We start from the raw sequence: 220,972 nt of genomic DNA, 5'->3' as shown, positions 1-220,972 counted from the left end.
AAGTCCTATTCGGTATGGAAGTCATGATTTGGCATTTCTTTTACGTCAAATGCCCTTCCTGACATAACCCTCTGCATTTATCCAGACTTGGGACTGGCACGAGAGCCCCCTGTGGTTGCATTACGATGTTCTGAGTTTCAGGTAGTAATATGGTTAGTAGTAGATTATCAGACCTAGGGATAACTTTCTTTTTTAAATTCAAAATGTACTTGGTCAACATGAGAAACATCCATTAATCAACAAGGCAATTATCAATTTGGAGGGCAGTCATATGCCCAGATGCGTCTAAACTTGAGAGAATATAGAAGAGGAAAAAGAAGCTGATGAAGAAAAGAAGATGAAAGAGGAAACTTAAACTTAATAGAAGAATTGGAAATAATGAAATAAGTTTTTGGGGTTCTGGTTGAGTGAAAAAAAATACTTCGGCATTAAATAATCAGAAAATCCTGGCTAAGAAAGGGTCTTCTTCTTTTCCTTTCGGCTGCTCCCTTTCAGGGGTCGCCACAGCGAATCATGTGCCTCCATCTAACTCTATCCTCTTCATCCTCTTCACTCACACCAACTAACTTCTTGTCCTCTCTCACTACATCCATAAATCTCCTCTTTGCTCTTCCTCTAGACCTCCTGCCTGGCAGCTCCAACCTCAGCATCCTTCTACTGATATATTCACAGTTTCTCCTCTGAACATGTCCAAACCACCTCAATCTGGCCTCTCTGACTTTATCTCCAAAACATCTAACATGAGCTGTCCCTCTGATGTCCTCATTCCTGATCCTGTCCATCCTCGTCCCTCCTAAAGAGAACCTCAACATCTTAAGCTCTGCTACCTCCAGCTCTGCCTCCTGTCTTTTCTTCAGTGCCACTGTCTCTAAGCCGAACAACATTGCTGGTCTCACCACCGTCTTGAACACCTTTCCTTTCATTCTCGCTGATACTCTTTTATCACACAACACACCTGACACTTTTCTCCACCCGTTCCAACCTGCCTGCACTCGCCTCTTCACCTCTTTTCCACACTCTCCTTTGCTCTGAACCGTTGACCCTAAATACTTAAAGTCCTGCACCTTCTTCACCTCTGCTCCCTGTAACCTCACTGTTCTTACTGGGGTCCCTCTCATACACACACATGTATTCTGTCTTGATGCTGCTAAACTTTATTCCTCTGTTTTCCAGAGCAGACCTCCACCTCTCTAGATTTTCCTCCACCTGCTCCCTGCTCCATAGTCCATGGAGATTCCTGTCTAACCTCATCTGTCAGTCTGTCCATCACCAGAGCAAACAAGAAGGGGCTCAGAGCTGATCCTTGATGCAGACCCACCTCCACCTTGAACTCCTCTGTCACACCTACAGCACACCTCACCACTGTCTTACAGCTCCGCTCCAGACGTCCTCATACAATACCACAGCTCCTCTCTCGGCACCCTGTCATACGCTTTTTCTAAATCTACGAAGACACAATGCAACTCCCTATGACCCTTTCTGTACTTCACCATCAGCGTCCTCAAAGCAAATACTTCATCTGTTGTTCTCTTTCTAGGCATGAAACCATATTGCTGCTCACAAATACTCACCTCTGCCCTTAGCCGAGCTTCCACTACTCTTTCCCACAACTTCATTGTGTGACTCGTCAGCTTTATTCCTCTGTAGTTGCCACAGCTCTGCACATCTCCCTTGTTTATAAAAATTGGTACCAGTACACTTTTCCTCCAGTCCTCAGCATCCTCTCACTCTCCAAGATCTTGTTAAACAAACTAGTCAGAAACTCTACTGCCACCTCTCCTAGACACTTCCATACCTCCACAGGTTTGTCATCAGGACCAACTGCCTTTCCGCTCTTCATCCTCTTCAACATCCTCCTCACTTCACTCTTACTAATCTTTGCTACTTCCTGCTCCACACCAGTCACCTCTTCTACTCTTCGTTCCCTTTCATTTTCCTCGTTCATCAACTCTTCAAAGTTCTCCTTCCATCTTCCCATCACACTCCTGGCACCTGTCAATACATTTCCATCCTTATCTTTAATCACACTAACCTGCTGCACATCCTTTCCATCTCTATCTCTTTGTCTGGCCAACCTGTACAAATCCACCTCTCCCTCTTTAGTGTCCAACCTAGCATACAAGTCCTCATATGCTCTTTGTTTGGCCTTTGCCACCTCTGTCTTCACCATACGCTGTATCTCCCTGTACTCCTGTCTACTCTCTTCAGTCCTCTCAGTGTCCCACTTCTTCTTAGCTAACCTCTTTCTCTGTATACACTCCTGAACTTCTTCGTTCCACCCCCAAGTCTCCTTGTCCGCTTTCCTCTTTCCAGATGACACACCGAGTACCCTCCTACCTGTCTCCCTGATCAAATTAGCTGTAGTAGTCCAGTCATCTGGAAGCACCTCCAAACCACCCAGAGTCTGTCTCAGCTCCTCCCTGAAAACTACTCGACATTCTTCCTTTTTCAACTTCCACCACTTCGTCCTCTGCTCTGCCTTAGTCCTAGTCCTCCTTATCTTCCTCACCACCAGCATCATTTTACACACCACCATCCTGTGTTGTCTGGCTACACTCTCCCCTACCAATGCTTTACAGTCACTGATCTCTTTCAGATTACAACGTCTACATAAGATGTAGTCTACCTGAGTGCTTCTCCCTCCGCACGTCACCCTATGTTCCTGCCTCTTCTGAAAGAAAGTGTTTACTACAGCCATTTCCATCCTCCTTGCAAAGTCAACCACCATCTGACCTTCTGCGTTCCTGTCCTGAACACCAAACCTGCCCATAACAGTCTCATCACACCTGTTCCCTTCACATACATGTCGATTGAAATCTGCCCCAATCACCACTCTCTCACCTCTGAGGATGCTCTGCATCACTTCATCTAACTCACTCCAGAATTTCTCCTTCTCTTCTAACTCACATCCTACCTGTGGGGCATAACCGCTCACAACATTGAACATCACCCCTTCAACTTCCATCTTCAGACTCATCAACCTGTCTGATACTCTTTTCACCTCTAGAACATTCCTCACAAAATCCTCTTTCAGTATAACTCCTACTCCATTTCTCTTCCTATCTGATCCATGGTAGAACAACTTGAACCCTGCTCCTAAGCTTCTAGCCTTGCTACCTTTCCACCTGGTCTCCTGGACACAAAGTATGTCCACCTTCCTTCTCTGCATCATGTCGATCAACTCCCTAGCCTTCCCTGTCATAGTACCAACATTCAAAGTCCCTACTGTCAGTCCTACATTCTTAGCTTTCCTCTTCTCTCTCTGCCTACGAACACACCTTCCTCCTCTTCTTCTTCGTCTTCGACCAACAGTAGTCCAATTTCCACCGGTGCCCTGTAGGTCAACAGCACCGGTGGCGGTGGTTGTTAACCCGGGCCCCGACCGATCCGGTATGGAAGTCTTTGTCACGATTCGCATGTTTGATTTGGCATGTGTTTTACGTCGGATGCCCTTCCTGCCACAACCCTCTGCATTTATCCAGACTTGGGACTGGCACAAGAAGACACTGGCTTGTGCCCCCTTGCGGTTGCATTCCTGGCTAAGAAAGGGTAAATGGGTAGAATGAGGTGTTAGTGTTAGTGGGGCACGATTAGGAGGCAGACAGAATTCCTTTGAAGAATATTAATGTGGGACTGATAAGGTCAGTATTAGACTATGGACAGTATTAAAATATGGATCAGCAGAAAATACATTTCTTAGTAGATTATACTATATTCAATATAAAAGATTAAGATAACACACACAAGCTTTTAAAACAACTCCAACAGCAGCTTTACAGGTAACAATTATCCAGTAAACCTTCAAAAGTCCAAACTAAAACTTTCAATAACCCAAATCCAAAAGTAATAGTCAAAAAGGCTTTATTGAACCAAACTAACTGCAAAGCTAATCCTTCCTTCACACTGCTCAGTCAGAGCCTTGTCTACATCAGTCTTCCCTAATACAACACTTAGAGGTGCACTTCATCCTTAATACTTATAATGAAGGAAGAATATATTTGACTAACAATAAATTGTCATTTAAAGAGTAATAACTAATCACAATTGACTAACAATATTCACAGCAAATATGGTACATTAGTATATTATAATAGCATTTGGTTCTAACAGTTATAATTAGATCTACACAGATGTATCAAAGAATTCAACTAGTCAGATATAACTGTAACTAGTTACAGTTCAGTTGAACACTCAGGTGTTTGTAAGAGTCCACTCTCTTAATGTCCTTTCCCTAGATGTTCACCGGTCATTGTAAAGAGTGTGTGTTTGCGGAAGTCCACCACTAGCTCATCAGCTCCTACATTGATCTGAAGCTGGCCCTGCTAGCAACCGACCACAAAGTCCTGGATCAGTTCTTGGTATTTTCTGTCATCATTATCTTTGATCAGACTGACGATGGCGACAAGAACTTCTGCAGGTTACAGGTTGCTGGGCTGAACATGGGGTCTGCAGTGTAGATGGTGAAGAGGAACAGAGCCAGAACCATTCCCTGTGGGGCATGCAGACAACCATGTCCGACTTGCAGTCACGAGCCCTCGCATCCTGTGGTCGGTTTATGGGGTAATCCAGTGTCGTTGGAGTATCCTGCCCTCATAAAACCACGTGAAGGGAAGGAAAGAAATCAATGAGGATTTATTAGTTTACACAGCAGAATATATTGCAATACTCATTTAAAGAGGAAAAGAAGACCACTGACAGCATTCTGTTCAGATTCAAGTTCATCTCTAGTCCGTTTACATAGCAGTTATTCAAACAGTAAATGTTCTGCACTTATATAGCGCTTTTCTACTTATTGGCACTCAAAGCGCTTTACACTGCTTCTTATTTACCCATTCACACTCACAATCACACATACACCGATGCAGGAGCTGCTATGCAGCAGGCCAACACTCACCGGGAGCAACTAAGTTGGAGTTCAGTGTCTTGCTCAAGGACACTTTGACATGTGACCGGAGGAGCCGGGGATTGAACCAACAATTGTGAGATTGGTGGACAACCGCTCTACCTTCCTGCGCCACAGTCGCCCCGTAGAACAGACCTTTTAATAATACTGCAACAAGCAACAAACTACATAGGATCAACTATAGTATTATAATGAGTAGCAGCACATATTGGGGTTAAAGGAAATGAAACAATAGACAAGATTTCAAACGAAGCAACAAAAAATTAGTGTGCAGATATAGTGGTTAACTTTAGTAGAACTGAAACCAAGAGTATTATTTAGCAGACATTGCAGGAAAGATGGCAGAAGTAATGGGAGGAAGAAATTACTCGTTTCAAAGGATTCAAAGGAAAGTATCAGAAATAAGAAGTGCAGGTGAGATGAGACATAATATCAAGACAGATTTTTACATATTGGGCTTAAAATTGCACTGTTTAAAATAAGGAAACACAATACAGAACATGAACATGTCACGAAGATTCCTGATTGAAAAATTCATCATAATAAAAGTAAACCAAGCTTTACCAGATACTATGGAAAAAGCATGAGTGTTATACACATCTATTTCAACTTCTTAGATCAGCTAATTTGATTAAAAGGATATGAGGTAATACACCATTTCATTGTTTGCCAACCGCCATAAGAAGGAGGCGGAGGGGCAACATGAAGTACAGCAGAAACAGCAACACCAACAAGAGGAGGAGTAGGAGGAGTCACAAAGCGAGCAGCTGATGTCACAGGTAAAGCAGAATCGTGTTTTTCACTCTACAGTCAGCTGATAGACCACAGACGCTGAGTCAGGTCAGAAGACGTAGGAGGAAGTCAATCTGTAACAGTAAGGAAGTCTGTTACATTTAACTGCTGCGCTATATCCTGTTAGATTTGTCTGCATCCGAGAACGGTGATCACGAGTCGCTCATGACAAAGTCATTTCCTACAAATGCTGGGAGAGACGTCTGGAGACCATTAGTTCGCGGCTCCCTGTCCTACACACAAAATGCTTTCTTTTGATCAAGTGAAACAGAGCTTAGAGAGTTCAGGGCAGTCTCACGTCCTGCAGTTTTGGCCGGAGCTATGTGAGGAGGACAGGGACAGTTTTCTCCAAGAGCTTTCTCAGCTGGATCTACATGGCCTGAAGGATCACTGTGAACGGGCTGCAAAGGCTGCAACCTCACCCCCCACCAGCCTGGACCAGCACATAGAGCCAATCCCTCCTCAGATCATCGGCAGCACGAAAAAAAGTGACAAGACGTCTTTGGCAAATTGGCAAAATGAAGGTGAGGGTCAGCAACACTGGTGTAGTGTTTATAGGGGATACGGTAAAGTAAGGAAAGGGGGAAAGGTCCAACGGTTTCCCACCAATCTGCTCTGTGCCTGATCTGTTAAAGGGTGACTATTTTACTCTGTCCACCAGGTGTAGTTATTAGTTACGTTATTAAGATATTGAAATTTTAAGTTTTAACTTTTGTGGACCAGCCCACAAACGCATCGTCTGCTTGTGGCTGTTGACATCTGTCTATAGAAGTAGTGGAGGAAAGCCGGTCGTAGTATGAGACGCCAATTGTCTGTGTTAACCTCCTTGCAGCTGTGCTTAACACCCAAAGTAAAAGTGCTGGTTTCCAGCTGCAGCAATATTGGACGTTTGGAGCTTTGCCTGATGAAGAGGCGTCTGTTAAAATCTTTTCTTTCTCTCAGGGGTGATAGCAGAAGGAAACCATGTGAACTTTCCATTTTACATGTTGCATGTAACATGTTTCCTACTAGATGTGTTCAAGACTTACCAAAAATTACCTTTAAGCAATATAAATCCACTTGTACAAGTGGCAAGCTCAGGTGCAAAAAGCAAAAGGGAAAATAAATTCAAGATGTATCTTATATCAACAACTATGAAGGTAAGTGATACAACATTAGCCAGGTGGTAAATAACAATAATGACTTTGAATTCCCACAGTTTGAAAAAAAAAAAGATTTATTGGGAGTCAGCATCAGGGCCATCTGTTACAGGTTCAACTTCAGAGTAGGTAGAAAAATGTAGTGTGTTTTGATTGGATTAGATAGTCTGTTATTTAGAACTGCAAAATATAATCATATAGTAAATTGTGATGTGTCACAGTATGAATACTTGTGAATACACACACACACACACACACACACACACACACACACACACACACACACACATATATATATATATATATATATATATATATATATATATATATATATATATATATATATATATATATATATATATAAGAATGCCACCTTACCAGTTATGCTTTTTTTTTCTATAGCAAGAAAGATCTCTGATCCTGTTATAAGATTTTTAAAATAATAAAAGTAATTTATAGTATTGAATAAGGGTGCTTTTATCCCCTCTGGGATAATCCTTGTCCAAATATCTTAATGGTTTTGTGGTCAGTGGTAGTTAAGTGATGATTTTGTGGTAAAAATAAACTGTGTATTATTAATTTTATAGTGCGTGGTGGAGTCATACTGCTGTGCATTATATTAAGAGATTGTTTGAATGTTTCGGCCACCCTATTTAAAATGAATGAGGAAAGTAAAACTTTAGAACCACCTCCTAATATCTGTATTACTGTACTCTGCCAGCCATAATAGTGTGCATTATGAGTGCAAGTCAACACAATATCTAACAACCACTACAGTTTCAAAATTATTCATTCCCCTTGTGACAAGCATCTTCAGTACTTAGTAGAGCACCTTTTGCAGTTATGACCTTATGGCAACATACTGTGGATTATTGTAGCTTGACAATTACACTTTCACATGTGTTATAATAGCTAAAGGATGCAAATCTCTGCACCTTAACAAAGTTTGACTGCCAAATTATGCATGTAGAGAAGGTTTTCATCTGATACTATAATCAACTGCAGTTATTAGTACATATTCAATTAAAAATGTGAATTTTTGGTAGATAGAGAAAAACACCTGTTGATAAAAGTACCTGCCCCCAGATGGTTGTCTGAATTTCATTCATTTTAATAACCATCGTAACCAGATATTAATATGCTTATGCTTATAAATAGTGATGCATTTCTTGGCAGCTAAAGGCAATTGTGCACACCCACTTAGTAATTAAACTTCAAATTAAATTGAAATGGGAATCACATGCTATTATGATCATATATTTTGTGTACAGTGTCTTTAGCATGACAGAGGGAATTTTCTATAATAATTTTTTCTATAATGCACCTATCAGGAGGCTTGCCTCTCAGAGTGCTGGCTTTCAACACATCACAGTTGGCAGGATCACTTCCACTTGAACATACTTCATATAAAACCTGCTTGAATACAAATATCTGTGGATTCTGTGTGATGACATAGCTTCCAAAGTTTTTTTTTTTCCCAAACTCAATCCATTGCATGTCTGAGGGTACATGTGAAGCAGTGGAGGCTGAAGAGAACAAACCCTTTGACATACTGCTTTCTGTGTGTGGAAGTATTGACATGCTATTCAGTGTGGCTTGCTACCCGGTCAACTACCAGAATGGACCACTGGTCGTAGGCAACTCAATGCTGAATAACCCTAGACTCATAATTAAAACATTTCTCCTAAAGGTTCTGTTCAACGGCATCATTTTGAAGATGTTTCACCTTTCACCTCAGGTGATACTTCAACAACCACAAGCAAGTCAAATTAGCCTCTTGCCGTCAAGTAACAATATGTTAATTTACCTGTTCTTTATGTAAAATACACTTTACATAATGCATTATGCTAAAATCATGTCCCGTGGTGTTTGTTTCTTAGTATTAGTAACAACTTGCACTGTCAATTTGAACATGGCTACAGTATTTGAAAATATTTTAATTTGTTGTATAGTAATTATTTCATGTTAATTGTCTATAAACTTGAGTATTTCACTGAGTTTAATGCTGTCAAAGAGAGCGGATGCTGTACAGTATATTACAGTATATAGTACTAAAGTACAAGTACATTTTAGCTCAGTCTTTAATAAACAGAGAAGATAATTTAATGATTTCTCTAAAATGTTTAAACTTTTGCCCATCCACTGTCAGTGGTAAAGGGCTCCTAGTCTTTCCCCCTCTACTGTAGGTTTGGGACAGCCTGATTCTGTAAGAACACAAACAAAAAGGGAATCCATGAAGTTTGAGCGTCCCTAAAAAAAACATTTAGACATCAGAATTTTTATTTTTCATCTTTCGCTGTTTCTATTGTAATGACAAATTTTCTACTGTCTCATGAAAACACAACAACAAAACTGTGCTGAGGTCACAAACTGATTTGGATGACCTTTCATCATTAAACAGACTGCTGTAATACACTGACTGACCCTATAAAAATATTATTATGCATAACTGCTCTTTAATTAAAATGGCAGACAGGTACCAGACCATTTTAATACACATATGAACACTAGGTACACACAGCAGTTTGTTATTTTCCCTAGCAGCCCGCTGGCTGATTATTTTCACATTTAACAGACATGTCTGAAAATAATTTCCCCCCATTACTATGTTTTTTGTGTAAAAACATGATAAAAATTCTCTGATTGTAATAAGTCATAGTATCAGGCAAATGCAACCTCAGATGAACAACACAGAACAATTTTTCCCTTCTTTTTTTTTTAATTTTATAAAAATGAAGACAAAAATCAAAATACATGTGGGCAAAACTATGTACCCCCCCATGATTCAAAAGCTTGTAGTTCCACCTTTAGCAGCAAAAACTTGAGGAGGTCTCTCTCTCTCCCCCTGGAAAACAACACAGCAGCTCCTATGTCACTGGCTGATGATGTCCCTGCTCAGGTTGAAGTTAGGCTGGTCTGCACTTAGAGTGACATGTGGTCACCGTACTCCTGTGCAGTAATATGAATGATAAAGGGCTAATGTGGTGTTTAGGAATTTCTGAATCTGATAAGTCTCCCTAATATCTGGTGGACATTCTAGTCTGTTCAGCTGCATATTGATTACATATACATATCTACATTCGACATAATACACTTTTTGTATAATCTGTTATGTCTTATGTAACATGCTGTGGCACTTGTTATGAAGTGTAAAGGCACTAATTGCAAATAAGCAAAATTTCCAACAAATTTACCTCTTTTGCTTTGACAGGGCTGTTACAGATCTCAAAGAATCGAGTTGGAGTCCTGCTCTTGGCCGGTGGTCAGGGGACCCGTCTTGGTGTTCAGTATCCTAAAGGGATGTATAATGTGGGTCTGCCAAGTGGCAAGACTTTGTACCAGATCCAGGCAGAGCGCATTCACAAAATACAGGAGCTGGCAGATGTGAAGTATGGCTCCAAATGCACCGTCCCCTGGTAAGATTATACCTGCATTACATTATATTATTATTTCCAACATGAATTTTGTCCACAGTGACAAACAACAATAACAATATAATAATGATTATGATGATGATGATATTATTATTATTATTATTGTTATTGTTATTGTTATTATTATTGTTGTTGTTATTGTTATTATTATTATTATTATTATTATTATTATTATTATTATTATCATCATGATTATTATTTAATAATAAATAATAATAATAATAATAAGACACAGAACAACACCAGTTATTCATATCACATCATCTGATGTTTTTGTTTATCGGGCAAATCAAAGTCTAGTGCTCACTTTCCTCTCTGTTCTGGTTTAGGTCCCTAACAATTGCAAAATTTACTAAAACCTACAACTGTTGCTTTGGTTCTTCAGGTACATAATGACTAGTGAGTTCACTCTGGCTCCTACTGAGAAGTTCTTCAAAGAGAACAACTTCTTTGGCCTGAAACCATCCAACATTATAATGTTTGAGCAAAGGATGATCCCAGCAGTGACCTTTGATGGTAAGGTCATCTTGCAGGGTAAAGGAAGAATAGCCATGGCCCCAGGTTAGTACATGAGTGCTCATACAGGAGACACAGATCATGTCACAGATGTGTGTTTGAGAGAGTGGTAATAATAAAAACATCCCTGTATTCTCTTCCTGTCAGATGGTAATGGTGGTCTGTACCAAGCCTTACTGGACAATAAGGTGCTGGAGGACATGAAAATGAGGGGGGTGGAGTATCTGCATGTGTACTGTGTGGACAACATCCTGGTTAAGATGGCTGACCCCGTATTCATTGGTTTCTGTGTGAGCAAAGGTGCTGATTGCGGGGCAAAGGTAGAGTAAGAAAATCCAAACACTATTTTTAGAAAAGAAATTGTGTAAAATCTAAAGAAGACGAGAAGGAAATGGAAAAAAATTATACATTGAAATTTATTTTTGATTTGAAAAGAAAAAATCATGTTTAAAAAACAACATGATTCTTTAGTGGAAAATCACTGCTGGGGCTCAAGAAAACCTATGAAAGCCATAATGCTGGAATGAGCGTTCAAGTTTTACATAATAAGCAGCCTCAATCCCAATGTTTAAAAAACTGTCATAGATTAGGAATCTTTCCCAACTTCCTATGCACTTCAAAAAACTGAACCCATAACACTCACTATGGTGGAGACATTTAAACAAATGAAGAGAGGAGAATCTAAAACATTTTCTCTCATGGCACTTTGCTTCAAAGCCTTCTCCATGACTTAACTTGTATAAACTACTTTGGATAGATATACCATTTAGATCATAAAGACTAAAAATGACTCTGAAATATACCAGATGATGCTAATAGCCTAATGTGCTTTAAATCAAATGTGTGTCCATCATAATCATACTCATTATATGATGCCTAGATTTCTTAACCAAGCATATTGGAGACATCCACGATGAACAGTTTAATGTCTGAACATTAGTTATCACTGGTTAAAGTTCAATGCTGGCTGACAAGTAAAAAATTATGTGCATTTGACAGTGCCAGTATGCTGTGCATTTTTAGGTGACACAATGAGATGCGGTAACAGTGATGCACCCTGTTGAGGGGTAGTATTATCACGTTGTGACTCCAGTTTCCTGTGTCACACGACAGGTAGTGGAGAAGGTGTGCCCTGCTGAGCCAGTTGGCTTGGTCTGCAGGGTGCGTGGCATCTCGCAGGTGGTGGAATACAGCGAGATTCAGCCTGAGACCGCTGAACTACGAGGACCTGATGGGGAGTTAATCTACACTGCGGGAAATATCTGTAATCACTTCTTTAGTAGAGCTTTTCTGCAGGATGTAGCAGAGTAAGTTAATGTCCCATAGTGAACGTGTAGGATTTCTCTGACAATAGGAGAGCAGGTGGAATATAGTGCTTCCAGAAAGTATTAATTATTACCTTTTTCAACATTTTGTTATGTTACAACCTTGTTCCAAAATGTATCAAATTAATTATTTTCCTCAAAATACTACAAACAATCCCACATAATGACAACATGAAAGAGGTTTGTTTAAAATATTAGCAAAAGTAAAAAAACAAATCACATGTACATAAGTATTTATTGCCTTTGCCATAACACTCAAAATTGAGCTCTGGTGCATCCTGTTTTCACTTATCATCCTTGAGATGTTTCTACAACTCGATTGGAGTCTACCTGTGTGAAATTCAGTTGATTGGACATGATTTGGAAAGGCATACACCTGTCTATATAAGGTCCCAAAGTTAATACTGCATGTCAGAGCACAAACCAAGCCATGAAGTTAGAGGAATTGTCTGTAGACCTCAGAGACAGGATTGGATCGAGGCAAAGAATTAGGGAAGGATACAGAAAAACTTCTGTAGCATTGAAGATCCCAGTGAGTCTTCCTAAAGTCTGAGTGATCAAGAGAGAAGAGCCTTAGTCAGGGAGGAGATCAAGAACCTGATGTGGAGAGTGGAGAACTTTCCATAAAAGCAACCGATTAGACATCTCTGGAGAGACCTGAAAATGGCTATGCACCGACGCTTCCCATATAACCTGATGGAGCTTGAGACGTACTGCAAAGAAGAATGGGAGAAACTGCCCAAAAATATGTGTGCCAAGCATGTAGCATCATACTCAACATGACTTGAGGCTGTAATCGGTGCTAAAGATGCTTCAACAAAATATCCAGGAAAGGCGGTGAATACTTAATACGTACATGTGATTTTTTTTTTTCATTTTTTATTTGTAATAATTTTGCAAAGATTTCAAACAATCCTCATTCATGCTGTCATTATGGGGTATTGTTTGTAGAATTTTGAGGAAAATTAATTTGATCCATTTTGGATAAGGCTGTAACATAACATAAAGTTGTGTGCCAGTGTGTGTGTGAGCGTAAATACTGGACGCACTGTAGACTGATTTGAGTGAAGCTGACTGCAGGTTATGTCGGTCAGTGGCAATTAAGAAAGGATATAAAAGGTGCATTTACTAGTGAACATAGCTAGGACATGGCCAGATCTGGGTGTTAGGGTCATATATTTAGTTGATAAGTAAACCTGCATTAACTGATCTTCGCTGATAAACTGTAAAGTTGATGAGTAGTGAGAGGAAAGTAAAACTGTAATCTAGTGAGGCTTGAAAATGACAAAATTGAGTTAAAAGAATGCAAAATTCTTTGAAGCTGCAGGGAACTGCAGACATGTTGTGTCTGAACACAAGTCAGATGCATCTCAGGTTTATTAAAAATTATTTTAGTGATGCTGACATTTAAGCTTCATTCAGCCGACTCACTGAAGAGAGAGAAAGAAAGATAAACAGAACATACACATTTAGCTAAAGAATAAGTAATAAGCAGATTATCTATTTTTTCTTAAGTACAGTATTAGTATAAGTGCTCTGATTATAAACTGATTAGTAATTATGGCAAAACATGTACAGTAAAAAGAATGTCTGTTGGTAAAGATGGAGCTGATTTTAGCCACTTTATGTGTTGTTATTCATTAGTTAATCATATTTTTATAAATGGCCATACGGCCAAGGTTTGGCCTTGATTCAGTTTGGTGTCGCTCATGTTATCTCAGAAACTAATGTTTTCATTGCACAGCTGCGGATACTTTGGGGTTTTATGAAGTAACAACATGTCAAAAATGTTTTTTTTGCATAGTTTATGTTTTGTAATACCAATGCTTTTTATTTCCCACTGTTTGATTAATCATGCAGGAAATATATAGACCAGCTGAAACAGCATGTTGCTATCAAAAAGGTGCCCTATGTGGACATGTGCGGCAATCAAGTCAAACCCACTAAGCCCAATGGCATAAAGATGGAGAAATTTGTGTTTGATGTATTTCCATTCTCAAGGTACTGTCTTTTATTGACGCTGTTTTACCATACAGAAAATACAACAGGCTGTTACATAATATTGTATTATTGTAATATTGAAGTTAATAGTTAAAACATTTATTTCTCCATCTTTTGAAGGAACTTTGTTGTGTTTGAGGTTGCAAGAGAAGATGAGTTTTCCCCCCTGAAAAATGCAGATGGCGCAACTACAGACAGCCCCACCACTGCAAGGAGCGCTTTGCTGGCTCAACATCGCCGCTGGGCCACGGCTGCTGGAGCCACGCTGCTTGTTGATCAGGGGAACACACTCCCTCCTACACCCAGGTCAGAGGAGCTGCACCTGTATACACCTTGCAGTAAAGTTGGCAGAACCTAAACTTTGCTTGTAATCTTCATGCTAAGTTTCACTTAAGGCCTGCTGGCTTTAGCTGTGTATTTAATAAACAGACATGGCAGTGGTATTAGACTCAAGCAAGTAAGAACAAGTCCTTTTTAAAATGTTGAAATTAAATGTTCTTTTCAGGACACTACATTTGTGTTACACTTGTACTTATCCCTCAAGTATCCACAAGAATGCACGCCATAAGAAGTGTGTTGTATTAAGATTGGAAAGATCTGAGTCCAACTTTAATGCATGTGTGTGTCTTTACCCCATAGTGTATCAGCTGGAGATGCTGCTCTTGCACAGTGTGAGATTTCACCACTGGTGTCCTACTTTGGAGAGGTGAGAGGAGAGAAGTGCCCATATATACAAATACAAAAATGACTGCATAGAAAAAGAGCAAACTAGTTGTAGGATCACTTTGAAACCTGTTGAATATATTTGTATGTTTTTTAGAGCTTTTGTATTTCACTAAATAAGGTGCTTTACTTTAGCTGCCTTCTCTTCCATCAGGGCCTGGAGCATCTGCTGAAAGGGAGAACATTGCAAAGTCCCTTCAGTCTGGATGAAAAGATTGCCAAAGATCTGCAGGCTTAGTAATACTGCTCAGACATTCCAGTACATTCCAGCATGAAGAAAATGATCTGCAATACAGGTGTTTGGGTTGTTTAAACCCAAAAATGAGCCATTTTTTATACATTAAATCTGTGATTATAATCTTATCAAATAATTTCAAACTGCTTCAAGTGTCTCATGTACAATAATTGGCATTTTGCTAAAGACGATTTTGAAAATAAATAAAAGAAGGGATTAGCAATAAGTAATGGAAATTTATGTTGTTTTTGTTGTTGTCCTTTTGGCTTATCCCATGAGTTCAGGGTCGCCACAGCGGATCATTGTCCACATGTTGATTTGGCCCAGTTTTTTTTGCCGGATGCCCTTCCTGACGAAACCCTCCCTAGTTTCTACCGGGATTGGACCGGCACTGCACAGCTGGGGATGGGAATGGGCTGTTGGGGGTTCAGTGTCTTGCCAGGAACCTCTGACCCTGTGGTCCATGGACTATGGAATTTATGTAAACAGTTTTATTTTACATTTAAAAATATAATTATGCCGCTTAGTACGAACTGAGCATTATTTTTTGCCACAGCTCTGCACATCTCCTTTGGTCTTGGCAACCTCTCCTAGACACTTCCATACCTCTGCAGTTATGTCATCAGGACCTACTCCCTTTCCACTCTTCATCCTCTTTAATGCCCTCTCCACTTCAATCTTACTAATCTTTGCCAGTCTCCACACGTTCTCCTCTTAATTCTCTTTCCTTTTCCTCATTCATCAACTCTTCAAAGTTCTCCTTCCATCTTCCCATCACACTCCTGGCACCTGTCAATACATTTCCATCCTTATCTTGAATCACCCTAACCTGCTGCACATCCTTCCCATCTCTATCGCTCTGCCACGCCAAACTCTAATTGACCTCTCCCTCCTTACTATCCAGCCTAGCTAACAACTCCTCATATGGTCTTTGTTTGGCCTTTGCCTCCTCTATCTTCACCTTGTGCTGTATTTTCCTGTACTCCTGTCTACTCTCTTCAGTCCTCTCAGTGCCCCTTTTTCTCTTAGCTAACCTCTTTCTCTGTATAAATTTCTTAACTTCCTCATTCCACCACCAATTCTCCTTGTCCACTTTCCTCCTTCCCAATACAAACCAGGTACCCTCCTACCTGTCTCCCTGATCACATTAGCTGTAGTTGTCCAATTATCTGGTAGCTCCTCCTGACCAACCAGAGCCTGTCTCAGCTGCAAAGCAACACAGCATTCTTCCTTTTTCGAATTCTACCACTTCATCTTCTGCTCTGCCTTAGTCCTCTTCATCTACCTCACAACCAGAGTCATATTACACACCACCATCTTGTGTTATCTAGCTATGCTCTCACCTTACAATACTTCACTCACTGATCGCTTTCAGATTACATCGACACCAGATGTAGTCCACCTGACTGCTTCTAACTCAATTCTTATTTGTCACCTTATGTTCCTCTCTCTTCTGGAAGTGTTCACTACAGCCATTTCCTCTTTGCACAGTCTACAACCATATGTTCATCCGTGTTCCTGTCCTGAACACCTAACCTGCCCATCACATTTTCATCACCTATGTTTCCTTCACCAATATGTCCATTGAAATCTGCACTAATCATCCCTCTCTCACCTCTGAGAATGCTCTACTTCACTTCGCATTCTCCCACCACACTTGTAAGATTCTGCCGTAACCTCAGCTTTCTCAACCCGGACCAATTGTCTTCGCTGGTCTCTGCAACTCTGCTGCCAACACAAGACCTCTCCATCCTCTGCAATACACTTTCATCGTGTCTGGATTGTCTCTGCCCCAGGTCTTGTAGACCTGCTTGTCCCTCAGCTTCTAATCCGTGGCTCACCGACAGGATCCGTAAGCAAGGCACCACGCTCATGATTACTGTAACGCCTTGTTAATGGGGTTATCGGTATCCACAATCAAACCCTTGCAGATGATCCAAAATGCAGCAGCTCACCTCATTTTTAATCAGCCAAAAAGGACCACTCTACACTGGCTTCCTGTAGCTGCTTTCATCAGGTTCAAAGCTCTGTCTCTTGCCTATAGGGTAATCACTTCAACAGCTCCCGCCCGCTGTGGTCTGCCAACGAACGACGTCTGGTGTTTTTTTTCTCCCCTGTGGCAGAAACAGCCTTCCATACCTTTTACTTTACTTTCTCACTGTCTGACTAAATATTTCTGGTCAATTGGACTTGGATTGTCTGTGTTTTTCTGTATAATTGGCACTGGAATCTGAGTGTTTGGGTCAAGATATTTGTAATTTTGAACTACTTTAGCCTTTAACTTTGTCACAAAGCTAAACTGGACTTTGGATATAAACTGGATATTTTATTTGTTTCTTGATTAACTCTGTGAAACTACTAAGGGAGGCATTTGCTGCCATTCGAGATGGTTCCTGTAACCTGTTCCCATTATCTGATATTACTGACTGCCCTGCTGTCTGTCCCAGTCATTCTCCCATATCAGCTGCCATATGGAGAATACAAAGACAGGTAGCAGGCATCTTGCTCTGACTCCATCTTTTTTAACTTCATCCATTCATCTTCAGAGGTAAGGGGCGAGTAGGACTGTGTAATTTTATTGTGAGGAGAGACTGATGTCACAGAAGCAATAACAGTAAAGACAGGTCGTCAAAATTCCTTTTTAGTATGCCATTAGTTGGTAATGTTAACAAACTAATGAATTTTATTTTCTTTTGACATGACTTTTCACAATGAATGTGCTTCAATATGAACCGTTTGACTAAAGAAATGTTTGTCTACAGCCTCTGCAGCCAGGAACTCCATTTATTGCAGGAAAACTACCAGTGAGCAGGTTGGGTTCTCCCAACCTTCTTTGAAAGATTTAACCCCAAGTTTAGGGAAACTCTGGGTTTTCAGAGTTTTCACTAAAACTGGTTCTTGCCAACCTGGATTTTCTTTGTGTTGTTGTTTTGTTTTTTTAAAGCCAGGTTTTTCAGTGTTTTGTTTCTGACTCCTTGTTTTTTTTAAATGAACATGTATATAAAAAGCATTCAAATTTCTGTTTCAACATTTGATATGTCTTTGTATTGTTTACAATCGAACAGTTTTGATAAGAATTATAATCCTAATATTCTCATTGCTTAATACCCCAGCCCACCGCTCACCGAATGACAGCTGGGATAGGCTCCAGGTCCCCACAATGCTGAGCAAGAGAAGCATTTACAATAAAACCTGAGACCCAGCCTAGTCATTTATGTCCTCTGTAGTGGACATTTGTTTTTCATCTATGTCTTTTGACTCATTTGAGCAACCCTAAGTCCCTATGTACTCAAGAGCTAACCTTTCCAATGATATTTCATGTGTTTGAGTGGGATGAAGGGAACTTTGTTTTCATGCTGAGACAAAAGAAGACTGCAGCAAAATGCACTTTTTTCCCTCCTCACTTCTCAGGAGGATAATGATGGATGGATGATGTAGTAAAATGAAATCATTATTGTATTCAAGAAACCAGTTTAAGATTATTTTAGCTTTGAAGAGGTGTTATTATTACACCACCACCAACAGGCTGAACCATTAATACAAACAAGGCAGGATGGATTTTTGCCATATTCTGACCCTGCCATCCAAATGTAAACAGCAAAAATCGAGAATCCTCAGACCAGGGAAAGTTTGTCAAATCAATAAATAAATTGAATAATTTTGACGGGCTCTTGTGAATTGACAAAGTCATATGTACTTTTAAGCACATTTTTAGGTCAACAGAAGTTTTCCAAAGTGATGTACAAGAATAAGTTAAAAAACAGCACTCAAGGACACAAAACATAGAGGAAACTCAGTTGGATTTAAAAGCCAACAATTTACAAAAAAAAGGGTTTAAAGTTGAGACTTAAAGGTTAAATTCAATTCAACTTTATTTATATAGCCCCTATTCACAACAAAATAATTTCAAGGCACTTTACATAATATTTACATTAGATATATAGAGAAAACCCAACACATTCGTCAAAGACAGTGGAGCTCTAATGTGAGAGGTGACCTATTTTATAATTTACAAAACAATTACAGCAAAGGCACGATGCCTTTGTGTTGTATAGTCTGGACCGCAGGCCAACGTAGACCACCTGAAAGAAGCTGGACTCTACAACTGAGTTAATATGTTAAATGAATCACTATCCAGTCACTACCACTAACCAGTTTTCTTCAACAAAACAGGGAAAAGATATATTTATTAAAGATGGATTATACACAGTAAAGAGGACTGGACAAAGAATGGATTGTAGATATCTGAAATTGCATTTTTACTAGTCACATTACAAAGTGTGGGTGTCCATAAAATTCTACTAGTACAAAGTAGTTGAAATATTTAAAATTATGGACATCTGGAATATATATATTTTTTGGAATATCCAAAATTAACATTATGATTAGCCTTGTCGTTCACGGAACACAGGGTCAGTGGTTTGATCCCAGGTTCTGGCTATATGTCGATGTTTCTCTGGGCAAGACACTGAACCCCCAACAGCCCACTCCCCTCCCCAGCAGTGCCGGTCTAAGCCCGGTAGAAATTGGGGATGGTGGCGTCAGGAAAGGCATCCGGCGTAAATACTGTGCCAAATCAACATGCGCCAATAAGCGCCGATAAAAGCATAAAAAAATCCTACGTGCACATCTCTACATGTTTGTAACCCCTCACTTTAACCCCTGGTTTTTAACCCTGGCGCAGCTCCTCTATCTCTATGTAGTAGTCAGAACAGTCCTCGTGCTCAATGTTCCTCCCAAACAGCTTATCCTGGACTGTCTCGTGACCGACACTGGCCTATCGTAGCTGACATTGTATAGGGAGGACAACAAAAAGTAAACGCACTAAAATCAAGCGGACGCCTCGTATTAGGTTATGAGCATTAGTCATTGCAGGTAACACATCTTATTAGAGTATAATAGGCCTAGATTCAAATATGATGCCTTTGACTGATATTTAATTCCGTGTGGCTTAGTAGCGCGAAACAAATACTGTAAACGCGGCGGGCTTGTACAGACAGTCGCAACATAATCGTCAATTCTCTGGCGTCATTTAACGTTAGCTGTTGTTAGCTCAGTGACAGGACGCTTTATTTGGACATTTCAGTGAAATTTGGACCAGCCGATCAGTGATTTCTACTATAATACTATGTTAGTTTGATGCAATGAACCATTAATGAGCCGCCACTCTGAGAGTATGAGCATCCAGGTCCATCAGAAGATTGCGATGGATGCTTTTACATACTAAGACCATGTTCAAAAATGTCTTTGGCTCAGGCTTTCTTGTAAGAACAGCGCATGTGATTCTGACATGGGTCATAACGTTAATACTCTTCCTACATGATACAGGTAAGTTTGCACACCATCGCACATAACAGGTTTATAATAAACGATATGTGGGAAGCTAATCCTTAGTGGAACTAACGTACACTGGCAGGTTCATATAAATACAGCATACTGATATTGGCTAAGGTAAAAGGCTGTTGTCCTATGTCTGATTTGCCTTTTAATAAGCAGGTAGGACCTACAGGATCTGTTGTGCTAATCCTGGGACTCTCAGCAACTGTAATTGTTTGTTAATGAGTGAACACACCTTTCTCTCACAGAACTAAGGAAGCAGGAGGAGACAGGCCACTTTGTTCAGCCTGTACTATTTGTCCTGCTGGTGCTGGTGTCGGTGTTGCTTTACTTTGCTGTTTCTCTTATGGACCCAGGCTTCATCTTGTCTGATGACGGTGATCTGCAGGTGATTAATGATGAAGTAGTTCCGATTTATGTTACTTTAACTCCAACAATTTAGTGGTGAACGTTGTCCTTGTTACACCTCTACATTCGACAGCTTTAGTTACTATGCAAATTCTGGCTCACATCACAATATTTACAAAACGTATAAATGCTGATGTTACATTAGGGATGAAGCAGCTGCCAGTACAAAAGTGAGTTAAAATAGCCACACAAACTTTCTATAGTAACACATTTTTAATCTTTAGTATTTATGATTTTCATTGATTTGCCATTTTGTAAAGTCAGAGTAAATACAATAATTCATTTTTTAATTTTTAATTTGTTTCATTAATGAGTAGCCCCCAACATTTGCTTTTCTTTATTGCCACTTACTTAAATTGGTCAGAAATCCGATTTTTAGGTGGTTTTTTTTCCTTCAGTTTCAGTACTTAAAGGACATTTTAGAGTTTGAACTTATTTGAATAAAGAACTTGTGTTCATATAGTAACTGTTAACATCTGTGACAATTAATCATGTATGTTTACATCGGACATGTTGGAAACACTGACCACTATAAATGTAATCTAAATAAATTATGGGGTTTTAGTTTAAAATGGTTGTGGAAACAAAGCTGATAATAAAAGTAGGTAGTGACTTTCCTGAGCCTTGTGTCCTGTGTTGTACCAGTTTACACTGGGAGTGACTGAGGAGCAGCAGGACATGATCCCACCCACTAAATCCCTAAGGCAGCGCCGCTGTGGTCACTGTCTGTTGCAGGTACGTTGCCCACTGTGTCAGCATGCTGCCATGTGAGTGTAATTTTAGAATAGGAACACGTTAACTTAGATAAAGGATTTCTGAAGAAAAAGAGTGCTGGAATGAGATCTGTGGGGTGACTGTGGCTCAGGAGGTAAAGCAGTCATCCATAAATTCCAGGGCTGATGGTTTGAGTTCCTGCTCCTCCTCTCACATGTTGAAGTGTCCTTGGGACCCTGAACCCCAAATTTGTTGCTCGTGTTGAGTGCACACCACCTGAATGACAGCTCTGCCATGAGACTAAATAATGTCACACATCCATGGCTACAAGCTATTTAGATAATAGATACCAATATGTAAAAATTGATAACACTCAATCGCAGATTGAATAAGTAATGTGGCCTTCTGCAAATGTTTGATTCTGGCACCAAAATTATTTACAGATTATTTGAATGACATCTTCTTGGTAGCAACTACATTGAACTTGATGTTTGCAGATGATACTAATGTATTTTCCTCTGGAAAAAATATGAATGAATTATTGCAATCTGTAGAAAATAATTTAGTATTGTGGTTTGATTATAATTTATAAATGAAAATAAAAGTAAATTTATGATATTTGCAGGTAATAAGACATTTTGATATGCAAAGTTACATTTAATGTTTATGAAACTAAAATTTTAGGTGTAATCGCAGATGGTAAACTTAGAAATCAGATCGAATATGTTAAACATAAAATGGCAAAATCTATTGCTATCTTGTTTAAAGCAAGAGATTAATAAATAAAAAGGGTTTGTGTATGATATATTCCTCCTTGGTTATTCCCTATTTAATCATACTGTTCTATTATATAGGTAAATGTAGGTAAAACCAGGATAGACATATTAATTAAATTACAAAAACTAGCTATTAGAATAATTAAGCTGGATATTTTGATCTAGCTAATACATTATTTTTTTCTAACAAATACTTTAAAATGTAGGGATGTTGTATTTATAAAAATATTGGAAATAATGTACAAAGTATTTAATAAATCTTCTGGTTTATATTCAGGAATTATTTAAGGTAAGAGAATGTCATAATTTAAGAGCTCTGTTTATTTATTTTTGAATGTGTTAAAGCAAGAAGTAATAATAATAATAACTAATAACTTATTTCTGCGTTCGAAACTGTGGAATTACGTAAACAATGAACATAAACAGTGTAAACAGAGACTATGGTGTAAATTGTGTATAAAAATGTAGGGCTGAAATTATTTTGTAATAGCGCAAGGACAATTTACAAACTTGATCATATGTTAAGTGATTAGGTAGTTGACAGCTGTGAAAGATGCTAAAGTATCTTTTTTTATCTGTTTTTTAGTATCTGTTTTTTTGTTATATTTTGCTGCATTAATGCCTGTTAGCGAAAGTGGCATCCTTATAATTTCCGTGTGATGCCAGTGTGGCTCTCGTGCTGAAACATGAGACTTGAAGTTTCACAATGATATAGTGGTTTAGAATAACAGATGGGTTGCCAAGCAGCAATCATACTGCTATGTCTTCATTTTGTCTTTTAACTTCAGTCAAGCACAGTCTATGATTCAATTCACAATGTGATACTAAGGTTTCATGCAGAGAAGGAAAGATTTTTTTCAGCAGCAAAATGTTTTTTTTTTAAGTGCATGTCTGTTTTAATGATGAATTAAGATGATCTATGTGTTTTCTGAAAAGCTCCATATCACACCTCTCACCATCAGATGTTAATAGACTGTTAAAGTGGCTGAACCCTCGAAAAGTTGCAGGCCCTGACTCTTGTCACAGTGCTTTAGGGTGGAGGGGGAGACAATCAGTTGTCCAAACACCGCGCTGGAGATCTGCCACGTGCCAGTCTGCTTTAAGACATCGTACCAGCCCTTAAAAAGGCAAGGATCATGGGACTTAATGATTACAGACCCATTGCCCTGACTTCTGTGGTTATGAAGTCCTTCGAGTGCCTCGTCTTGTCCTACTTCAAGGACATAACAGACTATATAACAGACTGGACCCCCTGCAGTTCGCCTACAGAGCCAACAGATCTGTAGACAATGCTGTAAACATGGCCCTTCACTTAATCTTCCAGCATCTGGACTCTCCAGGATTCTACACTTGGTGGACTTCAACTCTGCTTTCAATACAATTGTTCCAGCTCTGCTCCAAGACAAGCTCTCCCGGCTAATGTTGTCTGACACCATGTGAGGGTGCAATATTCCTGAAAGACAGACGGCAGTTTGTGAGGCTTGAGAAGTACTCTCTGACTCAGTAACCATTAACACTGTATCCCCAAAGGCTGTGTCCTTTCTCCTGTGTTATTCTCTCATTATACCAACAGCTTCACATCTGGACACCAGTCTGTTAAACCCCTGAAGTTTGCAGATGATATCGCCCTCATCGGCCTCATCTCTGATGGAGACGAGTCAGCCTACAGGAGGGAGATGGATTGTCTGATTTCAGGAAAGACCCAGGCCCCCTCCTCCCTGTCACCCTCTACAAAATTTCAGTAACCTCTGTCAAGTACTTTCGCTTCTTGGGGACCACAATCACCCAAGAGCTTAGGAGGAAGGAGAATATCAGTTCCCTCACCGAGAAGGCTGTTAGGGTTTGTTAATTGTTTCCAACATTAAATGAAATGTTTGCCTGTGTAATGTAATGTATGTTTGCGATGTGTCTATGTACTGATGATGTCATTAGTGACACCATATAGCTTTGATAGTTGCCTTTGTAGTTTACCTTTAAAGTCTGTTGACAAGTGGTCAAGGAAACAATGCAACGCTATATTATCATTATGTGAAGAATTGCGTTTCACATTGGCCTATACTTAGGAGGAGTTGTTTTTCTCCATTGAACTCTCTATCTGCTTTGATCTCTGTTTTCCAATAAGTAGTGTGAACAAGGAAGAGCCCGGTGGAGTTGGCTGAGTTCGGGTGAAGTCTTAAGTCACTAAGACCCCGCCGGGCTCCCCTTGTGCAAGTAAAAGACAAAAGTTGACACGTTTTGTTATTTCACCGTTGTTGAACTGTATTTCCACGTGTAATCAGCGCTGTTGTGGTTGTTAGAACCCAACAAAGGCTCAGCAGAGGCTGTACTTTTTGCGGCAGCTGAAGAAGTTTTACCTCCCTATGAATATGTTGGTGAACTTCTACACTGCCATCAACAAATGCATTCTCACATCCTACATCACAGTTTGGTTTGCCGCAGCCATAGCCAGGGACAAGGCCAAGCTGCAGCACATCATCCACTCAGCTGAGAAGGTTATTGGGTGTAGCCTCCCATCTCTCCAGGAGCTGACCCGAAGAAGGGCAGCCAGTTTTGGCCAACCCCTCCCCTCGAGCAAGAGGCTCCGGTCCATCGAGACCAGGACCTCATGTCACAAGAACAGTTTCTTCCCCACTGCAGTCGGTCTGCACAGCGCCCAAATCCCCCCAGATAACCCCCCCTAACTCACGGACAGTCACTCTCACACTTTCAAGTTGTATTACCTCCCATTGCACACTTACTTTCTGTACATGACTTATTTCATTTTTATTGTATATGATTCCATCTTTTTGTACATACATTATAATTGTTTGTTACTGTGCCTGGTAATAAAGTTTTCTGATTCTGATTATTGTTAGCCAGCTCAGTGGAGGTCTACAACATTTTTCAGTGTGACTTGTTTATTGTTCTTGAAAAACTGTGAATATCTTTAATACAACAACCTTTGTTTCAAGCAGCAGCCAATGAGATCCAAGCACTGCCAGACGTGTCAGCACTGTGTCCGGCGTTACGACCACCACTGCCCCTGGATTGAGAACTGTGTTGGTGAGAGGAATCACCGCTGGTTTGTGCTTTACCTAGCTGTACAGCTGCTGGTGCTACTGTGGGGGCTGCACATAGCCTGGTGAGTATAACACTGTCATCTCTGCCGTAAGGTTTGTGTTTAAGCTACTAATTTTCTATAGCCTGCTTCTTACTGGGTTGTTTTCCCAGGACTGGTTTCAGTTATGCACCCACTTGGCAGCTGTGGATACGGGCCAACGGGATTTTGCTAGCTTCGGCCATGTTGGTGGCCCTGCTTTCATTGATTGTACTCCTCCTGCTTGGCTCCCACCTCTACCTGGTTTCTCTCAATACCACCACCTGGGAGTTTATGTCACGCCACCGAATCTCTTACCTCAAACACTGCGGTGCTGATGAAAACCCATTTGACCGTGGCACCTTCCACAACCTTTGGGGTTTTTTCTGCGTGTGGGGAACAGTTGTGTGGGAGCAGGTGTACTTCAGAGAGGGCAGTGACCAAGTCTAGAAACATGAACACACTGAAGAGATTGGACTTCATTCATGAACAAGCTTTCTTCATTTAAGGATCAAGGCACATTGTTAGAGAATAAACTCTGTGCACTTAAATTTTATATAGGTGCCTGTGTTGTGCTACAACTTGAACAACTCTGCAACATTTATGTTCTTTAGCTCCTTCCTCTCATTTTTTTTTAGTACTGCAGTATCTTGCTTGTGTTTTCTTGCCATGTTGCTGCATTCTAGTTTTTTCCAAATTTCATGTTTTTGTCTCCTCAAGTCATGGCTGTCTCAACGAAGGACATGTTACCAGCATTGCAGCCACGTCTCCTCATTCTAGCAATTGTTTACAGCCATTCCAGTTTTCAAATTTAAAACCGGCACTTTACTTCCCTTTTAGTGAAGATTGTACTGAAGCCCTGATACTGATGCATCCACATCCCACTTGACCTTTACTCCTGCTCCTTACTGAATTATTTATGATGGACTGTTACTGAATTCTTGTTTACTCTTGAAATGTGTAAAATATTTCATTAGCACTTAGGTTAGTTAAAGTGTTTGTTTTAGATGCATGTCCAGACAATCAAAATCTATGGTTGTAATCAGATACTGATTATTTACAGTTTTAAATATTAGTATAGTTATAATTGTATATTGTAGAACATGCAGTTGGGTTTAGGTTTATGTTTGCATCCACCTACATACCATTTCAATGTAAGGGGAACTTAATTCTAACTCTAACATAATATTACACATTTATATGTGGCTAGTATTAATGTCATTTTATCATTAGAAGTAACAAATGGAAAAAACATAAAATTGGGGGGGGGGGGGGCATTTGTACTACCTGGCTTTGCATTTTGCCATTTCAAAATAAGCTTTCCACCCAGCTGTACACTGTTGTTATTATTGAAGAATTACTTATTACTGTGAGACCTGGTCAGGGAATCTTTCTCTAATCTAATTTTTGCAAACCTCAGAAATAGCTGTATTTAAATCCAAACATGATGTACAGGATGCTTTGACTTTCAATGGACAGCATTTAAAGCTATTTTATATTCTGAATAGTTTTAAAAACTATTTTAACCCAAAATGTCTTTAGAGTTTTGTATGTGTTTTAATATAGTAACTGGAACAGTGCTGAGAACACATTTGTGGTACTTCCATTTGAACTTCTCCTTGTGCAGTTGTGGCACTGTTAAACAGCAATAATTGTAGTATTGACTTTAATGTACAGCAGTAGTGTTGGACAGAATGCAGATGGTCTCCACTTAGAGCTCTGATTTAAATGAATTAACATTTAATTCATGTCATGTACTTAGGTACAAAATTATATGCAATATCTTAATGCAGTTTCTTAATGTCTTTGAAAATACTGTATACATGAATGAAGAAATAAATGTTTGTAAGGAGTTTCCTGGTTCGTCAGTGGCCAGTGCCCAAATTTATTCAAGTCTACACTTTACAAAGGCTGATTTGGTTTATCTAAAGATATTAATCATCATAAGATTGTTTAAAAACATAAGTAGCAAACGGTACATTTAATGCTGAGTCCATTTTCCTAAGATCCCCTATTTACAGTTTATATTGACAAGGCAGTGTTGACATTCTGAACATCACTGAAACACACACACACAAAAAGAAAACCTATATTGCACTTGTGGCACAGTTAACAGTTTAATAATCTTTTGATCTTACTGCTTAATGACAGCATGAAACAGTTGGCTCAAAACTCAAATAAAATTTAATAAGAGGCAGTATCAAACTGCTTGTATGGTAGGCTGATAAGTGTAGCGAGGTTTGCTGGAGAGCAGAGTGTATGACAGACTTAACAGTGTGAAGTAAACTGGCCATACAGATGTGAACCCAGAAACATGAAAAACGCAGGACAGTAGTTTCTAAAAGTATGCTGAATCAAAAGAACTTTATGACAAATAAAAATGAACAAACACAAGCTGCCACACACAGTGGGAATCCTTTAGGTTAACTGACAAAAGAGAAGTCAAAGTCAGCAAAGATTTCTTGCTTCTCTGCAGTAAGGGTGTAGGGAGTTCGTGGGAGGGTGAGGACTGGCCTAAGTTGAGTGAACTCTTTGTCAAAGTTACTGACATCCTTAGGTGCCCCGATGACTGGCAGAAATGGTGGCTTCACCTTCTTGGCCAGGAGAGCATCCCAGTCCATTCCCTGTGAACAGACGATGGGTCATAAAACTTACTTTTAGTTTGTTATTGTGTGTACTTTACTCTCCTTAAAAGTTAGTACTAACCAGAAACTAATTTCTTGTATGTGCTATCATGCTTGGCCAATAAAGCTGGTTGTGAGCAAAAACCTATGAAATAAAATGCATTTAACCTACTTTTAGGTTACTTACAGTTCCGCAACTTGCATTTGTTATTCCGCTTTTTTGTTTGAATATTCTCTAACAGCTTGTTACAGAAGTTTGAATAAGTTTGACTGCTAGGATTTACATGAAGCCAGGACTTGACATTAACAACTGCCAACCCGCCAAATGTGGGTGGATTTTAGCAGCTCACTTTACCCTCATGATTGAATATTATAAATTTTGTCCTAATCATAGTCTTAAAACCCCTCTGAAATAATTGCAGTGTGAAACTAGAACTCGCACCAGCACTACCTGTACAAAGTGTTTGCTCACTGGTCCATTGTGAAGCTTTGTACTTTAGCGTTAGTGACTGTCAGCACATGACGCCCCTGTGGACAACATGATGGAGATACATGGTGCCACATAAAAAGGGATTGGCCTGTCACAATAATTACATTATCAACTTATGTTTGATAGTTTTTGCTGATATTGATATTGTTTCTGTGGCATGTTTTAGGTTGAATGCTGTATGACAGATGCTAATCAGCAAGGTAGTTAAACAAATATGGAAACTGAATAGTTTCCCTTTGTGCATGTGGTTTACAAGAAACAAACAAGAAGGTTACAAGAAGATAGCTGTGTTCCCGCCCAAAGTTGGTACTAACTGTAGGATGTACAGTGGTAAAGGGAGTCCCAATAATTTCGCACAGATTTTAAAGTATCTGAATACTGTGGCCAGTGAAATTGCCAAATGGCTAGTAACCTTGGAATAGCCATTAGCCACAGGTGCTGGTGAGCAAAAAGGATAATGTCAAGCCCTGCAGTGAGTGGTTATTTAGTGCAGACAATGACCTGGAAGAATTTGTGTCTTTTGATCTCTGAAGCATCTTCCTTTCCTGCCCCAAGTCTCATCTCAGGGTTTTTCTGCAATAGCTGAAACACAGAAAGTGTAATAGAGAGAGTCACTATTACAAGTTACGCACTCCTCATTTAGAGCCCTTGAATCAAATGGTCACTGAAAGCACTTATATAGATTTATGACTACATGTTTAAACCCCACAAGTGATTCCTATCAACTTAAAAAGATCATGAGAAGCTCCTGTGGAGAGTCCAGATCCATTCAATAGGACACCAACCTTCTGAATGAGAGAGACAGACTCGGGAGAAAGGGAGCGAGGGTAATGCACGTCATCGTTGACAATGCTGTCAAAGACCTCCTCCTCATCATCACCAGGGAAGGGAGACTGAAAGAGAACATGTGCTTAGGGAGATTAAAAATTAGAACATGAGCATTTTATAGTTGTAAAATTATACAAGGCTCAATTTATTGTGATGAAAATACTAAAGTGTTTTAGAATGCAGTTATATATTTTTAGACATAAAACAGAGCTAGTTGAAAAACAAATACCCACCCAAGCTAGTGGTGACAGATTACTATGCAACTAAATACAAATGTTTTGCAGGGACCCTCTACAAAATAAGAGTTTCAGATCACATAAATATGTTGAAGCTGCATTGGGAACTTTAATAATTATGTTTAATTTTTGCTTCAGTGGAGCATAATTGCAAACTAAACGTGCCAGTGAGTTAGTGAACCCACACTTTACCTTTAAGGTCCTTGAAGGTTTGTGGGGTACTTGTTTTACAGTTTCTCAGATTTTGCTAAGTATGGCTATTGAAATCCATCAGTGGATTAACATGTACTTACTAGTAAGTAACCAGGTTACCAGATTTCTTAACTGCAAATGGGAAAGCTGGTTTGTGAAATCTGCTTAGGGGATCAATTAAACCTTATTTCGCCAGACAGAAGAGAGAATGCAGCTTTCCCACTGGGCTTTACATTTGTTAAACACAGCTCCAATGTCCTGGCCTGATTTCTCCTGACATTGTCTGGAGTTCATATGTGAAACAGGCTTAATTTGATACTGACCTCCCCCACCAGCATCTCGTAGATGAGGACCCCCAGCCCCCACCAGTCCACACTGCGAGTATAGTTGTTGTCTGTTAGGACCTCTGGTGCCAGAAACTCTGGTGTGCCACAAAATGTTGAAGTGCGATCTCCATGACCCATACCTACACACAGCACAACCTTACTTATAGTGATTAAATACACGCATGCACGCACACATACACCCCTGCTGTTTAACACACATTAACTTCAATAGGTAATTATAGTGGAAAACTGATGGAAATCACTAGACTGCCAGTGGCAAGTTCACATACAGTATAGAGTTAAAAAAAATACTTAATTTGCTGTGTAATGTTTGTTTTTTGTTGGATACCGGATGCCCTTCTTTCCCCAATTTTTACCAGGTTTAGACCCGGCACTGCACATCTGGGGACAGGAATGGGCAGTTAGGGGTTCAGTGTCTTGCCCAGAGACACTTCGACATATAGCCGGGACCAGGGATCGAACCACTGACCCTGTGTTCCGTGGACGACTGCCTTACCAACTGAGCTACAGTCGCCCCCCATTTGCTATGTAATGTAAAGGCAGCATTACATGAAAAACTAAATTAAAGTCTTGAAACATGCCTTACCTTCTTTGCACAAGCCAAAGTCTGCTATCTTGACAAAGCCATCTGCATCCATTAAAAGATTATCCAGCTTCAGGTCTCTGAAAAACACACCCATATGGGCAAACCCCTGACCACATTATCCTACTGTTTATGTTTCAAACATGTAGCTAAGAATGAAATAACAGTGGTCTGAAATCAGAACGACAAGGTCTCACCTGTAAACGATATGGTTTTGGTGGAGAAACTCCAGACCCAGCAGCACACATGATGAATAAAACCTTTATTCAAAGTAGTAAAGTTGATACAGAAATATTAGGAACATACTACATTGCTGTCAGCAAACAGTGGTTTACAGAGAGTGACAAAAGCTCACCGGGCCTGTTTCTCAGAGAAGATGTTGGTGTGAATGTGTGTCATGAGATCTCCTCCTGGGGAGTAAGCCATCACAAAGCACACATGGTCAGCAGTCTGGAAGCAGCCGTACAGGTTGACCAGGAAAGGATGTTGTGATGCGTTGATTACTTCAAAGATCCGCTTTTCACAAATAAGGCTGAACACAAACACAGTTGCTTGCTAATACAATACTTATTAGGAATCTAAAAATATTTGTAACCTCTCTTATTTGTCATTTTGCACACCGAGTTGCACACTTTGCTGTCAACTGCACCTCACCTCCCCAAATACATAAAACATATATTATTAGCTTATTATTATTCTATTCTGTATCTTTGTAATATATTGTAGATTTATTCTGTTCCCAGAGTTTTGATAAAACTTTACTCTGCTGCTGTGGTATTTCAGTTACCTCTCAGAGTATCAACAAAGTGGTTCATTAAGCTAGGTAACCCAATGCCACACCTGGTCCAGAATATGTTAACTTGAGAGGATAAGACCAAAACCAAAAGAGCCAATCTGCCAAAATACCCCTGTGTTGTCTTTAATGAGACACACTAGAAAGTTGTGCTCATGATTATAAATGCAGCATTTGAGTCAAGCATCCCCCCATTGGCATCAGCTTTAATTCTCTATCTACTTTAGCAGCAATCAGTCTGACAATTTTGTTTTGTCCTTTCGGCTTATCCCGTGAGTTCAGTGTTGCCACAGCGGATCATTGTCCGCATGTTGATTTGGCACAGTTTTTACGCCGGGTGCCCTTCCTGACCCAACCCTCCCCAATTTCTACCGCGCTTGGACAGGCACTGCACAGCTGGGGAGGGGAATGGGCTGTTAGGGGTTCAGTGTCTTGCCCAGAGACACTTCGACAATCAGTCTGACAATAATTATTTTAATTCATAATTTTTTATATTAAGTTACTGAATTATTTAAAAACCCAAATTTATTCATAAATACAATAATTCACACATTTCTGATTTTGATTTATTAGAAGTAAAACGGTATTGATGATCATAGCACATTACCCAGGAGGTAAAACCCAGAGTTAAAAATGTCATTCAGATAAGGGCCTCTAGTAAAGTCCCATATTTAGGTGCCATCAGCAATGAAGTAAAAATAAGTATTAACACTACATTATATTCCAAATAAACAAGCTGAGGGGGTTCCCTACCTTTCAACTTCATCACGGGTCACAATGTCTCCTTTTTTCAGGGCTTTGATGGCATACAGTTTACCCGACTTCTTATACTCGGCTAGAAGCACCTTGGAACAATTACACAGCAGAGGAGAAACAACAGGAAATGAGAGGAGAGAGAGATGGATGGATGATGTGGGGAAAAAAGATTCCTAGTAAGACTCAAACTGAAGACACTTATGATATGCCGTAAACCCCCAAGACAATCTTTGCTTTAGATATTTTTTCCTGCTTCTGGCATTTTCACAGATATAGCACACAGTAGAACAAGTTACATGTGTACCTTTCCAAAGTGACCTCTTCCCAGGACTGAAATACAGTTGAAGTCTTCCATCTTCAATCTTTCATCCTTGCTGCACGACAAGACAGGTCAAATTGTTAGCAAGTTCGTCCTTTTTTTTTTACTCACACAATGACTTACACAAGCACAGAGGAGTCTGACATACCTTGGAGGTGGCTGGATCAAGAGCTGTCGCCTGGGTATTGAGCTCTTGTTTTTAGGAGACTGGTTTTCACCAAGATGACAGACATTTAAATTTACACATAAACAAATGGATGGGAAAACAAAACAAAAAAACACGGGCCCAGATTGTAATGTAGGTTTAGACACTTGTCATAGATAACTACACTGTGTCATTTGCCCTGTTTTACTGGCATGTTTATTCATGTAACTACTCTCAATGACAATGTATTATGACAATCTGATTTGCCTACCTGTGAAGATTCTTTAATGATCTTTCTTGTGCGATGTGGAGATGTCCCAGGTCGTTCTTCAGCAAAATCTAAATTCACTACAGCAGGTTCACTAAAAAACATATGTATTATGTATGTTTACAATGCCACCATTCTTCAGTGAAGGTTTAACTGATTAGTATTAATGCTGTGTTATGTCTGTGTGGACTAACTTCAATGATATAATCAAAAATTTAAATCTCTCAATTTAAAAAGACAAAATATTCTAAGGAACTGTTCCAAGGAACTCTTTGTTGACCTTCACAATAACATTTTGTAGTGAGGCATGGATCAGGAGAAGGGTATAAAACCATCTCTAAAGCTTTAAAAGGTTCCCAGAAGAAAAGTGACCTCAATCATTGTGAAATGGAAGAACTCTAAAACCAGCAGGACTCTTTCATGGGTAACTGGGTAAAAACGGCCTTGGACAGTCATGCTGAGTATCTTCAAGAAAAGTCTCTGACTGTCCTTGAGTGATCAAACCACAGCCCAAACTGTATCTTTAGGTCTCCCTACAGAACCTCTGTGGAGATACCTGAAGATGACCGTGTATAGACACTTCTCATCCAATCTGATGCAACTTGAGAGCCCCTGCCTGGAAGAATGGGATAAGCTGCCCAAATTCAGATGAGAGGAGCCTATAGAGAGTTACCCAAGAGTCTGAATACTTTTAACTTTAAATAGTAAATGTTCTGCACTTATATAGCGCTATTCTACCTATTGGCACTCAAAGCGCTTTACGCTGCTTCTCATTCACCCATTTGCACTCACAATCACAATGGGCGACTGTGGCACAGGAAGGTAGAACAGTTATCCACCAATCTCCCCACCTCCCCACCTTAGTTGCTCCCAGTGAGTGTTGGCCAGCTGTCCCATCTTTGAGCTCCCCTGTTGGCCACATTGGGGAGTATAGCAGCTCCCCCGTCTGAGTGTGTTTGTGGTTGTGAATGGGAATGGGTGAATAAGAAGCAGTGTAAAGTGCTTTGAGTGCCTATAGGTAGAAAAGCGCTATATAAGTGCAGATCATTTACAATCATTTGCCCCCCACCCCCCACCCCACACCCACAGCTATGCAGCTGGCCAACACTCACCAGGAGCAACTAAGTTGGGATTCAGTGTCTTGCGCAAGGATCGAACCACAACTGCAGGATTGGTGGACGACCGCTTTACACCCAGTTTTAGTTTTAGTTTTAAAAGTTTTAATAAATGAGCAATGTTTTCATTTAAATTGTAGTGAGCTATTGACACTGGATTGTTTGGGAATCAACAACTGTATCAAGTGAAAATTAAATCTAAAAACACAAAAAGTGCAAAAAAAAAAATGGATCTATAAACTTTGTAAATGAACTGATCCAGATACTGTTAAAAGATACATCCATTGCTGGTTTGGGTATGGACAACAACGATAACATTCTTATTATCGTCATATAAACCTTGTGTCTGACTTGCCTAAACGTTTAAACCACTCTCTACATTCTCATAACATAAGCAGGTAGAAATATAGCTTCGAGTCACGATGGAAAGCTAAGCAAAGACTTTAATAGCTCACTTTTGAAAATAGCTCATTCAAAGATGTCTTACTGCTCTGGAGAAGTGATAGTGGATGTGGGGCCAGTGTTAGACCCTGCTAATGGAGGGCTCATGGGCTCTAGGGAACTGCAGGGAGGCAGGATGCTCATCATCAAACGGCCCCAAGTAGCAAAGTTCATGTTCATCTGGGCAGCTCGCAGGAAGTGTTTCCCTGTGAGGAGAAATGGAGACAAACAAATACTTAAACGAATCATAAATCTATTATTATTATTATTATTATTATTATTATTATTATTATTATTATTATTATTATTATTATTATATACTTAACTATACACTGAAAGATATTAAGTAGAGAAAAATGCCTCTCTAAATAAACTACTATTTACTCATTGGGAAATAAAATAATTCCCAATGAGTTTCCTTTTATAATTTTTATATAGTAACTAATGTATTAAACACACCATTTACTCATTTATTATGCATATCAAAATGATCTAAATGGAATGGTTTTTAACTCATTCAATTGATAAACTGTAAAATTTGATCCTGTTAAATGAATATCCGGTTCAAGCTGTCATTTCTGTTGTCTGACAAACTACAAATCTCAGAAAACTTTTGTCAGCGTTGTGTTAAGTTTAAAACCAAAAACACCAGCAGCTTGGGTGGTTACTCCTGAAGCACAGAGCACTACTGGCTCTTGCAAGAAGTTTAACACAAACACAACTTGAATTAAACAATATCACCAAACATCTGAAGAAAGTATTAATGCCATGTATACATTGATACCTTTTTCTTTAGGAAATATTCTCCTCTGCCTCTGAAGTTTGGAGTGCCGCTCAATGACCGGATTAATAAAGGTCACCTGCAAACAGAAGAGTTGCTTAAGATTCTGATGCAGGATTGTTGTATAGTTGATGGCTGTGTCATCAGACCAAAACTGCCTCAAATATTTTAGTCACAATACAGTATTTTGTGATTTGTCTTTTCCTTTTTTAATCCAGTAACAGAGGCAAACAATAAAAACCATCAGGACACTATGCTATGCAGAATGTCCAGTGTACAGGAAGACAGCTTGGTTTAGCGGGTGTCACAGAAACCAACGGTATGTAGGCTAGAAATGAAAAGTGTGAAAGTGAGAACCTCAATGAAGAGGATGCCCTGAGGTTCCAGCTGGAGACACATGCCATGTCGACGATTATCCAAAAAGTCCTCCAGCCGGAGGAATTTTACACCACTCAACGCCCGCCAGTCTTTCCAGTACACAGCAACTTCAAGTTCCCTGGACTACAGCACATATATTTCAAAAGGGTGGATTATTATTTTTGGTTTAGCAGAAATGCTTATTTTTATGAATTACTGACCTGATACTCATAAAAGCATGCAAAATAATTTTCTGAGTGTCCAACGTAAACACATTTTACAGGTTACTCCACTTTCATACAGTTAGGGGACCCACTAGACACAGTTAAAAAAAAAGGTGTCTAGAGGTGAAGAAGGTGCAGGACTTTAAGTACAACGGTTCAGAGCCACAGAAACTGTGGAAAAGAGGTGAAGAGGTGAGTGCAAGCAGGTTGAAATGGGTGGAGAAAAGTGTCAGGTGTGTTGTGTGATAAAAGTATTTGAGTATCAGCAAGAATGAAAAAAAGTGTTCAAGACGGTGGTGAGACCAGCGATGTTGTTAGGCTTAGAGACAGTGGTACTGAAGAAAAGACAGGAGGCAGAGCTGGAGGTAGCAGAGCTTAAGATGTTGAGGTTCTCTTTGGGAGTAACGAGGATGGACAGGATCAGGAATGAGGACATCAGAGGGACAGCTCATGTTAGATGTTTTGGAGATAAAGTCAGAGAGGACAGATTGAGGTGGTTTGGACATGTTCAGAGGAGAAACTGTGAATATATCAGTAGAAGGATGCTGAGGTTGGAGCTGCCAGGCAGGAGGTCTAGATGAAGACCAAAGAGGAGATTTATGGATGTAGTGAGAGAGGACAAGAAGTTAGTTGGTGTGAGAGAAGAGGATGCAGAGGACAGGGTTAGACTCATACATAAATTTCCATTGCTATGCTGATGATACCAAGCTATATCCAGCTATAGAACCAGATTAAATAAATCAGATAATCAAGCTTCAAGCATGTCTACAAGACATAAAGGCCTAGATGTCACACAATTTCTTACTTTTAAACTTAGACAAAACTGAAGCCTCCTTCTACCTACGGAACATTGCCAAATTTAGGAGCATCCTGTCTCAAAGTGATGCCGAAAAGCTAGTCCATGCATTTGTTAGTCCCAGGTTGTAATTCCCTACTTTCAGGATTCCCCAGTAACTCCCTAAAAAGCCTGCAATTAATCCAAAATGCTGCAGCAAGAGTGCGGACTGGAACTAGCAAGAGAGATCGTATTTCACCTTCACTAGCTTCTCTCTTTTGCTTCTATTCTTTCTCCTTCTGTTTCTCCCTCTCTCTGTCCCTTTCTCCAGGTGTCCTCTGCTTTGGTCCTACCAGCCTTTTTCTTTCTCCAGTTTTCAGTCACCCCAACCCGGTCAAGGCAGATGGCTGCCCACTCTGAACCTGGTTCTGCTGAAGGTTTCTTCCGTTAAAGGGAGTTTTTTCTCTCTACTGTTGCTGCAAGGGGGGGAATTGTTGGGTTTTCTCTATCCTTCTTTATAGTCTTGACTTTATTCTGTAAAGTGCCTTGAGATGACTTTGTTGTGAAAGTTGAATTGAACATATTGCTACAATAGCCATACTGTTACAGTCAGATTAATCACAACTGAGAATCTGAACAACTGTGTTCTTTAATAAAAACTACAAGCTAGTGGATTGACTGGCACAACTGCAACTTACATTTCTACGTAAATGTCTTCTTCATAGCAGCAGTGGCTAAGGCTCATTTGTAGTCCAGTGTTTAAATCCATCTATTATGCTGAAGTAATTCATAAAACATGACAGGCTGTGTTCCCTATGATTAATAAACAGGCCGACATATATTAAATTAGCAACTTGCCACTTAAGATGTGTCATTGGTGTCTTGTCAGAGTTGGGACACTACAATTTTGGAACCCAAGTAAAACAGGGATCCTGTGTGTGTGAAGGTGAAGATTACAGAAAATGTCAGGGGATTTGCAGTAGGATTACATGAGTGGAGCAGGAGGTTGAGAGAGTATCAAAAGTGGACTTTCCATTCAGACATTCTGAGAGGAGATCAGAGCTCTCTGTTAGAGCTCTTAAGATGTTAACAGATGTTCACCAGAACAGCTTATAGTTGAAATACTGCAGAGGATGGCAGCGAGAAAAAAAAAAATCATGCACTGTGTTGTGTGTTGTTTGGCTTCACACATTAGAACACCAATCAGCTGACTACCTTAAGTTAAAACTGAAAAATTATATGACTTTAGATCAAAATTGTATTTTAAATCCAAAGTGCCAAAAAGTAATTTCTGATGGCTTTATATCTGTCTTAATATTAAAATAAAAATAAAGAGCAGGAAAAAAATAAGTCAAACAGAAATTAACTATTTTAGTAACTGTGGCCATTTTGTCCAGATTGAGTCTAATAATAATAATAAAGCATCCTAAAAGCAAGAAAGTGGAGTAACCATTACAAGCTTGCAGATCACGCTCAGCTGTTGCAAAGTTTAATAAAGTGAAAAATCACTGACCCGTTCCAGTTCAATGCTGAAGCTCTGACCCCAGGCTTCTTTGCCCAGCTGTCTCCAGTGTGTGCGACCCACTATCCTGTTGTCCAGTTTGAGTACAGCGCTTATCTCAGCTGAGGAACATCAAGATGCAAAATGATACATTACAAGTAGTAATGAGCTATGGGAAAAGAGGATAAAGACATAATATAAAAGTATAGTGTTGTCTAGAAGGAGAAAGTGAAAGTAAAACCTAAAGTAAAAATAACAGTCTTTCCTGGATGTCCCACAATGTTTTACTTTTAAACTCAGACAAAACTGAAGTCATAGTATTTGGGCCCAAAAATCTCAGAGATATGATGTCAAACCATATTGTTACACTAGATGGCATAAGTCTGGCCTCCAGTACTACTGCAAGGAACCTTGGAGTTATTTTTGATCAGGATCTGTCCTTTACCTCACATATAAAACAAATCTCTAGAACAGCCTACTTCCACCTACGGAACATTGCCAAAATTAGGAGCATCCTGTCTCAAAGTGATGCCGAAAAACTGGTCCATGCATTTGTTACCTCTAGGTTGGACTACTGTAATTCCCTACTTTCAGGATGCCCCAGTAACTCCCTAAAGAGCCTGCAATTAATCCAAAATGCTGCAGCAAGAGTGCTGACTGGAACTAGCAAGAGAGATCATATTTCACCTTCACTAGCTTCTCTCCATTGGCTTCCCATTAAATGTAGAATAGAATTTAAAACCCTGCTTCTTACATATAAAGCTCTGAATGGTCAGGCTCCATCATATATAGAAGACCTCATAGCACCATATCATCCCAGTAGACCACTTCGATCTCAGAATGCAGGCCTACTTGTGGTTCCCAGAATTTCCAAAAGTAGAGTGGGAGGTAGAGCCTTTAGCTATCAAGCTCCTCTCTTGTGGAACAAGCTCCCAGTTCAGATTCGGGAAGCAGACACCCTCTCTACTTTTAAGTCTAGGCTTAAAACCTTCCTCTTTAATAAAGCATATAGTTAGTTATAGTTATGCTGCTATAGACTTAGACTGCTGGGGGACCTACCCCCCAATGCACTGAGCTCCTTTCCTCCTCTTGACCATCTCTCCTCTCCTCTCACCCCGCAATTGTCACCACTGTATGTCATTAACTCTTGTGCTCTCTCCCGTAGTTGTCTTTGTCCTCCTCTGTCCCCCTCTCTCTGTCCCTTTCTGCAGGTGTCCCCCGGCTTTGAAGCTGTGTGTCTTCCAGCGTGCAGCTACTGGTCCTACCAATCTGCCCGATGTTTTGTTGTTGCTTTTTGTTGCTCTGTTCTTTTCTCTCTCCCCTTTCCACTCACCCCAACCGGTCAAGGCAGATGGCCGTCCACCCTGAGCCTGGTTCTGCTGGAGGTTTCTTCCGTTAAAGGGAGTTTTTCCTCTCCACTGTTGCCTATGGCTTGCTCCAGGGGGAATTGTTGGGTTCTCTTTATATATCTTTATAATCTTGACTTTATTCTGTAAAGTGCCCTGAGATGACTTTGTTGTGAATTGGTGCTATATAAATAAAGTTGAATTGAATTGAATTGAATTGAATTCCTCTCTGAACTGTGAGCACTGACTGTCCAGAAGGAGTTAATACAATTCTATAACTTATCTGGGTTGGCTTTAGGTATGGCTATGAGGTGCATGAGCCGAAAAGAAAAGAAAAGAAAAAAAAATGGAGGCCTCTACTAGTAATTTAAGTTTCCAACTATATGAACTCAAACATTACATAAAAGGAAAAGTACAATAATAAAAATTAATAAAATTTGCCCAGGTGGAGTAACGACTTACAGGACAGCTCATCAGCTTTGGTTGTCTTGCCATTGGTACTGCGTCCCGACAGGCCGGCTCTCACCTTCAGAGACTTTCCCTCCGAGAAGCTTCCAGGGCTAGCCGAGGCACTGGTCACACAACTACGGCCCGGAACTGATTCCAAAAGATCTTGGCAGCCCATCAAACATACCTCTAACCGACCTGAGGGAAAGATATTTCAGTTATCAGTTCAATCTTGATTAAACACTTTAAATTTGATTTACAATAATTGATTTGCTTAATTGAACAACCTGTTAGACAAGCTGGTTTAAAGAAGGAGGAAGAGGACGAAGAGGACAGAGTGTCGGACTGCTTCTTTGGTGGGCCATTGTAAGGCATCATTAGCTCCTCTTTAATAAGCGCATGCTTGGGATGGTCCTGAGGCAGCTCATCTAGACGTCTCTCCAGGGATAAACGTAACAAATCTGCCTTCTGAGAGGACTCTTGCATTCGTGCCTGAGCCTGCAGGACAAGCAACATTCTTGAGAAATACAGTAATAAACATCACCTTGGTATCAGATTCTATGTGCAGAACACTTTTTGTATTGTCTGTAATGTATGAGGCTTCATAATGTATACATATGTAGTTTACCAACTGATAGAGAACCTTGATAATAACCTTTGAGAATAATTGATACTTTAACACTGTTTAATGTCATGTTACATCTTAATAATTATAATAAAGGAAAATCTAAGTTCTACATACCATTTTCTGTTCCTTATTTCAGTGGCTTTTGTTTTAATATTCACTTGCCATATTATGTTTAATTTAGTGTCTTCAGAAATTGTCAGGCCACATTTCTTTTTGGAGTGTTTATTTTTTTTGGACATTTAATTGTAAAATCAACAAAATTGCCATTTTTGCCCATCAATCTACATGATGCCCAATTACAAAATTGAAAACTACAATGTTTTTAGAAATATTTGCAAATGCTTTACCAAATTTTAAAATTGAAAAAAATTACAGCTTAAATTCTTATTAGGTGAATTACAATTAACAATCCACCCAAATGAAGTTACATGTAAATAATCTGATGTTCAGGAGGCAGGTTTACTTACAGTCAACAAAAACCAAAAACCCTGGTGTAGAGGAAGACCAGTTGGTACCCACCTCTGCAAGTATGCGGCGGTCCTGGATCTTACGGCTACTAAGCTGCCTCACCACATTTTTAGCACCTTCTCCTACAGCCAACTCAATTTTCATGTGGTGCATGAGTTCAGCCACCCGCAGCTCCAGAGGACTGATCATCTCTATGGGGTGACCTGAAGGCAAAGGGCAGACTCACGCATCAGTAGCAAAGAACATATAGTATGCACCAGCCTTTAAGACCACTGTTTTCAAAACACTGTTTAAACACAATATCATTATCACAATTATGTGGATTTGTAACATATTTTTCCTAAAAGAACCTATTCATAAATATGTGGTAATATGCCTAGTAACTAATAGTCTGTTATATTTTCATACGATGAACAATTTGTAACACTGAGTATTAAATTAAATTAATGATTCCAATTGTTTTTGATTACTGTTTACATTGTATACATTGTTACCCAGGTTCAACCCAAGGTTGATAAAAGAACTGAAAGTATGTGTAGCAAGATTTACCATGTGTGTTGTCTCGTTCCTCATTTCTGGGTTGACTGACTTTGATAATCTGCATGCGCAGCAGCTCAATCTTTGTGCGGCTGTCCTGCAACATCTGCTGGGCTGTTGACAGCATCTTCCTGTCCTGGAGAATAGAATGGACAAATAAAGATGACTACAGTGCTCCTACAAATTTTGTATTTAATTTCATAAAAATATAATTAAATTCATATAAAATTACACTTAATTATTTATTTGTTAAGAATAATTGTCCAATCATACATATTTGTGTATTTGGCAAAGTATTATCAGTCATGAGAAGGGGAAATATGAATTATTGGGATGACAGGTGTGAATCTAAATTACCTTGCATTATTTAAAATTCAAGAATCTAGTTCTCCAGTATCAAGCTCTGATAAAAAACAACACAGGATTGTAGTGTCATGGCTCAAACAAAAGATTTCTGAAGACCATAGAAGAAGAAAGGTTGATGCTCATTAGGTAAGAAATTAAAAATAATAACTTTTGACCAATTAGTTTTTTTGTGTTTCCTTTAGTTTTATGATTCGTGTGGAAAGTTGATCATTTTATAGATCATATCAGAAGATTTATCAGATTTAAAACTGACAAAATTTTAAATTGAACCGAAAAACTGAAAGAACTTTGGGGTATAAGGTGAATAACAAGCTTCATGTTCTGGGGGCAGGGGTAGAGCATGGAGCCCTATCCTCTCGTAATATATGCATTGCCATTTATTTCCCTCATATGCTTAATTTTCTGTCTTGCTGCCAGTCTTGCTGTAAGTGTCACTGCTAAAATGAGTCAATGCAGGAAATCCATCAGAATTAGCAAAACAACAAAGTGTGTGACTAGAGGACAAGACTGAAAAAAGCTGTGATATGTGTAATTTGGGCCCTATAAAACAGTACCTTTACTGAAGAGTTTGTGTAAGTCTGGATCATGTTCTCAGCACCCTGTTTGACTTTGATCTCCATGGTAAGCTGTTTCTTTAGCGTTCGGACTCGACTGGCCAGTGGTGATGTGACATCATCCCAGAGACATGACTCTGCTGATTGGTTGTCTTCTTCCAAGTTTCCTGCATAAAAATAGTCACATTAGGAGCTACGAATAGCTTACGTTGAAAAACAGTTCCTCTACTTTTCAGATGTGAATCAATGAAGAGTTAAATGATTGACTAAATCTCCTCTTTTAAAATACGCTGTATAATTGTTGTGATCATAGCAGTTTATAGTTATTCAGAAGACACATTTCTGACCCAGATGTAATTCTGCAATTCTGTACACTTACGGAGCAGCAGTGTATATTTCCATACATAATCTGATTATATTTTCCAAATATAATCTATCAAAAGGAAAAAAGGAATGTATCTGAACACATACAATATCACTCAAAATGATTCAACCACTGCTGCAAATGAGGTTTTTTGACAACATTTACAAATGGTTAACTATTTGCAATGCTCATATCAAACAAGAACCATTTAGATACATAATTGCAGTTATAGGTGGTTTCTCTAAAGTGAACAAAAAAATGCAACTTTTAATGATTACTGCAGTCTCAAAATTGCAGGTAAATTGAAAATTTAACTGCTGAAAATAATTCCTGATAAAACCATACATTTGCAAACCACATATTTTCTCTAGCACACCTAATGCAACTAATCAAGGGCTTCATTATTGCACCAGGCTTGCTTGAGATAGAACACATCAAAACCCTGAACTGGCTACGGGGTTGTTGGGTGTCTTTATTGACTGCATGTTAAAATAAATAAATAAATATATATATATATATATATATATATATATATATATATATATATATATATATATATATATATATATATATATATATATATATATATATATATATATATATATATATATATATATATATATATATATATATATATATATATATATATATATATATATATATATATATATATATATATATATATATATATATATAAATATATATATATATATATATATATAAATATAAATATAAATATATATATATATATATATATATAAATATAAATATAAATATATATATATATATATATATATATATATAAATATATATATATATATATATATATATATATATATATATATATATATATATATATATATATATATATATATATATATATATATATATATATATATATATATATATATATATATATATATATATATATATATATATATATATATATATATATATATATATATATATATATATATATATATATATATATATATATATAAATAAATATAAATATATATGAGCATTTCAGAAAAATAAAAAAGCCATCAATGGCTGCAAACAGATTTCAGAGGTGGCAGGTAGAGAAAAACCCTTAGAGGTATTTTATGAATACCTAAGCACATATTTGTTTTTTATTTTATCAAGTTATTTTATATAACTTTACGCAAGTTTTGCTTCATGTTATATATGTAAGAAAACAAATGTAGGACAAGAAACTGCTTGAACCTGGAATATTGGTCAGAACATCAAGACTATATTTACCTAACTTGAAGAAATATTAGTCATCTAGCCTGAGTTATAAGCTCAACAACAACAAAAGCAGGAATTAGTTAATAAATAAAGATTAAATTCTTGACTTATGTGTGACATTAACCATGCAGGATTACAAATACTTTTCATACAGAAACCCTCTTTATTGGTGGCTCATACAGTGCATTCAGAAAGCTTTCAGAACACCCCTCACTTTTTAAAATTTTGTTACATTGCAGCCTGATATTACAGTTAATGCAGCTACAAGGGGGCACAATCCAGTGTCTTCTTGTGCCAGTCCTAAGTCTGGATAAATCCAGAGGGTTGTGTCAGGAGGGCCATCCGACGTTAAACACATGCCAAATCAAACATGGGAATCATGACTTCTATATCGGATCAGTCGCGGCCTGGATTAACAATGACCGACACCAGTATTGATGACCTAAAGGGTGCTGGTTGAAATTGGGTTACTGCTGGTCAAATAAAAGAGAGGAGGAAGGTGTGTTCGTAGGCAGAGAGAGAATAGGTAAACCAAGAGTGTAGGACTGAGATGCTGGGACTATGACAGGGAAGGCTAAAGGGTTTGCTGACATGATGCAGAGAAGGAAGGTGGCCATATTGTGTGTACAGAGGTCCAGGTGAACAGGTAGCAAGGCTAGAAGTTTAGAAGAAGGGTTCAAGTTGTTTTACCCTTTTATCCTAAAAGGATTTGTAAGGAATATTGTGGAGTTGAAAATAGTATCAGATACGGTGATGAGTTTGAAGCTGGAAATTGGAGGCGTGATTTTCCATGTTGATAGTGGTTATGCCCCACAGGGTGGATGTGAGTTAGAAGAGAAGGAGGAATTTGCAAGTGAGTCAGATGAAGTGATGCAGAGCATCCTCAGAGGTGTGATTAGTGCAGATTTTAATGGACATGTTGGTGAGGGGAACACCGTTGAAACGAATGTGATGGGTAGGTTTGGTCTTCAGGACAGGAACCAGGGACAGATGATGGTAGACTCTGCAAAAAGGATGGTGAATACTTTCTTCCAGAAGTGGCAGGAACATAGGGTGACACATAAGAGCAGAGGTAAAAGCTCTCAGGTGGACTACATCTTGTTACGTTTTAATCTAAAACGGATCAGTGAGGGCAAAGTATTCGTAGGTGAGAGTGTAGCCAGACAAGACAGGACATTTGTGTGTAAAATGACTCTGGTGGTGAGGAAGATGAAGAGGATTAAGTCAGAGAAGAGGACGAAGTTGTGGAAGTTGAAAAAAGAAGAATGATGTGTAGTCTTCAGGAAGGAGCTGAGACCGGCTCTGGGTGGTCAGGAGGTGCTTCCAGATCATTGGACAACTATGGCTAATGTGATCAGAGAGACGGCTAGGCTTGTACTCTGTGTCTCATCAGGAAAGAGGAAAGTGGAGAAGGAGACTATGTGATGGAACAAGGAAGCTCAGAAGTGTATACGGAGAAAGAGGTTAGCTAAGAAATGGGACACTGAGATGACTGAACAGAGTAGACAAGAATACAGGGAGATGCACTAAGAGGTGAGGGTAGAGGCCAATCAAAGAGCATGTGAGGACTTGTATGCTACGTTGAACAGTAAGGAGGGAGAGGTAGATTGGTACAGGTTGGTGAGGCAGAGAGCGATGGAAAGGATGTACAACAGGTTACGGTGATTAAAGATAGCGATGGAAATGTATTGAAAGGTGCCAGGAGTGTGATGGGCAGACGGAAGGAGAACTTTGAAGAGTTGATGAATGAGGAAAATGAAAGAATGAAGAGTAGAAGAGGTGACTGGTGTGGAGCAGAATCTAGAAAAGAGTGTAGGGTGTAAGTGTAAAGTGAGGAGGGTTTTGAAGAGTGGAATGGCAGTTAGTCCTGATGACATATCTGTGGAGGTATAGACGTGTCTAGGAGAGGTGGCAGTAGAGTTTCTGTATAGTTTGTTTAGCAAGATGTTGTACAGTGAGAGGATGCTCAAGGAATGGAGGAGGAGTGTACTGTGCCGATTTTTAAGAACAAGGGAGATGTGCAGAGTTGTGACATCTACAGAGGAATAAAGCTGATAACTCATAAATTGACATGGGAAAGAGTAGTGGAAGCTAGGCTAAGGACAGAGGTGAGCATTTAAGAGCAGCAATATGGTTTCAAGGAGAACAACAGACTCAATATTTGCTTTGAGGAGAAGTACAGAGAAGGTCATAGGGAGTTGGATTTTGTCTTCATAGATTTAGAGAAAACAAATGACAGGGTGCCGAGAGAGGAGCTGTGGTATTGTATGAGGACGTCTGGAGGGGCAAAGTATATTAGAGTGGTGCAGGACATGTATCACAGCTGTAAGACCGTGGTGAGGTGTGCTATAGGTGTGACAGAGGAGTTCAAGGTAAAGGTGGGTCTGCATTAAGGATCCCATTCCCCAAAGAGCCCCTTCTTGTTGGCTCTGGTGATGGACAAGCTGACACATGAATTGCATGAACATGATAGGAATGATAGGATACATGATAGGAATCTCCTAGACTAGGGTGTTTATAAATGACATTGTGATCTATAGCAGGAGCAGGAGGCAGGTGGAGGAAAAACCAGAGAGGTGGAGGGTTGTCTTGGAAAGCAGAGGATTGAAGGTTAGCTGCAGCAAGACAGAGTTCATTTGTGTGAATGAGAGGGACCCAAGGGAATGGTAAGGAAACAGAGGTAAAGACGATGCAGGACATTAAGTACTTCGGGTCAATGGTTCAGAGCAACGGCGAGTGTGGAAAAGAGGTGAAGAGTTGTCTGCAAGCAGGTTAGAAATGGTGGAGAAAAGTCAGGTGTGTTGTGTGACAAAAGAATATCAGCAAGAATTAAAGGAAAGGTGTTCCAGAGACCAGTGACGTACGGCTTAGAGACAGTGGCACTGAAGAAAAGACAGGAGGCAGAGCTGGGGGTAAGATGTAGAGGATTCTCTTTGGGAGTTAAAGGTGTGGGATCATTGTTGTTGCTTTGCTGATAATCTGAATTTAGCAGGATGAATTAAAAAGTGTATAGTGCTATACTCTCCTCTGAGATTCACCCAAATGCCACAAAACTGATAAGGGACTCTATCATATTGATGAAAACATACAGGAAAACCTTGTAGGTATATGTAAATTACTTATGAACTGCATGGCTGTAATTCTTGAATGGTTGACGCCACACTTTTGAAAAATGCCTTAAATTAGTCTTAACTTAGCTCACATTTTGAATGTTTCATGTCAGATTCAATGTATTTCCATCCAGGGGCCAAATACCAAAAAAAAGAAAGAAAAAAAAAGAAAACTTATCCACATTCCAGCATTTATAAACTCAAATATATTGAAATTATTGTTCAAGCAGGAGGCCACTGAACAGAACAGACAATTAAAGCTGCTACTTTGTCTTGTACTGAATAGAAAGCTGTTGTAAAGTTACTTTATAATGCATTTTGCTAGGGATAGTGCTCTCACTGGAGTATTTACATTGTGAGAACAAAACATACCCGTTCCAATAATCTGCTCACGTTAAAAATGGGTGCTTTCAAATAAAAGATGCCATCTTCTAAGTTGTGTATCAGATCTAGATGTAACTACTGTACCTGACATATAAGCTTGATCTCATGTCATATTCATCTTTTGATGTCAAACTAAATGTTTTCAGTCTACAGCAAAAAAAAAAAAAGAACTTGGCCTCAGTGTTCCAATACTTTTAGAGGGGACTGATTCTACTGACAGTAGAAGAGTATTGTGTGGTTGAACTATGGGACTTGCACAAATACTGTAAATAAGCTGTACGCTTATGGTCATGCACATAGCCTACATACAGTGTTATGCAGCAGGGTGGCAGAGGGTGCTGCTGCCACTTCACAGCTAAAGGTTCAATAGTTTGAATCAGCAGGGGCTTTTCTGTCTGGCGCCTGCATGCTCTCCCCATGATTGTACTAGGTTTACTCTGGTTTCCTTGCACAATCAAAAGATATGCAAGTTATGTTAACCATCGACTCCAAATTGTCTGTAGCTTGTAGTTTTCTGCATGTGTTTGGCAACCTGTCCAGAATGTACCCCACAATTCTCAAAGTGACAGCTGGGATCAGCGTTGGCACCCTGCAATCCCTGATAGGAAAAGCGGTTAAAATAATCGATGGCTAGATATATGGTGTTGAATGATACCTCTATTTTCTTTAATATGACCTGCCACTGCCCCTTTAGATAGTGTTTCTCATCTTAAAAGTGACATGTTGAAATAAGCGGCATATGTTTGTTTTAACAAGGTTTAACTTGATGTGTTTAAATTTAAGACACATCATGGTAAAAGGTCTGCACTTATAAAACACTTTACACGGCTTCTAATTCACACACACACGCACACACACCTGGCCAACACTCACCGGGAGCAACTAAGTTGGGGTTCAGTGTTTTGTACATTAGCCATTAAAAGATTAAAAGATTGTTAAATATAGCAAATTAAAAAAATTTGATTTCAATCTTAACGCTTTTTCAAATGCAAATCAAGTCCTTATTAGTAGGCCTACAAGTTAAAATTAAAGGTCTCTAAATAAGCTTTTGTGGCTATATTCCAATACCAAATTTTATACATCATTGTAACAATATGATTCCAACATTTCATCAACCATTTAAATTGCAGTGTGCAACATATTTCTATTTTTAACAGAAATATTTTCCACTTACCTTAACGTGGAGAGATGCATTTGAATGAGACTCGCCCTTCTGACCAATCAGAGAAAATCAATGATTTATGCTTGATTAACTTTAAGTAAATTTGGGTTATGTATAGTTATACAGTAGAAGTTACAGATTATCAAATAGTGAAGGTTCATCCTCAAGAATATGAATATCCTCAGAAAACTGCTCAGATTTCAAGATACCTATAATATAAAAAGATTTAAAACTGGTAGGAGTCTAACATGTAAAGATCACCACAACCATTAAAAATAACCAGGGCGTGATGACTACATGCCTGATAAAACATTTCTAGATAACATAGTCGGAAACATACACTCTGGACAAACTGAATAGGTCTTTTCATGATTTTTGTTGGAGCGTTTCTATGGAATTGAGGCCCCTTTAATTTTAAGAATTTGCCATTTTATCAGAAAAAGCTTTCCACAACATTTTCACTTTTAATAACCTGTGTTGCTGTCCTTCTCTGTGGCCATAGACCTGGCATTGAGTTCCTGCAGTTCCCAGTGTAACTTGTCTAGCTTGCGGCTTGAGGCCTTGAGCTGGCCCTCAACATCAGCTGCATTCCTGCGACTGGTGACAGCACGCCGCAGCCTCTCAGCTGCTTCCTTGATCTTCAGCTCCCGCTGGATTTCCTGTCTGAGATGGGTACGAGCATCTACCAAACGCTGCTGAAACTCTGGGTCCAGAATATCCCCCTCATCCAGATCCTTCAGGTCACCGCTCTGAAAGATACACTACAGCTTCAAACTCTGACCTCTGTTGAATAGTATTTTCTTTAGGGTTTGGCTGTTTCCAGGAGCGGCCCATGCCACCAGGCAAGGCAGGCAACTGCTTGGTGCTCCAGGCCACTGGTGGCCCCCAAAGACTGACAAAAGTTAAAATTATGTACAGCACTCACTGCTGCAGGTAGGGCATGATTTAGTGGAAACAAACAGGTCTAATAAAACAACAAAAACCCGATGGCGAAAATGAAGAGGACTTATCATTCTGGTAGCAAAAAATGAAGAACATGAGAAAAAAGTAGGATAGTGGTAAATGGAGATAACATTTAAATATAATAAACTAAATTAGAGCTGCTAAATGCTGCTAGTGTAACTGTAATGAGTGGGGGAACAGTTGAATAATATAACTTTCACTGGTATCACATTGTTTCTTTTGTTTACTTTGACATTTAACATGAGCTAACTAAGTTAGCAGAGCAGCCCAATGCATCCAGCTTTGCTAGGGTCACAAGAAGTCAACTTGTTAGCTTAGCTAGCAGGTTGCATATAATCAGCTAACTCGGACAATACTTTTTCTGTATGTAACTGGTGAAGGCTGCATCCAACTAAGCTAACTATCAAGCTGTAAAGGCTAATTTATGAAAATTAACTAAACTAAATTCAGCTAAATTCTAGAACTGAGAGTAGTTCATGTAAAAAAGGGAAAGTAAACACCAGAGGACACACTCAATAATACAAAGGATTACCATTACCCACATTTCCACTAAACTATCTGAAATTCGGCTGACAGCCACAATCTTCTCCATCTGTGATCAGTAGTTGATGAAGGCAAATAAAAAAAAATGAAATTAAAATTTGTTGCAGTCATATAAACAGTTTAACAAGAACAAATGCCTCCCCCTTGTGGATTAGGGTTTGTTTACTAGTACAGCAGATTTTCGCATAGCTTCTAAGCATTAGAAAACCAGGTTGTCTGTCAAGCTTATTGCTAATTATTTACAATATTGATTAATCTATTTTTACTATTAATTTTGTGTTTAAAAGTGCAAATGGAGAAGACTTCCCACTTATCACCCTGAAGCAATTTTATATAAAGAAATACACAAATGAAAAGAGAAAAGTTTTAAAAATTAAATTTTTTTTCAAAATACCCCGAGATTATTCATGTAAATTATTGGGGCTTGGGAACTTTGGGCAGACATCTAATAATGGATTCTAAAGAGATGTGAATGCGACCTTTCATATTAATTTTATGATGATTTTTATTAGAAATATAAAAAAAAATACTTTTTAGTTCAGGCCTAACCCAAATGTTAACCTACAACAAACTACTTTGTCATTACTCCTTTTGCTAGCATTAAATTGCTTTGCTGTAGTGCCAAGCTACAAGCTGGTCTCTTTCATGTTAGGTGCAGTATAGAATATAATACCGGGAAATGGCTAACAGACACACCTCCTGCCATCAAAACAAGTGGACCTAGGAAGTACAGTCTTGTAATAGAATTATACATTTAAAACTGATATAATTACAGTAACAAATAGATACCACTCATCTTTTAGTTTCCCCATTTTAATTAAGCTAGTCCTATAAATAATTAAACGTTATTAAGGTTTGTTATATTAAAAATAACAAACAAAACAGTTTTCTTTTAATAATATATTTTTAATTATAGGCTGAAACCATCTCTAAGACAATTCCTTTTCTTTCACCCAGACAAAGGGTTTGGGTTGTCCTGAAAAAAAAAACGCTGGATAACTAAAACGCTTCTAGGCTAGCTAAACATTTATGACTCTTAATATATATACATATATATATATATATAAAATGAGACTCGGTCATTTAAATGATCAACGCTACAGTTGCTTTATAGCTTGGAAATTTGTTTTTCTGGCTGCCACAAAGACAGTGGAACTAAGATAAGACGCAAACGAGACAAACAGGAAAATCCATTGCGTTTCTCTGACAAAGAATAAACTTACAAGCTTTGTTTAAGTAACCTGAACGTCAAATATCAGTTGAGTTATGGTTGGCACACACATTTCAAATGATAACTACACTTCATGCAAAGAATTAATGACATTACATTTACCTGAAGTGTTAAACCTGACATGGTAGCTGTCAGTTATCCCATGGACATTTAAAAGTCGTCAACGTCCGCCTCGACGCCGAAGGAGTTTCTCAGTCGGGCTGAATAAGCTCCGGTAGAAATGGTCCACCTAGCTGAGGTAAACTCAATGTATTGGGGTATAAAACTCAACGTCCGCTAAAGCTGTAACAGGCTCTTTTTAGCGGAGTTCGCGTTTTTGTTGTCGAAATAAATAACGTGCAAGTTTGAATTGAGGTAATGCGAAGCTGGTCTCGAAGCCGACGTCAGTATACGTCAGATAATGACATAGAGGCGTTGGAACCAATCACATTCGACAATTCAATGCACCTGCTCAGGTGAGGCATCGGCGTACCTTATGTCTGCTCTCATTATGTGTGCATTTCATAAATCTATTATATTTTTATTGGCTTAATACCCTATAATAATAATTAATATTACGGCTGGTCCGTGTCTCTGTATGTTCTGCATCAATGCACTAGAGCATACTAGAACTAAACACAGGTTTGTCGTTAAATTTACCTGAAAGTTGACAAAATCAGTGTAGTTATTTGTTTAATTAAGCATAATAAAACCAAACCCACTTTTTTTCGTTAGATTCACCTAAAAGTTGCCAAAATCAGTGCAGATATTTTCTTTAAATGTTTAAATGTATGGATCTAATGCTAGTTGTGGAGAAGCTTACATTATGCTAATACTGACATGTGGTAACAAGGCCAAAAAAGGCTTAACTTTGTAACACTTGTATTTATAAATGAAATACTGTAATGTCTCTTCGGCTGTAGACAGAATAAGGAATAACATTGGTGTTTTATTAATTGGAGATGAACTTGGTATTACACTGCAACAAATTAGTTAGTACACACATACAGTATTTTAAGTTGTAATGTAGTCCACATAGCAAGTTTATTTTTTTCAATTGAAACAAGTGTATGGTTCAGTACCCTATTATTAAGGATAACAATTGTAAATTTGATTACAAATGTAGGCGTATTTAAAATTCTTAATTGTGCCAAGTACAGATGTGTTGTTTCTAAATACAATGTTAATATTATTTTAGAATTAAATGTGTATTGTTTTTTTTTTGTTGTTTTGCTGTAGTGATGCAATTTAATATATCAGATGGTCATTATATTTGTTGTCCCAGTATTTCAAACAGCCGCTAGCCAATTTTTGTAGGTATTTGTATCTGTCTAGACCTCCGGCTGTCATGCGAGAATGGAAAACCAAACAATGCAGGGTCGCACTCCAGACAGTAGGGGGCAGTAGAGCACCGTAAATGTGTTTCACCGACCGTGCGCCACAGAAAGAAACAAGCGTGCAAAGCTGCGCTCGTCCCTCCTTAACGTGGGCTTCGATACACGCACTCAGTGTTAGGTGGAAGTAACTTTTATTCTGCAAAGAACAGTTCAAAATCATTTGGGATATACATCTGACTGAAAGAGTCTCGTTAAACTATAACCATGTCGGGCTCATCGGCAAAAGTCAGTAGGAAGGAGAATTCAAATCACGACGGAGCAGACGAGACCTCTGGTAACGTTAAGGAATGGCGGTTATCCTGTACAACGCCATTTTCATTTGTTTTTCGTCATTTTGTTATTTTCGGTGTTGTTTTAGTGTTTGTTTTATTGAAATAATGTGTTATGCTTGACAGCATAATTTATACATCCCTATACGTACACATAGGGGTAAATGATGTTGTGGTTAGCTTGCTAGCATTGGCTAACCATTTAGCTAGCTATTAGCTTAACGTTGCATTGGCCACTAACAGCTAATTGACATGAAGGAGGCCTGTATTTGCATTACATAAGCTGCATTTACCGTGATGAGCAGTTATTCTCCATTCAGCCAACCTTGGAAGGTTTGTTCTAGGGATGTGCAGGCGAAATCGCGTGAAGTTGTGCGTTTCCTCATGCTAGTGTGTAACTGAAGCTATATACTCGATTGTTTGCTTATATTACTTTTAAGTGCAACATTCACTGTATCCTGTTTTCATCCAGATAAGAAAGGCTGAGCTCACATAAGGTTTATATTAACTGCTGAACTTAAAGGAACCATTCTTGCGAGCTTGGCGTTTGTTAGTTTGTAGCGGTGCAAAATGTAAACAAGCGCTTCGTATTCGTTTAGAAAGCTGCATTGTTAATGTTACTAGAACGTGAAATAGAAAATGTTAATAATATAATGGCAATAGACACAAAGAGCCCTTCGTGGAGTGCACGTTGTTTTGTTATCTAGACAGATAGCATTTTGCAGCGAGACATCGTTAAGCCCCTCATTCAAACCAGGCCGCCTTTAGCTCAACAGGAAGCTCCAGACTCCAGGAGGCAGAGGGTCTGTCTGCCGTGGATCCAGCGCGCGCGCACAATCACACCAGCACCAGCTTTACACACGACTGACGCCCGCTTTATTTACCACTGTGCTTATTTAAAGAAAAAAAATATTGCAGCTGCAGAATCCGTTTCTCTCTCTTTTTTATTTTAAACCAACCAATGTTGTGTAATGGTCCAATCGTAATCATAATACTCCTCAACGAAGTCTCACAAGTTGGACAAACAAGTTGAGTAGTGTACATTCACATTGAGAATTAAACGTTTTAATTTTATATAAAGATATTTAAAAAGATGTGGATAGAAATTAACAAGCATGTTACAAAATGTATTTTTATCTCATATAAAATGTATCCCTATTACTTATTACCTATTACAACAGGAATGTAAACTTTTGCACTGACTTAATTTTATATTTTACTTTATTTTACTTTTTATATGCCCCTCATGATCTTTTTTTTTAGCTAAATGTACAATATTATTTTAGATTTAGTGATAAGTTTACAACCCCTTACATGCCATTTTGTGCATTCATCTTGTCAGAATAATTACAAATTCACTGAATTTCTGATGAGCATTTTGTTGAATGGGCATAAAAAACTTTGTTGATGGCGAAAAACTTTGTTTAGCTCTTTTTGCAGTTTGAAAAAAGGGGATCCAAACTTCTGTACTCTACTATATTATTTTTTACCATAATCCAAGTTTTTAACAGTTTTCTTTTCCTTTTAGAAAAAGAGCAACAGGAAGCAATTGAACACATTGATGAAGTACAGAATGAAATTGACAGGTGAGCTTTGAAAGAATTTTCTTTGTCATCATTGAATTGTGTGTGGAGAAGTTTTCTTTCTGATGTCTGTTTCTTTACCCTTTAGACTGAATGAACAGGCTAGTGAAGAAATTTTAAAAGTTGAGCAGAAGTACAACAAATTACGCCAGCCCTTCTTTCAGAAGCGATCAGAACTTATAGCCAAAATCCCCAATTTCTGGGTCACAACATTCGTCAACCATCCACAAGGTAAACTGTTTATTTGGTGTGTGTGTGTGTGTGTGTGTTTGTGTGTGCGTGCTCAGCAGCTAATGGTGTCTGACCTGTAGTTTCAGCTCTTCTGGGGGAAGAGGATGAGGAAGCACTTCATTACTTGTCAAGAGTTGAGGTCACTGAGTTTGAGGATATCAAGTCTGGATACAGAATAGACTTTGTGAGTTCTCAGGTTTACTTTTACTTAGAGAGTTTACATTCTAAATGTCAGGCGATTTAGAGAATGTGAAGTTGCACAACTTTAATTTTGGGAGCGCTGTCCACTGTGTTTGAGACCCCTGTGGTCTGTTTACCTGTCCCTGCTACAGAATTAGTTACCTGCATATTTCCCGTTTGGCTAGATAGTTGTTTAAAATGTTTAAATTTGATGGCAATGGAAAGATAAAGAAAATTAAACATACGTGGACATGGAAAGCTGCTATGCCTAAATAACAGGCAGTGTAAAACATCTTGTCCAACACAACATTTGTCCAATATACTCTCATTTGGGAATAATGGGGAGTCTCAGTCAGGTGACTCTAGCACCGTCTCCTCCCTGCTTCGACTTGATTAGCTTTTGACAGCTATGATAAGAAAACGAAGAAACCCACAAATGTATGAAAACATGATGACCTAAGAAAACCACTTTTAATAGATTTCATACAAGGTTATCAATAGATATATCTTCCCTGTGTTGTTTTTTTATAACTATCTTTCTTCACCCATGCTTCTCCAAGTTACTGCAATTTTCTTAAGTATTTTCTCATGAAAGGCCGGTGTCACTGTATTTGATTTCTTTCAAGTTCAACCTTTTTATTACACACGAAAATGTTCGTAATCAATGTCATTAAAGTGGTTAACATAAAATAATTGATGACTAAGTAATAATCACAGAGCCAGTCTGTGTTTTAATGAAATTTGATTAAACACAAGATTTCTTTTTTCAATACCAAGTGCAGCAATGAGTCATGCGCAGTGTTCATGAGAAAATTAGCAGTTTCAAATTGCTGAGGCATGCAAATTGCAGTTCCAGTCCACCTTAAGTTTATTATAGTTTTATTACATGTATTAATTATAAGGATTGTATGTTTTTATATAGTCGATTTTTCTTGAATTATTTTTTCTAACTTTTTTTGTAGCACTAGAATAAAATATAACCAACTATTTTACCATGAGTGCATAAAAGGTCTATCCTCATGCCAGCATACCTGAAAGTTTTCTAGAGAAGCACTGAATCTAATACACGAAACAGCCAAAGGTAAATGGGCTGTATTGATCAAAATGGCACCCAAAACTCCCAACACAGCATAAAGTCAACTTCACATTCTTTATTCCAATACAGATGTAACATGGATGTGTTTATATTCTCTAGTATTTTGATGAGAATCCATACTTTGAGAACAAAGCCCTCTCCAAAGAGTTTAACGTAAACGAAAGTGGAGATCCTGTTTCCAAATCAACTGAAATCAAATGGAAAGCTGGAAAGGTTAGTTTGCATTTTCCTCAGTTGTGTTTATAATTTTTTTTACATTTTTATTGTATTAATTTACATATACATGTGTGTTTTGTTTTTATGTAGTTCTACATGATGAGTAGGAAAACACATTTCACCTACAAAAAGTGTTGTTGGTTAACTTTCGTGCTGCAGGTTCTCTTGCACTGTTCTTTTTTCCCAGAAGCTCTGCTTTTGTTCTGGGTTTTTGCATGCACAAGAAAAAGCAGCTATTATTTTGTTTTTCAAAATACACTTTACACTTTACCAGGATCTGACAAAGCGTACAGGTCAGACGCCAAACAAAGCTGGAAAGAAAAGGCAGCACGAGGAGCCAGAGAGCTTCTTCACCTGGTTTACTGACCATTCCGATGCAGGTGCTGATGAGCTGGGAGAAGTGATTAAGGATGACATCTGGCCTAACCCCCTGCAGTACTACCTGGTAGGACTCTCACTCTTCTTTTTGTTTCTTCTAGGCAGTCATTAAATAAATACTACAAATATTCAATGTCTTGTCTTTATAGTTAGATTTACAAGCACTAAATAATTGTATAGTAGTGTTTTTGTTAATGAATATAAAATAGAAGTGGGACATGGCGCAAAAACAAAGCTGGGAAAGTGACAGTGTTTTGCTTTGTAATCTGGTCATATACCAAACAGTCTTGTGCTGTTCCTTGCATTTGTTTGACGATTTCCAGGTCTGCCCTTGCCGACAGAAGTTCACGAATTTCGTTGCCCTTCCAGTTCGACATTGTTGTTTTGTTCCTATGAATGAATAAGTTCTTCACCTTCCATTGTTTGCTTGTATTGGCCCAGTTTCGTGGCAGTCGCAGGAAATGGATGTCCTCAACTTGCCCGCTCACTCATGGCGAATTACCTCCTCTATTCACAATCAGCTCGGGTGGAGATAATCCGGACTATGCACTAGGGAGCTGGATGGGTAAAGTCCGGGTAATGTCATGGCCAACAGACTTGGATTTTTGCGTTCACATCTATACCCACCCCAGACAAAGTCTGGAAAATGTCTGAACTCCAGTGCATGTCTGAAAGGGGCTCTGGTTGGCTTGCTGCTCGGAACTCCTGGAGGACATCTGCACTCCTTATGATTTGAAGAAAAAAAAAAAACAACCCAAAAACTGTTCTGTATGATGTCTTAATGAGTTTCCCACTAAGATGCGGAGGGAGATTTTATATAGTAAAGGCAGGAAAAGTTTGTCTGCCCCCCATTAAGACAAGGGCCAGGTGATATAAAGATATAATTTTCCTAGGTCCCTGACATGGAGGATGAGGAAGGTGATGGCGATGATGATGACGACGAAGAAGAGGGTCTGGAAGACATTGACGAAGGGGAGGAAGAGGAAGGTGAAGATGATGAAGAAGATAATGATGGTGAAGATGGGGAGGTAAGAACTCTACATATAACAGTCTTTCTGTGCTCTAGAGGTAGTAACTCACAGGGCTTCTCAAGTATTCTTGAAACAACTGAAAACTGCTTTTTTTTTTTTCTTTTTTCTTTCTTTTCAGGATGATGGTGAGGATGATTAAATAATTCAACAAACACACCTTTTCCCAGTCCTCCTGTGATCATCGTAAAACCCATGGGAACAAAAAATATTTTGTTTGTTTTTGTGGGGGGTTGGGTTTGTAAAAAAAAACACACAAAAAACAATTCCTCTGTGTCAGCCTGTCCGCCCTCTTCCTCTGCAGCCAAGGCCTGTCCACAATGCTATGTCTAAAGACCAGCTCCATGCGCAGGTCTATGTGGGGTAGGGTGGGATGTGTCAGTGGCTCTCTGGAAGTCTCACCTGTCTTTGTTTCTGTACATTTCCCAAAGACATGCAAAAGAACAAAAAAAATTTGTAGCATTCTGCACGCCATCCTACATAGAGTTAAAAAAAACGTACAATAGCAATTTCTATGTAAAATATGAGACAGCGTTTTCAGTTGAAGTTGTGCGTTCAATTTAAAAATAAGCCATGGTGCAGTGATGACTTTATCATAGCATCCTTAGCCACTTTTATATATAAATGTGTATTATAATATATCAAGTGGTGCAGGGTACTAAGGCTTATTAGAAGTTGCATTTTTCTTTGTGACTTATTGTACTAATGGAACTGATTGAAAGCACCAGCTTGTTCCTTTCAACCGTTGTAAATGTTTTTGGGCTATACATGTATCTTGGTAAGACAGTTGTCACTTGTACACAGTTTAATCGGGAGGTCTGGTGGGGCAGTGGGGCTTTGACACCAGCGCTGGACTTCTGTTAAATAAATTATCTTGTTTTTCTGGCACCCACAACAAAGTTTGAAATGTACAATTTTTTTATAAAAACAACCTAAAAAATCTAATTTTGAGCATAACTTTACATCTTAAGATGGAAGAGGAAAATATTTCTGTAGAGTCCTCTGTGGAGTCTGCGGCATTTCTCCTGTTCCACTGGAAACTTGTTCACATTAGATTACGTGTACCAGTTGCTTTGTTACAATAAATAAATGTACATGATACATACATTATGTTTGAAGTAGTTTGGTCACATTTGGAGAGTTCATCTGCAGTTGTTTGATAAAACCTGTGTCATGCTTTGTTTAGACCTGTAATTAAGTTATGCAGTGAACTATACATCTAGTGTCTTGATTTATTTGATCAGTCTGCTGTTGCAGTCGTGTCAGTTTGACCTTTGTATTGATATAGAGACACTAGTTTGGCTAAACCGTAACAAACGCCAATTAACAGTGTATTATTTCCACATCCATATATGTTATGTGCTACTAAAAATGTACTTTTCTCTTTCTGCACTTGCGAAGTGCTTGTCTACTGACCTCATGCATGATGCTGAATGAGAGGTCTGGTGTTAATAACACTAGAATTTAAGATCCTGGTTTGATCCATTAGAAACAACTGCACATTCATGTCCCCACATGTCCCCACAAGAACACATGGGAATAAAACCACCTGACTCCTCTATAAAATGAGAAGTTTTAATGATGAAAAGATGTTAGATCTATCATGAGAGCCTTGCTCTAACAAGACAGGTTTGAGATTATCTTATCTTATCCTATATTAAAAAAAAACCTTTGAATTTAGCAACATTGTTCCCAATGCATTTCTACCTTATGAGCTTAATGAAAAATAAAACGTTAAATTTTGGAGAACATGAACATTAGCTAGGCATGAGAAACTTTTGACGTGCGTTTGGTATAACGTTGAAGGATAACGGCAGCATGGTGGTGCAATGGTTTGTGCTGCCGCGTCGCACAACCACATTCCCAGTGTGCTATTAGGTGGTGACTTTAAAAGTGGCAGCAGGTGTGAGTGACTGACTCTGTGTATGTGTGTCTGTGTTGGCGCTGGCGACCTGTCCAGCGTATTCCCTGATTTATGATAGCTGGGATAAGCCACATTCCGGTTCCATACCGGACAAGCGCCGACTGTGGTGCAGGACGGTAGAGTTGCCATCCCCCAATCCCGGTTGGGTCCTGCGGTCACATATCGAAGTGTCCTTGAGGAAGATACTGAATCCGAAGTTGCTCCTAAGTTACTATCGGTGTGTGAATGTGAGTGGGATGGACGAATGAGAACCAGTATAAAGCGCTATGTAAGTGAAGACCATTTACCTTTACAATTCCAGCCATCTGAACCAAAAAAGGGTTTATGTATCAAAGCTTATTCTGAGCATGAAACCACCTAGTGGCCAAAAGGAGTTAATACTGGCAATTTAGCGTTTTATGATTGCAGATTTGGGGGGCACGGCTGTAGCTCAGTTGGTAAGGTAGTCATCCACTGACCACCGGGTTAGCTGAGCGATCCATAGTCCTGGCTATATGTGAAAGTGTCTCTGGGCAAGACACTGAATCCCTAACAGCCCTTTCCCATCCCCAGTGCCGGTGAAGTGCCGGTCCAAGCCCTGTAGAAATTGGGGAGTGTTGCGTCAGGAAGGACATCCAGTGTAAAAACTGCCATATCAACATACGGACAATGATCCAAGGTAGCAACCTTGAACTCATGGGATAAGCTGAAAGGGCAAAAGAGAAAAAAAGTGCATACATGGGGAAACAAATGCCAATGCTCTGTATTACTAGAAACCCTACAAACTTTAAAGTCCTACTTATACCCCTTATATTTTCGAAACTCTGGTGTTCAGACCGCCACCACGACCAAAAACCTTTATAACTGCCAACATAACTGCTTATGGTTGGAGTGTACACATTTTAATCACATAAGCAGGAATTCTAAATAAACAACAGAGGAGACCATCTTAGGGGTTATGGTAGTAATTGATACATATGATGACTCCACTCTGTTAAAATGGTGTGTGTGTGTGTGGGGAGTGAGTGGGGGGGTAAATTGAACTAAATGTGACTGAAGATGTTTCAGCAGTTCTGCATCGACCTGTTAATGTCATACATATGTTGTGTGAATTGATTTATTAAATGATTTTTTTCCTATTCTTTCAATATGATGCTTTTAGCAGACGATCTCTGTTATTAAATAAACTGCATTTTGCATTGCCCACAGGACAGGGTGCTTGGCGTTTGGGCTTTTAATTGAATTTAATTGCTGTTTAGTTCTTTGCAGAAGCAGAAGCCTATCTGCTTCTCTTCAGATTTTTCTCAATGCTTGTGCGAGTCATAAACCTATGTACGACAAACCCTAAACATCTTATATTTTCTAAATGCTGAACTTGTGTTTGAATTGACTTAATGTCTTAAAGAATTTTAAGTTGAGAGAAGTGATCACAAAGGTCACAGTTATGTCTATCATTATAGGGTCACACTGAGGTAAGGGATCTATTAGGTCGATGGGAAACGTGAAAACAGACTTATAGCAAAAAATCTACTCCAACAGATCTAACAGGCCTGCACATAAAGGGCAGGAAGTAGTTAGTGACGATTTACTAATATGGTGGAAACGTATATAACATCATTTGTTTGACTTTGTATCTTTATAAATGAATACAACACATCATTGGGTCACACATTCAAAAACTACTAAAGAAAAGGTTGGATTTTTATTGTGGTGAGAAAACGGAAATGAATGCGGGACTCTTCCCCGGACATCCTGTCGGTAACTAAGGTAACGTTGTCAAGAAAATGGCTCCGGAGTTGTCCGGTGTCGGTGCTAGAACGTCTAGGAACAGCTCGTCTTTGTTTTGGTGCAGTTAGATTAGTTAGTTATTGTTACTCGTTCGGCTTTGTTCAAGCCACATTTATCATCATGTTTACCGACGAAGCCCTGGATTCAGTGAGTGTTCCGTCACTTTGGAGGAAGAGTCAGCAGGTGGAGCGGGACTCGGTATGTTGGAGCAACATGCTGTTACATCGCATGAAACAACAGGGATGAGATCAGGATCTGAGGAGGGAGAGAGGGGGGCATTCGTGCTGTTATGGCTTCTTAGATCGAATGGTCACTGCAAATCAAAACAGCACTGATAAAATGATATATATTATGATAAAACCAAACCAAAGAATGATAACCCCCAAATTCGAAAGGACACAAAACAGAAATCCTGAGACGCTGTGTTGTGTATATATAACTATTATAGTTATTTGTTACATGTAAAGTACCTTCCACCCCAGGCACTTACAAACAATATACTATAGTACTTTAGACAACACTGAGAGTACAGTTATACAAATACAAATTACAGAACACCAAATTAAGTACAGTCTTACATGCTGTAGTTTAAAATGTATGATCTCATCCCACCCTTGCCACATGCAGACACACACATCCAAAAAGTTTTAAAGAAGATCAAGAACAGCATATGTATAAAAATGTGTAATTATTATGTATAATTCTGTTTGCCAGCGATGCTGTTGGTGATTTTTGTTCTCACTGCTGCCTTTTGACAGAGTAGAATCCTCTTGTCTATTTGGAGCAGTGTGTGGGAAATCATAGTACTGTTTTTAATTGGTTCAGATCTGTATCCTACTAACAGTTCTGTTCTTAGTATTTTGTTTTCATCATATGTGCTGACCATGAGGTCTATACATCACCTTTTTGCTATTTTTATATGTAAAGAGTCAGACACTGACACAAGTCTGTGATGGCACAGACTCATATGTCAGGCTCTGTCATCATTAATATAGATGATGATAGATCTTTCCATCCATTATATATTTTTCCTGTTTAGGGTTGCAGAGGAGCTGGGGGCAATCTCAGCTGTCTCAGAGGTGGAGTTTCATGCTTTAAATATTAAGTATTAAAGCAGCTTAAGGTTATTGTACTGTAAAACTCCAATAAATGTGTACACCTCTTAGCCAAAGTCCTTTTCATGTTTTGTTATTTTAGAGAGGATGTCAGACCAGACCAGTGCAAAGTGCTGAGACAGAGGTTCAGAGTGTGTCCATGACTGTCAGCTGTACCCAAACAGAGCCTCCGGACCAGGCAACAGAGCAACTCCTTCAAGCAAACCACAATGAGCCAGAGCTACCCGGCCTGAAGAACTTTCTGCAGTGTGTAGAGGAGGTGGTAATCAAAGAGTTAGTCAAAAATTCCAAGACTCATGCCTTTGATGGCTTCCAGGTAAACTGGGATGATCACAGTCACCTGGTAAGTAGGACCAATACACCAGAAGTCACAGGTCACTTTTTTAAACATAGAGAGTTTTGGATGTAAGTGTGGTGTTTTGTGTTAAGGTTTCATGCCTCCATTGTCTTCAACATCCCCCCGCCCAAGAGAGAGGTCTTCACGTAACAAGTGTGTCCTGGAGTTGTACTGGTTCAGTTGTTGCCTGTGCATATGGCCGGTATATTAGTATTTTACAACATTTTATATCAACCATGCTAAAGATGCCTGTATCAATGAAACTGTTAGAGAAGCTTTTCTGTTCATGTTGTTCAGTGTTGTTCACATGTGTGAGTGTGTTGTTGGGCAGAATTGATGATGGATGCTGGAGCACTGAACGGTCCTATGTTTGTATGTGGAATCTGACCCGGCGTGGCCTGAACCCCAAACAAGCCGATCTGGTCATAGATGCTCCTGCGGCAGTCACAGCTCTGTGCTGTCACCCCAACCAGCCAGCCCTCCTCACAGGTGCACAGTCAATGTGAACTAACAACACACAAGTCCAGAGCACATCAGCTCTAATACAAATACACAGTATTATCTAAACACGAACGCACATTTAGACATGTTTGTAACTGTTTACCTGAGGAGATGCGATGTAATTTGTCAGTTAATATTTAGAACCCAAAGCAGTTCTTCAAATGTTTTCTTAAAAATTATATATATTAATATTTTACTTCTTATTATTAACTATTTTTGTACACTGTTTAACTACACAAATCCTCGTAATTCTCATCTAGGTTTGAAAACTAAAGGGAAGTTGAGTTTGTTGTTACACAACAAGTTAATAAAAGTTAACATGTTTTTATTTTCTATGTGACATTAATGCTGCATTAACATGAGCAAAATGGTAGAATTAGGAAAGCTTAACGTCTTTCTTGCATTACTCTGTGGTGTTTGTCTGTGGGATCACAGTTTTTGAGCACTCTCAGTGGAAAACATGTGTGACATGTGTGTCGTTGTGGGTGCAGGGGGTCTGTACAGCGGAGATGTGGTGGTCTGGGACACCAGTCGTACCCAGGACCCTGTAGTAGCTCTAACTCGGATGTCAGCAGACAGCCACAAGGAGCCTGTTTATCAGGTAGGTAGAGACAGTTTATGCTGATAAGGCAAAAAAAGTTAAATATTTAATTTTATCATTATAATATTTAACGCAAATTCAGCTAGTACAAAAATGTATAATGTAGAATTATGACAGAATTTTTTTTTTAATTATTAAGGGTGTGCAGCTATTTGCATTCATATAAATTATATATATCTTTTAATATTTTACTTCTTATTTCATTATTAACTATTTTATACACTGCTTGACCATTTTTGTTACTTCTAATGACAAAGGAACATTTAAACTAGATAAAAGTGTCATTGTTATTATTATTATTATTATTATTATTATTATTATTATTATTGTGTGAGGGTTGGGTTAACCTTGCATATGCCATTTCAGTATATGGGGAGCAAGTTCTAGTAAAACAATTTGAAACCCCCTTGACAAAATAAAAATGAACTTTAATTTATGAAGGAACATTCATACTAGCTGAATGTGTATTAAAACGTTCTTTGTTTTACTCTTTCTGACATTTCAAATTAAAGAGAATGAAAACTTTTGCATCAAGCTGTACATTGTGTTTGCGCTTCATTGAAACTCTGCAACTATCCAACCAGCGTGGTCCCACTACTGACAGAATTGTTTAGTGCTGCAATAATAAAGAACTTTGCTTTAACAGTTAGATTTTTCCACAAAATCAAAATGGCAAATGTTCTCTAATCTATGAGTCTAAAGAGACTGTGTCTTAAAAGACATGTCCTGTGTGTGTTTGCGTGTGTAGGTTGCCTGGGTGCCCCTGCAGAAGAAAGGAGAGTTTGGAGTGCTGAGTGCCTGTTCAGGAGGAAGGGTGCTGCTATGGACAGTGGACTCAGACCAGGGCAGGTTTGTCCTGAACACTGCCTATGCCTTATTATGGCAGCAAGTTCCCCACAGCAGCAGCGTCAGCTTCAAGGTGAGCCTCAGCCTGATAAAGACACTGGAAGTGTTCATGACTGTGTTCAAAAGCAGTGAGATGGGATGATGAGAGGTGGCTGTATTATATCAGACTGTGTGAGTCCAGATTGAATCTTATAATCTTAGACTTAAAAACTGGGAAATGACATCATTGTAAAAGTAGAATTCATTGCAGAGCTGCTGTACTGAATTGCATTAGATTGGAAAAGGTACCTAATAAAGTGGCCAGTGAGCGTACATGTCTTCCACAGCTCAGAGGCAGAAGAGCCGTGGGTGTGACGTCTCTTGCCTTGTCTCCCTGGGACTCTGATGCCTTCCTGGTGGGTTCTGAAGGCGGCCTGCTGCTCAGATGCTCCTTTTCTTCTAAGACGCCAGCTGCTACACCATCTGAGGGTCAAAGCATGACCCTGAGAGCCCCAGCAGTTTTCTCGTTCAGGCCCTGCAATGGTCCTGTCCACTCAATACATTGCTCCCCTTTTCACAGGTGACAGTGTGTAGCAGAGATCACACATGTGAACAGATAGTGACCTGGTGGTGACTTTATACTGACTTGTGTATCATGTTGTCTGCAGGAACTTGTTTGTGATTGCAGGGACTGATGGTCAGGCCCACGTCTACTCTCTGCTCCAGGCCAACCCAGTGCTTTCTCTCAAGGTTTCAGACTCCTATGTGTTTCAGGTCCAGTGGTCTCCCACTAGACCACTGGTTTTTGCTGCAGCCACGGGACAAGGTGCAACATCACATCTTTAGGAGTGTAAATATTTGTTAAAATGATGTGCTTCATTTTCTCTTAGGGCATCACAATCTGTAGTTTCAAGCTCATATTTGTGTAAAGCTTGAAACAACAGATTCTGATGCGCTAAGAGAAAATGAAGCACATCATTTTCAGCAATTCAGTTAGTGACCAGAACCAGGGCCTTATTTAGAGCCAGTGCAAACTCAGAAAAACACAACTGGCCAATTTATTCACATCTTTCAATACTACACCCTCCATGTGTTAAAAACTACTGTTTTTAACACATGGAGGGTGGAGTATCTTTAACTATATACAGTGGGTAAAATTATCTAATCCCCTTGCCCACTTACATAGGAATGAAGGGTCTACAATATTTATCATAGATAAAGGATAGACAGAATATCAAACTAAAATCTCAAAAAAGCACATGATACATACGTTGTGTAAATTGAGTTGAATTTCAGTGAGTATTTGATTTCCATGCAAACCATGACTTAGTACTTGGTGGAGTAACCCTTGTTGGTAAGCACGTTGTAGTTTTAGTTGGTTAACAGGCTTGCACACATCTCAGGAGAGATTTTGGTCCCCTTTTCTTTACAGATCTTCTAAACTCTTATGGTTTCTTGGCTGTCGATTGGCAAATGAAAGCTTCAGCTCCCTTTTATAGATTTTCTATAGGAGTAAGATCTGGAAATGTCTAGGCCACTCCATGACCTTTATGCGCTTCTACTTGACCCTACTTGCCTTTGCTGCTTTGGCAGGATGTTAGGGTCATTGTCATCCCAGAAAAGCCATCCACTACCCAACTTTAGTCTCCTGGCTGAGGGAAGGAGGTTCTCATCCAACATTTTAAATTGGCCCCTCAATGAAGCAAAGTTGGGTTGTACCTCTAGCAGAGAAACCGCCCCAAAGCATAATGTTCTCATCTCCATGCCTGACTGTGGGATGTGGTTCTTAGACATCATTATTTCTTCCTCTAACCACAGCAAGTCGAGTTGGTGCCAGAGAGCTAAATTTTGGTCTAATCTGACCCCAACACTTTCCCCCAATGCTTATCTGAATCATTTAGATTCAGACTTGACTTGCCTGTAGATGTGCCTTCTTGAGGAGGACCCTTTATGGGCACTGCAGGTTTTCAATCCATGACCACGTATCAATAGTTTGTTTCTTGACTCTGGTCCTAACTGCCACATAGGTCTGGGCTGATCCCTCACTTTCAAAGACTTATTTTACTCACTGAAATGCATCTCTTATGCAACTTGGAACATTTGTATCATCTACTTTTTCTGGATTTTTTATTCTAAAGGATAGAGACAGAATATTATAAAATTAGACCCTTAATTTCTTTGTAAGTGGGCAAACTTACAAAATCAGCAGGGGATCAAATAATTTTCCCCAGATGTTACAGTAAATACCATGAGGTGAACTTTGTTGTGTGTACATTTGTGTTTACATTTACATATTATTATCTTATTGTTAATAAATGAGGTCTCTGTGGCAAAGGTTTAAGCAGGACTGTGTATCAATAGACAAGATGAAGCTAGTCTTAAAGACAAGCTGAATTGACGCACAGTCAATCAGCCATTAAATCAAAAACTGTTCTTAACTGGATGCAGCAGCCTGATATACTGTTTAAATGAAGTTGCGGTATTTGTGGCTCTAAGATATGTATCCTTATACACCATGCTTCTGTTTCACAGGAGAGGTGCAGATATTCGACCTGGGCTTTAGCTCCCTGAAGCCAGTAGCCATCATCAAGCAAAGCAGTGCAGGCCATGCTGCAACTTGTTTGGCCTTTAATTGTCAGAACACTACCCTCTTGGCAGTTGGGAATACAAATGGGACAGTTGATGTTTGGCATCTTACTACCCATCTGACAGAGCAGAGCCCCGCAGAAAGCAACCAGCTGGAGCAGATAGCCAATCAGGTGGCAGAATGAGACATGACCTGGGACAGATGAAGTCCACTGTTTTACTTTGTATTTATGTGAACAGTTTATGAAAAAAGGAAGTCAAATAAAAAGAACAAGAGTGAAGGTTTCCAGTTCTAACCAGTAGCGTTTATTAAATCACACTTCAACTGTTAAGGTGTTATTACAAGATTGTTGTGTTGTTGGTTAAGTTCATTAAAAGCACCAGCTAAAACAATCACATTCAAATGCAGACAGAGCCACTATGCTATCATGAGAAGCACAAAGAGCTAAGAGTAGAGCAAGATAAATAGTGCAGAGAGTTGCTATTAGTGAGTATTTCTAGTGGAACAATCATGCAGTTTTAGCTTTGTGTTTGTTAAGTGTGGGACAGTGTGTGGGGAAAACGCATCTCAGTTGGTCACTGGAGGGCGTGGGATTAGTTGACAAAAAGCGAGCGGGTGAATTCAACAAAGTCAAAAGCTGATGGCAGCTCGCGGCCCTTGCTGTCGAGGTAGGGCTTCATGTGTGAGAGGCAGTAGTCTGCCTGCTCCTTGGTCAGGTTCTGGGGGTAAAAAAAAAAAAAAATGAAGGGACAGTTAGACCTGTGCCAAGATGAAATATTGAAACCAAACAGAGAACACATCTGACCTGGTAGAGCTCTTCTTTAGTGACGTAGGGTTTGTTCTCTGTGCTCAGAGCTCGGAAAGCGCTTTCTATCTCCTCACTGGACTTGACGTTTTCAGTCTCACGACTGATCATGAATGCCATATACTCTTGCAATGAAACATTGCCATCCCTGTAGACAGAGTTGTCCACAGTTAGACAAACGCTGTGAAAAAATACCACCATACAGGTTGCAATTTATTTCAATGTAATGCTCCATAACACATGACAGACCTGTTGGGATCCACTGTGTCAAGGATGGCTTCGAACTCTGGATCAGGTTCTCCTTCTTCCACCATGGGGAGGTCATAGCCCAGGGAGCGCAGACATGACTTGAACTCCTGGTGGTTTAGACGGCCTGACTTCTCCTTGTCAAAGTGCCTGCAATAAAACAGCGAGGATGTGAATTGGTGGCATCACACTCAGAAATGGTCATGACAAAACCAGGTCAAGGCTAATTACTTGAACATCATGCTGAACTCCTTCAGAGCCTCTTCTGTCACCCCAGTGGTATTCCGTGCCTGGATCTGCTGCTCCAGGTTGTGCTGCATTCTCATTCCCAATTGGTCCAGTTGGTCCCACTGTTGGGCAAGGCCCACTGTGCTGTGCTCTGTGTACTTGTTGTCCAGGATCAGTGCTTCCTCCATAGCAGCACCCAAGTCTTCAATCTTTTTGAGCTGACTGCGCATGGCTCGGATCTCCTGGTGCTTACGCTAAACACACACACAAACCTGTTAAAATCAGCTCAGAATTCAGCTATTAAAGACTTTTTGAAACACAAACTTTTGTAAATCCTTCCATGTTATCTTACCTTGGTGGCCTCCAGCTGGGACTCCAGGGTACCAGACTCTTCAACCATACATGACCTGACACCAACAGAATCTGATATTAGTCTGGAGAATATCTGCTATTAGGAAGACATCCACTGTTTATCCACTGTTCCCACAGAAATATATATACACCTTAAGTAATTATAGAGGTGCAAAATAAAGATTTAGTTTATAGTTAAATAAAATTTTGATAGTGGACCTTGTGCTCTATTATACTGCCACACAGTGGAGCTGAATTCATGCTCAAAATCTACAGTAACCCAAACCATGCAAGGTTAGGGCTACTATTCACAGGCATGGAAACTGCAGCAGATCATTAATAGATCATATTTACAGTTCAGTGCCAATGTTCTAGTATTTTCAATTTTTTGAAAGGTCAGAAAGAATATATTGAGTGAATTTGCTGTTTCAGCTTAGTGACTCAGTCACACGAACAGACCACAATATTAACAACAACAAACCTAATGTAATGATGCCTTTTCTGATAGTGTTTTTTCCTCAAATGAAGTAACAAAAATGGTCATGGTTGATTTTTTTAAAAGAATAGAAAAAAAAAAAAAACACTGGTGTAAAAGTGTGCATTTCCTTTGATTATTTAACAAATAACTCAATATGATAAAATAAAAGTTGTACTAGCTGAATGTGCATAACATGCATAAAAAAAACTGTTAAAAAATAAATAATAAAAAAAATAAAAAATTGTTTTTCTATGACATTTCAAAATAAGGAAATGAAAACTTTTAAACCCAACTGCATGAAAGTCAGCATTGTGATCAATGATTCTTCCTCAAGTCAGTGCGCTCAAGAGTACAGAAGATTGCAACAACCCAGTGGAACCAAATTCCACTAATGTACTCCATTACGTCTTTACTGTTTTTAATTTGTGTGTGTGTATTTAGCCAGATATTTGCAGTTTCCATCCCAGAAGTCTACACAGTAAAAAGAATAGCCACAGCCTGGGGCTGAGTTTTAATGACCGGGTGAATGTTAGTACAGCTGGGAGGTACCAAACACACCAGAGTCCAACAGGTTTTTAGACTTAAGTGCATTAAGTCACACAGGCCTCACACTCTGTGTGGGTCAGAAAAAGCAAAAGAAACAGGAGGTTGACCTTCCAGAAAGATCATCAGCAACTTGGTACTGATACACACAGATAACCCGTCGATAGGCTATGCTATTCAGAAAAAGGATAGGGAAGAGGGAGGACCAGAGATTAAAAATCAGAGAGGAGGGGATGGAATATTCCACACCAATCAGTAATTACATTAAATAGGAATAGGTTTTAAATGCTTGATCATTTAACAACAACATTCATCTCACAGGTCAAACATTCAAACTCAGACCAAAAAAGAAAAAATTGATATTAACCCATCCAGAAGATATGTCCTGATTAGCAGTTATTCCAGGTTCCAACGAGGAAGCAGTGAAGAGGAGGGTACGATGGAGGGGGGAGGGAGAGAGAGAAAACAAATACACATTAACAAAATGAAGCAACACCACAATGCTCAGTGCACATGACCACAAAAACACAACAAGCAAACATTAAAGAAGTGTGCAGAGTGGTGCATCTGTGTGATGCCTTAGCTCTGACAACAGAATACTGTTCCAAGATGTTTGTGCACGAGTTACGCTACACAAGTAAGCAGGCTGTGTGCTGAGATTATTCAGTGGCTTTACAGAGAACACTGCAATACTGTATCTGAAAGTTTAACAGCACTGCGGTAAACTGTGTGTAACAGAAAAGTTCATCTTCAAAACAAGACTCATCCTGAGCACCTGGCCTGAAATGTGTTGTCATCATGTTTAAGGACTGATGTGTGTCAGACTGTAAAACCTTCAGCCTTTGTTCAAAAGGCTCAGCTGAAGGAGCACCATCCTCTACCTGGTCTCCTGCAGCCACTGGTGGAAAGCATTGGCATGCTGTGCAAACTCCTGACGCAACTTGTCATTTTCCTCCTGCCTCCTCTGCTCCTTCTGCAGCTCCAACTCTCGCTCCTAAACTCACAGACAGAAAAGGAACAGCATTAAGGTCAACTGCACTGAAAAAGACTTAAGTCAAATACACCCCCCCCCTCAATCTGGAGCAGCCCCTCTAGTTACTTTGACTGATTACTGAACTAGGTCAGTAACAAGGAAGTGTTTAGATCTTAAATTCAGCAAAACTAGATCATATCAGAGTTGTATCTAAACTCAATATTTGGTCACCTGTACGAGTTAAAACACAGGTGTAATCAAGGCATTAACAGGTGAATTGTTTTAGAAAATAAACGAATAAAAGTATCAGCAGGCTGTATGTGTTAATCAGATGATCAGGACAGGGACTGCAAAGTAGCTTTTGGTACACATGAATAAAATAATACAAATCTACACCTTGATGATTTTCTGCAAGTTTCTCCAGGTCTCCTCGAGGGCCTCCATGGTGAACCAGGTGTAGGGGTTAGACAACACCTGGTAGCTCTTGATCTGCTGGTCTAGTTCAGCCAGCTGGTTGAAGTCAGCTTGAGCTGAGCTCAGTGAGGAGCGGAACGCCTCATGGGCTTCACGAAGAGCCCGGATCTCCTCCAGAGAGTTGCACCTCACCGGGTCTGTAAGATCCTCCTCTGCATTTTCAAACCAGCTGTTGAAGGCCGACGCCTTTTTGGCAAAAGTGAGGAACAAGTCTTCAACCTAGGGTGGAAAGATATGATCCTTAAAACAAGTCCAAGTTAACACTACCTTGAAATTGTTAACAGATTCTGAACAGTACTGGTTTAGGATTATTTATTGAGACACGGACAAAAAGTCAAAGGCCACCCCTTCAGCAAGACTGTCCTCAGGCCTCTACCTTTCTGAAGTGCTCCTGAGCCTCCAGAAGCTTCTTCTTGCGAGCAGCTGAGTTGGACAGCAGCTGGTTCCAGCGCTTCATCAAAGCAGCGTGACGAGCTTCAATGGCTTTTGATTGAACATGCTTGGCAGCCAGCAGCTGGTCCTTTAGAGCTGTAATGTTTGTGATGCCCTCCTGCTGGAAGGCCTGGAGACCAGCATCAAATGTCTCCTGCAGACCGGAGGGGAAAAAAAAAAAAAAAAAAAGTCAAATGACACTGAAACATCGTACAGAAACATTGTATAGAATACTGTTTCAGGTGAAAGGAGTACCTGCTTGGTGAGCAGGGTTTGCACAGAGGACAGGTCTCTGCCATAGTCATCAGTCTTCAGGCTGTTTTCTTTCTCACCTGAAAACAAAGCACATCTGCAAGTTTAAAATTCATCTCTGAATAAAGTTACACTTTTAATGCAACCGCAAGGTCACAAGCCAGTGTCTTCTTGTGCCAGTCCCAAGTCTTGATAAATGCAGAGGGTTGTGTCAGGAAGGGCATCCGACGTAAAACACATGCCAAATTAAAAATGCGAATCATGAATTTCACACCGAAAATGACTCCAACACCGGATCGGTCGGGGCCCGGGTTAACAACGACCGCCACCGGTGCTGTTGACCTACAGGGTACCTGTGGAAATTTGACTACTGTTAGTAGAAAAAGGAGAGAAGGAAGGCGTGTTCGTAGGATGGACAGGGTCAGGAATAAGGTCATAAGAGGGACAGCTCATGTTTAGATGTTTTGGAGATAAAGTCAGAGAGGCCAGATTGAGGTGGTTTGGACATGTTCAGAGGAGAATCTGTGAATATATCGGTAGAAGGATGCTGAGGTTGGAGCTGCCAGGCAGGAGGTCTAGAGGAAGAGCAAAGAGGAGATTTATGGATGTAGTGAGAGAGGACATGAAGTTAGTTGGTGTGAGAGAAGAGGATGCAGAGGACAGAGTTAGATGGAGGCACATGATTGTGTGGCGACCCCTGAAAGGGAACAGCCCAAAGGAAACAGCCGAAAGGAAAAGAAGAATAAAGTTACACTTCTAGCTTCCCCCCCCCCCAAAAAAAAAAGCTTAAAACAATTGTTACATATTTGTAGAAAGAAGCTTATGGAGTCAGGATGTCTAGTTGCCTAGTTTACCATAAATCCTGGAAACAAAAACAAACAAACAAAAAAAACAGCTAGCCTGGCTTTGTCAACACTGAAATAAATATGGCTACCGTGTAATTAACACATTGTATTTGCCGTCTTGAATTATTTAAAAAAAAAAAAAACTTTATTAACAGTATTATGTAACAGAAATGCAGATTCTAAATAACTAGTAATAAATAGCGTAGAAAACTGGACAACTGAAGCTTTCCAGACAATTTTCAGAGATTTTTAAGTCTTGAGTTTTCGTACCGATCCAGGACTCTACCACATCTGCTTTCCAGTTGAACTGCAGGAAGGCAGAATTTTCATCCAGCTTGGCCTTCCTCTGAGCAGCAGCCCTCTCCAGCTCAGTCACTTTGCCTCGCAGAGCTGACATCTTGGCACTGATGTTATCCACATGATGGTTGTTCTGATGAAAACACACCAAATTACTTTATTATCAAGTCCCTCTATTTCAAAAATCCATTTGGATGATATCATCAACCCATAACACATGTTCTAAATCGGTCATCTTCTCCACTATGACCATTTAGATGGTAAAGCCAAATTCCAAAACTTTCAATCTTATTTTTAATTTTTGCACCATATGTTGGGATTTGGCCCTTCTTTTTTTTTTGTTTGTGAACTGTAACATTTACGGTGGAGTTAATTAATTAAACGATTAATTTAGAAAATGAAAGAAATTTTCCTTTAAAAAAAATGGTTTTTAATGCAAAGGACAAAGTACCTTCCTGATCAGCTCCTCCCCGTTAGCACACACATCATTGACTCTGTCTCTGTGCACAGTGAAGTCAGTCTCAAATGCTTCATGCTTTTTCAGCAAGCCCTGTTAAAAAGAAAGGCTTCCATGACACTTGGTAAAAGTCCTGTTAGAAACCCCCTGAATTTATGTAATGTAACTTGAAATGCTGTCATCTGCATATGAAAGGCACCTGTACTGCAGCCAATGTATCTCCATAGTCTTCACTTCCCACTAGATTCAACTTCTCATTAATCCAAGCTTCTTCTTCTTCCACATTAGCCACAAATTGCTGGTACTCCAGTGACTCCTCCAACCTCTGTCCCCTAGGAGCAAACATACAAATTCCACAATCAGTATAGAGAGTGTTTGTGTCCTAGGCCAGTGGTCCCCAACCTTTTTATTACCGCTGAGCTGTCAACGCTTGACAATTTTACTGCGGCAGATAAGGCTTCTGCATGTTGGTGTCCTCGCTAATAACTAAGCTCTACTCCTCTCCCCTTGACCACTGCCCTAACGCTTTCTGACTCTGGTCGCTATGATAACGTTTAAACATCCCTTCAAAATAAGATACGCCACAAAAACGAAGATAAAGGACATTTTACATTCATGAAAATTTTAACTCACGATAACGACAAATTAATGGGAGCCTTGAGTTTGTTTCTCTGCAACGAGACGGCCCCATCTGGGAGTGATGGGAGACAATGACACCCAAAGTGTTTTGCTTACGCCCAGTCTACTCCAGTCTACTCCATGTTTTGTTTTGGTTGCTGTCACTGCAGAAAACCCCGCTTCACACAGATAGGATGTGGGAAATGGCAACAGGGTTTTCAGTGCTGTGGTGGTGATCTCAGGGTTTTCTGCCATGACTTTAATCCAGAACATCGGCAGAGTTTCTGTCTCAAACATACTTTTAAGGCCGCCGTCATTTGCGATCTCCAGCAGCTGATCTTCTTCTTGCACAGACTTGCTAGATTCACCTGGTTTGTTGACAAATGGGTCGCGGATCCATTCCTTACCAGTTCGTGGGTCTTTTGTGGTTGGGAAGTAGCGCTCAAACTCCTTTAAAAGCAAAGACAGGTGATCGTGCACCAGCTGGGAGAATGAAGGCTCAGGCTCAGACTCACCCAAAATCCCCACTAATGTTTGAAACATGTCCAATATGCCTCTGTTCAAGCGCCGTCCTCACAAATCCAATTTGGCTTTAAATGCCGCTACTTTAAATTCCAACTTAAAGACAGTTGTCATTTTTCCTTGAGAGAGAGAATCCGGTCGAATCCGAGAGAATCGGGTCATTACTCAAATAAAAAGTTTTTCAAAATAAAATATCGTTCAGACTCAGATAATACATAAAACGGAAATATTTGGTTATTTATTGTGCGGCCAGGTACCAATTGATTCGCGAACCGGCCCGGGGGTTGGAGTCCACTGTCCTAGGCTACCCCTTTCTGACAAAGCGTGTAGATGAGCAGGCCTACCTTGCTCCAGACAAGTCTTTAAGTTCCTTCCAGTGGTCAACAAATTGGGCAAGCCTTTGCTGGATCTCCTCCTGGCCGATTGTGTTGTCATCAGACAATTTCTTCCCAGTGTCCAGCACCGACTAAGAGCAAACACAATGAGATCCCATCACTGGATAAAAACCATCTCTTCCTGAGTATTTAACAGTGTGTTGGTAAAGTTCGGATATGAACCAAAACAAACTCGGTGGTATAAATGTATTATTCAATAGTCACTTTTACTTTGCTTATGCTATTGTGGCATCATCTAATATTCAGAAACACCATTATGAATGCTTTATTATGCCCAAGGTATTGAAATATAAAAATGTGTAAAATCCATTTGGAGCTTGGATTTCCTTATTGTTGAAATAGGAAGTTTGATACTGGCTCAAATAATAGGCCGTCATTATAAAAAGTACACAAATCTTGCTTAATAAATTAGATTGAAAAATGCCTACCTGAATAGCTGGTTCATGGGCTCCCAGCTCTGCCTCCAGTCTCTTATGCTTTTTCCTGAGATTCTGCACACCTGTCAAATCACGTCCATAGTCCTCCGAACTCACAAGCAACTTCTTTTCTCTGTTTGTGGTCAGGGCAAACATAGGTGTGTGTAAGTTGTCATGAGCAAATACTTTCCATCATGCAATTATTACAGATAAATAGAACTGAGGAGGGAAATCTTACTTGATCCAAGACTCTTCATCATCCAGGTCCCTGAAGAACTGATGTAGGCGATGGGATTCGTTAAGTTTAGCCCGGCGGCCAGCAGCCATGCTCTTGATCTTTGCAAAGCGACTGTTGACAGCATCACGCTTGTCCTTCACCTGAGAAGTGTCGAAGGCATTGCTGGCCATCAGGCTGTCAGCCTGGCCATTCAAATCTTTAAGACGATCCTGCAGTAACAAGAGAGATCGCTCTTTACATCTGTAAATGATTTGAAGTGACTTAAGTGTACATATGCTCCCCTTATGGTAGATTTATAAGCATTGATATCACTGTAGGAGATCAATTTCTTAAGCATTGTCCTTGTTACCTGGACTATTCCACAACTTGCACTTCTAATCTTGTTGTTATTGGTCAACCACTCTTGGGGAGTGTAGCAGTGGTAGCAATGTTCTCCAATTATAATTATGGTTGACTATAAGGCAGATGCCTTCGTCAACTGCTGGAGTCCAAACTCCCAAATTCACACAAGATAATGCATTCACCTGGCAAAAATGTTCTTGCATCATCAGAAGTAACAAAAATGCAATATTTGACCTTTTTTTGTTTTTTTGTTTGCTTGCATTGGAACAACACACACAAAAAAGACAAACAGAAGTCAAATCGGATACAATTCCACCAGAACCCCCAAAATGCCCTGGACAAAATTATTGGTCCCTTAACTTAATATTTGGCAGCACCCCCTTTGGAAAAAATAACTGAAATCAATTCTCTTCTGTAACCATGAATAAGATTCTTACACCTCTCTACTGGAATTTTGGACCACTTTCCTTTTGCAAATTGCTCCAGGTCATTCAGATGTGAAGGATGGCTTCTCCCAACTGCTGCTCTCCACAGGTGTTCTATGAAATTTGGATCTGGACTTGTTGCTGGCCATTTCATTACTCTCCAGTGCTTTGTTTGTAACCATTTCTGAGTGCCTTTGAAGTGTGTTTCGGGCCTTTGTCCTGTTGAAAGACCCATAACCTCTGGTGTAGATGCAGCGTTCTGACACTGGCCACTACCTTGCACCCAAAGTCTTTGGTAATCATCAGATTTCATGAAGCCGCAAAGCAACCAAAGCAGTGCCAGAAGCAGCAAAGCAACCCCGAACATCTTTGAACCTCCACCATGTTTGACTGTAGGGACTTCTTTCCTATGAAGGCCTCATTTCTTTTTATTTTTGGCCATAACTTTATAAGTTAAAATAATGAAAATTACATCGGTGCAAAAGTTTGCATCTTCCTTGATGAAGTAATTAAAAATTAACTTTAATTTCAGATGAAGAAAAAACATTAGCCAGTAATGAATGCAATGCATGTGAAGCTATTGGTCTTACCAACCTGCCCAATGTTTTGTTGTTGCTTTGGTGCTCTTTTTTTTCCCTCCTCTCTCCACTTTCCACTCACCCCAACCAGTCAAGGCAGATGGCTGCCCACCCTGAGCCTGGTTTTGCTGGAGGTTTTTTCCATTAAAAGGGAGTTTTTCCCTCTCCACTGTTTCTGGCTTGTTCAAGGGGGATTTGTTGAGTTCTCTCTATACATCTTTATAGTCTTGACTTTATTCTGTAAAGTGTCTTGAGGTTACTTTGTTATTAATTGGCGCTATATAAAGAAAGTTGAATTGAATTAATAAGGTAGGCAGGTGGCATTGAGGGCCCTAGGGGCCCACACTGGCTATTGGAATCGTTTGAGCCAGTTTTTGCTTGTTTCCATTAAGCTACAACCAACCCAAATGTAGAGCCATTTGTAGTGATGAGCTTCATACCTCATGGGCAGAAATATCTGCCTCCAGCAGCTGGTGTTTTTTCAGCAGATTGTTGACTGATGCCAGATCTTTACCATAATCTTCAGAGGCAAGAAGGGCTTCCACCTGAGAAACAACAACATGCATCAGACTTTGTATGCAGATTGATACATGGACATTATCTTTGTTACTGTTGTGTGTCAGACTCTCACCTCAGAAAGCCAAAAGTCAAAGTCCTTGATGCCCGTGTTGAAATTCTGCTGCTTGTTGGCCTCTTTGAGCTTCTGGCTCTTCTCAGCAGATTTGTTGACAAGGAACTGCCACTGTTCATCCAGAGCATTGAGTCGTGCCTGAGAAACAGAACATTCACATTACATTTCCTATACATACTGCATTGAAGGTTCTTAGTCTGACTAAAAGTTGACTGAAGTTTTCAATTTCTATTTATTTCCAATAATTTTAAATAAAATGTTTTTATTTGCACATCAAGTGAGATGATTAACACACCTTGACAGCATCTTCACTGCCGGCACAGGCTCCTCTATGGATCAGGGCATTGCCAGTATCAATGACACCACGGATTCTGTCTGCATTGGCATGCAGCTCAGCCTCAAATGCCTGATGTTTCTGATGCTTACTCTGACAGCATAAACGGGTAGGAAGGAACACATAAAGAAAGAAACAGGAGGTGGACAATCTCGTGATTAATGGTGTTAATTTTCAGAACACTTAACATCGAAGAACGCTTACACATACATTACACAACATTTAGCGTTAAGAGCTAAAAGTTTTTAGCCTCAGCCTCAAAAACCCTTTGAAGCATTATGAGGCTGACACCAAATATGAATTATTATTTAAACGCTTTAACTGAAAAACTAGAAGGTGACATAAGCAAGACATCAACTATGACAAAGTGTCAGACATCCATAAACACACAAGACAAACAACAACAACAAAAAATGACATCTGCAATAAAGCGGACTTTGAAAAAAAACTTGCTCGAGGAGGAGTCACTTCAAAGTTGCTTCATTTTTTTAGCCTTCTATATTTCCACTGCCAGTAATTATTGTTTTTTAATGGTTAATCTATTGACTATTTTGTTTCGTCAATCTAAATTATTATTATTTTTGAAAAACAACAAACACATTGACAAAACACAAACAAAAAACCCAACAACATTTAAAAAGGTGCTGCAGGCCCAGATTGCTGCAATAACACATGCTGATGGATGAAATACCTCAACACTACGCAGGTGTTTGACCTGCCGCGCACAAATATCTTAATACCCTGATTTTACTGTACAACCAAGCCAATGTAGTAAAACCATAAATGTAGTGCTGTGAAAAACACCATAGATGATTTTTATACCGGCTATAGCACATTTTTAGCAAGTTGACCAAAAATACCCAGAGATCCTGAAAGAATAAAAACTACTGATAATTTTGGTCAAGACACATTCAATACAGTCATAATGTAATCTTTTCTTCACAGTATAGCTGGATATCCTAGACATTTGGTTCATGCAAATATTTAACAAATGAAGAAAATGAATGGTCAGATTGGTTTTAAGATATCTGTCAACTATTTTATAACATTTTTAAGTTTCAGTTCTTTTTTTGGTTCTTTAAAAAAAAAAAAAAAAAAATGCCTCTTAAGATGATGACTTTACAAAAAATTTAAACTAACCGTAACCTGTACAGTTCTCCTTGCATTGAATTCACAGTGCATTTTTCAAAGGTGTAAAATGCTAATTCAAGAGTTTAACATGTTAGTAAAAACAAGTTTTGAGATGCAAAGTTCCTTTCAACTTAAACAAACAGTGCAACAAACTGAATTGTTGAAGATGAAGAGCTAAGAACAAAGTTACTTGCTTACTGTGTACTCTCATTTGATGTAGCCATCTTTCCTCTATCTCACTATCATAGTGCTATTGCAGTGTTAGGTTCGATGGATGAATTTGTTTTAAGTACCATGTAGCACAAGTAAGAGGTGGACAATCAAAGCAGGGGAAATTCCTGAAGACTAGCAAAAACTGTATAGTTCACACATAAAGACCAGTTTCCATTAACTAGCACACTCTAATCAGGTGTGTGCTGCACCCCAACTAAACTTTGGAGCTGGTAGTCCTGGAAATTGACAAAAACTCCCAAAATCCTGTGAAAGCCAAAAATTCTTGTGTGCTCCTGTATCAAAGCAAATGGCAGTAACAGACTAGAGCCTACAGGGGGAAATGAATGTAAAATATCTCTACAAAATAACACTAGCAGATAGAGTTGTAGCTACTATAGGTCTCCCTGAGTTGTGATGTTATCAGTCACATATTCCAGTCATAAATATTAAATCTAAAAAGAATTATTTGTGAGAATGACACTCTCAACACTAATGACTAGCATCTTTACATTGTAGATACTTCTCAAAGTAATAAAAAAAAATGTGTTGATAGAAAATACATCTATACAATATTTTTAAACACCTTGTCAGCAGTGTTGTACTCTCAAGCTGCTGTGCGATCACCAATCAGTCAAATCAACCATTGTCTTTTTCTAGTCCAGTTTGTTTTGTCTACTGACAGTCTGTTTGAAGCAAGTTTAAAGAAGGCACCCCCTCAAGAAAAAAAACCAAAAAACAAACAAAAAGGAAGCCACACCCAACAACTAGAAGCCTGTTGACAGAGCAAACCTAGAATAAAATATAAATATTAACATAGAATTAAGCAAAAAACATTTTGAGTTAACAAAAAAAAAAACTCAAGAGGGAAAGAAGCTGGATCTCAACAGTGCTGATGAGGGACAAACTCAAGATGGATGGGGTGCTTCTATGTTGTGTCTACGCACATAGCAAAAACATGGACACATAAGAAAACAACCTGCTTGGTTGTTAGTCAGCTGACTACTTAAACTTACCAGCAGCTTGGACAGCTATAATAAAAAAAACAAAACAAAAACACAAAAATTAAACATAACACAGTGGAAAACAATTTGTCTCACTTCAGACAGGACAAAGTGAGGGATCTGACACCGTTAATAAAGAAAATAATTAATCAAACAAGAGAGATATAATGCATAATCATTTTAATCTTATTTACTGAAAGTCTTATAGTTTAGCTTAAGTCTTTTTCAGCTCAACCACCAGATCTAGGTAAAGTGTTCATTTCATGAAATGAACTGTTCCTTCTTTGCTGTGGTGTATTTTTTCACCAAATTAAATTTTAAAATAACATTTAAATGGAGTTACCTCTACATGCAGACTAATTCTATTGTTTTGAACTGTTGTAGAAGAAGCCAGTGGTGTACCTGGATGTTGGTAGGATCCTTGTAAGACTCATCAGTTGCGGTCTGTAGCTTTTCGCTGATCCAAGCCTCTATTTCGTCCACATCACGGCTGAACTGCTGCAAGGTCTGCGATTCACCCAACTTAGAACGCTTTTCAATCATCTGAGACTTCAGCCTGAGCCACCTATCAAACATAAAATATCATATTTAAAAACTGAGCTAAAACACTACTACTGTTTTTATTTCGCTGTCTTCTGGGACACGATCCGCCTATTATTGGCCATTGGACTATAGAGTCAAACGGAGGAATATGGAGATAAAATATAGTAAGGGTCAACAAGGGCTATTGGATCTGATCCTGTCATTGGTATCGGGACATCCCTATTTGGAACCATGTTGGAAATTAGTGTTTAAGTTATGGTTTGGATTGGTGCATTTTTTGTTTCTACCTGTCAAGGACTTCACCACGGCGGTTAAAGATCTCAGGTTTGGCATAATGGTCAGCACCAATCAGCTGATCAGCAAAGGACTTCAGAGCAGCAATCTTTTCCTCCTGTATAGCAGGGCAACATTTACATGATTTCGAGAACCAAATATGGGTATAACAAGCATTTACTCAGTGGTGAAACACGTACTTACCTGAACATTAATGGCTTTGTCAAAGTCTTCATGTTTCTTGATGAGGGCCTCAACACTGTCCAAAGAGTCCCCTTTGTCGTCACTGGCTAGGAAAGCTTCACGAGCCGCCATCCAGTTCTCAGCCTGTTCGCAGTCCCTGTTGAAGAGCTAGTGAGGAACAAAGTAAAGAGCCAGTCAGTTGAGAGTCAAAGACAAAGCCAGACAAAGTCAGTGATGACAAATGGCTCATGTCATGGCTCAATACTTCATTACCTGGAGTTCAAGGCACTGGTCCAACATCATGCGACGTTGCACCCAGGCCTTTTCCAGGTCAGCACGCTCACGGTCTAGAGCCTCTAGTTTCTGCTGAATCTCAGGACTGGCATAGTGGCCTCGTGCCAGCAGCTGGTGACCAAACTGTTCAAAGGCCTGGAAAGTACCAGCACGAGCATCAATCTCTGTGCGGTGTTCCTGGAAAGATGCAAAAAGGAAAATGCAGAATTAGTAAACCTGTGCTGAAATTTGCATTTTGTACAGAAACACTAGAGAAGAATTTAGCACCTGGTGTCTTTCTAGAAGAGCCTCAGCTCCAGTCACATCTTTAGCCAGCTCCTCTGAGGATACCAACCCGCGGATGCCATTAATCCAGGACATTAGATCTCTGTGTGCATATTAAGAGTTACAGCCAAACAAAATTGTGTGGAACTTCAGAGGTCTCTTAAACTTACTATCAATTCTACACAGACAAAAAATTTGACCCCTGGCTGTATTCTCCTTACCTAAAATCAGAAAGGAAGCGCTGCAGGTCATGGGAGTTGCCAAGCTTGTTTTTGCGCTGGTCGGCACGCCCCACTAGACTGCTCCATGCAGTGTTCAGCTCAGTGCATTTCTCCTGTATGTCATCCACTGCCTCTGGGTGAGACTGAATCAAACGCTCTGCTGTTTCACCAAGAGAGTTCACCTGAACAGGGGGGGGCAGAAAATGAGTATCTCAGAAGAAAGTCTTAAATGTTTACAATAAGCTGAACTATAGGACTGACCTTATCACCCAGGGCTGCTAGGTCTCTTTCAAAGCCTTCGTGTTTGCGCTGCAGAGCCTGAACACTGGCTAGGTCATGACCATAGTTGTCAGTGTTGAGTGCCTGGTTCTTCTCCTCAATCCATTCTTTGGTTTCATCAGCATCTCTGTGGAAGAAAAACAGTAAATTTGGTCAAATATTGTAAGGAGAAGCTGTGCATAATCAAACATATGAAAGTAAAAAGATTGCATTCTTTTCTGCAACATACTGTGATATCAGTTAGCATGGTGCAATGTTGTCCAATTATGTGCATCCAATCAACATTCTTCTTTTCCTTTCAGCTGTTCCCTTTCAGGAGTCGCCACAGCGAATCATGTGCCTCCATCTAACTCCTCTGTATCCTCTTCTCTCACACCAACTAACTTCATGTCCTCCCTCACTACATCCATAAATCTCCTCTTTGCTCTTCCTCTAGACCTCCTGCCTGGCAGCTCCAACCTCAGCATCCTTCTACCGATATATTCAGAGTTTCTCCTCTGAACATGTACAAACCACCTCAATCTGGCCTCTCTGACTTTATCTCCAAAACATCTGAAATGAGCTGTCCCTCTGTCCTCATTCCTGATCCTGTCCATCCTCGTCACCCCCAAAGAGAACCTCAACATCTTAAGCTCTGCCTCCTGTCTTTTCTTCAGTGCCACTGTCTCTAAGCCAAACAACATCGCTGGTCTCACCACCGTCTTGTACACCTTTCCTTTCATTCTTGCTGATACTCTTCTATCACACAACACACCTGACACTTTTCTCCACCCGTTCCAACCTGCCTGCACTCGCCTCTTCACCTCTTTTCCACACTCTCCGTTGCTCTGAACCGTTGACCCTAAGTACTTAAAGTCCTGCACCTTCTTCACCTCTGCTCCCTGTAATCTCACCGTTCCCCCTGTGTCCCTCTCATTCACACACATGTATTCTGTCTTACTGCGGCTAAGCTTCATTCCTCTGTTTTCCAGAGCAGACCTCCACCTCTCTAGATTTTCCTCCACCTGCTTCCTGCTATCAGTACAAATCACAATGTCATCTGCAAACATCATAATACATGGAGATTCCTGTCAACTGTCAGCCTGTCCATCACCAGAGCAAACAAGAAGGGGCTCAGAGCTGATCCTTGATGCAGACCAACCTCCACCTTGAACTCCTCTGTCACACCTACAGCTCACCTCACCACAGTCTTACATCTCTCATACATGTCCTGCACCAGTCTAACATACTTCTCTGCCACTCCAGACGTCCTCATACAATACCACAGCTCCTGTCTCAGCACTCTGTCATACGCTTTCTCTAAATCTACAAAGACACAATGCAACACCCTATGAACTTCTCTGTACTTCTCCATCAGCATCCTCAAAGCAAATACTGCATCTCTTGTAGTCTTTTCTAGACATGAACACCTGAGACATAGACACCTGAGTGCTTCTACCTCCGCTCTTATATGTCACCCTATGTTCCTGCCTCTTCTAGAAGAAAGTGTTCACTACAGCCATTTCCATCCCCTTTGCAAAGTCTACCACCATCTGTCCTTTTGCGTTCATGTCCTGAAGACCTAACCTGTCCATCACATTCTCATCACCTCTGTTCCCGTCACCTACATGTCCATTGACTCTCTCACCTCTGGGGATGCTCTTCATCACTTCATCCAACTCCCTCCAGAATTTCTCCTTCTCTTCTAACTCACATCCCACCATTGGGGCATAACCACTCACAACATTGAACATCACCCCTTCAATTTCCATCTTCAGACTCATCAACCTGTCTGATACTCAATTCCCCTCTAGAACATTCCTCACAAACTCCTCTTTCAGGATAACTCCTACACCATTTCTCTTCCTATCTGACCCATGGTAGAACAACTTGAACCCTGCTCCTAAGCTTCTAGTCTTGCTACCTTTCCACCTGGTCTCCTGGACACACAGTATATCCAGCTTCCTTCTCTTCATCATATTAATCAACTCTCTAGCCTTCCCTGTCATAGTCCCAACATTCAAAGTCCCTACTGTTAGTCCTACATAGCTTTCCTCTTCTCTCTCTGCCTACGAACACACCTTCCTGCTCTCCTTCGTCTTCGACCAAGAGCAGTCCAATTTCCACCAGTACCCTGTAGGTCAACAGCCTATCCAATCCACATTCCTAGGGGTTTAATACCACTATATTTCAGCAGTTGTCAAGATAGTCATGATCGAAATAAGACATTTGCCACCGGAATAACTTGGCTGAGTTGTACAGTGCTGTCTGAATATTAGTAAATACTATAGTGTGCTTTGCCATCTAATGTACCATTTAAACAAACATACCCACCAACAATTTCAGATCATATTTCACTGTCTCACTGGTGTAAGAAACATTACCATCAGATTCTGCCCTAGCCCCGTGTGTTGTTTTCAGAACAAAGGAAAAGTATATTCCATACCCATGTTTTAGTGTTCCTGCCCTAATTTGAACTGTTTGGCTATAGTGCGATAAGTGTCAGAGATGATAGTGAGGTTTAAACAGACTCTGCAGCTCTTAAAAGTCAATAGATAAGATCACAGGCACTGCATGTGTTTTCCTGCTGTCTTTGGTTCACACCTGTGGAATCGCTGCACCTCATGGGCGCTGCCCAGCATGTTGCTCCTGTCTTCAGCCAGTTGTTGCAGTGACCGCCAGCGATTATTTAGTTCCTACCAAAAAAAAAAAAAAAGCTGTTTAACACTAAGCAGTTCTCAATTTAGTATACTGTGTCTTACTGGAGCTTGATTCTTTTGGTTTTGCTGCTAAAATAGGTTTTGCAATACACTTTATATGCACCTGGAAAGAGATTAAGTAAGTTGTGCAAAGCTAGTGTATTTGCTATGAGATCAAGTTTTTGGCTAAGTGAGAAATAGTATACAACAGAAACAAGTACACTCCTGTTACATACATACATACACAAAATTAAAACATACACTTTTCAATTTTATGTTAAACAAATCTCACACACCCTACATTTTAATACAATATTCTTTCTTTAAAATTGTTTTATTTATTTTAGTTAATGTATTGTCAATGTGTTTAATACTGTATTAAGTTAAAGATAATGATGCAAATACATGCCCAGATGTGATGGACAAACGAGGGTAGGTGAATGATGAGAGCAAGATGCACAGGAGTGAACAGTAACAACAATACACAGTTTGATTTTAAAAATAAATAAATAAATAAAACAAAGAAAATAATAGCTAAAAGTCAGCATGGTACGAAAAATACTAGAGACAAAACACATGCAGTATGTGAGTTATTCATACTACTCTAAACAGTGAGATGGACTGTTACAAGACAGGCATAGGTCATTGGGAAAAGAACAGAACTGAACTATATGGAACACTGCTAACGCAGGCAGAAAAACATAATTTGACACTAAAAAAGAAACTATAATGATGGGGTTAGTTTTGGGATCACAATGCAACAGACATGCATGCAACAGAGGGGAATGATTTAATATGTCACGGCGAACTAGTTATTCTTACCTTGATTGTATTAAAGTTAGCCGTTGTTTGAACAGCCAACCGTATATTCTACAGTGAAGAAAAACGTAGCACAAAGAAAGGGGAGAGGGGAGGAGGAAAAAAAAAAAAAAAAAAAAAAAAAAAAAAAAAAAGATAAAGACCCAACCAGTCAAGAGCTTTTGAAAACTCCCAATGTTTTTTGTTCTCCTCCCATGACCAACAAAGTCTTGACATACCATCAGCACAGCAAGGTTGGCAACAGTGGCTGCAATCAACCAACCAGCCGCAAATACTAAATCATGATGAATTAAAACAAGATGTTGTAAATCCCGGAGACTTCATAATTCAAAATTCAAATGTTGTAACGAAAAAAAAAAAAAAAAAAAAAAAAAAGCTACGATGATATACCAGTATCAAACATCAACCTAGCAATGAACAGTCACGCATAGTCACGGAAGTAGATGAAGAATAACTGTCAATTCTTGCTTAAGGGCATATTTTATATTATTATTGCACCTAAAATGGGAAAAAAATTAATGTGATTTATTTTCTAAAGAAAGATAAATCAATATCAAAGAAGCCTACCTTCCATGGAGACGCAGTCTTGGAATCAGCTTCATCCTGGGAAAAATAGAAATAAAATAAGTTTTATACCATTGAAGACATTTCTCTGTCGTGAAATTTAAAATTTTTGTAATGCAAATATCAATAAGAAAAATGGACATAAATTACAGAAATAATTACAACCTTGCCAATAGCAGCGCCAAGCAGTTCTTGTTGCTACAAATACAAAGCAGAATCTCATTAATTTACAGTGGCAGAAGGTTCACACAACTGCTTTAGAGAAGGAGAAATTACCTGAGCTTGAACCATGGGGGCCTCCTCAGCCATGAGGCCTTCAGATTCCAGCTCAGATGCCACTTTGTTGATGTCCCTCAGACGAGACTCATTGGCCTTCAGGTCCTGCATCAAACATAAGATTGTACACTGTCTGTGAGGCATAGCTACTTGAAAACTTAACATGAGGTAACACTAGACCCTACATGATTTTATTATTAGAAATTAGAATAAAGTTATATATTAGGATTAAAGGCATCAAAAATAAGGTCAAAGGAAAAAAAGGACAACGGTGGCTCTCAATATCCATCCCGTAGAACCACCATGAAATCTAAAGTTCTCCTAAATATATCACTGAAATGCACACCTACTATTTGTAGTGAATGAACATGAACAAATGAATGAATTAGTGGTCATTTAGACTGTAACTGCAACTCTAAGATGCTGTTGTTGGTAAGAAAATCAGTTACCAGATCTGTAGAATCAGAAAAGATATGATGCATTTCAGAGCTTCGTTACATGTGATGGGGCCACATGGCCAAATGCAATGGCAGCTGACTATACTGCAATTTATACCCTGGATCAAGTTGGATTAGAGTTGCTAGGTTTAAACTAAATTTAAGGAGCTAAACTAATATATTTGACCCCTCAGACTTAGAATACTGACAGTAAACCTCACATTATTAAAAAAAAAAAAAAAAAAGAGACCAGAGCAGATATGATGTCAAGACTTTGGCAATATATAGGAGAGACAGAATGTTACCTTCTGAAAGTCATCAAACTTCTTCTGCAGGACTTCAACCTGCTCCAGGTCAGAGCCAACCTCTTCATTAGTGAGGGCGCTTTCCTTCTCATTGATCCATTGCTGGAGCTCATTGGCCTCACGGAACAACATGAACTTCTTACAGCTCTTCTCTAGCATGTCCTTGCGTTTCTCTCCCAGCTCCAACAGAGTGCCATACCTTGAAAAGGAGACAGAAAAAAAGCATTACATTACGGAACCACTGCAAAGTCTGGTTAGAAAACAAAGACATGCTGTATGTTGGAAGCTTGTATATGAGAAGTGAGACAAAGAGGTTGGCTCTGGATCATTTGTCTGCTAAAAGCTGACTATTCTCAAAATTACAGTTGCAAAATGAGTCCTAAGACCCTACAGCAATAAGTCGATTGATTAGTCAATATGTGCTGGATCCAGGTTCCCTGATACAAGATTTTGCTATAGGTCTGTTTTATATCAGTGAAGGTGGAAAAATAAATACAGCATAAACAAGATAATCACAAGAGGATTTGTGGGTGTAAGCATCTGTAATAGCTGTATTAGTAGTAGTACTAGTAAAAGAGGAAGAAGAACAGGAGCAGGAAGGGAAGAAGTCATGCAGCCCTAGTCCTTTTTGTTGGAGACACCTAGAGGTTTCCTGATTATCATCTTAGATACATTTTTTTCAACATACATCTTCCATAATGTTTGGGACAAAGAATGTTGACTTTTTTAATGTAATTCGGTGGTATATGGACAGGGGATGTATGTCAATATAAATTGTAAAGCCCTTTAAGGGGAAAATTATAATTGTAATATTGTGCTAAATGAACAAGAAGAAGATAATTTCCCCACTTGAGGTGAAACACCTGGTTACCTAAATCACCAGCTGGACAAGTTTAATGTATCTATTTAAATTATATTTAAATGTTGTACAAAACTGAGAAGCTCTCTGTTTATCTAAATCTTTGTGAATTGGGTCTCTCACCTTTGTTTGTCCTACTTTTTATTTAGTAAATATTTTTCTACACAGTGTTTTGTAATCAATATTATTTCACGGTTGCAATAATAGAGTAAATGGGAAAAGTTTACCATTAAAAGCCAAATGTTTAAGGACCAGACTGACTTGAGATACAGTAAAATATGTATATTTTAATTTCCATATTGTCTATAGAAATTAAAAAGAGGTGAGAGAAAGATGTGAATGATGTGCATCAAATGAACTTCTATCCATCTGCTGAATAGAAGACATTGGTGATTTAGACAAATCTTTACACAACATGAGGGTTTTTTGGGAAAGGGAGGGATGTAAAACCGCTGATGATATTTAGTGGTATCATGATCACAAGAACACGCAGAGGGACACTGGGTCCTACTCACAGCTCTTCCACCTGCTTCATGCGCACAGAAACACTGCAGGCCTCCTTGGTGACAAGCCTGCACAGTGGCAAGGCAGGGGTGTGCACAGCAAGACAAGATTAATTTGTTATATAGAGCAAGAGGGCAGCACAGGGAGAGACAGAGAGAGAGAGAGAGAGAGACAGACCACAGGCAAGGTAAATCATGTTAAAAGCTGAGCAGAAAATATGATTTGATGGAAGAACTGAAAAGGGAAAGAAAAGGCTGAAGAAAAGTTGTTAAAACCAATCAGGAAAGAAAAGAGAAATAAGAAGAGAAATGAGTAGACTACATTGTGTTGCAAATTTAAGGGGATTTCTTACTGATTTTCAATCTGGTCTTGGCGCAGAGCAATGCTTCCATGTTCATCCAGCAGGTTTTCCCTGGAGGAAGACTGGGTGGGGTCCAACTTCTTCACGTAAGCAGCAGGAACAAAACCCTGGCGATCATTCACCTCCACCTTCCACCAGTCCTGCAGGGATAAGAAGGAAATATAAAGTGATGCGGATGAGACACTTGGCAAAAATTTGTTTGCCGGTTACTTCGAAAGGACTGCTGTTAAAGTCATTCTTTGATTATTGTGGAAAATATTGCAATTTGCCATTGTCATAATACACGTCTATGTGGTATTTATCAAGGAAAATGCAGATTACTGATAATAGAGAAATGCATTTCTCAACTCAAATTAGCATAAAACTTGTGTAAATAGCCAATCAAAATTTATTTAACTTTAACCAAAATACAAAACAGAAGTAACTTACCAGGACAAAGAATCCAAACGTTTCACCAGATTAATAAACAGCTATTTTCAAAAATGTTTTGAATGATTGGGGTGATTTTGTGCATTAAGTGCATCTGCACAGAAATGCAGATACTCCTTTTCTGTCCTTCCTCCTCTTTACTCACTCTCACAAATTTCAACAAGCAGCACTCAAACATACAGTGCGCTGCAGTTATTCCACAGCTCCCCAAAAATAAAGCAACAGCATCACAAACTGAGCAGGTAGACACTGCTACAAGGGCTAAAAATTTACTACTTATGTGACCTCGGAACTTGCTCTCTGCTTATATAGTAGTCAGGCTCATTAATATGGAAACATTGAACTACATTGAATTTAATATAAAAAATAAAAATATAAACTCAGTCAAGACTTTAAGCTTTAATTCAAGGAATTAGACAAAAATTTAGCGTTACGCATTCAGGAATTACAGCCATTCTCATATGCACACCCAACTTTTTGGTGGCTTATAAATAATTAACAAAAGACCATAACTACTAACATAGCAGTGTCTTTAATACTTGGATGAAAATCTTTCATAGTAAATCACTGCCTAAGGTCTGGAACTTGTGAACATTCATCTGGATGCTTTGGCAGGGTTTTACTGCAGCTGCTGCAGTAAGAAAATGGGTTTGTGGGTCTTTCTGCCTTTAGTCTCAACTTCAGTAAGTAAAAAGCTTGTTCTACTGGGTTCTACTGACTTTCCCAGTTTAGATTATCCCATTTCTGTGCTTAGAGAAACTTTCAGGTAAGTTACATTACATCTTTTGGGTCATTGTCTTTTTGCAATGTGTTTCAAAGCATTTGGCTGAATCAGAGGAGAAAATACAACACTATACAATTGAATTCACCCTTCTACTTTTAAGAGCTGTCAGGTGAACAATAAAAACACCAATGACCTGGTTCTAGTGGCAGCTTAACATGTTCATGCCATAACACTGCTTCCACCATGTTCGACAGATAATGTGGTATGTTAAGGTCATGAGCTGTTCCCTTCCTTCTGTATAATTTTCTTCCTATCTGTCCGGTACAAATTAATCTTGGATTCATCATTCCAAAGAAAAGTCTAATCAGGCCTTTCTGTTTAACATTTTCAGTTGTTTCCATCCTATAAAGCCTCTCTATTTACATTCATAAAGCCGTCTCTTGACTTGGCTAGATGTTGTGAAAGGGTTGTTATTCACCACAGACAGAATTCTGTGGTCATCCACTTTTGTTGCCTTCCAGGCACTTTGCGGTTGCTGAGGTGGTCAGTTTTTTCCTTTCTTTTAAGGACTCAGTCCAAACCATTGTAGTGGACACTCCCAATGTTTGTGCTCTCTCTCTGGTAGGTTTATTTTGCTTATGTTTATAACCGAATTATGGCATCCTTTACTTGCATAGACACCACTCTTTCGGATTCGGTAAACAGCTAACCAATGTCAATATACCAGAACCACTTTCAGGCCCTTTATCTGCTTAATTAGTCATGAGGTAATATGGAAACAGGCCATGTAACTGCTTGAAAGCCATTTGTTACATTATTTATGAGACGCCAATAAGGGTATTCTGTGTATGAAAATAACTAATTCCTGAATGATTAATGCCATGCTTTTGTCAAACCCTAGAATGCAAGCTGAAAGTCGTGACTTTGCTCACATATTGTTTTATTCCAAATTTATTGTAATGGCGTACAGAGGCCAAATGCCGAAAAACTGTCTCTCTGTTCCAATCATTTATAAACTTGTACATGATATGACAAACAATAACCTTTATGTTAAAATACTTTACTTAACCCTATAGGGTCTAACAAGTATCATATTAGTGCCCCAAACTAATAAGATATATCTTATTCTGCTGTGCCACAGAGATCAACTGTTGTCCAAAATCCCTTTAAACCATTATACTGACTGAGCATGCTCTTCATTATCATGAACAATTTGTTTACTTTGATTCACTCAGTGGTTGAGCTGAGTAACTGTGCACGTTCAGCAACATCACTCCTAATATTGGACAAATAAAATCAATCTCTTTTCTTTCCTATGTTGCACTTGTGTCTGACAAAACTGAAACATCTCTTCATAAAATTCACAATGTCTTCTGCCTGACTTGCTTGCTTTGAACTTCACTTGTAAGCCACTCTGAAGAACAGCATAAGTCAAATTGATTGAGTAAATATGCATTGATTAAAATCAAGTTAGTTTTAACTTAAATTCATGTTATGATTTATCTGTACCTTGTTGGTGCTGTTGAGCAGGGTAAGAATGTCCCCTTTCTTCATGGTTACTTCACGAGGGCTCTTTTCCTGGTAGTCATACAAAGCCAGAACCAGCTCTTTTCCAGTCTCATCATCAGTGGGTGCCACTTGTTGCTGTTCAATTAAAGCATTTTTATCAATTATTTGTCTTCTCTCAGAACATTTGATTATAAGGAAAATCCCAAAGGGTCTGGTATCTATAGATATATTGTGCAGTTGAAACCCTCCCAAATAGCAGAACACATGCCAAGAGTTTAGGTGTAGAGGAGCATCACTTCTTACCCTGCAGGACTGGGCCTGTTCTTTCAGGGCCTGGATGCTGCTGCCATAGGCACTTAGGTCAGACATCAGAGCTTCATGCTTCTTCAGCAGAGCCTGTGGAAGAAAAACTATTAAGTACAACTCTATTTGTCACAAAAAAGATAAAGTAATATTAAGGATAGAGTGAGAGAATGTGTCAACAACTTAATATGTAAATGACAAACTGATCTTGACAATGAATTAGGAAAACATCTCTTTTTCCATTGATTTCATTCGTTTTCTGTTGGTTCTATCACAGACTTTTAGGTAAGGGATGTCCAGAAATGTATGGGTGGCTACAAATCAACTAGTTAATTGATAAAGTCTGAATTGATAAAGAAACACCTTTATAATATTTATTAATATGTGGAGCACAACTACCATTTAAACCACCCATTGCAATAATAGCCATTATTTTAGGCTATTATTTAGTAGTAAACATGTAATTTTGAAAAGGAAGTCAAAGCAAAGATCTTGACTTTATACTAATGGCTACTAATACAGTTATTTAACAAAGCATTTGTTTAATTAAAATTTACATCAGACATTGACAAGTGGTTTTTTTTTTCTTTGTTAATTGGCTGTATGTCTCTCCCTATTTATAACCATTATGTTTTTAACTAGTATCAAGAAAATGACAGTTGAAAAATAGCTAGAAACATACCAGCATAAGATTTTATGAACTCATATTCATATTTGCAGTGGACATTTAGCCTACATCATGTCTGTTCATGTACCTCAGCAGAGTCCTCATCTTTGCCGTAGTCAGTGCTACCCACAATGGGTTCCTTCTCCCTCATCCAAGACTCTGCCTCATTGGCATCAGCAAAGTACTGCTGGGCTTGCAAAGAGTCCTCCAGATCCTGTCTCCTTTGGGAGGCTTTAGCCTTCAGTGTATCCCAACGTCCATGTAATTCAGCCAACTTAGCTTTCACATCCTCGCCAGCAAAATGCCCTGGGAACCGCAAACATGAATGAGTCAAGTGTTTTTGTTTTTTTGAATCATCACACTTATCTTACACAAGATACAAAAGATATTTAAATAAATACCTTCCTCAATCATGGCCTCTCCTTTCTGTGTGACCGCCTTAATGCGAGGCTCATGACCCGTTATCTCAGCCTGCAAGGCCTGGTGCTTCTTTAGCAAGTTCTGGACACCAATTAGGTCTTTGCCTGATGAAAACACAAGAGAAACTTCACTATTCACTGCTTACACCTGACCATTCAAAGGGAACTAAATATCATCCACTATGCCCTTATATTTTATATTACTATATATTAAAGAAGCCTGAATGCTGATTACTTGTTTTACCTCTGTTAGTAGAGGAGGCAATTGGCTCTTTTTCACGAATCCAAGTCTCTTCATCCTCCACATCTCTGAACAGCTGCTGAAGCCTAAGAGAGTCTGACAGTTTCTGTTTGCGTGCAGCCATGGGCTCCCGGAGACCTTCATAACGAACGACCAGAGCTTCCTGTTTCTTGCGAATGTTGTCAGCATCAAAGTGCCCGGCCTCTTGGAACTGGCGAGCCTGAATTGTTATGCCATCAATACGATCCTACAAGTCATAAGAAGATAAGAATGTATGAATATGCTATTCTACTCTTGTGCATTAAAAAGTAGGTCTTCATGATAAATATCAAGTGCTACCTGGTGAGCAGCCACATCTGCCTCCAGCAGTGCATGTTTCTTCTGCAGGTTCTGGACGCTGGTAAGGTCTTTTCCATAGTCGTCTGAAGCCAGGTGGCCCTCAACCTCATATAGCCAAAGCTCAATATCCTCTACGTTTCTGTTGAACTGCTGTTGCTGGTTCGCCTCTCGGAGTTTGATGCCTACATAAAAACAGCAAAAAAACTAATTACCAAACAAAACAGCTCAGACTAAAATGACAGTGCTGAATCAAATTCTTGTCATCAGTAAGGGGTGCTGTAGGGCCACACTGCAATCACTCCTTGGACTATTACTACATATATCATATTACAACTCTTCCTAATGAGCACTTTATTATGCTTTCCTTTTAATATCCCACTAGTTGACTGACTGTTCAGTACAGACCATTTTAGAATAGACTTTCAATATAAATCTTGAAGGTCTTTTCAACAATTTCCCAAATACAGACAGAATAGAACATCTATCATTTCATATTATGCTTTATTGTTTACTATGCTGCATTCCAAATTGCACTCTTTTCGATAGTACAAGCTTTCACACAAGGCAGCAGCAGCAGCAAAACGAACAGAAACAGGGTAGAGTGAAGATGACAAAGACAGGTGTGCGTGACTGTAAGCTAAATTAAAGTTGGCATTTATTTATTTGTGCCAAGCAAATAAACCTTATTTAGAAACATCTAACTTAGGGAAAGTTACAGAGATTATACTAATCTATAAAAATGTAGCATAACCTTTCATTAATTTTTTACTCTGCTTTAGCTGCAGAGAGGCTTCCAGGAATCTTTAAAAAGGTGGAATGCATGAGTTTCCATTGTCTATCAACACACCTTAACTTTAAATGCAACTGTGATGTGTCTGTATTGTTTCTGTTGCACACTATACGCTCAACTGATGTGTAGATCATCAAGTGCTTTTCAAAAATTTAAGTGAATTATGACGAGATTATTCCTTTTTCCCCACTTGGCGAAACAAAGTGGTAAAGCCAACAGCCTCTGTGCTATGGCAGCACCCCACTTGTGCCCATCAGACTAACAGCACTACAACCTATGCAAGAAATCATGTCATACAGTAGAGATAATCTATGGAAGAAAGCCACAAAACTATGCTGTATAAATGTGACATTCCATCAATCCATCAATTATGTGTAACCGCTTATTCCATTAAGGGTTGTGGGTTAAATGTGAAATTGTTAATTGAAAATATGCAATTTGATTATTTTTCTGCTTGGAATACAAGTAAGAATAGAACAGAGCAACTTCAATTGATCAATTGCTATTTTCATTGATTTACAGAAAATATGCTCCATCGTGATATATATTATAATTGGGACATGAAATTAACTTTATTGGGATATGAATGCTCGGTCATATCACACATCCCTACTATTATATTTGTTTAAATCTTGACATAAAAGGATTAAATGATCCAATAACATTTTTCTTAAGCTACACAAAACTAAATATACTTACTAATAACATTTACATAAATCCTATAGTATTGCTGTAATTATTATTGAAATAAAGGCCATTCAAACACAGTAGCAGTTTCAGTTGGAAAAAGTGGGCAACCAATTCGGTCAGTACCTTTGAGCTCAGTGGCTTCCAGCAGTTTCTTCCACTGGGAGCTGACCTCCTCCATGCGGCCAGCCACTTCAGTGGATGCATAATGCTTTCCATCCAGCAGCTCCTGTCCAGACTTCTGCAGAGCATCAATGCGGCTTTGATTAGCAGAAAGCTCAGCTTCAAAAGCCTGGTGTTTCTGCACCTTACCCTGCAGGTTGGAAGGGTCCTGTTATGTGAGACAAAGCAGAGAGATTAGAAGATGGACCAAAAAAATCACGGGTTGTAGAAATACATTTTAAACTAAGGTAATTCCTCTGTAAACACTGTCTCAAATTCTTATAACATACAACCTTATAAGCTTCGTCAGTGGCAGTCTTCATTTTCTCATTGATCCAGCTTTTGAGCTCATCAGAATCCCTGAAGAATTGCTGCAGATGAAAAGAGTCTTCCAAGGCAGCACGACGAGACTGAGCACGCTCATGCAGGGCATTGCGGCGGCTAAGCAGCTAAACAAAGAACAACAATTGCATATTTTAATTTCACTTTGAGAGAACGTATTGCTGTGTAATTTTTTATTTATTTATTTTTTTAGGTTTTTGAGATTGTTTCTGCTTGTCATTAAGTGAAGGAGACAGTGGTACTTACAGCATCTCTGCGGGTAGCCACATCTTCTTTGGCGTAGTGGTTGTTCTGGATCAGTTTGGTGGCAAACTCATCTAGGGCCTGAATATATATGTGAATATATGTATATTATATGCAGCAGGAACAACAGTGCTCAAAGTCTTAAAGAAGAGATGTTAATCATAAGTGAAAAAAGTGCAGTAACATACAGTGATCTTCTCTTCCTGAGCACTAAGTGACTTCTCAAAGTCTTCGTGTTTCTTCAGCAGGGCTTCTACACTATCCAGGGAGTCACCAAGATCCTCATTCAAAAGGAAAGCCTATAAAATGAACACAACATTACAAATGGACACATCAGATACTTTGTTTTTACACCCAAACACAAAAAAAGAACAACAATGACACTGGCTCAGAACACCTGTTGGTAAGGTTAATATAAGGATTTAATTTTATTATGGGACAAATTAAACTAGTTGTCAGTGTATCACTTTGCAACAACTCAACAACAAGAGGACTGTGTCTCTGTAGTAGTGGATTGACTAGTGTCTGTGTACATCTGCAGCCTACCCTGTCAGCATGTTACTCAGTTGTATGAGTGCAAATTAGAGAAGGTTTCCTAAAAATTGTTTTGGAGCATCAACGTCAGTAATTTAACCTGATGAGATGTATTGGCACCTGAATGGAGGAATGAGTCAGATTAGGTAACCTAAACATATAGTTCAGGTCACCTAATCACCATGGAGTTCATGCTACAGTCTTCTATTTTTGTCTATTCTGTTTATCTAAATCAAAAATGCTAAATATGTGTAATCAAATTCTGACATCACTATATATATATATATATATATATATATATATATTAAATATATATATTAAATATATATATATATATATATATATATATATATATATATATATATATATATATATATATATATATATATATATATATATATATATATATATATATATATATATATATATATATATTAAAAATATATATATATATTAAAAATATATAAAATGCTTCTCTATGTGTCACTTTACCTCTTGTTTACTCATCCAGTTGTCAACTTGCTCAGTATCTCTGTAGAAGAGCTGCAGGTCCATGCACTGTTCATACTGCTGCCGACGAACCTCCCACAACTCCAGCAGAGACTCCTTCTCCTCAGCAAGGATTCCAAGCTACAGATCACATAATTTTCAACCATCGTAGATGGTAGCATGATGGATTAGAGAGGTATAATAACACTACACAAAAAATAAAAAATACATTGTGGATGCTGTCACACTCCTACCTTCTCTTTGACCTCCTCTGAGGCATAGTGTCCTGTGTTCAGCAAGGCCTGGCCAGCTTCATCAGTGGCTCTAAAACTATCTTCATGGGCATCAATCTCTCCCTGACGAAAAACAAACATTTTTTTTTTTAAAAATAAACCTTTGAACTGAATTTATTTCAAGGATTTACTCCAGTGTTCACAGACTTTTGGAGAACCTGCTGTTGAGCCATGAACAGTAATCTAGTTTTTAAATTATGCTTGGTATTCAAAGAATCTTAAAAGAATTACAGTCAAACTTTAGGGCAATTAAGCATTTAGTGCAATCTTATAATGTAACAACAAGAAAAGAAATGTAATACAGAAATATCTTAACCATGCTTTCAAATATTAGAAAGCCGGTCCATTCCCAATTCTACGCCCTAGTAAAAATAAAAAGACAGCCCCAGCCACTTCCAATTGCTGCTTCAGCAGTTTCCAGCTAACTGCAGATGGTGTCTAGTCAACGCGATGACAATATGCAATCAATCCATCCATCCATCAATAAAGAAATGATCAATAAATGCCACATTAAAACATTTAGGAGCATACCTGTGCTAATTTCTTTTGCTGATTGTGCCGTTTTGCCCCAGGCCTTACTTGATGTACCTTACAAGATTATGTCTTGAAGGCTTATTTTACAAAAGATCTTACCTTATGCTCCTGGTGGCGGTCTAGAAGAGCCTCAGCTCCAGCCACATCATTTGCAAGTTCATCAGCACTAATCAGGGCCTTCATCTCTGTCACCCAGCTAGTCAGATCCCTGAAGTCAGCAGTAAAACGCTGTAGCCTAAAGGACATTGTCACAAAAAGGCAGAAGTGATCAAGCATCTGTGGTCAAATGACACTGAAGCAGCCTCACACACCCTGTATCTGCGGAAATACAGTTTTTGTATTTTTTAAATGAAGGAAAGATTTTTTTAAAAAATGGTTCTTATGACATAATGTATGTATAAATCAGATCTAACTAAGTACACTTTAGACAGTGTATTTAGAAGAAGTCTGAAGTGATATCTTCATGACTTGGAAAGCAGCAAACTGGACAAAGCTTGGAATTTTTACTGACTTGAAGAATTATTATCATCAATGGAATATTATAACAGCTACCAATAACTTATCAGATTAATTATTATCAGAGTACTTGTGGTGCACAGTGGTCTGTGATCAATTCTAGTTTAATTTTTCACTACTGTTAAATTATGTCATACACATGGTAGAAAGCTGGTTACATTGTATTGTACAGCAGTGATGTGACTCAGTAGATGGTGTATTGTCTGCTAATCACTGGCCCGTTTCTGCTACTTTACCGGTATGAGTCATTCAGGCGGGCATGGCGCTCAGCAGCTAATGTGCGAATCTGTTCCCAGTTAGTGATGAGTTCGTCCTTCTTCAGGTGAATCTGAGAGGCATTCTGGGGATGTATCTGCTGCAAGCGTTCTGCATCACCACCCAGTGTGTTCACCTAATGGAAACAGCAACAAGGAACACAAAAGGAAACTAACACATCTGGCTTGTAAATTCCTGGGTGTTCAGTATTTGTTGAAATTCAGTAGAGCAGCATATGTCCTGCCTTATCTTCCAGAGCAGCAAGGTCTCTTTCCAAACCCTCGTGTTTGCGCAGCAGAGCCTGCACACTGGCAAGGTCTCGACCGAAGTCATCAGAGGCCATTAGCTGCTCCTTCTCCTTGATCCAACTTATGGTTTCATCCACATCCCTGTTGTCAAAAACCCCAGTATGTCAAGTTGATCAATGAGTCAAAGTAATAACATCTTGTATATTTACAAAGGCATAATTGTGACCAACAGACACAGAAAAAAATCTGTTGTTTGTCACTGACACCGTTTACCTGTTGAAGCGCTGCACCTCAGCAGCCCCAAACAGCTTGCCCTGCCTCTGCTGGGCCAAGCCCTTCAAGCGCTGCCAAGCAGAATTGACCTCATCCTGCTTGCGAACAATTAGCTCAGCCTCGGGATGGGTCTCCTGTATTAGCTTAGCAGCCAACTGGTTCACCTCATTCACACGTTCCTCATGGGCTGCCAGGTCTGTCTGGAACTCCTCAAACTTCTTCTGTAGGAGCTCAACATGCTCCAGGTCTTGGCCCAGCTCCTCAGAGGTGGCCATGGCTTCCTACAGGTGGTTGTGGAAGATCAAAATATATGGTAAATACCCAAAGCACTTTACACAGCTTCTTATTCACCCATCTGAACTCACAATTACACATTACACTTCGATTAGTGACCTGCTATGCATCTGACCTACGCTACGTTGGGGTTCAGTGTCTTGCTCAAGGGTATGTGGAAATGTAACGGGAGGAGCCGGAAATCGAATAAACAACCCTCGGATTAGTGGATGACTGCTCTACCTCTTGAGCCACAGTCACCTAAATACATTAATGTCCATTTTCACTGTTTTTGTGTGCTTACGATCACTGTTATCTTATTTACAAAACTTGAATAAAGTAATTTCCTAAAATAAGGTCACTTGAGTACTAACATTTTGCAATGGGCATCATTATATTGTATCTGCAAACTGCAGGGATAATATCGTAGTAACAATCTGGTAAACTTCTCATTCTACTTGGAATCTTTTAATTTAATTTACAGCCATTGCTCATCATAGTAATTTTCGTTAGTTGTCTCTACCAGTTACTGATAAAGCACAGGTATCTTCTGGTATCTCTCCTGAAAAATCGAGCATTTTTTGTTCTTCATCCAAAGGAACTGGTACCATTAACCTCAGACAGGGTTTTAAGCACTGCTAATGTGAATCTAACCTTATCACTGATCCAGTCCAAGGCATCTTCACACTCACGCAGGTACTGGACCAGTTTCTGGGCCTGCAAGAGGCGCATGCCTTTCTCCTTGGTCCTTTGCAGCAGGAGATCCCAAAGCCGATGCAGCTCCTCCAGACGAGTCTACATTTTTTTTTTGAAGTTGTCCAAAAATAAACAAACAAATAAATTAATTAAATGATTAGATGAAGGTCAAAGAAATTAATAACATATTTACAAGTAATGGTCTAAACATTTTTTCTTTTTCTGTCTGTCAAACTGTTGTCCAATCTTTTATTTAATCAAAACTGTCCAATCCATTGTAGTAACCAATCTGTTCAATACCATTACCTGGGAAAAAAACATTTTCAAAAGAGGCATTCATCTGAGAGTGGTCTTTCTTGAAACACAATAGATTTAATAAAAAGTCAATTTTCAAACAGAATGACAAGAAGGGAAAGCTGGTCAAGAAGAGATGACTCTGAAAGTATTTTTGCAGCACTCAGGAGTCACACTGCAATGTCACACCTACTTGTATATACTCAGCCATATTAACAGTTTTAACTATGGGTCTCTGTTGTGTCCGGTAAGGCGTGTAGGACTGATTCAGATAGAAAGAGTTAACAGCTGATATGTCACTCAGAAATCTAAACAATGAAAAGCTTATTATGTGTGTTTCTATGTGCCCTCAACATTCTTTGTTTTTTAGTGATAGAATTTAACTGTTTGGTCTAGTATGGACACAGTATGTTAACATACACAAATACAGAATATTAAGGTGAACCTATCCATATTACTGCATAATGGTCTTACTCGAATGGTCTCAGAGGCAAAGTGGCCCTCACTGATCATAAGGTTTCCAGTATCATCCAGTTTGATAATGGCCCCAGCATTGGCCTGAACTTCTGCTTCAAAGGCCTGATGTTTTTGCAGTTTCCCCTGTGTAAAAAAATGTGGGAAAATTAAAATATTGTCAAACCAAATTACAGCATGTGATAGATAAATGATGGTAGCAAAATGCAAAGAAATAACTTAACAAAAGCTCATCTATATGCCTAGGTATGAATTCTGGAAAACTAACAATGGCTAGGCTAACAATAAATAGGTTTCAAATTAGAGGTGTTCACTTGTCCAGACGTTTGGAACCTATCTGAAACGGCCCTTTTGAAAAACCGTCTGAATGGGACATGAATAAATAAGAAAAAGCCACATATTACTTATACACATCCAAAAATTGAACAACATAATTTTGGGAAAATTTACAACATTTAAGAAAGCTATGATGAACTGTTACGTTTATAGTTCTCATTCTCAGTTGCCTCAAAAACACACTGAATATCACGGTAGTGACTGTGGCACCACATGGTCACGGCTGATACCACGTACTGTATATCAGGATCCATTCAGATTCACAATGTTTTTAGACATAATGGTACGCTCTGTGGTCCATGCCAGCATAAAGACCTAACTTGACCTAATTGGACTGTGCAGACTTTGGACTCAGTCTGACACTAATAACCGGTCCAGCTTCACTTCTTCAGTAACCAGAGGACCTATGCATACATCAATTCAAAAAGAAACATTAAAACCAGGCTAACAGACCTGTAGGTTGGATGGATCCTTGTAGTTCTCATCAGAGGCAATCTGCAATTTCTCCTGAATCCACTTTTCTAACTCATCAGCATCACGTCGGAAAAACTGAAAGCGGTAAGAGTCCTCCAGCTTCTGCCGCCGCATAATAGACAACTCCTTGAAACGCCGGTAGCGGTCCAGCACCTGCTGCCGGCGCTCCTGGATGTCTTCAGCTGTCTCCAGTACTTTGACCCCTGCGGTATCCATTTTCTGAAAACAAAAATAGGTTGGACTCATTAGTAATCTCTGAACAAAACCATAGAACTGTTTTCTACATGGTTTTGTTGCAAACATTGACTTCATTCTGAAGTCAATCTAAAAATTCTCTTTTTTTTTTTTTTAAAGAAATACATACAAAATCTCAGCTCAGGGAGAAAAAAAAAATTGAAAGCAATTATTTTGTGTTTCCAGTGGCACTGACAAAAACTATGGAACTACTTCCTGTATCTAGTATATAAAGAACAAGGCTGTTTGCCAAAACAAGAAACATCCATCTTGTGCCGAGCTCACCAACCAAGTGTACAGCAGATGTATTAGTAAAATGGCAAAGAGGAGGTGGGATGTGGGTGCAGGGGCGGAAATTCTACATGCATGCCAACAGTAACCAGGCTTCATCACACAATGGGATTGCTGCAGTCAGCTTCTCTGTATACACTGCCTTTGGCACCATGGATATGGAATCAGTAGATCAACATAGGCAGGAAGTCTGCAGAGTTTAGACAAGCCAATTCAGAGAAAAAAAACAAACAAAAAAAACATTGTCAATAATTGATTCATGATGATTCTCAAATCCGAACAACAGTTAAAAAAAAGTTGCCTAATCCGAAATTAAAGATAATTAATGTAACAAGGGAGATGCCAACTTTTGCACTGATTTAATTTTCATTATTTTAGTATAGCTACTTGTTTCACATAGGCTACTGTATGTCCTGTTTCAAAACTACAACTATTATATATTAACATTTAATATGGAAGACTGTGAAAGAAGAAGGTTTTATTCAGTTTGATTTTAATAGAGCAGAGAGGCCAATACGTTTTTATATCAGCCCGTCTTTTGCGAGACAAATATGCTCAAAGTAACATTCGATCAATACTGTAAAGATCTGAAATACATCAAGTAATTAAAAATAAACAATTATTATTAAGCAAACTACATTAATTTGGAACCAGGTCAGATTTTATTTCAACTTAAAACTATTATTTATAGTGCAACAAGAATATCTGATAAAATATATTCAAATAGGCGCACATAGCTAAACTAATAAATCAAAAAATAAATAATAAATAAATAAAAAAACTGTAATAAATCCTCCCTTCATGAAGGTTACAATATTCAGTTCTTTATCCGTTTCATATGTGCTGATTCACCTATAATGATCATTTTGGGGGGCCTTTTGTTGCTGATTATTTTTGGATTTACTTGACTTACTTTTAGCTGTAAGTTTCCCTAATAAAATGACATCTTAGTAAGAATGTGTTTAAAGTCAACTGTCAGTTGTAGAGTGTTGGTGGTAAAAGCTTCATTGTAATTAACACAACAATGGATTGCAGGCAGAACTGATAATACTGTTAGTATAATACCAGGAGTTTTATCCGCTTGACATGTGTGTTAATAAACAATTTATTGGCTTTTCTAGTGCTGTTGATTGAAGTGTAGACATGGAGAAGATACTGTTGCATGAGCACCACAACTATATTTTCTGGTCCACTAATCTCAATTATGCCCTATTCAAGTGCCAATAAAATGCTTCTGGTTAAGCCACTGTTGCTGATGTGAGAAAAATGCTGGCAATGTAGGCTGCAGATGTTTTTTTGCACTTTTGTTAAATGTGTATTGTGAGCACTTGCTGTCCAAATGCCTGCCTCTAGAAGGCCTTTTCAAATTTCAAACTTTAGACACAGTAAATGTGTTCTGCAAACAAGCGAGAGTACTTGTTAAGACATAGGAACACTCTGATGGTACTAAAAAATTGCAGTTAGACAGCAACCTGTTTTAACCACATGACCTTAAATATTACAATTTTTTAAGAAGAGGTTCTGTCTGCCTTCAATACAGTATCTAAAATACAAGACAAAATTAGCATCAGAGCAGGGTTACTAGCAGCTCTGATGCCCCTTAATACAGAATGGCGACTGCTGATAGTGCTTGCTTCCATCTTGTATTTGTAGATAAGAGCTTTCCCTCCCTTCACCTCTCTCCCCTCAAACCAATATCGGCCAACAGTGTAGCCAGCTTCTATTCCATGGATGACTGTAGTCATATCCCTTACTCCCTCCCCCCCCCCATTTTGTATTTAAATTATAATACTGGGTGGGAACTTTGAACAATGGCAGCTGCATCTGACTCCCAGTTAATGGCTGTCCAAAGTCCAATGAATCACTTTTACAGACACAGAAACAGCATCTATTACATCCTCTCTGTCCAGGAATAATTTAATTTTACAAGTTACAAGTGGTTGTAACTTGGAAAATTAAGTTAAATCATTATGCTTTATATAGAACAATTGATATGGCAGATAACCAGACAACCAGGCTCAGTGGTTTAAAAAAAATAAAAAAATTCAGAAAGCTGAAATAATAAAAATCCTTGATTCAAAGTATCTCCTTTAATGTCTGCATGTAGCTATTGGAAGCCATGTTATCTATACTGTATAATGCACCTAAGGAACCTGGTTACTAGAAATCCATATATACATGTAGGAGAAGGTCATTTGATTTCTCTTCTACCTTTGACTTATTTTGGTAGCCTAACAGGGATAGAGGAAAAAAAAAAAAAAAACAACTTAGGTTATCTCTGGATGCCCTTCCTGATGCAATTTCTACTGGGCTTAGGACCAGCACTGCACGGCTGGGGATAAGGAGGGGCTGTTTGGTCTTGAGTGTCTTGCCCAGCGACACTTCGATATGGTGTCAGGGAGAGCGGGGGACGAACCTCTGACCCTATGGTCAGTAGCCGGCCACTCTACCAACTGAGCCACAGACTATCTGAGTCAAAAAGTAAATAAAAATAATAATTAAAAAAATCCAACAGGTGGAAAGCAATTTATTATGACTTCTGTTAGTCACTTTGTATCAGTTGTGCTCAAAGTTAACCATCGCTCCAGTCTCAGATCATTTGCACTCTGTAGGAAGCTTTCCAATCACATCTGTGAACACTAGCTATTATAAAACTTGTTTCTCCAACATGCAGCATTTCCAGAAAGAAAATGCACTGTGAATGCAAATTGTGTATTTTGTACGTACTGCATTTAACGTAAGCTAAAACGTATTGGATTTTAGCTGTGTTTTTTGAAAATTGTAGATCTGTATGGAGAAATGGATCACGATTGGACAAGGCCAGGATGATAATTCAAATCAAAGGATAAATTTCACGTCAGCTAAATAATGGGCACTCAATTGTTTGATAAAGTCAAACATTTTATTAGTAACCTTAAATTCATGCTGAATACAGAGGTCTAATACATGAATCAAGATTCATTGGGTAAAAGAGCAAATAAATTATTGTTTGGTGTTATTGTTGCCATTAAGCTAGTAGTCTACTACTGGTGATGGCAAGTTGAACACAAGTGCTTTGAACTTAGTGATTGTTTCCCCATGTCTTCATAGACAGAACCACAGTCAATGTCTTGTTCCCATGCGTTTTGACAGCATCACAGAGTACACGCATTTTGTTCATAGTAGCAAAACTGACAACAAAGTCCTCATATTTCTGTATGTGAAACCTTAAAAACTGACGTAGTTACACAATTATGATGTTTTGAAGTCATTCAGCTGTGTATTACAGAAGAATATATTCATTTAAAAGTAAACATGGGAATCAAACCCACATTTGTCACATTGTTTGTTTTTATTCCATAAAACTTCACACATAGGAAGACTTAGTGTGTTCACATAGATTTAAGTAACCAGGTTACAGTTGGCTCGCTCTGGAAAGCTGATTTGTAAACGGGAAACCTGGTTTCCAGAATTAGGGGATGGAAACCTGGCTCAGATTTCTGGCTTAGATTTCTGTCGTAGAATGGTGATTTCTTATGTACGCAGGTTTTTAATTGACTTTCTCCTCATGCGCATATGCGAAACAATAGGACACAGACAGGAACACAGAGCTGAGTGAAAGACTGAATGAATGGAGAGGGTCATACAGAAAATAACCTACTCAAAGTGCCTTTCAGACGTTTAAATAACTCAGTTTCCTCTGCAGATTTTTAAAATTTACAGTACCCATTGGGGATTAGTGGCACGTCTCCACTTTTTCCCCAATGCTGTGACTCTGCTGCCACAAGAAACACACACAAAGAAAAGTAAGAAGCAGTGTTTTCTCTCACATTACAGGTAAAAGCTATGAGCTGCGGTTCTAAAATAAGTCCAAGGTGGAGCAGAAATCAGGTTACTCTTCTGCATGTAGCTCGGATTTTCACTAACCAGGTTTCTTTAGTGCATGTAAACACTATTCTCTGATTACCCGAGTTCTCTGAGAAACTCGGTTACTTAAGTGCACGTAAACGCAGTCGCCATTTCTGGACGTAAAGTCAGCTTACAATTTTCTCTATTAACTTTTGCCCACAATGTGGTTTCATGGATGCATGAAGCTTTGACAGAAACCATTTTTTAGTTTAGATTGTTGGAATCCTATAATGCTTCAACACAGCTTTGTCTCTCCATCACCACCACCTTCTTTAGCAGCAGTCTGTAGGTTTTCACAACCATAATATTACATATAAAACCAATAGGAAACTTAAAACTATAGTAGGATTTTCTACAAAAACAGCCTATTCATTTTTGCTGAGTCTTGGCCAGGCTGAACGGCGCTCCTGTCCTGTTTTTTTACTTCTTCAATTAGGCTAATAAGAAGTAAACAACAGTGAAAATGCATTCTAATAAATTTCAGTGTTTTCTGACAAACTAAACATACATTTTGAAGTTTGTACACTGTTACACTTTCCAGTTTATTTTAAGATAAGACCACACCCCATTTTCATGCACAGAATATCACATAACCGGAAGACATGCAGGAACTATTGTATTCTACACTGACCGTATCCTCCTTACACATTCTGCTAATAGCTCTTGGCTTGGAATAGAACAAGTGGGAAAGAAGCATGCACATTAAGATCAACAGCCACTTACCAAAATCCTTTTGACATTCAAATTAAATCAAACTTCACTGTACTGCAAATCTGACTTGATTGTGACAAAAAAAAAAAAAATCAAAAATAAAAATTAGAAGTCCAAACCATACAAAAGAGATACGCAGCTTTTTTCTATATTGGCTGATCGGCGGGCGACAACTGTGGTCATATCCTCTTCTAGAGCAGTGTGGTGTGTACATCTGTACTACATTTCTTAAAAATCTGAAATGTCATCTACAGCCGCAAAGACAGACGCATTGCACCTGCAGTGACTATGCTGTATAAGTGAACAAGCCAAGATGTAGCCCAACCCATGCGTCTCTCCCTGCTCCATACCTCCCCCCCCTCCAGCTCTACCCAATCCCTTTATTCAGAAAGCATCATCAGCACCACCAGCCTTAATTTCTAAATGTCTTTTCACAAACAAGCTAAAGACACAACAGTACACACAAACACAGATGCACACAGTGAGTCAAATAGGGTTGTTACCTTGAGTTTGGGTTTAGTAAAGGTCGACATGTTTTGGCTGGCTTTAGGACATAAACATTGATTGTACAATAAGTAAGAAGAAATCAGCAGTCAGTAGTGAGAATAACAGGATGCTTTACAGGAAGTTCATCATGATATTGTTTTAGCACTCAATTAAATGGTCGCTGTATATTTGAGATAGAAAGACCTCAACTCTTGCACACGCCCTTAAAATGTCTGGAAAAGTAGTTCATACCAGCAGCAAAATGACAATGAGTTTGCAGGTTGTGGTACATCTGCAGGACTAGCACCAAACCTAGAGACAGCGAGGCCTATTTTCTATATGGGTCATCCTCACACTACCAATGCAAACAGACAATCGGTATCTTTCACATGTTGAGAGGCAATCTAGAGAATAGTTTTTAACCGAACTGACAAGGCATGAACAAATGACCTCTAAGAAAAGACTAAGAAATGATAACCATGTAAAAGTAGAAATTATGGCAGAGACCCTGTATTGGATTATATTAAATTGCATATGGTCATAATGTTATGCCCAATTAATTTATGGCCAGTATTTTCGGTAAGCAGTGGCAAACTTGTTTCCCCAACTATCCCTGCACAAGTTGGTTGTGCAGTATTTACTAGTTGCAAAACTATGATGATTTACAAAAACTGATGTATAAATAAATTAAAATATTCTGAACAACTTTTGAAATTTAAATAATTTTCCTCAAATAAATATTGTAACTACCATATGAGTAAAGAAGGAATGCAGAGTGGAAGGACAGCTGGTATGTAAAGAATGTGGCACCACCCAGTCGAATCAATGTCCAGGGGCAGTCAGTAGTGGATGAAGTGCAGTTGTCTGCTTTTACTGTCCACAATCTTCTTTATGCAAACTGCACACTATCTTTATGTAAACTTTATAGCCATGCTCTACTGGAAATACCAGGGTCTTGAGCGTGGACCACTCCTTAAATGATTACATTTGAAAAATGATCCTTCTAAATGCTGGGGTATTTAAGAATACGCGTCTGCTGTGGAACAGTGGTGAAATAATAATGGTGACACTGGGTTCGGGAAAGAAAGGAAAAATAGGACGATGGACAGCTGGGGCAATATGTCCAAAGGTATTCAACTGAACTGGGCGGCTCCCCTTCGGCCTCCACTGTAATGTGGCCTACTATATACATAACCTTGGTCCGTCTCATTATATTTCATTTAATGGATTAAAAACATACCAATACCATACCGATTTCGACTTTATTACAGATGTACATTGTCATTTAACCAACTGACTAGCTTGTGTCATTTAGAGTTAGGCTAACGTCAACATTATCTAAGGTATAATGTTTAACCTACACGTTGTAGATGCACACTGATAAGCTTGGATCAGCAGTAACTGAATGCATTTTAATGTTACAAAAGCTCACGGTAATTTCAAACGACATTCGAAAAATTATTGCCGGTAGCTAACACTAACGTTAGCCATTCAGTTAGCCAATTTGTAGCTCCCTTAGTAGACCAACCCATTTACCGCAGTGGGGCTGTTAGGAAAGCAGTTAATTTAATACGAGCAATTAACTATATTATGAGCAGTTACGTACCTTGATCTGCTTTCCAAAAAGCGAACTGTGTAGAGGATGTCCAGGCGATCGACGACGAAGGAATACTCTGTAATGGCTGCTTTTGACTGAGCGAGTATGTGTTTGTGACGCAATTTTTGCAGCTTTACGGAAATGCTCGAACTATACCGAATGGAGCCGAAAGCGTCTGTGAATACCATGCAAAATGTATTTGTTTCTTTTCTTGAGTTTGTCCATATTGTTATACTGTACTGTTTATCAGAAAGTGGCTATGGCAAAAAATAAGCACTCAAATCTGACATAAAAGCTACTGGGGTCCGTGCATGAAGGGCAATTCATTATTCATGTGCAACATAATTATTGGGGAACATGTTTTTATGATGTGATTATTTGCAGTCGGTCTAACACTCTCGACACCTGACACTCTTCATTCACCGTTTCGTCTTTCGGACAAAGACGTCATTTAATAAAAAAGGAAACCGTGGGGTGGGACTGGGAACGGGATTTTCATATTAAAAAAACCTAAGAGAATTTGAAGTACAGCATCGAATAAGCTCCGTGTCTCCTGAGGTCTGACAGAGAATTGGTGATCCCTTAGGTTAACTTTAATGAATATGAGCTAGATATATTTAAGTAAAGCTCACTTCAGTCATGGCCGATGCAGATGACAAAGCTGCAGAAGGGAATGAGGAGACCTCCAGTCAGCTAGCTCAACTCTCCTGATACACCTGTTTAACTGATTTCGATCCACACAAAATATTTCACTGTTCATGAATGTGTCTCTGTGGTGGCCTTGAGATAGACTGGATGCTTGGTCATCCAGTCTATCCCCTGCTGTTGTCCCCTGTTCTTGCCTTATGACAGTTGGGATAAGATCTAAATACAAAATACTAGCCCTGAAGGTATTTTTTTTAATTCACACCTATCATGTGATATTTAATCAGTACCCCTTTACTACAAAATTGCGTTACTAAATGTAGTGACAGCCTTTATGGTGCTAGACCCTTGATACAGACCCTCTCTACCCTCGCTATGGGGACAGCCTCTGCAATACACTTTCATCTTGTCATCCATGGTTAATCGACCAGATCCATGATCAGCACATGATGCTCAGGAGTGCTGAGATCACTCCATCTGTGACTGCTGAGTATCAGGGTCTTTCTCTCACAGTGTCATCAGGGCAAAGACTGAATACTACCAGGACAAGTTCAGCAACACCACAGACGCCAGAAAGCTTTTCTCCACTTTCAAATCACTTCCTTTATGCAACCTCCACCTTCTCTATCCACCTCTCTCACTGCAGAGGACTTTGCCAGCTTCTTTAGTGATAAGGGTCGCAGCCATAGGCTCCCAGTTCTCTCCTCCAGATGATGATCATCCTACTAGCTTCATCCAACAGTGCATCAAACTCCTCATTTTTAACTCTGACAGAGGACAGGGTATCCACCCTCCTTCTCACTAACCATCTGACCCACCTGCTTTCTGGATTTGATCCCTTCCACTCTTCTTCAAGCAGTTACACCCAGACTACTGCTAGCCATCACACAAATCATTAACACGTCTCACAAAAGGCACTTTTCCTACCTCATTCAAGCAGGCCCAGATTACCCCACTGCTTATGAAACCTCTTGGCCCCTTCTGTGGGGAGAATTACAGACCTGTCTCTCTACTTTCATTTCTGGCCAAGAAGGAGCAGTCTTCAATCAACTCTTAGACTTTCTCTCACAGAACAACCTTCTTGATTTGCACCCGTCTTCCCTCAAGAGTGGTCACTCCACAGAAATGGCATTCCTGGCGATCGTGTATTCCCTATGGGCTGCAAAAGCCACAGTTCAATCTTCTGTCTTATCCACTCAATCTATCTGCAGCCTGTGACACTGTGAACCATCAGATCTTCCTGTCCACACTCTCTGACTTGGCCATCTCTGTATCAGATTTGGCCTGGCTTCGGTGTGACTTATCTGGATGAACCTTCAAGGTATCCTGGCAGGGCCATGTTTCTAATTCTCATAGTATCTTTACGGGTGTGATGCAGGGCTCCGTTCTTGGTCCTCTTCTTTTTTTCATCTATACTACATACCCGGGTTCCATCATCCACTCACACGACTTTTCCTATTTCCTCTACCTGTCCTTTCCAACGAATGACTCCACTGTCTGATCAAACATTTGTACCTGTCTCTGCTTGGATGAGAGACAGACACCTTCAGCTCAACCTCTCCAGGACCGAAGTTCTTGTCTTCTCAACCAGACCTTCAACACAAAACAACATTAGCATCGACATTGAGTCTGCGAAAAAAACTGCGGAAAACAGAATTCTTCCACACCTTGCTTGTGCACTTAAACCTTTAACAAAAAAAACTTATTTTCCACTCTTTCTTGCACCTGCATCTCATGAATCAGAAACACTTCTTATAGCACTTTGGTTCAATGTTTTCTCCTTGACATAGATTTTAGATGGCCTTGTACCTCACTTTTAAGTCGCTTTGGATAAAAGCATCTGCCAAATGACTAAATGAAAATGTAAATGCTAATCTTAAACATAATTTCACTGCAGAATATCTGTTTTGAGAATTATTTAAGTTAATAAATGAAGAAAATACATTATTTGCTCATTGGCTGTGGCACCAACCCACTATGACACATAGTAAATGGTCTGCACTTTTCTACCTAATGGCATTCAAAGCACTTTACTGTACTTGCTTTTACTTTACTGCTTCTCATTCACCCATTCGTACTCACAATCACACACCAAGGTGGGAGCTGCTATGCAGCTGGCCGACACTCACCGGAAGCAATTAAGTTGGGGTTCAGTTTCTTGCTCAAGGACATTTTGACATGTGACCGGAGGAGCCAGGGATCGTACCAACAACTGCGAGATTGATGGATGACCACTCAACCTTCCTGTGCCACAGTCGCATCAGTGGAGAGACACATACATCTGCTACTTCGTGACTTAGTTACAAGTTAAGAGGTGCTAACCAATAGACCCATCTCCCCTGGCTACACTATTTGTCTTGCTGCATAATGAAGTTCCTCCCAATCAGCTGCAATACATTTCTCTGTAAATTTGCTGACAAAATGTTTTTGTAACCTCTGAAATTGTTGTACTGCTACCATCATGAGCTATATCATCAGCAAAGATCAGTGAGCCTGTTCTAGAAATAGCCATGACATTATCTAAATCTTCACAGCCTAGTTTAGATCATGAGCAGATCTTTGAACTCTTAAAAGTCCAGTTCTGATTCTTACTGCTGATGTGAGATTTATATCTTGTCATACTGACAACATTTCTCTGTGAATGTTGTTTGTGAAATTACTGACTTTTGTTTGGTGGTTTTACTTCACAGCTCTCATAATGTCAGTAGCCGCTGTTTTTCTTTGTCCATTTGTTCTTCGTATGTTGCTTAATACACCAGTGATTTCTTTTTCTCTCAGGATAACTGTTGTATTGACCATGCCCAATTTTTACGCAATGCTTGTTTTTCCCTCTTTTCCCAGGGCTGCTTTAATGGTTGAAAGGTTGTATATGTGTTTCTCTGTGTTGGCCCTGAGATAGACTGGAGTCCTGTTCAGGGTGGACCCTGCCCCTTACCCACTGACAGCTGGGATAGGCTCCAGCCTCCCCGTGACACTGAACAGGATAAGTGGTTACAGGTAATGGATGGATGATATAAAAGGTTCTATGTTGTATGTTGTTTAATGTATTAAGGTATACACCATCAAATGAAATTCTGAACTTTAACCCGATATCAATCTTTTGATCTTAAACCCAAATGTATTTAGGGTAACGCAAAAACAAATGAGTTTACCCACCCATCCCACTCCACTTTTGGAAGGAACTGTATAAGAAATGGAAAAATGATTACTTTCAAAATTAAAGCAACTGGAGAAAGTATGTGCCCTGTGATAACTCTGTGATTGTGAAAAGAAGAGGAGATCCCACACAGTAGTAAACACAATGTAAGAAGTGAGAACATGAGACACAACAATAGTTTGTCAGTTGGATTCAACAGAAAAAAAATATCTTTCAGTTTTAAAGTTGATATAAATTGTAAATTTATTAAATACACTTATGACATAAAAGATGAACAACTACTAATGCTGCTAACATTGTATTTGAGAGTGTAAACCTCAAATCATTGTTTCAACACACACAGCTTTTTACCAGCCAAAGGACAGCAATAGCACCAAGGTTCAAGCTTTGTTGAATCAGAGAATAAATGCAGAGCATACATTTGGAAGCACATGATGTGTCATGGATGGTTTGGTTACAAAGTTTTAATATGTAAATAGCAAACTTACCATTTTGGTATACAACAGTACAAATATAATAGTGCAGTGTGTTTATTCTAGTAAGGGAGATATACCTACTGTATTTGTGATCTGAATACAAGGCCTGACTTGTAAAGAAAAATTAGCAATTTCTGTTTTTGGCATGTAAAATAGAAGCTTTTCCTCCAATATCCAATAATACATTTCTGAAGACAACATTCAATCAAAATGCAAAACAGTGAAAAACATTTCAAAAACAGAAATCCAAATGAGGAAGTTTAAGTGTTAGGGGTTTGGTTCTAAAGAAACCATAGGAAATAATAATAAGACAAACCAATGTAAAAGTAATGTAAAAAATGTCTTCAAGAACAACCCCTATTGTTTTTGTTCATTGTGTTATGAATTAATCTGCATAGCACAATACAAAGGTGGATATTTTTGATACTGGAGGTGGCATGTTCTCCCCGTACTCCGGTTTCTTCACACAGACCAAAAATATGCATGTGAGGTTGACTGATGACCCAAAAATTTCCCATAGGTGTGAATGTGAGTGTGAATGGTTGTCTGTCTGTGTATGTCTCTCTGTGTTGGCCCTGAGTAAACTGGAGACATGTCCAGGGTGTACCCAGCCTCTCGCCCTATTACAGCTGGGACAGGCTCCAGCCACCCGGGAATGAATGGGTGGATGGAAATTGGAGGTGAGATGGTGATTGCACACAGTTCACTAAAGCCTGTGCATTTTTCACTGCATATCCTTCAACACCCGGCCAATCCAACAGGTTGTTTTAGTAAAGCTACACTCATATTCTTACCAATTATTTTTGTTAAATTATTACAAGGTATTAGAAATACACAAAGAATCACAGCAATATAGCATGGATAAGTTAAACAATTCTAGAGGTTGAGATGTTCTACCAATGCCTCGTCTCCTCTTAAATTTTATGCCTCTAAGAGTACAGTATTATAATATTACAGTGCTTATCAAAGTATTCACCCCCTTACTTTTATTTTTTACAATACAATATTAATAATATTTTTTTTTATATCTTTTTAGTCAAAACGAAAACAGATCTCTATAAAGTAACATAAGTGATTCCAAAAGTATTACTGCTTCAAAGTGACATATATCGTCACAGGTACAGGTTAATCATTCATCTGGTTAAAATCAACACTTTAAGCACTTCTGTAAAAACGTTAAAAAGAAAAAATCAGAGTGGATATGAAACCAAGTGACTGTATAAGAGAGAGACAAGTGAGGAAGGCCAACAAGACACCCATGATTCCTCTGAAGAACTTCAGCAGCTGAGGAGACATTGGGAGACACTGTATACACCAACCAGCCAAGTTTTATAGGAGAGTTGCAAAGAGGAAAAAAGCTTATATTAAATCCAAGATAGAGTTTCTCAGAATGTTGGAGACTAAAGTGGAAGAAGGTTCTATGGTCTAATGGATCTAAAATTGACCTTTTGACCATCAGAATAGATATGTTTGATGGAAACACTACACATCATCAAAAACACACCATCCCCACCGTGAAGCATGATGTGGGAATGTTTCTCTGTAGCAGTCCCTGCAAGATTTGTAAATTTTGGAGTGGAAAACTTGATGCAGTCTGCAAGAGAACTGCCAGTCCTACATAGCTGATACTGTTTTTTTTATACAATCTCCACCCACACTTACTAAGTGTCTCTTTTGGTCTGTCTGCAAATTTTACTGTCAAAATTTGTTCCAAATATATTGCTATTCTAATTCTCAAATAACTGCTTTTCAACCACCTATTTTCAAGTGGTATTAAATGAAAAACCAGGCTGACAAAAAGTGATGCTGTCGTCTTCACAGCTTCCAGTAATGCCAGGGTCAAAACCATATTAATATTCTACAGTGTGTGTTTAATGCACCTCTGAAAGATGTGCTATCAGAAGGGTGATGGGGCCCTCAGTGAGCTGCTGAAAGTCAGATCTCCAAATACATTGGTGTAGGATGCCTTAAGGAACTGGACATAGTTCTGCAGGCTTCGGTTGGTGCAGTCTGATTGCGCTAGACGATCCTTCACATCCTGCAGTCGGCTCTGATGTTGTTGCTCCACCTGAGCATCATATAAACATAACTTACACCTAGTTATACTTTATACACACACACACACAACACTTTGAGTGTTTATGCATTATTTACCTCGTCTTTGCTGGACCGTAGTTGGTTTATGTCTGAGTTGGTTCTGCTGAGTTGGGTCTCTAACTCAAGAATCTTGGACTGCATAGACTGTTCTTTGCTAGCAGCACGTTCATTTGCCTCTGAAATCTGGAAATTAATATGACATAATTAAGTGAAAGCAGGTGAAAAACTGTATATCCCTATCAACAAGTACTTCAACACATCACAGAAGTTCTTTTGTAATAGAACCTCGGTCTGCACACCTATTTATTTCTGTTCAGAGGTGTCACTGAAATTACTGAGGAGGCTGTAGCACAGACCTGTTTGCAAGCATCATCTAGCGCCTTATCCAGCTTTCGGCTCAGCAGAGAACATTCCCTTGTTTTTTCTTCCAGATGCAACTGATTGGTGTGAATGAGGTCTTCCCGTTTGGAAATAACAGCCAGCAGGTCGCTGTTCTGACTGCTAGCCTCCTGCAGCTTTCTGTGAGATCATAAACGTGGCAACAACAGTAAGTGTACTGTCTCATAATATTAAAATTGGTAATTTTTAACAATATTTGATTTTAGTTTTTGTTGGAGCTTTTTGTGCTCATTAAATGAGCAATGTGGTGTACAGTCTGTGCATAAATCCATTTAGAAATTACCTCCAGAACCTAAAGTTTCTTTCATATCAACGTAATCCAGAGATGGATGTGTACACTGCAAAGAAGAACAGCTCAAAGCTAAATGAGTATACAGTGCATCCAGAAAGTATTCACAGCACTTTTTCCACGTTTTGTTATGTTACAGCCTTATTCCAAAATGCATCAAATTCATTATTTTCCTCAAAATTCTACAAACAATATCCCATAATGACAAAGTCATTAAAATCAAAAGTCAAAATCTTTGCAAATGTATAAAAAAATGAAAAAAAATCACATGTTCACTCATCACACTCAAAATTAAGCACTGGTGCTTCCTGTTTCCACTGATCATCCTTGAGATGTTTCTACAACTTTACTGAATTTCACCTGTGTGACTTTCAGTTGATTGGACATGATTTGGAAAGGCATACACCTGTCTATAAGGTCACACAGTTAATAGTGGATGTCAGAGCACAAACCAAGCTTCCGCATTTCTCTGTGGAAAGAGGAGAACCTTCCAGAAGAACTGTATCTGCAGCAATTCACAGACGGAAACATATCCTCAGTAATCGGCACATGACAGACTGCTTGAAAGACATGAGAATCAAAATTCTCTGGTCTGATGAAACAAAGATTGATTTGTGGCCTGAATGCAAAGTGTCATGTCTTAAGGAAATAAGGCACCGGTCACCACCTGGCCAATGCTACAGCAAAGCATGGTGGTGGCAGCATAATGCTAGAGGGATGTTTTTCAGTGGCAGGAACTGGGAGACTAGTCAGAATTAAGGGAAGGATAAATGTAGCAATGTACAGAGACATCCTTGATGAAATCCCGTTTCAGAGCATTCTGGACCATAGACTGGGGCGACGGTTCATCTTTCAACAGGACAACAACCCTAAGCACACAGCCAAGATAACAAAGGAGTGGCTATAGGACAACTCTGTAAATGTCCTTGAGTGGCCCAGCTAGAGCCCAGACTTTAACTTGATTGAACATCTCTGGAGAGATCTGAAAATCGCTGTGCGCCAATGCTCCCTATCCAACCTGATAGACGTTGACAGGAACAACAAAGAAAAAGGGGACATAATTGCTCAAAAATAGGTGTGCCAAGCTTGTAGCATCATACTCTAAAAGACTTTGTAATTGGTGCTAAAACTGCTTCAACAAGTATTAAGCAAAGGCTATGAAAACAAACATCTTTCACGTTGTCATTATAGGGTATTACTTATTAAATTGTGAGGAATATAATGAATTTGAACCATTATGGAATAAGGCTGTAACATAAAATTTTGAAAAAAGTGAATATTTTATGGATGTACTGTATTTAGTATATTTAGATGTTCTTTGACAAATTGGCACAGTGTTACACAGTTTGTCTGAGGGCATCTAGTAGTTGAGTGGTTAAGGTTAATTTTTGTCATTATCTAAACACTGAATATTCTCTACTCATGTTTGGTTAGTAGTCAGCCTGTAGCCTGGATTATCTTACTGTCACTGACCCCCTTTGTTGTCCAAAAAAAATATATAAACACATCAGCCAAAAACATTTTTCATTACAAAAATCAAGATCACTATAAATATTGTCCAAACTGATGCAAGTCACTGAAGGTCTAACAGAGATGTAAAATGTCAGATTTATCAACCATGCAAACATTCAGTGATCAGGGCTTTTAAGTGAAAAAAAAAAGTCATCCAGGGGAGCTGTGTGTCTGGCTGATGTTAACTGTTTTTAGACACCACAACAGCGGCCTTTGACACAAATAAGCAAGCTAATGCTGAGATTTGGCTGTGACAACTAACCAAACATGAGGTGAAAAGATTTATTGTGGATATTTGTTATGACTGTGGACAATAACCACTAATTCAATAATTTAACAATATTTAAAACTTGTACAACGTAATCACAAGGTTCACAGTTCTGGATGCATTTTATACTGTCCTCTTCCTGTCCTGGTTTCCTGTTTCTCTGTCTACTTTCAAAGGCATAAAAAGCCCCCAAAAAAGGCAGCAACAAACAACAACGACTAACTTTTCAAAACTCTTCACTCGCTGCTGAAGCTGTCTGTTATCCTCCAGCAGCAGCTTGTTCTTTTGTCTGAAGAGCTCCATTTGGCTGTCTTGTGTCTCCACCTACCATAAGAGAAGACATGTAATTTATTGGATGACCAGGACTGCATACTCTGGTATTTGGTTGGAGTTGCTATTGTTTTACACATGTAACACAGCAGGAGATACATGAGTCAGCAACAGAAGAAATTGTCCTTGATTTTCAGCGCAGGGTCAAAACACACAAGAGGCACATAACATGACTGAAAACTTAGGCTGTGGTGATAAATTGTCTAAGTGCCCATTCACTCTCTTTAAATTCTTCAGACAATTCAGAACAGAGCATTGGGCAGCATGAATAGTCTCACACAGATAATATAAGCTTGGTACTAGATAAAGTCCAGATAATGTCTGAACCATCTCACTTGGACATTTGCATACTCACGTACACCCTCTCCAAACAAACTCAGGAGAATGTCAGGATTCCAGTGCATGTGTAAAAGGCGCTTCAGACTAAGATTGCAAATAACTGGTCTGGTTATGTGGGCTTCCATGTGAAAGAGGTGGAGTTGTTATATGTAACACAGGCAGTACTATAATTGTGGTACTTATACAATGTATTAGGAGATTAAACAGTGATACCTAGGAATTGCTACAACAAATGCTAGGATGTATAATTAAAGTAAGAGCATCTGTTGGGTAAATTGTAAAGAATATGATCAAATAAAAATAAAACAGAATAAAAACCTTATTGGTCTGAGTAAGTTTTGAGCTGTGCAGCATAAGCTACCGTGGTGATGTAGCCTGAATAAAAGTCGTCCAGCTCCATGGTAGTGGACTATCTGAGATTAGCTCAAAGAGAGTGAAATAACCCGCTAAACTTTCTTTCTGTGATACAGATTTTATGTTTTTTATATTTTTATGATACTTTAATAAGTTTTGTTTTTCACCTTTTTAAAGTCTTTTTGTGACATTGTGAAAGTGACAACCACACAATACTGACCATTAGTTTAAAACTAGTAAAGGTTTGTTTACAAACCACTTGCCATTGCACACTTCATCTACTGTTTAGATGGGAAGGTGGCTGAAACCGATGACCCAGGCTTATATCATTATACTGGGACCTTATTCTCGGTTTAGAGTATATTCATTCTAATCAGTCATTCCGATTCTGTCATTTGTAATTTGTGACCAGCATTAACATCACTGGTGATGAAAATGTTTCAATCTAAAATTTGGACAACTGGACCAGTTCTTGATACAATGCAGATTGTGTATAATATAATATAATTTCATAGTATGTGCCTTTTATACTGGGGGACAGTTGGTGGCTTTGAAGCCCATAACAACACATTTCCTTTGAAAGGGTACCATGGTCTAGAACAACTCACCAACTCATCAGACAACCTCTGCTTTCAGGAAAACATTAGTTTGACTAAATTTAAACCAAATAAAAGAATATTTGATTAAAATCTGGAAACAATTAGACTTGTAACATTTGTGTAAAATATTTAACAAAATATAAGATTTTGTGGTATTAACACATTTTTGTTCAATTACTGTATAGTTTGCTTTAACTACTTAAAATATTTGTGTTTTTAGATGAATTGTCAGTTTCTTTTAGTATTAGTATAATACATTAGTATTTCTTTTGCTAAGTATTTTGAATTTAATAGAATCTTCTTTTACCTAATAATTATTATATATATATAAAATTAGAATTTAAAATCATAATTTGTAATGCCAACTTTCATGCATAGGACCTTCAGGTAAAGATCCGTGAGGGTTGTGCTAAGCTCCATGCTCCGTCTCTCCAGGCTGTGCTCCCTGTTCTGAGCCTCCTGCAGCTGCTGCTCAGAGCGTCTTAAGGCTTCAGGAAGAGACTCCAGCTCTGCTAACCCCCCCAGTAGCTCCCTGTGCACTTCTTCCAATTCCTGTTCCATCTCCACCTTCTCCACCTGGGCTTCCCGCTCCACCTGAGCCAATCGAGAACCATACTCATCCGCCTCAGCCCGAGTTGTTCTCACCTAGAAAGTGCAGTTAATGCAAGGAGCAGCTGGGTGAATTATAGTGTTATCTGCTGTACTATCAAAATTAAACTGTTGAATTTCTGGTGGTATGTTTGCTTTATGCTTTATGTACCTGGATCTTATATCTGTTCAACAGGCTTTCATATTGCTTGATAGAATTTTTAACCTCCTGAAGCTCTGATTGAGACAAGGTCAGCTTTTGCTCAGCTGCAGAAAATGTGGCCTGACAGGAACACACAGGTTTACATGATCGGTTATTATTGTAATATAGCATTACATCCTCTCAGTTTTGTTAATGTGAAGTGAATTTAAGTTTTTGTAAGGTTTTACCTTGAGGGACTGGTTCTCCAGTTTGGCAGCAGTGGTCTCTGTGCTCAGCCCATGTAGTTGATCCAACAGAGAGTTTCGCTCCATTCTGCCTTTATCCTCCATGCCCTGCAGCTGTTCTGTCAATTCTCCTATACGGCTGTTATATAATATAACAGAAGAAATGTCAAGTGTTCATTTATTCTACTTAAATGGTGTTTTAACCTCAAACTAACAGTAGCTATAGGTTAATGTATCATTAGAATTGCCAACGGTCTTCTTCCCCTATCCCTACCTACAACAGACCTCTAACCTCTTTTCCATAGTGTGCGATATTGAATAGCATACACAACCTCTTTTAAAATATATTTTTTACTTAAAAGGGTCAAATTGTTCAGAATTTCAGGTTTATATTAATATTCTGGGGCTCTAATTACATATTTTTTTTAAAATGTACTTTTTTTTGTCCTTTTTGCTTATCCCGTGAGTTCAGGCTTGCCCCACTGGATCATTTGTGCGCATGTTGATTTGGCACAGTTGTCCTTCCTGATACAACCCTCCCAAATTTCTACTGGGCTTGGGACTGGCACTGCAAGGCTGGGGATGGGGATGGGCTGTTGGGGGTTCAGTGTCTTGCCCAGAGACACTTCAACATGTGGTCGGGAGAAAAGGGCGCGAACCATCGACCCTATGGTTGGTAGGCAGTTATTTATATTATGGGCCTTTACGCATCACTCCTCCTTCAGCTCTGTGTGAAATATTTATTTTAGCTCCTGCCTCTTTGAGGGCACAGTCACCTTGAATCCACTCTTTTCAGACTAGCCAGGTTGTGGTACCCTGGTGGTGGGCTGAGCAGAGTAGTGAGCCAAGAATGTAATCTGAGAGGAGGAGGGCACAAATGTGTAATTTGCGAGCATTCTTACCCAAACCATTTGGTTTATATACAACGTTTGCATGTCGGGAATGACGGAAATTAAGAGTCATTAAGAGTCATGTTACATTGCTTGTTTCCAGAATAAACATTGCTTGTTTCCAGAACTCAGTCATAAACCCTAAAATAAACTAAAATAACATGAATATTGTTATTATTTTCACGTAGTTTGTGGTGGTGCTCTTGACCTGTATTGCAATTTACTGACAGGTATTTCTACTGTCTTGTCCAATGAAGGTCTAGACAACAACACCACCTCAGAAAATTTCACCAGGGGAATTTTGGTGGGACTGCAGTTTAAGATCACTCCCAGTTATCTAATTTTCACATGGAAAATAACTTACTGTACCTACTGTATGTGTCTGTATATGAAGCTGTAAAAGAGCTGTAATCACCTCTTCAGCACTGACAGTTCAGTTTCAAGTTTACTTTTATCTTTTGTTCCTTGGAAATAGCAACCTTGCCAAGTCTCCGCCGCTGATAGCGCATCTGTCACCTGTTTCTCCTGTTACAAAGCAATAAAAAAAAAAAAAAAAGAAGCTTTTTTTGGTCACTTACCAAGTATCACATGGTAATTTATTTTAATAAATAAAAGTACTTTGTGAGCATGCTAGAAGACTAGTTATAGAAACCTAACATGCCCGTGCCCTGTGTCTCTCTAATTAATAGACAAATAATTTGTAGAGGAACATGCTGGGTAACACAGTCCTACCATGTCCAGCATTTGGATTCTCAGCTGGTCTGCAGTGCCCTCACTGTGCTCTGCTCGCTGTTTCTGCGCCTGTGTGGCTCGTTTTAGAGCCTGTCTTTCGTCACCAGCCTGCTGCTTGAGCCTTGTTAGCTGCTCCCTCAGATGATCGATCTCTGCCTTCTGCTGGTTGGCTGTTCGCTCTAGGTTCTGAACAGAATTAAGCATAAATTATGAAACAATTAAAGATAGGATTATGGTTTGTGCTGTCCATTTAAAAGTCACACATACCTAAAACTGATAATCAATCAATCAATCAATCAATCAATCAATCAGACTCACACTGACAACAGGTCTAACTGCAGTGGCTTAGGTGAAAATTATTTATCAAGCACATAATTATAATACACCCCAAAGAACGAAAACTAATTACCCAGGATGCTATGTACTTGGAGAGAATAGACAAACCTTTATCTGGACAGCAAGTCGGTTGTTCTCAGCTTCCTTGCTGCGGAGCTGTCCTTGTAAATGAGCTCTAGTTGACTCCAGACTTTTAGACAAATCTGCTATGTTCTTGGCATTGTCCTGCATCCCCAAAATCCAGAACAACTGACATTAGCAAAAACATATGCACTTAAACCATAAAATGAATAGGTAAAATATTACTTAGTTTCGAATCAGTGTTTCCATCAGCTCCATTGTTTAACTGAGGTGTGTATATGGAAAAAATAAATAAATAAATCAGACATAGTAACAGCTGTGCTCACAATACCTTCTCAGTGTCTAAATGTTTGCCAAGTTGCATAATCTCTCTGTCTTTCTCCTGAAGTCTCAACACAAGACGCTGTAAAAATAAAAACTATTTGTATTACATTTCAGTAACATGGGGAAAAGTAAATCAAAACCAAAAACAATACATTAGAAAAAAGATAACCTGTGATAAGCATCAAAGAAAACAAATAAAACCTAAAAGTTAATTTAAATGACTATGCACTTTGCAGGGTTCTTTTAAACTCACAGCATTTTCTGCCTCTGTGTCTGCCAGTCTCTTGAGTAGTGTGTCCTTCTGGTCTGACAGTCGAATTGACTCCATCTGTGCGGGAATAAAACTCTCAGTCAGTCTGCCTTAAATTGTCTATATGCTGCTGCTAACATTACCACAAGGAAAATGTTTAGTAAACAGGAGTGGGCAATACGACAGTTTATAATTACAGACAGTTTATCTTTTGTTGGCTATATTCAAGAAAATGCTTGTAAATGGAACAGAAATCCCAAAACAATTTCAACAAAATATACATTTGCATCTTAAAATATGTGGCATTCTACTGATCAGTTTGTTCCAGAAATTCAAACATGGAAGATGTTTGAATTGCATGCCCTCCCAAGTGTTAAAGCATATTATTATAAGTTAATGTCCCATAAACCTATCATATGAGTTTATATTTGGCTCTTCCTTCATGGTTAGAGTGACCTATCTTTTTAATAGTGTAGATAGAACTAAAAATGGCTGAACAAAACAAGCTTAAGAAACAGACGCTTGCTGAATAAAACAGAAGACAGAAAGCACTGTACAAAGACACTATGTGTAGGAGGTGAAGTATGAGGTATTTGGATGCAAGTGAAGAACATGTGTCAGACACAGAGCTCATGAAAACGTGATAAATGCCTGCCTACCACCATAAGGGAAGCATCAAGGTAGAAATGTGAGTATCTGAGGATGCTTTGCCAATGGCAGAGTGGGTGATCTGCATCATGTGAAAGACCCTTAATCAGCATGGAAACCACTCCATACTGAATAGGCATGTCATTACCTCTGGCCAATGACTGAATGGGGATAACTTCATTTTGCTGCAGGTCAATAAGCCCAATCACTCCTCCTGGCTGTGTAAAAATAATCTAAAGGAGAATGTTGCTGCTGGAATACTCTCTGTGATGGCCTGGCCAGCGTAGATCTGATCCCCACTGAACTGGTGTGGGAGAAGCTGGACCCAAAAGGTCAGGAAATCTGCCCAACTAGCACATCATTTGCTTGGTCAGTGCTGCAGAAGGCCCGGGAGGAAATCACACCTTGTGCACTTTTTATATGAAAAGTTGTGACTTTACCAAAAAAGCATGAATAGTTCATATAGATATAGTTCATGAATCTCTACCTCCAAAAAATACAAAACCCCACCAACACAGTCAGAAAACACAAACATCTAAATATGTGGTAGGTGGTCTGACTGATCAGAAACAATATCCAAAGAAACTGAATCAATGACCATTGCATATTCAGTTCAATGGGAGAACATACTGTAAGACTCCTTGGAGTACTACCAGATGTAGACAGTACTTTGAATATGTGTGAGACAGTACCTGGGGTCCATAGTGTTCTCTCAGAAGGTTCCTTAGTTTTTGGTTTGTGGCGTCAAATGTCTCCAGTTTCTGAAACAATAGCTCTTTGTGACAGGCCAAGAGTGAGGACTCAGAGCCAGAGAACCTCTTTAAGAGTAGAGAGAGGAAAGACATGGGTTTACCAAAAACAGCTGAAAACACTTAGTGACTTAGTTTTCTAAGCTAGTGACTGACAATGTCACTAGCTTAAACTAATTACATATATCCTGCTTTCTAAGGTTCCTATATTTCTGTATTGGATATTTTAAGATACACAGAGTAGTGATAGTGATTTAATACTCACACTGCCACTAGAAATGCACATCTTGGAAAAAGACTCTCGCAGGGCTGAGACTTGCTTGGCAGTTGCTGTTACATCTGTCAAAGCCTCCATCAGTTTTTTGAGCAAAGTATATTTGTCTTGCTGCACACAGTCTTGTCTGTAGGAACAAGATGGGAACAAAAGACTGGCTTTCTTTTACTTTCAATATAAAAAAAACTTATACAGATATGACCTATTCCATAAATGACAGGCAGATTTAAATGTTGTAAATTAAGTTTTACAGAAATCATCTCAACACTAGAGCAACAGCTATTAATTAAGTGCCATAGACAAACAAATTTTAACCTTCTAACCCCCTATGTCAGAACCTTCTGGAGAGAATTTATACAGAACAGCTCTTTTTCCTGAATATGTTAATTCTTTATTTACCCACAACTTTTGTTCTACTTCATAAGAATAAATTATTCCAAAAAGTATGGCTGAAATCCACACTGAGAGTGAGCCAAGGATTCTCAGACCTCTAATTTGAGAAGTTAAAATTACATCTTTTTAAAATGTCCCATAACAGCACCTGATTTAAACTTTTCAAAAATGCGTAAAAAGTTAAATGCTAATACATCATGAGTAAAATAAGTGGACAGCACAAATCTTCTATAGCCTATACTTCAGATTAAACCAGCTATACCAAATTTAAACAGATTACAAGTTGGATGTAAAAAAAAAAACAGGAAAAGAACTACCTTCCTGCCCACCCTTTCAAATGTAAAGAAATATAAAATAGCTTGGTGCAATATTTACGCATTGTAGGTTGTCTCCTCGAGCATCTTCTCCATGGATTGCCGTAATAGTGTGTTCTCCCACTCTGTCTCTTCCAGCTCCTTGGTCACCTCAGCCAGCTCCTCCTCCTGCTCAGCCCTCTGCTGTGAGTCACTCAGCTGCTCCTTCTTCTGCAGTTCCACCTGCACACACAGGTGTCCAAACAGACAAACCACTTTACTGGGTCACACAAACCGTGACATGTTGGGAGTGCTCAATATTATCACTTAAGGTGTGTCAGGGGGTTGGGCTAGGGAGGACAAAACATGGAACACTGTGGGACAAATCTTTCTCATTGCTGACAGCTAGGACTGACCATAATAATTTACTGACCATAATAACTGACATTAACTGCGACTGTGGCGCAGGAAGGTAGAGTGGTATTCCATCCCCGGCTCTTCTAGTCACATGTCAAAGTGTCCTGATCCCCAACTTAGTTGCTCCTGGTGCTGCATAGCAGCTTCTCCATCGGTGTGTGTGTGTGTGTGATTGTGAGTGAGAATGGGTGAATAAGAAGCAGTGTAAAGTGATTTGAGTGCCAATAGGTAGAAAAGCCCTATATAAGTGCAGAACATTTAATTTCTAGTATGGCAGTGCTAGAATATTCCAATTCAGCCATGTGTTTAAAATTGTGTAGATTGTAGTAAAAGTTACCCAAAGTTTGGCAAATCTTTCATGTGACCGACCTCATTTTTCAGGCAGCTGACTTCACTCAGTAAGCTGTCAACCTTCCTCTCATACTGGCTGATTCGTCTGTGTAGCCCTTCCTCTGCTTCTGACATCAGGTCAGCAAGTTGCAACACAGAATTTTCAGGTTCTGGCTCATGGATTGGAGGTTTAATCACAAGGTCGTGCGTTGGGCCCTTGGTGCAAATTACACTTTAATACAAAAGTTTTAACGAAAGTTCTTTCACGACACGGAGGCAAAAACTACTTTGTGTATCTTAAGTCGATTTCAATTTCAGTTTCAATTTAACTTTTATTATACTGTGTAAATTCACAACATAAATCATCTTGAGACACTCTACACAAGGTCACAACACAACAAATCCCCTTGAGCAAACACCCTAACCCTAGGAACAATGGAGGGGACCAAAACATCCATTACCTCCCACTTGTATGAAGCATCCTGCATGAATGCCTTTCGTTGTGGAGTAAATGGTACTCGTGTTTTGACCATGGCTGTAGGATGGAGGTTTCCTCTCTCCACCTTGGCATTTCCCTTCAAAACATAGTGTGTTCAAGAAGCATGAGATCAAAAGGCACAATAAAAAATAACTTAAAACAAAAAAGAACATCACAATACCATAATGACCAATACAATTAAAGCCATTCTCCCAACCTGACTTCCTCTGGTAGGACTTATCCTTTGGCTCTTCACATGCACATGAATTGGTGTGGTGTCACTAACATGCACATGAAGAGGAGGTGAAATCGGCCGGATTTTCATAGCGTTCTTCTGTCATTGAGTAAAAAAACATCTCTTAAATCTTTACACTAAAATCGGCACTTGAAATTCATGTCAAGATGATGAGATGGACTGTGAGCAAATGGGAAAGTTTGGATTTTATAATGGTATTAACTTTTCTTTGTAGATATTTTTGTTTAGAAGAACACATTTGCATTAATTTCTATATTTGTAGTATATTTGTGAGATCGTTGTGCAATTGCTATTGATATCAAACATGCATAAATAGTGTTAGTGTTACCATGAAATAGCATTACTGGTTAAAAAGTTTTAAACCTTTCGACTATTTTACCCTCTTAGAATAACATATTTGGCAATATATTCATCGAACGTATAAGGGGAAAAAATAACACTAAACATTAATTTATCCTATACTCAATAACACAAAAATGATTTTCAATTGTGTTGCTAAAATCTGTACAAATAATTACAGCAATGAATTGCAACCTAAAACACCTGCACTTCTAATACTTAAGGTAGAAATTCGGCAATATTACGATGTGTGTTAGTTTTAAAATTAAAGTACAAACACAAATCCCCTACATACCCCTGATATTATTAGCTTAACGTTTCCAGCTAACCTTAAATGTAGCTTTCTCTGAAATTAGCTTAACACTCTTCCCGTCTTACCATAAAAGCCAAATTATACTAGTTAAGACTTCAGTATATTTCATTAGGTAAAAAGAACAGCGTTTGTTGTATAGCGTTAGACGACTAAAAAGATAACTATAGCTTAACTCAATTTAAGAGTGAGCACTAAGATAAACTTCGACAACAACATTTTCATGATCACCTTCTTCTTCTTCTTCAGTGTTTTATAGCAGCTACAATCCTGTAAGTTGCGTTACTGCCTCCTATTGGTTGGGATCATCGGACCATCCAGAGTCCATATGGTTACTTAGCAACACATTATTGTCAACTGTGCCGTATAACGTTATAATCTAGCGTGCATTCACAGTAATGCTATTTGTTATTATTATTATTATTATTATTATTATTATTATTATTATTATTATTATTATTATTATTATTATTATTATTATTATTATTATGACCTCCGTCTTTCGTACGTTTTTGGTGCCTAACTACTTCGGCATACTTTCCGCTAGAAACCCCCGTTCAAACTTCAAAACGTTCAGCTTATAAAGGACATCAATGCAATAATGCGTGCATGGCTTTTTAAATATCGTTTATACTTTTATATTTTATAGATTTTTATACATTTAAAAATTATTGCTTTGACGACATCAGCACTGATATCACATAATTGCCTTTGAAGATTTTAAGGTTAACTGCTTTGACGATTGCCTAACCAGCATACGAGGAAGCCATATTTTGTTTTAGCTATTTCAGCAAAAGCAAAATTTTCAGCAAAAAAAAAATCCCCGAAGCATCCATAGTGCATTTTCTCTTTGGAAATGCTTTTTCTAGTCAAAGTAGGAATGCATAATGATGCATACTTACTTTTTTTTTTTTTTTTTACTTCTTCTTCTGCTTCCCTGGCATGTTTTGTGTTTGTTCTTATTTTAAATTAATAAATTATTTATTTATGTTATTATTTATTTTTCATGTATAATAAATAAATGTCAGAAAAAATATGTATTTTTTTAATCCTTTCGGCTTATCTCGTGAGTTCAGGGTCCCCACAGCGGATCATTCCCGCATGTTGATTGGGCACAGTTTTCATGCCGGATGCCTTCCGGACGCAACCCTCCTCAATTTCTACCGGGCTTGAACAGGCACTACACAGCTTGGGAGGGGAATGGGCTGTTACGGATTCAGTGTCTTGCCCAGAGACACTTCGACATGTAGCCGGGACCGGGGATTGAACCTGTGGGCGACTGGCTTACCAACTGAGCTAGAAACAATAATAATAATAGCTTTGTTTTGGTGGTGATTTTTTTTGCATCTGTACGATCTGTACCTTAACGTTACCACAGGAGGGCAGTAAAGAACCATAAGTTGTGCCATCTGATTGTTACCACTACTGCTACAGAGTTAATCATATTTATTTATATTTATTCAATAAATTATCTTCACTGATTTCACCATGTGTATTTGAGGAAGTGATGATGTCCTTATTAATCAAGCATGTACCAGTAAGCACTGATACATTTCCATATGTCACATTCAAAAATATATGGCATAGGATTTAAAAATGAATTTGTGTAAATCTGCTCTCCTGTCTCTAAATGAGTCTGCTCGGTGAAGCTGGATCACAAGCTTTAACTCTCCACATTAAGATATGTTTCGGAACATATTTCTAGTAAAAAAAAAAATATTTGACACACTGCAAAACTGAAGGAGAAGTGAATTGTGTAGGAATGCAAACAAACTCGCAGGGCACAGGTGTTTTGGAGTTTTCCCCAGGGAGAAAAAGAGCTCCTCAATGTAATGGAACATCCTTGACAGGAAGTCTCTGGCCACTGTCTGTGGATAGTGAAAAGTATGATGGGGATGAAACTGAGGAACTAAGCTCTTTTTGGGGAAAGGCCTGTCATAAGCCATAGAAACATTGAACATTCTTTTTGTAATCCAGATGACAAGCAGACTTATTTCAGTTGTTTTTACAATACCTATGTAACACTTTGTAAGCTGATTCTTGTGGGTGCACTGAATGATCTCTTGTTGACATGAAAGTGTCTGATATCTTCATTCACAAGCTGTCAGACAAGTCAAGTAGCTTCTGGGCTGTTCCAACTCCTGTCTGTATCTGGGCCCAAGAACATACTTCTTTTTCTTCCTGAATTGTCATCTTTGGGATTTCAAAATGTTATTAAAGGATCCTTTTGGCTGGTGACAGTTGCTATAAAGTCTCTTCCTCAGACTTCCTGAGCTCTTTTCTTATAACAATGTACTAAATAGGTGAAGTGCCTTCTGATAATAAGTTCTGCTGCTGCTGTAAAAATAAGTTATAAGCTGAAAATGGATCCAGGCTAATTAAGTAATTAATTAATTAATTAATTAATTATTGACCTATTGTGGCTCTTACACTGGGGTGACAGTGGCTCAGTTCGTAATGTGGCTGTCTGTTGACCATAGGGTCGGAGGTTCGTGCCCCGCTCTTCCTGACTGTATGCCGAAGTGTCCCTGGCCAAGACACTGAACCCCCTACAGCCCATCCCCAGCCGTGTAGTAGAAATTGGAGAGGGTTGCGTCGGGAAGGTAAAACTTTGCCAAATAAATGATGACAAATGATCTACTGTGGCGACCCTGAACTCACTGGATAAGTCATAAATAAATAAATAAATAAATAAATAAAAAGGAATAATAAAATGTTCAGGCTTTAACACTTAAAGGTTATATATAAAATGCTTTTCATTTTTACGTGATTCACACATTTCTTTTTGAGAAAAGCCTTCAATCAAAGCTACCAATCTGCACTTTTGTTTAAAGTGTTTGATTATAGATCCATTGTGGTTGTATACAGCACTAACCTAAAACCTGTATTTAGGTCAGTGTATAACAGTGTTTCTAAGACCAATTCAATGAGAGCGGCTGAATTCTATCCTTTATCAGAGCTGCTTAGGGTGAGAAGTGAATTGTGTAGGAATGCTCACAAACTCTGAGCACAGGTGTTTCGGAGTTGTCCCCAGGGAGAAAAAGATCTCCTCAACATAATGGAACGTCCCTGACAGGAAGTCTCTGACCACTGTCTGTGCTTATGCAACAAACAGCATTTGTAGTGATGTAGAGTATCTGGGACCCTTTTTCAGGGTAAGGTAGCAAAAAGTATGATGGGCATGAAACAGAAACTAAACTCTTTTTGGGGAAAGGCCAGTCATAATCCATAGGAAGCTTTGATATTGGACTGGCTGTGTCATGGATTTGGCATAACACGTTATGTTTAGGCATTGGATGGTTCGTGACTACACCTTATACCAAAGATGATAAGAATCAAAATGTCATCCATATTCTATACTCCACAACTGACCAGGTATTAATGTAGACACACTAATGTAAACACACTTCAAGAAAGAATTTTCACAATAAAATGTCCTTTCATGTGACACCTTTTAGTTAACAAATAATTAATTAATTATACTTTAAGTCTGAAATATCTGTAGAATGTCTGGAACATGTCTTTGTCGATGTCTTTAAATTGGTGCTTTTAGTTTTTATTCTGGTCTTATCAAATTTCTAAACTTTTTTTAGAAAAGACCCTGGCAGTTTATTTGAAGATCTATCCATGTGCAACAATAAAAACACTTAATGAAGCCAACATTTCTTTTTCTTTATTTGCTCCATCAGGCAACACAAGAAAACAATATTTGATACAATAATTGATCTCGAATCATTAATAAGATGGGAGAGTACACCAGTCTTTTGCACATTCTATCCTAAACATGCTGCTAACTGAGATCATCAGTGCATTTTTTAAACTGAAATACTGACAAATTGACATTGAACTTAAAAGGTACTAGCATGTAACACATGTTGCTATAAAGGAGAGCTGAACACCATCATTTGGATATTTTTTCCATAAAAAGGTAGAAATGCATGGGGGAGAAACCAGGACTGGATTATTTGGAGCAGTTATTATTGATGTGTCCCTAAATGGTCCATACACTTCATTAATGTAGGTCTTACTATGAAATATTACCCTTTATAACTGCACATCCACATTTAAGAACACGTTTATTTCATGTGCTCTTTCCACTCTGATAATGGGAATGCAGGGTGAACACTAATTTGGTTTTACCATCCTTTTTCTATTTTGGTGTTGATTTCTATGCTTCTTTAATGGATTTTCTCTGTATAAATATTGCACAGGTATGAAATAGAAGTGGATTTAGAAACCATTGATGCTGTGGTACTGCAACAACAATCTAGTGTTTACAGATGTTTTAAGTAGCTGACAACACTGCAGCTGCTGGTGACAACATGAAAGTGCTCACATCACTGATGTTTTATCTGGGTTGGATCAGTTATCCAAAAAAATAAGACAACATTCTCTAAAATGGGTCCAATAATGCAAAATCTCGTAAATCTTGTTTAATCAGTGTGCATCTTTTAACAAACAAGGCTAAATCTAGATATCTTTGAACACTCAGCAGCTTGTGAACGCTTTAATAAAAAGGATAAGGTAATGAAAGCAGATGGGAGAAGAAAAGCCTTATGTTGTTGAAATTGTTTTTTATCCTGGGTGTGTGACTGTGTCCACACATAAGAATTTATACTCCCATCTGAGCATATCAGGACTTCTGGATGACACCACGATTTCCAACCCATGACATCTGTGGAGATTCTCAGTCATCCAGCTCATGGTATCCCTAATTGTTAAGTAAGCCTCTTTTCAGATCTCTACACTGGCTTCCTGTAGCTGCTCGGATCATTTTCAAAGCTCTGTATCTTGCCTACAGGTTGATCACCTCAACATCTCTTGCTTATCTCAACTCCCTCAATCAGGTCTACAATACCTCCTGTCCGCTTTGAGCTGCCAGTGAATGATGTCTGGTGGTCCCAGCACCACACAGAAGACACCAGGCAAAACTCTTCAGCACAATGATCCCACAATGGTGGAACAAGCTACCAAACTCTGCACGCTCAGCAAACTCACTCCCAATATTCCAAAAACTGCTGAAAACAGAACTCTTCCATACCTTCCTATGCACTTAAATCTTTTAATAAAATTTTTTGTGGTGCTGATTTGGTGTTTCTCTGCCCGAACAGTGCAGTCCTGGCATTTCTCCATGTTCACACGACTCATTGACTGTGCACTTAAGTAACCAAGGTACTGAGAGAAATCAGCTTTCTCTGGTAATAAGGTAACGGAGAAGCAAACTGTTGGTGTATAGCATAGAAATTGGTGTTCTCTGGGAGAAATCGACCTGGGCAAGCCAGGTTTTCTTCACCCCCCTACCCTGAAGTCAGAAACCAGCTTCCCTTTTTACACGACAGAAATCAGCTTTCAGGAGGTAGAGCGGTTGGCCACCAATCCCATAGTTGTTGGTTCAATCTCTGCACCTCGGGTCACATGTCGAAGTGTCCTTGAACAAGACACTGAACCCCAATTTAGTTGCTCACAGTGAGTGTTGGCACGCTGCATAGAAGCTCCTCCATCGGTGTATGAATGTGTGTGTGATTGTGAGTGCGAATGGGTGAATGAGAAGCAATGTAAAACGCTTTGAGTAACAATAGGTAGAAAAACGCTATAGAACTGCAGACCATTTACCATGTGAACACATGATGGTTAGGTGGGACAAACATGTGAAATCTACATGTGACCTTGAAGAGGTGTTAATTACGTAACTTCAGTTTGTACACCTGTGGTCCCAGGTCTCCTGACCTCTTATGCAAGCACAGGACATACATGCTATATGCTAGTAAGCCATAGTCTCTACGATTTGTTCAAGTGCCATTTGATGGCCCAGCCAAAACTCAACATGAGCTGATGCAGCACTTGGTCATTACAGAATGTTTTTTTTTTTTTTTTTACATCAAAAGAATCCTTCCATCTAAAGAATCCTTTTTTATGAGAAGTGAAATGTCTTCAAGAACCTTAAGCTACTCCATTTGGCACTGAATAGCACCTCTGGGATCTAAAAAAAAAAAAAATGTTTATGTCTTGTTTATAGATATTACCATGTCTGCACAACTTCCTTTTTGTGGAAAAATAACATCCTGTTCACATAAGCTATCTTGTTGTACAAGAAGTGAAGTCTCGATACCACTTTTTCCCAGACTAAGTACTTACATTTGAGACATACCAATATCAAGTACCGCTACAAATGTTTTGTTTTACTGCTAATAGCAGTTGCTAGACAGTAAAATCCTAATCAATACTCTGCAGTGAAGCAAATCCAGCAAGAACAGAAATTCTCATGCGTTCTTCTGCCAAAACAAATATGGCCGCCCCAGTGTTTTATACTTTAAAGGAACTTTGAAAAAAGAAAAAAGATTCAGGGTTGACACCCTGGATAAAGACAAGCAAAGAACATAGACTGCCGGGACCACAGAGGAAAATGGAAGTAAAATAAATGAAAACAAAATGACCTTCAGGTAACATTCTAGTCACTAAATATTACCCTTGGTTGCTGCCAATATCAGTCCCAAATATTAAACATTTTCAAAATATCTTAAGAAAAATGTATATGACTGTTAGTAACTAGACCTTAGCAGCTTAAAACAGCTTCAAACCACAGACATTCTTGCGCCTCCGCCCAGCTCCGGAGGCTAACATGCTAGCAGGCGCATTGTCAGAGAAGTTTTACAAGTATGAGAACAAGTACACAAAGGCAGGATAGGGGCTCGACGCCCGATTCTGGTACCGGCATGGAGACAAGTTCATGTCTCATTAGCATCTTATTTGTACGAGTTAAAAAAAATAAATAAAAAAAGATGAGCTTCCAACATCTGTTTAAAGCATGAAGCTGCAAATCCCCTTTGCATCATACAGAATCAATTCATGCTACTGCACCATGCTTCACATGCGTTTTGGTAGTAGTAGGCAAAAAACACAAATATTCACACACAATGATACAATACACGATTCGCAATTGGTCTCCAAGGGAAGGGAGTACAAGAAAATTCAAATGATTCTTTTTTTTCTCCAAACAGATCTAACTGGTGCTCTGAAATAAATTAAGTGGTTGAAATCATAAGCTTTTTTTTTTTTTTAACGACACAAGACATTAATACAGCAAATAGTCCTAACAGAGTTTAGACGTTATTCTTCTTTATTTTTTCTATTTATTGTCACTTTACTGTTTGGGACTATTCTGCCTTACATATGTGCTCTTTGAATGAATTATGAGTTCAGGTAACAAACCATATAATAAATAAGATGTAACAAACATAAACATCACTTTGTAAAATTTAACATATAAACTTGTTAACATGCATTAAGACAATTCCTCACTTCCTCTGTTAAAATTCCTAAACTGATGTTCCTTTAGAAAGTAAAAACATCATAACTGATGGTGCAACCCCCACCAGGGGATTTTTTTTCCTCACATTTTTCAGAAAACAGCTAACACATTTGATACACTTTAGGCAGAAGCAGTTGAAAAGTTACAGTAGATGAAAAATTGCTATAGCAAAATGTCTGCAGTTGCTGTCTCACACAATGCAGTAAAAAACTAAATTAACAATGTGAAGTGCTGACATGAAGGACAATAACATGGAATTCTTTTTTTGTTTATCACCCAATTCACAAAAAACAACGTAACAATATTAAACTTCATAAAGTGCAAGCCTACAATATCTTTAGAACTGTCAACACAATGAACATGAAAGTTGCTATTACAATGAAAATAGATCAAAATGTACAAACGGCTCACTTTCCCAGACAAATGTCAAATAGAGTAAACAGTGTTGGTCTTCCTCTGCTTCTCTTTGAGTCCTTTGAAATTTGGAATGTAACATCTTGGCCAAAGAACAAACAGCCTTTCTCAACATTTTGCTCCTTCAACTTCATTTATCACGACACATAATACAGACTCCTAAACACTAAAGAAGCACTGCCCTACATTATTTATACACATACTCTAACAATCTCAATAAATATTATAAAAACAGTAAATCTAGTGTTCTTGTCATCCTTTCTCTTTATTGAAAAACCTTCATTTCCTCCTCCCCAGCTTACTTCCTCTATTGCATTGTTTATACATTTTGGTCCAGGGCAGCTAAATGTAAGCTGGTTTAAATTTCAGCATCCCTACAGTGACCCGTGCAATCACTCATCACTGCTGAGGCCAGAAATAAATCCCCAGTACCAACACCTGCTAAACCTGCCTATTTGGCTGCTTTCCACTTATGGATATGTCAAGATGTGAAGCATAATTAACATGTGACAATGTGCAAGCAATAAGACCGCTGGGCACAGTGACAATTCAGCTGCTATCTATTCTGAGAGCCTTAACAGGGGTTGGGCTGAAATGTAGTTTTTTAGAGGATAAGGCTGATATGTCTTCACTGTCCAAAAACTATATAAACACACTGTTGCACTGGGTGATATGTTTCCTCTTTACCACCAACACACACCAACCTCGTGATTTATCATCCTGCTGCCACAAATACTACAGCACCAAATGTGGCTCAATTCAGTTAAAAATAGTCCCCCACAAATACACAGCTCCATCTGGTTTGAGTAATATTTATTAAAACCATTTTTTTAAAAAAATACTGATTTTTATATTGATAATGATAGAAAATTACACAAAAGACACTATATTTGTGCTTTAGAGATTAAAGATTACATCTCCAGTAGGAACCAGTGGGCTTGTAGGTGAGTGCCAGAGACAGAGCAGAAATTAAATTCTTTATATTAGTCTCTTTTTGGCGTAAGAACTATAAAAATATAGAAAACTTCAAGCTGTTTAAATGTTGTTTTCATGTTCCACCAGCTAGGATCACCATTTTACTAGTACTGTGAGACTACGTAAGGGATTTAATTCTGGCACCAGTGTGACAGCAGCCTGCATAAGTCTAGAGATATGCAACTTTATGTATAACAAAACTGAGACACAACAAATAAAGTGAATGATAAAGCACTTGCTAATGCCAGTGCTAGACTACTCTCAGATATCATTTGTTTGTATTCACTGCCTAGGTTTTGCAAATTTGCAGCTGTTCTGTTTATAACTTTTACAGCTAAAAACAGAAAGAAATATGAGTGATAGAATCAAAAGAATCATGGAAAGAACCTTAGGTCAAAAATAGGTTCAATGTATCAACTAACCCAAATTCCTCAGGTGTCTGCCTGGTTTTAGGCTACTGGCAGGACCAGTCTAGACACCATGATGCTGCCTGTGATCCACATCATTCCTGTATGACACTAAATTTTAACAAACTACAATCATTTTCTAAATTTGCCTAGGAGTTCCTAACAAGCAGTATGAAGCAGTTCGAAGTAATTTAAACTGTAGATATTAGGCAAGCTACAAAAAGTCTCAAGCCCAGCATACACCGCATCAGATCGAGTTCCAGCTACGCTTTCCCCGTTATGATTTCAAATATATCTTATCCTATCTTAATGTGCAGAGGTGCAGTGGAAGCCTCCTGTGACACAGTTTACTGCAAGCACTTGCAGGAGATTAGAGAAAAATGCTTCTAAGCATTTGTACTCGATTAGTACATTTTGTAGCATTCTTATTTATTGTGATTTCATAACTATGATTAACTGAAGAGCTGTGCAGAGAATGGCAAAGCGTAAAGAGCAAATCACAGATGTATCAGAGCAGGGACGGGGAGGGCCAGCTGAGGGGGTAAGTGCTACCTGAAGTTGATCGTTTTATTTTTTTAAGTTTTGCTGGCTTTTTTTTTTTTTTTTTTACATTAAAGAAGCAGAATATATGTTATGAAGATATAGAATTAAAGACTGTGAGGGTGACTGAGTGGAGCAGGATTGTCCTCCCTGCTCTCTTTTTTTCACTAACTACAAAAAAATTAGCTTCGATGTATGAAGACAAAGTCCGAATCCCACTAAAAGCATCATTAAAAATTCAATTTCAAAAAGTCAATCATCAATAATGACAGGATTTTATACACAGTCAGGATTGAACATCAGGCTTTCGGGATGTATGCTGCTCCGGAAAAAAACAAAAAACATAAGCAGAACACGAGGCATTGATCAGATGCTCTGGACAAGGATACACACTTGCTGCAATGGCAGTAAAACCTCCTCGTGACAGAGCTGGAGCCCAAAGCAGTCAGATCTTTTTTTTGGACATCACACACTACAGACAGCAGAACCTATAAAGTCAAACTAAAATTGATCCGCTTCTTTGTGATTTAGCATGCAGATGTGGTACAGCGACATGGAAAAGAACTTTCATTTTTAACAGCACAAGGCCAAAAATATGAACAATAAAATGGCAAATGGTCTGCGCTTATATAGCGCTTTTCTTCCTACTGGTAGGGTTGTAATGGAGTATTGGTAAATGACATGGAGTGTGAAATTATTACAACTATCAACAAGCAACAGAACAAACCTCATGCACCTTATTCTGTTTGAGAGATTATAAAACCTAGAACAGCTATAACCTTTCCATGTGTTTACGTATGATGTTGGACTTTTTCAAACTTCAATCTATTGTGCAAACATTAAACCTGATAAAGAATAGGTTTTGTTTAGCACTGTCTCTCAGTATCACACTACGCTCAATCTTCATTCAGACATATAAGTCACACTTGAGCTGCCTCAGACTTTACAATTCCCTGTCCTTTAGGCTTACACAACTAATAAACAGCCTAGAGTGCCAATACCTTTATGTGACATGCAGAATGGAGTCACAGGCCACAGATTGAAATCTTTCATTTGGTTGGGAAAAGTGAGTTAAGTTTTTGGCAGCTTCTCATTTATGTGTTGACATTATGTTTTTTTTCACAAGGCAAGAAGTTGAGACACAAAATGGGGAATTTACACTGGTTTACCTATGTGAACATACAGTATGAATGTTGCACTACATCTGTTTCCACGTCTAACATTTAAATGCAGGACATAGACTGTATTCGTTCAATCCGTTTGTTTTTTTTTGATTACCTGTAAAAAAAAAAGGAAAGACAACTGTGCGGGCTCTGGCAGTTGAGTCTGTATGTACAAACCGCCATGTTGCCCTTTGTAAAGATGTTAGTAGGCTTCCAATGAATCATCCCAAAATAGGCTTTGCACATCAAGTATCGTCGCCAGTTCCAAAATATGCTTCTGTAGAAGGCTGCTCTCCACTGTGTCTTGTTTGGGGAGCTCAGGATAAGATTCTGGAAAGCTCTGGGACTCCTGCAAGCACAACATTAAAGAAACAGGCTTTGAATGAATACTATTAAAAATTCTAAATCATTGCTGGCTGCTGTAAACTTGGTTTGGTGCTTTACTGTTTGGACACAGTTCTCTTACAATAACCTTGAAGACACAAAACGACTTGATACATTTTTCAGATGCTTAGACTTCAGGGTGTATAATAACGGATGATGCTACACCAGTTCTGAATTCTATTTTACAAGGTTATAATTTCTCAGTTTTTAGGTTGAAACTTTCAGAAAGATGATAATTCTACTATGTGTTTATTATTGAAGTCAAAGTGGGAAGTGGAATCGTACTGGGTGCATTATTAGAAGATGTGGTTCTAATGTTTTGGCCAACTTATTCATTTTAAATAGGTTGGCGAAAATATTAGAACCACCACTTCTTGGGTTTCTAAATATGGATTTAGACAAATATTAAAACACTTTGGTTCAATAAAATTTCACAAATATGTTGGAACAAAATATTTATTTAGAAACTAGTTAAAAAAATCAGCTTGGGTTTGTGCGGTAGTTTGGCACAAACCACCTTATATGTGCATTGGTTGCTGGTGTAGTGTAGTCAATTCATATACTGTGGCAAACTGTTCCCTTTGCCACAGTATATGCCTGATGTTAGGTGAGTGGCAGAGACCACAAAACTGGGTACAAGGGACATTTAATGCACTTCTGGGCATAATGAAACTTCTTCATGATAGCTACAGGAGCAGTGGCTTACCCGGAACAGTTTATGTAGTCTCAGTACAGCTGAGCAGAACACAAAGCGGATCAGCAGCAGCCGCAGGAACTCATCACCATAGAATTGCAAAAAGGCTTGATCTGTGCAGATAAAAGAAACAAACAAACAAACAAACAAACAAAAACATCAACAACAGCAATGTGTGTTCAAAATGGGTTAAAAAGGAATAGTGCCTCATTGTCCTGGGGACAGTTAAAGCAACACCTCCAGCAGCACCAAATATTCAGAATCTGACAATAAAAACAATTACCTTAAAGTTTTTTACAGTAAAAATGAACTAAAGCATGCAAATGTAAATAATCATTTGTGTTCAGAGTTCCTAGGATATCATTCGTTCAATATACCAGTGAAATTAGCAGATCTGTAAATATAGTTTCTGAAGTCTCTTTATAGCCTATTTCACATATAAACTCCGGACAATGTTAGGAGAATTCGGCCTCGAACATTCTGTGGAGTGGCCTTTTAATCATGTAACACTATGTGGGTTACGAGCAGCATGCTGCACGTACGAGCTCGCGCACATAATATGGACATTGCCACTACTCACAATGTCAGAATTCCGGGGCGTGTCTGAAAGGGGCTTTTGATTAAAGGCAGAGCTGCAGCACAAAGGGAGCAGACAGTTCAGGTAGAGTCAAACTTACTTCTCCTATCAAGTAAACAATATCAGTGCTCTTTTGGGTGCACGAGAAGAACTCTGTAAACTAACAACCAATAGGAGTGAAATGTGAAAACAGTCACTTAATGAATGAGAAAAATAAAGCTAAAAGTTACATAAAGCTGTATGTACCATACTTAATGTGCTAACCATTCAACCTAAAATGCTAAAAGTTCCGGTAAATTTCCATTCAGATGTAAGTTTATTAGGGTAAAAATAAGTCAGTATAATACAGCAGTCCTGCAGTCAATCTTCCTTCATGAAGTGATAATGTTGTTTGTTTTCAGATTAACAGAGTCGAGTTGATTCAGATTTGAGGGTGTTTTTTTGTGCTGCTGTTGAACTGTAGTGGAGACAGGAGATTTTGTTATTTGGCTTTTAGTAAATGAGGTTGACAAAATAACAGAAAAAAAAAGTGTTTTACGACATGCAGTTGTCTGACAATTAATGGTTCATAATTTGTGTTCCACTGTAGCAAGTATAACATCTGGTACAGTATACTATTGCTTATATAGCCAACACTCTAGCTCTGCAGAAGTAGATACAGAAACAGGTTACAGTTGGAAGTTAGTTATTTGGGGCAACTGTGGCTCAGGAGGTACTAATCTTAGGGTCGTTTGTTTGATTCCCAGCTCCTCCTGTCACAAGTTGCAAGACACTTAAAACTAACTACTGCCAGTGAGAGCTGGAAATTTGCTGAATACTAATAAAAAAAATGCATAAACTAGTATTTTAGCCGTTAAAGTTCTTCACTGTGTATTCCAAGAGTGTCTACACACATTTCAAACACAGCACTGTACGTCAATGGGAAGGTTTGAATTGGCAGTGTAGCTTGCAGTGATGCATTTGTTGCTGCCTATGGTAGGGAAAACAGATGACATAGTTCCATAAAAGTATATGCTACTAAGACAACATATTATACTATTTTTAAATACATAAATGAATTAAGAAATGATTGAATGAATTAATGTACAGGGGACCCTGGTTGATAAGACTGTGACAAAATAAGGTTTGGGACAGTTGCAGCACAGTAAGAGTCATCATCCACTGGCTATCTGACTGGGATCTGGGATTGCGTTTCTGAATACATTTTATGAAGCTCTTACTCAAGCTCTGAATGAGGAGAAAGGACATGCTGTCCCACAGCCCTAAGGTCAATGATTAAATCGCCACTTTCTTCTTTTCAAATCCCCAAATTTCCATTAATAAGGCATCAAATACAAGTTGCTCCTACCCAAATAATCAATTAATCAATTTAATAAAATTGTTTTCTGAATCTACTATTTTCCATTGACTAAACTGAATTTGATAATGTACTAGCAGACACGAAATCTTCTACAGGACATGTAATACCTATGGTCCGTGATCGAGTTATCATCTGCCCAATGTCACGGTAGACCTTGCGAAGAAATTCTTGAGCCCTCTCCCACACTCCTTGTCGCAGGCTGTTTAATCCACAGACAGAGGAGAAAGCCAACAGTGGACTGTAGAGGAACAGAGTGAAGAGACTCCCACGCTGAGACTGATCTGAACAGGTAAGCAGAGACATGGCACGGGTAAAAGGTAAATACTAGAAATTTTAAACACACAAGCAACTGTTTATAACATAACAGCATCTTTGAGACAAAGCCTACAATAAGATTAAAATAATTCATTATTCTTTCATTAATAGTAAATAATTAAAGACAAAAATCAGTGACTAGTTTTGAAGAGTTCAGTAGAAACCAACTGGGTTGAAGGTAAAAAGCGTTCTGATTTTAAATATTGGTGTTCAGTGGTCAGCCATGTAGTTGTTCACTGGAAAGCCACAGTCTCCAGCTTTTCATGGTTCCTGGCATTAGGAGGCCAATGTATTACTGAAATTTGGGCATGAAAATTTATATTTAAAAAAATATCAAGTCAAAAGGCTTTTGTCCATGCGAAGTAAACATATGACTGGGTCACTTGTGGTCAAAGTGCATAGCTTTTAGTATATAATCAATTAAAGCCTAAGAATCATCAAATTCAAGTCTAGTCCACAGACAGAGACAGAAGACAGATCTTTTTTCATAGATTTTGTTGACAAGAAGAAACATACAAGAGCTGTTGTTCCACAGAAAAACACACACCTTGTACACTTTTAGGATATACTGTAGGTGACAGGAGGCACACCAGGGGCTGACCAAACAGATTAGTGAAATTCTATTAGGAAACATACAGAACATGAAAAAGGTTATGTCAGATATGCAGAATATACATTTACTCTGTGATCGTTTTATATCTAGACCAGACTGTTAGTATATGCATATACAATAAAGAATTGGAATATGTATCCCTTATAATACATAACACCCAAATGGCAGTGCCTATAAAAAGTATTAATTTTATCTCCAGTTCTCCAATGCCAAGAGGCATTCTTAGAAAATGCTTAAACCACCTCAAACGGCACTTTCCAAGCAAATTAGCGGACACTTTATTCTGAGACTCCAACAGATGTCTGAATTTTGTACCTTATGTCTAAAGCTGGGACCAGCCAGCCTATAGAGGATACTCATCTTAGCCATTTCATTTGAGATAATGACCGTAGATGAGAGTTGGACGGTAGATAAGTGATGGTAAATTGAAAGCTTTGTCTTGTGGCACAGCTTCCCGATAGCCACAACAGGCGCAATGTCTGCTTAACAGTTGATGATCAGTCAATCTCACATCAGAATCTGGTCATCTCAACTATAATAGGGGAAATTGAGGCTGATGCTGCGAGGGGAGAGATAGCGAGCGTCTGGTGCTTGGGCCCTGGACTATGGGGCCCTGTTGGGCTTAGCTAGAAACATAATATGGGGATGCCATTCTGTAGACCCACCTTCTGCAAGAAAAGGGATCATGGTTGGGTGAGCAGGCAAGATCACTTTAGATCCGTTTTTTTTTAGGCTGGCTTTAGCTGGATGTGGAACATGACCTCTCTGGCAGGGAAGGTTCAGAGCTGGTGCACGAGGTGAAGTGGGGTCAACTACATTTAGTTGGCCTCTCTCCCACACACAGCACTGGCTCTGGAACCAGACCCTTGGAGAGAGGCTGGACTTTTTGGGAGATGCCCATAGTGAGCAGATGTTAGAATACTTACAAGAGCTATTGTGAACACGCTGGTAGTCCTTGTAAGTAACATCATCTGAGGACAGCTCTCAAGGCCTGTGGTTATCCTAAGGAGGTCTTAAATGAAATTCAGATCTAGAAGAAGAACGACGGACAGAGCAGAAACTAAGGGTGTCTGAGAAGCTGAAGAGGATTTTTCGGAAAACAACACATACCCGTTCACTTTAAACCCATTAGCACACTGACACAGAGTTTTGCCCACCTGAAAGACCAAACACCTAAACGCAAGAAGAGCAACTTAGTGTATAGAGTCCAATGCAGTGAGTGTTCAGAGCTCTACAATGGAAAAAGGCAACAGCCTGTGAAAGTGGAACAAGTGTTTAAGTTTGAACTGTCCAGCCTTTGAAAGTCTTCAGGTGTGTCCCCAGTACAATTTGGACCAGCAGTGTCTGCCAGTGTCTCTCATCAACTTAACTGGGCAGAGGATCGATAAAGATTTTACAGTCCAGTTACTCAAACATAAGCAAAACTGTTTATTACTTTGTTCTTGGTATCAACAAGTAATTATCTAAAATTTTAACTAGTGCAGTTAAAATTCAAATGTGAAAACAAGAAGGGAGTTAATACTTCTTATAGGCACTGTACCTTTTAAGCAGCTGTGTAATTGCAACCGTTCCTTAATGCACAAAAGATTTCACACATTGACAGTCATAAAATTTGTGGTGCAGTTGTGTTGTGGAGTAGTGAATAATATGAGGTATCAAAGGTGGTCAGTTTGCCAGTTTGACAGTTGTGCAAGGAACAAAATTCCAAACAAGCTGTTAGCAGCTATGAGCTAAAAATCGTGTGCACAATTTAGGAAACTTTACCGGTTTACATACCTTGTAGGCTGTGCTGTTAGAAGAATCCACAATGACAAAAAGTGGCTTCCGTGTAAAAGGCAGTAGATCCCCTGGATGAAGGCTGCAATAATTAAAAAAAAAAAAAACAACAAAAAAACAGAAACATACATTTCTATTCTATTCCCAATGAGCTTCTACACAGCTTAGCTTCTCCACTCTACAGTGCACAACAGCAGCCTCCTGTAGAGATGAGACAGAGCACTCGGATTAACAATGCCTATGCTTATTACTGTATCCGCAATAAAAACTCAGCAAGTAAAAAGCTAATAAAAGTACTTTATTAAAGCATCTATTAAAAAAAGCATAAGCATCCACAGGTGGTAGCCTATACAGAAGCAGTAGCTTAAAGAATACCCCCCCCATATAGTTATCATTTACATATTTTAACAGCGAAAAAGCTTGATATTTTTAGTAACAAAAAAAATATCAACTTGTTTGACATGACAGTGTGTCATAAAGTCTTTCACAGGCTTAAACTTAGTTTAGAACAAAACAGAGTCTGAAAATTTTGAATGTTGACCTTTCCCTCAGTCAACTAGCACAGATGAGCATAACAATAGCAGGCCACCCATCCCACCACCAACTATCCCCAAGTACTAGGCTGTTAACACATTCAGACTATCTTTGTTGTGGTTGCTGACAGATTTTATATGCACTTTGCATGCAAATGATTTTAATTCTGTTTATATTATACTTGAAGCCAAGTGTTTCATTTAATTGTGTGTGCCCATAATTGAATGCAATCTGTGTAACAGATAGATTAATGAGGCTCACCAGCAGGGACATACAGAGAGTGTCTCAGTGGCAGTGGCTCACATTTCTAAGTTTGGACACACAGTGCATGCAGAAAGTATTCGCAGTGCTAAACTTTTTCCACATTTTGTTATGTTACAGCCTTATTCCAAAATAGATTAATTTCATTATTTTCCTCAAAAAAGAACTAAATACCACATGACAACTTGAAAGAGTTTTGTTTGAAATCTTTTCAAATTTATTAAAAATAAACAATGAAAAATTCACAAGTACATAAGTATTCACAGCCTTTGCCATAAAACTCAAAAATTTAGCTCTGGTGCATCCTGTTTCCACTCCGTTGCATCGTTAAGATCTTTTTAAAACTTGATTGGAGTCCAATTGAGGGAAAAATCAGTTGATTGGACATTATTTGGACACCTGTCTATATAAGGACCTACAGTTAAAAGTGCATGTCACAGCGCAAACCAAGCCATGAAGTCCATGGAATTGCCTGTAGACCTCTGAGACAGGATTGTATTGAGGCACAGATCTGGGGAAGGGTAGAGAAAAATTGCTGCAGGTCCCACTGAAGGTCCCAATAAGCACAGTAGCCTTCATGACCTGCAAATGAAAGACGTTTGGAAAAACCAGGACTTTTCCTAGAGCGGGCCAGCTGGCCAAACTGAGTGATTGAGAGGGAAGGGCCTTAGTCAGGGAGGGGAGCAACAACCTGAAATACCACCATTGTTCCTCTGTGGAGAGAGTAGAACCTTCCAGAAATCTCTCCAGCAATCCACCAATCAGTCCTGAATGATAGACTGGCCAGATGGAAACCACTCCTCAGTAAAAGTCCCAGGAACGCCCACCCGGAGTTTACCAAAAGACTGCTGAAAGACTCTCAGACCATGAGAAACAAAACTCTCTGGTCTGGCCAATACCATCCCTACAGTAAAGCATGATGCTGCCGCCACCATGTGGCAGGAACTGGGAGACTAGTAAGGATCGAGGGAAAGACAAATGCAGCATGTACAAAGACATCTTTGAAGAAAACCTGTTCCAGAGCTCTCTGGACCTTAGACTGGGGCCTAGGCACACAGCCAAGATAACAAAAAGAAGCTATGGGACAACTCCATGTATTTCCTTGAGCAGCCTAGCCAGATTTCAAACTTGTACACGATTAAAGATCTCTGAGAGATCTGAAAATGATGGAGCTGGAAATGACCTGATGGAGCTTGAGAGGTACTGCAATGAAGATAGGAGAAACTGCCCAAATATAGGTGTCCAAAGCTTGGAGCATTATACTCAAATAGACTTGAGGTTGTAATTGGTGCTAAAGGTGCTTCAACAAAGTACTAACCAAAGGTGGTGAATACTTATATACATACTTATTACTTTTTTGTTTTTTATGTTTAATGAATTTGCAAAGATTTCAAACAAACCTTTTTCATGTTGTCATTATAGAGTAATATCTGTAAAATTATGTGGAAAACAATGAATTTAATCCATATTGGATTAAGGCTGTAACATACCAAAATGTGGAAAAAGTGAATACTTTCTGGATGCACTATTTCTGCCTGTAAGAACAAAAACAAGTTATCCAGGCCCTTTTTATGGCCATCAAGATACAGTTGTATGCAAAAGTTTAGGCACCCCTGACAATGTCCATGTAGACAATGTAGATCAAATTTTCATTTTGATCTATCAAATAACTGAAGGACACAGTAATATTTCAGTAGTGAAATTAGGTTTTTTGAATTAAAAGAAAATGTGCAATATGCATCAAAATTAAATTAGACAGGTGCATAAATTTGGGCACCCTTGTCATTTTGATGATTTGAACAATCGTTCATAGTAATATATCGTTCAACAATTCAACACACTTTGCACAAGGAGAAGCTGTATGGGAGAGTGATGCAAAAGAAGCCCTTTCTGCTTACATGCCGCAAACGGAGTCGCTTGAGGTAAGCAAACGCACATTTGGACAAGCCAGCCTCATTTTGGAATAAGGTGCTGTGGACTGATGAAACAAAGATTGAGTTATTTGGTCAGAACAAGGGGCGTTATGCATGGCGGCAAAAGAACACAGCGTTCCAAGAAAAACTCTTGCTACCCACAGTACAATTTGGGCGAGGTTCCATCATACTGTGGGGCTGTGTGGCCAGTGGGAATCTGGTTAAAGTTGAGGGTCGAATGGATTCCACTCAATATCAGGAGATTCTTGAGAATAATGTTGAGGAATCAGTCACAAAGTTGCACAAGAAGAAAACGACCCAATACACTGCTAAAAATCTACTCGGGCGTTTATCCAGAGGAACAAGTACAATGTTCTGGAATGGCCATCCCAGTCCCAAGACCTGAATGTCTGTGGGGTGATTTGAAACGGGCTGTCCATGCTCGGCAACCATCAAACCTAACTGAACTGGAGATGTTTTGTAAGGAGGAGTGGTCCAAAATACATTGATGCAGAATCCAGAAACTCATTAAAGGATAGAGGTTGTTTCTGCTAAAGGAGGCTCAACTAAATATTGATGTGATTTTTCTGTTGGGGTGCCCAAATTTATGCACCTGTCTAATTTTGTTTTGATGCATATCGCCCATTTTCTGTTAATCCAATAAACCTCATTTCACTACTGAAATATTACTGTGTCCTTCAGTTATTTAATAGATCAAAATGAAATTGCTGATCCAAACACCCAAATATTTATAAATGAAAATCATGGACATTGTCAAGAGTTCCTAAACTTTTGCATATAACTGTAATTGGGTACTTGTTTACGTGGGCAGATGTGGAATTGGGCCTTTTGCTGTACTGCGCCTTCTGTCCTGATTGGATCCAGTTGCAGCCTGTTTCTGCAGAGTAGGTTGTACAGTTTTAAAGAAATCTTTAATTCTCTGTCTATGTCTCATAGAGAATAACGTTCCTCTCTTAGGACTGACGAGTTTTTAAGGAAAGCCCCTTTTTCTGCCTATTTTAGTTCTAATTTACAATAAATGACAGGTCACTCTAACTATGGAGAAAGTAAACTCATATTATCAGGTTGAGGAGGAGGGGTCCACCCTGGATAGGTCTCTAGTCTATCTCAGGGCCAGGAAAGAGACACACACACACACACAAACACTCAGATTCACACCTACAGTATGGGCAATTTAGAGTCACCAATTAACTTAATGTTCATACTCCGGCCTGGTGGCTTAGTGGTAGAGCATTGAGTTGGGGTGCAGAAGGCTGTGGGTTTAAATCCCACGCCACCAGGTCTGGTCCTACCTAGTCATCAAGGCGCTGGTCCCGAGCCCAGATAAAATGCAAGGGGTAGCAGCAGGAAACGGCATCCAGAGTAAAAACTGATGCCAAGTCAGTGTGTGGAACATATTCTGCTGTGGCAACCCCTGAAGGGACAAGCTAAAAGCTGTTGATCTTTAACATACATGTTTTTGGACTGTGGGAGAAAAGTGGAGTACCCAGAGGAAACCCACACAAGTACACGGAGAACATGGTAATTCCAAACAGAAAGGCAGCAGCCGGCCTAGGATTCGGACTAGAAAGATCAGACACCTGATTTTCTACATATAAGGGATGCAACCATTTGCAGTATGGTTTTCATTTATTTACTATAACTTTATGCACTACTTGACCATTTTTGTTACTTGTTGAAGGATGAAGTTTGTACTAGCTGAATGTGCATTAAATATTATGTTAATGAAATAAAAACTTGTTGTTTTACTTTCTTTTGCCATTTTAATGTAAGCAATGCAAAGTATTGCATTTAACTATAGTGGTTTTATAAATACTTTGCCATCTCTGTTCAGCTTTGGCTGTTGCAGTGACATCAGGTTTCAAACTATGGTATGGACAGGTGGTACCAGGTACCATTTTTTCAGACAAGCAAAGGCTAGCAAACAATATTATTGATGTTGGCGTATTATAAGGGCTGAATTTGTGAGAGAAAATGCAATAGTGGTGAAGAGTAAATGCAGAGAGGAAGTCGTGCATGACATTTCTGAAATTCTATATTCAGAAAAATACATACATGTTTCAAAAAAGCAAATTCAATTTTTGTGTAAACCCCAAATAAATAAAACCCTGGGCCTGGTTCTGTTAGAAATGTATTCTGTTAAAGGAAGTTTTTCCTCTACACTGTTGCCTAGTGCTTGCTAAAGGGAGATCTGTTGTGTTTCCTCTACATATCCGTATAGTCTTTACATTGAGATGATTTTGTTGTGAATCGATGCTATACTAATAAAGTTGAATAGAATTCCACTGCATTATCTAAAATATCACATAACAATTTTCCTAAAAAGCCAAATGAACATTTCAGAACAGCGAAATAAATATGTCAAACAGATCATCCTAATAGACTTAGATTCTCACCAGTGCATTTCTTTCTGGGCCTGATTCCTCTTCTGTACAGTCTCTCCATTCACCACATCTCGATTGGTATTTGTGAGAACGCCTCCAAAATCATACGGTCCTACAGGAAATCAAAGATGGTAGTTTAATGTTGTTAAACTAAAAAGACATGACAATAATGTGATTTAGGTGATAAATTTCATTTAAATTTCAGTCTTTTCCTGAAGCCACTCTGGTGTTGTCTTGACTGTTTTGTCTTTGGATCACTATTGCGGGGAAAAATTAGCAGTCAACAACTGTCAGATCTCATGTATTCTAGAGCAGGTTTTCAGGAGAAACCTTTCATTGTTTGGCTGCATGAATCCTTCTCCAAATTCTGACTAGTATCCCTGTCCTTGCTGCTGAGATGAAACTCCAGAGTGATGCAAGCAGCATGGTTCACCATAGGGAAAGTATTAGCAAGATGATTAGCAGTTCCTAGTGTTTGGTGATGTGGCCAAAGACCAAGACATCCTGTTTCCTTGTTCTTTCCTTGTTCCTTGTTGAAAGAGCCCTTCAAATATTGAAGAAGACAAAAATAATGGTTGTTCTTGTGCCAGCATCTACCATCTAAGCAGAAAAGCTCTGGTAATGTCACTGACAATTACTATTCACCTCCCTGACCGAGATCCTTCACCGTTTTACAAGAACAAGAAAAAAACACTGAAATAAACAACACAAAACAGAACTTTAGGGATCGTGTAAAGCACAGAGCTCAGCTTTTAAATCAGTCTTGAATTAGCTCATGTGTTAAAATTGTTTTAATCTTTTTTAATCTAAGTTGAGTGTGAGTAATATTCACTCTTTGTAACATCACGTACATGCTTGTTTGAAAACCTACATAACATCTAATACACATCATGTGGCTATGTTTACAGAGACCCTCAGTAAACATTTTCCAACTTGGTTTGTACATGTGACACAGTTACTGTATTCAAAAAGTTTTCACTAATTAATTTTTTATTTTCTTGCACTACATTTAATGATATAAAATGAACATAAAATGATATAAACTAAAAGCTAAGCTATATATCATTTTCAACTTGCCAACTTGTCAATTTTGCAATAAATCTCAAATTGTGATGTACTGTAATTTAACCTATGTCAATAATGTAGAAATAAAAAAGAAAGAACAAAACCCTATGCTCAGTTTAATGTTTTGGCTGTAACACTGGTTCAGCCTAAGGTGACACCAAGCTTGGAAACTAACCTGACAAGGAACAACTTAGTCTCCAGGCACACGTTTCCATGATTGATAGCAGCAAGTAATTTATTAACAAAGCAAGTTACTGAAATAACTTTAAATACATTTTTAAACAAATGATACGGTATAATTTTTTAAAAATCTTCTTTTCCACATTTTAGTGTCCACAAATTCATGCATCACAATCACTACACTATGTTATGTGCAGTAGCTTTATAGGATTACACAAAGAGGTCCCAAACAATAATGCACAAAAGTTAGTACCCCCTCTTCTAATTCCAATTAATTGTATCAGTCTGGGTGCATACCTGAAGATATTACAGGATGTTTCCACCAACTTTCACAGATTTCTAGTCTCTGTCACTCTGTAAGTAGCACACACCTGAATAAACACGGGGCAATGCACTCAACGACTAGAAAATTATATTTTACCTTCATAATCTGAATGGCCAGTCGGGAAGACTCCAGTAGCTGACAGGTAGACAAGCAGAACACTGTTGGCAGGCAATTCCTGTAAATTAAAGCATGAAAATGAGTTACAGTGTGTGACATATTGGATGCCCCACACAGGTATCAGTTTGATAAAAGGTCAAAATAATAGTTTTAATTCTTCAAGCCTCTGAGCAGCTACTTGGGCTCGGTTGAATTTTGTACAAGTTGTTGGTTTTGTTTTCTTAATTCAAAATCAACCTTTGGATAACCTTTAGAAAAACAGCAGTAGAAAAGTGATAATCCAAACAAACACATATTAATGAGTTGCAGACTTATGAATAGTGTTGTCACATGTCATTTTAAGGAGATAGAAATAATGAGTCCTGCTTCTTCTGCATTCTAGATCACCTAGAGTGGTTTGACTGCACATGCTCGTAGCCCTGTAAGCAGCCAGCTTTGTAGGTTGGGGGAGTGGGAACCGATGTCCTACCACAGATATGCATGTTAGGTTAACTGATGAATCTATATTTCCCATACATTAAGCCTGAATGTGATTGTAAATTATTATCTGTCTGTGTATGTCTCTCTGTATCAGCCCTGACATAGACTGGCAACCTGCCAAAGATGTACAGCTGGGATCGGCTCCAGCACGCATGTAACCTCTAATGCGACAAGTAGTTGGGACAATGGAGGGATGGATGGATAGGATGAATACTCACTAAAATTAAATACTGCACCATCATTGAAATTAAATTAGTTTGTGCGGCTTTGTTAGTTCCACTGTGTTCCACTCGGTACACTGTAGTTACAAAGTTAAAAAGACCATGATTAAAGTGAACACTGACCTTAAAAGAGGCAGACAAGAAAGTGAAAAGCTGGCTAAATGTTGGCTTGTACAGCAAATACTTGTGAGGGTTTTCTCGTTTAGCAGGCTTCTCATTGGGTTCCTGTAGAGAAAGATTTGATATTATTATTATTATTATTATTATTATTATTATAAATGGTCGCTTATTATAACCATTGTGCAATTTACTTACAACATAAAAAAGGTAACCATAGCCAGTCCCTGAGAATGTTTCTTAAGTTGATGGTTAAGATTAATTTGAAAGATTAGGTAGACACTACATCTCTTGAAAGAGCGATAGCTACTATTACAGCCCAAACAAAATCATAGTGACAGTTTGGTATTTTGTTTGCTTACTTTATTTAAGCAGGTAAAAAAAATATCATTGAGATTTCAAATCACATTTTCAATTTTTAATTATTTGCTACAAACCAGACCTGTGAGAAACATCAAAATATATGATAAACTCGTGGCAATATTCTGCATGATTTTACTTGCAAATACAACTTCCTTATTTAATTTGACCAGAATTAAACAGGGATTATGGATCATACCTCATAAAAGCTAAAGGCTTTTAACTTTATTGTATAAAAAGTTGGGAAAGAACATTCAGCTAGAAGACTACAACACAGGTAAACCAAACAATGAGGGACATGACACTCACTATTGTTCCTTGTTTGGAGGTCTGTGTAGCCAGGTTCACAGGTTCCCTCTCCAAAGCTTGAAGCATGCGGAACATATCAATGGTTAACTCACTAAACTTCACCTACAGAAAGGAAAAAAAACATACATTTGTCAACTAACATTTGAAAGATATGTGGAGACGGAATGTTTTAGGCATCATGGTTTTACTAATTATACAAAGGTTATGTTTGTTAGCACACAGCATGCTGAAAAAACTGATCTGATTCTTTTCATCAGGTACAGAAATTCATTCTTACAGAAAATTAATGTTTAGTAGTCATTTAAGTCATTTTAGGCCTTTTAGGGCAAAAAGTATTTGAACCGTGACAAAATATTCATCATGTTGGTCCCGTACAACCCAACAGTGGATTTAACGATAAAGATTTGCTTAATCTGTAGTCTTTCAGCTTTAATTCAAGGTATTTAGCTTAAATTACAAACATTGTTATACATGGAACCAATATTTTGGGTGCTCAAAAGTAAGTAAAGTGACACATCAGTGACTTTGTGAAGGTGAAGAACATCAACCAAAGACTAAAAAAGTCCAGAGTGGGGTCATAAAAAGATTCAGGAGTTTACACACCCAAATCTCTTATAGTATACTTTCATGTTTATATTCTTGGAAGTAGGATTAGGACTTGGAACAATATTTTTTAAAAGTGGGTGTTTTTTTCTGAGTTTTTATTACAGTAATTTTTTATTTTTATTAAGTATTGAAATTCATGTCTGTTGGTGTGTTTTTTCATGTGAACTTTGTTTAAAATTCATAATCTATTGTGGTGAATGGTAAAGCTCTCAATGTCCCTTATTTAATTGTTTATTAATGAGTAACTCCTAAACAAATAGATTTATAGGAGAGGTTCTTGCATTAGACTCATTGCCTTAATCTTTGCCCTTTGTAAGAAAATGGTAGTAAATGACACATTAAAAAATATTCTGTATTGCTGTTATCTTCTAAAATGACGGTTATCACTATAAAATGTATAGACAACGAATATCCTTCATCCATACTGTAGGAAAGTCACTAGAAAATCACAGTCAACAGAGCTAACCTCACACAACTGGTCAACTACTGTGTCAAAGCATTAAAAACTGTGATATAGAATTGGTGGGTTAAAACCTGGTTGTTACAGTTTCCGATGATTAGTGCATCTGCAAGCACAAGCTGGCCAACCACCATGCCTTGTTCAAGTGGAGGCGCGCTTCCTTCCTGCAGCCGATTGCTGGTGACGACAACAGAATTGTTGTCATTCAAGACTACTACTGGATCTGCCTGTTTCAAACAAACAAGGGGAGAAAACGGGTAGTGAGCCACAGCCTGTCCATCTGTAATGTACAGTATGGTGGATATTAAAGCAATCAGTAGTGCTGGATTATGTGATAGTTCAAGCATGTTACCTCCACAAAAGCTGCGACTTCCTGTAGCACCAGGTTCCATTCTAGTTGGTCCTCTGTGTTGAATCGCTGTGTGTAATCTTCGATTTCTTCTGATAACTCCTACAGAGAGCAGTTCCAAATGTTGTTAATAATATTTAAAAATACAAACATTTTTTCACACAACTGCAAAATGAATTTGAAAGCTAGGACCAAGAACAGTCGTTGCCCAGAGGGAATGACATGCCTCTTCATTATAGAGTAGTATACATACTGATTGAGGAAGCCTCGCACACGATGCAAATCACCCACTTCCCCATTTCCAAAGTATCCCCAGATCATCACCTTTCTACTCCATGCTTCAATGGTGTTAAGCAGGATTCCATCATCTTCGTGTGAGCTCTGTGTCTGACACGTGATTCGATTGGATCCAAACATCTCAAACTTTAACTTATTAGTTCACAAAACTCCAGTCATATTAAGTCCAGTGTTCGTGCATTTTAGCTCACTGCAACTTTCTAAGATTTGGCAACCAGCTGACCTGAGTCTCCTATGCACAATGTCTGTAAACACTGTTTTCTCTCTTGGTTTATTCAATAATTATGCAATTCAGGAGCAGTAATGCTCTAAGTACTTGTCTTAGTGGCCAGATGTGCACTTGGGCCTTCTTCTGTGTCTTCTGTCTTGATTGGATCCAGATGCAGCATTTCTCTGGACACTATAGTCTACGTCTCTAACTGAGAACTTTCTATCTCATAGAGAATAACTTTCCTCAGAATAAGTATGCTTCTGACATCTAGGCCTTAGTCAACATAGGCTACATACTTGACATAGGTTGGCCAAAACATTAGAACTATTTCTTAATATAATGCACTCCAGTACAACTTCACTACCCATTGTGACTTCAATGATAAAGACTAGAATTATAACCTTTCTGACAGTTTAAACTGAGAAATTATAACACTGTAAAAGTAGCATTCATGGCAAAGCTGCTGTATTTGATTGCATAAGATTGTACAGGTGTGCCTAATAAAGTGGCCAGCGAGTGAATGTAAGCCAAAGCTGCTCCTTTTCCAAGTAAGAAGCCAAACAATGTAAGAGTTTTAATAATATAGTAATACTAGGGCTGAATCAATTCTTTGTGAAACTTGGTGCGCTGTATTTTAAACAGATGATTATTACAGTTGGTCGATGTGTTCAATATGTGATTAATTAATTGTGTCAAAAATCTGGGATCACTTCAAGAAAAAAAAAGTGTAATGTTGCAAAACTGAGTTAGGCAACCACTCACTCTTGCTACAGTCAATTCACAATGTGGAACTGACACAAGTTAACATTAATTCAATTTTTCATACATTTAAACTGTAGGTCCTGATGATGTTTTCTCTAGTGAAGTGAAGTGAAGACAGAGGGCAGTTTACTACCTTTATAAATAGAAGTTAAATCTTCGGGAAGTCACCCTTTAAGTGTGTTTTTGAAGACTCCAACAGAATCAATGTGTGTCTCTAGATTAACAGGAGAGCTGTACTATTTACATTATTAACGGCAACTTACTAATAATTATAAGAAATTATGCTCATAATAATGCTTTACAAACCAACAGTTAATACTTTTCTACTTATCAATCAGGTCAATTGTTATACGTAGCCCTGGTTTCTACAGTGAAACAAAGCAACTGTGTTAAGGATGCATCCAGCACCATGAAATCTATTGCTGCCTTTATATAGTTACTGCATATCTTTCCTCAGGAGCGTTTCTGTTGTGTTCAGTGTTTCCCTAAAGGTAGTTTTTACTTTTGCTGCTTAATTATTACAGTGTTGCAGCATTACGTACTATCACTGGGTGACTGTGGCACAGGAGGTAGAGCAGAGGTAGAGCCCCCCCCCCCCCAGTTGCTGGTTTGATCACCGGCTCCTCCTCTGGATGTGTCCTTGAGCAAGACACCGAACGCTAACTTAGTTGCCCCCGGTGAGCATTGGCCAGCTGCATAGCAGCTCCCCCATTGGTGTTTGAGTGCAATTGTCAGTGCAAATGGATAAATCAGAAGCAGTGTAAAGCCCTTTGAGTGCCAATACATAGAAAAGCGCTATATAAGTGCAGACCATATACCACCGTACCCACATTTAGGCTCAATTGGCATGAATGGTTCTAGGGGGTGGCCAGAGGTTGCCATGGTTTTGACATATAATAAGTTAGCCATTTAATAGTCAAAGAAAAAGTGTGTATGGGGGGACACCATTCCCATATTGGGCGGGCTTCATATTGCTTCCCAACTTGGGACAATGTGTTCCTTGTCTGTTAAATTGCAGGAAAATCTTCTCCATTTAAGTGTAATCTTGTCCTTTCTACATGAATCTTATTCTTACTTCTCAATATGGGAAGTGATGGTCTGTCAGATAAAACTTGGCTGGTATACAGCTGTGCATATCCTTTACTGAGACACTTAAATATATGTACATGAGGTAGACATGTGAAATGAGGGGTGATTTCATGTCCCTCTGAAAACCAGGGTTGCACAAGTAATAAAGTCAAACAGCATGCTATAGTAAAAAAAAAAGAGTTTTGCTTCCATACCTTCACTAAAACTTTGACTAGGTCCATCTTGTTCAGAAGTAAACAGACGACAATATAGCGAGCATAATATCGAAGCTTCTTCACTACTAATTCTGGCCTGATAAAAAGATGAGAAAAAAAAACTTGTAAAGTCAAATAAATCCACATTTTTAGGCCATGTCCAAGGATTACAATTTGCATGTTTGTGGGGATAGATTTTGCATACAACATTTAATTTGTCTTCAAGTGTCTATTGTTAGTGTTAATTAAAAGACAAATGTTTAAATAAATTTTTTTAATTGGAGAAAAACCCATAATGGGTTTTGAGAAAAACAAAAAACAAAAGAAAACCCAAAAACAGAATTTCACCTGCCTTATTCTTTAAAAACTAAACTTCTAATTTACTGCCCCTATCTATAACCTGTAAATAAGAAACAATCAAACAAGAAAACAAAATCAATCAAAAGTAAACAAAGTTTGGAACAAACCTGTCCTCTTTGTTGACCTGAAAGTAGTAGGATCGCTGACGGATGGCTGAGTAGAATGAAAAGGCCTCATTCAGGTAACTTGTTTCTGAGGTACGAAGACTGTCAATCAAGATCAGAAAAAAATATGATCTGTCTTACCATCTCTGAATTGATGTACATTTCAAATAACATTTATTTCATTAAATCTAAAAACTGATTAAATGCAGCATTTCAACAATGGTTAAAAGTTCAAATAATATTTTATTTTGTTAAAAGACGTCACAAAATACAAAAAAAAAAATCCTTTTATTAATCATGAATTGCAATTTGTCCACCAGCATATGCCTGATAAAATGTACCTGTGGAGTTTATGTAAACCTGTAAATTAAGTTTTCCTATGTGATGTGTGTGCTGTGTATCCTCAATGTTTAACGAGCAGTAGTGAGTAAGTACATTTTTGTCACCTGAATTGTCACTTCGGTCATTTAATATTGTGTAGCTGTTGATACCAAATGCAAGCCGATACTTTCATCCACCTAAATTTGGATCAAGTGTGTATCTGATCCACAAAAAAAAATCTGTAGCCTTAATATGATACAGTCTTTAGAAGCTACTTCTTTCAAAGACTGACATTTTTTAATTAAGCGTGTTTTCTCATACCGATACTAAAGCTAAAACTGAATCTTCTCCAATCACAGTTTGCATCTTGTGTTAGCTTGATTGTCTGTTCTCTGTGACCTCTGTTGTTGTCCACAAAACACTAGACAAGGTGCTGATTTGGGACATTTTTTCACAACAAGCTAATCGAGGTTGTACAGACATCTCTAGTTGGTAGTGGTTGTCTAGGGGATTGCTAAAAATATGGTTAATTTAAAAAAAATTAAAAGTTCTATTTATATGATTGATATGACATCAGAGAAAAGCTAAACTAAATAAAGAGACTCTTGAAATTGACTTGACAAAATCTGCTTATGAGTAGATGCCTCAAGATGGGTAGACGGAGCAAGTATAATAAGTTATGCAATAATTCTGTCACCAGCAATGAAACAACCCACCCGATCAAAAAGCAAGGGCATGAAGGTGCCCCCTGAATATGCAGAATGCAAGTTTTTGAAAGTAAAAGTATTTTCGTGATGTCTTCTAATCATTGAATGTAGACATCAAGAAGAGATTTACACAAGGTATATAAAAGTTTTTGCAATGTCTTCTGAACTTGACATCCACAAAAGGTTGTATATGTTTTTGTAACATCTTTTCAGGATATCTTGTGAACACTGCAATCAGCATTTCTTGAGAATATTTGCATCGAGACAATGCATTTACACTGACTTATGATATGCAACCTATTTTTAAGACTATTCAACCTATTTCTGTAGACATCTATAACATATCCTAGATGGAAATCTTTGTTTGGAGTTTGTTTTGGATATCTACTGACCTCTAAAATGGCTACAAAGCAGATATCCAAGTTCCTAAATCTGTGGACATCAAGATTTAGTTTTATGTAGATCTTAAGATAATGAATTTAGAATCTTTCCATATGTTAAAAAAATGTTTAAATTCGGCATTCACAAGACGTCCTAAAACAATACAGCAGATGTGTGTTAATGAGCAATTAACGTCTAATTTTGACATTTGGAAAATGTCTTTTAAAGTTGCTACAAAAACTTCCATTTGGAACACATGTGGATGTACATCTTAACCTCTAAAATGGTTCTAGAAAGTTGTTCTGGTATTGCCTTGTCTTATATGTCAATGCACATCCAAAATAGGTCTTGACACAGTGTCCAACCCTCCCCAATTTCTAACGGCCTTGGACCGGCACTGCACAGCTGGGGATGGGAATGGGCTGTAAGGGGTTCAGTGTCTTTCCCAGAGACACTTCGACGTATAGCCGGGACTGGGGATCAAACCACTGACCCTGTGGTCCGTGTAAGACTGCCTTACCAACTGAGTTACAGCCTCCCCATTTGTAGGACGTGCAATAAAGATTAAATCACATTACCGGTGAGACGGTAACAGCATTTAGTGAGGTTTGTGCATTAACATAAGCTGACTTACTAGTAGTGGTAGTAAAGCTGTCCAATTTTGGATGCAACTTCCCCAATCTGCCATCGCTTCAATCCATACCGGCTGTCCAGAACTTGCCTGTCATACAAAAAACACAATAATAAACAGTAAATTATGTAAATTATGCAGGATGTGACAACATCTGGTAAATGCCTCTGACATCACAATGAAATATCTGGCTTTGTGTTAATGAGCTGAACATATGCCACTACTTCTACAATTTCACCCTATTTTAAAGACAATTGGTTCTGCGTATGAAGAATAATCAGAAAAAAAGCGGTCCTAATTACCTGTGTTGCTGCTGAAATTTCCAAAGCTTAGTGTAGACATCAAAAGTCCGTCCAAAGTAGGACTGCCACTGCTTGTGGCCATACTGAGGAAGATCTCTGCAGAAAAACGCACAATTAAGGACAGAGGAGTGAGGTGAAACAGTAACATACTCTCTAAGTGCTTTTCAGCTCTACAATTACCCTGGAGAATGTTTTTGCGTCAGTTTAAATAATTCAACAAAATAAAGTTTTTAAAAAAAAATAAATCTTTTTCGGTAAAGTAAAAGTAAAAATACAGGGTTTTTCAACAAATTTTTAGTTTCAGGATTATATCAGTAGATTTTGGTTTTCTTCGATCTGTTCCCTCCAACTCAAGTTTTCAATAATTATAAATTATATCAATACAATAGATCACGATACAGTACTTTATGTTCTGGGTCATTACCTATTTGCAATATAATGGTCTGCACTTATATAGCGCTTTTCTACCTATTGGCACTCAAAGCGCTTTACACTGCTTCTTATTTACACATTCACACTCACAATCACACACACATTCATACACCGATGGGGGAGCTGCTATGCAGCTGGCCAACACTCACCGGGACCAACTAAGTTGGGGTTCAGTGTCTCGCTCAAGGACACTTCGACATGTGACCGGAGGAGCCGGGGATTGAACCAACAACTGTCAGATTGGTGAACAATCGCTCTACCTTCCTGCGCAACAGTCACAGAATGTAAAGGGGCATGCTATCACTTTTGTGTGATGTGAGTATAGAGTATAGCTGTATACGCTTCAGATTTTATCCAGGTACTTCTATCAGTAGAGAGATTATCAATAAAGAACAGTGACCAGGTTCCTTTGGCAGCCATACAGTTCCACCTTGCCGTCACCATGTTTGGCAGATGATGTGATGATGCATTGGATCATGAGTGGTTCCTTTCCTTTTCTATACTTTTCACCTCCCATCATCCAGGTACAAGTTATTCATGGTTTCCAGTTTGCACTTTGCTGTGAATATTTTGTTTGTTTAGTCATGAACAGTCCACATCTGTCTATTAAACTATTTAGTAGCCATTTGTTCCAATATAATTGTCACCCATGGCCCTGGTGGGGAGCAATGGGCATCCATGGGGGGACCCCCACGGAGCTCAGGGACACACCTGGCTGGGATTTAATGCCACTGAATTCTGCATCCCATCCTGCTCCTCTACACACTGGGCTATCAAGCTGCCTGATCACTGATTGTGTTTGCTTGGCTGTAAAGACTGCAGCTAATATGACTTGTGAACAAAAAGATATTGCTGTATTGTAATATTATAATTTAAATGTATATTGTTACCATGAAAATATTATGTCATATCATGATGTATTTTCAAGTCTCCCACTATTTATACTAATGGCTAGAATGGACTAGGACTAGGAAAAGGTTGGGAATATAAATGACAATTTTCTCTTGGGTTTCTCATGAAGGACTGTTTACCGATTAATTACAGCTCTCGTTTACTTAAAAAAGGGATTTCTCACACAACAATTAATACTTGAGTCGTGACATACGCTTGTTATTACACAAGCACTTGCTCTTGTAAAACCTAACTAGCTAACGTTTAGTAATTCCACATTTTATCTAATTTAGCTTCGCTAGCTTAGCAGTTATCCGTTAGCAATGGCTTCTCTGTCTCCCTCTGTTTCTCCTTCTCTCACTTGCTCCGTGTGTCTCATGTTCAGTTTTTCCATTGCCTCCTTTAGTGATAATGGCTTATGTAATAGGTGTAAGGTTTTTGCAGCTTTGGAGGCGAGGTAGCTGGTGGGGGCCGACCCAGCGTAGCCCCCCCAACCAATCGGTTCACGTTTCTAATAGACTTTCCCCACTCAGAAACCAACTCTGGTAATTAGCAGCTCTATAGTCAGAGACGTGAAGTTAGAGACTCCAGCGGCCGTAGTCAACGGATGCATAGTCAACCATAGCCCGATTACGCAAATCGGAGGTCACTAAAATGACTTTGCCAAAACAATGTCAGTTTTCTCTGGACCCCTGCCAAATCTGAGTAGTGACGACATGTACACCCGCATGTCGTCATTCAACCGCTGGCTGTCTAGGTGGTGTCCAGCAAACGATGTGGGCTACATAGACAATTGGAAACGTTTTTGGGGAAAACCTAAGCTGATTAGGAGAGATGGGATCCATCCTACTTTAGATGGTGCAGCTTTCTTATCCAGAAATATGGCTGGTTTTATTAGACAACCAAAAGTATGACAATCCAGAGTTGAGCCTAGGATGCAGAGATCCAGTCCTACACGTCTCTCTGCAGTGTCCTTACAACCGTCACCCCCCCACAACTCCCACATACCTATATAAACCAAAAAACGACCATAAGAGGAGTTAATCATGATAACCTAATAAAAGTTAAGACTGATTCTCTTACAGAACAAAACCCCAAAACTATTAAATGTGGATTACTTAAATTAATTACTTAAATATCAGATCTCTCTCTTCTAAATCTCTGTTAGTGAATTACTTAATAAGCGATCATCTTTTTTTTTTCCCCCAATTCGATTTATTTTTTATTACTGAAATTTGATTGCAGCAGGAAGAATATTTCAGTCTAAAAGAGTAAACCCCCCCAAGTTAATTATCATGTTCCTAGAAGCACAGGCCGAGGTGGAGTAGCAGCATCAATCTTCCATTCTAGCTTATCAATAAACCCAAGACCTAAACATAGCTATAACTCATTTGAGAGCCTTACTCTTAGCCTTTCACACCCAAACTGGAAAACTCAAAAAACACTTTTATTTGTTATCGTGTACCGTCCTTCAGTCCCTTATTCAGAGTTTTTGATTGAATTTTCTGATTTTCTATCAGATTTAATGTTTAGTATAGATAAAGTCATTATAGTGGGTGACTTTAACATTCTAAGATGCTGATAGTAACTGCCTCAAATCTGCGTTTAATTCATATTGGATTCAATTTGTTTTTCCCAAAATGTAAATAAACCCACTCACTGTTTTAGTCACAGCTTAGACCTTGTTCTTACATATGGAATTGAAACTGATAATTTAACAATATTTCCTCACAACTCTCTTCTGTGACCATTTTCTAATAACATTGGAATTTACAATAACGGACTAAACAGCAGTTAGGGAAAAATTCCACTATAGCAGATGCTTAATTGAAAAAGCTGTAAACAAATTTAAAGAAATTATTCTTTCATCATTTGCTTCACCATATGTTAATACAATGGAAAGTAGCCACCTTAATGTAACTCCTGCACAAGTACATTATTTTGTTGAAAATTCTGCCTACAAGACATAAAGGCCTGCATGTCCCACATTTTTTTTACTCAGACAAAATGAAGTCATTGTATTTGGGCCCAAAAATCTGAAATATGATGTCCAACCATATTGTTACTCTAGATGGCATAAGTCTGGCCTCCAGTACTACTGCAAGGAACCTTGGAGTTATTTTTGACCAGGATTTGTCCTTTACCTCACATATTAAACAAATCTCTAGAACAGCCTTCTTCCACCTAGAGAACATTGCCAAAATTAGGAGCAACTGTCTCAAAGTGCTGCCGAGAAGCTAGTCCATGCATTTGTTACCTCTAGGTTGGACTGCTGTAATTCCCTACTTTCAGGATGCCCCAGTAACTCACTAAAGAGCCTGCAATTAATCCAAAATGCTGCAGCAAGAGTGCTGACTGGAACTAGCAAGAGAGATCAGATTTCACCTTCACTAGCTTCTCTCCATTGGCTTCCCATTAAATTTAGACTAGAATTTAAAACCCTGCTTCTCACATATATATCTTTAAATGGTCAGGCTCCATCATATATAGAAAACCTCATAGCACCATATTATCACAGAAGACCACTTCGATCTCAGAATGCAGGCCCACTTGTGGTTCCAAGCATTTCCAAAGGTAGAGTGGGAGGTAGAGCCTTTAGCTATCAAGCTCCTCTCTGGAACCAGCTCCCAGTACAGATTCGGGAAGCTATTTTTAAGTGTAGGCTTAAAACCGTCCTCTTTGATAAAGTTCTACTTAGTTATAGTTATGCTACTATAGGCTCAGACTGCTGGGGGACCACACCCCAATGCACCGAGTCCCTTTCCTCCTCTTGTCCCTCTCTCCTGTCACCCCACAATTGTCATTACTGTATGACATTAACTATGTGTGTTTTCTCCCGTAGTTGTTTTTCTCTTTCTCTGTCCCCCGCTCTCTGTCCCTTTCTGCAGGTGTCCCTGGGCTTTGAAGCTGTGCATTTTCCAGTGTGCAGCTACTGGTCCAACCAACCTGCCCGATGTTCTGTTGTTGCTTTTGTTGCTCTTTTTCTTCTCTCTCTTCACTTTCCACTCACCCCAACCCGGTCAAGGCAGATGGCTGCCCACCCTCAGCCTGGTCCTGCTGGAGGTTTCTTCTGTTAAAGGGAGTTTTTCCTCTCCACTGTGGCCTAGGGCTTGCTCAAGGGGGAATTCTTGGGTTCTCTCTATACATATTTATAGTCTTGACTTTATTCTGTAAAGTGGCTTGAGATGACTTTGTTGTGAATTGGTGCTATATAAATATAGTTGAATTTAACTGAATTCAATAAATGGAGAAACATGGTAAAATAAATTATTATTTACTGGCTTTTATTTTCTACAATAACCACATGGATTCAGCGGTATGTCCTAGCCAACACCAATGTTCCGTTGACTATATAACGGAAGCGGGTAAGCCCCTGATGAGGCTCCAGCCTGACTTCGAAGCGGGACAGCGGGAGGACGCTGGCTGAGCGGTGCCCTCGTAGGTCTGATGACATCGTCAACGGAACATCGGTGTTGGTCATTAACGCCGATAACATTGACTTCTCGAAGTCAAACATGCTAATTTCAAACACGGTAAGAAGTAGTAATTCTATCACGGTTATGTGATGTTATACTTGAGCCTCCATAGTTGTGCAATGTTTCTCTGCTTGCATCAAGCCCGGCCGATGGCCTGCCCTCGGGAGCCATATACTCCACTGTGATTGGTCAGTTCGTTCAGCTCCAGCTTGCACAAAAAGGAACTTGGTAGAGTGCCATTTATATAAAACTCGCGGGTCACAAAATATCGTCTCACTGGTCGCAATTGGCCCCCAGGCCGCGAGTTTAGACCCCTGGTTTAGTACTATCACAACTCTGTCCAGCTCAAGCGGTCTCTTACTAGATGGCAGAGCAAGGAAGAAAATAGTCAGAGGAATACCAAGAAGCCAGTGACAACTCTGAAGGAGCTACAGGATTACATTGCAAATAGTGGTCATGGCAATTTCCTCTGGATTTGCCTGTGGTCAGATCTTTCACTGCATTTGGTTAGGTTTTGGCATACTTCCAGTCCTCTACACTCACGGGTCTACAATTTGATGGCCGACAATATTATTTTTTGCTTCATCTACAGGCTAAAAATGGACAGGGGATGCAAATTTGCTTTTTGCAATATGCGCAATATACCTACGATCATAATTGTTTTCATGTTTTATACAACTCTTGAGTTTGAATGTACCTGGATTGCTTGTTGACAATGCCTGAATAACTTCAGCATTAGCACACATTCTGACCTTTTTCAGCCGCCATACAATAGCCGAGTGCAGTCTATCGATACTTGTAATTTAGAATTACAATTTAGCAACTGGCCACAGATGCTATGTGGTTCAATCTGTTGTTGATTCCATAGAAGGTGGCTGGGCTGTAATTTAACAAACTGTTCCTGGTGATAGAGGATGTCATGTAATGCTGTTGTAGTACGTGGATTATCTGGCTTCAGTGACAGGAACAAATCATTGATTTTTAGGTTTTGAAATATTTCTTGAATTGCTCGAAACCTGCTATTTTTATTTTTCTGTGTGGATCCGGAGCTGAGCCACATTGTGTTCCTCGAGCTGATCCAAAGAAGTCTTGGGTTAGAGAAGATGTTGGCTTGATGCAGCGTTTGGTTTGATGTGACAAGGCCAGTGTAAGGCCAGTGATCAGTGTGAAAACAATATATAAATTTAATTTGTATTTATAGTAGTTCTAACTGAATTTGTAATCACTTAGATCTCATAGTCAAGTCCTTCTGTCAGTGATTCAAATATGATAAAAAAGCATCAGTTCTGACTAATGTACCACAAAATGAGTGCATCATAACATACAGTATTAATCACAGAAAGTGCCAGGGTAAAAAGTTAGCTCTTGAATATTTAAGTAATCTGTCTATCAATTGATAAATATAAGTTATAGATAATAATAGATTTATTGATAATAAATCATATTATCCATCTAGCTATCAGACTAATCAAGAGCCCTTTTCTTTCTCACTGTCAGTAATGTCCTGCCTGGCTCACCAGCACATGACAGGTTTATCAACTCAGCAGGAAAACTCCTACTACAGATGGCTAGTCAGCATGACTTCAATCCACAGCCTTTCTGAGCTTATTGTGCCATTCACAGTAACAGTATCACTATAAAAACATTCCAGACACTGAATCATTTAAAGCACTGACCTCAACTTGATTTTTTGCATAACAACAATTTCCAAGTTTTATGTAAATGTTTGTATTAAAAAGTAAATAATAGTAATAATTTGCCCTTGCTCTTTCTTGAAAATAAAAAAATGAACAAATACATAAGGATGGGATGAGTTATTAGTGCACATATCAGGTAGCAGTCTCATTTTGCAGATACTAACCTGAAATTACAGGTTTAAAAAACTGTTTACAGATACAAAATTGGGTTTTGCACCTTTAAGAATTTCCATAGAAAATGAATACCAAAACCCTCTCCAACATTTAATCATCTTTAATCATCAACATCTTGAAATAACTTAATGTCCAATAGACCAATTTTATGCGTTTTTATTTGGCTCTTCCTCCAAAGTGGACGTTACCTGTCATTTTCAGTCTAAATTAGAAAAAGAAACTTGTCAGTCTTTACATGTCTTGGGAAAGGAAGGGTATCATCTATGAGATATAGAAAAGAAATGATGTGATATAGAGTTGAAATTTAAATTTCAAAACAAAAAACAATTTCTTTAAAAGGTTTACACTACAGTCTCCAGACTCTACGTAGAGTGCAAAGCATCCTCAATCAGCATGGATACCAATCCATACTGAAGAGGCATGCCATTCCCTCTGGGCAATGACTGATTGCAGCAAGACATTCAGTGCCTTTACATGTACTTAAGTAACCAGGTTTAGTCGGCTTTCTCTGGAAAGCTAATTTCCTAACTGTCATGTAAATGGAAAAGCTGGTACTGGGTAGGGGATTAGGGAACCCCTATTGCCCCAGGTAGATTTCACCCAGAAATTGCAACTTTCTCTGCTGTGTAATTGCATAACCAGGTTTCTAATTAGCTTTGTCCAACAGTACATGTGTGGAACAAAAGGCTGCAGACCGAAACAAGCAGCTGAGTAAAAGGCTGAATGAAAGAGAGATCACTAAGAGAGACCAATGCCACCTGATTTTTTAAAAGAAGTTCTGCTTAAGGTCTGACAGAAAATGGACAGACAGAAAGTCTCTCTCAGAAGTCTAAATAAGCCGCTTTCCATCGCAGACTTTTTTTTAAAAAAATTGTCTTTGCACTGTAGATCAGCCTTTGTGTCTCTCTCCTCTCTTTTCTGTTCTCTCATCCTGCGCTGACACTCTGCAGCAATACAATCACAGACAAAAACTAAGAAAAGCCAGAAAGCAGTAGCGTAAACATCGTTCCCTGATTAGTCGAGAAAGCTGAGTAAAAGCAGGAAAACTAAGTGATTGCTTGGAAAGTCACGAGATCTGAAAATCAGCGAGCTATTCTGGGTTAAGATGGACCCAAGAGTTTGGGCAGAAGATAGTCAGAAATTGATTTGAGTATTATTCTGTACTCAATTATGTTTAAAAATTAATAGTTATTCAATTTTGTGTATTTTGTGATGCATTTGCAACCACTTGAATGCATAAAAGTAACATAAGATAACAAAAATGTATATAAGTGTGTAGGTGTTACCAAACTTGTATGTCTACTAAAAAGATGTGAAAAAGTTTCATACTGCGGTTTTAACTCCACAAACAAACTCGGGTCAATCACTGCTGTATACGCCATGAATTTCCCACACATTATGCCTGTAAAGTGAATGTTTAATCCCAAAATGCCATTCTGCTGAGAGTTAAGTAAGAAAACTAACCTTAGCCCATTGAAGAGTTGTTTGGACTTATCCAGGAGATAGCAGAAATCTGTGACAGTCTTTCGCTCACATAATGGAATGTCATCTTCAGTCTCAGCTCCAGTCATGACACTTACTTTTCACACCTGATTACAAACAAAGAGGAACACTGAAATTAGACTGTGGAGAAGTAAAGACAGTTTAATTTAAAGTGGTTAAACAACAACTAGCGGAAACTGGATTAAAGTATGATTTGTACCAGTGTGTGCTTATAATTTTTCAGTCTTAAACGAACCAGAAATACATTTCAACCTATAAAATTTACCTACCAATAACCCAATACTCTTGCCACTAAACAGAAATAGGTGGTTGAACATGTCTGTATGTCAGACAAGTGCCCTACTTAAATATGAATAGAAAAAAGAAACCATGGAGGAAATGCATCACATGGTCACCTTTTTTAGGTTGACCTGGGCTGTCCCAGATTTCATAGTGGCTGCACCCTCCAGTTTGTTAAGATGTGCAATCAGGTCAAGGCATCACATAGTCAGGTCACAATGTTCTGGTAATACTATGCCTAATTCAGAGTATTTGCAGACAGTGAAAAATGTATTCTTCTATGGGAATAATTGACTTCATAGCTACTCGCCTTCAGATATAGCCTGTATTATAATAATAATAATAATTATTATAATAATAATAATAATAATAATAATAATAATAATAATAATAATAATAAAAGCTTTATTTATAAAGCACTTATCAAACAAAGTACAAAGTGCTCTACAATAAAAAGACAAAATAAATAAAATCAGGGTAAAGAATAAAATCCAAGAAAAGCACAAGGTTAAAATACACAAAATGACAGAGATAGAATATACTATTTATACTAAAACAAGTATCCACACATATCAGGAAAAGCAATTCAATGCATTTTAAGATGAGACATAAAAGATGACACTGATTGCCTCAGGCGGGTCATTCCAGAGTTTTGGAGCCATGATGGAAAATGGTTTAGCCCCTTTGGTTTTTAACCGGGTAGTTGGAACAGACAACAATCCACTATCTGATGATCTTAAGGTAAGTAATGGCACATATGGAATTAATAGATCGGAAGTATAGGACAGAGCAAAACCATGCAGAGCTTTATAAGTAATCAATAAAATTTTTACATTTATATTAAAACAAACAGGGAGCCAGTGTAGAGAAGCGAGGCAAGGAGTAATGTGGCAGAACTTCCCGGGTCTTTATAAAGGAAAGCTGCAAGACAAAGTCTGTAGGAAAACCCGTTGCTGGTTTACATCACGTACCTACCATCTGTATCCAAAATTCTAATGTAAAACCTTCAGTTTACTGATCTGTTACCATTAGGCAGGGTCATGAACAGCAGGGTTTCTCATGCATACTACCTAACAAACAGTTCTGACAGAATATGCACACATTTCCACATAGGAGAAAATATTTGTTTTAAGACAACATGACAGCTCTTACTGAGAGTTGGAGAAGGGTCCCTGACATAAAAATGGAAGAACTCAATCATTGCGGAAAATGATCCTTGGCGACAAAGCAAGTATGTGTAAGAGTTTTGACTGCAGGAGATGGGAAGAATGCATAGGGTCAGAGATGGCTGGTGTATTGTTTCTGAATTGTTAGCTAACCTTATATTTAATATCTGTAACACATGTTAACAGTAACGAAATCGCTTGACATGAATCTACATTAGTAGCTAAGTTACTATTGAGACCAAGCTTATTTGGGCCGTAACCTGTAACATAGCGATTGCTCTTCATTAACTGTTATCACCAAATTCAAGCCAGGAACTAACCAAACAATAAAATCAGCATCCGGACGACTGTACCTGGATAACAAAGCCAACCAGTGGATGCTTTAATGCGTCAGGCGATACAAACGTCCCACAGCACACACTGCCTCCTTCTTACCTCGCCAGCCGACTACCGTTAATGAACGAAGTTACGGTAACGGTTTCCAAAAGATGCTGCTCACAATTCAGTGCACAAGCCACTGCGACCTACATCGAAGAAGCGCGACTTTTTTGGCATTTCCTTGCTTGTAACTGACACCAATTCACTTTCTAACGAGCCCTATCTTACAACAGCGTGTATGGGATTAGTCTGCTGAAGCCTAAAGGCTACTCTCTATGAATGATTGTTGTCCGGTGCCAGACGATAAGGTAGGAGGGGGAGGCAGGGTGAAGAGGTTAGGACAGCCGCTGGCTCCGCTCCACTACAACTGGCTAGCTACTTCCGGGTCAACATCTTCAAAATAAAAGGTTCCCCTTCGAAGCACACTCTCATAAACATCAGTGGTTATCCATGCTATAAATAGTGACGATAGACCGGAGGTTTTAGCCGTGTGTCATTATTATGGACACCATAAAGTGAACGATCGTGTCAAGGCGTGTATAGACCCCAGAATGTGACGTCACGTATGACGTCTGAAGCTTATTCTGCAAAGTTGGATATTAGGGGGTTAGGGTTAGCAGTTGGATCGCAAAGTTTGTGGGCTTGTAGTTTTACAGAGCTTTGCAGTTTCTTCACACATGTGTGCACCATACTCAGTGTTTTCTCTTGGACATATGCACATTTTGATCATATTACCAATAGTGAGTTTACCGTAGCCTACTACAAACACAGTCCTCAAATTTCTGAAGGTGAAACCTTCAACACTGACATATTATAATGCAATAATATTAGAGTAGACATGGGAATCAAAACTACATGTCTCACATTGTGAAAGGAAAATAGTGGGTTTACCATTAACGTTACACCGCTAAGGCAAGATTGATTTCTTTACTAAACGTAAAATCTGCATACAATTCCCTGCATTAACTTCTTCATGGGCATATGAAGCTTTGATACATGAACCATTTTTTGGTTCAGATGACTGGAACTGGCAAGAGAGATCATATTTCACCTTCACTAGCTTCTCTCCATTGGCTTCCCATTAAATTTAAAATAGAATTTAAAACCCTGCTTCTTACATATAAAGCTCTGAATGGTCAGGCTCCATCATATATAGAAGACCTCATAGCACCATATCATCCCAGTAGACCACTTCAATCTCAGAATACAGGCCTACTTGTGGTTCCCAGAATTTCCAAAGGTAGAATGAGAGGCAGAGCCTTTAGCTATCAAGCTCCTCTCCTGTGGAACCAGCTCCCAGTTCAGATTCGGAAGGCAGACACCCTCTCTACTTTTAAGTCTAGGCTTAAAACCTTCCTCTTTAATAAAGCATATAGTTAGTTATAGTTATGCTGCTATAGGCTTAGACTGCTGGGGGACCCACCCCCCGATGCACTGAGCTCCTTTCCTCCTCTCCTCTCACCCTGCAATTGTCACCACTGTATGTCATTAACTCTGTGTGTTCTCTCCCGTAGTTGTCTTTGTCCTTCTTTGTCTCCCTTTCTGCAGGTGTCCCCGGGCTTTGAAGCTCTGTGTCTTCCAGCGTGCAGCTACTGGTCCTACCAATCTGCCCGATGTTTTGTTGTTGCTTTTGTTGCTCTGTTCTTTTCTCTCTTCACTTTCCACTCACCCCAACCGGTCAAGGCAGATGGCCACCCACCCTGAGCCTGGTTCTGCTGGAGGTTTCTTCCGTTAAAGGGAGTTTTTCCTCTCCACTGTTGCCTATGGCTTGCTCCAGGGGGAATTGTTGGGTTCTCTTTATACATCTTTATAATCTTGTCTTTATTCTGTAAAGTGCCCTGAGATTACTTAGTTGTGAATTGGCACTATATAAATAAAGTTGAATTGATTTGAATTGAATAGTTCAAAATGAAAAGTCAATTGTAATTGCAGCTGTCTTATTTGCGGTTTTATTGTCATAACCAATAGTTTTGAATCAAAATCAATAAATCTTAACATTAATTTATAAAAATGTAGCCCCCCCTTCAAACAATGGATGCTGTAGTCATTATTTAAGTTTATCTTATCCCAGTAAATGTAATGGTTATTGCTTTCTTATGGATATAGTATTTGGGTTGCTATACATTTAGGGGTTTTATCGTGAGCAGGGTGTTAACAGCCAAGTCAACCTACATTTACTTTACAGCGTTTTAGAGCTTTTTTTGTAGGGTTTGGTGTGCATTGTATTTCATTTATGCAACATCTCTGAAAACTACTCGCAAAATCTTCAGTAAAAAGTCAATTATTTTTCTCTGAAAAGCAGTGACATTAAACATTAAAGCACCGTTAAAGTATTAAGTACCATAGTTTGTTATTACTATTACAGTGAGTAGTGCAGATTTAGGTGGGGTGAGGGTTGCTCTAAAAATTCGACAAAAAATTTAAAAAAGTATAACAAAAAGACCTTTACATATTTAATGTGATTGTGAAATATTTGATGAAATACTTAATGTGGTAGTAATTTAGGAGTAGAGTTTGTGGGATTCGATGCTACAACCACTTCTGCACAGCGTATCACACTTTACTGCTCAGAATAGCCATGCTGATCCTTGTCCTCCATAACTTTATTAAAACCACCACTGCTAATGCTGTGGCTGTAAAATGAGTGTAATATGAAAACATATTTTAGCATGTAACACAAAGCAGAGCATTTGCAGAACTATGCAGGTCACATAGAAATGTTAAGTATTCCAGTTCCACATCCTCCTTATAACATCTTCTTCAGCTGTGATCACATGAAATTCTAAACTGTTATTACTACATTATAAAAACACATTTTCAATTCAAATTACTGTTCACAAGACTTTGTTTTATTCAAATTACAAAAATGTGGACATAAGCATCAGAACTATTCGACTGTACATATACAATTCAGCTACATAAAAAAATGCACTTGCACTGTAAAAATGTACTTTCAAATGTTAAACTATAGTACTTATAAAAGCCACTGCTGCATAAATTTACCACATTAGATACAGAAGAGAAATTGCTAAATTAAATGCCAGTTCAAGACGAAAAGATGTGGATGCTTGCCATAAATATACAAATATCAGTAGTGACACTGGGGACAGGAGAAATAAAAAACAAACATTAATAGTGGACACTTAAGGAAGAATGCTGTTGAATGGGCTCAGCAATGCCTGAGGGGTTGAAACAAGGGAAGTTAATAACAGTTTGCTTCCAAAATCTTGTCATGCCAATAGTAGAAATCTCATCTCTTAATAAAAAATTATATCATACAGCTCACTTAAACGAGGGAAATATATAGCAATTTTTAAACATATTTTAGTGGCAAAATGTTTTTTTTTTGTTTTAGTGGGATACATAACATCCGAATTTAAGCACTAGGAAATGTATTATTTAAATCTAATATCAAGACATTTAAATGTGTAATTTACTCACTGGGAGTGGAGTAAATGAGTTTTCTATTATAACAGAACAAAGTGAGGTGAGATGAAACAGACTGTAAAAACACTTTGCTACTCAAGATTCTGCAGGTCAGAAACTATGTTGTGCATAAATAAGTGTTAAGAGTTAGGTGAACCGAGAAAATTCCTTATAGGAAGTAGGGTGTGGTAGTTCGGGGAGGTATAACGCGCTCAGAGTCAGGAACAGCACGGAATAGCTTGGGCTCTCGTCTGTTGACATCCTTGAAGACCATGATGGACGCAATGTTTCCGCAGCGGTAGCAGTAGTTTGGTGCCGACCACACAGTCACCAGTTTCTCATCAAACATGAACTTGTAGCCTTCATGAACCAGCTGATGTGCACGGCAGATGAGCTTTAGGTTGTTAATGTGGACAAACTACAGAAGAGAGATGTAAGAGAAACATGAGAAACACACATACCCAAGTACTCAGCACTCATCCAACATGTGAATCCATTAATAAAACCATCAAAGTGTGGCCAGGGGGGACAGACTCCATACTTCAGGAGAAGTTTACCATGTACCCTAATCAGAAGCCATGGATGCACAAGGAGGTCTGGCTCCTGCTGAAGACTCGTAACACAGGTAATGTGTCACCTAAGATCAGGTAATGCATAGGCCTGCAGTACATTCAAAACAATCCTAAGGAGGGGCATCAAAAGTGCCAAGAACTGCTACAAGCTGAAGGTACAGGAACACTTCTCTAACTCTGAACCCTGGCATATGTGGCCGGGCATCATCGACTATAATCCCAGCAATTCCACCCAGACACTTACAGATGTCTCCTTCCTCAACGAGCTAAATCACTTCCATGCTCACTTCAATCAGAACAATGAGGAGACCGCAACCGAGACCAATCTCTTTGCAGACCACCAGCCCCTCGCATTCACCATTCACACTTTTCCTGAGATTTAACATCTAATAACACGTTCATCTATACACCATGTTAGCAGTACTCCCATCTGTATATTACGTCCACAGTGCCTTTGTCTGTATATTATTTTGTCCAAAATACTTCCACCTGTATATTATGTGTACAGTACCTCCATCTGTATATTATTTTGTCTATAATACTTACACCTGTATATTATGACCATAGTACTTCTCATATTCTCATTTGAGAAGTATGAAGGCTTAAAATAGGCATATTTTGGTTTCCAGAATATTTTCAAATGTAAGCACCTCATTAGTAACCTTGGAACCAAACAGCCACCCGGCCCCTCGTGGGCTGATAGCCCAGGTGTCCACATCCTCTGGGTCTGACCACACAAGATCACAGAAGGCCCCCTTGTGTGGAATTTCCTGGTTACGTTCGATGGTGCGGATCTGGTCCAAAGTCTTGATGTCAGGTGAAAGACCACCATGGACACACAGGACCTGCTCATCTATCAGCTGGAATTAAATATTAAGAGAGGTTTTGATCAGTGTTTGAGAGAGATCGTGAGTGAATAAAATGGGGGAGAAGCATCAAGAAAGAACAGAGCAGTAAACAAAGCAGAAAAAAGAAATTCCGACTGTTACACAGCAGTTGTATTCTAAATACACACATATGGGTGCATAGGTTTAAGGCCAGGGTCTACGTGAAACAATTTAAATAACAATGATCAACAACTGCTTTTATGATTACATCGAATTAGCCAAAGGCTGGTATATTGGTTAATCCAATGACAAAGCGGAGGTGTCTTGTCTTATTGTCATTTCTTCGTTTCCCTACATCACCTCATGTCACCTTTTGTCTGGGCCAACAAGAATGAATAGAAAGAATTGGGATGAATTAACTTACGGCTGCCACGGTCAGCATGTCAAACACTTTTGTGCAATACCGCCACGCATTTGCATTTCCATATTTTGTTTGGCACTCATCTAAAAACAAACAGATCAAACATGGCAACAACAATTAACTTGTTAAACAGAAAACATGCATGAATATACATTAAACTGACCAGCTTGTTACCTACCATAAAAACCGTACACTTGAGTTATTTGTCTACTTTCATGATTTCCACGCAGAAGTGTGATACGATCCGGCCACTTTGCTTTTAAAGCTAGCAAGTGTGTAAACGTCTCCAAGCTATAATATCCTCTGTCTACAAAGTCTCCCTAAAAGAAAAAAAACAAAACCACCATCATTCAAAATAAGAGCTGCCCTAAATCCACTCATAACACTGCTAAATTCTGCTCTTGATACAGTGCATTTTCATCCATGTATATGAACAGCCTGGTTAAAGACTGAGTGGTACCGGTAAGCTTAGACTATTTACAGCAGCATGTACAGGCCATTTTTATTCTGTGTTTGATTAAGTAGCCAGGATTGTGAGGCATTAGAAATTTTATAAAATGTATGAAGCAGTTCAAAAATAATGCTAGTAGACATTAAGAGGATCAAAACATAAAAATAATCATACAGTTGGATCAACACATCCAATGATTTGGAATAGCATACACCTGTCTATATAAAAAGGTCCCACAGTTAACAGTGCATGTCAGAGCACAAACCAAGCCATGAAGTCCAAGGAATTGTCTGTAGACCTCTGAGACAGGATTGTATTTAGGCACAGATCTGGGAAAGGGTACAGAAAGATTTCTGCAGCATTGAAGGTCCCAATGAGCACAGATGCCTCCATCATCTGTAAATGGAAGAAGTTTGGAGCCACCAGGACTCTTCCTAGAGCGGGCCGGCTAAACTGAGCAATCGAGAGAGATGGGCCTTAGTCAGGGAGGTGACCAAGGACCCGATGGTCACTCTAAAAGAGCTCCAGCACTTCTCTGTGGCGAGAGGAGAACCTTCCAGAAGAACAATCATCTCTGCAGCACTCCACCAACTAGGCCTCTATGATAGAGTGGCCAGACGGAAACCACTCTTCACGACAGCCAGCCTGAAGGACTCTCAGACCATGATAAACAAAATTTTATGGTCTAAAAAAACAAAGATTGAACTCTTTGGTCTGAATGAAAAGTTTTTAATGTCTGGAGGAAACCAGGCATCACTCACCATCCCTACAGTAAAGCATGGTGGTGGCAGCATCATGTTTTTCAGTGGCAGGAACTGGGAGACTATTCAGGATCGAGGGAAAGATCAATGCAGCAATGTAGAGACATCCTTGATAAAACCTCTTCCAGAGCGCTCTGGACCTCAGACTGGGGCGACTGTTCATCTTTCATCAAGACAACTAGCCTAAGTACACAGCCAAGATAAAGTAGTGGCTTCGGGACAACTCAATAAATGTCCTTGAGTGGCCCAGCCAGAGCCTACACTTGAACCCGATTGAACATCTCTGGAGAGATCTAAAAATCGCTGTGCACCAATGCTCCCCATTCAGCCTGATGAAACTTGAGAGGTACTGCAATGAAGAACGGGAGAAACTGCCCAAAAATAGGTGTGTCAAGCTTGTAGCATCATACTCAAAAAGACTTGAGGCTGTAATTGGTGCTAAAGGTGCTTCAACAAAGTATTAAGCAAAGGCGGTGAATACTTATCTACGTTTGATTTTTTTTTTTTATTTATAAATTTGCCAAGAGTTCAAACAAACTTCTTTTACGTTGTAATTAACTACAACTACGTTGTATGGTTTGTAGAATTTTTGGCAAAATAATGAATCTATAATGTATATAATATGTTAATTGATCTATTTTGGAATACGGCTATGACAAACAAAGTATAGAAAAGGTTAAGCACTGTGAATACTTTTCGGATGCACTGTATGCTACAGAGTGGAGGTTCATCCCTCACAAATGATCTTTAGTTGAGTACAGACACTTTCTGCAAAAACAAACAAAAAACCTAACAACAAGCAACTCTTCTTCTGTTCTACCATCAAGTTACTAATTGAATTAGCAGCAACAGCTGGTATAATCCGCTAACATTTTTTGACCATTGGCTATAATGGGAAGCAGCTAGTATCTGAATGTTTTGCACACTGCTGTTCTTCATCAGGGAATATAAAATGTTCTCCATTTGCTAACAGCTTGACATTAAGTTGCACATAATTCCTTCCTTTTACTTCCCGTAATAGTGTGCATTCCTTCTGATCAACATGAAGGCTGACTGATCAAGAAAATAACCCATTACTAACAGAATTTATATTATTCTGGTATCATTCAAACTGTCACAACCTGGGTTAAAAAAAAAACAAAAAACATTCACTTACCATGAAAATGTAATTTGTGTCTGGAACTTGGCCTCCAGTTCTGAAGAGTTCGCAAAGATCATAAAACTAGACAGGAAAATTAGACTGTTCTTTAATTCTTTGCAACAATAAAAGAAAGTCCTAATTTTTGAGTTAGCATGAGACTGGATGAATTAACAAACTACAATTAGTAACAAGTGGGTTTATTTTCATAGGTGGGATTCAAACAAGCAACCTACCTGACCATGAATATCTCCACAAACAGTAACTGGTGTAGATACTGGCTGAACATTTGATTCTTCCAGCAGCAAATCACAGACATAATCACATAATCTCTGAAAAAGTGAATCACGACAGTAGTTAGTGGTTACAATTATCCTTGTAGAGCTCCAAGCTTATTGGTCAACAATTTTCATTCGTTCAAAAACAGTGAAATGCTGACATTTAGACTTCTAAAAACTAATTTGCGTTTCTTTTGACAACAGAAAAGTGCCAATGAAAGCAGATCTGACAGCCTAAAAGTGCTACCAAGATTATTTTCCTGATTAAACCTATACTGTTTGAGTGGCTAAGATGTCTCAAGACCCACAGACCTTTGATTGTGGGCTAGGTTTCATCTGGGATACTAGTGTACTTAGTGTACTAGTTCAAAACTAAATATGGCATATATTTCCATTGTTATGCCCATGATACAGTTATAATTCCCAAAACAATCAATTGAAATTATTATTGCTGTGTGTTGAGTGAGTCTTTGAACATTTTTAATGTTAAGTACAGATAAAAACAGACACTAATATACCACAAGATAAACAAAAATATATTTGAAAGTCTCAGAGTAAAACTGTTAAGCGTTGCTGTTACAATCAATTAATGTCTGTCACTAAAGCCATATCTCAGATCAACTGTTGAAATTGTTTTTCACACTACCTGTAATTTAACAAGAATCCAGCCATTTCCTTCACTACCAGAAATGACAGAAATTTTAATTTGATTATTTATTATTTATAAATGTATTATAAAAAGTCCTGATTACTGTCACTTCCTTTTCTGTGCTTAGTCCCAGTCATTCATCAATAACCTGCAGTTTGCTCAGAACACTTCTAAGTATCTTAACCAGAACATATAAAATCTGATTGATTTGATTTTCTCAAGTGTGTCCAGTCAGTCAGAAGCTGAAAGATGTTGTACAGGGATAGTTCGAAAATAAACAGGGCTGCAGTTCTTGAGGGCTGCAGTTGGCCACCCCTGCAGTATATGGGGTACTTCCCAATTTTTGCATCCACATTTCCCTCACGTGTTTCTATTCAATGCATCTTAATCCCTTCCACTAAAGATGCATGAAGAAATTAAAGGAAAAAGCATGAAGAAAGAGGAAACAAGGAGAGACATGAGATGATCTTCCCTCTGAACTGTCATCTGCAATGATGTCTATTCATGATGACGCCAGGGCAGCTGAATCAGTTGTCAGTTGGACTATAGAGCTGCTAAGGTCAAATTGCACTGTCGGCACAGCAACATATGCTCATTGATTAAGACCTGCTATCAGCATTTTAATGTGCCTAAAAACAGCAATGCATTTAGTTATTTAAAAACTGATTATTTGCATGTTTATTGGTATTCAGCTTTTGAGTTAGTTGTTTGGGAACTGATTTGGAGAACTTTTTTTTTTTTACCTAATTATTTATTCCTGTAGTGCTGGTGGTGTGCTGCAGTTTCATATATCTGATCGGCAGTAGCATCCAATCACTAGCACATTTCCAACAAGGAGGTGTGTTAGTTCAGTAAAAGACTTCCTTGAAGGATGCTCTCCTGTATCCTCACTTAGAGTGAAATAAGGAGCTTTGTGATCTCCTAAAATAACCAGAACTACCAGGGCAATTGAGGCTCGAAAATCAATCCATTAAGGGAATTGGGATAGACTCATGGTCTTGTGCACAGTTATCACTCAGAAATCATTCTATACAGCCCACTACATAATTTACATTCTGTTTACTTAGCAATACTCAGAAATGTAATAAATACAAAAAAGATTTCAAGCATTTTACATTGTGGTTCAATCTGTGAACATTGGAACACCTCCTTCCCTGCCAATGTTCATTTTCAGACTTAAAACACATTTGATTTCTTCACACTATGACTTGTGTTTATCACCGCTTGTCCTCAATCCCTCACTTCAATTCATTTTTATCTTTTTTCAGCATTGAGGAAATTTAACTAGACTTGCTTTAGTTTTATCAAATATGAAAGCAGATGGAACTATGATGCCAACAAACTGAGCTGCAATTAACGCCAGTATTGGTTTGTTACTCTGACATCAAAATGCATAATAAGGTTATAGAAAATCGAAGTCTAATTGCGGATTGGAAGACAAATTGTTAGCAGACATCATTGGCTGTTCGCAACGTTACTAGGATCTTACTTGAACATTAAAAACTATAAGTGCTTCGATGTTACCTCATATTTATGTTAATAGCCACTGGTTACCATCATTGGAAGAAGCAATAAGGGAACTGTTCGCTAGTAGCATTAGGTTAAGAAGGTCTTTTGTTCTCGCTTCCTCTTTGACACCACTGTCCACTCTAAAATCTTTATCTGAGTTTTTCAGCCGAGAATCGCTTTAACCTGAGCCTGATGAAATGTGCATAGTACTTAAATTCTCCTTGCTACATCCCAGGATCAAGTCACAGCTATAATAATGTTACTAGTCACACTTGGATACTGAACAAATTTGGTATAACCCCACAGTTAGCTTTCACACTATTACAAACCCTCAACCTACCTTCATTTCGCGACATATACTCACCTTTAGATCGTTTTCCGGCAGGTATTTGCAATGTCTTGCTATTTCCACGTACTTATCAAGGTCTAAAGGCGCCATTATCACACGGCAGGACCCAGAATATAGCTAAACTAGATAGTCAAGTAGCAAGTTCCCTTCTGTTTCTTCTTCGTCGGTGTTATGGCAGCTGCCCTTCTGTAAGTTGTATTACTGCCTCCTATTGGTTTACTCCTACATTCGGGTCATCAGCCCAGTTACTCTTAAACAAACTCATTATTGCTTTCCTGCCGTATATATTGTCTTAATATTTTATTATACCTGCAAGACTGTCTGTAACTGTAATATCATATATCTCAATTACTCAATCTGGCCCAGGCAGGAAAAACTGACACATTTCATTTGGGTCAAAACCCACTTTCTAGCACAGAAACAACTGTTGGTTAGGTTAGATTCTTTCAGTGAAATCACTGTTACTGTGTCTATGTAAAAGTCTAGTTGTTAATATGTCACATGTTTAAGAAAGCGACTAATAAATTTTTTTTTAGATTTGTCCCTTACTTTGTCAAATATTTACCTGGCTGAGTCTGGGGCTCAGAAGCTGTAGTTTTAATGGTCTCACTACCATCAGAAGGTGGGCATGCAGAAAAGTGAAACAGCTGTGTTGGAGCCAGAGAGGATGTCGGCGGAGGCTCAGATTGGGATGTGGGTGTGCTACTTAGAGGAGGTGGACACGGATCATGGGTATAGCCTGATTTGGTCCTGTGCTTATTCCAGTCTGGAGGAACTGGGCAGCAACCAGGCTCAACATACTCCAAGCCAAACTTCTCCCCAGGGTCTGTGTTAGAAAGATGCAAAGCAGGAATCCTCTGTTTCCCTGGCACCTGTTCAGAGACTGCATTAAGATCTGCAATCAAAGCTGGATCAAATGCAGCTGGAAGGCAAAAACCTGGCTGTTTCAAGTCCACAAGATGTTGGTAAAACCCCTGTTAACCCTGGAACTTGTAACAGCTCTGAGGATACCCATGTGACCCACTGAGCCTGATGGAAGTGGTAACCCTCCTCTTAAGATGTGCCTCTGACGGGGATTAAGACAGAGACTTTAGCTCCATCGCTGTGCGCATGGTTCAACTGCACCATTCCTCTATATCTGTACAAGATCCCACCTTCCACCTCAGGATCACTTTCTGATTACTTACTTACTATCACTTTTGAACCTTGGTTCTGCAGTGCTGAGGAATGTGCTGTTTTGTGAGGTTGGCAGGTTGAATTCCACAAAACCTATAGGCATCTTTCAGCCTCTGCTGGTCTCCATGATCCCCCACAGAAAAGAGCAACAATAAGATCAGATGTTTTCCAATTGTCCCAGTTCAGGTGCTCACCTGGAATCGATACGAGCCACCTTAATGGCTGCACAGCAATCCCTGAAACAGAAAAAAAGAGCAGTGTACCTATGAACATCAAAACAGCTATATCAATCACTATATGTATTATTATATTGTGTTTCTTCATGCTAAATTACTATATTTCACGTTGCCAATGTAGAATATGCAAAGCAAGGTGAGTTGTATTGTTGGCAGCACATTGATAATTTCTTACGTGTCTACCTTTTCTTTGTCTGAGGTTTAGCGTTTTGCCAGTTCCTCATACATGGCCCTCTGTCTCAGACTTTCCCATCCCCCATGAAAGGGTCACCCAGTTTTCATCCATCACTGCATATGAAGACATGGTCCTTGCAACGGCTATGGTCTGAGGGGAAAGCCTGTCCAAAGGTATCCTGCAGCAGCTTTTTGATAGCACCATCCTGGTGCTGGTGCTCATGCAGTAGACAGTCTCTCAGGTAGTGAGCAGAAACATACATCCCATTCCAGCCTCCCGAATCACTATTTTCCAGAAGGAGCTGGCTTGGTCTCCTGTCTAATAAACTGAGTGATGTTTTTTTTTTGCCCATACTTTCCTGACTCGCGATCCATGATGTTCTTGCAGCTGAGAAAGTAGGCCAGGTTGGCAGGCTCATATTTAAGGTGCATCATCTCCATGATCTGGTTTGCCATGTCTGTGGGTGAGTTACCTGTGCACCTAAGTTCATCCCAAACTGACTTACAGATGCCCTTCTTGTAGGTCATAATTGCTGGCAACACATTGGTGAACTCTTTGGAAGTTTCTGAAGCCACAGTAGGTTGTCAGCATAACATCTCTTTTGGCAAACTTTGCTGCACAACCTAGATGACAACGGGTAGTAATGTAGTCTAATTCCAACAATCACACGAGGTCTACCAACACCTGCAGGTGCAACCTGAGGCTGAACACAGCCCTCAATACATGGCAAAGTGTGGTTGTTCCTCAGTCTCCCCATAAGATTAGCCTTCTCTGGCTTCCATATGAAAAAGGAATGAAACTGAAAATACTTAGGGTTCCGAAGATCTGAGATGCTGTCAATTAATTCAGGCTGGGGAAGAAAGAGGTTCTGTCTTACAGGAAGTTGAGGAGGGGGAGGAGGACAGCTGGGGGCAGTTTGTGATGGCTGATCTAATTAGACAATAAATATTACATTGTATTACATCCATGAGGGAATCGCCTACAAACAGGACACAAATCACTTGTTACGTTAAAACATTCATAACCTGCATCCAAAAAATACAAGTCCTGTTACCCTACAACTACATAGAAGGCTTTTCATCATGAAGCCTCATGATCAGATATCCCTCTTGGACACAATGAATGATACGTGTGTACATATGTAAAAAGGCTGTTTCCCATGTGGAATAGAGGAGCTGTCAGTAAACCCGTTTTGAAATACAGAAAGGTTAGCATTGGTGTATCTGTGCCTATCAGATACAAGTACTTTGAAAATATAATGGATATGTATAGTCGTGTATTGCATTACTGTTACTCTATGCAGCAATGGCTAGAAAGCCAACTTAATCATATTACGGCATTTCTGATCATTTCTGTGGAGAAATTAATGTGGTACAATCCACACACTATCCAAGTTCCCTCCTTTCATTATAATGTTAACTTGGTTTATGCCAAATAAAAGGACATATCAGAGTCATAAAGTTAATGTTTTCTTGGTGTTGATATACAAGGTTTTTTGATTACAGCATTTTGGATGTAAGATTAATTGTGCGGAGCGACATGTTTCTAAAGACTCAGTGATGAGTTAACGGCCATAAAAGCTGCAATAACCAGGTTATCTAAACACAGATCTAGTCACTGGACGTGACACTGTATGAGTAAAAACCCCGTGAGCTGCAAAACAGCTGACGATCGTGTTCTAAAAACCAGTAAAGTTGCCGGTCTGTGGGGATTCTCAGTCATCTAGGTCATGGTTATGCCAAAGTGCTGTTCATTGGAAACTGGACTTCTCCAAGACGTGTCCCCTCTCCTCTGAAAGGCTTGTTCAAGCACAAGTGGCCACACTGTGAGATGAACCGTACTCGGGCTCAGATGAACTGAGCCTGGGAGCCCGAGCTGAGGGCAAAGAAAAGCTTTCAATACAGACAAATCGCTTTACACGCACACAAATGGGTAGGAAGGTAGAGCGGTTGTCCACCAAGCTCGCAGTTGTTGGTTCAATCCCCGGCTCCTCCGGTCACATGTTGAAGTGTCCTTGAAGTCAGACATTAAACCACAACTTACTTGCTGCTGGTGAGTGTTGGCCAGCTGCATAGCAGCTCCCCCATCAGTGTGTGAATGGGTGAATAAGAAGCAGTGTAAAGCGCTTTGAGTGCCAATAGGTAGAAAAGCGCTATATAAGTGCAGAACATTTACAACTGATTTGGAGGCTTTCCAGCACTTTTATTTAAAATCTAAGTGTTTTCTCAGATTATTAGACATGTACAGTTAGTTTTTTTAGAGTGAATACATTATTTTACATACACACAAATATTGCTTACAGTTACAGATTTGTGTACACACAAACAGACTGCAATAAAAATCCGAGTACAGACACACAGATTGAGACACACAAGTCTAAGTACACACGCACAAACCCCTGTACGCATACAAATAATTTTGCTACTATTCTATGTCCATGAGTCAAAGGGGTTAAATGACGTGTGGTCCCCTGTGTCCGCGGTAGACTAGAATCTCTCAGCGCTCATTCATCCCACTGCACACCCCATCGTCCTCGGGAGAACATGAGACGGGCTGTCGTGCTTTGTGGTGGCATTTTGACTTTGCACGTTTTCCTCTGCGTTTGCTCTCTGCCCTTACGAGACCAGAGGAGCGTCAGCAGGTCCAAGCAGCCACAGGTGGGTCAAACAGAGATTGGCTGAGCAGTGTTTGAGGCTTTAGTGCAGGAACAATATGGTGCGTGTGTTTAACACGAACGAAAGAACTCAGATTGAGAAGAACTGGGTGAGTCCATCATTCTGTGTGTTTTCCAATCAGTTGTAACCTACATTTCTCTTATAAAACTGTAGGTCTACTATAACATCTAAAAAAGTTAGAATAGTGAGGTTATGCTTCATTTTCATTTAAACGCAAAGTCAAAGACATTTGTTGGTCAACATGTAGCTCAAACCATGCTCTTTAACAAATGCTTGTATCACCTGCATGATGCTTGTGAAGGTTATCAACCTGTGAGACTTGCTAAAAGAAAATATCTGACAGCTAAAATGTATTTACCTGAGAAACTCTGTGTTCCTGTACTTAGTGTAACTTTTAATTTGTGAGTGACCCCACTGGTAGGACTGTTATGATGGTGAGGATTCTTACTGAGCACATGTGATCTTACAAGACAAACACGCATGGCATATTATTGTCCCGATGTTTAAACAGGAGTTTTAAACTATGTACATAAGTGAGAGCAGCATAAGTGAGAGAGCTGGATTATGCAGGCAGAGGTCAACTGGTACCTAGTGGAGGTTAAAAACTGAGCTTGTATGCTGACTCAGGGTAAAAGGAGCAAACAGCAGATATCGAGTAAGAAAGGAAGACTCACATGAGGCAAACACTGAAGCACTGAGCAATACCAGTGGGGCTTTTGTTTGAGTGTCTGCAGAAAACACCCAACTGTGCTTATTTAGCAACCAGATTACTTTATGAACAACTAAAACAACAACAATAATAATACTTCATTTTATTGCTACACTGAACCCCGAAGTGCTACACAAACAGATTAAAAGCAAGAATAGAACAAAAAAACAACCTGTTCATACACGATGAGCTGTCAGCCTGAACAGCTTGTTGGCATGTTACTATGTTTCCTGCTGCAGGAGAGTTTCCTTTTACACTTTTTTATATTTCCACTACTCAATTTGTTCTCATTACAATAGCAGAATTGACAGCGTTTAATGAAGTAATTCCTGCTGAGTTTAATGAACAGTTTAAATTCTCACTGTGGACGTCTGAAACAAGCATTTGGTTAATGTTATTTTTCCATATGTTAGTTCAGACATTTAGTCATTTGGTCTTCTACATTCACACAAACTACACACCTTTAGCTGTGATTAACCCAACTATCTCTGCTCTCACTATCATTACAAGTATTCACTTGCTGTCTACTACTTCAGTAATGGTGGCAGCACTTGACATTGGAACGCATGAACCAGCTAGTATAATATAAATCAGTACAGTGCTGTTTATACATACATGTACAAGTAATAACAATCCAATAATTGAAATGTACAACATGGCAATGAAAGAAAAAGGTACATTTACCTTGGTTAGTTAGAATTTGACAGTTTTGCCCTTTTACTGATTTTGAAGGCAAAAACTTGACTGAACTTAAGTAACATGAACTCAAGTAACTAAAGTACTGGGAGAAATCTATTTTCTCAAGTAATCAGGGAACATGAACAAATCAGAGGTTTACATGCACTTAGGAACCTGGTTACTGGAAATCCATAGTAATCGGATTTGTCCTCCACCTTGGATTTATTTCAAAGCCTGGCACAATTTTTTGCTGTAGAGTGACAGAAAATGCTGCTTTCTGACTTTTCTTTTTTGTGTGTGTGTGTGCTACATGGGCAATGTGCTTAACCAACAAGAAACCGGCTTTTCCGTTTACATGACAGTTAAGAAATTGGCTTTCCAGAGAAACCGTAACCTGGTTTACATGGAATGACCCAAAGGAAGTGTTTATCATGTGGTATTTGTATTCTTACTGAAGTAAAGGATAAGAGCACCACTGTGAGAACTACCTTTCACAGTTGACCTGTGATGGTCCTAAGATGTTTAATGAGAGATGTTTACAGTGGAAGATCAGCCTCAGTATCATCTCAGTACAAACTAATCCTCTTAATGGTGCAAACATTCTCGGGAAATTCATCCTGTGTGTGTGCAAAACACACATTGCCTACATGTATTGGGCCATTTTGTCATTTTTAAATATTTATCCTAGTAGATGTTTTCTACTATGTACATCATTTATCTCTAGTTTGCTCTATTTTTATCTGTCAGAGAATGTCTGTAGGAGTGAATCTTCTCACATGTACTGTGGTTGTTGAGGGAATCAGATCAGATTCTGCCCACTTTGGTTGCTGTATTACTGTTATTATGTGCTAGTTACTAACTTCCAGTAGTGTCAGATCAGCATCCTTGAAAACCTTTTATGACACACTATCTGTGTTGAAGTGCAGACAACCTGATGTCATGCCCATACAGGGAATTTCCAGACATCTGCTCATGGTGTGTAATGGAGCTTTACGGGGGTTTGAATTACAGATTTGCGTGTGTGGCAGGTTTTTTTTCAGTCGTGTGCATGTATATACCTGCAGGCATACATTGATTTAGATGTTTCAGACACTGCAGCAAAGACTCCCCAGTGTAACCGATTAGCTGAAACAACAGTGTTCCCATGTGAAGTCTGGTTCAGGGGGAGAAGCAGCAACTTCATTGTCCTGTAGTGACATGTTAGCTCCATCTCCAGGATTTCCGTAGCATGCTCAGTGCTTTGTTTCACTACAATGTAACCTTGTGTTTATAATGTTTGCGGAAACTTACCTTAATTCTCTCACTCCTCATGCATTAGGCTGTGAGTCAGCATGGCTTTTGGTTGTCAACTTTTTGAACAAATACGGCCATAATCCTTTAGCACTGGGTCCATTTGAAGCTTTAAGTCATTGTGGAAAATTATTAAGAAAACTACATGCTTCAGTTACCCTCTACTGAAGAGGGAACACACTCATTTTATTACGGTTAATATGACTTAAAATGATCTTTTTTAGCATATTTTAGCACAGAACAATGTCCAAATCCAATTTGCATGTTAAACTTTGATCACAAAATTGCCCTTTGGTTGTGATAAATAAGACAGGAAAACATTTTTCCAGTATTTCAGTTCCAGAAGAGTTTGTTGAATGGCCACTAGGAGTCAGGCTCTCATGTGGAGCTCTGAAGCCCTTTGCAGTGATCAGGCTCAAAATTTACTGGATACGCATTGGTTAAGAGCAGATTGTTAGGCCTTCTGGTTTTTCAAGTAAGTCATGTGGCGTAAAAACATATGCCAAATCAATGTGACCCCTGAAGGGACAAGCCAAAAGCCATTGATTATTTTTCATAAGCTTAAGCTTTATTTATTATAATTAAACATATCAGCAGGTAGAACTGTAAAGTCCCTTAATTGAATTGCTCTAATTGTATGTAATGTATTGGCTAATAATTCTGTTATTAGGGTGCTGAGGCAGTTTGTTTCTAAAAACATAATTAAAAAAGATGTTTCTAATTTAATGAAAAATCAGTAACTAAAAATGAACCTCAGTACTTTGTAAAAGTAATTACAGCTCAGAATTATCTTGGATAAAACTCTACAAGCTTCTCACATCTGAATTTAGGCATTTTAACCTGTCGTCAGTCGTCATTTGAACAGTCATCCACCAATCCATTAGTTGTCCAACCCTCGGCTCCTCCTCCACATGTCAAAGTGTCCTTCAGCAAGACACTGAACCCCAACTTTGTTGCTCCCAGTGAGTATAGGCCAGCGGCATAGCAGCTCCCCCATTGTTGTGTGAGTGTGATTCCAAATGGGTGAATGAGAACCAATAAAGATAGAAAAGTGCTATATAAGTGCAGACTTTTACTCGGTTTGGTTTGAATACTTAAAGTCATGACTGTATCTACTTTTTTATGTGTAAGTAATAAATATTTTATTCCTACAGAGCAGAGGAGATGACACAGAGTTCGGGAGGCATCGTCGCTGTGGAGTCCCAGACTATCCCACCTTGATGCAGGATGACCTGTTGAACTACAACCTGAAAGTAAGAACCAGACAGCAGCGCAGAAGGCGATTTGCTCTGTTTGGAGGGCGTTGGGAAAAGACTCACATCACTTACCAGTAAGAAACACAAACTATCTCTTTTTAAGTACATTAGTTTAATCAGGTACATGTTTACCACTTCACTTGTTACTGTTTTTAGTCAACAGTACACTACACTACTGAATATCCATAAAAAACAATGGAGATAACATATGTAGAGAATTTGATTTGTTTCTGCTGATGGATGCTGATCAGAAGTAGAACTGTGTATGTGTGTGTCTGTCCTGCACTTTTACCTCTGCTCCCTGTAACCTCACTGTTCCACCAGGGTCTAAGCTAAGCTTCAGTCCTCTGGTTTCCATAGCAGACCTCCACCTCTCTAGATTTTCCTCCACCTGCTCCCTGCTCTCGCTACAAATCACAATGTCATCTGCAAACATCATAGTCCATGGAGGTTCCTGTCTAATGGCAGGTTAGACATCAGCAGACATCTTTCATCAGCAGAGCAAAGAAGAAGGGGCTCCTCACTTCCCTCTTACTAATCTTTGCTACTTCCTGCTCCACACCAATCATCTCTCCTACTATTTGTTTTCTTTCACTTTCCTCATTCATCAACTCTTCAAAGTTCTCCTTCCATCTTCCTATCAAATTCCTGGCATCTATTAATACATTTACATCCTTATTTTTAATCACCCAAACCTGCTGCACATCATTTCTATCTCTATCTCTCTGCCTCGCCAACCTGTACAAATCCACCTTTCCCTCCTTACTGTCCAGCCTAGCTGTTGCCACTGTCATCGGTGTGTGAATGGGTGAATGAAAAGCAACATTGTAAAGTAATGAGCTAACTCCATGAGTGTCTGGCAAAACAAATGAATAAACTAGTGGATAGAACCCACTTCGAATGGTAAACTGGCGGCCGGACAGTCCTTATCCTGAAAAACCTCCAAAAGGGAGGAGTCCCATTCAACTACCACCCAATAACCTGGCCTTGCACAACATGGAAGCTCCCGTCAGGCATCATAGCGGCTAAAATGCGCAGGCACATGGATCAATACAGGACATAGAAAGGAATTGGTAGTAACGGCAGGGGAACAAAGCACCATATGTACCACCGTCAGATAGAAGAAGTGGCTGATACAAAAAAAAAAATCCTGTGGCTAGACAAAGCTGGACTGAAAGACAGCACAGAGACACTAATCCTAGCAGCACAACAGCAGCCTCTAAGTATGAGATCGATAGAGACTGGGGTCTACCATACCAGGCAGGACTCAAGGTGCAGGCTGTGGAAAGTTGCCCCTGTGACGATAGCGCACATAACAGCAGGGCCCCAGAACATGTTGTGCAGGTTGATTTGGCATGAGTCTTTACGCCAGATGCCCTTTCTGCGACTCGGGCTCCCTCTAATACATCACAATGCTGTGTCCAACAGGATTTTGCGTTTCCCCTGGCAGATGAGTGAGAGCAAAGTCCGCAGTGTCTTGCAGGAAGCATTGAGTGTTTGGAGTGCTGTGACGCCTCTGACATTCAGAGAGGTCATAAGTGAGAAAGCTGACATCATTATTGACTTCAACAGGTAAGAAATGGTCACCAGCTGGCAACACAACACATATGCAGGCTGGTCACAGACACTATGAGACAGCAAATTTTAGCAGAGACATGAACCAATGTTTGAAGTGAAGAAGTCACTTCCTCATTACATGGTGTTTGCATCCTGAGAGTATATGCTGCTAAGATTTTGCAGTTTCAAAACAAATGCACTTTCATCACTTACGTACAATAAAAGGAGTGCTTGTGTAGGTACTGGCATGGTGACAGCTTACCATTCGATGGTCCTGGAGGAATTCTCGCACACGCGTTCTTCCCCAGGACACACAGAGAAGGAGAAGTGCACTTTGACTATGATGAGCATTGGACAGTGGGCAACAATGTGGGTGAGTGTATTTGGATTACAATTTGTTGTAAAGGTTAAACCAATAACTTCCATTCGGTGCTATTTTTGCTCAAAGAGTAAAACCCACTAATTTGAATGTCTTTTGTTGTCAACTCTAGGAACCGATCTGCTACATGTGGCAGCTCATGAATTTGGCCATGTCCTGGGCCTGCAGCATTCGCTGGAGCCTGATGCTGTGATGTGTCCTTTCTACAGTAACTCCTACCCCCTGCAGCTGAGCGAGGATGACAGGAGGGGCATTCAGTATCTGTATGGCCCCCCTCAGCATGCATCACCCGAGACCAATGAGATTGACAATGAAATGGTAAGACAGTAAGACCTCAATGTCACCAGTCCGGAATATGCGTCTTCACATTTTAGTTCCAAAACAAACCTGTTGTTGTTCCCCAGCTGGATGCCTGCAAAACAAACTTTGATGCTGTGGCCATGATAAGGGGGGAGCTGTTCTTCTTTAAGTCTCGATATGTGTGGCGTATCCGTGATGGGAATCTACAAGCTGGTTATCCAGCATTGACTTCACGCCACTGGGAAGGTATTTCTGACCACCTTGATGCTGTGTATGAAGACAGGTCTGGCAACATCTGGTTCTTCCAAGGTGAGTCATAACCCAGACAAAAGCAGAATAGGACACACTTTGTGAACATGAGTGGTTGTGTCTTTGCTGGAAACATACCTCATGCTTCATACAGTAATAGTTCGAGTCATATAGGTTTACAGGAGGTATAGTACCCAGGTGGCTGGTAGTAATGAACTTTAGCAAGGATGCCCAAAGGATGTTTTAGGTTTAATTTTCTGATTTCCAGACATCCCACATCTTCTGGAACTTCTATATATTAACATTTGCTCCATGATCCCTGGAAATCCAGTTTCCCAGACATCTGATATTTCCTCTCTTCTTGTTATAAGTCAACCTATCACTCGCCTCTTTTTTCCACACTTACTGTTAAGACACTGACATAGGCACTGACAGCAGCAGCTCTGGTGCCATGTGTATGTGAGATCATCACCATTAGCTGTGGTTTCGGGTGCAACAGCCCAGAACCTTTAGGCCAGTGGAGGCAATAAAACTGCATTTCAGCCTGCTGCTTGGTTTATCCTTCTTTGGTGCTGTGAGCTGGAAGAGGTTGTGTCAAACAATGAATTGTAGAGAAGATGAACAAAAATCAGCTCAGGTAGAACCTATTGTTCCATCTAGTGGCCCTGTGCAAAAACAGTGGTCTCCAGGAGAAATACTGCAAAACCTGAATATATTAATAATAAATGAATGACTTTTTTAATGGAAACATGGTAGTTATTCAGGTTATCCCTTTAGCAGTAGCTGTTGATGTCCTTCATTAGTTGGGAGATGTAGTTCATAAAGAGAACCTTCTTACTGTGACAGGTGACAGCTACTGGGTGTTTGATGCTGAAAAGAAGATAAAAGGACCGGACTCAGTGCAGCAGCTGGGTCTCCCTGTTACAGATATCCAGGCAGCTTTGAAGTGGGAAGAGTACAGCATAGAGAAAATCTACCTCTTCAAGTCTACTTCTTACTGGGCCTTCAATCCTCAGGAGAATAAAGTTGATGATGTCCGTCCTCGCAGCATGCATGAGTGGGGAGGACTGCCCAGACAAATAGATGCAGCCTTTAGGGACATATACGGTAAGGACTAAGGTTATGAAAAGTTTTAAATGAATTGTCTCCACCTCAGTCTTTGTGCCTGGTAAAAGAGTGGATTCTGCTTTGACATGAAAATCCCCACTTGACTCTTGGCTTGTCTGCACTTTGACAGGGTATGCCAATTTCCTGAGTGGGCTGCAGTATTGGAAGTTTGATCCTGTGACTTTGAAGATGCTAGAAGGCTACCCCCGCAGCATTGGCACCGATTTCTTTGGCTGCTCTGCCTCCTAAAAAAGTTCTTACACATTTATCTACAAAGAGAAGAGCAGGGAGTTGAATGTTAAACCCAACGTTCTAGGTGGAACTGTACTCATGCCTCATGAATTTCATTTAGATGACAATAACTCAAAGTGTCAAAGGTGCTGTTCATTGACAATCAGACTTGAAGTTCTTAGAGATGTTTTACTTCTCATGGCTTCTTTACGTCTAGCAGACTGTTTGGTTGTCACAGGTATTTAAACCTAGAAATCCTTCGGTAGGCGGCTGTAGCTTAGTCAGCAGAAAAGTCATCCACAAACCAGAGAGTCAATGGTTTGGTTTACAATTTCCTACTGGTTCTATGACAAAGTGTCCTGGGGCAAGACACTGAACACCAAGTTTCTAATAGTGGTTTAGGTGAGTGCCTTGCACGGCAGCTGCCATAATCAATGTGTGGGAGCGAGTAAAGTTGAAGCAACATTTTGAAGTGGTTTGGATAAAAGTGTAAGCAGCACATTTACCATGAAGTGTATGTTTATGGTTATGAGTCTGTAAATCTGCCAGAGAAGGGATATCAGGATGCCAGGACTGAGTTGTAGAGGTGTTAGACCTAGCCCTGACATTCCTCTGCACTTGAGAACTTTAAGCAAGTCCAAGTTGCAACTGAACAGAACCTTTAGTCTTAACCAGTACCTACATGAGTGAGAATCCCCACAGAAACTGCAATGTAATTCTTTGTTGAAAAGAACAGATCTGCATTTTAAATATTTTTACCTCTTCCTGTATGTTTGCAGTCATTCAATAACTACTTACTTTTGCAGGGCTATAAATGATTTTGTCAGTTTGAGAAGAAAATAAGTCCAGATATGAGTCCCAGATCCCAGAGGACTGCAGCAGTGCTGGGGTTGGACCATGTTTGTCTGACACAGTCAACAAAAGAAGATCCACCTTTACAAAATCAATTTCCCACTACATTTTACTTGTTATTAGTAGTTATAGTGCTTTAATTACTCAACACAAAATGTTATTTTAAGTAAACGTACAGTTTTGTTTCATTGATTCTATTACCCAGCACAGCACTGTGTTACATCTTCTGTATATATGTGTGTGAAACAAGTTACCAAAACCTTCCAATTATTGTTCACTGTTCAGCTTTGTGGCAAATTACACACTAATCTGCAAAGTGCTGTGTATAAATGAAAGCTAAGCAGATGGTTGAGCAGGTTCAGATATTAAGCCCCAATATTTAAACTTCGCAATAATCCCCCTGGGCAGCACAGCGGTGGTTAGCACTGCCACCTCACAGCTAGAAGGTCATGGGTTCACATCCCTTGCAAGTCTGCAGCCTTTATGGAGTTTGCATGTTCTCCTCATGCTTCAGTGGGTTTCCTCCTCCCACAGTCCAAAGACATGTAGCTTAGGTTAACTGGTGACCTGGAAAATTGCCTGTAGGTGTGAATGTGAGTGTTAATTTTGTCTGTCTGTGTGTGTCTCTCTGTGGTGGCATTGCGATAGACTGGGGACCAGCCCAGGGTGGACAATGACAGCTGGGATAGGCTTCAGCCCTCCATGAACCTGAACAGGATAAGTGGTTCAGATGATGGATGGATAGATAGATAGATAGTCCCTGAGTTTTGCAATGACTAAAATGTCCTACACCACAATAAAATAGCATTAAAATAATGACTGTAACAGCAGTTTATAATGGTGCAAAGACAGAAATGGTGTTCTTGATATCAGCACTCTGAAGATACTAGGCTGTAACAGGTCACTGTGGCCAAGAGGAACAGCCAAACCACAGACCCTGGTGTTTGTGAATGGCAGCTTTGCCAACTGCTCAACAGCCACTTCCCCCACTTTTAGCATGAAATGTTGTTCTAAGCCTAAGAAGAACATGTTCTTCCCTAACTGCAGACTCAGTGTCTTTGCAGTGTCAGTGATGTGAATCAGCAGGTGTTAACAGTGTGCACATGCACTCACTCTGATGTGTTTGCTGACATTTTCTGACATGTCATCTGTTGCCATCAAGAAATCACATCCTGAATTTGTCCAATAGTTGTGTATATGACCAAATGTCTGCAAAATGAATGAGATTTCCATCATTCTTTATCCCAGATATTAACATGCTAATCCAGATGTAGTCAGCATGTTAGCATTGGGATTTTGAGCATGTTGCAGTTCTGACCTTAACCTGGCTGCAGAGTCAAACTGCGCTTCTTTAAACTGCATGGTAGTGAATTTGCACAAAAGTTATTCAGACACAATAACTTGTAGCTACTCAGATTGGGAGTACAAACAGTTTCACTTTTAGCAAATCTCGAATGGAAATCGGTTTCACCCAGTATGAACACGTCATTGCATCCATTAAAATGTATTAATGAATTTCCTAAAAGGTCTCTGTACATGTTACCTCTGCTCTGCCTTACATACTGTGTCTACAAATCTGGTACTTCATGCCTCCTTAGTTTACTTTGATTTGAGTCATTCGAATAAGTTCAGAGCCTCTGTTTGCTCAATTAAACTACAGACCATTTTACCTCAGCAGAAGAAAGAAAAATACTGTCTGGAAATTACTAATTTTTGCTGATGCAGTTGATATATGATAAAAAAAGATTTGAACATCAGTATTGAAAAACAAATTCATATTTAGGGTTTTGTTGGCAATGCAAAGTTCATTTACTATTCCTTGGTGTCCTCTGGTGCATTTTTTATAGATCTATACAGTCCTCATTATGTGTTTAACTGTTTTGTTTTAGTTTCTAATTGAAATTGTACCTTTATTAAAAGAAATCTAAGAAAAACACACAATGGTACTAAAAACACGTAATCAAATTTTCACTCAATTGCTAAAATTAAATAAGCCAAACCCAGTCACACAAATGACACCAAAATTACATTTTATGTATTTATTATGGCAAATGATCCAATATTAACTATTTACGAGAAACATTTGAACTGCACTGAACAGTTTCTCAGCCCTGTACATTGGCTTGCAGGGATTTTAGCTGACATCTTACAGAACCACCTCAACTCATGGATGCTGGTTGGCTTCCTGCACCAACTGCTCCTTTAGCTCCTTCCACAACTTTTCTATACAGAGCATACAGAAAGTATTTCCAGCATTACAGCCTTATTTCAAATTTGATTATTATTTTCCTCAAACTTCTACAAACAATACCTCATAATAACTATGTGAAAGACGTATGTTTGAAATCTTTGCAAATGTATTGAAAATGACGAAAAATACTCACATGTACACAAGTATTCACCGCCTTAGCCTAATACTTTGTTGAAGTACCTTTAGCACAATTACAGACTCTAGTCATTTTGATTATGATGCCACAAGCTTGGCTCACATATTTTTGGGCAATTTCTCCGGTTCTTCTTTGCAGTACGTCTCAACCTTCATCAGGTTGGATGGGAGTGTCGGTGCACAGCCATTTTCAGATCTCACCAAAGATGGTTCTGGCTGCGCCATTCAAGGACATTCACAGAGTTGTCCAGTAGTCACTCCTTTGTTATCCTGGCTGTGTGCTTAGGGTCGTTGTCCTGTTCAAAGATACCAGTTTATCTTTGAACAGGACAACAACCACAGCAGTCTGAGCTCCATAGCGCTCTGGAACAGGTTTCATCATGAGCCTTTTACTGTGGAGTGGTTTCCGTCTGGCCACTCTACCATGATTGGTGGAGTACTGCAGAGGTAGTTGCAGAGGTGGTTGTTCTTCTGGAAGGTTCTCCTCTCTCCACAGAGAACCACTGGAGCTCTTTCAGAGTGATCATCAGATTCACCTCGCTGACTAAGGCCTTTTGTCTCTCGATCGCTCAGTTTGACCTGCCAGCCCACTCTAGGAAAAGTCCAGGTGGTTCCAAACTTCTTCCATTTACAAATAATGAAGGGCCACTCTGCTCATTGGGACCTTCAATGCTGCAGAATTTGTTTTTGGGGACTTCATGGCTTGGTTTCTGCTCTGACATGCACTGCTAACTATGGGACCTTTTTATGTAGACAGGTGTATGCTTTTCCATCATGTCCAGTCAAATTAATTTCCCACAGGTGGACTTACATCAAGTTGTAGAAACATCTCAAGGCATGGCAAAGGCTATTAATACTTATGTAATGTGATTTTTTTTGTTTTTTATTTTTTACAAATTCACAAAGACTTCAAACAAACTTCTTTCATAGTGTCATCGTTGGGTATTGTTTGTAGAATTTTGAGGAAAATAATAAATTTGATCCATTTTGGAACAAGGCTGTAAGATTACAAAATCTGGAAAAAGTAAAAGCGCTGGAAATACTTTCTGGCTGCACTGTAGAATACAAGCATGGAGTTTACATTGCTTCTACTTGAGCCATTCTTTGGAACAAATTGTGTGTTTAGGGTCATTGTCTTGCATTATGATCCCCTTCTGTTGAGCTTCAGTTCACAGATGGAAATTTTGACAGTGTCCTGTAGAATTTGCTTGTTCAACACAGCATTCATAGCTCTTTGTTTGTTCACAACTCCTGGGGAAGGCAACAGTGGTGCTGAATATTCTCCATGTGTATATTATCTGACTGGCAGTTGAGCCATGACAAACTTCCTCAAATCTGTGTTGTTGACTCACACCTGCCTCTATTGTCCCCTTAAAATTGTTTGATAATCCCAGATGTTCAAAAGCTTTATTCATTTATTTTTTAATTAAGTAAATGCATAGGTGAAAATACAGAACAGAGAAACTGCTTCAGAGACTTTCACCACTACATTATACTTGATAATATATTGTGATATAATTTGCTTCATTCTTAGATATTTTTTGAATTATTATTTCAGTTTTAGTCTTTCTAGTCAGTGCAGGACACTGATGTTTGCATGGATTTTTAAAAATGCATATTAGTGTGGCTGCAAAATTAGCAGTGCAGTGTAGCTTGAACGCTGTCAGTTTTAATGTCTTGACAATACATATTTTGATGTACCTTCAACATATGATCAGTTAGAGAGATATAAATTTCCATTATCTGTATGTAAACAAATCTGGAAGCTTTTGCTTGCAATAAGTCAAAAAATAAACAAACATTTACTCTCAATGCTAATTTAATTCAGAGGTTCATAGTCCATCTCCCCATTTTCCTTGGAAAACAGTACAGACCCTAGTAGTTAACATTATCAGGAGGAATTCTGGGCGCTGTACAGGTCAGCTACACAACAAAAGAAGTGACCAAAAAACACTTTCCTTTCTATAAATCTCTGAGTAGACTCAGACATTTGCTGCACGTTTGAGGTGAAGATACTTTAGTGCCTCCATGCTGTTTTTTAATATTATTCCTTTAGGAATGATCAACACATCTCTCCCTCAGTGTTGAGTTGTTGCTTCGTAGTGTGATGTTCTATAAGAAAGAGAAAAACTCACTACAAACACTTGAGACCTGATTAAAACGTTAATACAAAAGGATCAACTCAAAAACATGTTAGCTTTTATATTACTTCAAAGCAAACCGAGACACTGAGACAGACACCGTTTTAGACATCTTGTACCTTTTTATTAACCCAAGACCCAAGTGGTCATATCAATGGATGCTTAGAAGACATTTAAACTGGTGGAATGGGAGTCCACCACACATATAATACAGAAAACTATTTAAAAGTTTCCAACTGGACAAATTATTAATTTATTTGAAAATACATGTGTAGTTTTTGTATTTTATATTTTCTCTTTTTGTGTTGAAATATAGTTCTTAAATGGCATCTCCTGATTAAAAATGTAACAACTTTTTTTTTTAAAATATTTTTTACTCTCCACATTACACATCTTGTAAATGGTAAATGGTCTGCGCTTATACTGCGCTTTTCTACCTGTTAATACTAAAAGCACATTACACTGCTTCTCATTCACCCATTTTACACTTGCAATCACAGACACACTCAGAAACTGATGGGGGCCAACACTCACCGGGAGCAACTAAGTTGGGGTTCAGTGTCTTGCTCAAGGACACTTCCACATGTGACTGGAGGAGCCGGGGATTGAACCAGCACTTTGATTGGTGGACGACTGCTCTACCTCCTGCGCCATAGTCACCCACATTTACTCTTGTAAATACTCTTATGATTCCAAAATGCCTTGGTATAGTAAAAAGGATTCTTCCATTAGACAACTAGTGTGGCCTAGTTTGTTTCATTTATTTCTGGATTTACATTATTGACAGTGAAACACTGACAACACACCTATCACCACCTTTTGAAATTGAATTTAATGCCAACAGCTCAAAAAGTTGGGAGGAGGGAAAACAAAAGACTGGAAAAGTTGCATAATATTATTCAAATTAAAATCATCCACAAAACATATTTCAATCGTTGTCTTTATTTTGTTTGGCTATTAAAAAAATGAGTACACTATATCATTCTACAGAGTATGTTGAAAAGTCATTATTTTAACATAGCACTGGTTCTCTCTTTACTTACTACTAAAGCACTCAGTAAAATAGAGGCTCCAGTCTGGTGACGCTGACGCTATGTGAGGCACAGTACAAACACAAGCAGCAGTGGGAACAATTCGTCCCTTACGCACAGGGTACAGTACTGTACCTATATTTCAGCATGCAGATGAACACTGCAGATAACTGTCACTAACCAAATTAGAACGGAGTCTACATGCTTACATCAAACAAACGCTCTGCAAACACGTGACAAAACCAAGCTACTGCCACCGTTTAAGGACCTGTGTGGACCGCAGCGACTTGGAAGTAACAATGGTGTCATCTTAATTTACATACACACACTGGTTATTTTAGTTAAAAACACCAATACCAGTCTCCCTCAAAGCAGAGTTGCCAGATTAGTGTAACGGAGCAAGTACTTCACGGATTATTTGTACAAATAAATCTAATTCAGTCAATGCAATGGTAATGCTGTGTTGAGTGAAACGTTTGACTTGAAATGTGTAGTGTGAATGTTGCCTGTTGTGATGTTGTGGTTGTCCTGATTAACCACAAACACTAGTAAGATCTGAGTTGGTGCTTATACTGATGTTGTTAAGGCGAATCCACCATAATGGCCTAATGAGCCAAAACTTTATGACCACTGATAATGCAAATAATTTTGAACATATCCTACGAGTGGCATACTGAAGTCTGGGGTGTATTAGACAATGGGTCAATAGTTGGAGTTGGGAGAAATGGACAGTCACAAAGTTCTGAGTGACTTTGACAGGAGTTAATGGTTATGAATTGATGACACAATATTAGGCAGTAGTGGGCACAATGTTTTAACTTATCAGGGACTTCATTTACATGCACTTAAGTAACCAGGTTACTAACAGTAACCTGCTTTCTTGGGTAATAGTGGAACTGAGTTTACATGCATTTAAGAAACCTGGTAAATGAAAACTGTGTAAAGATAGAGCAGATGAGTAATCAGATTTTTCCTCCACCTCAGACTTATTTGAATTGTACAGTGATGGGAAATGCCTTTTTTTTCTTCTTTTTTAATGACGGTACATGGGAGTGAGGGGAGAAAGACACGCAGCTATCACACAGCACAAACTGAATAAAACAAATGTTAAATTTTCAGTCTGACTTGGATTAAAATATGAGGTGGCATTGCCCTGTTCTCTCCTTTCATTTAGCCTTTGGCTAAGACGCTTGTTCCCGTCTGCAGCCTTTATTATGCACATGTTTGTATAGAAAGCCAATTCTCCTGGAGAAATCTACTCAAGTAAAACAGATTTCCCTAATCCCCTAACCCATTTTCAGAAACCAGCTCTACTATTTACATGAGAGTTAATAGGCTTTTAGGAGAAAGTCAACTGTAACGTGGTTACTGAAGTCCATGTCATTGCACTGTACATGGACTTGAGTGTATGCTGCAGTGGAATGCCTGGATGTGTGTGTTGTATTCAGTCAATGAGGAGCCTTTAGAAAATGACCACATGTCTGTGTTCATGCTCACCGGAAATGTCCAACTGCTTCAAAGGTGATCTACAAGTAGCTGTCTGTATATACTAATACAGAGTAACAATAGTCTTTAGAGAACACTTTCATCTGATGTAGCTTCACGGGTCTTTCTACCAGGACGGAGCAGTGTTGGCCAGTCGTCTCATTCGCCTAGAAAAACGTTATTCACATTAATTCAAAACATCTGCAAAAACGTTTGGAATGATCAGTTTGTTTATCAGCACACATGTTGTACAGGTAAAACTCTCAGAATAATTGTAGCATGAGCTCTGCTCTCAATCTCACATTAAGTCACAGAGATTGTGTTGTCTAATTGTTAATTACTATGCAGGAGTGGGATGGAAAGGATGCAGGAAAAAGCGAAAGCTGGCTGAATGGAGGCTGCTGTACAACAACCATTTGTCCAGTTTACTATAAAACCTAAAGCTGTTCTGGTGGACTGTCTGACAGCAGCCCACACTCCCAACCCTCCCCTCTGCTAGGAGTGACAGAGAGGAGGATGAGCATCAGTGACAGTGATGGATTTCTACATTTATTCTTTTAAAACCTAACCCAGTTATTAATATCATGTTATTTTAATGTAGATTTAATGTTTCATTAAAGTGAAATAAATAAAGCAGTTTTAGAGCAGTAATTCAGCTGCTGAATGATCATCGTGGAAGATGCTGCTGTTGAACTGTTAGAGCTGATTCTGTACATAGCCCAAGCTCATTTATAATAAAATATTAGAAACTCATAGATTATTCTCTCATTAGCTAATATTAAATTGTATTTAAATTGTATGATGCAAAAGAGTACAACAAATAGAAACATATCAGCAGTATAAATTGACCACCAGTCTCCTTGCTCTTTAAAAATCAACAACATGGGATGTGGGAAAACCCATATCCGTCCAAAATCCTTTTTTATCAGTCTGCTGTATTAGAGACTACCGCAATCAAATTTAACTGAACCTTGAATCCACTAATCAAAATCGTGGCACAGCTTGTTGCTTGCAAGTTGTTTTAATGTTTTTATAATTTCATTGTTTAGGATTAAAGGACAGTGTAGTATTTTCTATCTGTAGATTTTAGTTTAAAACCATCTTCATTTGGAGACAGAAGTAACAGAGAACCACAGCTAATAAATACCAAATGTACCAGCTGACAGCCAGAAGCTAGAAACTGCTGGAATAAGTATCTTTACCCCTGTGTGTTAAATGTGGAGAGTATCTGATATTCACTGCATCATCATATTGCATATTACACTATTAGTTCTTTGTTGGCCTTATTCTGTCCCACACTATCACCACAAATACATAATGCAAACCTAAGAAGTTTCTCCACCATGTTTAGGCTTTAGCATTCTGGAATAATGCATGAACAAGATGAAACAGCATCAAAGAGAATGAACTGTGAGTTGTGTATATCTGACACCTCACCTTGTGTTCCTGTCTTGGTCTCTGATTTTTTTCTCCATTTCGGCATCTGTGAGAGTCTCCAGCAGGGGGCACCACTGGTCAGCATCTCCTGTGTTGCGAATGGCAATCTCTACTGTGGGGAGCGGGTTCTCACTGTGGGCAAATTACAAGCATTACATTATTTAATCAGTCCACCACGACAGAGCAGCTCACTGTCAGGTAAAGCATGGTCAATATTATTGAAAATGAAAATAGATGTATAATGTTCTGTCAAGTCTTTTTAGTAATTTCTTCGTTCAGTGTCAAAAAGTGTGTTCAGACTATTGCTCCCAATGAGTACATCATCGTTGTTAGTGTGAGGGGTTGGGTTACCTGAAGGCGTAGGTCCTCTGGTGCCAGCTTAGCTGACCACGAATACTGTAGGCGATGGTGGTGACAAACTCTCCACCCAGACCTAGCTCCGAGCAAAGCTTCAGGGCAAACGACTCCGGGGAGTTCTCTCTCTCTGACATGTCCCACTCAAACTGGTCCACCAAGGAGATGTTACCCACGTGGATGTTCAGCTGAGAAATACATTTCAATGTTTTTTTTTTCTCCACAAAATGCCCTTTGTGCAACCTAACAAGCATTTCCTCCATAGACTGAGTTTTATATTTCACGACATATGAATGTGAAGCCCAGCTCCCCAGCCAATAATAACCAATGTGGAAGAATCACCGGGCTTGATATTAATACTTGCTAGTTTGCTAAATGCTGGTGGATTTCCAGGCAGTACTTCTAGCTATCTATGTGTATATCTATAAAGTATATAGATCACTCTCTGCACATACATTATGAATCATTCCAGTATATTTCAGATCTTCCACAAGTTCCCCAAAAAAATGTAGTTAGTTTAACACTCACCTTGATGATGACTCTCTGGTCTGCCTGCTCTTCTAGTATGCTGTCAGTGGGGTACGATTCAATCTGTTGACGGATGGCTGAGGCAATGGCAGGTACAAAGGCCAGAGGATTCAGGTCCAGGTCATCACATAAAATCTCTGCAAACATCTCTGGGCTCATCAGTTTCTCTAATGGGCAGGGGGCAGCAGACACAGCAGATACATTTATGAGGATTCATGAAACAATATTGTGTGGTTGGGTATTGGATATTGGCAAGTTCCAACTACTGTACCATTCATGTTCCATGTGAAGGCATCTCTCAGTTTCTGTCCATCTATCTCCATGTCGAGACGAATGGGAACCAGAGCCTCAACCTGGGCTGCATTCTCATGGATTACTGCAGGGTCATGGTCATCAAAGCTAAGTGAGACACCAGATCTTAGTGGATTATTATTAGTGAACCAATCAATGTTTTTTTTTTCCTCCTTTAATATAATTTATTACAGTGTTCTTATCAAATGCTGGCGCTATGAGGCTAGTGAAAACTGAAACTAGTGTTAAATCAAAGTCTGGAAAATGCATCAGACCCCCACCCCTAATATATCTTACCACAGTCATATAACAAAGGTTCTGTAACTTTGCAAAACACACGATCTAACATTCCCACCTGAGTCATTTCATTATTTCAACATTATTATTTACTCTTCATTTCTCTCAATAGCACTGATCCAAGCACCTTCCAAAGGATATGTGCAGTGTATGCAAGTGCTTCTGCACATCACTAGCTGCTTGTCTGCCCTGGGAGCATGTAAAGGTAGTTAAATAATCAGGGACTGAGATTACGCATTTTGACATACTTGCTCTTTTTGCAAGTAGCCGAGATGTTTGACTTGACCGGTAGTCAAATTTACTTGTCTGAAACATAAAATGTAGACCTGTTAAAAAGATAAATAAAATTAAATAAATAAAATACTGAACAACTTGCAATTTATTTGGTAGTTTTTCATTGTTACTGATCCTCAGTTACTAGCAGATCGTCCCTTAGAGATACATGCAGGTAGAGCCTGTGTTTTGGATAGTTATACATAAACTACTTCAAACTTCACAAAAAAGTATTACCAGTCACATGATTTTTTGCGATCTTGTCAAACTATTATATATAAATATGCCAGACTATACATATACCAGAAAATATACCAGACTTTATGGATGCTGTTTTTAAAGGCATGGAATTTTTTTCATTTTGGTGGAGTTGATGGATTAAGTTTGCTGCTCACACGAAGACCAATTCATGACACTCTTTCAGTTTGCTAGTTAGTTTATTGGCAATATTTAGAATAATTTTAATGTAAAAGTGTTTTTTTCGATGGTGAGAAAACTTGTTGACTGCTCAGTAACGTTAACTGTAGAAGCGCTGTACTGCTGTGGCAGTTTCATATAATATAGCTTCATAAAAGAAGTTAAGGTTTGTTTTAACTGTGACAGAGTCTGGTCTTTCAGAGGGGAGACGTTTAATGACTAATCTGTTTTTGTCGACGCATTGCTAAACAATCAGCAAAATGTGAAGCTACTCCACAATTATTTTCTAAAATTTGGTAACAACACAGATGTTTTGCCACAATTATAGAGAGTGAATTCTTCGTCTATAGCACTGATTCAGGTTAATAGAGCTTCATGTGATACTGGAGAAGATAGTCAAGGGTAGGACAGCATCATATAAAAAACAAAAAGACCCTGAAGTCAGATTGTGGCACAACGTGGACAGCTCTATAATGAAATGAGATTTTGATCAATTTGTAGTGGGGTGACACACAAACTAATGTTTGGGAAACACTGTACACCATCATATTTATTTCTCACCTGCCCAATCAGGTAACGGCGTGGCACATTCGACTTGCCCAATCATAGAGTTTACTACCCCATGCAAGCAGACGGACAGAGGATAATGTCGAACCCTGATAATTATTATCATCATTATCTTTACTGGTGCTCTTTTTTTGCTTGATATGTACAGACACACATTCTCACCACAGGGGGAAGGTCCTCTTCTTGTCACGGCCCATTCGATTGCGGTTGATGGTGGTGGAGCAAGGCACGGCATCTAGATGGTGAGAGCTGTTGGGGAGTGTGGGGACCCATTGACTGCTCCTCTTGGCTTTCTGCTCCCTTTAGAGAAAGGACAAATACAATACCCTGTCAACAATGTGTAACTTTTGTTAGAGAAATGTGGCAGTGAGTTTGTCTGAGGAAAAAAAACAACATACACAAATGCGTGTTACCATAATTATCACCTTATTATAAGCAGTTAGTACATCCTTGAGACCATGTAATTCTCATAATAGATTTCTATATACAAATTAGACATGACATCGGAAGAGATGATTTTAAAAACAGAAAATATACAATCACAATGCCCATGTGAAGCTAAAAATAGATATCAATTTGCATATAACACAATATAGCCTTAGAACTATGAGCCTGCTGGGCATCAAACTGTTATTCTAATGCGATATGTTGGTTCTTCCAAAGTCACATTGAGCTTGTTGTCATGGTAACACTTCCTCTTGCTCTGTCTCAGTTGTTAGTAATCATAATGTTAATTTATAAATGTATGATTTATGATACAAAATGAAAAATATATCGAGCAACACACATCCACAATACATGTGTGGGTATCTGCGGATAATAATCAAAATCCAATATTCGGATAATAGAAACTGTGGATATCTGAATTTACATTTTTACATGTTACAATTTATTTTTGATATTTAAAATGACAATATGGATATTATTTATTATTATTTCTTTATTTATATATATGAAGTACACATTCAGAGACGTCTGAAATACAAAGTAAAACAAGCTTTCAAGAAAATGTTTACTTGATTTGTAAAAAAAAAAATTTAACAGCAAGTCGCACAGTAATGGGCTGGTCAGAGTCAGCAGAAGTTCTTAATGTCCGTATAAACCTGACGAAACCTTTATGTGCTTTATTTACATTGTATGTCAGAAACCTGTAGGGGATGAAGCATTTGCTACATCGAACCTAATGAAAAACGTTAACTGAGGGGAACATTCTCCAACTAGCTTCTCAAGATGAGAGCAGTATGATGCACTTCTTGAAGTTAGACAAAATTTACCTGAGGTAAGCTGGGGGCTCTGTGCTGATTGACACCGCCTTGTATTTCTCATCATTACCCTCGAAGATCTCTTCACATTCTGATGCCTTCAGCAGAGTAACACTAGTGGCTACAGATTGACAGTGGGTAAGGAAACAGAGATTTTGTCAACTCCAGCTCATCTTTGAGGCCGTAAATCATGTTGGTACTAAGCAGTTGTAGCAGGTGCATTTGTTAATCATTCTGCCACTACTGAGACACTGTGTTTGGACTTACAGTGTTTCTCTTGGTGGATTTCAGAACTTGCATAAATTACCATGCTGACTATAACAGGCATACAGTTTCCAGTATGCCAGAGGATTTATCAGATGAAGTGCAACAGAAATATGACTATGTAAATGACAAAATGAATAATCTGCAAAATTAATTACTTCGACAAAATTTCCATATAAATATTGTTTTTATTAGTTTCAGGTAAATATATGCAATAAGTGATCATGTGTGAGAGGACATGTTGCAAGTTTGACCTAAACATTGGCTTTAATCAATATTAGATTTTTTTTTAATTAGCAAGATATGGCATTTCATACAGTACAGCTCCTTAAAGGAGCCTTTCAATTTGACTATGAGTGAGTGTAAGAAACAAGCTGCTCACCATGTGATGATGCTACGATTTTCTTCCTCTCCTCTACCGAGGCCAGTCTCCTCCATAAGGATGGATATCTTTTATACAGAGAGCCTCTGAACATGCGCAAATAGTTTCCAACCTAGAGAGCAGAAGTGGACTCAGAGACTGATCCAAAAATGGCCACTAAGTTTTTATCCTTCTGGACAGGTCTGAATAAGTTTAACATATGACATGAAGCTGTCCTCTCTCTTAATTCAAAATCAGCTTGAGCTCTATCACATTTTAGGTAGGTGATTTATTAATCATAGTGTTTAGTTTGATGGTCAGATGGCCAAACCTTGATCATGTGATACCACAGAAACCTGTGCTGTTTGAGTCCTTTCCTGACATGCAGCTTACCACAGCTATTCATGTGACCAAATCACTGGTTATCCTAATATGTGATAATTATAATCACATCTGAAGATCATCTCTGGTACCGAAATACTAATATTTTACTAGCAAGAAACTGAGCTCAACAGCAACGTTACACTATGAATCACTGTTGTCTTATAAATAATGCTCATTTATTTTCTTTTTTGGCAAAGCAATGAGGAGTCATCTGAAAAGTAAGTAAACGTAAACTCACAATACATCATCTGAAAAATTTGACACGTCTCAAAAACTTTTAGTTCAGCTTGAGGACAATATACTTTTTGACTTTTCAAAATAAGTAAGTAAATAATAGAAGTGGTTCAGCTTCATTTATTTTGGAAACTCTAACTCTTGGAGAGAAACCGGTACAAAGCTTCAAATTATTAAAAACGCATAAAGGCTTGAAGGCGGGTTACAATTTTCAACCACACTAAATTAACGGTAGTGCTTTTTTGTACGTAACGTAACGTTAGTTTTAACCCTAAACAGCGTCAATTGATGCAAACTGGAATTAGAAGTTACTGTAAAACACCAAACGCTGTTAGGTTAGCGGTTACCTTTCTGGTTTGAAACAGTACACCGATGTGTTTACCTATGCTTTTACCATTATTTCCCGTACATCAATTTTGGTAATTCTGGTTTAAGAAGCATCAATTGTGCTCGTTAGCATGCTAACTAGCTCGCAGACTGGATAACTGCATGGGACTTGCATTGAAAACCAATGAAAAGATATTTACATACCTCCGATCCAACCATGTAAAAGTCTCCATCTTGTTCTAGCTGAAATTTCACTGGCTTCTGACCAAACGTTTTACTTAGAGCCAATTGCATCTTTACACAATCACTAACAAGCTGAATAACTAATAACGTCCACGTTAAGGAGCAAGTAGCCCTGTGTTCTTCTGATGTGTTCGGGGCCTACAAGTAAGGTGGGAAATCAGAGCGCTCTCTTTCTACGCAGAGTTCACCTCAGGTTTTCTGTTTTTAAATAAGAAACTAGCTTCAATCATGTCTTACTGAAATCTACAATACCCGCGGTGCACGGTCATAGTATGCTAAATAAATACATGCAGTATTTGGCTGTTGACACGTTTTTCGGAAAACCCCAATACTGCATTGGCCTTGCTCTTGGTTCCTTTCGATGTAAAGGAACAATTTTCAAAGTGCATTAGCGCCCCCCACTGATTAAAGTATGATAAGACGTAGCCCCTCCAGAACTGTAACATCAGCTCTTAACGTCTAATGCTGTATATGGGAATTATGTTACATTCATACACTTCAAACTTGGATAAATAAACGTAAACATAATAGTAAAATACATTAATATATAGTTTTTTTTATAGCTTGATTAGGATGTGTGACAGGTCACTTATAATGTAACAGTGATTATAATTGGGAAATATAAAATAAATTCAAATTTAGTCAAATCTAATCTATCTTAATCTATATCTTAAGGCAGCAAGGTGGTGGAATGGTGATGTTGTTTGTGTCTCACAACCATATTGTATCTACCTGGAATTTTCACACAGGAAGCAATGATCAATGTTTAATTAGGACACAGAGATGAGCTGTTACAGAATTCTGAGCAAACTATTGTGGTCATCTAACATTATAGTCATTATAGTTACCACAAATTACACCTAACAGATTCTCTTCCTTTCTACAAGTGAATCGCACAACGCTTTTTATCAGCTCTTCCTTTAACACAGATCAGGTTAAACGTGTCGCTGAAACAAGGATTTTCATTCAAGGACTCATAACTTCACAGTATAAAAACTGTTGTATTTTTAATGATCTCAGCAAGTTGACTGTTAATAGAAGATTCAACAAAGCTAAATATTTATCAGATGTGTTGTGTGTTGTTAAGGCAAACCACACCCTTAACTCTCCCATGTAAGGAGACGGCAAAAGGAGGGTTAAATGTTAGGGGATTTTATTGTAGGGACCAGGGGGGGAGAAAAAAAATAAAATCTTTTTTTTAACTAAAATACTGAAGAGAAGGAAGATTAAATTAAATTGTGACTGTGCCAGAGGAGCAGGGAAACTGGCCACATACAGGTGAATACAATAATCCAAAAGAGCTTCGCACATTTTTATTTTTATTTTTTTGTTCTTTTGTCCTGCGACTTCAGGGTCGCCACAGCGGATCATTTGTCCACATGTTGATTTTCATTGGATGTTTTTATTCCCTTTCCGAAGCAAAATTCCAATATTTTCCGGGCTTCACACCATCACTGCGCATAAGTCGGCTGTAGGGGGTTTGGTCAAGATTCGATAGAATTTGGGGCTGACAATAAACTAAAGAATTCATCCAGGTAACAGAACAGTAGGGGGACGAATAATGATAAACTTGTAATTAATCCGAGTGTAAAACAGACGCAATGAAAAAATGAACACAACAAACCTCAGATCAAAATGGCAGAAACAGAGTTAAAATACAGAGAACAGGCATAACAGGGAAAAGAACCGGAGGCTTGTCGTGCAGGACCATGCAACATAACAACAAAGACCAACTGGCAGGCAACTGAGCGGAGAGGACAGGGAAGCAGGTAAAAGTAATCAGGGTCTGATGACACTAAAGACAGGAAGTAGGCTGAGGGGCTACAAAATAAAAGCTGGAGACAGGAAGTGAAGATGGAGAAAACGGACAAACTTAAACAGGGAATAGGATCGTGAGATTAACATAGGGCGACACGTTTGTTTAAAGTTTTTAGACTCATTTAAATATGTTTTCAGATAGAATAATCTATATATTAATAATAATGTGTTTTATTGAGTGTTCAGTGTAAAAAAAAAACAAATATCTAGCCATGTGTTTAATGTATTCTATTTTTTAAAAAGAAACATTGTCATAAAAAATAATAATCAGTATCCTTTTCAGGAATAAATTGCCTGGTTGCAACTGCTAAAAATCTCTATCACAAAATATATGAAAAAAAAAGGATTGTAATTATGTGAATCTTTTTTTTAAATTTCTTTAAAATATTTTTATGTTAGCCTCAGATTTGGTTCACTTCTATTTGTGGTGAAAGTTCTATAGCAGGTACCTACCACCTTTTCACTCTGGCAGGGGTGAAACCTGGGGTGGCCAGTCAGATTTTAAGCACCTGAACTCTTCTGCAGTAGAGTCATGCTGTTGTGGTGGATGCAGCATGTGGTTTAGCACAATGCCCGTTTTTAATGCACTGCAGCTGAGGGCCTGAGGATCAGGTGCATCCAATTTTTACATTTAACCTTGTCCCTTGTGTAAAGGGATTCCTTGATCCTCTCAATCTTTAATGATATTCACTGTAAATGTTTTTTTTTATGTGGAGGAACATTTATCCACAATTTTTTAGACACACTTTGTCACAGATTTGTGCATCTCTGCCTTTCTGAAATGCTCCTTTTATACCTAGTGATGTTAGTGCCTTGTTGCCAATTAACCTAATTAGTTGTCAAAAGCACCTCCATGTATTTTTTATTACTTTCCATGCTTTTGTTGCCCTTGTGCCATCTTTTTTTAGATGTATTGCTGCCATCAAATTAAAAATGAGCTAATTTTTTCCATGGAATGGTAAAATGTCTCAGTTCCAACATCTGATAAGTTATGTTCTCTTGGGAATAAAATATTGCTTGATGACATTTGCAAATTATTGCATTCTGTTTTTATTTGTGTTTTACACATCATCCCAACTTTTTTAAAAATTGGGGTTGAGTTTTCATCATATTATATTGGTATTATTCCATCAGTTACTCTAGAAAAGGTAGTGTAATACAGCTTGGGCAAGCACTCTACAAACATGCTAAACATTCAACTATCGAAAATATATCTTAAAATTTTATTTTGTGCCGCTCAGAGACCACACAGATCCCCATTTAGAAGGTCTGCAGTTCACAGTGTTTCCCAAATTAAACCTTTGCAGCTTTATAGTAGTCTGAATAATAGTGTACTGTACATTTACAGCTTTTAGCTGGAGCCCACATATCCAGTATGAAACATACAGTATTAGTACTGTACAGTAGTCCAGTACATTTTGTAAGTGAATAATTTACCTCAACTTTTCCTTTGTCAATCTTAGGGTTTACATAAAAGCAACATACTTAATGGTCAGTGTTGCAGACCATCTCTTGTTCAATCCATCTTAAGTCATTACAGTGTCAACCTCTGGTAGTAAGTACAACGATAAGAGAGCAAAATCTTTAGTCGTAAGGCTCAGATTATAGATATTCGATTCCTGAAATAAAATATACTATGTAGCTTCCTTCTCTCTAAAAATCTTTTGTGACTTAATTATGTATTCATTAGGTGTCATTTCATTTAATGTCAGTTTTACTTGTTTCATCTTGTGAAAATATACATATACAAACACTGGCAAATGTATGCAAAATCTAGTAAAAAGTTTATAAAGGTATTGTCAGATACTGACATGGACACAATTGTTGGTGCTCTTCAATGAAAAAAAAACAACCTATATAACTTAAAACTGACAGTAATAAAATAATAATACATACAACAAAGACCAAACCAAACACTACCTTTTCCCGATTAAAATACCCCAGAAGGTTTTATGCTAATTATGAGAAGGAACAGGATTATGAAGTAGAGGACATAGTACACTGCTTAATGTCTATGATAAAATCACCAGCTTTGTCGAAAAAAACTTGACGTGATCCAAGTAAACTGTCCATAATGTTATCTGTATGTATGAACTCATTTAATTTCTTGAGACATCTTTGGTTTATTGTAATACTTCTACAGACAAAAAAGATTAAACTGAAGCCTCATTTGCCACAGACATTTATTGTTTAAAAAAGTAAAATAAAAAAAGCATTCGTCATCTGAACCGTTTTAATTATATTTTGTGCTGTCATATTTTCCTTTCATATGACAGTTGCTGTATATCAATATTTTCACTAGGATGAAAACAAGCATCACCTGAGCCTAAAGGCTCACTGTCCATAGTTCCATCCAAAGCTTGTGCTCTCTTAAATAGTCTTAGAGCAACAATCTGGCATGAAGAAGAGTTTCTGAGGATTTTTTTTAAGCCCATATACAAAGACAACAGACGGTTACCTCCAAAGCAGTTCTGGGTGTTTGGCATTTTTCATCCAGAACTAAACAAACATGTCAAAAACAAAGACCATGTTCGTTCCCCTCATCACTCTGATGGCATGTCCTTGGAAGTGACCTGACAATCAGGGAGAATTTGCAGGCACATTTAACCTCCAAGCTGCTGTCCATCTCCCCAGGGAAACCCTCCTGGACGTTCCTCAGGTAGAGGGTTGTAATTGCCATCTTCCTCAGGATTGTCGAACAGCATCTTTCTGTGGAAGGCACACAGCAGGGGAGGATGAGCAATTTTCTATGACACCTCACACATTTTTGACAGACTGACTATCAATTTTATTTCGTGTATATAACATGTTTTGTCAGGTGTGACAAACAGACACACTCAGCTATCTCTTTGAGGACATTCCAACCAAATGCCTAACCCTACATATAATTTTAAGCATAAATCTAAAACCTTCTCTGCTTTAAATGCCATGCAAGTGAGGACAGTTTGACAAAGTGGTTCACACTTTGCTGTTTGTACAACACACACACACTCTCTGAAATGCTTAAAAAGAGACTGACAAGATAAATGGGGTCTTGAGCCACCTTCCACCACCCGGCTGGTTAGGGAAAACGTCTTCCAAGAAGAAGTACACATGACCAACAGCGATACCTTCAGAAAGAAAAAAAACACAAAAAGCATAATTCAATCTTCGCACCATCAACTCAGTTCACTTTACCATGAGCATCAATTTCCATCACTGTTTTTTGTTTGTTTGTTTGTTTTGTTCGCTGTACTGCTGAATAATCACTAAAGATGACAGATACCTAAAAGATCAACGATGATGGAGTTGCCCAGGAGAAGTGAGAATCCCATCAGCACCCAGGGCAAGAAAGGGGCTTGGAAATTAAGCAGGCCAAAGAAATTCATGCGAACATTTGGGTTTCGGCGACTCCACACATATACCAGCATGATAGTAAATGCTTGTCCCAGAAACACAAGACTCACGAAAGTGCCAAATATCTTAAACTTTGTTAAAGAAAATAGCAAAAAAACAAAGTACTGTACTGGCATTTCTCACCAGGGACAATCTGTTTATTGTGTATCTAAAACATGCTGGTACCAAACACTGAGATGTCTAATATATAAACTTCTATGGGATTAGCTTTAGCTCACTTACTTACATTGCACAAATGATATGAAACAATCAAATCATCTACAGCAGGACAGATGTCATCAAGAGGAAATGTATATTATGGCTGTTATTCTGAGAAGAGTAGAGTGTTGTCTCTCAAGTAGTTTCAAAGATCACTAATTTTCAATGTTCGCAAATGATTTAGTGTTAATCTTAGCATAAATTAATACATCATTGTGCCGTTGCAAAAGGCACTGCTGGGGTGTTTGTGAGGGCCAGGTTGCTATAATTGGAGACTACATATTGTCTGTGTTCCTAAACTGGATGTTGTTCATCTTCCTTGTGATCATACCCCATAGATGTTCTATGGAGTTTAGGTCAAATGAGTTGGATGGCCAGTCAAGCACAGTCATACAGTCAGCAAACCACTAAGTGGTAATTTGGCCACTCCATAAAGCTTGTCAATAGAAAGAAGCATTATGTGGTCACATTAACTTACAGACTTTTTAACTTAGTTAAAAAGTCATAGTTAAGTCAGATAATTTTTCATTACATAGGAAGGATACAGTCATCAGAAGTCCACCAAAGAGGAACATGAAGACAAAGTCAGCTGTGCGCCCCCTGAAAGAGCCCTCTTCTAACATACGACAGTATCGGTACCTGGAAGCAAATGGTTAAGAAACACTACACAGTCTCTGAGAGACTGATATTTTCTAAATATAATCACTATCACATATTATAACAAGTGGCTGCCATTGGCTTCAGTGTGTCTGTGTATAAATTAAATTATCATCAAATTATTATTATTATTAATAAAAAGTATGTAGTGTGAATCAGTTTTGTCATCCTATCTCTGAAACTGCATGTGGCTTCCTGTTTGAAACAGAAACTATGCAAAGCCACTTCACAATATCATTGATCCAAGACTTGGACTTGAAAAGGATACAGAAAAATCATGTTGAACAGGAAATTGAAGCCAACTGGACCGAAAAACAAGAAGTTGGTTATAAGGCGCCATACCTAGATGAAGAGTGAGAGAATGTTGAGCTTTACATAACCACAAACAAATCTGCAATTTTTATTTAATTAAAAAATTATTAACAATTAAAAAAAGTATCTAGTAGTGTCACACAATATATATCATAAATCTATGCTTGTATATGTGTATGGATGCCAGCTTTTATCAATGAGCCTGTGTCACTAGAAGCTTCTCTAGATTGGCTGTTCAGAAATATTTGTACTTGAAAAACCTTGCACATTGTAACTTTAACTTAGTCAGATAGCTGGGTTTTTGGGATGTTGGACACCGAAAATGTAATGTGCCCTGAATCCAACTCCAGAGGCAGAGCTCCAACTTAATTTTTTCTCCTCATTGTCTAAACTCTGCCAAACTAGCCAGCCTACTCATTAAAGTGATGGGGTGGTCATTAACGGGGGTGTTTACTACCATCTTAAACCTCTCATTACAACAGGCTCAGGTCCCCTCTTGCATTAAATCCACCAGAATTGCACCTATATCAAAGAAGGCAGCAGTCAGCTGTCTAAATGGCTCCCACCCAGTTGCCCAGTTGTTTTGAGAGGATTGTACTATGCCACATCAGGGACACCGTCTCCACAGAACACGAAAGTCACCAGTTTTCCTATGAGGAAACAGATCTACAGAGTGGCACACTACACAGTGAATAACTGGCTGCCCAACATCTGGCTGGGTGGTGTTTAGAAACCTGGCCCTGAACACTATCAAGACAAGGAGTTCATTGTAGACTTCAGGAGATCCAGGAAGGCTGCACACTCCCCATTTCATATAAATATTGAAGTGGAGGTTACTGTACAGAATGAACATAATCAAAGAACTCACCAATCTTTGATCAACTCTCAGATTTCTTTATCTGAAAAACCTCCTTGATGGCAACCAGTCCAGCAGTGGTCATTGTACACAAAGAGCCCTCCTGTTGGTCATGGAATCCCTGCCAGCTGCAAAAGCTGCATCTTAGACTGTTGTCCTAATCCTACTCGATCTGTCTGCAGACCTTGACACTTACCAGACTCACTTGTCTGCACTTTCTGACCTAAGCATCTCTTGTAAAGATCTGGCCTGACTTATGTCTTACCTATTTAAAAAAAAATCTTCAAAGTTTTACCTCTTAATGCCATTCCACCAGTGTGCCACAGGGCCCAATTTTTCCTCATGTTGTTTCTACACCTAAACCTATACCGTGTAAGGGGTTCTATAATCCCCTTACATGGCTTTCCCTATTAACCCACTGGGAATCACACACAACTCCCCCTGTCCTTTCCATCAGATGACTCCACTGACATCTTCAACTCAATCTCAAAGAGAGAAGTTCTAGTTTTTCCAGCCAGAGTTTCCATACAACACATTCTTCAGGATCAACTTAAGAGCTTTAACTAATTTTCGTCATAAAGTCTTCCAGAAATCCGGGGGTATCATTGACAAACAACTGAGCTTAACTGACCACATCTCCTTCAGATCAGACCTACCTTTTCGAATAGGCAACGCAACTTCTTCTGTAGACAGTGGTCATATTTAATTTCAACTACTGCAATGGCCTGCTGACAGGGACAGTAGCATGCACAATCAAACCCGTCCAGATGATCCAAAATGCAATAGCACCTCACATACTCCGGGCTTCCAGTAACTGATAGCACCTGGTTCAAAGCTCTGATTCTCACCTATAGAGCTGGCAAATCAACAGCACCTCCTTAATTGACAATTTCTCCTACCCACTGTGGTCTGACAACACACTGTGTCTGGTGGTCCCTACACCACACAGCAAAACATTCTAGCCAAAGCCCTTAAGGCCAGTGGTCCCACTTTGGTGGAATGAGCTACTCTGCATGCTCAGCAGCCTTACTTCAAGTATGTAAAAAGCTAAACAACTTTTTCTATATTTCCTATCTTGAACTTTCATCTCATATAACATAAAAGTTTCTTCTTATAGCACTATGCTTTATTGCTTTCCTTATCGATTTTGTTTTTTTTGGCTTGTTTTTTATGTCACTTTTGTATAAAGCATCTACATAGATTGACTGCAAGTCATGCACAAATATTTACCTTTTCCACATATTGCATTTAATAAAATACTTTAGATCTAATGGCAAGGTAGAATGCTACTGGGCTGTGTCTTGGAGGAAAACGATAGAGATGAACAGCAGGTCAGAATACATACCTGATAATTCCTTAGAATCAAGTCTGGATTGAAGTATAGCTGAAATGGTGTGATGATCTCTAGTTGCTGAGAAAAGACAAAAAAAGTGTTTTTAAAGAAAATAATAATGATAAAGGAGGTTTTGAAAATGTTATAATGATCTGGGTGAGGATACAAATTTTATAACAAAGCAATATCATGGTAATTATTATGGTATTTATTAAAGTAACACGACATAACAGCACCTCCGTCATATAATTTCTTAATATCTGTAGAGCGATAACAATGAATAACATGTTTCCCAGAAGTTAAACCATCTTAAGCCACTATTTTATTAATTACTGTTGGTGTTTTGTTTCCATATTGTCCCCTCTGTGTTTTTTGTCATCTATTGCCTAGATCCACTGCTTATACCAAGCTATTACCTGGGTAATACCTTATAACAGCATTAAGTGGAAAACGTAAAGTACCTACAACCTTTATCATCCCTGATAATGTACTTGTGAATTTTCACTGTATAATGGTTTTTACTTCTGTTTGACTTAAATACACTTCACAGGGAGATGCTATAACTGTACTCCATTTGACAGATAAAATTACCTTGCAGAAATATACAATTGGTAAGATAACAAAATGCACAGAAACCCATTTCCTCCAACCAATTATGCTGTGTCAGTATGCTCATAATAAAGATAATTGCATATACAATACTACATTATTCTGAAAGAGATAGAGTACTTTTATATTTGGTTATAGCTTAAAGGGAACTGCTGTAAATGTACTATATTTTTTGACCACTAAATTTACCTTACAGATTCCAATTTTTCAGGCAAATATACACTTAATAAGATAACATAACGGACAGTAACTGATTAGCATTAACATGTTATGTCATGTTAACATGCTCATTATAATGATACAGAAATAATAACAACTGCATATACAATAGTACTGTCTTACATAGTGTTGAACTAAGAGTACTTTGGCTACATTTGGCTGATCAGAATTCTGTAACTTTATTAGTATTTAGAGTACTTCCTCTGCCACTGTTTTTATAATAGGCAGAGAGACAATAGATAATATGTAACTGTCACTTATTTTCCACTACTGTCCGTCTGAACTTTATTCCTAAACTTATGACACACTCACACTTTCTCTGCACAAATAACATTGTACATGTTATTTACTTTGCTCTTTATTATCGATACTCAATTTCTTTACTAATTTGCTCAGTATTTTTACCCGTGGTGTTGCTGAATTTCCTTCAGGGGATATCAATAAATTGTTATCTTAGCACAGGTTTGTAAACACATTTAAAATTACTTTCTAAATATTTATTAAGATATTGGGTAATTTCAAGTCATGTATCTTATAAAAGAACCTGTCTTAAATATATTGCAGCTCACAGTGCCCAAACGTTAACAAAAATATTTGCAATTAGAGCAAAAAAATGCAAAGACGGGTGAAACTATTTATTTAGATTTACTGACATTTACTATGTTGTCCCTCATCTTTTATAAAGGACAAACACGTACAAGTCTGGCAGACATATTGAAATTAGTTTAGTTTGGGTTCCCTCTAGAGAACAGGATAAAGTTAGCTTAGCTGTAAATGGTGACTGTCTTCCAAATGCATCGGTGGGTACTTGTAGTTACAATAGAAGTTGAGGACAGGAACTGCATTACCCATCCTTGTCAATGCCACTGTCCATTGTTTAATTACATCATCCAAACACTCATTTTAATTAAATGGTAAATGGCCTGCACCCATATAGCACTGTTATACCTTATAGGTACCGAAGGTGCTTTACAGTACATTGCTTCTCAACCATCCATTTGCACTCACAAACGCACACTGATTGGGGATCTGCTATAAAGCTTGTCTGCACTCACTGGGAGTAAGTAGGCTGGGGTTCAGTGTCTTGCTCAAGGACACTTTGACATGACAAGTAAACTTAAAACTTTCCTGTTTCCAACAGCACATGTAACTATGCAGTGGTGACCAGACCAAAGAAACTTAAATTGCTGAGAAGCAAAATCCAATAATTTATTCTTAGTTTATTAATAACATTTAAGTCATGGGTTTTGATCTACAAATCACATTGTGTGATACATTTTTATTAGAATTAAAATGTAATTGATGCCTATTACATATTATAGTATACACTGATCAGCCACAACATTAATACCACTGGTTTTAACATAAAAGTGTGACTTGATTTTTATCCTTATCCCGTGAGTTCAGGTTCGCCACAGCGGATCATTGTCCGCATGTTGATTTGGCAGTTTTTTAAGCCGGATGCCCTTCCTGACACAACCCTCCCCAATTTCTGCCGGGCTTGGACCGGCACTGCACAGCTGTGGATGGGAATGGGCTTTTAGGGGTTCATTGTCCTGCCCGGAGACACTTTGACATATAGCCCCTCCGTTATGAACTAATAAATGCTTATGTATTATTATGGGTAAACCACCTGTTAGCAGATAAACCTGGTAACATCGGGGTCAAATAATTATATATTTCTGTACCATAATTACCATAATTAGTATTGTTTAAAACGTTTACAAGGGGAGTACTTTTAATTTTGTACTTTAGATAATCTACCAAATGTCTGAATTACTGTGGTCTACAAGATCACAAGCTTTCAGCAGGGGTTGCCACAGCAGAACGTGTCCCGCACATTGATTTGGCAGGAGTATTTTACACTGGATGCCCTTCCTGCCGCAACCCTCCCCTTTCATCCAGGCTCAGGACTGCTACCGAGGTGGCACATGGTGCCTGGCGGGGCTACACCTGGTGGTGTGGGATTTGATCCTACAGCCTAATGCATCACAGCCCAATGTTCTACACATTGACCCACCAGGCCACCAAATATCTGGGGTCTACACGACAATTTGATTATAAACTGCTTAGAGGAAGAACAAAAACAAAGGGTGGTTAATTAATTAATTGTTGTGTGGTTCTTTTTTCTTGGTCTGGTTCTGTTATGTTCTTTTGCATGTGAAGAGCAGCTGTAACAAGGCAAAGTAATTTCTCTTTGACACTAACAAAATTCCTACAATCTTCAATAAAATAAAGGAGAATGTTTAAGCTAAATGCCAAGTAATCTGTATTTTAAAAGGACAGGGTAGGTAGGTAAAATTGTTTAGATATAAATAATTAGATTTATCAATAGAACTGCACGTTATAGCGTTTTCACTCATTTCACTCTACTATTTCTGAATAGATGTGCTCAGTTTGTATGTTTTGTGCTGTTCCTATCGACCCTTTCGTTCCAAAATGGCGGCAACGCTACCACGGCGCCCTCTAGTGGCTGTTGGCAAAACGGGAGCAGAGTTTCGCCTCTTCTTCTACTTCGACCAAACAACGGAGCCACTTGTAAAAAACACTCGTAAGCCTCCTGTATACTGTCACGCTACAGAAATTCAACCTAGCGTGAACTTCAATTCTAAGTTGACTAAAATAATCAGACAAGTACAGTTTTAGCCTTTTGTGATTTGAGTAAGAGAGTCAACATCCTGCTAGACCATGAACAGACACGTATCCTTCTCAATGGGACTGTAACTGCTAAGCTAAACTATCAAGCTAGCCACAGCACAGTAACGACACTACGTTAGCTATGTAGGCGGAACCATGCTATGAACGTGCGAGCACAGACAGTTTCTATGAATTAGAACTTACCACTGCAGCAGTTGTGAGGACACATGCGGTTGTATATGCCCTGGTAACAACAGGGATCTGTAGGTACTCCTGTTGTAGTGTCTGGTAAGCCATCTTGGACAGACTGAGAGCTTCCGGCACTGTCTTGACACGTCATATTACAAAGCGAAAGATATGACGTTCAAGCACGTGGGAAAAATATGCAAAACATAAATTAACTAACTTACTACTATTACCGCCAGCATTGCACTTTTAAAGGAGCATACAATACATAAGTCTAACGAAGTCTGGGGAAACTTGATGGTTAATAATTAATCGTTATCCTCTGTCTCTGGTTAGACGATCAAGCAATCAAACAAACGCCCTAAATAATATTGTACAGATATCTACGCGCATTTATTACTTAATGTTGTCAGCATTGATATGTTAACATAATTGTATACTGTATATAGCTTTACACAAAGTTACATATGTAATGTACCTGTACGTTAAAATTATAAAAACAGGAATTGATCAGTGGCTTCTAATGGACCACTTTCTTTCTGGAAACGGAACATTACAAAGAACGAAACCTATAAGAAATTATTAATGACTTACCACTATGTGTGTACGGGGGAATTGTTGGGCTCGCTAGATACATCTTTATAGTCTTGACTTTATTCTAAAAAGTGCCTTGAGATGACTTTGTTGTGAATTGGCGCTATATAAATAAACTTGAATTGAATTGTAACTTTGTTATTGCACATTCAAAAGGCAAATGGCTTCACAAGTTGATGAAATAGAGGCTCATATTTAGTGTTGGTATTTGAGGGTCTTGCAGGAGTGACTAAATCACAGATTACAACTGATTTGGTGCATAATTCATAAAGTAAAAATCAAAGACTTAGGGTGTGGTTGAAAGCACATAACATTTTTAATAGACTAGAATGTTATGCTTTATTTTTAACTATGTTACATTATTGATTGAAAACAAAATGGTTTATAAAAATGCAAAAAAATCAAACCTTTAATTTTAATCAAACTATGGAGGTGTACCATTGCAATTACAATAAAACTAATAATTTGTACTTGTACATGCCTAGTTCATAAAATATTTTTTGCAACATATTATCTTGTGCATATAACTGAAGATGAAAATGACAAAAGATTGCAGATCATTAAAAAAGATCAGTGGTAACAACGAACATTATCTTTAGATCTTTACATTTTTTTTATTTTTCTATTTCGGAGATATGAAACAAACCACAGCAATGCTTTTTTTATACAAGCTCTATGTTGTTGGCTTTTCTTGAACAACAGATAAGAGCCTTAATGAAATGAATAAATGTGGCTCCAATGAGATTACCACTGGCATTGGTAAATTGGTAAGAGAGCAGTAGTCAAGTAGTCAGGTGTTAATACATAGTTGCTTATACAACATTTTAATGATAGTTTCATTAAATATTTGAACTAAATAGGGCTGTAATTGTTGCGATCTAGTGTCACCAACATTACGAAGACAAATAATGTATTGTTTTAAATATTTGTTAAAGTGTAAAGAGCTGTACCAAGGTATAAAGTAAGTCATGTTAAAGTTAAAAAGAGAACGAAAGAGACAGAGAAAAACAATTAATGCACATGGAGGGAAAAAATAAATGGTCCAAAATCTTAGGTAACTTTTTGTTTTACCATGATAGTAAAATGCTACTGTCTGAAACCTTATCTCATAAAGATCACATAACTTTTCTGAATGACACAAA

The 220,972-nt window shown here is 38.8% G+C and overlaps 12 protein-coding genes across 36 annotated transcripts; 5 read left to right on the top strand and 7 right to left on the bottom strand.

Moving 5' to 3' along the window:
- The first annotated feature begins 5,791 nt into the window (after positions 1-5,791).
- Positions 5,792-18,728, top strand: uap1l1 (UDP-N-acetylglucosamine pyrophosphorylase 1, like 1). Its single transcript, XM_067484494.1, has 9 exons — positions 5,792-6,219; positions 10,046-10,250; positions 10,654-10,829; positions 10,932-11,104; positions 11,898-12,091; positions 13,970-14,110; positions 14,231-14,416; positions 14,750-14,816; positions 14,988-18,728. Exons 1-9 carry the CDS (start codon positions 5,940-5,942, stop codon positions 15,069-15,071), a joined length of 1,506 nt encoding a protein of 501 aa, XP_067340595.1. The 5' UTR covers positions 5,792-5,939; the 3' UTR covers positions 15,072-18,728.
- A 1,008-nt stretch (positions 18,729-19,736) lies between these two features.
- Positions 19,737-27,231, top strand: zdhhc12b (zinc finger DHHC-type palmitoyltransferase 12b). The gene is made up of 5 exons (XM_067484433.1): positions 19,737-20,396; positions 20,654-20,793; positions 21,459-21,548; positions 25,258-25,424; positions 25,514-27,231. Exons 1-5 carry the CDS (start codon positions 20,279-20,281, stop codon positions 25,827-25,829), a joined length of 831 nt encoding a protein of 276 aa, XP_067340534.1. The 5' UTR covers positions 19,737-20,278; the 3' UTR covers positions 25,830-27,231.
- A 9-nt stretch (positions 27,232-27,240) lies between these two features.
- On the bottom strand, positions 27,241-51,907 carry pkn3 (protein kinase N3). 2 transcript variants are annotated; one of them, XM_067484431.1, is made up of 22 exons: positions 51,611-51,907; positions 49,244-49,520; positions 42,501-42,667; positions 41,593-41,716; positions 41,095-41,246; positions 40,235-40,445; positions 39,963-40,145; positions 38,167-38,276; positions 35,655-35,798; positions 35,301-35,376; positions 34,563-34,722; positions 32,964-33,054; positions 32,696-32,754; positions 32,533-32,602; positions 32,226-32,317; positions 31,035-31,211; positions 30,877-30,939; positions 30,683-30,759; positions 30,073-30,215; positions 29,279-29,386; positions 28,995-29,075; positions 27,241-28,003 (listed from the first exon to the last, which is right to left on the bottom strand). In XM_067484431.1, the coding sequence occupies exons 1-22, from the start codon at positions 51,629-51,631 to the stop codon at positions 27,803-27,805; spliced, it is 2,787 nt and encodes a 928-aa protein (XP_067340532.1). In that variant the 5' UTR covers positions 51,632-51,907; the 3' UTR covers positions 27,241-27,802. The 2 variants fall into 2 exon arrangements, with proteins under 2 accessions (XP_067340532.1, XP_067340533.1); XM_067484432.1 differs by lacking the exons at positions 49,244-49,520; positions 51,611-51,907 and adding an exon at positions 48,784-48,809.
- A 1,020-nt stretch (positions 51,908-52,927) lies between these two features.
- Positions 52,928-58,966, top strand: setb (SET nuclear proto-oncogene b). 2 transcript variants are annotated; one of them, XM_067484429.1, is made up of 8 exons: positions 52,928-53,158; positions 54,682-54,739; positions 54,825-54,967; positions 55,048-55,151; positions 56,343-56,456; positions 56,734-56,904; positions 57,731-57,865; positions 57,987-58,966. In XM_067484429.1, the coding sequence occupies exons 1-8, from the start codon at positions 53,089-53,091 to the stop codon at positions 58,005-58,007; spliced, it is 816 nt and encodes a 271-aa protein (XP_067340530.1). In that variant the 5' UTR covers positions 52,928-53,088; the 3' UTR covers positions 58,008-58,966. The 2 variants fall into 2 exon arrangements, with proteins under 2 accessions (XP_067340530.1, XP_067340531.1); XM_067484430.1 differs by lacking the exon at positions 52,928-53,158 and adding an exon at positions 53,275-54,181.
- A 2,509-nt stretch (positions 58,967-61,475) lies between these two features.
- On the top strand, positions 61,476-67,806 carry dync2i2 (dynein 2 intermediate chain 2). 4 transcript variants are annotated; one of them, XM_067484428.1, is made up of 9 exons: positions 61,476-61,754; positions 62,596-62,635; positions 62,754-63,014; positions 63,101-63,497; positions 64,001-64,110; positions 64,859-65,029; positions 65,283-65,515; positions 65,604-65,761; positions 67,468-67,806. In XM_067484428.1, exons 3-9 carry the CDS (start codon positions 62,811-62,813, stop codon positions 67,704-67,706), a joined length of 1,512 nt encoding a protein of 503 aa, XP_067340529.1. In that variant the 5' UTR covers positions 61,476-61,754; positions 62,596-62,635; positions 62,754-62,810; the 3' UTR covers positions 67,707-67,806. The 4 variants fall into 4 exon arrangements, with proteins under 4 accessions (XP_067340529.1, XP_067340528.1, XP_067340526.1 ...); XM_067484426.1 differs by lacking the exon at positions 62,596-62,635 and having other exon boundaries at positions 61,484-61,754; positions 63,101-63,210; positions 63,340-63,497; XM_067484427.1 differs by lacking the exon at positions 62,596-62,635 and having other exon boundaries at positions 65,604-65,685; positions 67,468-67,646.
- sptan1 (spectrin alpha, non-erythrocytic 1) lies at positions 67,799-109,522 on the bottom strand. Of its 10 annotated transcripts, XM_067484421.1 has the most exons (57): positions 109,368-109,453; positions 107,779-107,819; positions 102,131-102,370; positions 101,342-101,467; positions 100,532-100,672; positions 99,605-99,885; positions 99,328-99,472; positions 99,065-99,219; positions 98,412-98,547; positions 97,740-97,841; positions 97,489-97,626; positions 96,651-96,761; positions 96,466-96,543; positions 96,171-96,326; positions 95,842-96,046; positions 94,239-94,420; positions 93,903-94,146; positions 93,641-93,763; positions 93,328-93,545; positions 92,573-92,665; positions 92,270-92,404; positions 89,599-89,747; positions 89,258-89,314; positions 87,884-88,082; positions 87,142-87,246; positions 87,031-87,063; positions 86,869-86,904; positions 86,305-86,352; positions 85,388-85,479; positions 82,787-82,931; positions 82,526-82,707; positions 82,308-82,407; positions 82,020-82,217; positions 81,768-81,914; positions 81,578-81,681; positions 81,150-81,312; positions 80,760-80,774; positions 78,364-78,495; positions 78,069-78,206; positions 77,878-77,982; positions 76,093-76,301; positions 75,867-75,987; positions 75,388-75,509; positions 74,103-74,235; positions 73,898-73,996; positions 73,420-73,579; positions 72,308-72,384; positions 71,997-72,206; positions 71,543-71,839; positions 71,055-71,167; positions 70,541-70,558; positions 70,284-70,346; positions 69,154-69,208; positions 68,805-69,055; positions 68,577-68,723; positions 68,328-68,475; positions 67,799-68,241 (listed from the first exon to the last, which is right to left on the bottom strand). In XM_067484421.1, exons 2-57 carry the CDS (start codon positions 107,806-107,808, stop codon positions 68,116-68,118), a joined length of 7,536 nt encoding a protein of 2,511 aa, XP_067340522.1. In that variant the 5' UTR covers positions 107,809-107,819; positions 109,368-109,453; the 3' UTR covers positions 67,799-68,115. The 10 variants fall into 10 exon arrangements, with proteins under 10 accessions (XP_067340522.1, XP_067340519.1, XP_067340523.1 ...); XM_067484418.1 differs by lacking the exon at positions 107,779-107,819 and having other exon boundaries at positions 109,368-109,522; XM_067484422.1 differs by lacking the exon at positions 70,284-70,346 and having other exon boundaries at positions 109,368-109,460.
- A 3,855-nt stretch (positions 109,523-113,377) lies between these two features.
- Positions 113,378-128,175, bottom strand: odf2a (outer dense fiber of sperm tails 2a). Of its 8 annotated transcripts, none has more exons than XM_067484228.1 (19): positions 128,130-128,175; positions 127,211-127,327; positions 126,977-127,090; positions 126,555-126,731; positions 125,851-126,011; positions 125,074-125,209; positions 124,752-124,877; positions 123,415-123,489; positions 123,169-123,240; positions 122,865-122,981; positions 122,421-122,606; positions 122,104-122,213; positions 120,802-120,937; positions 120,584-120,694; positions 120,190-120,468; positions 118,425-118,525; positions 116,090-116,252; positions 115,791-115,916; positions 113,378-115,704 (listed from the first exon to the last, which is right to left on the bottom strand). In XM_067484228.1, exons 2-19 carry the CDS (start codon positions 127,316-127,318, stop codon positions 115,534-115,536), a joined length of 2,469 nt encoding a protein of 822 aa, XP_067340329.1. In that variant the 5' UTR covers positions 127,319-127,327; positions 128,130-128,175; the 3' UTR covers positions 113,378-115,533. The 8 variants fall into 8 exon arrangements, with proteins under 8 accessions (XP_067340329.1, XP_067340328.1, XP_067340327.1 ...); XM_067484227.1 differs by lacking the exon at positions 128,130-128,175 and adding an exon at positions 127,884-128,123; XM_067484226.1 differs by lacking the exon at positions 128,130-128,175 and adding an exon at positions 127,918-128,123.
- Positions 128,176-131,555: 3,380 nt separating this feature from the next.
- Positions 131,556-169,988, bottom strand: scai (suppressor of cancer cell invasion). Of its 4 annotated transcripts, XM_067484089.1 has the most exons (18): positions 169,458-169,988; positions 169,091-169,188; positions 167,621-167,745; positions 159,487-159,582; positions 159,188-159,274; positions 157,148-157,246; positions 156,681-156,777; positions 154,131-154,229; positions 153,853-154,005; positions 152,713-152,814; positions 152,050-152,151; positions 151,205-151,283; positions 149,551-149,650; positions 144,426-144,507; positions 142,584-142,656; positions 141,829-142,002; positions 139,797-139,897; positions 131,556-139,055 (listed from the first exon to the last, which is right to left on the bottom strand). In XM_067484089.1, the coding sequence occupies exons 3-18, from the start codon at positions 167,725-167,727 to the stop codon at positions 138,909-138,911; spliced, it is 1,698 nt and encodes a 565-aa protein (XP_067340190.1). In that variant the 5' UTR covers positions 167,728-167,745; positions 169,091-169,188; positions 169,458-169,988; the 3' UTR covers positions 131,556-138,908. The 4 variants fall into 4 exon arrangements, with proteins under 4 accessions (XP_067340190.1, XP_067340191.1, XP_067340189.1 ...); XM_067484090.1 differs by lacking the exon at positions 169,091-169,188 and having other exon boundaries at positions 169,540-169,988; XM_067484088.1 differs by lacking the exon at positions 169,091-169,188 and having other exon boundaries at positions 169,458-169,987.
- Positions 169,989-172,309: 2,321 nt separating this feature from the next.
- Positions 172,310-180,038, bottom strand: LOC137103928 (serine/threonine-protein phosphatase 6 catalytic subunit-like). Its single transcript, XM_067484687.1, has 7 exons — positions 179,879-180,038; positions 177,315-177,410; positions 177,097-177,162; positions 174,907-175,048; positions 174,732-174,811; positions 174,131-174,340; positions 172,310-173,326 (listed from the first exon to the last, which is right to left on the bottom strand). The coding sequence occupies exons 1-7, from the start codon at positions 179,951-179,953 to the stop codon at positions 173,078-173,080; spliced, it is 918 nt and encodes a 305-aa protein (XP_067340788.1). The 5' UTR covers positions 179,954-180,038; the 3' UTR covers positions 172,310-173,077.
- A 3,930-nt stretch (positions 180,039-183,968) lies between these two features.
- On the top strand, positions 183,969-198,120 carry LOC137103550 (stromelysin-3-like). The gene is made up of 8 exons (XM_067484013.1): positions 183,969-184,107; positions 187,957-188,132; positions 189,487-189,630; positions 189,855-189,988; positions 190,107-190,312; positions 190,399-190,603; positions 191,390-191,650; positions 191,781-198,120. Exons 1-8 carry the CDS (start codon positions 183,994-183,996, stop codon positions 191,897-191,899), a joined length of 1,359 nt encoding a protein of 452 aa, XP_067340114.1. The 5' UTR covers positions 183,969-183,993; the 3' UTR covers positions 191,900-198,120.
- A 62-nt stretch (positions 198,121-198,182) lies between these two features.
- LOC137103551 (SWI/SNF-related matrix-associated actin-dependent regulator of chromatin subfamily B member 1-like) lies at positions 198,183-207,390 on the bottom strand. The gene is made up of 9 exons (XM_067484015.1): positions 206,977-207,390; positions 205,849-205,960; positions 205,215-205,323; positions 204,103-204,240; positions 202,367-202,494; positions 202,096-202,262; positions 201,565-201,755; positions 201,214-201,345; positions 198,183-199,943 (listed from the first exon to the last, which is right to left on the bottom strand). Exons 1-9 carry the CDS (start codon positions 207,064-207,066, stop codon positions 199,904-199,906), a joined length of 1,107 nt encoding a protein of 368 aa, XP_067340116.1. The 5' UTR covers positions 207,067-207,390; the 3' UTR covers positions 198,183-199,903.
- A 3,608-nt stretch (positions 207,391-210,998) lies between these two features.
- Positions 210,999-219,382, bottom strand: derl2 (derlin 2). The gene is made up of 7 exons (XM_067484016.1): positions 219,255-219,382; positions 215,598-215,663; positions 213,353-213,426; positions 212,973-213,066; positions 212,099-212,294; positions 211,853-211,943; positions 210,999-211,542 (listed from the first exon to the last, which is right to left on the bottom strand). The coding sequence occupies exons 1-7, from the start codon at positions 219,345-219,347 to the stop codon at positions 211,437-211,439; spliced, it is 720 nt and encodes a 239-aa protein (XP_067340117.1). The 5' UTR covers positions 219,348-219,382; the 3' UTR covers positions 210,999-211,436.
- Between the last annotated feature and the right edge of the window lie 1,590 nt (positions 219,383-220,972).

Source organism: Channa argus, chromosome 18 (assembly GCF_033026475.1).
Source record: "Channa argus isolate prfri chromosome 18, Channa argus male v1.0, whole genome shotgun sequence".
Taxonomy (NCBI): Eukaryota; Metazoa; Chordata; class Actinopteri; order Anabantiformes; family Channidae; genus Channa; species Channa argus.
The sequence above is the reverse complement of the archived record's forward strand: the minus strand, read 5'-3'. Positions and strand labels throughout refer to the sequence as shown.

Coding starts and splice junctions, on each gene's coding strand:
- dync2i2 (XM_067484425.1), top strand. CDS start 61,497: ATGCGGGACTCTTCCCCGGACATCCTGTCGGTAACTAAGGTAACGTTG. Junction 61,755..62,753: donor AGCAGGTGGAGCGGGACTCG/GTATGTTGGAGC, acceptor TTGTTATTTTAG/AGAGGATGTCAGACCAGACC. Junction 65,516..65,603: donor CATTGCTCCCCTTTTCACAG/GTGACAGTGTGT, acceptor TGTTGTCTGCAG/GAACTTGTTTGTGATTGCAG.
- uap1l1 (XM_067484494.1), top strand. CDS start 5,940: ATGCTTTCTTTTGATCAAGTGAAACAGAGCTTAGAGAGTTCAGGGCAG. Junction 10,251..10,653: donor TCCAAATGCACCGTCCCCTG/GTAAGATTATAC, acceptor TTGGTTCTTCAG/GTACATAATGACTAGTGAGT. Junction 12,092..13,969: donor TTTCTGCAGGATGTAGCAGA/GTAAGTTAATGT, acceptor TTAATCATGCAG/GAAATATATAGACCAGCTGA.
- LOC137103550 (XM_067484013.1), top strand. CDS start 183,994: ATGAGACGGGCTGTCGTGCTTTGTGGTGGCATTTTGACTTTGCACGTT. Junction 184,108..187,956: donor GCAGGTCCAAGCAGCCACAG/GTGGGTCAAACA, acceptor TTATTCCTACAG/AGCAGAGGAGATGACACAGA. Junction 189,631..189,854: donor ATCATTATTGACTTCAACAG/GTAAGAAATGGT, acceptor GTGCTTGTGTAG/GTACTGGCATGGTGACAGCT.
- setb (XM_067484429.1), top strand. CDS start 53,089: ATGTCGGGCTCATCGGCAAAAGTCAGTAGGAAGGAGAATTCAAATCAC. Junction 54,740..54,824: donor GTACAGAATGAAATTGACAG/GTGAGCTTTGAA, acceptor TTTACCCTTTAG/ACTGAATGAACAGGCTAGTG. Junction 54,968..55,047: donor ATTCGTCAACCATCCACAAG/GTAAACTGTTTA, acceptor TCTGACCTGTAG/TTTCAGCTCTTCTGGGGGAA.
- sptan1 (XM_067484421.1), bottom strand. CDS start 107,808: ATGTCGACCTTTACTAAACCCAAACTCAAG. Junction 96,327..96,465: donor TGGCTACCCGCAGAGATGCT/GTAAGTACCACT, acceptor TTCTTTGTTTAG/CTGCTTAGCCGCCGCAATGC. Junction 89,315..89,598: donor CAAGACCAGATTGAAAATCA/GTAAGAAATCCC, acceptor GCCACTGTGCAG/GCTTGTCACCAAGGAGGCCT.
- LOC137103928 (XM_067484687.1), bottom strand. CDS start 179,953: ATGGCGCCTTTAGACCTTGATAAGTACGTGGAAATAGCAAGACATTGC. Junction 174,341..174,731: donor ACATGCTGACCGTGGCAGCC/GTAAGTTAATTC, acceptor ATTTAATTCCAG/CTGATAGATGAGCAGGTCCT. Junction 173,327..174,130: donor GTTCCAAGGTTACTAATGAG/GTGCTTACATTT, acceptor TCTCTTCTGTAG/TTTGTCCACATTAACAACCT.
- LOC137103551 (XM_067484015.1), bottom strand. CDS start 207,066: ATGCAATTGGCTCTAAGTAAAACGTTTGGTCAGAAGCCAGTGAAATTT. Junction 205,324..205,848: donor AATCGTAGCATCATCACATG/GTGAGCAGCTTG, acceptor GTCAATCTGTAG/CCACTAGTGTTACTCTGCTG. Junction 199,944..201,213: donor GACCAAGACAGGAACACAAG/GTGAGGTGTCAG, acceptor ACGTTTTTCTAG/GCGAATGAGACGACTGGCCA.
- scai (XM_067484089.1), bottom strand. CDS start 167,727: ATGACTGGAGCTGAGACTGAAGATGACATTCCATTATGTGAGCGAAAG. Junction 154,230..156,680: donor TAGTCAAAGTTTTAGTGAAG/GTATGGAAGCAA, acceptor TGCTCTCTGTAG/GAGTTATCAGAAGAAATCGA. Junction 154,006..154,130: donor AAGTCGCAGCTTTTGTGGAG/GTAACATGCTTG, acceptor TGTTTGAAACAG/GCAGATCCAGTAGTAGTCTT.
- odf2a (XM_067484225.1), bottom strand. Junction 127,091..127,210: donor GTCCTACCAGAGGAAGTCAG/GTTGGGAGAATG, acceptor TATGTTTTGAAG/GGAAATGCCAAGGTGGAGAG. Junction 124,878..125,073: donor TGTGCATTTCTAGTGGCAGT/GTGAGTATTAAA, acceptor CTACTCTTAAAG/AGGTTCTCTGGCTCTGAGTC.
- derl2 (XM_067484016.1), bottom strand. CDS start 219,347: ATGGCTTACCAGACACTACAACAGGAGTACCTACAGATCCCTGTTGTT. Junction 212,295..212,972: donor TTGGTGGACTTCTGATGACT/GTATCCTTCCTA, acceptor ACAAAGTTTAAG/ATATTTGGCACTTTCGTGAG. Junction 211,543..211,852: donor CTCAAGACCCCATTTATCTT/GTCAGTCTCTTT, acceptor TGCCTTCCACAG/AAAGATGCTGTTCGACAATC.
- zdhhc12b (XM_067484433.1), top strand. CDS start 20,279: ATGCTTTTACATACTAAGACCATGTTCAAAAATGTCTTTGGCTCAGGC. Junction 20,397..20,653: donor ACTCTTCCTACATGATACAG/GTAAGTTTGCAC, acceptor TTTCTCTCACAG/AACTAAGGAAGCAGGAGGAG. Junction 21,549..25,257: donor GTGGTCACTGTCTGTTGCAG/GTACGTTGCCCA, acceptor TGTTTCAAGCAG/CAGCCAATGAGATCCAAGCA.
- pkn3 (XM_067484431.1), bottom strand. CDS start 51,631: ATGTCAGGTTTAACACTTCAG. Junction 33,055..34,562: donor ACTATCACTTCTCCAGAGCA/GTAAGACATCTT, acceptor TATGTTTTTTAG/TGAACCTGCTGTAGTGAATT. Junction 30,760..30,876: donor CAAAACCATATCGTTTACAG/GTGAGACCTTGT, acceptor TGTGTTTTTCAG/AGACCTGAAGCTGGATAATC.